The 288,358-nt window shown below is 41.8% G+C and overlaps 6 protein-coding genes and 1 long non-coding RNA gene across 9 annotated transcripts; 2 read left to right on the top strand and 5 right to left on the bottom strand.

The window, feature by feature from the left end:
- Window positions 1-13,708: 13,708 nt before the first annotated feature.
- Window positions 13,709-40,185, bottom strand: MYBL1 (MYB proto-oncogene like 1). 2 transcript variants are annotated; one of them, XM_075270485.1, is made up of 16 exons: window positions 39,908-40,185; window positions 34,078-34,183; window positions 33,786-33,857; window positions 31,490-31,582; window positions 28,979-29,199; window positions 27,513-27,690; window positions 25,701-25,775; window positions 24,898-25,005; window positions 22,633-22,863; window positions 20,441-20,785; window positions 19,162-19,307; window positions 18,294-18,405; window positions 17,432-17,548; window positions 17,241-17,342; window positions 16,399-16,575; window positions 13,709-14,033 (listed from the first exon to the last, which is right to left on the bottom strand). In XM_075270485.1, the coding sequence occupies exons 1-16, from the start codon at window positions 39,925-39,927 to the stop codon at window positions 13,902-13,904; spliced, it is 2,235 nt and encodes a 744-aa protein (XP_075126586.1). In that variant the 5' UTR covers window positions 39,928-40,185; the 3' UTR covers window positions 13,709-13,901. The 2 variants fall into 2 exon arrangements, with proteins under 2 accessions (XP_075126586.1, XP_075126585.1); XM_075270484.1 differs by having other exon boundaries at window positions 22,633-22,860.
- Window positions 40,186-58,816: 18,631 nt separating this feature from the next.
- On the bottom strand, window positions 58,817-60,946 carry LOC142201300 (uncharacterized). Its single transcript, XR_012715493.1, has 2 exons — window positions 60,413-60,946; window positions 58,817-60,090 (listed from the first exon to the last, which is right to left on the bottom strand). It is a non-coding gene; the product is annotated as an uncharacterized LOC142201300 (long non-coding RNA).
- Window positions 60,947-66,599: 5,653 nt separating this feature from the next.
- Window positions 66,600-80,108, bottom strand: VCPIP1 (valosin containing protein interacting protein 1). The gene is made up of 3 exons (XM_075270388.1): window positions 77,377-80,108; window positions 69,154-69,240; window positions 66,600-67,744 (listed from the first exon to the last, which is right to left on the bottom strand). The coding sequence occupies exons 1-3, from the start codon at window positions 80,018-80,020 to the stop codon at window positions 66,909-66,911; spliced, it is 3,567 nt and encodes a 1,188-aa protein (XP_075126489.1). The 5' UTR covers window positions 80,021-80,108; the 3' UTR covers window positions 66,600-66,908.
- A 7,153-nt stretch (window positions 80,109-87,261) lies between these two features.
- On the top strand, window positions 87,262-158,010 carry SGK3 (serum/glucocorticoid regulated kinase family member 3). 2 transcript variants are annotated; one of them, XM_075270386.1, is made up of 17 exons: window positions 87,262-87,387; window positions 123,975-124,155; window positions 125,051-125,134; window positions 127,008-127,080; window positions 128,859-128,934; window positions 135,371-135,458; window positions 136,395-136,444; window positions 140,308-140,365; window positions 140,551-140,634; window positions 141,854-141,985; window positions 145,342-145,454; window positions 145,539-145,575; window positions 146,075-146,161; window positions 147,673-147,768; window positions 152,227-152,382; window positions 153,533-153,622; window positions 153,726-158,010. In XM_075270386.1, exons 2-17 carry the CDS (start codon window positions 124,078-124,080, stop codon window positions 153,894-153,896), a joined length of 1,473 nt encoding a protein of 490 aa, XP_075126487.1. In that variant the 5' UTR covers window positions 87,262-87,387; window positions 123,975-124,077; the 3' UTR covers window positions 153,897-158,010. The 2 variants fall into 2 exon arrangements, with proteins under 2 accessions (XP_075126487.1, XP_075126486.1); XM_075270385.1 differs by having other exon boundaries at window positions 87,298-87,387; window positions 123,967-124,155.
- MCMDC2 (minichromosome maintenance domain containing 2) lies at window positions 154,719-194,263 on the top strand. Its single transcript, XM_075270384.1, has 13 exons — window positions 154,719-154,739; window positions 160,902-160,980; window positions 175,513-175,643; window positions 175,725-175,784; window positions 177,696-177,891; window positions 179,091-179,213; window positions 179,284-179,391; window positions 185,617-185,745; window positions 186,749-186,986; window positions 190,073-190,278; window positions 191,162-191,322; window positions 191,632-191,811; window positions 194,120-194,263. The coding sequence occupies exons 1-13, from the start codon at window positions 154,719-154,721 to the stop codon at window positions 194,261-194,263; spliced, it is 1,776 nt and encodes a 591-aa protein (XP_075126485.1).
- A 14,992-nt stretch (window positions 194,264-209,255) lies between these two features.
- Window positions 209,256-211,829, bottom strand: TCF24 (transcription factor 24). Its single transcript, XM_075270478.1, has 2 exons — window positions 211,392-211,829; window positions 209,256-209,369 (listed from the first exon to the last, which is right to left on the bottom strand). The coding sequence occupies exons 1-2, from the start codon at window positions 211,827-211,829 to the stop codon at window positions 209,256-209,258; spliced, it is 552 nt and encodes a 183-aa protein (XP_075126579.1).
- A 23,255-nt stretch (window positions 211,830-235,084) lies between these two features.
- Window positions 235,085-265,632, bottom strand: PPP1R42 (protein phosphatase 1 regulatory subunit 42). Its single transcript, XM_075270452.1, has 8 exons — window positions 265,445-265,632; window positions 261,143-261,309; window positions 260,438-260,576; window positions 259,815-259,931; window positions 250,989-251,106; window positions 250,140-250,268; window positions 249,665-249,836; window positions 235,085-235,366 (listed from the first exon to the last, which is right to left on the bottom strand). The coding sequence occupies exons 1-8, from the start codon at window positions 265,577-265,579 to the stop codon at window positions 235,282-235,284; spliced, it is 1,062 nt and encodes a 353-aa protein (XP_075126553.1). The 5' UTR covers window positions 265,580-265,632; the 3' UTR covers window positions 235,085-235,281.
- Between the last annotated feature and the right edge of the window lie 22,726 nt (window positions 265,633-288,358).

Raw genomic sequence — 288,358 nt, 5'->3', positions numbered from 1 at the left:
ACTCAGCTCTGCTGCATCAGAAATGTAGCAGGACTGAGTGTACACTGAACCCTGCTGCACACTCAGCTCTGCTGAGATGCAGCAGAGCTGAGTATGCAGCTGGGTTCAGCGCACACTCAGCTCTGCTACATCTCTGATGCAGCAGTGCTGAGTGTGCAGCAGGGTTCAGTGCACACTCAGCTCTGCTACATCTCTGATGCAGCAGTGCTGAGTGTGCAGCAGGGTTCAGCGCATCTCTGATGCAGCAGAGCTGAGTGTGCAGCAGGGTTCAGTGGTTCTCCGGTGTAGTAGTGCTGGCCGTGCGCTCAGCTTGGCTGTATCTCCAGAGTAGCTGAGCTGAGCACACGGCCATCTCTGCTTCATCTCCGGTGTAGCAGTGCTGGCCGTGTGCTCAGCTCGGCTGCATTTCCGGAGTAGATAAACTGAGCGCATGGCCAGCACTGCTACATCTCGGCATAGGAATGTATTGACCAGCATTGATTGGCCGAAGATCGGTCCACAGCAGTCTCCATTCTGGTCCAATCTTAGACTCCGCCTCCTCACAGACGGGCCTCCGGCAGAACCAGCGTTGATTGGCCAAATGCTGTACTCTGTATGGCATTCGGCCAATCAACGCTGGTCAATGCATTCCTATGGGAAAAAGTCTTCTCCCGCATATCGCAAGCTGACAGGGATCCCAACCAGATAGAGCCCCAAAGAGCTGGGTGAGTGACATTCCCACCTAAATAAAGGTAATCCCTAGCTATCCCTGCCTGTACATTTATCCCTGTCTCACAATCACATAGTTCACAGTCTCATATGAACTGGATATGAAATCCACTGTTCGTATAAAGTGGAGGTCATCTGATTTAGCCAGCCAATTACTTTTTCCGATTTTTTTCAATGCCTCCGTTGTCGTAGTTCCTGTCCCACCTCCCCTGCACAGTTATTGGTGCAAAAAAAGCGCCAGAGAAGGTGGGAGGGAAATCAAATTTTTAGTGAGTTTGCCACCTAGTGTTCGACTCGAATCGAACATCTCGAACAGCCTGATAGCCGATCGAACATGTACTCGCTTATCTCTAGTGACTACCTCTTGAAGCTCATCAAGAGAATGCCAAGAGTGTGCAAAGCAGTAATCTAAGCAAAAGGTGTCTACTTTGAAGAACCTAGAATATAAGACAGATTTTCAGTTGTTTCACACATTTTGTTCAGTATATAATTCCACATGTGATAATTCATAGTTTTGATGCCTTTAGTGTGAATCTACAATTTTCATAGTCATGAAAATACAGAAAACTCTTTGAATGAGAAGGTGTGTCCAAACTTTTGGTCTGTACTGTATTTAAATTTTTTTTATATCTGGGAAAATATAGACAAAATAGGTGGGAAACCGTGTCTGTTTTTCAATTTTCTGTTTTATTTTTTTTCATTTAATAACACAAAGTGCTACTAAAATAACCTTTTGTTTCCTCTGCGTTACGGTAATTTTTATTTCGTATGGTGTCATCAGGGGAGGGGCCTTTAATCATGGCATTTTATTGGTGTATTATTTTATTTACATTTTTTAAAAACTTTTCTATTATTTATTTTTTACATTGTGTCCCCATAAGGTTATAAGAGACATTTGGGGACATCTGATCACTTTTTTTTTGTTGTGTTGGAGGCTGATTTCCCCTGCAACTGGGACTGGTACGTTTAGCCCCAGTTGCAGGAGGAATACAGCCTCCTGAACGTTAGTATACACAGCTTACAGAGCTGATCTGGGTCCTGTAGGAGTCAGCAGCTCTTGCAAGAGGATGGCTGCATCATGGCTGCGCCCATAGCTGTGTATACAGTGCTCATTGCGTGCTGTATACACAGCGAACGAGAAGGCAGGGAAGGTAATAAACCTTCCCTGCCTTCTGTCTGGGAGCTCCAGCAGAAATTACAGCCGGCTCCCAGTTTCAGCAGTTGCATGATCTCGTACAGATGCTGAGTTCTGCTTGGGCGTACCAGTACATACTGTCAGAACAAGGCAGCCACCTTCCGGACACATATACTCAATGGGTGGCTGGGAAGTGGTTAAAGGGGTTGTCCTGTTTCAGACCAATATTAGGAGACAAATGCTATTATTTATATAATGAAATGTTCAACAATTTTCCAATATACTTTCTGCATCAATTCCTTATATATACTTGCAAATTATACTGGATTTATTTGATAAATTATCTTGTGCATTTAAACCATACCCTTCCAACTAAGCCACTCTCATTGCGGATTGAGTTTCGAAATTGCTTAAGGCATCTTTGGCCACAACAACCAAGGATTGCCGAGCCATCCTGTGACTCTTTCATTAATTTTAGCAAATGGAGTTGATTTGTGACCCACAGGGTGCCCTTACCATGATTTCTAGTCACAAAAAAAAAAAAAAAAATCACACACAGCTCGATCTTTTTTTGCAACCAGACATCACGGTACCTTAGGAGAGGCCAGTCACTAATATTAGCGAAGGAATTGAGGGGTTACCAAGCAATATGTGGGAGTCACAACAAAGTCACCATGTAGCCTTAGCCTAAAGCACGTAATAAACGTGACGCAAGATATTTATGTCGCTTTTTGGCTCAAATTAACCCACAATTCTGGAGCATGTAGCTTCGTAAATCTCTCGACTAATATAAAAACTGAAATATTTTCTCCTTGCAGAGGTGTTGTAAGGATTCTGTGAGATGTAGGTTATATTTCCTTTGTTCCATCCTAGACTTGCTGCTCCCCCATCTACCTTTAGACCGCAGTGACTTTCCACAGCTCCTATACATATTGCAAGTTTCATCTACATTGTATTACCCATTGACCTACCAGCAGACATGTCTTATAGTCAAACAGCATTTGTGCATGAACTGTACAATAAAACCCCATAAAATCAGACAATAGTCGCTCTTCATACCCCATGCATACAAACATCTCCAACATCTCATTAAGCATAATTGAGGCTCTTCATTTGCATATTTCGGACTGACAGCTTTTTCTTCCCTTGGTTGTGTAACGTCAATGAATTGTGGCAACACAGCCAGGCAGGCACCTGCATCCAACACATCATATCACTAAGGGGTGAGAGATTCGGTTATAAATCAACACATTTCGCTGAAATGATCCAGAGAAAGTCTGTGGTCCGGGAACAGACGGGCTATTGACTGCTCGGTGTGGCGCCCATGCTCGCAGCACAATCACGTGCATTTGCTCTCTAGTCTAGCAGGCTGCTAGGACAAAAGGTAGTCAATGGGATTACTTCATGCCACACTGACTCTTTAGGCTACGTACAGCTGACCTGTTCTGGCCATTCAGTTTATCATCAAATCTTACTGATTTGCATTTTGTTCCTATAGGTAAGACCAGCCCTAGGTACAGGCCTCAGGTCACACAGTTGAGGTGCGGATGTCAATATTGTGACAGAAATTATTCCGGTTGTGCAGGCAAGTACATTTTTATTGAAACCGCTTACAACGGCATAAAATAATAAAAGAAGCCATAAACGCCTTCTTAATCTCCCGCTGCTCCTGTTCTGACACTTGCCGGTTGAACCAGAAGTGCTATTACTATACTGTGGGGTCTCTTCCGTGCCCAGTAGAAGAAGTGGAGGCCCAGGGTTGGTGCAAAAATATAATAGACTTGGATATTCACCTTCTATCCTCCTTCTCCTGGTCATCTTCTGGCCTCCTGGTGATGTCATATAGGGAGAATTGACATCATAAATACTGATTTGTTGGTGGCGAACCCAGCTTGTTACAAACTAGTTCGCTTATCTCTAGTATCTATAATTCCAGCTCCAGCAATGACATCCATCATGGACATATCAGAAGTTTTGATGGAGAAGGTCCTGGTGCTAAGACCACCCACACCCATCTCAAAATGAAGGGGCAAAAGCACTCAGCTAAGTGTTACGCCTGTTATATCTGCTTGCAGAAAGTCCACTGTCTATATCAGGGGTCCTCAAACTGCGGCCCGAGGGCCACATGCGGCCCGCCAAGCACTTCTGTCTGGCCCCGCTGACAACGCCAGCAGGCGTGCATTTATAATGAAGCTCCTGGGGAGCGCGGGCCAGGCCATGGAGCGCACTTCACTTTACCTATTGGAGGGCACCGCTCCAGATGTCTGTGCGACCTGCTCTGCCTCCGGCCCACTGTTTAAAAAGTTTGAGGACCCCTGGTCTATATGGTAATCTGTCATCATTATTAGTTAGCCATTAAAAAAAGGTATCAACTACTGAAGACTATCAAGTTTTTTTGTTTTTTTTATACTTCCTACCCACTGGCTAACACGATACGAGAACAAACATTTTCCTTGTCTATACACTACTCAGGGAACATCACTCACCTTTTGTCAAGCAATTTTTTGGGGGGGGTCTCAGACCCAGGACAGTCACTGATCAAAACTTTTGGCAAGTCACTAGCATTGTAAAATCAAAATCCCACATTGACCAGAAATGTAAGAATATATTCAGAATTGACAGATTTATTGAAGACATTTCTGCAACTGTCCCATTCATCTGAATGATGGTGCATGTAAAAACAAGACGCGATATAGATTTATTCTTAAAAAATTCTACAAATCTGAGTGAACAGCCTTACAGAAGAAATGTAGACAAAGCTTCTTCTGTCCTCTGCAAATAGCAGTAAGACTTGTAATAGATAATGTTTAGAAAGTGAGGTCATTGGGATTTCAGAAAATGACTCAATCTGTAAAGTCCCTCCAAAAAGAGTCTGAAGAATAATCCATATAACCATATGAGCAGAATATCAAGCAGACGAGACAGAGACTTTGCTTTGCCAAGCAGAAAACATTTGAAAAATAGCACTAGGTTTAACCACCATGGATACATGAATGTAACTTACACTAAACCATTTTTGTGATGTTCTTTGGACCGTTGATTTTTATGTTTGTTTATAACTATGTATATATATATATATATATATATATATATATATATATATATATATGTATATATACACACACACACACACACACACACACACACAAAGCAGCATGCTCTAGTTGGGACATTATTTCACCACATACCATACTTTGAACAACAGCTACACCTGCTTGTGGTACCTGTACTGTAGATTTTCAGGTAATGTAAGTCCATATGCCCATACTGACCAGTCTTCTTGTCTCAGCACATCTATATTATTAAGAGACTTTTTTTTTTTTTTATTACAGTCTTTAACTAAACTAGACTGGGCAAACAGGTGATGTATCACAAAGGCTCTCACTGTAAGATAGAGCCCTGTTTATTGATGAAGCGGCTGTGCTTGGGGACTGAAGGCAACGCTCCGTGAGGCTGGGGTCCCACGTGGCGTTTTACAGTCACAACAAAGTGAATGGTATTCTAGTAAATCCCATCCTCCACTTTTGTGTTAAATATGTGCTGCGGACAGGCAGCGATTTCCAAAACTATCATGGTTTTGGAAATCGCAGCATGTCAATTATACCTACGAAAACGCCAGCGGTTTCCCAATAGGTATAATTGAAGCAGAAAGTCTGTAGAGGAAAACTCGGACAAATTCATGTCAATAGCGCTGTGGAAAGAACCACGATGCGTTGCTGCTGCAATTTTTTGCTTTTTTGCTGCAGGAGGTCACCTGGGGCCTTAGCCTTAAGCTAATGTGCATATCGGCTAAAACAAGTTTTTATAGGCATCCCGGGAGATCATCAGCATTTAAGATATATGGTTGAAAATGTATTCATATCATGTACATTACAATGCCTATGGTTTACGTTGGTTGGGGGAAGTGATGTCCTCTTTAAAGGGCAGTCTCACACCTCCACCAACTGATACAGTGCAGTTGGAATTATTTCTCTAGCCCCACCACTTCTGAGCAATCACAACAGTTGCCAGATATCAATGCCTAATATGATATCTAAATGTACAGGTGGCCCTCAAAGTCCAAGACCAATCGGGTAGCAGAGGAGTGGGGTAAGGCGCGCACAAACCAGCTGGACATAAATTCTTCCAGAATCTTTATTGACAAGGCACTACGGGTTTCGGGCACTAGCCTTTTCTCAAGTGCATATAGGTCTGTTTAAATCATCAGATGCTGCAGACGATTTAAACAGACCTACACTCACCGGCCACTTTATTAGGTACACCTGTCAAACTGCTCGTTAACACTTAATTTCTAATCAGCCAATCACATGGCGGCAACTCAGTGCATTTAGGCATGTAGACATGGTCAAGACAATCTCCTGCAGTTCAAACCAAGCATCAGTATGGGGAAGAAAGGTGAATTGAGTGCCTTTGAACGTGGCATGGTTGTTGGTGCCAGAAGGGCTGGTCTGAGTATTTCAGAAACTGCTGATCTACTGGGATTTTCACGCACAACCATCTCTAGGGTTTACAGAGAATGGTCCGAAAAAGAAAAAACATCCAGTGAGCGGAAGTTCTGTGGGCGGAAATGCGTTGTTGATGCCAGAGGAGAATGGCCAGACTGGTTCGAGCTGATAGAAAGGCAACAGTGACTCAAATAGCCACCCGTTGCAACCAAGGTAGCCAGAAGAGCATCTCTGAACGCACAGTACGTCAAACTTTGAGGCAGATGGGCTACAGCAGCAGAAGACCACACCGGGTGCCACTCCTTTCAGCTAAGAACAGGAAACTGAGGCTACAATTTGCACAAGCTCATCGAAATTGGACAATTGAAGATTGGAAAAACATTGCCTGGTCTGATGAGTCTCGATTTCTGCTGCGACATTCGGATGGTAGGGTCAGAATTTGGCATCAACAACATGAAAGCATGGATCCATCCTGCCTTGTATCAACGGTTCAGGCTGGTGGTGGTGGTGTCATGGTGTGGGGAATATTTTCTTGGCACTCTTTGGGCCCCTTAGTACCAATTGAGCATCGTTGCAACGCCAAAGCCTACCTGAGTATTGTTGCTGACCATGTCCATCCCTTTATGACCACAATGTACCCAACATCTGATGGCTACTTTCAGCAGAATAATGCGCCATGTCATAAAGCTGGAATCATCTCAGACTGGTTTCTTGAACATGACAATGAGTTCACTGTACTCCAATGGCCTCCACAGTCACCAGATCTCAATCCAATAGAGCAGGGGTAGGGAACCTTTGGCTCTCCAGCTGCTGTGAAACTACAACTCCCAACATGCTCCATTCACTTCCATGGGAGTTCCCAGAACAGCAGAGCCAGTATGCATGCTGGGAGTTGTAGTTTTGCAACAGCTGGAGAGCCGTACGTTCCCTACCCCTGCAATAGAGCATCTTTGGGATGTGGTGGAATGGGAGATTCGCATCATGGATGTGCAGCCGACAAATCTGCGGCAACTGTGTGATGCCATCATGTCAATATGGACCAAAATCTCTGAGGAATGCTTCCAGCACCTTGTTGAATCTATGCCACGAAGAATTGAGGCAGTTCTGAAGGCAAAAGGGGGTCCAACCCGTTACTAGCATGGTGTACCTAATAAAGTGGCCGGTGAGTGTATATGCACTTGAGAAAGGGCTAGTGCCCGAAACGCGTAGTGCCTTGTCAATAAAGGTTCTGGAAGAATTTATGTCCAGCTGGTTTGTGCGCGCCTTACCCCACTCCTCTGCTACCCGATTGGTCTTGGACTTTGAGGGCCACCTGTACATTTAACTTTTTGCGAGCCTTGGCTGTCGCAAGGGGACTAGCTGCTGCCACCACGCTTTAATTTTGTGTGCTAATAGTGTTGTGATTTGTCACATCACAACACAACACGGTAAGGGGCTTTAATTTATGCCTATTGCCTCATCTTATCGGGAATACTACACTATTGGCGCTCGGTGTCTCTCTCTTTTCTTTTTTAATATGATAACTAGACTCTCTAATGTCAGGAGGCAGGAGAAGGCAAGGGGTGCGATTCTGATCTGTCCTGCCCAACACCACCACTTGAATCAAGGCACCAAAACTAACAGCACTCATTGCTCAGGAATGCAGGGGGCTAGAGAGAAAAAAACAAACAAACCTCCAAATGGACCAATGGAGGGACAACCATTAAAAGAACTAGAGTGGTGAAAGGTCCCCTTTAAGCTTCATGTAGAAAAAACAGACAACCTCACCAATGTACAGTTCTGTGTATAAACAAACACTTCTTATACATACAAAAAAAGGACACAAAACAGATAGGGCTTTAAAAAAAGAATCACTTTATTTTTATTTATTTTATTACTGGCAAAAAAAAGTGTACTGCACATGAAAGAGTAATATAGTAAGGATCCTAGTGTTTTGGTCAGCCAGAAGAGTGACTGGTTTGAGCTCGACTAAGACTATCTGCTGCCCGGTGATAATACAGGCTATACAACGCTTAGTTCACAATTTGTTCATGCATGTTTGACAGTTATATATTATAAAGTTGGTAGTGTACAACATAAAGGCAACACATACAAAAACATATATAATGGCAATGAACAAGATACTACAGAAGGTTAATATGGAAGTGGATACACAAAAAGAAGGGGGAAGGGGCACTGTAAGTAAATAAGCAGCACTGAACCAGTACCAGTGAGGGTTAATATGGCGCCCCTATTTATAGGACTAGGATGAGGGTGCATGGTCTGCGACTCATCTATTACAGTATACACACATATTCCAAGTACTGACTAGCTCTGGAATCCCTTACTCTTCTATGCAATTTCCTAAATATGTAGTTGGCAATGATGAAGTGGCACAGATCACGTCTGTCATAGCAGCCAGAGGGAAATATGTGTCATGTCACTCCTGTATAGGAAAGCAGCCCTAGAGAAACTACTTGCATATACAGGTACCAACATTTTGGAACAGATCATAACACAAATTTTCTTAGCTATGATGAAAGCAGTACATCAGAACCACCCTTATATTTACAAGGGAGAGGCTCTAGAGTTAAAGGGGCTGTGCTATTATAGACACTTATCCCCTGTCCATAGTATAGGAGATAAGTGTCTAATCGCTGGGGTCGACAGGAGACCGAAAGCCCACCTAAAGCCTCCTTGAGAATGGAACACCAGTGTACCAATGTGACCTCCACTCCATTCACTTCTATGGGGAGGTGGGCTGTGCCAGAGATTACACTTCCATAGCAGTAAATGGAACTCTAGTCAAATTGGAGCTCGATTCCCAAAGAGGTTTTAGGGGGACTTTTGGTCCCCCCTTCATTCTGATTACCAGGGGACCTGGCAGTTGGGCCCCCCCAGTGATCCATATTGACCCAACCCCTTCAAGAATGAGTTGTGGTGGGGGAATGCAAAACAAAAAGACATATTGTCCAAGATTTTAAGAACTTTCCATAACGGCAGAAATTTTTATAAATCAAATATAAATATCCTACAGAAATTTTAAATAAAATATTCTATAGAAATTGAAAGAATTAGCTTATAATAATGGATTAATTCAACAACCAACCACTCTCGTGGTCCCGCTGGCCAGCAGCGATGATGACACGTGACCACTGCACCCGGTTTTTGGCCTTACACAAGAGATTTGCTGTATGGCATGTGACTGCCAAAGCAAATGTCTGGCTGCAGTGATCACATGAATGATGTAAGAGATGCCCTCACTGCAAGGCCAACAGTGTTAAAGGGTGAGTATTGGAGACTTCTTCATTTTATATCATTTCCTGCATTTAGGGACATTTCTTAAAATCTTGAGACCCTTTTAAGGAAGAAAAGTGAAGCTGTTGCCGTTTCATTCTCCAAATTACTTTTCAGATATAACAGCTGGTAATTCTTTCACGTTTCCTCTTAGCATTAGTAGGTATACTACCAACAACTCCATTTAAAATTTTTCTGTATCTAAAATGATTTTTACAATATTCCAAAAATTGTAATATCGACAACAAAACAAAACTAGTTCAATTTTTATTTTAAAATTAACCATTGCTATCCCCCATAAACCTTCTTCACACCCCCGTACTGCTGTATTTTATCTATGACGTGTTCCGACTGTAAAGTTACGGAAGTATGGTAATAGGTTACACTGGAATAGGACTACTTGCTGTATTGGGAAAGTGGACTATTGTTACAATCCTTATACAGTGCATATTATGCTCTTTTATTCCATCTCTCAGTAGCAGCAAGCCGATTCTGCTGTCAGGTATAGCAGCACATCTCAGAAATGGAGAGGAACTTAAGATCTATAAATAAAGACAAGAAAAAATCCCAAATACTACAGTACAGCACACTATTTACCAACCAGTAAATACGTTGCCAAGCGCACCGATATGCTACATACATTACATTCTCTACAGTACAAGCAAAACAATCCTTCAAAAAACAAAGAAATAAATAATAAGTGCAAATACCTAAAAATAGGCAAATGAAGCAACTGAAGTCGCCTGGTTTAGATGTGCAAAGCTTAGAAAGACCAAATGCATTAAACAACTCTATGGCCATAATGCTATCTAGAACTGACTGGAGTGCAATCTGGAACAACTGAGCAAGAACGTACGTATTGTGTCATATACGTTCTGATATATAGCGCCCTTGGCTACAGGTAGATTAGCGATGGTACTGCCGGCCTGCGTACATATACATGATTAATTGTATAGTGCAACATGTCATTGTTCAGAAGGATGCTCAGTCTATTGCAGGCCACACAGGTCTGATGTGGAAAACCCAGACAAAATGTCCAGCTGGTTTTCATATAGAATGGAAACAGATAAAAGGGAAACTGTCAGCAGTCTGTCTATGTAAAGACCATTTTAGTTTACTATGCGCATTTCATCAGGAGCAAGAAAACCTGTAATTCAAGAAGGCTTATAGGATAAAAGTTATAGACCACACTCATTTTTATGATGGCCTAAAGACGGTTAATGTGAAACTATCAGGCGATTTATATCATTTGGAATAAAAATCATAGCAAATTCCGACTGGACTCCTAGCAGAGATGGTGAGAGTCCTGATAATCCTGCCCATAAACAGTGATTGACAACCAGGAAAGCTGTCAATCAAAAGTGTGTGGGCGGAGTAATCAGGACTCTCCTAATACCCCAGGAGAAAATTTAAATGAAGTCTGTCACCAGAACCCAGCTCCATAGATAGATCGGTTTAGGACACTTGAATCAAACTGTTCTCGCTGTACAAATCGATATAGATTTTTATCTATATGCAAATGAGCCCTTTGGAGCAATGAGGGTGTTGCCACTTTTCTCTAATGAACAATGGTAACACCTTTGTTGCTCCAAAAAGCTCATTTACATATCAACCAAAATGGCGACCTCAGCATCAGAGGTATCCATGCACTAGGGGAAATTCAGGTGACCCCAAGTTATCCATCTGCAGGGCTGGGTTCTGGTAACAGTCTAGGGAAGGCTTTCTGTATGTGTTATAACCACATAAATCCCCTTACACGGAATATACAATTTTTAATTCTTTGAGAAAAAGATTAAAATGTGCTTAAAAATGTTCTAACAAAGTTGTATTTTTTTCTTGCATGCTGCGCGAATTGGTCTGAGAAAGGCTGAAAAACCTTTATTACAAGTGTAACGCTTGTGCCGTTTTGTTCCCAAAGATGGCAGCCACATGTCGGAGTTTGTGCATTAGCTATATATAATTTATATATATCTAGAGATCATACAAGCCAGCTTGAATTCCAGGTACAGCGGTCCTTTATAAATAAGTAAAAATCAATGTCGGAAAGGAAAGTCCCAGATGTTAAACCAAGAAAGCATTCAGGCTCCTATAAAACCACCTACACATTAATAATACAATTCTCTACTTGTAAGCATTAAATAAATTAAAAAGATCCCAGGAACAACATTTCCTCGTCCCCATGCCCTGTACATTACATTCAAACATAGTATTATCCTCACCATGAGAATAAAAATACTGATAAATTCTATTTAGGAAAAAACTTAGTTCTGCTTTTCAACCTAGATCTGCATGAAGTACCTTAGTATATAAAAATATAACACTGGAGCTCATTCATGTGTTACTACGCAGCATACCAAATCTTACTAGTGCAACTTCCTGTTCTCTCAAGCATCTACAGTATAAACAGACGCCTGCGAAGCCGTGAAATAGAAATGCAAACGCTCTCCGCACATGCCTATAGAAAAATAAAAATATATATAGAAAAAATACCAGAACTCAAAGCTCTTAAAACATAGAAAAACGACTACGAGAGGAGGTTACACAATTCAGAAACCACGAAGGAGCTGACATTAGTTCTCCCTTGCACTCCACATATAGCTTACAACATATCTTACATCTATACTATACAGTAAAGCTTACAAAGCATAAAATCGTTCACCTCTACATTGTACTACAGTCTATAGGCCGCAGAAAGGGAAGCTTTGCGCATAAGATTTAAAAAGTAAGAATTAGGTAAAATTAAAAGACAATTTAGCCACAATGTGAGGTAAATTCTTTGAGAGGTGCCCAACAATGTCTCAAATTGGTCTCGGACCTGGTCTTGGCTGAAGAAAGGTGCCCCAGATGCGCAGTCACTACTAGAGAAGAACGAGTACTATTCGAAACTCCAGTTTCGAATAGCACGCACCCATAGGAATGAATGGACGTAGCCGGCACACAGGACATTAAGAGTCTGCGTGCCGGCCGCTTCCATTCATTCCTATGGGTGCGTGCTATTCGAAACAGCCATGTCGAATAGTACTCGCTCATCTCTAGCAACTACGATTTCCCATCGAGGCAATGAAAGATTACATTCACAAAACCAATTGAGAAAAACCATCCATTTTCCATCTGTTTTGACAGATCCCTCATATGAGTGTCTGGAGGGATCCATGAAAATGGACAAAAATAGGCCAAGTCTCAATTTATAATATTGAAACAAGATTTTTTTTTTTTTTTAATCCTTTAAAACAACCAGTCATATGAATTATTCACGTGTTGAATTTAATATGGCCAACACACAACTGATATTAACAGTCATGTGAATATAGGGTCAGAACAGGTGCCACATCTTTTTACTGAAAAACGCAACAGGGCCTACTTGTTTAGGACATTGCTAGGTTCCTACTTGTAGACTTCAAATAATGTTTTCCAGTCAGTCAAAAGGGGTCAGAAGGGCTTAAAAAGATAAAGTGATACTGATCCCACCAATTACATACTGCGTCTGTTCTGACGCTTCCCCAGTCCCCTGCTGGTCTCCATGTTCTGGTCCCTCTTAACACAGAAATGTGGCCTTTCATGTGTTGAGAGGAACCAGGCAGTAGAGACCAGCTGGGAACCCAGGAAACACTGAAACAGGAGCACTGGGGGATGGGTGATATAAGAGTATGGCTTCCTCCATCCTTTAAGCCATTTTCACCTGCTTTTAAATATTTTACCATCTGACAACACCTTTAATACAATAATAACTAAAAACAGTCACCATTGTCATTTACCCAACAATAAAAGATCTATTAAAAATTCTAAGGATGTTGGTTTTTGTTTTCATGTCACTGTGGGTTATAGAGTGACTTATATTCACAAATATTTCAACTACCTCAAAAGAAGTGTGGGTCCCAAATATGTAAAGGTCTGGAAAGTGGATTTGTTTTAGGCTGTGGCCCCACATTGCGGAAATGCAGCTTTTTTGTTGCAGATTGTTGCAGTTTTTTGAGCCAAGGCCAGGAGCGGCTACAAAAGGAATGGCAAATCTATAAGAAGCCCTTAAACTTCTCCCTTCTTTCAATCCACTCCTGGATTTGGCTCAAAAGACCACAGCAAAATCTGCAACAAAAATACTGCGTTTTCACAATGTGGGGCCTCAGCTTTACTGTTTTTGTTCTCCTGCGTGAACTTCTTGACTGTATAGATACCTGGTAGGCTTAAATCTGACTTTTATATAAAATGCTGCTATACTGTAGCCTTCATGCATAATACAGGCCGGCAAAACAAAGCATTGTCTTATTAACAGTTTGGAAAAGTCCTATTTTAGTGCACTTTTAGAGGGAAACTGGATTCACCAGTTAAATATCCTACATTCATAGAACTAGAGGTCTGGATGTAGAACTGGTGGACGGCTTGTAGGCATCAAGGTAACGTCTTGCTTGTTCCGTCATGATCAACTGGTCTTCAGTCTTTCCAAACACAACTGCTTCCCATTCATAGAAGGACTGAAAACAAATACAATGGTTTTAGGCATTTTCTACAGTCATCGTACATTTGTATTATAGCACATGGACACATATAATTATATATATACACACACACATATATACACATACATATATATACACACACACACACACACAGTAGAAAAGAATCAAGGCATAGGCAATTCTTGGTCCTCTTGATCTCAGATAAGATACTGGAAGTTATCACATTAGGTACAAACTATAGTTGGGATAAGGGCTCTGGAATCGGAAGGCCAAATTACCGATTCCGACTCCTTCACAAAAGACTTAGAGCCATGGACTGTCAGAAACAGTAAAGACTCTATCATTTATTAAAAAGCCAGTGAATGGTTATTAAACTAAATATGTATCTAATTAATGATCTAATATTACTAATTGTATAATATAAATAAACATATTTATGATTTTATTTTGAAGCCAAAGTCTTACTCCACATTCCTGGTTGGTACATATGATCCATTGATAGGATTGAGGGACACAGCTATTATGGTCAAGAACTCCCCAACTGAAAGCAGTCGATTGTTAGAAATTATATCCATTTACATAGATCTGTTAATAATTAGTACTCTGAAGGTCCATGGGACAACAAAGATGGGAAGGACCAGAAGCCATCGTTCCTATGACGGGGTTGTAGCTATAGGGAGTGCAGAGGTTGCACTGTGCCCTTTTGCTTACGGGGCCTTAAGTCTTTAGGACAACAATATACTACTATTCTAAATGGCAGAAGGTAGGTAAGAGCTCTATTACAGATTTAGGGACCCAGGAGGTTCATATTATGGTTCTGCCTATGAACATCAGTTTCCGATCAGTCACCTTGTTGCCTGCGCTATATGATGATGAACATATTATTTGTCCTTATACAGTTTGCAATCGTCACTGTTTACACTGGACACAAACAATGATTTATGGCCCTGCATAAAAAAATGCAATCACCTGTTTGCTCATTTGTCACGTGATAGCAGGTTCCATTATATAGGTCAGTTATCAGGAACAACCGTTCCTAGGAATCTGAGAAAGGATATGGTGTGTGGTTCATACATGCCAACTTAGAGCACAGGGGAGCTAAGAAAGCACCTGGTATTTGCACTACGCAGTTATTGTGAACTGGAGGGTTGCAAGAAATCCATCCAAAAAGTGCCTTTAGCCGTTGGGTTCACTTTCAAGGTCAAAAGACAAGAGATCCCAGAGATTGGCGGGAGAAATGAAGTGATAAAAGGGGATTTCTCTTTACAGCTAGCTAAACTAATACAGCACATCTGCTTCCTAAAAGAAAAGGTAATCCCCAGTGGCTGCAGCTGAGGTTCAGGGGGAAAGTTGTTTCATTACATAATACTCATCTATAGAGCAGCCTGTATGGATAAGCCGTATGTAAATAATTGCTCAGGCCCAGAGATTAGCAATCTGCATAAGCAAGATTGTTAAATCAGGTTAAAGTAATTGCAGAAAATTGGTTGATTCTTCCCTCCAGAGGGATTGGCTTATTTTACTTGGGTGCATGAACAAAGATTCCTTATCAGTAATAATGAAAGCAGATACATGAATGCCTTGTAGATCGCACATCTTTATACCGCCATGATGTGGGAGCTGAGCTGCAGTATTGCACCATGGCTAGTACACAGTGTACAAAGAACTCCGCTACCAGCTCTGGACACAGTGTAGGTCAAGTGCCAGAGGCTAAAGAGAACAGTATATTGGCGAGAATGCTGCGTAACCAATCCACCTAAGGGTAGGTCATATATAAAAGCAAAGTTATACTAGATACTGAACTGATGGTAACTAAAACTGGTAACACCCAGCTGTCAATTTAGTCTTAAACTTTTACACGTATTAACAGCAATAGTATATGGCAAAGACACAACATGCTCCAAAAGTGTTATTTCATTGTTGAAACACATATTTATACAAATAGCCATGTCAGGAGTGATGACAGGTCCTCTTTAAAGAAAAACTGGTCATACACATTAGGTGTATTGGATAACCCTACCAAATTTGATGGGTTCAGCCAACCATCTAAAGTGTACTAGGACCTTCCAACATTACCCTGACAGCAGATATCAGGGGAGATAATTTTCGGGTAGTTAGAGGTCATCTGTCTAATCCTTTTGTCCTCAGAGAGATAGACAATCTGCTAGTGCATAAGACCGGCAGGGTCTCCCCATCCACCCCTTCAGCGCACACGCGTTGCACAGCCATGTCAAGCATAGATGTGTGGGAATATCAGGGAAGATAGCTGTCAGCAGGATGACCATTCATCGGATAGGCTGCTTATGTACTCGAAACATACAGGGTGAAAGGAGTTAGCTGATGTGTGCACCAGCCAGTATATGCCATTGAGGTAACTTACCTGGTCAAGTCTTTCCAATTTTACTTTTTTGAAGTCAGTGTTTGGCTTCTTCCTGGAAAGTACATTATGTCCATGTTTTTCAGGACTATATGAGCATCTCCAGTCGTCACTTCGTGCCATTGGTGGTGTTACAGAAGATGCAGAAAGACTATTCTCAGTTTTAATTTCATGTTCATTCTTTAAAGTTAAAAAGAAAATAAAAAGATTATTACATATATCCCCCTTAAGGATTTAGAAATGTAAACCGTAATAGAATTCCCAAACTCCTTTTCCCAATTTTTTTCCTGGACATTTCAGAAAAAAACAAAACAAAAAACACCAGCATGCATGAAAATAAATAAAAAAATAAATTGATGTAATAGTTGCCTACAACACATATAACTCATATGACCACATCAGTAGCATCTATTGTAAACCAATATTCACAATAATTTGCACAACCCCATGCCATTTTGTAACCCTTAAAGTGCTGTATATGTGATTTTGTAAAATTTTGTTTTGAGTTAAAGAAGCTCAACTCGCCTTAACAAATGCTTATTAACATTTTAGGATGTCACTGAGGCACAACAACTCAGGTTGTCCAACTATGAACCACAGCTGAGGGCTGCTATCAAGGGGCAGCTCTAACTATGGCAGTCCTATTCCACACATGTATCACAAGCCACTGATGGCAGACAAATGGGAACCCTAGCACTTACAATAACAGAGGCCCCCAAGTTCCTCATGTAAATAACCTATGGGACTTTCAGTAAAGCTCTCTCCAGCCGGCAGAAAAAGGAAAACTTTTGATAACCGGCTGTTTTTAAGTAAAGACATGAGACCCCAGACCCATTACTACATACCTGCAAGTTAGGAGTGTCTTCAGCTAAAAGCTGGGTACCCAAATCTTTGTCCCAAACATCAAGAATCAATGATTTTCGGACCTTTTTAACAGAAGAAACATGCTAGAAATAAAAAGATAGGATTAACATTTGGAAAAATGTTGCTAAAGCCTAAGTCATAAACAGAAAATCTATAAATGTGTGTATTGTACCTGTTTTTCTGCCTTATAAGCAGGTTCATCATCTTCCTCTTTAACAAAAATATCTTTACCGGTTTCTTGCTTTAGTACCTCACGGATATCTTCTTCAAGGTAAGCAAGAGGCTGTGACTGAAAATATACAAATTCCATCTCAGTTTACAAATACATGAAGTAAGCATCCCATGTTCTTACAAATGTTCCCGTCTATACAAGTGCAGCAAGCAGGAAAGCTACAAGTTTCTACGAGTCAATGGCAGGCAAACACGATGAAAGTCAATCCAACCCTCTCCGCATCTAATGTGCTCTTCATTTTTCCCTGACAGCAGATCAGGGAAAGCAGAGTCAGGCATCTTGGATTTTCTCTTCGGTAATACTTGATTTGTATGGGAAATAAACCACCACAAGAGATATCTAACAGCAGCTTATTCTACTGTATATACTCAAGTATAAGCCGACCTGAATATAAACCGAGGCCCCTAATTTCACCACATAAAAACTGGGAAAACTTATTGACTCGAGGAGAAGCCTGGAGGGGGGGGGGGGATGCAGTAGCTACTGGCTACTGCCGCATGCACAGTCAAGCTTAGAACACGTATATTGGGGAAAGTTGGGTGTGAATGAGGCACAATGAATATCTGAGGGTAAAGCCATAGCTAGATGTCTTATATACTTCATTCTATAGTTTAAAGGGGAGAAAACAAGAACATGAGACTGACTCCTTCTAACCAGTCTCTGCTCAGTCTAATTGACTGAGACCTCAACTAAGGTAATGGGCCTGGCAAAAAAACAAGCCAATATGTACAAACTGGGCAGCAAATAATGACCCCTGGGGGATTTAACTTCTGTAAATGTAATACATAATCTACATACATACCACTACTTTCAGTGGTCCATATTTTCTCTCCTGTGCGGCAAGAGCATTTTTAAAAGGGGTGGGTGTTCTGGGTGTTCCCAACAATGACCTCCTTATTGTAGGGGTACGAAATCTGTAAAATTTGAAGAAATATATAAATATACACATACAATGGAATGGACATAAGATTTTTTATAATTTAGAAATGAATTAAGACATGGCACTGGTAATAAGTAATTCATAATCGAAGCAAGTCACAAGAATGTAATGGCATCACACAATAGCCACTGACATTTAGAGCCGGCTTATCATTTTGACAGAAGGACAAAAGGTCTCGAATGACTGATGCAACTTTTGGCAATGGGTACGGTCGTGATCAGTAGCTACATGCCATGTATGGTACATCCCCCTTCATATGATAGCTTTGACTTGCCGTTTAGTATCAAACACACATGTTGGGGTAAATTAACTAATGGTCCAGAAATACAAGCTTTACATCAGATTTATTCCTGTTTTAGACCAAAAAAATGTAAAATTCCAGTTACATTGAGCGCTTCAGCTCCCAAATTGTGTTACCTACTTGAATGCCACCACTCTTGAGTTACATCACTGGCCTCTAGTCTAGTAGGCCGTGGCTAAAGCCTGGCTTGTCTTAACTACTGAGTAGTATTGGCATGAGCCACCTGGCATGCTGCATAGACATTTCTACAACTGCCAACCTCTCCAGTTGACAGTTGTCCTGCTGTTTGCCAAGGGTCTCATGCCAATGATGCTTGGTGGTCAAGTCAACTAAAGCAATTGCTTCACCTGAGGCCAGTACAGTACAGCAGGGTCTCTCTGGAATGACCACATTCAGGTAAATAACACAAAAAAACGCAGATCTACTTGCCCTATATTCTCCTTTTCCTTTTTAGGGGTTGTCTGTTTCCTCAGAGGAGTTGTAAGAATCTTCTGTCCACATATTGGAGTGGAGGTGTAGGGAGGATTTTCAATATTGAAATGTTCTTGAATATTCCCAGAGGAAATATTGAGAAACTAGAAGGGAAAAAAAAAAAAAGTTAATATTCAAATATATGTTGGAGATTAGAATTAGAGATCAGCGAGTACTAATCGAAACTCCCATTTCGTATAGCACGCACCCATAGGAATGAATAGATGCTGCTGGCACACAGGTGGTTAGGCCGCCGGCAAAGTCTGCGTGCCGGCCGCTTCTATTCATTCCTATGGGTGCGTGCTATTTGAAACGGCCGTTTCGAATAGTACTCGCTCATCTCTAATTGTAATGCTTTATCTGTCATTACCAAAATAGGTCTAGTCAATGGGAAGCACCCATCTTATTCTATGGTTAGAATAGCTTTCAGTTAAAAATTTCTGGATGCAAATAGCCAGTTTTACTGATGTAAAGATCTGATGTCATAAGTCCTATTAAATCCCACCTTGTCTTAGTTTACTTCCATTCAGTCAAAATGTGACCTCAGTAGTGGTGAATGAATGTATGGCAATGAAAACCCTATGACATATGTATGGACAAAATGGCAGATTCTGGCCATTTAGGCCACCAGTCATGTGAAAATTACAGCCAATAACTGCATAAAGATGGCCAAAGGCAGGAGTCTACCATAACTGGCAAAAAAACTGATTTGTCCTGTTGAAAATCTTGGCTGTGGTGTAAGTGGGTGATCGGCGGACTTTGGTTGATCATATGCCTTTGTACAAACTAGATGAATTTTTTTCCCTAAAATAGCCAGGTTAGCCAGATATGTTGATAGTGGAATTGTTCATACAATGGATCCCACCATCAATCAAAAGGCAGCATCATGGCAGACTTATGTGTATGACCAGCTTAAGAACCAACATAGGAGCACTAGAGTTTTTGGGGATTTACCACGTAGGTAAACGTTATGTTCATTTCACATTCTCAGCTTTTTAGTATATTTTTTCTTAATCCCAGACAACCCATTTAAATTTTTGGCTTCGATTTCTCCAGGCCAATGGTTTTGGAGTGCCAACATGCATGAAATTTCATGAACAAGTAGACCTCTCTACAGACCAAGGGACACATCTGCTTCATTACGCAATGAAAATTGCTGTGTTTAAGAAAGCATTTATTTACAAAGGAAGCAAAAAATAAGGAAATAAAGTAAAGTACAATCACTTGCTGTACCAACCTGTGATGGAGAGAAGGGAAGTGCTTTGACTGGAGTACTTTTAAGTACAGCATTGCTAGAATCAAACATTTCATGTCCTTTCATGCCAGGAGAAGGCCTGAATCGTAGTTTTTTCTTCCGCAGTATAGCTGGAGGCGTGCTGAACTTAGACATACTAGGTGAAGCAAATGCCACTTTATTTTCCACAGTTGCAGAATCCATATCCAGTAGCTCCAAAGTGCAGTTTAATGAATAATCCCGCGAACCTTCTTGCTGAACTGCAATGAGCTTTACTGGGTGAATTTTGGCAGGAGTGATCTCGATGGAAGCCTCAAAACTTGCAACATCGCTCCACGTGGGTTGGTCCTATTCAGATAATTATGGAATACATTTACGTACACATAAAATCTATGTAATAAACAAGATATACAATCAACAGATATCATGGTTACATACAGTACAGACCAAACATTTCTCATTCAAAGAGTTTTCTGTATTTTCATGACTATGACAATTGTAGATTCACACTGAAGGCATCAAAACTATGAATTAACACATGTGGAATTATATACTGAACAAAAAAGTGTGAAAAAAACCTGAAAATGTGTCTTATATGCTAGGTTCTTCAAAGTAGCCACCTTTTGCTTTGATTCCTGCTTTGCACACTCTTGGTATTCTCTTGATGAGCTTCAAGAGGTAGTCGCCGGAAATGGTTTTCACTTCACAGGTGTGCCCTGTCAGGTTTAATATGTGGGATTTCTTGCCTTATAAATGGGGTAGGGGCAATCAGTTGTGTTGTGCAGAAGTCAGGTGGATACACAGCTGATAGTCCTACTGAATAGACTGTTAGAATTTGTATTATGGCAAGAAAAAAGCAGCCAAGTGAAGAAAAACAAGTGGCCATCATTACTTTAAGAAATGAAGGTCAGTCAGTCCGAAAAAGTGGGAAAACTATGAAAGTGTCACCGACTGCAGTTGCAAAAACCATCAAGCGCTACCAAGAAACTGGCTCACATGAGGACCGCCCCAGGAAAGGAAGACCAAGAGTCACCTCTGCTGCGGAGGATAAGTTCATCCGAGTCACCAGCCTCAGAAATCGCAGGTTAACAGCAGCTCAGATTAGAGACCAGGTCAATGCCACACAGAGTTCTAGCAGCAGACACATCTCTACAACAACTGTTATAAGGAGACTTTGTGCAGCAGGCCTTCATGGTAAAATAGCTGCTAGAAAACCACTGCTAAGGACAGGCAACAAGCACAAGAGACCTGTTTGGGCTAAAGAACACAAGGAATGGACATTAGACTAGTGGAAATCTGTGCTTTGGTCTGATGAGTCCAAATTTGAGAACTTTGGTTCCAACCACCGTGTCTTTGTGCGACACAGAAAAGGTGAACAGATGGACTCTACATGCCTGGTTCCCACCATGAAGCATGGAGAAGGAGATGGTGTGATGGTGCTTTGCTGGTGACACTGTTGGGAATCTTGCAGTGGCATGCTATTCTATCTGGTTTGCGTTTATTTTTCAACAGGACAATGACCCCAAAACACACCTCCAGGCTGTGTAATGGCTATTTGACCAAGAAGGAGAGTGATGGGGTGCTACGCCAGATGGCCTGGCCTCCACAGTCACCAGACTTGAATCCAATCGAGATGGTTTGGGGTGAGCTACAGAGTGAAGGCAAAAGGGCCAACAAGTGCTAAGCATCTCTGGGAACTCCTTCAAGACTGTTGGAAGACCATTTCAGGTGACTACCTCTTGAAGCTCATCAAGAGAATGCAAAGCAGTAATCAAAGCAAAAGGTGGCTACTATGAAGAACCTAGAATATAAGACAGATTTTCAGTTTCTTCTTTTTTTTTTTTTTTTTTTTTTTTTTTTTTAAGTATACAATTCCACATGTTACTTCATAGTTTTGATGCCTTCAGTGTGAAGCTACAATTTTCATAGTCATGAAAATACAGAAAACTCTTTGAATGAGAAGGTGTGTCCAAACGTTTGGTCTGTACTGTAGCTAGATAGTACAAGCATGATGTTGATCCAGGAGAAGGCAACATTTCCAACTCGGAAAGGTAGCAATAGTAACTGGCAATTGTATCTGAGATCTGATAACCAACCAATGAACACTAAACACAAGCTCAGGACATAGCGTATCCATATCTCCTACCCTGCACATTGGCTATATAGAAAACAGAGTTTTATAAAATGCTACTCACAATTTCAATTTGATCAAATGGTTCACCGAATTCTGGAATGGCACCAAGTGCAGGTATTACAGCGTTGGATTCCACAGCCAATATATTCCTTGGAGAAGTCACTTGGCCTGTCACATTCTGTGTGTCGTCAATATTGTAGAACTCGCTGGTCTGTTCCTCTAGACTGTTTAGTGTATTGGACATGTCATCCACAACAATACTTTCAGACCAACTCGACAAGCTCTCAGTCTGCTGAAATAAATGTGTATATAGAAAAAGAAAAAACATAACTCAGCGATTACACATATTGTAGCTTTGGAAACATCCATTTTCCATATTTTTTTCTTCACCAGATTTTGTAATGTGTCTGCGCCTTATAAGTGGATATGGCACACTACTACTCTGATGCAAGTTACTCATGTTATAGCAGCCTTAAAGGGGTTGCCTAGGATTTGGACAAAGCACAAAGAAGGTAAAAACATAAAAATATCATACTCGTCTATACTCTGCACTCCAGTGTTTGCCATCAATGACCATTTGCTTACGTGCCATGCCTTCACTGCTGGAAATTCTGCCCGGCATGCCACCACTTAATCCAATAAGCAGTGGCTGGAAAGGACCTGCTGACATCACTGGATCCTTTCCTGCGGAACATGGTGCACAGGACCTTTGGTGGTGAAGGCACCCCAAACAGTCAGGTGAGTATTGCCTTTATGTTTCACCTTCCTAGGCCTCCTCCGATTTGTCCTCTTTAATAAGTAATACATTTTTCTGAACACAGTTTGCCATGTATCTGTGATAAATCTTCCGCAAAATCTACTTGTGCTACTTTAAGGCTAAGGCCAAATGTTACGGGAACGCAGCTTTTTTTTTTTTTGCAGATTGTGTTGCAGTTTTTTGAGCCAATGCCAGGAAAGGATTGAGCAGAAGGTAGAAGTAATAGAAGATTCCTTTATATTTCCTATTCCTTGTGAAACCATTCTTGGCTTTGGCTCAAAAAAAACCACAGCAAAATCTGCAAAAGAAAAAAAGCCGCGTTTCCACAACGTGGGGCCTTAGCTCAAAACTGGTCAAACATTTTGCCAGGCATTGCAAAGCGTAAAATCTGCAGGTCACTTTCCATTTAAACTTTTCTTCACACATTTTAGTTAACACTTGATAAAATCTCATCCACTTCACTGCTACCATACTAAGCTGTAAAATTTCGGCCCATAGCATATTTGCATTGGATACCGTAATCCTCCCCTCATAACAAACAAGTGAGAACTTTATACCCAAGAGCTTAGGCAGATATAATTTCATGTAAAACGTCTGACATGTTGACTGACCTCTCCCTGTCCTACGAGTAAAATCTAACCCGCACAATATATGCTGACTTTGATAAGCGCTTGCAGAACCTGAAGCAAAATTGTGCACCTGGAAAAACAGTTTTCCTAATAACACTTTACAACAAGTTGAAATATTTAATACTGCAGGGCTTCTACGAACAAGAAATCAAGCAAATAGGCGCCAAAACTTAGGAAGGGAATACAAATGGCCCAATACAGACAGAAGGCAACAAAGAGAAAGCGCAGGTTCTAAACACTAAGTTTAGATTTCTTTAATGAGCTCTAGAAATATAATACACAAGACTTAACCACATCAGTAGATGTGCTATAAACCAAGGGCGCATGGCTAGCTCGCAACTTAGGACTATCCTGTGCAGATTATAGTATGGGACAGTAGGTCGTTGGGAGGCAGGGACTCCTTGCAGCATAGACAACTGGCCAACACAAGGACTAAGGTGAAGCTGGCCAACACAAGGACTGAGTTTCATGGCCAAAACTCCTTCGTGTGAATACGCCCTAAAACAAGTGCTTTACAAAAACACAACGGTATACAACTGTTTCCGGAGAGCACAGCCCACCTTAAAATCAGGTAATATTAAGATAGTTACTCTGATCAAGAACATTTAGCACTTATTCACTGGACAGCCAGTGCTGCGCTATGGGGTAGGATTCCTTTATTAGTGGGGGCGTCTGGGTTAGGAAGTTCCCAATCTTTTAGACGATCAACTTTGCAGCCAGGACAACCTCTTCACATCACTTTGGGTATTTTTATTTTTGCCGTTTGATTAAAGCTGGACCTTAAATACTACAAACTGCACGGTCTGACAACTTCAACGTACATATATTATATCCCTACTGTACAATAACAATATATTACTCCTGTCGTCAATTGTAAGGAAAATAAAACAGCACGCAATAGAGAGAGGAGTATAGAAAAAGAGTCAAACGGCCTTCTTACAGATGGCACTCTTTTCCTTCCGACTTCATTCTCAGCTGACATAAGCAGCAGTTCAAGTTCCTTTATCCGTTTTTCCTTATCAGGGTCATCCACATCAACAAAGGGCTGCTGAGAGGCATGTAAAAGAACCAGAGAAGAAGGGAAACAATAGTCAAGGAGAGAGTAGAAAGAAGAAGATCCACAAGGTGGTAGTTTAGAAAAGTGCAGCATAATGGAGGTGATCAGTAGATAAAAGCCAGCCTATGCTGCTCTGCAATATACAGTATGATAACACATGAGTACATCTGTATATGAGCCAACACATGTACACATTTCGATTTTGAGTATTTCATGGGACAATATATTAAAAATGACCTAATATGTCATAAATACATACAAAATTACATTGATAAAGACCAAGATCTTGGACTATCAAAAAAAGGATTGATACAGGGCTTGGGCCCCTTTAGTACCACTCATAGCCTTCTTATCCGGAAAATCAGGCCTTTGTATGAATCTACTACATACTAGAAAATGACATTGGTTGAGTAATTAAGGTTCATTTAAGGCTTATCTCTAATAAACAATAATAAAGTTCTAATTTCCAAAAGGACAACCAATATGGCGACAAGCTCCTATACAGACTCATTGTATAGAAATTGAGGTCTATACGGTAATGAAGATGAAACTGAATAAAATGTATGGAAATCTACAATTCTATGGCTACTACATTAGAACCTGCTTTCTGCATACGGGTATATCATATTTCTGGTCTTGTCTAGTCTGGATACGTATATATAGGCTATTTGTACAGTAATCTTTACCTGAACGAAAGCATAAGAGTTCTGAGAAGTTTCGATGCGGCTGTCGTCAGAAGACATGTACTGGTAACCTGGAATCTGAGGACAGAGAACAAACAAGGCATTTATCGTCTGACACCGTACAATAAATCATTGAATAAACATGAGTTACACATCTCTCTGGCCTGGAAAATGGTTTGCCAGGAGTACTCGCTCTCTCTCAGAAATTCTGTAGTTCTAGTTCAGCCAGTGACTGAGAAAAGTAATTCATTGATATTCATGACACAAACCTGACCCAGAGACCTCAGAACAGGAAAACACAATAGGGCAGATTTATTATTACACTATACCAGATTTCTGGTGTAAAACAGTCATAGTCCGCAAGTTTGGGACTTTCTAAACGCCAGTTGTGACGTGAATTGTTGCAACGGGCATTATTGAGCCACTCACGCCATTAGACACCCCCCTCCCCCGACTGACATGTTAATCCTGCTCTCAGGGGTGCTGATAACCTATAGTAGGAAGCCCCCTCCATCCAAAATGCCTTAGATGCTGCAGTCACCATTTACTAAATTTACTACAGCAGCTAAAGGGTTAAACACCTTAAGAACTAGGGACAGTGCCAATTCCTGGTGCATAGAGTTCAGCTCCAAGTAGATACCTCCATAGTGTGGAAGTTAAAGGGGCATTCAGAGTAAGTAGCCAGCTGAGTGCACAACTGTGGCGGAATAAGGTCCACTAGCGACCCACATAAAGTCTATAAGTCTGTCAAAAAAAAATAAAATAAATATATATATAAATAAATATATATATATATATATATATATATATATATATATATATATATATATATATATATATTATATATTTCTCCATTATTTCCACTATATTAATGTACCCTTTATATAGCCAGACACCCTCTTTGTATTTTTGCAGTGTTCTCCTATGAAGACCATTCTCATGACGGACAGTTCACCATCTGGTTTTACTATAGAACATTTCTCAAGGACTTCAGCCAGTTTCTTGCAACTAACTGACCATTATACTTGGTGCTTGACAATAAGCTATAGTATGTTACAAACTAGGCCTCTGTTACATTACTCAAATGTCAGGTCATTATCCTGATTTTTTTTTTTAAACACATAAGGTTCTATGGATAAGAAGAGAAAAGATGAAGATCGAGTACTGAAATACTCTTAAAAACAAGTTAAAGAAAAGGAAACAATAAAGAACAGATGGAGTGTGAACAAGAACTGAGAAAGTCATGTCAAAGAGAACAAAAGAATTTTAAATGAGAAGTGGGTGGTCAACAAAGCAGTAGAGGCATGGAGGAGAATGATCATGAAATACACATATATTCATTTGAAGATCTTGTCAGGTTAGGACTAACTCAAACACAAGGAGTTTTAAGAGGATCGCTAAAAGAAGTATAGCTAAAAAGAGTATATTGGACTAAAGAGAACACAAATGGACCAGAGACATTGTCCCTAGAGACGGTAGCATAGAAAGGCAGAGCAGCTGAAGAAAATGGGTGATTCTTCCTGGGTGACAGTGATGGATGCCTGTATGAAGTAGTAGTGCAGAATGCCATATGGAGAGAGGAGCCTAGGGTGGAGGTCAACTACAAAGAGCATGCCGCAAGAAAGGAATGGAGTGGAGTGGACCGAGGAGACAAGTAATGAAGGCATCATCCATGATTCACTAAGAACTAGGGACATTGCCAATTCCTGGAGCATAGAGTTCAGCTCTAAGTAGATACCTCCATAGTGTGGAAGTTAAAGTGGCACTTTATACAGATGGAGAAAGTAAACATATGGAAACAGAAAGAACATTTACTTGAGACTGGACTGGCACATAGTACATGTTGTGTGCCTGCAGCTGAGCAAGTGCCGCGCACACTTTGTGATGGTGTTTTGAGGGGTGCTCCTTCTCAGTTAAATCCTGCAAATATCCCTCCTGTTCTACTTTGCGTTTCATAGTAGAATTCCAATGGTTTTTTATAGAATTATCAGTCCTAGACAAAAAAAAATAAAAAAAAATTATTGTATAAACAGTACATTCATAACATAAGCCAATACACACACATTATATAAAGTACAATGCATTCCTGAGCATGCCAACAACTACTGTGCAATCTGAATGCATGCAGGATTAAAATGCCGTCCGTCTTAAAGAGAAGCCAACTTGTCTTTTTTAATAAACAACTGTACTTCCTAATTCTAGAGCAGGTTTTCTTAGAACACTTTGCTATTCTGTTATTCTTCTTGTAAATGTATAAATAAATTGACTACTGAGTGTCAACCACTCCCCTTGTCAAAGGGGAGTGACCCTACAATATCTGGCTGTTGCCACCAGCTGGATGGTGTCAGACTCTGTAGAGACACAACTATTTTCACTACTGAGTGTCAACCACTCCCCTTGTCAATTTGGTTATACATTTAGAAGAGGGATAACAGAGTAATGGTACAATGCAGAGTCTAGGACAGGGGTCCTCAAACTTTTTCAACAGGGGGCCAGTTCACTGTCACTCAGACCATTGTAGGGCCAAAATATAGTTTAAAAAAAAATAATTAAGATTATACGCTCACCAGTAGCTTCCCTTCACAGTATTATACGCTCCACAGCAGCCCCCCCCCGCCACATAGTATTTTATGCTCCTCGGTACGCACCCCCACACAGTATTATATGTTCCTCAGTACACCCACCACACACACAGTATTATTTGTTCCTCAGTATGCCCCCCCACAGTATTATATATTCCTCAGTACACCCCCCCCACACACACAGTGCTATATGCTCTTCCTTATCCCCCCTTCCCTCCCCCCCACAATATTATATGCTCCACAGCAGCCCCCCCCACATAGTATTTTATGCTCCTCAGTACGCACCCCCCCCCCACAGTATTATATGTTCCTCAGTACACCACCCCACACACACAGTATTATTTGTACCTCAGTACGTCCCCCACACACACACAGTGCTATATGCTCCTCCGTACCCCCCCTTCCCTCCCCCCCCCCCACAATATTATATGCTCCCCAGCATTTGCACATACAACTGAAAGCAGCAATCATTCTCCAACGGGGAATCCTGTAACGAATTCTTCGTTAGGGAGCAATCTGGACGATGGCACGCAGGCCACATGCGGTGGACCGGAAAAATGTCCTCGACAGGGCACATGTTAAATTACAGGTCTAGTCTATGTGTAGTGAGACCAAGCAAAGTGAAGAACAACCTAAGAGATCTCCAGCTTGTTTTACTTAAAATAGTCAATACATCGTAGCTAAAAAACAGTTCTATACCTTCCTGGAAGTAATTTAGCAATTTCAGCCCATCGGTTTCCAAGTCTTTTATGAGCGTCATAGATTACACGGTCCTCTTCTAGTGTCCATGAAGACTTTTTCACCTCCGGGTTTAGGTGATTGTGCCATCGCTCTCTGCACTGTTTGCCAATTCTCCCTTTCAAATGCTTTGCAATAAGAGACCATCTTTTTGGGCCATATTTCTGAACCAATTCAATCACCTAACACACAGCAAGAGAAGACATGTCATTTACTCTAGCGGGCAGGTTTATCCTGGTGTGATGTCAGAGCTGCACTGCATGATTTGGACAATTTTTTTTTTTACCGTTGCTCCCTCCTCCCTCTCACAGCATACAGGCCCACACTGATTGAGAAATACTGCTGCAGTTTCTTTCCCTTCTACCCCTTGGATGTTAGATTTTTTATTTTTAGTGACCTAGGAGGGGGAGAGCATACACAGAGCAATGATGCTGGAAAGAAAGGAAAATGCCACTTTGCTCTAAAAAGATATTACATTATTTACAAGTATTCCTGTTTTGGGGGAAAACAAAGATAAATACACTAAGGGAGCGTTCACACTACCGTCGGTGTCCGACAGGTAGTGTCCGCTCCTAGTGTCCGCTCAAAATCTGGCACGCACATTAGGAGCGGACACTAGCTGTGTCCGTGACACCTGTCATTTATTTAAATGGGCATCGGGTGCGTTCTTTTTGCATGCAGGGTTTTTCTGTCAGCTTGAGAAGTCGGACATCTTCACTTGCGGACAGGGAAGGAAGGGCGCGGAGTGCAAAAGAACGAACCCGATGCCCATTTAAATAAATGACAGGTGTCACGGACACAGCTAGTGTCCGCTCCTAATGTCCGTGCCAGATTTTGAGCGGACACTAAGAGCGGACACGGACGGTAGTGTGAACGCCCCCTACGGTTTTCAGGAAGGTTAAGAGTCAATGTAAGATTTGTTTCAAGGAGCAGTTTTAAAGTCACTTTGGCTACAGTGTGTATTTGCATAACCCATGCTAAATTTATCAAATGTCGAATAAAGTTTAATGAATTTTGACACAGCTGTAAGTCTTCTACTTCGGCCCTAAGATGTTACTCTACTATCAACACTACCCCGTTAGTGAAATGAGATTTTAACAACTTTTGCATGATTTTAAAGTGTTGCAGTTGAGAATTATTAATTATTATTATTTATATAGCACCATTAATTCCATGGTGCTGTAAATTATTATATTAATTCCATGGTGCTGTACATTATTATATTAATTCCATGGTTATGTACATTATTATATTAATTCCATGGTTCTGTACATTATTATATTAATTCCATGGCGCTGTACATTTGAGGGTTTATATACAGTACATAAAATATACAAAGCAAATACAATACAAATAGTGACCAACTGGCACAGTGGGATACAGGGCCCTACCAGCAAAGGCTTACAATCTATGAGGGAAGAGGGATAGAGACCGAAGGTGAGGGTAGAGACTGTTCGGATGGTGGTGTGGAGACAGTAGTGTTATTGGAGGTTGTAGGCCTTCCTGAATAGGTGAGTCTTCAGGGCCTTCTTGAAGCCTGTGATTGTGGGGGTCAATCTTACATGTCTTGGTAAGAGTTCCATGTGGATGTATGGGGGATGCACAGGAGAAATCTTGGAGACTGTTGTGTGAGGAGCGGATGAGAGCAGAGCGGAGTAGGAGGTCATTGGAGGATCTGAGGTTACATGTGGGTAGCTGGAGATTAGATGAGAGACACAGTATATGGATGGGACTGGTCGTGGATGGTTTTGTATGTCAGCATTAGTATTTTGAACTCTATTCGCTGGACAACGGGTAGCCAGTGAAGGGGTTGGCAGAGGGGAGCACCTGATGAAGAAATGGGGGAGAGGTGTATTAAGTGAGCAGCATAGTTTAAGGCGGACTAAAGGGGGGGGGGGGGGTCGAGAGCATTTGCAGGGAGACCATGGAGAAGGGTGTTACAGTAATCTAAGCAGGAGATTATGAGAGCATGGACTAGCATCTTTGTAGTTTCTGGGCTGAGGAAGGAGCGAATTCGGTAGATGTTCTTGAGTTGGTGGCGGCAGGAGGTGTTGAGAGTTTGGATGTGTGACTTGAAGGATAGGTCGGAGTCCAGGGTTATCCCAAGGTAACGGACCCGTGGGACAGGGGTAAGTGTGGTTCCATTAACTTTGATAGATGGGTCAGGTACAAGGGCTATGCGAGGTGAGGTGAAAATGATGAACTCTGTTTTCGCCATGTTGATTGAGAAAGTGGGAGAAGAGAAAGTAGGCTACAGCCGCTAGACACTATGGCCAACAGAGAGGTAATGTCTGCTCCAATACATCATAGGTAAAGACAGCTAGACCAACAAGCCCACTTCCCCACCCTCAAATCTCTACTTTGCAACTTTTTTTTAACTCCAGAATTCTGGAGTACGGGGCTTGATAAAGCCCCCCCTTCCACAGAGATCCTAAATCAAGTCTAACAAGTCCTTATAGACATTTAAATTACCCTTTGATCCTCTTCTTTGGTCCAGGGTCCCTTCACAAGCTCAGGATTCAAAACCTTCTGCCATCGATGCTGACACTGAATATCTGACCGGTTCTAAAACAAGAAGAGTCTAATATATTAATGATACTGATGGCAATATAGCTACAGTAACACTGAGACAGGCCTATGTACTTAGAAGTGGAAATACCATTTGTATGAGAGTTTTATCTGGCATTACTTTCAAGTCGGATGATAAATATACCCGGTATATTACATCCTTCCCACAAACCTGTTTTACAAGTTCTAGCCTGCGGTGTGAGCTCATAGTCTGGGCACATGCCTGTCGGCACAGATCAATGAATGTTTGTCATTACATTATACAATGTGCCCTGCAGACGTATGACACAAGATAAGCCAACCACCCATGGCCTAGTTCCTCAGACAAACAGGACAGCCACCAAGCACAGATATTGCACAAGTGAATTTTCTTAAAAGGAAAGTAACGCCAGGAAGTGACCTATCGTTTAAATCACATTTTTATATTAAACATATTTTTAAAAATTTTTGGTGAGGCTTTTAAGTATCTGTGTAATTATTGTCATTATTATTATTATTATATTAAAACAGCCTAAAAAAATTAGCAATTCCAACATTTGCCACCAAGTCACTAAACCTGTCTCCCGGAGATGAACCATTGGCCATAGACACAATGATCTGGTACACACCCTGTTAACTTCTATGGGAGAGTTTTCTAGGCACGCTCTGTGACCTGGGCAAAGATCATTGTGCAGAGAGGGGAGCAGAAAAACTGTGAAATCACCCATAGTCACTGGTGGACTGCTGTACATAATAGCTAAATATACATGATAGCTGTGATCATTGGCATTCTGTTAGCATATTTAAGATAAGATAATCCTTTAATAGTCCCACAGTGGGGAAATTTCAGTATGTTACAGCAGCATAGTAATACAGATACAGGATAATACACAGTAATATATTACGGAAGTAGACACACATATGCTGAGAAGAGAAGATATACTAGGAGTCCATAGCAGCTAAGGAACAGACGAAGAAAGAAGGAAGACTTCATAGTCATAATCATTTAGTTCTCTGTGCGGAGTGATCTTCGCTTGGTCTGATGTAGATTTTAAAGCCTGGTCACAGTTGGAAGGAAGGACGTGCGATAGCGCTCCTTCTCACACTTGGGGTGAAGCAGACGGTCACTTACAGTGCTGCCAAGTCCCATCAAGGTCCCATACATGGGGTGGGATTTGTTCTCCCGCATGGTGCTCACCACAGACAGTATCCTTCTGTCACCCACCACCTGTACTGGGTCCAAGGGGCTCCCCAGGACAGAGCTGGCCCTTCTGTTCAGCCTGTCGAGTCTATTTCTGTCCCTGGTTGATATACTGCTCCCCCAGCAGGCCACACTGAAAAAGATGGCTGAAGCAACCACAGAGTAGAAGAAGGTCCTAAGAAGTCGCCCCTGGACTCCGAAGGCCCTCAGCCTCCTGAGCAGGTAGAGTCTGCTGTGGCCCTTTCTGTGCAGCGCCTCCAGGTGATCAGCCCAGTCTAGTTTATTATTGAGGAACACACCCAGGTACTTATAGGTCCTGACTATCTCAATACATGTTCCTTGGATCTCCACTGGGGTCGGAGCAATTCTCCGTTTACTAAAGTCCACCACCATCTCCTTGGTCTTCCCAGCATTAATCCTGAGGTGGTTCCGTTGACACCATTCAACAAAATCCCGGTTTAAGTCTCTGTATTCCCTATCGTCACGATCAGTGATAAGGCCTACTATAGAAGAGTCATCGGAGTACTTCTGTAAATAACAGCTGGATGAGTTGTGCCTAAAGTCAGCATTTATATGGCAATGATAGAAATTTAGCCTTAACCAGAACTGCAGGGCTTTTAGGATTTTTTTCAATTGATAACATTTTTCAATAAAATTTCTTTAATAAAAAAAATACTAAATGTAAAACTTGGCTTTAAAAAATAGGTCATTTTTTTTCGATGTATTCCCTCTAAGTATTGGAAGATATACGATCAATGACAGAAATTATATATATATATATATATATATATATATATATATATATATATATATATATATATACATACACACACACAGACTCTGGAGGAATCAGGTTTTGGCAGCCTTTGTAGAGCTTCCTTTAGATTGTCTGTAGGATAACCAGGAATTCAACACTGGTCAAGGTTTGCACAGCCAATGATACTGCATAATCCTATGGATACTCAGAATACTACCACCTGTACTGTGCCTGTTATTGCTGATGGTTTACAGAAAACGTACCATAAAATGACAAGCAACCAGAGCCCAGTCATCGGTCCCATGCTGTTCAACCAGTTTCTTCAATTTTTCATCCTGGGAAGAAAAGAAAAAAAAAAAAAAAATCTTCAATGAGAACGGACAATAAAAAGAAGAGATGCCACTGTATATACCTATAAGGCGGATTTATTGCAGAAATTGTTGCAAATATATTACTTATCCGAAGTCAGCTTGCAGAAATTATGTGCGTGGAGCAGAGAAAGGGCTCACCCCAGATGAATCTAACCCGAAGACATTAGGAAGATGTAAATAGTACCTCTTCTTTCGACCATTTCACTCTATTCCAGACTTTCTTTACAGTTTTCAGCACTGGGACCTCATAATCATGGTCTGCATAATGAAGATCATCCTCTTCGTCCTCACTGGAAACAGAGAAGAGAAAAATGTGAGTACAAATATATTTATGGAAGGGAATATCTGCCATAAGGAAGTCAAGGCACATGCTATGGGCCTAGCATAAGGTTGGGCTCAGCTCAGTTTAACCTCTTTAACATAGGACTCTCCGTCCTCCATTTGGAATGTCAAATTCATGAATCACATATAGCGCCACCTAATGGCTTCATTTCTTTTTGCCAACACTTGCGTTCACATATCATCATCATCGTGTTGACCTAGTTGTTTATGCCTGAGCCAGATACAATGACATTTACAAAACTCTGTCATCAGTTTCCTTCTGGTGTTTCTGTACCAGTCTGGATGATAAGTGCCAGACATGTGTGAACACAGCCCAAGTAGTTTAGAACAACTTTTTTCTTTACCCCAGTGTAACAGCATTAATTCTTCCCCACAGAGTGCTCATGTTAATAAACTTTACTTACAATACACAACTCAATTCCTTTACAATGTATCTCTAGTTTTATGACTCAAATTAAGAATTAGTGGTCAGCACACAGGGACCCTGCACACTGTATAATATAACACTGTTACAGTACACAGGTTGGGTAGAATAATAGGGAATACTCCATCACTAGCTTCCAGGTACGGCCCACATGTTTATAGATGATGCTTCCAAGTTGCTTGCAAGGCAACAGTTAATACTTTCACAATTATGCAACACAAGCTCCTCTGTCACTACAGGGCTTTATCCAATAAAGAGAGAGTCACATTTTCCAGAGTGCATTCCTTTGCTGTGAAGCCAAGGGTTTGGCCAGGGTTGTAGCGATGCCACGAGCAGGAAAGAAGCAGAAGATTCTCATTTTTATTTTCATTAAGAGTTAACATTCTATGCAGAGACTCACAAATTTATATTGTGGTATAGATATGCTATAAATATATATATATATATATATATATATATATATATATATATATATACACACACACACACATACACATATACACACTGTATATATTTATTTATTTTATATAAAATTTTTGTTAAGGCCTGAGTCTTGTTGATGATTCATGGCAGTGCATTCCCAGAAAAGGAGAGGCCATTGACCCCCCCCCCCCCCCATTCCTTAATTCCTGTAAAAGAAGGGCACTGCAGGTTGGTTCCCCTGCTCCTAGGTCACAATATTGTACTGCCTGTAAAGGGGAATCCCTGTGCTGCTTCATACTGCCTATGGAAACAAGAGGGAAGCCAACATGAGCTGTAGCCACATACAGATCTAAAAGCAATTGCAAAGGTTGCTACATGTTTAGCAACAAAAATATAATTGTGTGGATAATATAATATATACACAATCTAAATATTACATACACAATTGTAACTCATCTACACAGTGCACATCCTGACTGCGCCTCTTGGATGAGACTTGGCTGTATTTTGCCTGTACAAACATCCTAGGCACACACATGAATTATGCATAATAGCAGGGTTCCATTACACTGGGGTTTCTGCGGAATAGCTGCTAGTATGAAAGGATACGCTTTATGGTGGGTTATTGGAAGTGTGGAAACCAAGTCAAATAACTTTCCTACCACTGATAATCTGGATTAGAATGGGGAAACTAAATCCAATTACATGATGCGTCGCGACATAAGCTTTTCTGAAAGTGCTGTCAAGGAGAATATTGATATTTTTACTGGCTGAGGTCAAGGATGAGTTGGAGTCAGCTACACAATAGGTATGTATTAGGAGTCACTGCTACACATACAAGGTTCAAGATACCATATGTATGGATTTCTACGTATTGAACACAAAATATGTAAATAAGCTCAATAGGCCATAACGCAAAAACATTTTACCTGAAGGGTATGTGCATTTATTTGATATACCTCTTGGTTGGCATACACATATACACCAATAGATGTGGCCCATTTTACAACACTTATCTACCTTGTCGCCTTTTCAAGGTATATGCTAAAAGTGTACAAAAGATATAATAGATTTGGGTCACACCATAGTCACTTGCAGAAATTTGGATCATTTAACTGAGTTAATCTCTTTGCGGGTGATGTGACATTGAGTGACTATCATGTGGTAAGCGACTAAGGGCAAAAACCTTACAGAGGGCAATAGTAGCCAAATGTCACGCAAAAAACTGAGGTATTAACTGAGACATTGTGCAGCTGTTGGCAGTTGCAGGACGCTGGTTGGTAGTGGCAATGTGGGGTATGGCACCACCCTCATTATGTACATACACCAGCCAACCATAACATTAAGGCTACAGCCAACCTTAGCAAATCGCAGCTATAAAAGGCACCAAAAACACATTGCGCTTTTCTTCCTCTATTATGTCTATAGGGAAAACGCTTGCATTTCCACAAGTTAAATTGACATGCTGCGTTTTTTTTATTAAATGCATGTGGTTTTAACATTTCTGCTTTTTTTTTTCCTTATAGCAATATGTGGTTGGCAATAGACAGAATCTCAATTACTTTGCTGTTACTATAAAATGCATTGTTTTTTTCCTGCTGTGTTTGCACACTGTGGGGCCTTAGCCTAACACTACTGACAAGTGGAGTAAATAGCACTGTCTGTCTTTTGACAATGGCACCTGTCAAGGGTTAAGATATATTTGGAAAGCAAGTAAATACTCAGTTCTTGAAGTTCATGTGCTATAAGCAGGAAATATGGGCAAGCGTGAAGATCTAAGGAACTCTGTAATGGCTAAACTTATGGGTCAGAACATTGCCAAAAGGCAGACGCCAGTGTGCCCTGTTTAGAGTCATGGGCACCCAGGGCTCAATGATACACCAGGTAAATGACTGTTAGCCCATATGGCCTGATCTGAGCTACTGCAGCAAAAACCAAAGGAATAGTTGGATATTTCAACTTTAGTAGAGGTAAATGGAGAGTTGCAGACATCCTCAAATTACTTTCCACCTGGATGACAGCTTACTCACTTTTTAGGATTGGTTTTGAAAAGAAAAGTATAAGGCTAAAGTCCCATGGGACGATTCGAAGCGCTAAAGCGCAGTGTGTCCGTGCTACGGTTTTAAACGCAAAGTGGGCATGAAATTCGCATGAATCCCAGCCACTTCGCAGTTACCGTTTCCGACGCAGGCAAATCGCAGCTTTTCCGGCCCGTGGGGCCCCAGCTTAAGTCCCACAATTAGGACCTGCGAGAACATGGCATGGGCAAGGTGGACCAAGCATGTAGAGAGATGTGCACCTCAAGGATCTGTCTGTCTTATGAAATGCTCATTGCCATGACTTAGAGGCAGAAGTAGCATCTCTCAGACATTTATGGCATAACGACAGGATGCCATAGGTGGGAGTACACCATTAAGGATAAGGACACACTTAGAAAAGTGTACATAATACTGTACATAATACTAAGCCGGTGCTTTCAAAGTTATAACTGACCAGTGTATTATATCCTATAGTTTCTGCAATATCCCTCCGTAAAGGCAAGCATTGCCAAGAGTCAAATACAGACAACTTCTACGCAAGAATAAATAAAGTACACTTAAGTTATGCATATATTTAACATACAACTAAGGCCTATCAAAACTCCATTACAAGCTATTAGAAAAGGCCACTTGTATAGGGGCCACACGGTGGCTCAGTGGTTAGCACTGTAGCCTTGCAGCCCTGGTGTTCAAATGCTGCCAATAGCAAAAAAACATCTGCAAAGAGGTAGCATGTACTCCCCGTGTTTGCATGGATTTCCATCCCATATACCAAAAAAGTCAAACTGATAGGGAAATAAAAATGTAGATTGTGAGCCCTGTATGGGGCTCACAATCTACATTTATAAAAAAAAAAAAAAAAAAAAAAAAAGCCATTTGTATAGCAGATCCTATCATGCTGAAGATATTGGCCTGGATAATGGAAATGTAACTGTATGTAATCATACAAACTAGTTTCAGAAATAAAATATCTAAAATTCATTTTGTATCACCCTTGATCCATAGAAAACTGATGAGAATAATACTGAAAATTCTAAACTCAATATTATCAGATGTTTCAGCCACAATATTTATAATGTCATTGCCAACTCCTACACAAACTGTAACCCAAACACACAGTAAACTGGACAAACAATGATACATTTATTCTATGTGCCAAAACTCCAAAAAAAAAAAAAGAGAAACAAAAACTGTAAGATGTGCATTGCAACAAAGTATCAGGTAATGTGAATGGGCACAATAGGCACAATGCCCTCATTGTGCAGGGCACTGATGCCATATATCATGTTTATCCCATGTTTATAGCAGCATAGAATAATTTGCTTAACTAAAATATTTACGTACAGCTGTAGAAGGGAGCAGCAAAGCATCAAAATGAGGAACAATATTGAACTACAGCCACACAGTATGTAAATATGAGGTCCAGCAGATGGCAGAGACGGAGGACTTCACACAATGCACAGGGGGCACCTAAGCACACACCAATCCTGCACACATGTATCACACTCTATGCCGCTATCTCTGGTACATGGATGAGCCACATGACACCAGCATCACATACTGAAGCCAAAGACTTGGACTTCAGGCAGCAGGTGACTGACACCAAGATGTATATAGTGACTGCAAGGGTTAATGGGGGCTGTTAATGGGCAAATGTGGAAGGGTAAAGCAGACAGACAAGTAGATCTAGAGTATGATACAGATGTTATAAGAGTCATAGGTAGATCGATATATTATATATGATAGACAGATCACTATATACGGTATGAGAAATATTATAAAAGGCATCTGAGATATATGTATCTCCGATATAATATCTGACATACATAGATATAGAGTGCTATAGATATATGTGACATACATAGATATAGAGTGCTATAGATATATCTGACATAGATAGATAGATAGATAGATAGATAGATAGATAGATAGATAGATAGATAGATAGATAGTATATCTGAAATATATAGACAGAAGGATAGATATGAAATCTGACAGGCAAAGATAAATATATCTGAGATAATAGATGGATACATATTATATCATAATGGATAAATATTATATCTCAGATACATAGACTGTTAAACATAGATATAATTTCTGAGATAAATAAATAGATATTAAAACTGAAAGACAGATATATCGGAGATACATAGGGATTAGATAGGCGATATAAAGATATCTATATCTGATATATAGTCAGAACTATGAATACATGTGTCATTATCTATGAGAATGATAAGCAGGTGTATTAGATATAGTAGACATAGCTAGACTGATATATAGAATAGACAGACATTATAGAGGATATGTGCCATATAAATATTATTATATACATAGGAAATATATAAAATATGGATGACAGTAAAATATATATTATATATTATATACACACACACACATAAACATACACACACAGCTTTTATGGCATCTCCTATTGGCATGCACATGCCGGCCCTCTATACAGCGATGCCCACACTGGAGCGGGTACAGTTGGCACCAGCAGGAGACGCATTTCATTCACCATCTTCATTTGCACCACTGCCTAGAAACCCGCGGTTTTCCAGCTGCCGCAGATGAACTACTAATCCCAGCATGCTGTCAATCTGAGATTCGTGTACGTGTGGCTGTCACGGAGGAACAATAACTCCCATCATGTTGTGCCCGGCACTTTGCAGGCAGTAGGGGGCATCAGGCTGTATTTGCCATACACCCATGGGCAGCACAGTCACCGGCCAGACCTGTCAGCCTCGGCGCTGGCCGGATCCGGAGGATGCGGTTCTTACCTGCGGGATCGTCCAGCCATTCTGTATAGTGTGAACAGTACTACAGCAAGACTTTGCCAAAAAGTTTCGCGACAGGTGCCAGGCAGGGCACAGGCGTCATGTCAGGGGCTCCCGTCCCCCAATACTTGTCCCTTCACTTCTCCGTGCCCGAGCAATACCAAACTACGCACGTTAATAACGGCTATAATGTCTCGCTCTCCCCCTGCCCCGAGCCCTATGCTGGTCCCGGGCACACACTCTCACCAGCGCCGCTGACATGGGGGCGTGGCGTCCCAGGCAACCGAACACCATCGGCCAATAGAAAGTCATATAGAAAGGGGTGGTACCAAAAAACATACAGAGGGAGGGGAGAGATGGTATAAAAAGGGGCGGGGCTTGGTCACTTGAATCCAGGGCTTTTCCCGCGTTGCCTTTATCTGGGCTAGGTGGGCTGGACATGCGCGGTGCGGCCTCTAGGACTGCGCTGTATCATGTGTGCCTGCTGACAACACGGGGGCGCACTGCTCGTATGGGCTGTACAGAGGGGAGAGCGCGGGACTCTCATTCAATAATAGACTTGGCTGGATGCGGAACACGTGACAAGGGGGAGGTACTGGCTGTCAGATTGCGGGGCGGGGCTATGGTGGGAGGAGCCGGGGAACCACAGCTGTCACTCACTGATAGCTGGTTTTTCCCCTGGCTGGGTCTATAGGAGGTTCCACGTCTGCAAATGTCAGGGACTGGTCTGTAAACACGTTATGTAAAGCCTCAAGCCTCCGATCACTGCTCATACAGGTGCAACTAACAGCCCGACTGCTAGGGGGCGCAAGCTGCGTCTTACAACCGGCATGGGTCACGCGCAACGTTCTTTGGGAAATTGCAATGACAGTTTTTTTGAAACAAAGTCAAAAGTAATGTCACATATAAAGGGTTAACTCATACCTCTAGTGTATGCTGGAGCCACTGGATTACAATAAAAAATACATCATAAAATGCAGTGCGTGTGAATACACCCTTAGCCCAGGGCCATATGTGTACAAAGGTCATGGGTAAAAAAAATATGCATATCTATTCTCCAGGATGTAATTAGGAGAACAGTGCCTCTGTATGCCACCCACCAAGGTCATGTACATTGGTACCAACCCCCCCCCCCCTCAAATACCTGACCTGCACCCATTATAATACCCCCTCAGTAGCTCCCACATTGTATATTGCTCCATAGTGACAATAGAGCCCATCACACATTCGAGTATCATGTCCCATTTCCAGGTTAACCCCCCACCCCACAATCAAATGGATTTCAAACAGGTGACATCCAGGTGCTTTGTATCTCCCATTCCTTAATCCACTTCTGGCTTTGACATTAATATTTTTCCAAAAATTGCTGTGTGTGACCCTCCCCTTAGTTCACGCTTGCTAACTTTTCCAACCTTTTTTTTTTTTTTTTTTTTTTGGAAGAGCTGGTGTGAAAAGTGCACGCAAAATATTTTTTTGATGGCACGCAACAAAAATTTAGGCACAGATAATATATATATATTACCTATATATTACCTATATGTGCCTATGTATATATTACATACAGAAGAAAATTCACACTCCACATCCCAGTGTGAACAGGTGCCAGCTACTCTGGCAATATACAAATGCAGAAATTGCAACAGGCTTTGCACACAGTACTAGGCCATATAAGGCCAGGTTCACATCTGCGTTCAGTATTTCATTCAGGGAGTCCGCTTGAGGACTGTGAACGCATTATAAAGTGGTTAGCTAAGAAACCACATGGACCCTATAGACTATAATGGTGTCCGCATGAGTCATGCGGAGAGAAAAGTACTGATTGTAGGACTTTTCTCTCCGCATGATTCGTGCAAAAAACACACAAATCCCATTATAGTCTATGGGGTCTGTGTGGTTTCTTAGCTAACCGCTTTTTAATGCATTTGGTATTACGTTCGGGGGGGCGGGGTTGCCAAGAGAACTCCCCGATTGGAATACTGATCGCAGATGTGAACCAGGCCTAAAAATAATAGAGATCCAAACAGCATTACTGCTATTGCTAAAATCAACTAATATGATCTATAAACTACACATATAAATTAGAGATTCTTCGTTATACATAATTGATTAAACAGTAAGAAGATCTGTACCTGCCCCGACAAGGCGACCTCATTCAGATGGGCCCTACACTAAATAACATATCTTTCTTGGACCCTGTGTCTGTGTGTCTAGATAGATAGATAAATAGATAGATAGATAGATAGATAGATAGATAGATAGATAGATAGAGCGAGCCCAGGAGATTTGCCCACAGTTCTTGGGTGCCGAAGATCACCCCTTTTTCTGGGCACTTCCCAGACATTTTAACTATGTTTTTTAGACATTTTAACTATATTTCACCGCCCTCATCTCTTCTCTCTCCAGCAACCCTAAAAGGCTCTTTGAAACTTTTCACTCCTTACTCACACCCAAGGTACAGACGCCATTCACAGACCTTAGTGCTGATGACCTGGCCACTTATTTCCATGATAAAATTGATAAAATCTGTCAGGAAATAACTGCCCAATCCCCAGGTGGCATTGATTCTCACACCTACCATAGTACCAATCCCCTCACCAACCACACTTCAGACTGTCCATTCTCATCTATTGAACCTTACAGAAGAGGAAGTCTCCCAGCTACTTTCTTCATCTCGCCCTAAGACCTGCAGTAGTGACCCCTTCCCCTCACACCTTCTCCAATCTCTGTCGCCTGCTGTCACGACTTACCTTACTAATATATTTAACCTCTCTTTCTCTTCTGGAATCTTCCCATCCTCCTTCAAGCATGCTGTTATAACCCCGCTATTGAAAAAACCCTCCCTGGACCCGTCCTGTGCTTCTAACTATCGACCCGTCTCTAACCTCCCCTTCATCTCTAAAATCTTGGAATGACTGGTCTATTCTCGTTTAATCCGCTATCTCTTACAATCTGGCTTCCGCGCTCTGCACTCTGCTGAAACGGCTCTCACAAAAGTCTCCAATGATCTCGTAATGGCTAAATCTAATGGTGACTTCTCTCTTCTTCTGGACTTCTCTGCAGCTTTTGACACTGTTGACCATCAACTTCTCCTCACTATGCTCCGCTCAGTCGGCCTCAAGGACACTGCGCTCTCCTGGTTCTCCTCTTATTTCTCAGACCGCACTTTCAGTGTATCATTTGCAGGCTCTGTTTCTTCCCCTCTTTCCCTTGCTGTTGGGGTTCCTCAGGGCTCGGTCCTAGGCCCCCTGCTCTTTTCTCTCTACACAGCCCCCATTGGACAAACCATTGCCAGATTTGGCTTCAGGTACCATCTTTATGCTGATGACACCCAATTATACACATCTTCCCATGACATCACCCCTGCACTCATACAGAACACCAGTGACTGTCTTTCTGCTGTCTCAAATATCATGTCTTCTCTCTATCTGAAACTAAATCTCTGTGAAGTACTACTGTTTCCACCATCTAATAGATCTGTCCCTGATATATCCATTGCAGTCTCAGGCCTTACTATAACTCCTAAGCAGCATGTCCGCTGCCTCGGGGTCATGTTTGACGCAGACCTTTCCTTCACTCCCTATATTGAATCACTCGCACCCTCATGTCACCTCCACTTCAAAAACATCTCCAGAATACACCCTTTCCTTACCAGAGATACATTAAAGACACTTATTGTCTCTCTGATTCATTCTCGCCTTGACTACTGTAACTCCTTACTAATCGGTCTTCCCCTCACTAAACTCTCTCCTCTACAATCTATTCTGAATGCAGCGGCCAGGCTCATCTATCAGGCTAGACGCTACAGCGATGGCTCTGCTCTGTGCCAGTCGCTACACTGGCTGCCTATTCATTATAGAATACAATATAAAGTTATCACCTTCATCCACAATGCTCTCCATAATGCCGCACCTCCATACATTTCCTCCCTCATCTCTGTCTACCGCCCAACCCGTGTTCTCCGTTCACTCAATGACCTAACACTTACATCCTCTATTATCAGAACCTCCCACGCTCGTATACAAGACTTCTCCCGAGCTGCACCACTTCTCTGGAATGCTCTACCCCGGATAATCAGATTAACTCCCAAATTCTACAGCTTCAAGCGCAAACTAAAGACACATCTTTTCAGACAGGCCTATCACAATTCCTAATGTAAACCCTTCTGTACCGTCATTAGAATCCCGTAAATCTAACCCTTCTCTGTTCCAGCTCCCATATTTCCCCACATGATATGATGCTATTTCAGGCTAATTTTATAGGTCCAAGCTCCAGCCGCATGTTAAAGGAAACGACTGGTGACGGCTCATAAAGTTTTATGTTTGTGTAATGACAGTAACCTCTATTACAAAATTATATATATATATATATATATATATATATATATATATATATATATATTATTTTATTTTTATTTTTATTTATTTTTTTATGGAGACTGTGCATTTTTTTATGGAGACTTGTACTTGATATTTTGTAGTATAAGATGCAGATAGATATGGATTGTTTTACTGTACTTGTAGAAACTATTGCACCTGAGGAAGGGTGTAGTCTGACGCCCGAAACACGTTGTGTGAGTTTGTTACTAATAAAGCCGTATTCATCAACCAAACTAGGGGAGCACAGTTCTTTAGTACCAGATTTTTCACCGAATCCGAGGTACTGGTCCTTAAACTTCACTACAATACACACCTGAGAGGTGTTAGGAACGTTGCAGCTACACCCAAAAAGTAGGATTCCTCCAGACATTTATTCATTGTGACTATAGAGTTGTGACTTAGGTTCACAACTCCCCAAGGTGAGCGTTATTCCTATTTTTAAATCTATCTTCTCGAAACTACTATACTATGGTTTGCTCGGTGTCCCTGTCTTTTGTCTTTGCCATTGTGTGAAATGATTTTCTTTGTAATGTACCATATCTTTCTGTCTGTATTTGAACCCTACTAATTGTACAGTGCTGCGGAATACACTCACCGGCCACTTTATTAGGTACACCTGTCCAACTGCTCGTTAACACTTAATTTCTAATCAGCCAATCACATGGCGGCAACTCAGTGCATTTCGGCATGTAGACATGGTCAGGACAATCTCCTGCAGTTCAAACCGAGCATCAGTATGGGGAAGAAAGGTGATTTGAGTGCCTTTGAACGTGGCATGGTTGTTGGTGCCAGAAGGGCTGGTCTGAGTATTTCAGAAACTGCTGATCTACTGGGATTTTCACGCACAACCATCTCTAGGGTTTACAGAGAATGGTCCGAAAAAGAAAAAACATCCAGTGAGCATCAATTATGTGGGCGGAAATGCGTTGTTGATGCCAGAGGTCAGAGGAGAATGGCCAGACTGGTTCGAGCTGATAGAAAGGCAACAGTGACTCAAATAGCCACCCGTTACAACCAAGGTAGCCAGAAGAGCATCTCTGAACGCACAGTACGTCGAACTTTGAGGCAGATGGGCTACAGCAGCAGAAGACCACACCGGGTGCCACTCCTTTCAGCTAAGAACAGGAAACTGAGGCTACAATTTGCACAAGCTCATCGAAATTGGACAATTGAAGATTGGAAAAACGTTGCCTGGTCTGATGAGTCTCGATTTCTGCTGCGACATTCGGATGGTAGGGTCAGAATTTGGCATCAACAACATGAAAGCATGGATCCATCCTGCCTTGTATCAACGGTTCAGGCTGGTGGTGGTGATGTCATGGTGTGGGGAATATTTTCTTGGCACTCTTTGGGCCCCTTGGTACCAATTGAGCATCGTTGCAACGTCAAAGCCTACCTGAGTATTGTTTCTGACCATGTCCATCCCTTTATGACCACAATGTACCCAACATCTGATGGCTACTTTCAGCAGGATAATGCGCCATGTCATAAAGCTGGAATCATCTCAGACTGGTTTCTTGAACATGACAATGAGTTCACTGTACTCCAATGGCCTCCACAGTCACCAGATCTCAATCCAATAGAGCATCTTTGGGATGTGGTGGAACGGGAGATTTGCATCATGGATGTGCAGCCGACAAATCTGCGGCAACTGTGTGATGCCATCATGTCAATATGGACCAAAATCTCTGAGGAATGCTTCCAGCACCTTGTTGAATCTATGCCACGAAGAATTGAGGCAGTTCTGAAGGCAAAAGGGGGTCCAACCCGTTACTAGCATGGTGTACCTAATAAAGTGGCCGGTGAGTGTATGTTGGCGCTATATAGATAACTTATTATTATTATTATTATTATTATTATTATTATTATTATATAGTTTGGGTACAACAATAAAGATAGATAGTTACCCATGACAAACCATCAGGTCACAGCTTTCATTTTTCCAAAGGGATACTAAAAATAGGAGCTGCATCACATTGCTATAGGAAATTGCTGTCCTTATGGCTCACAGTCCGCTAGTATACTGGTGCAGAGCTTGTACAAAAGAGGACACTGTGGCTATATATGCAGGCCCAGCGTTGGGGGGGGGACTGAGCAAAATGCCCAGGGCCCCCGGTTCTCAAGGGGCCCCAGGATCCACAGCCCCAGACATTTGGTCTGGTGCTCCGGATCAGGGGAGTCCTAGTTACAATACTGTGGCAATTTACATCTATGATAGAACAGGGCGCTATAGTCCCCACTCTACATAGATGTCACTACATAGAAGACGAAGAAGGACCTGTGGTAACGCTATCACAGGTCCTTCTCCGAGTCCACAAGCAGGGAGAGGCTTTAGCATCAGGACACAGCAGGGAGCCTGGGAAGATGAGTAAAACTTTTATTATTTTTGTGAGAAATTAAATGACTTTACTTTATTACTGATAAGGGGGGCACATATTTACTAACAGGGTTTAGTTTTAAATATATATATATATATATATATATATATATATATATATATATATATATATATGTATAAATATTTTTGGGGGAGGAACTATTATTAATAAGGGAGTCTTATATTAGTAAGGTCAGTGGAACTATTATTTATTGAGGGGACTATTATTAATAAGGCCGGGTGGAGAAATATTAATAAGGGAGCTATATATAAAAGAAAGGACTATTATTAATAAGACTAGGGGAACTATTATATATAAGGGTCCATTTACAAGGAGTAACGTGCCACGTGATGTGGCACGTATACGGCGTGTGAGACTTTGTGAGCCCTAAAAGCTCCCATTGATTTCAATGGGAGCCTGGATCGTATTCGCGGCGTTATTTTGCGGCTGTGATTTTGCGGTCGCAAAATAACGCAACATATACGATCCAGGCTCCCATTGAAATCAATGGGAGCTTTTACGGCGCGCAAAGCCTCACACGCCGTATACGTGCCACATCACACGACACGTTACTCCGTGTGAATGGACCCAAAGGGGGGACTATTTATAAGGAGGAACTATTAATAATAAGCCCAGCTGGAGAATTATAGTTACTAAGGAGGGATTATTATTAATGAAGATGAGGAAATGAATATTTATAGGGGGGGCTATTTGTAAGAAGGATCTATTACTTATAACAGGAAACCATTCCTGATGGGGGTGAGTATTATTTGTAAGAACAAACTATTATTAGTAAGGTGGAACTATTATTCATAAGCAGGGACTATTATTTATTGGAGGGGCGCTATAATAACTCATGAGGTGATACAAAAGGTGGTGATTTCTATTGCATATGGGCAAAAAAGGGTTTTATTATTACTGGGGGCAGAATGAGTATTATTAATTCACTATTTTAAAAGGAGATTTCTAGCCACAAACTGATTTTTGATACTGAAGACTTGTCCACAGGATCGGACATCGGTATGTGATGTGTCAGAGTCTGTCTGTTCTGGCGGCCTCCATGTGCTGATAGCTTATAGTGGACAGTACCGCTACTATTCAAGTAATAGGACTGGCACAGCAGCGCCATCCCTTGTATAGTGGTGGTTCAGGGTAATTGCAGCACCGTTCCTATTACTTGAATAGTAACGGTGCGGCAACCTGCCCACCAGCAGTGTCTGGTACCCGGAAGCTGTTAGTACAGCTGATCTATGTGGGGTTCGGGTGTTGATCCCTGACAGATCACATACTGACATACCGATGAGCTGTCTTGTGGATAGGTTATTAGTACTAAAGAATCAATTTGGGTCCAGAAAACCCTTTAATTGATGTGATGTTTATTAGGTTAGAGGTCTGTGTAGTACTCGGCTATGGTCTTTGATTCACTATGTAATGTAATGGCGGTAGTCACACTATCTGGGTCTTGTATAGAGGTGTTGTTGGTCTATACATGATGTGTATTGTCTGGTCATTGTCTGTATAGTGGTAATAATTCTCCCCAGTATAGCAGTTTTACAACTATATATATCTTTACAATTTTTTTGGTATTCCTTATCTTTTGAGACTATATCAGTGCTGCTGGAAGTGCATCCCTGACTTCTGAAATGACTGAATATGAGCCTTGTCAAAAAAAATTGTATTGCACTGTTTAAAACTATATATATATATATATATATATATATATATATATATATATATCACAGTGATTTATTGTTTTTTTTATGTAGATTGTGAGGGATCACAATGTACATTTTTTTCCTATCAGTATGTCTTTGTAGAATGGGAGGAAATCCACACATACACAGGGAGAACGTACAAACTCCTTGCAGATGTTGTTCCTGGCAGGATTCAAACCCAGGACTCCAGCGCTGCAAGGCTGTAGTGCTAACCACTGAGCTACCATGTTGCCCCACACACAGTGAATTTTTGACCTTTGAGGGCCATACAATGTAACATAGAAGTAAAAAGGAATAATACGAAAATACACTTCCTTCCCTATACCAGTCATTATGATAACATTAACCCTGACCCAGTTACATTAAAAAAATGTCTCACAACAAATCCCTACAGATCAGTTGTTTGAAAAGACTTCACAGCTCAGCATAGTACTGCAGCCTCTTCACTCAAGACACAGCAAAAAAAAAAAAAAACCTGCAGAAAAATTGCAGCCAAAACGTATTGTGTTTATATTCCACAGCGTTTTTCGTTGAATTTTTGAAGAGTTTACCTCTGTGGACTTTCTACCTCTAATATACCTATACGGAAGAAGCTAGAAGATATTTTTTCTGCAATGTGTGGATGGCATTAGCCAGAATCCCATCCACTTTGCAGGTAATGTACAATGCAGCTTTTTTCGCCACGTCATTTCTGACATGGCCAAAGTGCTGCGTTTTTGCAATGTGGGGCTCCAGCCTTAGGCTTAGATCATATGCTGCAGAAAAACTGTGTCTTTGTTGAAGATTTAGCTGTTGTTTTCTGAGCCAAAAAACTAGATTCCTCTTCATTCTCCAGCCCCCTGGCTCCCAGTGGCAGAAAGTCTAAAAGCTTCAGCTTCCACTCGCTGATAGGCTCAGTGAATGAGCCTTAGGCCGATTGCAGACGACCGTGGCCAAGATCAGTGTGCTGTGTTTTACCCAGTAGCACACAGACTCATTCATTTCTATGGGCTTGTAAAACATGAATATAAATGACACGGTCACGTGTGCAGGCCATCAGTCCAGGCCACAAAATATAGAACAGGTTCTATTCTTGTCCTATTTTGCAGCCCATGCGTCCATGGTTCCTATTCATTTAATGAAAAGGTCCTTAGAAGCATGGCCAAGGCACAGGTAACATCTGCATGTCCCCTGTGCGCCGCCTATGCCTTTAATTCATGGCCAGCTATCCAGCTACAGTCGTTTGCAACCAGCCTTATCTTGCGACATCGACTTTGCGACAGAATCAACTGTAGAATCCACAGGAAGATCGGGCACCATCCTACTTTAGTCTCTGCTTCTCATTAAAAACAATGGAAGGCAGAATCTGGGGCTTATTTCTTTTGGCAAATTCCGCTCTAATTCATAACGTAAGTGCGTCCTTTATATTTTCCATTTCTTTGGAAGTCACTCTCGGCAATAATAAAAATAAGCATATTTTTTTTACAATTTTTTTTTCAAATCAGGAGCCAAAAATATCTGAAAAATGTGAAAACTGCACAAAGTGATTAGAGATGAGCGAACAGCACGCTCCCATAGAAATGGATGGAAGCACCTGTGACGCCGGCCGGCCGCCGGCAAAGTCAGCGTCATAGGTGCTTCCATTCATTTCTATGGGAGCGTGCTGTTCGGATCGGCTGATTCGAACAGTGTTCGCAAATCTCTAAAAGTGATACATAAACCCCACGAAAAACAAACAAACAAAAATAGACCTACCTAAGTGAAAAGAAAAAATTTCTCTTCCACTAAACTAAGGTGTTTAACAAGCTAAACTGGGCATTTCTGAAGTCCCCAAAATACATTGGCCCTAAATAGTTTGCAACACAGCACATTGTGACAATGCTTGCATTATGGCGCCACCTAGTGGTCATTAGAAGATAAAACAAAAGAGAACACAAAATGCATATACTGTAAAGGCACACAGTTACTGTAATATCATTGAGAAAAGAAATTGGCACGGTTTCCTTTGCTTCTCTTGTGGCAGCACCATGTTCTCTTTGTATGACATTGACTTTGACCCTCCTTGTGCATAGGTCGTAATAGAAATAAAAATAATAAAATGTAAAAATCGTAGGGAGAAATTATATTGGTGTAATAAAGGCTTTTCTGGGCTGGTTACGACCATTTCCCATGTCACACTGTCTCCTCTCTCCTCTCCCATGTTCACCGATGGTTATATTGAAGAGCAAAAGGGTAACAATGTTTTGTACTTGTGACTTTCAGGCTCCACATCTCACCATTCACTACATCTTCCAGCGTGAGACTACCATCATTTTATAGACAATCATCTTGGCTGTCTCATACAGAAATTTGACTTGCAACTATTTAGCATATGAACAGTTGCACAGATTTTTGTCATGTAACTACCGTGCCTTGCAAAAGTATTCGGCTCCCTTGAACTTTTCAACCTTTTGCCACATTTCAGGCTTCAAACGTAAAGATATCAAATTTTATTTTTTTTTATTTTATTTTTTTTTTTTGGGGGGGGAGACTCAACAACAAGTTGGTTACAATTGTGAAGTGGAACTAAATTTATTGGATATTTTAAACTTTTTTAACAAATAAAAAACTGAAAAGTGGGGCGTGCAATATTATTCGGCCCCCTTGCGTTAATACTTTGTAGAGCCACCTGTTGCTGCGATTACAACTACAAGTCGCTTGGGGTATGTCTATCAGTTTTGCACATTGAGAGACTGAACTTCTTGCCCATTTTTCCTTGCAAAACAGCTGGAGCTCAGTGAGGTTGGATGGAGAGTGTTTGTGAACAGCAGTTTTCAGCTCTTTCCACAGATTCTCGATTGGATTCAGGTCTGGACTGTGACTTGGCCATTCTAACACCTGGATACGTTTATTTGTGAACCATTCCATTGTAGATTTTGTTTTATGTTTTGGATCATTGTCTTGTTGGAAGATAAATCTGTGTCCCAGTCTCAGGTCTTTTGCAGACTCCAACAGGTTTTCTTCCAGAGTGGTCCTGTATTTGGCTCCATCCATCTTCCCATCAATTTTAACCATCTTCCCTTTCCCTGCTGAAGAAAAGCCAAACCATGATGCTGCCACCACCATGTTTGACAGTGGGGATGGTGTGTTCAGGGTGATGAGCTGTGTTGCTTTTACGCCAAACATATTGTTTTGCATTGTGGCCAAAAAGTTGGATTTTGGTTTCATCTGACCAGAGCACCTTCTTCCACATGTTTGGTGTCTCCCAGGTGGCTTGTGGCAAACTTTAAACAAGACCTTTTTATGGAAATCTTTGAGAAATGGTTTTCTTCTTGCCACTCTTCCATAAAGGCCAGATTTGTGCAGTGTATGACTGATTGTTGTCCTATGGACAGACTTTCCCACCTCAGCTGTAGATGTCTGCAGTTCATCCAGAGTGATCATGGGCCTCTTGGCTGCATCTCTGATCAGTCTTCTCCTTGTTTGAGTTGAAAGTTTAGAGCAGTCTTTCTCAAAGTGGGCGATAACGCCCCCTTGTGGGCGCTGGAGGCCTATAGGGGGGCAGTAAAGGGCACAGAGAAGATTGGGGGGCGTTGAAGCGGTTTAGGGGGGCGATGGCTAATTTAAAGGGGTGGTATCATAACAATGCTTCTATCTATACTGCTTGTTAATGTGGATTTAAGACTTTTCCTAAATACACTGCTTCAGCAAAACTGCTTTGTTTGTCCACTATCTTATTTTATTCACTTCATTATGGACACTAGCACCTGGCCCCCTGCTCATTGCTGAGGGAGCCACATGACGTAGCTCCCTGCTGTGTATGGGGAGAGAGGGGGGGGGGGGCTGAGTGTACTGAGCCAGCCTGTGTCTGCACCACACATACACTATAAAAAACAAAAAAAAACTTTGCAAGTCTTCAGTAGGTGATACCTTTTTTAATGGCTAACTCATAATGATGACAGAATATGACGTTTCGAAGCTTTCATCTGAGCTTCTTCTTCAGATATAACTAAAAGACACTTTCTAGAGGCTGCATATTTATGTACAACAGGACACAGGGCTAGAATTACAGGAGGGAGGGGGGAAGAGGCTTATTACTATATACTTATAACAACAAACAATCAATTGCCAGATCCCCCAGTTCTTATCTTAATGGCTGTCTTAATGATGTGTATAAAAAGACATAAACCCACGTGAGATGTTCATCCCATTGTCCAACGTCTGGAATAGGGTCATGGCCTTGTACTCATAAATCAGTCGCTGTTTCCTTGATTTAAAGTTCCCTTTTAAGATCAAGATTTTCATGTCATTGGTGATATTATGATCTTCCTGGCAAAAATGACTTGGCACGGGAAGATCAGTTCTCTGTTGTTTGATTGTATGGCGATGTGAATTAATTCTCATTCGGAGTTTCTGACCAGTCTCTCCAACATACAGATTTTCAGTGGAACATTTGGTGCAAATGATCAAATACACCACATTAGGTGTGTTACAGGTGAACGTACCTGGGATTTGATATTCCCTGTTAGAGTTTGGTATCTCTATCTTGTCAGTGGTCAGTATGTGCGGGCAGGTTTTGCACCTCTTCTGTCCACATGGAAATGTTCCTTTGTTAGTTGGAGGTGACAGTGAGCTGCTAATAATCATATTCCTGAGGTTTGGTGGCTGTCTGTAGCATAGGAGAGGGGGGTCAGAAAATATGGATTTTAGACGATTGTCTTTTTGCAGTAGTGGATGTAATTTGCGTGTGATTCCTCTCAGCGTCTCCAGGTGGGGGTTGTATGTGACAACCAGGGGTACCCGAGTGTTCTCCTGTTTGGTATTGTATTTTAATAACTCCGATCTTGGTATCCTGGTGGCTCTGGTGATTTGGTTATCAACTGTCCTTGGATGGTAACCCTGCTTCAAGAATGTGTTTTTGAGGCCCCCAAGGTGTTCGTCCCTATCTGCAGGGTTTGAACATATGCGATGGTATCTGATGGCCTGGCTGTATACAATGGAGTTCTTTATGTGTTTAGGATGAAAACTATCCCATCTTAGGTACGTAGGGCGGTCAATTGGTTTCCGATACAGTGATGTCTCAATTTTGTTGTGAACTGTTCATGGAAGGTTTTCAGCTGTTCCTCAGACCCGGTCCAAATGATTAGGATATCATCAATGAAGCGATAGTAGGCCCGAGGCCTAATGGTGCAGGTGGATAGGAAGTCACTCTCAAGCTTGGCCATGAAGAGATTAGCGTACTGTGGCGCCATTTTGCTCCCCATTGCGGTGCCGGTCCGTTGTAAATAGATGCAGTCACCAAAGGAGAAGTAATTGTGAGTGAGGATGAATTTTGTCAGTTTCACCACCGATTCAGCGTTCATACCTCGCTTTTCCATGAAAAACTGGCAGGCATTTATACCGTCCTGGTGTGGGATGTTGGAGTACAGGGATTCTACATCCATGGTGGCTAGGATGGTTATTAAAATACAATACCAAACAGGAGAACACTCGGGTACCCCTGGTTGTCACATACAACCCCCACCTGGAGACGCTGAGAGGAATCACACGCAAATTACATCCACTACTGCAAAAAGACAATCGTCTAAAATCCATATTTTCTGACCCCCCTCTCCTATGCTACAGACAGCCACCAAACCTCAGGAATATGATTATTAGCAGCTCACTGTCACCTCCAACTAACAAAGGAACATTTCCATGTGGACAGAAGAGGTGCAAGACCTGCCCGCACATACTGACCACTGACAAGATAGAGATACCAAACTCTAACAGGGAATATCAAATCCCAGGTACGTTCACCTGTAACACACCTAATGTGGTGTATTTGATCATTTGCACCAAATGTTCCACTGAAAATCTGTATGTTGGAGAGACTGGTCAGAAACTCCGAATGAGAATTAATTCACATCGCCATACAATCAAACAACAGAGAACTGATCTTCCCGTGCCAAGTCATTTTTGCCAGGAAGATCATAATATCACCAATGACATGAAAATCTTGATCTTAAAAGGGAACTTTAAATCAAGGAAACAGCGACTGATTTATGAGTACAAGGCCATGACCCTATTCCAGACGTTGGACAATGGAATGAACGTCTCACGTGGGTTTATGTCTTTTTATACACATCATTAAGACAGCCATTAAGATAAGAACTGAGGGATCTGGCAATTGATTGTTTGTTGTTATAAGTATATAGTAATAAGCCTCTTCCCCCCTCCCTCCTGTAATTCTAGCCCTGTGTCCTGTTGTACATAAATATGCAGCCTCTAGAAAGTGTCTTTTAGTTATATCTGAAGAAGAAGCTCAGAGGAAAGCTTCGAAACGTCATATTCTGTCATCATTATGAGTTAGCCATTAAAAAAGGTATCACCTACTGAAGACTTGCAAAGTTTTTTTTTGTTTTTTATATTTTATAACCACTGGCTAACACGGTACCAAAACAAACATTTTCCTTTTACCACACATACACATCACATACACATCACCTAGCTCCCTGCTGTGAGATAGGGGGGGGGGGGGGTGGAATAAGTGCTGCTTTCTTATATAAAGCAGTCTAAATCCTACTGGGCTAAAGGACCTGGTCTCTCTGTTCACTAGGATAAAGCTTTATTATATAGAGCAGGCTGCTAGTGGGCGGAGGAGCCAGGTCCTTTAGGAAACTCCGTACAAGGTAAATCCAAGTCTACAGGACCTTTTGATGACATCACAGGCCCTTCAGTCATCCCATAGGATCACGCTATGTGGTAGGCGGAGCTGCACACTAATTTGGGGGCGGGGCTAATTGACGCGAGCAAACAGGAAGAAAGAAGATTTTTAGGCAGCTTAGAAGGCAGATCAAGCTTCATGAGGCTACCCCTTTAAAATTGTTTTTTTACTTTTAACACAAACTTTGCAGATTTGCAAATCGGTTGCAGATTACCAAACGCGGTGACTTACGGCTGTTTTTGAGTAAATTCGAGCCTGATATTAACAAACTTGTTAAAAATCATCAAATTCATCCTTCATATTAGATGAGTTTTAAAATTAAAATTGAAATGTTTGTTTTAATAACATGAATAAAAGTTTTCCTAATATTACAAAATGGTGTTTTACATTACCCTCATCAGAAAGTCTTATTTTCACATGACACACATAATTTAATTTTTAACATAATGACTGCGATTGTGATTCTTAAGATGTAGTAAAGTAAAAAAATTTGGGGGGGGGGGGGGCGCTAGAAAATAATTAATTCTCGAAGTGGGCGGTAGACAAAATAAGTTTGAGAACCTCTGGTTTAGAGGGACGGCCGAGTCTTGGTAGATTTGCAGTGGTCTGATACTCCTTCCATTTCAATATGATTGCTTGCACAGTGCTCCTTGGGATGTTTAAAACTTGGGAAATCTTTTTATATCCAAATCCTGCTTTAAACTTCTCCACCACAGTACCTCAGACCTGGCTGGTGTGTTCCTTGGTCTTCATGATGCTCTCTACGCTTTAAACAGAACCCTGAGCCTATCACAGAGCAGGTGCATTTATACGGAGACTTGATTACACACAGGTGGATTCTATTTATCATCATCAGTCATTTAGGACAACATTGGATCATTCAGAGATCCTCATAAACTGAACGGAGTGAGTTTGCTGCACTGAAAGTAAAGGGGCCGAAAAACTTTGCATGCCCCATTTTTCAGGTTTTTATTTGTTAAAAAAAAGTTTCAAATATCCAATAAATTTCATTCCACTTCACAGTTGTGTTCCACTTGTTGTTGATTCTACCCCCCTAAATTAAATTTTGATATATTTATGTTTGAGCAATTAGGGAATGTAACAACAGGTTGTAATGTGTAATATACAAGGAGAAAAAGATTCCACCACCAGGAGCAAAACAGTAACAATGCAGTTACATAATCTTCACAACTAATATGCTAAATAGTTGCAAGTCAGATTTATGTATGGGATAGCCAAGAGGTTTGTCTATAAAAGGATGGTACTCATGTTCTAATCCAGGGGTGCTCACACTTTTTCAGCATGTGAGCTACTTTATAAACTGACCAAGGCAAAAGATCTACTACCGACTTCTTGTGGGCGGGGCGTGTCTGTGGGTAGGGCCGTGCATGTGGGCTGGGTCGGGTGGAATGTGAGATCAGGAGACAGCGGCATTCTGTGGCCACCCAGGGATCCCCGGTGTCTGCTTGTTCACAGCGCAGGCTGAGAGTTATCTCTGGACACTGGTAGGCTGGGGCTGCGGCAGCCCCACCTGCCAGTGTCCAGAGAGGACTCTCAGCCTGCGCTGTGAACAAGTAGCACCCCGGCTCCCTCCATCCCTATGGAGGGGGGAGCGCGTCATCCCCTGGAGCTGCTGCTGCCCGGCCGGCAAGTGTCCAGAGTCGACTCTCAGCCTGCACTGTGAACAAGCAGACACCGGGGATCCCTGGCTGCATCCCGTGATCGACCCATACGTCCTTTGCGATCGACCGGTAGATCGTGATCGACGTATTGGGCACCCCTGTTCTAAGCTATAGTGGATGGTGAGATATGGAGCCTGATAGTCTCAAGTTCTAAACATTGTTACCCTTGGTGGGGGGGTTTGAGTAATTATGAGAACCAGAATCCTGTTCCCACTGTTAGAATGGAGCATTGAGCTGAGCACGTGGGCAACCCACATCTCTAAGGGAACCCAAGGTAGGTGAAGGGCCTATTATAAAATTTACATAGGGGTCCAGGAACTGCAAGTTAGGTCTCTGCCTAGTAGCACCCCCTTTGGCAAGTCACAGCGTGTAAGGCTTATTGTAGCCAGTCAATAGTCTTTCAATTCTAGTTTGAGGGATTTCCCTCCATTCTTTTCAAAAGTCTGCCAGCTTTGTGAGATTCCTGGGCCATCTTACATACTCTGCTCTTTTGAGCTCTAGCCACAGATTTTCAATGATCAGGAGCCTGTGAGGACCATGATAAAACCTTCAGCTTGCACCATTTGAGATGGTCTATTGGTGGATTTGAGGTATGTTTAGGATCAGTCAGGTTGTAGAAGTCATAAATAAATAAATGATGGCATATGGTTTGCTTCCAGAATTTGCTGAAAATTCATTGCATCCATTCTTCTCTCAACTGCTCTACCCCCGAAATGTTCCGTGCCATTGGCTGAAACACAACTCTACAGCATGAATGATCCAACGCCATGTCTAATGATTGGAGAGTTGTCCTTTTCTCCAAACAAATCTTTGACCATTGTGGCCAAACAATTCTATTTTAACCTCATTGGTCCTTAGGACTCATTTCTGAAATACAGTAGACCTGTTTAGATGTTCTTTTGCAACTTCTAATGCTGAATTTTATGATAAAGGACACAGGAGAGTTTTTTTTTATGACTCTTCCACGTAAGCCATATTTGTGCAGATGCCTCTGAACAGTAGAACAATGTCCCACAACTTCAGAGTCTGCTAAATCTTCCTGAAGGTCTTTAGCAGCCAAGTAGGGGTTCTTTGCCTTCCACGCAATCCTACAAGCAGCTGTCTCTGACATTTTTCTTGGTCTCCCAGGTTTTATCTTACCTCCACTGTTCTGATTACTTGCCATTTATTAGTTATATCCTGAAAACACTTTGCCATCTTCTTATAGTCATCTTTGTGGGCCCCAACCCTTCTAATTTTCATAGGCAGCAACTTTGAAGAGCCACGGCTGCTCTTAGGCTTCCCATACTTTTGCAATGTACTTTAACAAAATAAATAAATCTAAAATTGTATGAAACAAATACATTGATATTGCTTAAAATGTTGAAAAGTGCGTTTCATCTTAAACCTTATGGCTTTTTGAGATCATTTGATCGTCAACTTGCTTAGGCCAAGATCACGTCTGCAGTGGAGTCTCTATTAGAGCCACCGTTGCAATGTCCTCCTGAAAATCAGTGGAGGAAAATGTCCTGCATTTTAAAACAGACACCCGAAGGACCCCATGATGATCAATGGAATCCATCGGACTTCCTGCATTACTGATATTTTAGTGGTCCAGCACTCCATTGCTCAGGATCACAAAGGTGATGCTAGGATGAACAAAGTCTCAACAGTAATTTTAACCAGGGGTGCCCAAATTTTTGCATACCCAGGAAAACACATGCATTCCATAGGCCTTACAAAATCAGTCCATGGTCAGGTGATGGACACAAAGGCGTATGATCCGTAACACAGCACCGTAGCCAAAGCTGCAATTAAAAAAAACAAAAACAAAACAAAACTGCACGTTAAGTGAGAACACCAGGGAAGAGAACATTAAGAACTTCCATAATACCTGATAGTGGGTCACAGTAGCGATACCAAGAATATTTTTTTTTTTTTTTTTTTTTTTTTTACCTTTTACAAGTCCCCTACTGCCGCTAATGGATAGATATGTTTAGTGGCATAACCCATTTAACAAGTACTCTGTTGTGGTGTTTCCCACTTGCAGGATGCAATTCCCCACACTATATGTATATGAATGGCATATACCATTATAAATAAAAGAGACAGACCGCGTAGACTTAACATTGTTTAATAGAGCAATCCAACTTCAAATACTGTACAGTCAAGTGTAATATAGTACACTATATACTATTATAATACACTATTCTTACATTACAAATAAAATAAAAAAACCTTAAAGCACGGCAATCACAAAACAAATCAATGGCTGAAGAAAAAGCCAGTGCAACAAAATGGTTAATATCCTATGCTGAGCAGTAACTCCTCTAAAAGGACTTTCTATATATTTACAAGACTTATCTACACATTTTCTTCTGCGTTTCCTTCTAAAGTGCTCCTTTAAGAAATTAATACAAAAAAATTGCCATACGACACTGTACAAACGTTCCAATCTTCTATAGCACACACTTTATGTACAGTTCTATACTAGTCTGCTAGCTCCGAGGCAATATAGGTCTGTATAATCTACTCACAGTATGAACCTCTCATCTGGATCCTATAAAGAGGTAGCGCAGAAACGCTGCCATGTCACCGCTCCATAGCAATGGCAATTCGCAACAGCAGTGGCGGAAATATCAGGCATTTCCCATCCAGTGTTTTCTGTACATTACGTGCTGATTTATTCTATGCTTTGTTTCAGTAGGAACGCTGCAGGAAAGAATGACCCCCAAATAATGGCCAGAAATGTAGCAGAGCTGTATTGGTCACGTGGCACCATTCTGATCATAATGTGGGATTTGTGGTTATGTCTGCTGCATTTTATTACAACAGAATGCATGGAGCCTCATGAAGGACATTGCACATACACTAGCATAAGTCTTCATGTACAATTGGACATTCAATGGAACATACTACAGCTTTACCACAATATTTCTGATAAAATTAGGGGTTGTAATGCATGAGCACCCTTACTACAATATAGAAAATGTGCATTTTCATGACAAATTCAGCTTTACTACACCTGGGTTCACATCTGCGGTAGAGTCGCCGAAATGACCATCAAAAATTGACAGATAAAAAAGTGCTGCAAATTTATGGCGGTTTTAGTTTTAAAGAACGGGGTCCATTGGGCACCAGAAGTGTCCGCTATTTTAGCAGTCGGTGTGTCTGTCCTGTTCTGTTGAGGGACCAGAACAACAGACGTACAGATAGGCCCAGATGTGAACATGGCATCAGTGGAGCAGTAGCTTGATCAACCAGGCTTTCCCAATAAATATTACAACATTATCTGTCGCTATGCTTAACCGCTCCACTTTTATGTAAGGGTTAAAATTTAAAGGGGCTAAATAAAGCTTAAAGGGGTGTTCTGGAATATTAATATTCATGGCCTATCCTTATGCCCAGTTCACACATGCTGATGTGTTCCGTCCGCAAGGGTCCGCATGAGGAACCCTACAGACAGAACACAAGCACAACTGCAAGTGCTATGCAGTTAAAGCGCACGGACCCCATAGACTATAACGGGGTCCGCGTGCTTGCCGTGCACGAATCATTAGTGCGGGCAGTGCGTGGCAAACACACGGACCCCATTATAGTCTATGGGGTCTGTGCACTATAACTGCATAGCGCTTGCAGTTGCTCTTGTATTCCTTCCAGGGGGAGGTCCTCATGCGGACTACTTCCGGACGGAACACATCAGCTAGTGTGAACCAACCCTTAGGCCATCAATATCAAATTGGTAAGGGTCCAACTCCTGGAACCCCCATGATCATCTGGTAGAAAGGGGAAGTAGGAACTGAATGAGGACTGCATTTTCAATACCAGGCACATCTCTGTGCATTTTATTACAGCTACTTCTGTCCCATTACAGCTCAGTTCCATTCGATAGAACGGGACTGAGCTGTAAGTACTAAGTACAGCCACTAGACAATGGACAGTGCTGGACCACCACAGATCTCATAATAAAGTAGGAGTGACTGCGTAAACAGGTTGTCGCTTTCTTTTTTTGTTGCGGGCTGTTGAATTATTTGACTGCACTAGTTATAGATGAAGTCCTCTGTCCTAGATTATAGCATTGGGAACAGGTAATCCAGTGTGGCTATAGTAATGCATCTTATGTAGTGTAGTTTCAGGGTAAAAAAAATACAACCCTTTTATTTAAGAAATTCATTTCCATGCCTTAAAGCATAAATGCAAATAACATTTTCCTAAAATATAAAATATCAAGAACACTGAAAGGGGCCCGCCAAAAAAAAGAAAAGAAAAAAAAAGCAAAAACAAAAAGGTGCAAAAGCAGGGCCCTGTCATCTACAATCCTGTAACTAGTCAAGCTTAAGAAGTCCCTGGTAGAGGGACTGGTAGATCAACCAGGATTTATTATAAGTGTTAGATGGGCCATTCCTATCTGCTGTCTGCATGCCTATTCTCAGATCTCCCATAGACATGAATGGAGAGACTCCCACAAACAAGAACTGCATATGTGGCTACTTCTCTATCCTCAGAACACCTGAGACAGGTGCGGGCACTGGAGGTGGCATCCATTGGACAATTATGGCATAAATGTCCAAGAACGATGTCCTGCCCTTCTTTACAGTACTTAACATGTTTTTTTTCCACAATAGCGCCATTGTTTTATTCTCAAGAATGAATCACTGCATTTCTGTCCATTAAAACTACAAGGTCCTCCAAACTACAATGTGAACGGGAGTTTATAAATTATCAGTTTTTTCACAGCTAACTTGGCCTTCAAAATTAGCACAAAAACAGAACATATTACATTAGTGCTTTGTTATAAAGAGTACATGGACAAGTCAACATATACAAAGTTATCAATATTTTATCAAATACATGAGGGGGAGTGAAAAGAAAGCAGTGAATGGAATACAAATCTGGTCTCAGAACAGTATTGGCTCTATGGTCCATAGTAACTAACCAGAAACCACCTTTCATTTTCAGTGCAGTTTAGAAAATGTAAGTTGTACAAAGATTAGTTGTTATGGGTATCAGCCATTTTTGTTCTGGACACTTTCATACAAGGCCTACTGCGTCACACAATGGCCCTCTAGCTGTTGTAACCTGACAGCGCCCAGTATGTTCTCTAAACAAGCCATGTCAATGTAAAGTAACATTTTTACTTTAGACAGTTTTCATAAATCTGTCCCAATGACTTAAAGGGAAGGTTGAAATTAATCTTCTGTCAGCTCTCCTTTAAGATATTTATATTAAAGGCAATATTCAGGCACCCTGCTATATTGTGTTAGGGCTAGTTCACTCGGGGCACAGTTAGGAGGCAGAAAGCCACGTCAGAATAGGGCCAAAATGCGCCTTCCTACTCCACAGTAGGCCCACGTGAATGGGCCTAGTCCAGAGGGTGCTGCTGCAAGGACGACGCCGGGGCTGAATCAGCCGAGGAATCCGCCTGAAGAAAGGGCAGTTCGCTTCTTTTTTCCATGAGCGGGAACATACCACTCACCGAAAAAAGTAAGCTAGCAGTCTGCATAGACCTCTATTGTGAGGGGGAGGATTCTGACATGGAGTCGGTGTAAAAATCCGTCCCCTCTTGCCCCATGTGAACGAACCCTTAGATTGAACACTGCAGTCGCAGCATCGCCCATAGGCCTTTATTAGAGTGTAGACTGAATAATGAATTCACTATATTTTGTACTGTGAAAATTAAGATGTATACTCACTAACTAGATTAACAAAGGAAAAAATAAAGCCCAAAACCTACACATATAGGGGAATCTGAAAACTACTTGTATATACACGCTCCTTACTTACTATATAGACTCGTAATAGAATCACCTATACAATACTTTCTTTTCATTACTTCCATATAAATGGAATGTGAAAGTTTTCAGAAACACATGTTATGATAATTATTAAATTAATATTATGGAATGAATTTTGGGCCCACGGATGAACCTTAAAATACCAAAAATTATCCTATTCCTTCATGAAAAAAAAAAGAAAAAGATTAAAAATGATATATATTATATGACATTGCACTTTAACCTCTATGTATACCATTAAAAAAAAAAAATAATCTACATTCCGAAGTAAATGACCGGATATATCTATAAAATCCAGCATAAAATTCTTAATCAATTGTGGTGTCAAAATGTGTAAACCTAAAAAGCTTTAAGAATGACTTATTGTTCAAACATTACCCTGTGATATCACCAATAAAAAAAAAAAAAACCTATAATAAAGAATCAATTCAGTAAATACATACAGTAGAAATGTAACGTATTCGTTTTATGCTTTAACAAGAGTATAAGTAATATTACACTATAGCAAAAGTAAAAGCCTAGTTGGGTCTAATGGTGGTAACTAGAGATGAGCGAACACTGTTTGGATCAGCCGATCCGAACAGCACGCACCCATAGAAATGAATGGAAGCACCTGTGACGCTGACTTTGCCGGCGTCCGGCGTCACAGGTGCTTCCATTCATTTCTATGGGTGCGTGCTGTTCGGCTGATCCGAACAGTGTTCGCTCATCTCTAGTGGTAACTAAAGGCTACCGGGTGATTGCCCAGCGCAGATCCGTCAGAAGTTGCTGGACAAGAAAGTCCTACAAGCCCGACTTCTTTTGTTGGCAATTTCAGTAAGAGGACACTCGACAAACCACATTGCAGCCAATGGGGTCCTTCAATGGGGGTCAATGTTAGATAGGTTAGGGGCACCTGAATCCAGTTTTCCCCTTGAGAATTGGTTTAAGGGGAAAATATGTTTTTGTCAAGATGCAAATAAGTCGTTTTGAGCATGAAGGGCATTGTTGTTGCTGCAAAGAGAAGCCAGCAGAATTGCCTTCACCCAGTTTGATTCAGGAGACTCTACCCTATCTGGTGGGCTGGGTCGATAATCTGGATTCTGGTAACCGAATCCTTTTAAAGGCTCCTATACACAGCAAAACTTACGAGACCATCTTATGTGTACGGGAGGGTATATATTGAAGGATTGGACATAATGAATTGCCCGTTTCTTTGTTCTCATAGGAGATACCCTGCCACCGGGGGAGTCTGTCAGCAGCTCATTCTCCTTATTAAAAACAACAGCTGTGTTCTCTTCAAACAGCAGATCTGCACGGGTCCTGGATGTTGAACCACCAATAGAAATTGATAATCTAGCCCAAGGATACAACATCAATATTAAACTATCGGAAAACCCCTTTAACTACAACTTCATAAGATTTACTCTAAAAAGTATAGAAACTGCCTTACATAAGAACAGAATGAAATTCCATCGCACTGTATATTTCAGTGTCAAATAATTTATTTAATGGGAAATAATTTAAATTGTAGGTTGGTAAGAAAATTACATCAAAACACGCAAATTCGTTTTTTCAATTAAATTCTTAAATCTTATTGGATTACAAGACTATAACTCAAATGCCTAACACACTAAAAGATCAGAAATCATTAAAATCCAACATGTATGTCATTTTTGGGGAAAAAAAAAAAAAAAAAAAAAAAGTTTGATTTAAAATGAATGTGAAATACAAAAGAGGGACTTTAATTCTCCTCCCTGATGGATCCACTTCTGGCTTTGGGTTTTAAAAATCAAAAAATTAATGGTGTTTGTGAAACTACCCTAAGGCCTTACTCACACAACAATGAAAAATGGCCATCCCATGGTGGTTTCAAAAGCAATGAGAGTGAATAAGTATTCATACAGGCCACTTACATTAAAAAATGGACATGGTCTATATTTTTTGACGGACACACAGTACCAGTAGAAATAAATGGATCAGTCCTTAACAAATGTGAAATGTATTGACATAAGAGTTACAGCCGTTACAAACAGATCAGTGAGCTGGGTCAAAAAATGAAGACCAATGACCAAAAACAAAGCAATGGATGGCACTCAACCACCAAACATGGATGAAAACTGACACACAGTGGCCGTCAATAACAGACATGTCCAATTTTCAGGTATGTTAGGCCATCAAAAACGGAATGGTCGTGTGAATAAGACCTAAGGCCCCTTGCTTAGAGAGCTGAAGTTCACCCTCGGTTTAGCATCAGTACTATAGGCAGCAAAACACAGACCTATCAAGGTTCACTAAACCAAATATCGATCACATGGTTCTGCGGTGACCTATGTTTAAGCCAATAAACACCAGAGGGTCCAAGTGTAGTGTGATTTGACTGCTAAAATGTATCCAATTTACAGATATCCAAAAGTGGACCAATTTCCATTTAAGGCTAGGTTCACATTGGCGTCAGCTGTCCGTTGTTCTGGTCTGCTGGAAGACCAGAACAATAGACAGGCAGACCGCTAAAATAGTGGTTAAATATGGAGCCTAACAGACCCAATTGATTATAATGGACTCCGTCTGGTTTTTAAACTGAAGGCAGTGTCCGATAAAGCATCTTACACATATCACTACTAGCCTAGAATAGGGAATAAACAACATAGAAGCTAAAGCATACACAGAACGACAAGTCAGGTTTTTACCTCTTGTTTTACAGTCAGTTTATAGAGACCAACCACCTAACCTCACCCAAAAACAAACAACCGCCATACAGTGAAATTAACTTGGGAAACCAAAAGTGAGAATTAAACAGGTGATACACGTATTACTTCTGTGATCATTTTGCACGGTGTCCACAATCCTTATTAGCTAGATTTGGTTGGATCTGATGTAGAATCGAGCTTAATGTCTAAGACATGTGCAACATTAGTGTTAAATATTAAGAAAGCTTACAAGAGTACTTTGAGACTTGTGCAAGCAGACAAGAACGCCTACAGAATCTGAGCTGTATTAAATCTCTGAATTTATGGCCATATCTAATCTTGCCATGCTGTTCCTATCCACAGCCACGGATCACAATTGGCAGCGTATTTTTGTGTTGACCCATCTGCTTCATAAATTATAATCCATACCGAGACTAAAGGAAATGTCCATCGAGGTCAAGTGCCACTCACTAACCAGGTGTCCTTATATGTACACGGCACTCCAATATCCAAAAAACACGCCAACAATTCATCTAAAGTAACCACCGATCATAAAGAAGAACCACAAACCTTTCCAATAGACAATCTGTACACAACACAAAAGTGCTTATCCCACATCGCTCTAGTTCGGTTCTGAGGACATCTCTAGACGCATTCACTTTGGTCAGCAGAAGCTTCTGGTTTTCTCTAAAGGTTCTCTGGAGCAAAATGAGGCACTCTGGATTATGATTCAAGCTTTCAAGGAGAAGGTGAGATTCATACGGTTTATTTTTATTTTTTACTATAATACATAAAACTCGAGTTACTCACGAAAAAGCCGTATTACTGCAAGTATCATAAAGCTCTAACTACTAAACACTGAAGACAGTGATGTTCTTGGTATCTGGTGTTACAAAGGCAATAAAGCACATACCTAGAAGCTCAGGGCTCTAAAATTCTTGACCTGCAATGGCTGTAGACTCTTAAGATATGGAGGCAACAATAGTTTTCAGTACAAACTAGAAGCATCACCAACAAGCATGGCAACTTCATTCCTCATACCTTAGGGATGCTCCTAGTGAAGTGATGGCAAGTAAGCAGTCTTGTCTTTCCTTAAAGGAGTTGTCCCGAGATTACAACTTATCACTTGCCCATTTAATAGGTGATGGGTGGGTGTCCAACCACTGGAACTCCACCAATCATAAAAACCAGGGATCTTATGCCCCATAGTTTATACCTACAGCAGTTGAGCACTCCATGTAACTCTATAGGACTGCCAGAGATAGACAAGCAATGTACTCGCCTTCTCTGACAATTCCATACAGTTAATGGTCGACTGTTACTTCATTAAAATGGGGGTCATGGGACTCGCCATTCTCACGATTGGTGGGAATCCCAGCAAACTGTTCACCTATCCTGTGTAAGGTTTTGGGACAACCCCTTTAAGACTCTCATGGTCTCTCGCCATCACATTCAGACTGTGCGTATCAGCAGTGGACATTCCCATCAGCATTAAAGGCAGCAATTTTGTGAAAAATGCACACACCATCAGTTACAGATTATTTCGATTATCTAAAAGCTAAAATAACCATGAAAAGCTTTTTATTCCCCCAAATTACACACATTTTCATGCAGCGAAAAGGAGTTTAATATACTTTTGAATGTACAAGAAATCTTTAAAGGACTATTTCAAACTGTGGCCCAGCCATCTTATTTATATATTTATATATATTTATGTATGTTCCTCAAGATTAAACCTTTGACTAATCATGAATGATCCATAGGCTCAGCTATGTTGGCTATATCTGTGTCCTGGCTGTCCATCTCTTCCGGATCATCCGTAGAACCTGCAGACTGAACTTTAGGTCTAACAGATAATGATGACGCTATAGAGCTCCCAACATTACCAGCAGGTGCTACAGGTCCCACAGTTGTGTCTACATTCACCCTTGAAGGGCTGGCCATCGGCTTTGAGGAAAGCCATTCTCCCTTCTTTGGCGAAGTATCAGATCCTGACAATGGCTCCGTGTTTTGATCCCGTAAGTGCTTATCCATAGAAGCCTGAATAGAAGAAACCATTTCTTGCAATTTTTTCCTCTGGGCCTCAATTAAACTGGGGTCAAGTTGGCGACCATCTCTCATAGTGACTACTCCAGGAGCTACTCTAATAAGCTCACCATCATTGGATGCAGACATGAATGAGGAATCAGAATATGGTGCAGTGCTATTGAGACTGGCGGTGGTGCTAGGCTTCGCTGTAGCTCGGGTTCTCTGGTTATGTTCTGGACTGGTGGAGGCCGTTCCTAGAGAGTGACCTTTGCCTTGAAAGACTGTCACGTTGTGATGCTGCTCAGACTTCTTCTTGACCACACCACCACTACCCAATTTCATCAGCCCGTGTGAAGGACTTGACTCTCTGCTTCTAGAAGATGCTTCAGAACGCACTTGAGTCATGGCCTCTTTCACCAAGTCTTCAACCTCGGGGCCGATAGGAAAATGGCCGGCAGTATCCGCACACAGCTCTAGCCGGTCTTCCGCCGCATTGTAAACAAATGTTTTGTTAGGTAGGTAAGGAAACGTGCAGTGTTTTCCATCAACCACTCCTAAAAACAGAAATAAAACATTGTAAAAAAAAATTAAAAAAATTCCATCTATACGTCATATCAAAAACAAAAAGTAAAAATTGGCAAACAAATCTAGTCTAAGAAATATCTAGAAAAATAAAATGCTTCCGCAGCTAACATGGCCTCTTCAGAATATCCAATAGGATCCAAGAGTCCACATTTACTAATAAACAGTCTGAAAATGTGTCAGGTTTATTAGAGTAGCTGATGCTAGATGACAGGTCTGGACTATCTTGCTAAGACTAGAACATCTTTAGGCAAAATATTACACAAGATTTGGTGCAACTAGGGCACACATTGTTGCATCCTAAAGGGGTGTCCAGGATTTTGTTCATATCCTATACTTAGGATAGGCAATAAATATTGATTGGCAGAGAACAGACAGGCAGCCCGTGGATGGGACAGATGTTCTGTGGTGCATATGATAGAGATAGCAGATGCTCCGTGTCCTATATAATGGCCAGGCCTACTAACATCAATGTGAGCCGAGCTGCAGTAACAGTGCCTGACCATTATGTAGTGCACAAAGCCATTTGTTTCCAGCTTTGTGCACTCTATAATAGGGAGACTGGATGAAACCATAAATAGCTGAAATGTGTGGCTGTTCGCCAATCATATTTAAGGCTTACTGTAAGAATTGGATACAAAAAAATAAATTGATCCTTACAACCACATTCACTAGAATGGGAGCTGCAATACAAGGCACAACCAGTACAAAATGTATGGAGCAGTTCCTTGAAAGCAATTAGTGAAAGGTGACGCTTTCTCAAGTGCTATAGCCCCTGTAAGAAGTTGGTCTGATATGGTCCCCAAAAATCCTTTTAACACCTAGTTGGAACACATGCACATTATAGGTTGTAAGGTACTCTGATAAAGACACCATTCACCTCAGTCCCTGTCGCCTTGTCTCAGATGCACACTAGGGCCAAATTAAATGGGTATTCCAGGATTATCTTTAGGAAAGGCAATCCATATCAGGGTGTGACGCCCTGCTCCGCCACCATGAAGTGAATGCTGCAGCTTCACTGTAAATTAGGCACCAGACCATACAATGTGCAGTGGCTGTACCTGGAATAGCAGCTCAGGCCTTTTCACTTGAATGGGACTGAACAGCAGAAGGATCACATGACTGTTGGAACAAGTCAGGGCCCTTTCAATCGAATACTGATCACCTATCCTAAATATAGGTCATCACTATAACAGAAATACCCCTATGTCTAGGGGCAGACCTGCACCAGCCTCCATGCAGATATTGTCCTGGTGCTTACCACTTGGCCACCATGATATCTGATTGAGGCAATGTCACTGCCCGCTCTGCAGATTTTATGTTTTATAACATTGTAAAGGTTAATAATAGGTAAATCCCTTTTTAGAAAATGTCCCTTTACCCGTGTTTTTCTTCATAATATTGTAAAAGACACCTCCCTGCTGGAACAGATGCGGCAGGCCTTTAGCATAGGACCAAACATCTTCTCCTATAAGACAAAAGCATAGAAATGCAGATCAGTGGCAGCATTCTGCAGAAAAACACTGAATGACAATGAAAAAACTCCCAATCTGCTTATCTCTAAGAAAAACATAAACCTGAATGATGAGCCTTGATGGTATACGAGCATGATGCATGACGACACCCCTCGATATACACAATTCTGCGATTCCTCATCCGATTATGTACAATTACCCTGAAGGATTGTGACGCTGGAAACTCCCCGTCCTTCCAGAAGCCCATAAAACGCTATAATTGGAGCCGTTCTACAGCTTCACCTCCATTAGAGTAATGTAAAAAGGGAATTACAGCGTGACAATGTAGACAGAGGAAAATAGAATCAGATTTGCCTTTGATATAGTATTTTATGTACTCTAATTTCCGGGAGAAGGTAAATGATTTACAGCTATAATATAGGAAGTAATGCATATCATGGTCAAAGATTAAAAGCCATAAACCTGCAAAGTCATCACAGGGACGCTTAATGGATAGGACTAACCTGCGGAGGTAAAGGGCTAGCAAGTTATTTAAGGGGTTGTGTCAGCAATGCAAATGGCAATAAAGTAAACTGAAGATACATTTTAAAGTAACAATATTAATGGTTTTTCACAGTAACATCTCTATTATCATATTGTGATGGCCTCCCCCAGTGTCATTTTAGTAAAGGTCTGGTGACAGTCATCCAGGTCTAGTAGAATACAGCACAGAGTCTCCTGTATCCTCTTAAGACTGCTATTGGTATTCTCAGAGATACAAATATACAATGCATGAACAACCCCCCCCCCCCCCCATATCGTAAGGCTAAAGAGGTATATAAAAGTCCTGAAATGTCCATCCTGTGGGTAGAAAGTATATACAGGCAACAGTATATACAAGTCATACAGCTATGGCAAGGGCATTCGAAGGACAACTAGAAAAATCATAGCAGAATATATACCATTAATACGTCAGCTGTATCCTCTGTGAAAGAAGTAGGGATATCATTTAGACTGGATATATATTATCCCTAGCTTACAGGTAGACTTCGTGGTGCAGAATCCAAGCAGTGAAGGGATAGCCATCAAATAAGGACCGCAACACTCGGGACCAGGGACGGAGAGAAGGCAGACGATGCACCATGGAGTGGTCAGGAGCTTATCCAGTTGCTCTATACCCTTGCTGTCTCAAGCCTGTATCAGAATATCCCCCTTTTGCTCTTATACATGCTGCAGATTTCTCTTGAAGAAGCAAGAGACAGTCTATGCCAAGTCTAAATTATATCCCTGCTTTTACTGAGGATACAGCAGAAGCTATACTGTATACTACAGGGCATGCATGGCCAAGAGGGTCTCACTAAAAGGACATGCACAGACTTACATGTTTTGAAGACCAGGGGGTGCTATTATAAGCAGATTGAAAAAAAAATTCTCAGTGAACTATCATAAATAGAGATGAGTGAGTACTATTCGAAATGGCCGTGTCGAATAGCACACACCCATAGGAATGAATGGAAGCGGTCGGCACGCAGACTTTGCCGGCAGCCGGCCGTTTAACCCCCTGCGTCCATTCTTTCCAATATGTGCGTGCTATTTGAAATGGGAGTTTCAAATAGTATTTGCTCATCTCTAATCATAAACAATAGAGAAATTTACAAAGTTACTCTAAGGCCTGGTTCATATCTGTGTTTGGTATTCCTTTTGGAGTCCACTTGGGGACTGAATCCCTGAACGGAATACCAAACGCATTGACAAGCGGTGAGCTTATGAAAGCACACGGACCCCATAGACTACAAAGGGGTCCACGTGTTTTCCATGCGGAACGTGGTGAAAGAAAAGTACTTCATGAACTACTTTCCTCTCTGCATGACTCGTGCGGATACTGCGCGGAAAACACATAGACCCCATAAGGCTCCGTTCACACGGGACCGTGTATTTTGGTCTTGATTTTGATGCGGGAAGCCGCGTCAGAATAGGACCAAAATGCGACTTGCCGTGACTTCCAGCTCCATGAACGGGCCTAGTACGGAGGTTGCTGCCGCGAGGTGGAATCACTTCTTTTTTCCGCTAGCAGGAACAAACAGCTAGTGGAAAAAAAGAACGCTAGCAGTCTACATAGACCACTATTGTGAGGGGGCGGATTTTGTGGAGGATTCAGCGCCAAAATCCGCCCCCTCTTGCCCCGTGTGAACGAGTCCTTATAGTCTATGGGGTCCATGTGCTTTCATAAGCTCACCACTTGTCAATGTGTTCTGTATTCTGTTTGGGGGATACCAAGTGGGCTACCCTAACGGAATACTGAACGCAGATGTGAACCAGGCCTACAATGCATTCAGTTTATTCATCGTCATTTGCATTGATGGCACACCCCTTTAAAGTTAACCTGTTGAAAAAAAAATGCAGCGCAATCTGTGTATCATGAGAGGCTGGTGCACAAAAAAAAAAAAAAAAAGGAAAAAAATCAAAAACCACAAGACAACTAAATACAGGTGTTTTCTGAGAATGCGATTTTTTTTGTTTGTTTTTAAGTAATCTCAAAGTTGGATTTACACTTGTGTTGGAGTCTCCATATGGGATTCTGCGGCAGAATCCGGCAGAGAGAAAAAAGTCCTACAGGGAGGATGTTTCGCTCCGTTGTTTTCAGTACAAAACAGTCGGAAAACCTGAAAGACCCCATTATTATCTATGGGGTCAGTGGGCTTCCACGTGTAACAGCTTTTCAAGCAGTCCCCATATGGACCTGAATGATGGAAAACCAAAAGCTAGTGTGAACCTAACATAAGGATGTGCCCCCTCTCTTATAGGATCTGCACCCCCATAGCTTTGTTCCATTTTCAGCCTACAAGGGTCATGGTCATAACACTTCCCTCTCTTCTAGATGAAAAATCAGCTACAAAAAAAAAACAAAACAAAAAAAAACCGTGCGAACCTGCCCTAATATTTCTAGAAGATGGACATGAATGAGGTCATGAAAGCTGCCAAAGTGAGTCAACAACTTCTAATCATAGCGTAACATCTGGTCTTATAGAAGACATCGGAGTAGATAAGCGACTGTATGTAGTATAAACCAACAAGCACCCGGGACAGCTACAGCAATGACCTTGCATCGGTGCTCGCCATCTTCTATACACCACATGTATTCTGTCCTATTTGTACTACTATATAGTAACACTGGGCCATTCATTGAAAATTAACCAAAACCAAACATCAACCAGGATAACCAAGGCGATTTTGTTCATGTTAACGATCCTGATTTTATAATCATAGTCTTGTCCTTTTTCTGAAATGGATTAACAAAAGCTGAGTTATTATCTGTTGCGAAGGGCAGCAAAGAGATAAATGTGACCCATAGAGCCTACTACAGAGGTGCTCCATGTTCCCCACACCAACGGGATTCTAGTTTTTTATTGTCTGGGCAATGGTGAAAAAGAAAAATGATCGACAGGTTGCTACAGGAAACACACACTTTACGTATGAAGGCTTTAGTCTCCAAAATGTTTCCATCAAGGCCTAATGGACCAGCTGCAACTGAGGGTCAGACGAAAGAGCAAAAGCTGATTTATATAGTCAGTAAGGACGCTTAGACTGTGGTCACATGACTGACCCAGCTCTACTCTACACACAAGCAGAAGTAGAGCTGGGTTGGTCATGTGACCTAGCATCAGACACTTAATACATATGATGTGGATGGGTGACAAATTGTAAGCTTGGCACAACTCCTTTAGCAGATTCTCTCAAGCTGAGTCAGTCGGCTCCCAAATCCTTACTAGGCAGTGCCACCATACCTTACATGCAATTTAATCCGTGCACTGCTGTGAATTTTAGCTTTTATTCATTATGCATATTAACAGTCTGGAGCACCAGGGGCTTGGATTCTCTGGCCCACAGCACCGACTATAAGTCCTTGGGCTTGAGCTGGGGAATCCACACCCTCGGTGCCCCCGACTGCTAATCTGCATGAATATAAGATAGGGGTCACAGCAATGTGGTTATAAGACCCCGGACAATAGCTATGATGGTACTGGTTTCATTGACCCATGTGGCCCTGTGCTCAGTCTAATAGTGATTTGGGACCCGACTGACTCCCTTTATATTGATGTATACATCATATCTATTATATGCGGATTGCTAGAATGAAGTAATAATGGACAGTCTCTGCTGAGCAATCTGTCTATGCTCGGTCTGCATCTCTCCTGGGTAAAGCCAAGAGTCAATGACACACTTGGCTGACCGACAAACACCTCTGTACCATCCGTACAGAACAGGCCTCATTTTCTACTTGAAAATACTGTAAGACAAGACTGGCCAGACCCAAGGTATGTGAAAGATTGCAAGTTGACATTTCAAGATATGACAACAGATATATGAAAAGGAAATGTCAACACAGACAAGTCCTACATAATGTATGACAGGTAAGTCAACTTTAGTGACTGCTGACATGTATTGCAGTCCTATAACTCAGTAACTGCTACATGACAGCTTAACCTTGGGGCGTAGTATTATTATTATTTTTGTTTTTTAACTGTACAAAAATTACTTTTCATAAATCTCTAGTTCTCTGCAATAGTCGGATTGTTTATCAAAGGGATAGCCAGTTTCTGGTATTGATGGCCTATCCTTAGACTTCAATGGGACAGTGCTGCAGTACCTACATTCGATGCTACAGTCTGTACACAGAGCGAGCAGAACAACTTGCATATGTAAACATTGCCAAGAGCTGTGTTGTCTTGGTACAGGTGATCTGCGGGCATCCAGGTATCTGGGACAGGCCATCAATATCAAAAACTCAATAACCCCCTTTAAGACTGGCATGCAATATCACAAGATCTCTGCTGGATTAAATAGGAACTGTCATTGCTCATGCAGGTCATGCAGGTTACAGTAAAGGGCATAGGGGCCATGGCAGACGTCAGGACAGAAGGATCAGGAAGTTATTGGATCTTTGCGTCCTGAGATCAGATGCATCTTGCAGCACCTTACAAGAAGTACACTTTCAAAAAGTAGTTCTCATTTTATCAAGAAAGCTACTTCAGACATGACTCCTCTGTTGCAGAATTTTCCACCCAAAAACCTACATTTTACAGTACTGAAACCGGAATAAAACGGCTTTCAATAACCCCCGTTACATGTAGCAGAAGCCAACAGTGCACCAAGTTGTTGTGTAAGATTGAATACAGCGTAAACTTTTCGGCTTCTGATTAAATATACAGAATATCTGAAAGCAACATTACGAGTGGCTGTCAGAGGCACCAACATTTGCCCTTGGTACTAAGTTTATACACGCCAGTGCCAGATGTGTATTACAGGTGATCAAGCACTGGGTGATGTAAGAGGTCCCAAGGCTACACTAAGTATATGTGTCACAGCACAAGTGATAACCAGAGCTCAAGCTTACCCAACAGCTCGCAGGTAACTTTCTCATGTGATCACAACTAGAAAAGACTTTTCATCCACTAGGTGCAGCGATTGCCAGCTACAGAATATTCAGACATGGCATATTTGGTCTAGTTTTGGGGCAGAACTTTGCACAAGCAAATAAAACTAAAAGTATCAAAATGTCCCTGATGAATTTTTTTTTAGCCTAGAATCCAGATACAGATTCAAGTGTAAGGGTTGGTTCACACTAGTGTTTGCGGACTCTGTCCCCCATTCTGCTTAAAACAGGCGGAGAGGAAAGCAAGCAGGACTTTTCTCTCTGCCAATTTAGACAGTAACCTGATGGACCCGTTATAGTCTATGGGGTACGCAGGTAACTGCTTTTTAAGCGGATAGGGTTTCCATTATTCGGGTCCCCTGAAGAACAGAAATCCGAATGCTAGTGTGAACCTGGCATAGCTAAGCTATCAAACTATTTAATTTCTTGCCAGTATTTATGCCATTAATATATTTTGTAATATACTTTATTAATTTCTAGCTCTGTGAAATCCTGAGCTACTTTATTCTTTCCCTTGTCTGTTGACAGCTGAAATGTTTGCACTGCTTTCACTAGGTGTACGCACTCTTGTGCAATGCAGGAAAGCTGAGGTTGGAAAGGGGGTCACCTCAAACATAAAACAGAACTGTGCTGGTGTCATATGAAAGATGGCACTTCTACCTATTTTTCCAGAGATATCATCCGCTGAAGTCATATGGGATTAGGAGCAGCTACGTATCAAATATGCCAAATCTGGCTGTGTTTTCAACTGGAGATTCCTCTGTAAATTTTTATGGGAAGTACTGCAGAACCTTATCCTCCATATGGCACCAGAAGCTTTGTTCTAGGTTTTATAACATCCAAGATATAACCGTTTGAAACTACCCCCCTTCAAGACGCTCTCAAGAGCCTGTACACCTAGTGAAAGCAGTGCAGATTTTAGCTCTGAAAGAAATAAGGGAGAAAATGAAAAGCAGAAAAAGCCAAAACCTAGTGGTAAATGGCCAAGACCACATTGCAGCGAAAATGCAGTTTGCCACTGCAGAATACCTGTCTCTATTATACCTATACGGAAAACCACAGCATTTCTGTACATATAATTCACACGCTGGGATTTACAAAAATGCAATGTTTTTTTTTAAATAACAGCATTTCCTCTGCAAATTATTTTTTTTGCAATGTGTGGAAGGGATTAGCCTGAATTTTTAGTAGCAGAGGTGGAAGAGTCTGCTGAATGACAGTGCAAGCGAAGTCCAGACACATGTAAACAATGAAGAGGATGCAGATCTCACCGAAGCACCGCACCACTTCACAGAGCTGACCACGGAGCTGCCAACAGTCAGATCTAATACTACTTATGCTAAGGATAGGCCTGTTTGGATAATCCTTTCAACAAAAATACAAAAAAATAAAAAAATAATTAAAATAAATAATTCTAATTTACTGTATCATTCCCTCACAGTCCTCAAGATCTCTGCTTGCTGCCATTCAATAGGAACGTTCATTGTTTATGCTGGTCTTACACATTAGGCTACACTGAAAAAGTAATAAAATGAAAGATACGGAAGGAGCACCCTCCATTTATCGTATGTACTCTGTTTGCATCCATCAGTTTTTTTTTATTTAAATGTAGATTGTGCTCCCCTATAGAGCTCACAATGTACATTTTTTTCCCTATCAGTATGTCTTTGAAGTATGGGAGGAAATGCATGCAAACACAGGGAGAACATACAAACTCCTTGCAGATGTTGCTCCTGGCAGGATTGGAACCTAGGGCTCCAGCGCTGCAAGGCTGCAGTGCTAACCACTGAGCCACCGTGTTGCCCATGTTTGCATCCATCATTCTATTACTTTTGCTGTCCATTGTCCTGACCCTATGATGAATCAGACCAATGGATAAAATAGCGATACTAGCCTTAGATTAAATGTGCCTAGGGGCCTACTGACTCGTCCCTAATGGCCGACACCAGTTTGATTTCAACACTCAGGAAGCTAAGCCACTATCACGTTATAGAATGGATGAGGAACTGTAAAAGTTTCCAAAAAAAAAAAATTGTTGCCACTAGAAAACACCTTTCACAGCACAGAATAGTGTTGAAGTGCTGGAGGCCCCAGCAATCATGAGACTGGAGGTCATGTGCCCTGTGAAAGGTATGCTAGTGATCCATTCAATCTCTATGGAACTCATGGAAACAGCGCTCAGTTACATAGACATTGAATAGTGTGGGTCTTACCACAGCTCCATTCAAAGGGAGAACATGGGTGCACCATGGCTGATCAGTGGGGGACACTAGTGAACAAATGTTGAACAGTTATCCACTAGGTTATGGGACAACCGGTTTACACAAGTCAGTCTGTCTCAAGTGTATCTAACCTACAGATACTTCTCTGCATTAGAATCAGTTACTGACAAACATCCAAAGGGCACAATATTCACTTCAGCAGAAAACACGGAAGCAGCTCCGCTATCTTATACCAATGTGATTAAGAGCAAATGCATTATCCACACACACACACACACACAACTGGAGCCAAGAAGCAAACTCATGCACTTATGCAGAAACCAATGATGTAACTGGCAGAGGACCTCTGATCTAAAGCCAGGGAACAGAAGGTGCAGTCGAAATGGTTCAGTGGTAGACATCTTATTCTACATCCTACGTATTCAAATACATACACCCAAGAAATAAAAACAGAAAAGTGTTAAGTCATGCAACAAGACCGTGTATTCCCTTACCCATAAGGGTTGCCAGCAAACACAAGGAGTACATCTCCTTATCAATCTGGTCTTGAAGCTCCTTAGAAACAGATTTCATAGACACAGCAGAATCCTCCTCTGTGACAGAGTGGGCCGAGTGGGCAGAAGAGTGCTGGACAGGTTTCTCTTTGGCCTTTAAAATCTCTACTGTCACTCGGTCACCGTGTTGTAAAGGTACAGGTTCATTCTCCATGCCATCCTTTGGTGGTAGAAGCTCCTTTGGAGGAAATCCATAGCGAATGCACTGTAAATACGGAGGAATATCCAACTCTTTTGCTATACCTTCCTGCAACTCAGAGAACGTTGTTGAGAACTTTAAGGTAAGCATCGCCTGGCGGCCATCATTGGTGGTAATGCGGATTTTCTTTTCTTTGGAGGATGTCGGGGAGTAAGGCGTTTTTGTGGGGGTTGAAGGCCCAGATGAAGGACCATCTCTGATTGTACCAGGAGAGGAAGATCTTATTTGTCCTTTCTGTTCCTGTTTAATCTTTTCAGATTTGCGTTTCTGCATTACAGACGCTTGCTCTGTAATGTTTTGTTGAAGCTTCCTTTCAGTTTTACTCATGTTTAACTCTTCTTTGTGCAAAGTTTTGGCCTTCTGGCCTGTAAGAATGATTTTTGTTGGTAAATGAGGGTCAGAGTCCTGTTCTGGTTTTATATCTTCCACCCGTTGGATGTGAGCACCGTCTATGGATACAGGGGTATAGTCACCAGGATTCTTTTTGGCTGTTTGATGTAATATTGTATTCACCACCTTCTGTACAAGAATTTCACTGCCAAACTCCCCTGGAAAGTGCTTCGTGACCAGTTTCATTGCAACATCATAGACATTACTATTCAGACTGGTGTCACTTTCATACTGGAACCAGTAGACGGTTTCCCTGACCACTCTTCCACCCCACTCTAAGGTTATAGGGAATGCTTCAGGTAAGTTGTCATATTCTTTACCATCCCAGTAATGTTTAAAGCCACAACCACATTTACCCCCATAAGATCTAGTGTTAGTTCTGTCTCCATCTAGATACACAATGGATGAATCATTTCTCACTCTGCGGACCGAGTTCCCACGACACCAATTGCAACTGGTTAAATTGCTCAATGTAAAGTCAGGTATTAAGATATCATTTACTGCATCATAAGAACAAACAATGTAATTGAGGGGAAAGCTGTAATTTTTATCTGGCTTCAACTGACCATGTGTTGATTTGGCCAAGTTATATAGTTTGCCGCCCGGGGCCAACCACTCTGGAGGAACCAGAAGCTCTGATAGTGCACCACATATGAGGCATTTGTAAAGGCGATTTTCCAACACTGCCTTCTTGGCAGCAGCTGTGACTTCTTCAGGCTGAATGCCGATGACTCCAGTTCGTCTGTAGAAATATTGGTGCACATCTGCTACCAAACTAGGGTGGATACCATGCTTGTCCATGAACACCTCCTCCATAGCAGCAACCAGTCGCAGCAAATATTTGTCTTGTAGACTTCGGTCTCCTCCAATAACACAACCACCATCCTCCTCCAACTTTACGTATTTTCGGATCAAATCTTGAGGAACCCCCCACGCTTTAGGAAGTAATTTCAAGGGTAATTTTGGCAAGGGACCACCTTTGATACCTACTAAAGGGATGTAATGATTACGTCCAGAACTGCTCCAGGCAATGCATATGGGTTTATTGAGCTGTCCATCTTTTCCTTTGCAATTTTCCACTGGTATCAATCCAGGAAGGAAAGTAGCCGAATAATCCCCAGAACTTCTCATGCCGCTCAAGGAATCAAGCAATATAATAGGACGATGAAGAACATTGGCAAGGCCGAATATGTGAATATTACGTAAACCTAGAGGGACGCCTTCTGGAGGTACAAACCAGGGATCACACTCATTAATAATGTCTTCCCATTCTGCCACATCTATGAAGTCATGGAAGAGGGCTTTGTATCTGTCCAGGTTTTCTTTCAGGTGTTTCTTAAGATTTTCCCGTAGAGCATGCCAAAATAGTTCCCTGCCCACCAGTGCCCGAGATACGGCATGCACCAAGCAGTGGCCATCCCCATCTACGTGCACGGGTATGAAACACTCCTGGTTGCTGTTGGCTTTCTTGATGTCCTCCAATGTGTCGTGCAGGTAGAGCAGGCTACCTGAGCGGTCCTTCCCGTAGCCCACGGTGTCAACATGCTCTGGCTCAATGAGAAAGGCCCTGTCCCCCAACAAAGAGCAGTCAAACACGTCCCCCTGGTTCATGTCCCGCAGCAGCTTGGCCTTGCCAGTCTGCTTGTCCATGCCATAGCGGGCCAGGATGGGGGACAGCAGTTTGCAGTGGTAGTTGGAGAGCCCCATGACTTTAACCATGTCTGTGTTCCTCCTAGGGGTCCCGGCCACCCCGAGCAGGGCGTTCCTCAGCAGGTTATGGAGCACCACGTCCGGCTCGGTGACTTCTTCCACCTCCAGCAGCTGTCTCTGTTCATGTCTCTGGCCGCAGTCCGTGCACTCGATACTTGCAGACCCCTGAGCCGGGAAGAAGAGCCGGGCCCTGCACTTGGGGTCCGGACAGGTCCCTGAAAAGATGCGGCGATCCCTCCTCCTCTGCTGCGCCTGTGCCGGGGACTGAGGAGGCTGCTGAGACATGGCTGCACACTGGCTCCGGTCACCGCTGGCTCATCCTCCGGCGGCCCTTCCACCAGCAACAGCAACGGTCTCCAATGCGGAAGCACAACCCCCGCTCGCCGCCAGCTGCTACTCCGCCCCTTCTGTTTCGGAGCCGTTGACAGACGTAACAGCCCCTTTCCTCAAACCACGTCCATTTTACGCCCTCAGACTCACGGTTCTTGTAGTTTTCACAACCGCTCAATGCTATATACTGCCCTGAACTGAAAACTACAACATCCAGGGTGCACTGCGCGGCACACCCGGAAGTGGCGATGAAGTCGCTGCCTGTAGCTGTGTGGGCAATGCGCGGCTTCTCATAGGCTGTGGAGGAGCAGGCTGACAGCAGGGGGAGGAGCCAGGACTTCCTGTTATTTTTTTTATTACCGGTGTTTTGCTTGGTTAGGCTGTGAATTGCACAGGCGCTGTCTGACCTGTGTGGCCCTCACACTGGATGAACCTTAGGCGTAACTTTATTACTAGCTGACAGCTGTCAGAGAACTACAGTTTCCAGCAGCGGACAGCTTTATTAAAATGGTCTAAAAGCAAAACTGCCTTAGTTGCCCATAGCAACCAATCAGACAACAGCTTTCATTTATTAGGAGCAGAATACGAAATGAAAGCTGCACTGTGATACGTTGCTATGGGAAACCTCGTTTTACTAATATGACATTGGTGAAGGTCCGTCATCTGGCACCACCATCGATCAGCAGTTCTCAGCCGCTGATGCATGCAAATTGGAGCAGGAAGCAGACAGCGCTGTTCTCTGTGGAGTGACCAGACCAGGTTACTGCACTTCCTATTCACTTCAATGGTATCTAAGCTGCAGTGACTTTGTTCTTCCTGCTCCATTCTCTGTGTGTACTGCTGAGAACTGCTGGTGGTTTCAGATGTCGAATCTGATACTTATGACCTATTCTTAGGATAGCTCATCAATATTTGTCCCAGACAACCCTTTTAATCATTATTATTATTATTATTGTTTATTTATATAGCGCCATTAATTCCATGGTGCTTTACATTTGGGGGTTACATACAATACACAAAATATACAGGTACATATCATACTAACAGTGATCGGCTGGCACAGTGGGGTAGAGGGCCCTGCCCGCGAGGGCTTACAATCTATGAAGGGCATTTTATATCCTAAACCTCATCTGTATAGCAATCTGTAGGTAGGTTAGGGTACAACAATCTTGTGATAGGTTCCTTTTAAAATAGATCTTCTCTCCTCTTGCCTTTTGGTTTTTATTGAGATGACTTCCGGTCTATTTATCACTTCTATGTGTATTTTCTTAATAGGATATGGTTGTATGGTGCACGAAAAGTTGTTATTGCATTTGCTGGACACATGAACTGTATAGAATCACACATCTGCTTGGGGACCCAAAAAATGGAAACCCAATCCGATTAAAAAGCGATTACCCACGGAAACTTGCGGACCCCATAGACTATAATGGGGTCCACTGGGTTTCCACCCGAAAAATGTGGTGAGTAAAGTACATTTTTCAAGCGGAGTGGGGGACAGAATCCCCAAACGGAATCCAGCACAGGTGTGAACCTCGCCTTAGCTAGTTAACTAGAGAAATCAGCCATCCATACTATTGTCATTCACCCAGTCACATAATGCATACAGTGTACACAGAGTATTGTCCTTTGACACATTCTGCTTTATTGTGAAATATTGGTATAGGCAACATATTAGCTTAATGTCATCTGACCTCCCGGAAGGTTGTTAGAAGAGGAAACTGATATTCTGGTTATGGGTTGCATCCATAGGATAACTTAGCGAGTAATATAAATTTTGACATCTCATAATCGGATTAGATCCCCATATACCTCCATTTGGTTGTTTCAAGCTAATGCTTGCAGTTTTACAAATTAAAACTTTTCATCGCCCATTAAAAATTCATCCTTGTGAACATAAGTGCTGAATTGTCTTGTAGATTTTCTTTCAGAAAATTCTTATTAAAAATTTAGGGGATGTAACCTGCCAAACTGCTAGACTAGGATCATAGTTTTGAGAGCAGTAAATGTATTTGCTTATCAGACAGTTATTACAATACAGTGTATCTTAAGGGGGTTATCTGGTTCCTAACATTGATGGCCTATCCTTACAAACCCTGCAGATCTCCTGTACAAGAAAGCGCGACTCTTCGTAAGGTTTACGTACTTCAAGCTGCACTGCTCACTCAATGTACAAACTATAGCTGTCATTTTAGATGCTGCAGTGCTGCCCCTAGACTTCACACAGGACCCCGACAGATCTAATATTGATGGCCGATCCTAAGGATAGACCCTCAATGGTAGAAACTGGATAACCCCTTTAAAGTGGATACATCAATATAAAATATTGCCCTATTAAAAGGAATTGTATTGTCAAATCTAGGTCAAAAATGGCAGGCACCATACACAAGGCAGAGTCATATGCACTGAGCCTGTACTTCATTAAAGAGGACCTTTCATCACTTCCACCAATTCAATTCCTTAATTGTCACTTTTCCACAGATTTTAGTCCAGTTGAAATTTTCACTTTAGTCCCCGCCATTCCTGAGCAACAAGTGCAGTTAATTTTGGTACCTGATGTACTATTTGGGTTATGTATTGTCAGAATAGGAGGGGGGGGATTCTGATCTCTAATCCCCTTGTGTCATACTGCCCTCCTGACAATACATAGCCTAATTAGCATATCTAGCACCAAAACTAACAGCACTGATTGCTCAGGAATGTTGCAACGGCACCAGAATCAGTGCATCACACCTACTAATTGATGAAAAGAGCTGGACATGTTGGAGGTGGTGAAAGGTCCTAAGTGGGGGCTGTATCTAGTAATGTATCTAGTAGAGAAAAGTTCTTATAATGGCATATTTTATTTCTATTGGATTTGTGTGCAAACAAACAGAAGAAAACTCTATATATGCGCTGTTCAAAAACAACCCCCACAAGTGGGCAACATGGTGGCTCAGTGGTTAGCACTGCAGCCTTGCAGCACTGAAGTCCTGGGTTCGAATCCCACCAGGAACAACATCTGCAAGGAGTTTGTATGTTCTCCCCATGTTTGCATGGATTTCCTCCCATTCTACAAAAAAGACATACGCATAGGAAAAAAAAAAAAATGTACATTGTGATCCCTATATGGGGCTCACAATCTACATTAAAAAAAAAAACAAAAAAACAACCCCCACAATACAGCTAAGGGACTGCAGAGCAGTGTTCTTAACCTTTTCAAGCGAAGTACCCCCTGGAGAAAAAATGTCCCAACTGAGAACCCCCAAAGTAGCGATCACCTATAAATGTTAATAAAATAAGGCCTTTTTTGGAACTGTCATTAACAATTCTGTCAAGGTCCCTCATTGCCCCCACACTCAGGATAATAGAACTACCAGTGTCTCCACATGAAGTATAATGGCCCTCACACTTCAGTGGGCAAATGTAATATGGTGCCCCCCACATGTAAAATAATGGCCTCCACATTTAAATTAAAGCCCCCACAGTGGCATAGCAGCCCCCATGTAGCATAATATCCCATAGTGGCCTTTCTATGTAGTATAATGTCCCATAGTGGCCCCTCCATACAATATAATGTCCCACAGTGGCCCCTCCATACAGTATAATGTCCCATAGTGGCCCCTCCATACAATATAATGTCCCATAGTGGCCCCTTTTTTTTTTTTTTTTTTTGGGGGGGGGGGGCAAAACCTATATTTTATTTTTTTTATTTTTTTTTTTGGGGGGGGGGGGTTGTCACACATGAACTACTGTACAATTATACCCTGAGGGTCTCTGAGGACTTTTCGTGAGAAGCACTCAGAAAAAAAATGCAACTTTGCAGTTGTCTTTTCCACAGCACGTGTTTTTGTTGAGTTTTTCGGTGCACTTTTTTGCTCCAGCACACTGTATAGACCTGAAAACTTCACATTAAAAAAAAACACTATACTTATTGAAAAAAATGCAAAAAAACCACATCTGAAAACTGCATTGATTTTTTTCCCATTAATTAATTAAACCCATTAATTTCAATAGGTTTTTCAAGATGGAATCCACCTGAAGATATATTATGTAGCTTTTTTTCCCCTCTAGCTGAAAGAATCAACTAAAGGAAAGAAACTGCTACTGACTCTCATTGAAATGAATGGAGGGCGTTTTTGAGCACGCTGTAATCTCCTGGCAATTCCATAATTTGTTAGATGAGCTCCTGAGTCCTGACAGTGATGTTGCTGCGTGAACAGAGGGGGGCGAACGATTTGTTCAAATCTTTCATGGTCATTAAAAAGTAAAAATGAAAGTAATCTAAGCTTTAATCCATCTGAAATAGCACTTCTATTAGATCTGTGATCATGTATCTTTAGATGTGATCAGCCATAGTCACTGTACACACACACACACCTTTGTAGTTCCTAATATACTACCCTGAATTGCTCAAAATCTAAAACGAAAAATATAAAACTAGATAAAACATTCAACAACCCTGGAAGTAATAAAACAAGGATACAGTTTTTAAGGAAGTGATAATATTGTATTTATTTCTACCACTTGGGGGCAATGTTGTAACATAAATGACTCAAATCAGAAAATCAGGAACTTGAGTATTTCCCTGACACACATGATTTTGTGCATGCAGCCCTAAACCTTCAACTTTTCTACCATGCTGCTAAATACTTTGCCACCTAGTACCCATGTTTAAAGTCTACCTGGTGGTATACTTTTTTTTTTTTTGCATGATGCCTCTGTATATAAAATTATTCAAGTACACTTTCTTTACAATTGAAAAAAAGGTAGAATGCCATAAGCCTGATGGATGCCTTTCTGCCTTTCATCGGTGAATGAACCTCTATGGATAGGATTGTAATACTTGTATTGTGCACTTCTTACAACTACAAACTCACAGTGAATTCCTTGAATACAGAGAAGTACACTAAGAACACTGAAAAAAAAAAAAAAAACATGTTGAAACCGGCTCTAAAGGAACCCATATAGTCATCTGCATTCTAGGAATTCCTCCTGCCAAGACTTACAAGAGAAAAGAAAGTTCTTTATTTGGAAACATTAAGGCTAAGGCCCCACGGGGCGTCCTACAGCAAAAAAAAGTGCTACAGGAGAAACTGCGTCAGCAACGCATCACAGTTCTTCCCACAGCGCTCTAGATAGTTTGCAGAGTTTTCCTCTGCGGACTTTCTGTTACAATTATACCTATGGGGAAGTCGCTAGCGGTTCTGAAGGTTTAATTGACATGCTGCGATTTCCAAAACCAGAACAGTTTTGGAAATTGCTGTGTACCTGCACCGCGTTTTTTACCGCAAAATTGGCATGGGATTCTAGCTAGTATCTAGAGATGAGCGAACACTATTCGAAGCAGCCATTTCGAATAGCACGCTCCCATAGAAATGAATGGGGGGTTAAGCGGCCGGCCGCCGGCAAAGTCAGCGTGCCAGCCGCTTCCATTCATTTCTAAGGGAGCGTGCTATTCGAAACGGCTGTTTCGAATAGTGTTCGCTCATCTCTACTAGTATCCCATCCACTTTGCCCTGACTGTAAAACGCTGTGATTTTTCCTGCTGCGTTTCAACCGGGGGCAAATTGTGGAGTTTACAACCCATGGGGCCCCAGCCTAAAGGAGTTTTCCCATCTCCCTGTCTTACCAGTTTGCTGCTTTACTTCTTACTTCCTGTATTCTTCACCAAGCTGGTGTTATGCAGTTTTGACAGTTTGATGGACAAGACACTATGAAGAACCTCACTAGATGTAGACATTGCCTTTAATCATGAAAGATGATATATTATGATTACTAGAAATCAATATTTTTTTTTGAAAGCCTGAGATTGTGCTGTCTTTCACCCATGTGCCAAAAAAGTGGGGATGATCCACACTAAAAGCATGCGATGTGCACAAGCCCTCTCTGAAAAGAAAGTTTTTGTCACCTTTGTCCCACTCCCATCTGCTTTTATGCCTACAATAAAAATTTCTGATCACAAGAACTTTACATCCATTTATTGTTTGGCATTATAGGAATACTGTAGGTGAGACAAGAGGGACATATTTTGTATTGATTTCCGAATGTATGAATGAGGTCTAAGGTCTCATTCACACATAGTTTTCATTTGTATCCCGTTCTAGTTCTTCATAGACAGAATGCAATGATCATCCATGCTACACACTTTAATCAGTAACTTCAGACACACAGAGCTCACATGCATGAGTTGGTAATGTTCCCAACCTCAGCTAAAGGTAGCTGCACAAGACTGAGTTTCAGCTGTGAGACTCCTAGAAAGGCCTCCCAGCAACATATTGTGAGAATGTCGATGGACTTACAGAGGTAGCCTCCCTCTAAGATGCCACAGTTACTATTCGCCACAGTGTTTAAGGGATTAAACAGCCTGGATACAGAAGATACATGAATAGAAATGTAGCCATTTTATGATTAAGGCTAAGGCCCCACGTAGCGAGCCACAGCCAAAAAACGTTGTAGAAAAGACTGCGGCTGAAATTGCATTTTTTCCTGCAGCATTTTTCATAGGGACTTTTTTGTCCCTATTATATCTATAGAGAAAACACCAGCATTTCCATTGGTATAAATGACACGCTGCGACTTACAAAAACGTAACATTTTTTGAAATCGCAACATGTCTACTGCAGATATTTTTTTGCAACATGTGGATGGGATTAGCCAATCCACTTTGCAGGTAATGTAAAACGCTGCATTTTTTTCCTGTCGATCAAAGTGTTTTCACGACGTGGGGCCACAGCCTGAAAATCCGTACCCTGCAGTTGAATGGTGCTGTTTCTGCAAAATAATACTTCATTCCCTGCTATGGCCACTTCCCTCTTCCTCTGCTATTAGATGTGTTGTAACCTTCCAGTCGTCGCTTCCTGTTTCCCAATGCAGCCTGTAATGCTGTGTCACTATATGTGCTTATGCTTAGATATAACCCACTGGTTTCTTATAACAAATTGTCCTATTTTGCTAGTTTAGTAACTTTTTTGCTCTTTTCACTTTGTTTGCTTTTTTATCCCAAGTGATATAAATCATTTTCCCGAAATATTTGCAAATGTATGCTTGGAATTTCAGAACAGGAAAGAGTTAACGTGAAATTCCTGACAGGTTTTATGTTCTCAGTTGAAACTTCCTGGACATGGAGTTGTCTAACAGGAAACATGAAATGGCTGAGTGAATTCAGCAGGGCTGCACTAGTAGTGTGAGCCTCTCATCTGATGGCTCAGCCTGCTCACAGGAGGAGCTCTGCTGACACGTCAGAAAAGACAGAGACACTTGTAAACACATAGCTTGTAGCAGGCAAACCCCAGCAAAAAAGGAAGACACGGTTCAGACCTCACACACAAGGCGCCTGCATGGTATGTAATGTTCCTATTCACTCTTTCAGCTCCATGAAAGTCAGGGCTGGGGAAAGCGTGTTACTTGGATTTGTATAACTTTGTTGCACTCAGAAACTTTGGAACAAGCAAGGAATCCGGGTCTAAGAAGAGCTGCTCACTATATTTTAGGGGTAGGGAGATTATTGCAATTTAAGAAAAGTTATAATGGGTGGGGAAGAAACTTGTAGCCCCTAAACTGTGTTTGGTGGGAAAACTCACCGTGCTGTATGAAGTGCCTGCTAACTGTAAGTTTAGTGGAAGAACTGCTAGTAAGCATAGATTGTAAATCTCACCCTCTTGTTACAATGTGTATGATGTCTATACAATGTACAAGATATCCTGGGGTATGTATCGGTACTGTCACTTGTAAAATGTTGCTTTCGTTGTATTTGGTGTACTGTATTCCTCAATGTCACAGAAGTTAGCAAATCCTATGTGCTCAGTGTCAGAGAATGTTTCTATGTAGTTGATACAATTTAACTACTACTCTTTATAGCAACAAGAATTTGGATAATTTGTTACATCGGATAAGTTTATTGACTATTATTTCAGTATAAAATTCAATATTGTGTTGCTTATACTGCACTTTTATGCCATCTGTGCCTATAAGTACTGGTGATCACAGAACTTTCTAGTTGGTTTCCACCAGAAATCTCTGCATACGGCTTATATAGTCTGAGTATATCCTATGGCAGGATGTAGTACTGTATTATAGGAGGGTATGGATTGTGGAAGCCGTATGCCAGTCATGGGCACCATGTAAATTTCTGATATGTCTTGCCTTTATATGTACTGAGCTGGGAATTCCAGCCGTGATGTCACTAGACTGTTTTCCTCATTAGCACAAGGACGCTGGATTACAGATAGCTCTTATGAATTTTCATTGCTGCAAGGAAGGGTGGGAATGGTTGCTATGAATGTATTATTCATACTCCTGGTGAATTGTTTCATAATAGGCCAGTGGTTTCTAAAATAGATTCCTATAGCTCTCGACTATACAGCACATGAGGATCAAGAACAATTGAGCTGGCTTGTGAAGGGTTTGTAAGCACATGTCTGCCTGCAAACATAATCGGCATGGTGCACATACTTCACATTCTTAAAGGGGTTTCCCAGGAGTAAAAGTTATAAAATATCCATAGTATATGCCACTCTTCCCCAAGAATAGGGATTTTCCATTGATCAATAGAACAAAGTGGCCCCAGTACTTGTAAATTGTAGTGGCAACTTTGGACTTTCATTAGAGATCAGCGAACAGTGAAATGTTTGATTCGAGTAGTCGCTCAATACTTGACAGTTCGATCAAACATCAAACCCCATTATATTCTATGGGGAATAAATACTCGTTTAGGGGGAAACCACTCTTCGACTCAGGGGGGTCACCAAGTCCACTATGACACCCCAGGAAATGATACCAACACCTCTGGAATACAATTGGGACAGCAGGGGAAGCATGTCTGGGGGCATCTAACATGCCTATGTCACTGTATTACGTCAGGATCCCTGTCAGCTTGCGATATGCGCGAGCTGATTTTTTCCCATAGGAATGCATTAATGGGCTGAATGCCATACAGAGTACAGCATTCGGCCAATCAATGCTGGTTCTGCCGGAGGCTCGTCTGTGAGGAGGCGGAGTCTAATATAGGACCAGGATGGAGACTGCTGTGGACCGATCTTAGACTCCGCCTCCTCCGGCAGAACCAGCGTTGATTGGCCGAATGCTGTACTCTGTATGACATTCGGCAAATCAATGCTGGTCAATGCATTCCTATGTCGAGATGTAGCAGTGCTGTCCGTGTGCTCAGCACTGCTACACCGGAGTTGAGGCAGAGCTGAGTGTGCGCTGAACCCTGCTCTTGGGCCAAAAATGTTGATTTCATATTAAAGGGGTTGTTCTGGATAAAAAAATTTAAAAAATCCCTACACTAATCAAAACACCCCCTGCCTACTTTCTAAATAACATAATTTATAAAAAAAAATGTATATTTATCCTTAGGGCAGTCATGTGACCGGCCCAGGGACATTTGCTGGTTATCCGGTAACGATCCATTTCCCTGTGTCCATTCACAGAAGGTCACTACTACTCCCCCCTCTATCCACTCCATCATTCTTACCTCTCCTCCTTCCAGGCTTCTTCCTGTAGGATGGCTCCTCCTTCATTTCTGACTGCCGGCGCACGCTATAGTCCCAGCGCTACTCTGTGTTCTGCAGCCGATAATCCACCTTTACTACGCAACTCCTATGCCTGCACAGTAGAGGTGGATCGTCTGCTGCAAAGCACAGAGCAGCGCTGGGACTATAGCACACACCGGCAGAATCAGAAAAGAAGAATGGGCCGTCCCACAGAAGGAAGACTGGAAGGAAGAGGAGCCAGTGCCGAGCACATAATGCAGTGTGGAGACCCCTGTGGAGAGGCACTATTAACAGGTAGGTACTGTTCACACGGTAGAATCTGGCACTGATTTTGCTGTGGATTTCACACCTAAATCAGCAGCAGATTCCTCCTTCATTCTGCGTCCTATGGAAACTAATTGGAGCAGGAAGCTGAAAAAAAAAAGCATGGGGCCACACGGTGGCTCAGTGGTTAGCACTGGAGTCCTGGTGTTCAAATCCCGCCAAGGGCATAAAACCATCTGCAAGGAGTTTGTATGTTCTCCCCGTGTTTGCATGGATTTCCATCCCATATTCCAAAGACATACTGATAGGGTAAAAAATGTGCATTGTGAGCTCTATGTGGGGCTCACAATCTACATTTAAAAAAAATAAAATAAAATAAAAATAAAAAAAAGCGTCCTCATGGATGTTGCTGCAGCTTAAGGGCTAGTTCACACGGGCACAGAGGGGAGTAATTATGGCGCGTAATCCGCCCCCTCAAAATGGTGGTTTATGGAGACCGCCAGGCTACTTTTTTCCGTGAGCGGCATGTTGCCGCTCACATTAAAAAGAAGCGAGCTACTCTTTCTTCAGACCGGTTCCATGGCTCATTAAGCCGTGGCGTCCGCCTCGCGGCAGCACCTTCTGGAGTCAGCCCATTCATTTGAGCCTGCTTCGGAAGGGGAAGCTGTGACTGTCGGAAGCCGCGACAGTCGTGGCAGGCGGGTTTTGACCTGAGAGTGATGGGGCTCCCCACGCCACTCTCGGTGCCAAAATCTGCCTATACGCTCCCCGTGTGAACTAACCCTAAGACTCTTCACTGGTTAGACTCATTAATTTGGGCCTAACAGTGGTGGAAAACTGCAATAGAATGCTGATGTTCTGTACTGTGAGGTGGGGGAAGAAAGTAAAGAATTATATAAGGCATATGTCCACCTCAAATTCCTCTATACTTTCCTATATCTGAAATTTCCCCACTGTGGGACTATTAAAGGATTATCTTATTTATATCAGAGCCAGTTGTATCAACTTGTATGGAATGGACTGCAATACACGCCACTCCAGTAGGTCTCCCTCAGCAAAAAAAAAAACAATTGTGATGTTTTTTTGGTTTTTTTTCCTGCAGTGTGTATTAGTTACTTCAAAAGGGGACCACTGGGGCTTTGTCGCCCAAGGACCCACACAAACCTGGAGCCAGCCCTGGCTTCCCTAAAGGCCTGCACGCCTCAGGGGATAAACACAGGTCTCCTGTTGCTTTCAGCCATTGTTTTGCAAAGTTTAAGAGCCACGTGGTAAATCTTCAGCATAATTGATCTAGGGGTTGAGAATTCACAGCACAAGTCACTTTGCATTGCAGGTTTATCGGCATGTGGATGAGATTGGATAAAATCTCATCCACTATGCAAAAATTCTACATAAGAGCAAGTTTACTGTAAATAGCCTACAGCTGGTAACATGCTGTGAGTACACACTGTGTGACCCTCAGCCTTACTGTCCACACAAATACCAGTATTTGCCATGATAATACACTAGGTTACAATTCTAACCAGGTCTGGCTCCACTAGAAACATAAAAGGACAGTATTCGTGAAATTAGGTAGCACTGAGGGGTGCTGCACACTCCATTACAGCATATTCACTCAGTTACTCCAAAATAGTGGAGAGGAATAGAACATATTCATAAGTAAGGATTTTGCACCAGGGTTCAAGATATTCAGACTACCCCCTTGCTTGTGGATTATGTGATCCAAACAAACTATTGACCCTTTATTGTTGGCAAGTAAAGACTGGCTTAGTGATTTGGCAAAGTTCAAAGTGTTAAGATAATTCCATTAGGATAAAGTACAGATAGTCATTCCTTGCTAATAGGAAGACAATGCTATCATAAAAATTCCTCAAAAGCTGTAAATCCTTTCTAATAAGTCTGTGTTATTAGAGTTCAAGTTCTCATAGATGTGCGGTATTATATACTGCTAAAAAGCCGGCAGTGTGCTGAATTCAGGCTGTAAATCCCACCCTTGTGACAGTGGAAAGATATCGGTGCCAAAATTAACTGCACCGATATCTCCAGCACAAGGGCGCATCCCAGGAAAGCCGACAGTGTGCTGAATTCAGTGCTCTGTTGGTTTTCTATATAATACCGCGCATCTATGAGGACTTGAAAGGTCCTCTTTAAAAGGATGACAATATGCCAAAACACTAGTATATTGTGACTAATCTAGCAGTAAGTAGAACTATCTATATCCGTGGTGGTGAATCTATGGCACATGTGAAACAGGTGGCACTCAGAGCTCTCTCTGTGGTCACTCATCTGTAGAATGGATTATACTGTGTGGGGGCCAGTGTGGAACAGATTGTACTGTTTGGGGCCAGCGTGCAGCAGATTGTACTGTGTGGAGCGGATTGTACTGTGTAGAGGTGAGTGAGGAGCAGATTGTACTGTGTGAGCATGTACAGCAGGTCATGATGGCCATCCATGTCTCTGGAAGTCATGCACTATACCATGTTTTGAATTATTATGCAAATTATATTTCTGTATAATTTACCTAAGTGATCGATGCAAATGACAGTCAGTATAATGTTCAAATCTTCAACTTTTAGAGTATATATCAAATTTTATTTGACAAAGTTCTCAATAATATATTTTTTTTCCACAAATTTAAAAAACAATCTAAATCTAATGTTCCAAATTATTCTGCACAATAGAGTTTCTAAACATTTTAATTGGCTATAAAAAAAAAACAAAAAACTGACTATGGTCATAAAATCAAGTTTGCAGCAATAAGAGATCACATTTACTGGACTCAAAAGCAATTTCAATCAAAAACATCTTAACAGGCCAAGTTACATGTTAACATAGGACCCTTTCTTTATTATTACCTTGATGCATCCATTGAACTTTGAAATTTCTTGGCAGGATGTCAGAATAGCCTGCAAGAGATCCTGTTTTGATGTGAACTGTCTCCCAAACACATAGATCTTGTGCTTGAGGATACTCCAAAGGGTCTCAATAGGGTTGAGGTCAGGGGAGGATGGTGGCCACACCATGAGTTTCTCTCTTTTTATGCCAATAGCAGCCAATGACTCTCTTTGTAGCATGAGTTTGTGCCTTGTTATACATGAAGATGATTTTGCTACAGTAGGTACGGTTCTGCTTTTTGTATTATGGAAGACAGTGGACAGAAACTCTATTTTGCAGAGGTTATTTTCACAACTTCAGGGACGCTAAAGGGAACTATCAGCTTTCTTCCATTTATTCCGGCCCAAAACATGACCCCCCCCCACCTCCTCGATGATGTTGCAGCCTTGTTGGCACAAGGTGGCCATCCACCAACCATCCACTACTCAACCATCGATCTAGATCATCCATGGGTGCATGAGAGACATCAGTTAACAAAAGAGTTTCAAAATTACTTGTGTATGTCTTTGTCCACTGCAACCATCTCTGCTTGTGAACACTGTTTGGGGGTGGCCAAATAGTAGATCATCGTGGGGTTGCAGTAAGGAAGCCACACACCCCCCCATCCATAGCCCTGTGCTGTCAGAGGGGGCATTCTTTACCGCCCAGCGATGACACTAAGTTGTGAGGAATGCCCCCTCCAGTACAAGTCTATAGACAAGTACTGTGGGGGAAGCCGATCCTCACAGCCCAGTGATGACGCTGCGATAACAGGAAAGACCTTCTGACCATGGGGAGATATTTCCAGCCCTGGAGCAGATACCGGGAAAGTCGACGGTGCGTTGTATTCAGTGAACTGTTGGCTTTTTCACGGATCCGTGAAAACTGATTATCATTGGATTTACACTCAACTGTGGAAAAAAGTACTCTTGTCATGACTTACTGTCATCTTTGACGGTATGCAGTAGGGTGCCGAAGATATTGTTAATAGTTTCGGCACCGATATCCCTTTACTGGTACAAGGGAGGGCCTTGCTGGCTGGTTAAGATTGTTCCCCCTATCTCATAGATTGTAAGCCCTTGCGGTCAGGGCCCTCTACCCCACTGTGCCAGTCGGTCATTGTTAGTATTATATTTGTATATTTTGTGTACTGTATGTAACCCCCAAATGTAAAGCACCATGGAATTAATGGTGTTATATAAACAATAATAATAATAGTAATGGTATACTATTGTCAGGGAGGGCGTTCCTCCTGAGCAGTAAGGCCCATTCTTCTAACAGTAAAGGGATACTAATGGCACCGAGAGCTCTGGCACCCACGTGCACACCAGCAAAGCTCGCATGAATTCAGTGCACTGTCAGCTTTCTAGCGGTATATAATACTAGCGGTGCCAGAGGACGTGAAAGGTCCTCTATGACCTGGGGATGTGTCCGCTGTGCTGCTCAGCAATGACTCAGCATGCAGAGGGCTTCATTCATGTGGCCTTTTGTACAGCTGGGTTTCAATATTTTGCTAGGTTACTGAGCAGTTGCTAAAACAAAACTTGTATGGGTTACATTAACTGTGTGCATACAGCTAGGATTGAAGAATAGCCATGTTGTGTGGAGTTATATGTTAGGATAATGATTTATCTTTGTGCATATTACTCTAGTAGATTTCTCATACTATATGGAAATATTTAGTAGTTTGCATATTGTAAGTGTATCTCCCCGTGTTCAGTTCACCCAGCCCCCACTCTCTACATTTCTAAGAACAATGCGGTGTCCAACTATCAGTGATATGCTGACTATGTAGATTTTACTGAGGGACATTGAACTACATTACATGCCATTATGTTATAGATTTTCTTCTGGTTATTGTGTTTTATTTCCCTGGAAAACCTACTTTGCTGCTTTACCCCACATAAGCATTTCAATTACATGTGCTGTATATGTCAGTAAAAAAGGGAGCGCTGTCACAAAACAGGGCACATATGAAAAAAACTAAGATGTGTTAGTTAAAGGGGTTGTCCTAGATACTTTTTTTTTTTTTTTTGTCAATGTTCCTGCTGCTCCAGTGTCTCCCAGCATGGTCCAGTCCTTCAGCTCAGTTGTTCTCTACTGGCAGAAGTCCCCATTGCACATGACCGCTGAGGCCAATTGGTGACCTCAAAGGAGGACATGGGACATAACTACCCGTGATATCCCCAGGCCCTTTCCTTAAGCTGCGAAGACCAATCAGCAGTCTAGGTGAAGGGACCAGGCAAAGACTTTCAGCAAAAGTAGACAGACGAGCTTCAGGTCTGGACTGTACTGGGAGGCACCGGAGCATCCGGAGACAGGTATGTTTATTTTGGAGTTTTTTTTACCTCCCCTGGCCTAATTTAAGTAAGTAAATAAATAAATAATGCTGGATAACCTGTTTAATTCACCAACCCAACTGTGTGTGAAACCAACCTAAGGTCAAATTCACACGTTCGCATCTCACGTAAATATGCCATCCGCATTTTTCACAGATGGCATACACATTCACTCATTTCATATCATTAGGGTGAGTTCACACTGAGTATATGCCAGCTTATTCTGAATGTAAAACACGTTCAGAATCAGCAGCGTATAAAGCAGTTCCCATTCATTTCTATGGAAGCCGGCATACGAGCGCCCCCCATTGAAATGAATGGACTGCTTTTTTCACTACGAGCGCTCCCATTGAAGTGAATGGGAAGTGCCCGCGTGTATGGCTAGCTCTGCTCAGTCCGAGCCATACACGTGAGCACTTCCCATTCACTTCAATGGGAGTGCTCGTAGTGAAAAAAGCAGCCCATTCATTTCTATGGGGAGCGCTCGTATGCCGGCTCCCATAGAAATGAATGGGAACTGCTTTATACGCCGCTGATTCTGAACGTGTTTTACGTTCAGAATAAGCTGGCGTATACTCAGTGTGAACTCACCCTAATTACTCAGGCATTCATATTTTTTTGTGTTTGGCTGTGGACCAATCACTTCAATGAAAGTCTATAGGTCAGGTCTAACTCTATGGGATACTCTAGGCAGTACTGGAAAAGTAGGGAGGCTCTCTGGTTCTAGAAAAGCAGACAAGTTGGGCTGGTCTTACACGACCGTATTTAATGTACGGTCCGCAAGTTGCTGATCAGCAACATAGGCTCCGCAGATGTCCGTGTCCTGCCGCACTCGCCTATAGAGTTCTATCGGCGAGTCCGTGCAGTGCCTCAATTTACGGCCATTACGGACATGTCCTATAAATTGCGGACCACGGTTGCGGCCCGACCACACCACAGATAAAATATCCGGTGGTGTAAGAGGCCACATTGAATATAATGTGTCCGCAATTGAAAACCCTCAATTGCGGACCATTTCTGGACTTGCATTACGGCTGTGTAAGACCAGCCTTAAAGGAAAGAAAAGTGTCCCATGTCGGATAAGGCTCCCTACACACGTCAGAGTGTGCCATCCAAAGGGTTGTCTAATGGTCCATTCCAATGTAAATAGAGCAGGTCCGTATACTGCTGTGTCATCAGAACAGAATGGTAGATTCATAACTGAATGCACACGGACGTCACTCCAATTGTCATCTGACTGCATTCCACTACAAACTCTGCCCCACCTCAAATGTACACTCGTGTGCATGGTGTTCACTGGAGACCACCCTTCCTTAATCTAGCCCGAGCACAACTTCCCTACATATGGGTGTATACATTTTCTACTGCCAAATACTGCTGATCAGCTAACCGCTTAAGTTAGATGTACACAGAAGACACTTTTGCTAAAGGATACAAACTGATGATAATAGAAAATGTGACTTGTCCTATTTACCGCGTAAGTACAGTAAGCGTGCACTACTTTTACATATGACTAAATGAAACCCTCTTCCCTGCTTGACTCTGGGTCACGGGTAGATCTTCCATATGCCCTAATCAGTTGTGTAATACATGGACATACTGGATACTACAGTGTGATGGCGGTTTCTTGCTCTGACTAATATATGGGCCAAGATCAGGGAACCCTCCTCCGTGAAAGGGTTATTCAAGGACAATGATATCGAGCTCCACTTCCTTTTCTCAGAATAGTGACATCATATCCATTGGTCACATGCCTATTCTGCTGCTGCAATATCAAGTGTGACCACTATACATGGCGCTGTGCTTGGTAAGGAGTGAAGAGACCATAACAATCAATATTCTAGTCCTGGAATACCCCTTTAACTCAGGGCTGTAAGTACTTGACACTTGAAAAGTGAATTTATTTAATCTTTTCTTTTATCCTTTACATATCTAAATTAGAAACTGAAACACATTCTTATTCACCTTTGTTCTGTCAAGGCTAAAGAATAACCAGCTTTATTCTATGCAGGGAAAGTTCAGCTTGTACTTTATCCCCAAAAAACAGAAAGCTGAAAAGAGACCGGAGTGAAAGTAAATATGTTAGATTTATTTCTACCCAAAGTTCATACTGCACAAAGGCAAAGTTTATACCATACGCCATGGTGTATGTGCCATAGAAGAAGAGCATACAACAGGTATAGGGCCACTGCAGAACTGGGAATCTGCTTTCCATAGGCCTTACAATAGTGGAAATCTTTGCTATAGGGTACTTTCCTCCTGTGTGTGCCCCTAATAACTTCCAACAATCCATTAACGTAACATTTAAAGACCAAGGTATTTGCAAAAAAATTACTATGGCTGCCTGTCCTTTGTAAGGCTACATTCACATCAGAGTCCATCTAGTGCAGAATCTGTCAGAAATAAGGGAAAAAATTAGGGATATTTAACAGACCTCACTGTAGTCAATGAAGCTCCCTGGAATCCATTGTTATCCGTCATTAAGGCTGGAGCTCCATGTTGCGAAAATGCTGCATTTTACACTACCTACTAAATGGATGGGATTCTGGCAAATCCCATCCACACATTGCAGGAAAAAAAAAATCTGCAGCGGAAAAGCTTTTAGTTTTTAAAAATAGCAGCATGTCAATTATACCTGTGGAAACGCTTCCGGTTAGGTATAATAAGGGTAGAAAGTCCACAGAGGAGAACTTTGCAAAATCTCCATGAAAAACATTGTGAAAAAAAAGATGCGTTTCCGCTGTGGTTTGTACTACAGCAGATTTTGCGGCGCTTTGCTACATGTTACCTTAGCCTAAATTTGTTTTATTGTTTAATGCTCCTATCAGGACCTCTGATGGAGCAGAATGCACCCTAGCTTATACCCTTCAGTGACCAAAATCTTTTTTTTTTTTTTTTTTTTGTTTTTGTTTTCACATTGTAATGTCAGATATTGTCTGTTCGTTTACCCTCTGATTTGTAAAATGCTGCACAGTATGTTGGTTATATATATATATATATATATATATATATATATATACTGCTAAAACCATAGCTGGCTCACAGTCCTTGAGGCCCCGTTCACAAGGGGAGCGGATTGTCAGATTTTGGTCCTTAGAGTGACATGGGAAGTTGTGTCACAATAGGGCCAAAATGCGCCTACCACGACAGTCGCAACTTCCGACAGTCATGGCTTGCCCCTCCGGAGTAGGCTCAAATGAATGGGCCTAGTCTGGAAGGTGCTGCCGCGAGGCACCATGCCGCTCATGGGAAAGAGTAAGCTAGCGGTCTACATAGACCTCTATTGTGAGGGGACGGATTATGACGTGGATTCAGCGCCAAAATCCGCTCTCTCTTGCCCCGTGTGAACGAGCCCTTACACGTACATTGTAAGAACATTACAATAATATTACATTACAGCACTAACATTACACACTCAGAAGAACATTACAATAACTGTTCCTGATATACTAGTAAAGTTCTTATGGTAATAAATAGATATATTTTAGTTATATATTTTATTTCCCTCTTCAGATTTTTTTTTTCTTAGATCTATGTCCGCTTTCAGGGAAATCCGTCCCTTCCCGAGCTTCCTACAATGTTTCCTGTAAAGTCGTCCATTGAGTTCAGTGGAATTTGACATCAGGTCAGAAACATGACTTTCATAGTGAGCTGAAAATGCAATGTACCATTTCTGGGGTCGGAACAACATGTAATCATGCCAAACATTTCTCTTGTGTAAGAGTTTGCCAGAAATACATTCCTCACTCATTCCATGCTGGGCAAACGTGAAGAACCCACGCTGTATTCCCAGATATAGTAATGGATTCCTTTGAGTGTTGTGTTTTGTACGATGACCTGATTGCACACAAGATGTTTTAGATTTCATCTTCTGAAATTATAGATCTTAAAAACATGTTGTTAGATGACTGAAATAAAGACCGCTCAACAGCCGTAGCATTCCCTTTTGCTACACTTGTACTAGCTTATTGATTAGCATAAATAGTCATTTCCTAAAATAATTTGTATCCCAATAGGTCCACCTAATGTTAGGCTGGGGCCCCACGGGCTGGAAACTCCCCAATGTGCGAAAATGGATGGGATTCTTGCAAATCCCATGCCCACTTTGCGGTAAAAACCACAGCATGGACACGTTGCAATTTCCAAAACGGAACTGTTTTGGAAATCGCAGCATATCGGTTATATCTACGGAAATGCCAGCGGCTTCCCTGTAGATACAACTGTAATAGAAAGTAATAATTCCGCAAACTTGTGTTTAAAGCGCTGCCGGCAGAATTTCGATGTGTTCCTGCTGCGGTTTTTCCTGCTAGCGCTTTATAGCTTCAGGTCGTCCCGTGGGGCCTTAGCCTTAAAAGGATTGTCCAAGATCCCATGTTTACTAGATATTAATGACCCATCCAGGGCCATTTCAATGTGCAAACTTTTTGAAAATGGGTGCTCCCCCTTTCATAAGTTAATTTCCTTTGCCCCCTCAACCACCAATGTTGCAAAACAAAAAAGAAAGCATACTCGCCAAACCTCATTCCAATGGACCTGCCTGGCTCTGGCTATAATGAAGCCTGGGGTTTAGCGCTCATTGCGCTTCCCTGCCGCAGACACCATCAGCCTAAGGCTGATAGCTCATGCTCCATTATTGGGTTCAACTCTATGTCCTAAGGACACAGAGTTTAAATCACTGACTACTGCCTGAAACAGTGGGACAGCTCCTTCAGTGTGGGACTGTCCCCTTCAATCTGGGTCAGCTGAGGGGGCCCCTGCAACCAAAGGGCCCTATGGTTAAAGTGACCCTGGACCTATCCATGAGACATGTTATCAGTATCTCATAGGTGGGGGACTGACGCATGGACCCAGCACCACTCAACTGATCTGACTGCCAGAAACTATATGCAGTGGACGCTACAGGAAGTAGCTCTGCTCCTAATCAAATGATAGGGGGGCAGTGGTGCAGTTCCCCTGCACCACTGTGTCTATGTCACTCTCAGTATATGCCACTCTCTGAGCACTCCATTTGAAAGAAGTGATGGTGTACATGCCCATAGAAATTGACTTTCCGGGGAAACAATCTGACTCCTGTTCTTATAATCACTTGGGAATAACTATTATTAATGGGAATCCCTTTTAGGCTGAGGCCCGATGCTGCAGAAATACTGCTTTTTTTTTTCTGCAGATTTTGCTGCAGTTTTTGTGAGCCAAAAAATGAATGGGGAATACAAAGAAAACATTTAATAATTCTCCTTTCTGCTTAATCCACACCTGGCTTTGGCACAAAAATCCGCAGCAAAATCTGCAACAAAAAAAAGCAGTTTGAGGCTAATTCCCACGCAGCAAAAAAATGCTGTGGGAAAAACCGTGACTGCAATGCATAGCGGTTCTACCTGCAGTACTTTAGACAGAAAGTTCGCAGAGGAAACCTAATTATACCTATGGGGAACCCACTGGTGTCTTCGTAGGTATAATTTACATGCTGCGATTTCCAAAACCGCGCCAGTTTTGGAAAATTGCTGCATGTCCATAGCACAGTTTTTACCACAAAGTGGGGATGGGATTCACTTTTCTTCTGTGGCGTTTCTGCTGCGGCAAATCATGGTGTTTGCACCACGTGGGACCTTGGCCTTAATGTAGGGCTTCAGCCTTAAGGTTCGTCAGTGCAGTCTCCTGCCGGTGTAGAGTTAACAGGCTCGCTGCTTTAAGGCATGAACCCTATTTTCTTTTCAATTCTGTCATCTGATAAACACGTTCAGAAAGTAAAATACTATATAATTATGGTCTACAAGAATAGTGACCGAAACCAAATGAACACTGTTCTTTTTGTATATTGTCAGAGTTTGCTTCTGTCAGGAGACTTCCTTAATCATGTCATTCACTTCTTTCCTAGTAAATGTGCGGCATGTGATCCCACTGTTCCAAATGTACACGAGGGAGGTCTTAATTTTCATAACCAGTTATGAGCTGATCTGTATGAGGCTGTGCTCAGAGCACAGAATGTATAATATTCCTTCATTTTTTGGGAAATTAGAATACCCTTTTGTTCTCAGTGTGACAGCTATGTTATGCTTTGTTGCCTAAATGGCATCGGACCTCATTCAAAGACAGGCATTAATTTATTGGAAGACAAAGACCCCCTTTAAAACAAATTGTGTTGTATCTTTGCCAAGAATCTGCAAATTATTCAACATTAATCTGAAAACAGAGACATGCTTGTGGGTATAGTAGAGTCAGCCAATGCCATTTACTTTGGGGAAAGGAAATTTATTTTATTTTAACATCTTGCTGCTTTTTTATCTCTAATATATTTTTTTGTAACCAATGGAAAATTAAGGAACTTTTTTTTTCCTGTAAACATTGTAGGAAATTGTTCCCAACTTTTTATAGGCTGCCATGTGGTTACAATGTAACTGGTTTGCTTGGAAACTTACCAATGGTGTAGAGAGCTGCCATATTGGCATATTGTTTGGCTCGCTGATATTTTATATTGCATTTCATATTGTGTGCAGCTGAAATGTATTTGATGATAAATAACATTTTACAGAGCTTTTGTGTGTACCAAGATTTGTAGCTTGCTGATTCGCTTTGCTTATCTTATCTTCTACTGGGTTTGTCCCGTGAGCAAAAAATTTGTACAAACACCACATAATTGTGTCAAAAAATATAAGTTGCAGCCTCCCTTACTGATCCTTGTTGTTCCCTTTTTGACACTGCATGGGTTCTCCAACAGATTCTGATTCCTTTTCCTTCTAGATACACAAGAAATATTGGTCAGCCTATCTCTAGACATGGTAGGTCACACCTACAGTCAGTGATTGGCTATGCGGTATTTGCATCGATCAGGAAGCAGAGACCAGAGAAGGCCCCGTGCAGTCCCAGAGAGGGAACGGCAAGGGATCAGTGAGGAGGGTTTAGCATCTCTTCTCTTTAGCCCATTATAAGTATTGGAACTTGTATAATGAAGGATTGGTGAAGCAAGTATCCCTTTTTTTTTTTTTTTGTAATCCATTTATCAAAATTGTTGCCCACTGAACAACCCCTTCTAATCTTATATTATATACCACTTTGAAACTGCCTAGAGATTTTATTTTTGTTGCCCTTTAGAGTGTAAGAAAAGTGGAACCCTGTTGAGGCCAAAGGTGAAATAGTGCACCCCCTTTGTGGAGTTGGAGATAGATCCATCACTATCAAAGTATCAAATGCCCCTTCCTGCAGCCATGGAATGGTAAAGTCCAGGACCGTGCAGGCCAGTGTACTCTATTGCAACCCTTGCTGCTTCAGTGTCTTTATAGCCTGTGATGCACTGGTGCAATTTCAATTATGTTACTATTTCACCAGGCAAAATGGGTATTCCACAATAGATTAGTCAGAAATACTGAATGTCAAATTATAAACCTCATTTTTCAATGTAACTCTGCTGTGTACATTGGTACTATACATCCAGTTCTGTACTAGACTGAAGTCCAACTATTGAAAACAAACTAAAAGTAAATGCTATAAAGCAACTATCCTGGTAGGTGACACAATGCTGACTTAGTTCTGCATGGGTAAATCCTGTTTTAGGCTTTGATTCCCTTTTCACTTTCACATCCACACAGCCTGTTTACCACTAATGGGAACAAACTAAAGAAGGGGCATTCTGTGTACCTTCCACTTGGATGGTCATTAATAGTTATTCACATCAGGCTGTGAGTATCTTGGTCTGCTACTTCAGATGAATATTGTGGACCAATGCTCGATTTTTCTTGCATTAAGCAAAAAAAACACAAAAAAACCCCACAAAAAATAAATAAATAAATAAATATGTATAGATAGATATAATCTGTATATGGATTAAGGAGGTTTATTGTGGATTAAATTCTTACATTAATATCATGACCTGTTGACTTCATCCTACTTGTAATAATATAACCATAATACCTAAGTTTCTGCAAGATGCGTTTTTTCTTCCTACACGTACATCTGATGCGGAGTGGGGAGCTTTATTAATTTTCAACTATGGCTACAGGAAAATATAATGGTTACTAACTAGTCTCCTAACTCTTTCCCATACACATTTGGTTAGGTTATGTTGATATCATTACGTTATAATTTACATGTGTTCTATATTATAGTATATTGGCACAATACCGGTATAATATAATATACTAGCTTCTGCCCACGACTTTGTCCGCTGTTTGTTGACGTCGATGATCCGCCTATATTCAGCAAATTGCTGCCATCGATGGCTTGCCTGCATTTCGGCAGCTCTCAAGCTGTCCTGCTGCTGACCTTGTTCCTCACATCTTCCGCACTTTGTTCCGGCATCTCAGCAGCTCGCTGGGAGGCCACATAATGAGCATGCTGTTGGTGTTGATGATCCGCCTGTTCCGGTGTTTCTACAGCTGTCAAGCTGGGCTGCTGTTGAACTCGTTCCTTGTGCTGTGCCCATGATTGTTGCGGTATCTCAGCAGCTCGCTGGAACGCCATATAATGAGCGTGTTGTTAGCGTTGATGATCCGCACGCTCCGGCATTTTGGCAGCTCTCAAGCTGGCCTGCCACTGAACTTGTTTCTTGCACTGTGCCTGTGATTGTTTTGGCATCTCAGCAGCTCGCTGGAACGTCACAAAATGAGCGTGTTGTTGTTGGTGTTCTGACATTGTTTGGAGTCCCTATTGATATACTCTCCATCAATATACTAACCATATGTGTAAACATATATATTTCACTACTTCTCCTCCATATATATCCTGTGTTTTTGTATGTCTGTATCTTTTTGTACCACTTGATTCGCTGTAATAACTTTTTCTTGAATAGATATGTATTCTTAGTAATTTGTCATATTTATATACATACTCCCATATATTTTCCATCCTTTTTTTTATCACCTAAGTTTTGTTGTTGGTTAAGTTTCTGCAAGGGCCATATGACTTTGGCACCAAACCTAGACTGATCAATGCCCTGCGTAAACATGTCCATGATCAGCCGACCGAAGAGCAAGTGCTTGCTGGTCACATGTTATTGAATCATTGGCTGTTGCAGCACATCACTAACAATAGTAACACCATGTGAGCCTGAAGAATGGTGGTCACATACAGTACCAATGATTAACACCCAAAAATTAAACCTAAACGAGAGCTTATTGACATGCTATATTATCTGCCTGTATAAAATCACTGTAAAATATGGGGATTACAAATGTGTGTAATATACATATGTGGCGCGGGACTTCCGTCGGCAACTTCACAGTGGGTGCCAGTGTTAGTAGACACTGGAGCGCAGGGGATATGACCTTATGATAAAATATCTATCTATCTATCTATCTATCTATCTATCTATCTATCTATCTATCTATCTGTCTTTCACCTTATTCAGCATCTTGTCAAATTCGCAATCCCTTTAAGCTGATTGGTCGTCCTACTATGGTTTTTTGCTGATCTCTCAATGTAACTGGTCTTTTGCAAGAAAAAAATTTGGGTTGTTATGACAGCTTTTAGAACATTCATCATGAATAGAGATGAGCGAACACTAAAATGTTCGAGGTTCGAAATTCGATTCGAACAGCCGCTCAATGTTCGTGTGTTCGAACGGGTTTCGAACCCCATTATAGTCTATGGGGAACAGATACTCGTTAAGGGGGAAACCCAAATCCGTGTCTGGAGGGTCACCAAGTCCACTATGACACCCCAGGAAATGATGCCAACACCTCTGGAATGACACTGGGACAGCAGGGGAAGCATGTCTGGGGGCATCTAACACACCAAAGACCCTCTATTACCCCAACATCACAGCCTAACAACTACACACTTTACACACTCAATACCACCTCTCTGACAGTAGGAAAACACCTTGAAACATGTGTATTTGGCACTTGCAGTGAGGAGAGCTTGTCACCAGCAGTGAATTTGGCCCTTGTAGTAAGTTGAGGTTGGCACCAACATTTGTTTTGAAAATCAGGGTGGATTGAGCCTCTAACCAGCAGAGTTTGGGCAAATTCATGGTGGAGGGAGCCTCTAACCAGCAGAGTTTGGGCAAATTCATGGTGGAGGGAGCCTCTAAAAACCCCAGTTTGGACCAATTCATGGTGGAGGGAGCCTCTAACCAGCCCAGTTTGGGCAAATTCATGGTGGAGGGAGCCTCTAAAAAACCCAGTTTGGACCAATTCATGGTGGAGGGAGCCTCTAACCAGCCCAGTTTGGGCAAATTCATGGTGGAGGGAGCCTCTAACCAGCCCAGTTTGGACCAATTAATGGTGGAGGGAGCCTCTAACCACCCCAGTTTGGACCAATTCATGGTGGAGGGAGCCTCTAAACAGCCCAGTTTGGGCAAATTCATGGTGGAGGGAGCCTCTAAAAAACCCAGTTTGGACCAATTCATGGTGGAGGGAGCCTCTAACCAGCCCAGTTTGGACCAATTAATGGTGGAGGGAGCCTCTAACCAGCCCAGTTTGGGCAAATTCATGGTGGAGGGAGCCTCTAACCAGCCCAGTTTGGACCAATTAATGGTGGAGGGAGCCTCTAACCAGCCCAGTTTGGACCAATTAATGGTGGAGGGAGCCTCTAACCAGCCCAGTTTGGACCAATTAATGGTGGAGGGAGCCTCTAACCACCCCAGTTTGGACCAATTCATGGTGGAGGGAGCCTCTAACCAGCCCAGTTTGGACCAATTCATGGAATTCATGGTGGAGGGAGCCTCTAAAAAACCCAGTTTGGACCAATTCATGGTGGAGGGAGCCTCTAAACAGCCCAGTTTGGGCAAATTCATGGTGGAGGGAGCCTCTAAAAAACCCAGTTTGGACCAATTCATGGTGGAGGGAGCCTCTAACCAGCCCAGTTTGGACCAATTAATGGTGGAGGGAGCCTCTAAACAGCCAAGTTTGGACCAATTCATGGTGGAGGGAGCCTCTAAAAACCCCAGTTTGGACCAATTCATGGTGGAGGGAGCCTCTAACCAGCCCAGTTTGGACCAATTAATGGTGGAGGGAGCCTCTAACCAGCCCAGTTTGGACCAATTAATGGTGGAGGGAGCCTCTAACCACCCCAGTTTGGACCAATTCATGGTGGAGGGAGCCTCTAAACAGCCAAGTTTGGACCAATTCATGGTGAAGGGAGCCTCTAAAAACCCGTTTGGACCAATTCATGGTGGAGGGAGCCTCTAACCAGCCCAGTTTGGGCAAATTCATGGTGGAGGGAGCCTCTAAACAGCCCAGTTTGGGCAAATTCATGGTGGAGGGAGCCTCTAACCAGCCCAGTTTGGACCAATTAATGGTGGAGGGAGCCTCTAACCAGCCCAGTTTGGACCAATTAATGGTGGAGGGAGCCTCTAACCACCCCAGTTTGGACCAATTCATGGTGGAGGGAGCCTCTAAACAGCCAAGTTTGGACCAATTCATGGTGGAGGGAGCCTCTAAAAACCCCAGTTTGGACCAATTCATGGTGGAGGGAGCCTCTAACCAGCCCAGTTTGGACCAATTAATGGTGGAGGGAGCCTCTAAACAGCCAAGTTTTGGGAAATTCATGGTGGAGGGAGCCTCTAACCAGCCCAGTTTGGACCAATTAATGGTGGAGGGAGCCTCTAAACAGCCAAGTTTGGACCAATTCATGGTGAAGGGAGCCTCTAAAAACCCGTTTGGACCAATTCATGGTGGAGGGAGCCTCTAACCAGCCCAGTTTGGGCAAATTCATGGTGGAGGGAGCCTCTAAACAGCCCAGTTTGGGCAAATTCATGGTGGAGGGAGCCTCTAAAAAACCCAGTTTGGACCAATTCATGGTGGAGGGAGCCTCTAACCAGCCCAGTTTGGGCAAATTCATGGTGGAGGGAGCCTCTAAAAAACCCAGTTTGGACCAATTCATGGTGGAGGGAGCCTCTAACCAGCCCAGTTTGGACCAATTAATGGTGGAGGGAGCCTCTAACCAGCCCAGTTTGGACCAATTAATGGTGGAGGGAGCCTCTAACCACCCCAGTTTGGACCAATTCATGGTGGAGGGAGCCTCTAAACAGCCAAGTTTGGACCAATTCATGGTGGAGGGAGCCTCTAAAAACCCCAGTTTGGACCAATTCATGGTGGAGGGAGCCTCTAACCAGCCCAGTTTGGGCAAATTCATGGTGGAGGGAGCCTCTAAACAGCCCAGTTTGGGCAAATTCATGGTGGAGGGAGCCTCTAAAAAACCCAGTTTGGACCAATTCATGGTGGAGGGAGCCTCTAAACAGCCAAGTTTGGACCAATTCATGGTGAAGGGAGCCTCTAAAAACCCGTTTGGACCAATTCATGGTGGAGGGAGCCTCTAACCAGCCCAGTTTGGGCAAATTCATGGTGGAGGGAGCCTCTAAACAGCCCAGTTTGGGCAAATTCATGGTGGAGGGAGCCTCTAACCAGCCCAGTTTGGACCAATTAATGGTGGAGGGAGCCTCTAACCAGCCCAGTTTGGACCAATTAATGGTGGAGGGAGCCTCTAACCAGCCCAGTTTGGACCAATTCATGGTGGAGGGAGCCTCTAACCAGCCCAGTTTGGACCAATTAATGGTGGAGGGAGCCTCTAACCAGCCCAGTTTGGACCAATTAATGGTGGAGGGAGCCTCTAACCACCCCAGTTTGGACCAATTCATGGTGGAGGGAGCCTCTAACCAGCCCAGTTTGGACCAATTCATGGTGGAGGGAGCCTCTAAAAAACCCAGTTTGGACCAATTCATGGTGGAGGGAGCCTCTAAACAGCCCAGTTTGGGCAAATTCATGGTGGAGGGAGCCTCTAAAAAACCCAGTTTGGACCAATTCATGGTGGAGGGAGCCTCTAACCAGCCCAGTTTGGACCAATTAATGGTGGAGGGAGCCTCTAAACAGCCAAGTTTGGACCAATTCATGGTGGAGGGAGCCTCTAAAAACCCCAGTTTGGACCAATTCATGGTGGAGGGAGCCTCTAACCAGCCCAGTTTGGACCAATTAATGGTGGAGGGAGCCTCTAACCAGCCCAGTTTGGACCAATTAATGGTGGAGGGAGCCTCTAACCACCCCAGTTTGGACCAATTCATGGTGGAGGGAGCCTCTAAACAGCCAAGTTTGGACCAATTCATGGTGAAGGGAGCCTCTAAAAACCCGTTTGGACCAATTCATGGTGGAGGGAGCCTCTAACCAGCCCAGTTTGGGCAAATTCATGGTGGAGGGAGCCTCTAAACAGCCAAGTTTGGACCAATTCATGGTGGAGGGAGCCTCTAAAAACCCCAGTTTGGACCAATTCATGGTGGAGGGAGCCTCTAACCAGCCCAGTTTGGACCAATTAATGGTGGAGGGAGCCTCTAAACAGCCAAGTTTGGACCAATTCATGGTGAAGGGAGCCTCTAAAAACCCGTTTGGACCAATTCATGGTGGAGGGAGCCTCTAACCAGCCCAGTTTGGGCAAATTCATGGTGGAGGGAGCCTCTAAACAGCCCAGTTTGGGCAAATTCATGGTGGAGGGAGCCTCTAAAAAACCCAGTTTGGACCAATTCATGGTGGAGGGAGCCTCTAACCAGCCCAGTTTGGGCAAATTCATGGTGGAGGGAGCCTCTAAAAAACCCAGTTTGGACCAATTCATGGTGGAGGGAGCCTCTAACCAGCCCAGTTTGGACCAATTAATGGTGGAGGGAGCCTCTAACCAGCCCAGTTTGGACCAATTAATGGTGGAGGGAGCCTCTAACCACCCCAGTTTGGACCAATTCATGGTGGAGGGAGCCTCTAAACAGCCCAGTTTGGGCAAATTCATGGTGGAGGGAGCCTCTAAAAAACCCAGTTTGGACCAATTCATGGTGGAGGGAGCCTCTAACCAGCCCAGTTTGGACCAATTAATGGTGGAGGGAGCCTCTAACCAGCCCAGTTTGGGCAAATTCATGGTGGAGGGAGCCTCTAACCAGCCCAGTTTGGACCAATTAATGGTGGAGGGAGCCTCTAACCAGCCCAGTTTGGACCAATTAATGGTGGAGGGAGCCTCTAACCAGCCCAGTTTGGACCAATTAATGGTGGAGGGAGCCTCTAACCACCCCAGTTTGGACCAATTCATGGTGGAGGGAGCCTCTAACCAGCCCAGTTTGGACCAATTCATGGTGGAGGGAGCCTCTAAAAAACCCAGTTTGGACCAATTCATGGTGGAGGGAGCCTCTAAACAGCCCAGTTTGGGCAAATTCATGGTGGAGGGAGCCTCTAAAAAACCCAGTTTGGACCAATTCATGGTGGAGGGAGCCTCTAACCAGCCCAGTTTGGACCAATTAATGGTGGAGGGAGCCTCTAAACAGCCAAGTTTGGACCAATTCATGGTGGAGGGAGCCTCTAAAAACCCCAGTTTGGACCAATTCATGGTGGAGGGAGCCTCTAACCAGCCCAGTTTGGACCAATTAATGGTGGAGGGAGCCTCTAACCAGCCCAGTTTGGACCAATTAATGGTGGAGGGAGCCTCTAACCACCCCAGTTTGGACCAATTCATGGTGGAGGGAGCCTCTAAACAGCCAAGTTTGGACCAATTCATGGTGAAGGGAGCCTCTAAAAACCCGTTTGGACCAATTCATGGTGGAGGGAGCCTCTAACCAGCCCAGTTTGGGCAAATTCATGGTGGAGGGAGCCTCTAAACAGCCCAGTTTGGGCAAATTCATGGTGGAGGGAGCCTCTAACCAGCCCAGTTTGGACCAATTAATGGTGGAGGGAGCCTCTAACCAGCCCAGTTTGGACCAATTAATGGTGGAGGGAGCCTCTAACCACCCCAGTTTGGACCAATTCATGGTGGAGGGAGCCTCTAAACAGCCAAGTTTGGACCAATTCATGGTGGAGGGAGCCTCTAAAAACCCCAGTTTGGACCAATTCATGGTGGAGGGAGCCTCTAACCAGCCCAGTTTGGACCAATTAATGGTGGAGGGAGCCTCTAAACAGCCAAGTTTTGGGAAATTCATGGTGGAGGGAGCCTCTAACCAGCCCAGTTTGGACCAATTAATGGTGGAGGGAGCCTCTAAACAGCCAAGTTTGGACCAATTCATGGTGAAGGGAGCCTCTAAAAACCCGTTTGGACCAATTCATGGTGGAGGGAGCCTCTAACCAGCCCAGTTTGGGCAAATTCATGGTGGAGGGAGCCTCTAAACAGCCCAGTTTGGGCAAATTCATGGTGGAGGGAGCCTCTAAAAAACCCAGTTTGGACCAATTCATGGTGGAGGGAGCCTCTAACCAGCCCAGTTTGGGCAAATTCATGGTGGAGGGAGCCTCTAAAAAACCCAGTTTGGACCAATTCATGGTGGAGGGAGCCTCTAACCAGCCCAGTTTGGACCAATTAATGGTGGAGGGAGCCTCTAACCAGCCCAGTTTGGACCAATTAATGGTGGAGGGAGCCTCTAACCACCCCAGTTTGGACCAATTCATGGTGGAGGGAGCCTCTAAACAGCCAAGTTTGGACCAATTCATGGTGGAGGGAGCCTCTAAAAACCCCAGTTTGGACCAATTCATGGTGGAGGGAGCCTCTAACCAGCCCAGTTTGGGCAAATTCATGGTGGAGGGAGCCTCTAAACAGCCCAGTTTGGGCAAATTCATGGTGGAGGGAGCCTCTAAAAAACCCAGTTTGGACCAATTCATGGTGGAGGGAGCCTCTAAACAGCCAAGTTTGGACCAATTCATGGTGAAGGGAGCCTCTAAAAACCCGTTTGGACCAATTCATGGTGGAGGGAGCCTCTAACCAGCCCAGTTTGGGCAAATTCATGGTGGAGGGAGCCTCTAAACAGCCCAGTTTGGGCAAATTCATGGTGGAGGGAGCCTCTAACCAGCCCAGTTTGGACCAATTAATGGTGGAGGGAGCCTCTAACCAGCCCAGTTTGGACCAATTAATGGTGGAGGGAGCCTCTAACCAGCCCAGTTTGGACCAATTCATGGTGGAGGGAGCCTCTAACCAGCCCAGTTTGGACCAATTAATGGTGGAGGGAGCCTCTAACCAGCCCAGTTTGGACCAATTAATGGTGGAGGGAGCCTCTAACCACCCCAGTTTGGACCAATTCATGGTGGAGGGAGCCTCTAACCAGCCCAGTTTGGACCAATTCATGGTGGAGGGAGCCTCTAAAAAACCCAGTTTGGACCAATTCATGGTGGAGGGAGCCTCTAAACAGCCCAGTTTGGGCAAATTCATGGTGGAGGGAGCCTCTAAAAAACCCAGTTTGGACCAATTCATGGTGGAGGGAGCCTCTAACCAGCCCAGTTTGGACCAATTAATGGTGGAGGGAGCCTCTAAACAGCCAAGTTTGGACCAATTCATGGTGGAGGGAGCCTCTAAAAACCCCAGTTTGGACCAATTCATGGTGGAGGGAGCCTCTAACCAGCCCAGTTTGGACCAATTAATGGTGGAGGGAGCCTCTAACCAGCCCAGTTTGGACCAATTAATGGTGGAGGGAGCCTCTAACCACCCCAGTTTGGACCAATTCATGGTGGAGGGAGCCTCTAAACAGCCAAGTTTGGACCAATTCATGGTGAAGGGAGCCTCTAAAAACCCGTTTGGACCAATTCATGGTGGAGGGAGCCTCTAACCAGCCCAGTTTGGGCAAATTCATGGTGGAGGGAGCCTCTAAACAGCCAAGTTTGGACCAATTCATGGTGGAGGGAGCCTCTAAAAACCCCAGTTTGGACCAATTCATGGTGGAGGGAGCCTCTAACCAGCCCAGTTTGGACCAATTAATGGTGGAGGGAGCCTCTAACCAGCCCAGTTTGGACCAATTAATGGTGGAGGGAGCCTCTAACCACCCCAGTTTGGACCAATTCATGGTGGAGGGAGCCTCTAAACAGCCAAGTTTGGACCAATTCATGGTGAAGGGAGCCTCTAAAAACCCGTTTGGACCAATTCATGGTGGAGGGAGCCTCTAACCAGCCCAGTTTGGGCAAATTCATGGTGGAGGGAGCCTCTAAACAGCCCAGTTTGGGCAAATTCATGGTGGAGGGAGCCTCTAACCAGCCCAGTTTGGACCAATTAATGGTGGAGGGAGCCTCTAACCAGCCCAGTTTGGACCAATTAATGGTGGAGGGAGCCTCTAACCACCCCAGTTTGGACCAATTCATGGTGGAGGGAGCCTCTAAACAGCCAAGTTTGGACCAATTCATGGTGGAGGGAGCCTCTAAAAACCCCAGTTTGGACCAATTCATGGTGGAGGGAGCCTCTAACCAGCCCAGTTTGGACCAATTAATGGTGGAGGGAGCCTCTAAACAGCCAAGTTTTGGGAAATTCATGGTGGAGGGAGCCTCTAACCAGCCCAGTTTGGACCAATTAATGGTGGAGGGAGCCTCTAAACAGCCAAGTTTGGACCAATTCATGGTGAAGGGAGCCTCTAAAAACCCGTTTGGACCAATTCATGGTGGAGGGAGCCTCTAACCAGCCCAGTTTGGGCAAATTCATGGTGGAGGGAGCCTCTAAACAGCCCAGTTTGGGCAAATTCATGGTGGAGGGAGCCTCTAAAAAACCCAGTTTGGACCAATTCATGGTGGAGGGAGCCTCTAACCAGCCCAGTTTGGGCAAATTCATGGTGGAGGGAGCCTCTAAAAAACCCAGTTTGGACCAATTCATGGTGGAGGGAGCCTCTAACCAGCCCAGTTTGGACCAATTAATGGTGGAGGGAGCCTCTAACCAGCCCAGTTTGGACCAATTAATGGTGGAGGGAGCCTCTAACCACCCCAGTTTGGACCAATTCATGGTGGAGGGAGCCTCTAACCAGCCCAGTTTGGACCAATTCATGGTGGAGGGAGCCTCTAACCAGCCCAGTTTGGGCAAATTCATGGTGGAGGGAGCCTCTAAACAGCCCAGTTTGGGCAAATTCATGGTGGAGGGAGCCTCTAAAAAACCCAGTTTGGACCAATTCATGGTGGAGGGAGCCTCTAAACAGCCAAGTTTGGACCAATTCATGGTGAAGGGAGCCTCTAAAAACCCGTTTGGACCAATTCATGGTGGAGGGAGCCTCTAACCAGCCCAGTTTGGGCAAATTCATGGTGGAGGGAGCCTCTAAACAGCCCAGTTTGGGCAAATTCATGGTGGAGGGAGCCTCTAACCAGCCCAGTTTGGACCAATTAATGGTGGAGGGAGCCTCTAACCAGCCCAGTTTGGACCAATTAATGGTGGAGGGAGCCTCTAACCAGCCCAGTTTGGACCAATTAATGGTGGAGGGAGCCTCTAACCAGCCCAGTTTGGGCAAATTCATGGTGGAGGGAGCCTCTAACCAGCCCAGTTTGGACCAATTCATGGTGGAGGGAGCCTCTAACCAGCCCAGTTTGGACCAATTCATGGTGGAGGGAGCCTCTAAACAGCCCAGTTTGGGCAAATTCATGGTGGAAGGAGCCTCTAACCAGCAGAGTTGTGGGAAAGCAGGGTGGAGGGAGCCTCTAACCAGCAGAGTTGGTGGAAATCAGGGTGGAGGGAGCCTCTAACCAGCAGAGTTGGGGGAAATCATGTTGGAGGGAGCCTAGTATTAGCAGAATTGTGCAACGCTTATGGTGGATGAGTATGAGGATGCGGAGGAATTGGAGAGGTTGAGTACAGACATGGAGTTTCATGTTGGGGTGCTTTACACAGGTGGGCACAAAAATGAAGGCTCTATCCAGTGGTGGTTCATTTTTATCAAAGTGAGCCGGTCGGCACTCTCAGCTGACAGACGGGTGCGCTTGTCAGTGATGATGCCACCGGCTGCACTGAACACCCTCTCAGATAGGACGCTGGCGGCAGGACAGGACAGCACCTCCAAGGCATATAGGGCAAGTTCAAGCCACAGGTCCAACTTCGACACCCAATACGTGTAGGGCGCAGAGGGGTCGGAGAGGACAGGGCTGTGGTCGGAAAGGTATTCCCGCAACATGCGCCTATACTTCTCACGCCTGGTGACACTAGGACCCTCCGTGGCGGCACTTTGGCGAGGGGGTGCCATCAAGGTGTCCCAGACCTTAGACAGTGTGCCCCTCGTTTGTGTGGACCGGTGAGAACTTGGTTGCCTACTGGAGGAACTGCCCTCCCTGCCGCCAACGTCACATGCTGGAAACATCTCCATCATATTCTGCACCAATTGCCTGTGGCAAGCATTGATGCGATTGGCCCTCCCCTCTACCGGAATAAAAGACGAGATGTTGTTTTTATACCGGGGGTCAAGGATAGCAAAGATCCAGTACTGGTTGTCCTCCATGATTTTGACAATACGCTTGTCGGTTGTAAAGCACCCCAACATGAACTCAGCCATGTCTGCCACAGTGTTAGTTGGCATGACTCCTCTGGCCCCACCGGAAAGTTCAATCTCCATTTCCTCCTCATCCTCCATGTCTACCCATCCGCGCTGCAACAATGGGACGATTCGAAGTTGCCCGGAAGCCTCCTGTATCACCATCACATCATCGGACAACTCTTCTTCCTCCTCCTCCTCCTCCTCCTCCTCCTCCATTAAACGCAGTGAAGCGGACAGATGTGTGGACCTACTCTCCAGCTGTGACGGATCGGATGCTATCCCTAACTCCTCTGTGTGATCTGAGTTATCCCTGATGTCAATCAGGGATTCTCTCAGAACACACAAGAGCGGGATTGTAAGGCTCACCATCGCATCCTCAGAGCTCACCCTCCTTGTGGACTCCTCAAAGACCCGTAGGATGTCACAAAGGTCTCTCATCCATGGCCACTCATGGATGTGAAACTGAGGCAGCTGACTTTGTGGCACCCTAGGGTTTTGTAGCTGGTATTCCATCAAAGGTCTCTGCTGCTCAACCACTCTATTCAACATCTGAAACGTTGAGTTCCAGCGTGTGGGGACGTCGCACAAAAGCCGGTGTTGTGGCACATGCAGGCGTTGCTGGAGAGATTTTAAGCTAGCAGCGGCTACTGTCGACTTGCGAAAGTGGGCGCACATGCGCCGCACTTTCACCAGTAGCTCTGGAACATTGGGGTAGCTCTTTAGGAAACGTTGCACCACTAGGTTGAAGACGTGGGCCAGGCATGGAACATGTTGGAGTCCGGCAAGCTCCAGAGCTGCTACCAGGTTCCGGCCGTTATCACAAACGACCATGCCTGGGCCCAGGTGCAGCGGCTCAAACCATATTGCCGTCTCATCGAGGAGGGCATCCCTCACCTCGGAGGCAGTGTGCTGTCTGTCCCCCAAGCTGATCAGCTTCAGCACAGCCTGCTGACGTCTACCAACGCCAGTGCTGCAACGTTTCCAACTCGTAGCTGGGGTCAATCTAACAGCGGAGGAGGAGGCGGTGGCGGAGGAGGAGGCGGTAGAGGAGGAGGAGGAGGGGGGTGTTCTTCTCGTGTCCCTGCCAGGAATGTTAGGCGGGGAGACGAGGTACACCGGGCCAGTTTGGGAAGCAGTCCCAGCCTCAACTACATTCACCCAGTGTGCCGTCAGTGAAATGTAGCGTCCCTGTCCGCATGCACTTGTCCACGCGTCGGTGGTCAAGTGGACCTTTGTGCAAAGCGCGGAACTAAGGGCCCGCCTGATGTTGAGTGACACGTGCTGGTGCAAGGCGGGGACGGCACACCGGGAGAAGTAGTGACGGCTAGGGACGGCATAGCGAGGTGCCGCAGTTGCCATCAGGTCCAGGAAGGCGGGAGTTTCAACAAGCCGGAACGCCAACATCTCCTGGGCCAGCAGTTTAGCGATGTTGGCGTTCAAGGCTTGCGCGTGTGGGTGGTTAGCAGTGTATTTCTGCCGCCGCTCCAATGTCTGAGAGATGGTGGGTTGTTGTAAAGAAACGCCTGATGGTGCCTTTGATGGTGCAGGAGAAGGAGATAAGACAGGACCAGGGGAGGATGAGGTAGAAGTCAACAAAGTGGCGGAGGCAGATGAAGTGGTGTCCTGGCTCGTCCTCTGGAGTGCATCGCCAGCACAGTCAGCAGTGGCAGTGGCAGAGGCAGAGGCAGTGGCAGAGGCAGTGGCAGTGGCGTGAACGGCAGGCGGCCTTTGTCCTGCCGTTGCTGCCTGCCACTGATTCCAGTGCTTGGATTCCAAATGACGGCGCATTGAAGTGGTGGACAGGTTGCTCTTCTCAGAGCCCCTAATCAATTTCGAGAGGCAAATTGTGCAGACAACACTATATCTGTCCTCGGCACATTCCTTGAAAAAACTCCACACCTTCGAGAAACGTGCCCTCGAGGTGGGAGTTTTTCGGGGCTGGGTACGAACTGGAACATCTTGGGAGATTCCGGGTGTGGCCTGGCTTCGCCTAAGCTGCTGACCTCTGCCTCTGCCTCTAGCTACCCTTTTTGGTGCTGCACCTGCCTCAACATCCACACTACTTTCCCCGCTTGACATCCCCCCTGTCCAGGTCGGGTCAGTGTCCTCATCATCCACCACTTCCTCTTCCAACTCCTGTCTCATCTCCTCCTCCCGCACAATGCGCCGGTCAACTGGATGCCCTGACGGCAACTGCGTCACATCATCGTCGATGAGGGTGGGTTGCTGGTCATCCACCACCAAATCGAACGGAGATGGAGGAGACTCTAGTGTTTGAGCATCTGGACACAGATGCTCCTCTGTTAGGTTCGTGGAATCGTGACGTGGAGAGGCAGGTTGAGGGACAATGAAAGGAGCGGAGAACAGCTCTGGGGAGCAGGGACAGTTTGGGTTATTGTTCTGTAAAGCTTCGGAATTTTGGGAGGAAGGAAGACAAGACTGTTGGGTAATAGGAGGAGAGGAGGCAGAGTCTGACTGGCTGCTGGACAATGTGCTGTAAGCGTTCTCTGACAGCCATTGCAAGACCTGTTCCTGGTTCTCGGGCCTACTAAGGTTTGTACCCTGCAGTTTAGTTAATGTGGCAAGCAACCCTGGCACTGTGGAGTGGCGCAATGCTTGCTGCCCCACAGGAGTAGGCACGGGACGCCCTGTGGCTTCACTGCTACCTTGCTCCCCAGAACCATTCCCCCGACCTCGCCCACGGCCTCGTCCACGTCCCTTTCCGGGAGCCTTGCGCATTTTGAATTCCTAGTTAGAAATTGGCACTGTATACCAGTAGTAAAAATTGTGGGTGCACGTAACCCCAATATATTCTTTGAATTCCCAGTCAGACACTGGCACTATATGGCAGTAGCAAGAAATGAGGGTATTTATAACCCCAATATATTCTTTGAATTCCCAGTCAGACAATGGCACTGTATACCAGTAGTAAAAATTGTGGGTGCACGTAACCCCAATATATTCTTTGAATTACCAGTCAGAAACTGGCACTATATGGCAGTAGCAAGAAATGAGGGTATTTGTATTCCCAATATACTCTTTGAATTCCCAGTCAGACAATGGCACTGTATACCAGTAGTAAAAATTGTGGGTGCACGTAACCCCAATATATTCTTTGAATTACCAGTCAGAAACTGGCACTATATGGCAGTAGCAAGAAATGAGGGTATTTATAACCCCAATATATTCTTTGAATTCCCAGTCAGACAATGGCACTGTATACCAGTAGTAAAAATTGTGGGTGCACGTAACCCCAATATATTCTTTGAATTCCCAGTCAGAAACTGGCACTATATGGCAGTAGCAAGAAATGAGGGTATTTGTATTCCCAATATACTCTTTGAATTCCCAGTCAGACAATGGCACTGTATACCAGTAGTAAAAATTGTGGGTGCACGTAACCCCAATATATTCTTTGAATTACCAGTCAGAAACTGGCACTATATGGCAGTAGCAAGAAATGAGGGTATTTATAACCCCAATATATTCTTTGAATTCCCAGTCAGACAATGGCACTGTATACCAGTAGTAAAAATTGTGGGTGCACGTAACCCCAATATATTCTTTGAATTACCAGTCAGAAACTGGCACTATATGGCAGTAGCAAGAAATGAGGGTATTTGTATTCCCAATATACTCTTTGAATTCCCAGTCAGACAATGGCACTGTATACCAGTAGTAAAAATTGTGGGTGCACGTAACCCCAATATATTCTTTGAATTACCAGTCAGAAACTGGCACTATATGGCAGTAGCAAGAAATGAGGGTATTTATAACCCCAATATATTCTTTGAATTCCCAGTCAGACAATGGCACTGTATACCAGTAGTAAAAATTGTGGGTGCACGTAACCCCAATATATTCTTTGAATTCCCAGTCAGACACTGGCACTATATGGCAGTAGCAAGAAATGAGGGTATTTGTATTCCCAATATATTCTTTGAATTCCCAGTCAGACAATGGCACTGTATACCAGTAGTAAAAATTGTGGGTGCACGTGACCCCAATATATTCTTTGAATTACCAGTCAGACACTGGCACTATATGGCAGTAGCAAGAAATGAGGGTATTTGTATTCCCAATATATTCTTTGAATTCCCAGTCAGACAATGGCACTGTATACCAGTAGTAAAAATTGTGGGTGTATATAGCCCCAATTCTATTGCTAGGGGACTTGCAGGGTATTTCTGGGGTGAAGGTGGGGGGGCACACCGTTGGAACGGGTATCGGGGTATATATCGGGTATACGGGAATACACTGACAGTGTATTCCATTCAGGATCCTGGGAAAGCTGGGTTGCGGCGATTGAGCCCGTCAGTGCCACGTTACACTGACAAGCTTCTCCCTGGAATTTAGCTCTTACAAGAGCTGTTGGTTGTCTTCTCCTTCCTATCCTAGCCTGTCCCTGCCTACCCAGAATCTAAGCCCTAGCTAGCTGGACGGAAACCTCCGTCCTCGGTGAATTGCAAGCTCAGAATGACGCGAACCTGGGCGGCGCTGTTCTTTTAAATTAGAGGTCACATGTTTTCGGCAGCCAATGGGTTTTGCCTACTTTTTTCAACGTCACCGGTGTCGTAGTTCCTGTCCCACCTACCCTGCGCTGTTATTGGAGCAAAAAAGGCGCCAGGGAAGGTGGGAGGGGAATCGAGTAATGGCGCACTTTACCACGCGGTGTTCGATTCGATTCGAACATGCCGAACAGCCTAATATCCGATCGAACATGAGTTCGATAGAACACTGTTCGCTCATCTCTAATCATGAAAGCAAAATCAAGAACCACAAGTTTGACCCCAGATTAGTTGGCCATAGTTTTGCTTACTTGTGGTAGCTTTGAAGAACAAGTTACCATTGAGTGCAATGTTGGTGGCTTACAATAAACAGAACCTGACACCAGGACAGCTCTTTTCAATAAAAGCTATTTTCCAACCTCATGATTCTGTATTGGTCAATTTTGCATCCAGAACCACTGGTGTATAGTATAGATATATATCTTTATACATCGAAAACAGATTGTTAAAATCTGCCTTTATTTTCAGATATTTTGTAATGGATGTGTGGTTATTCAGTTTTAGGTAAATAATAAGGGCAGCCATCTTGCCTGAACTGCTGCTTTGTTGTGTGTACTGTTTTTTTTTTGTTGTTTTGTTTTGGTTTTTCCTCATCAGTATGTCTTTGAAGTGTGGGAGGAAACCTATGCAAAGTAGGGAGAACACACAAACTGCTTTCAGATGTTGTCTTTGTTAGGATTTGAACCCAGAGCTCCTACATTGCAAGGCTTTAGTGTTAACCACTGAGCCACTGTGATGCCATGGAGCAAACCTCCATGGCATCATGTAATTGGTTGGTATGGGAAACAAAGGTTTTCTTTTGGACAGTCTCCTTCACAGTGTCCACCAAAAATCCTGGGCAAAAGTCCTGCAAGCCCAACTTCTTGATGGCAATGTCTGTTAATGGATCCTATTATAGTCAATGATGTGTCATTAGATAAACTTTTTTTTCTCTCCCTGGGATGGAATGGAAGAAAGGAAATTGATTCAACTGTGAACATAGTGTGATAAAGATGATACGTTTGATTGTAATCCTAATGTGATGCATCTAAGAGGTGACCATTGTACAACAGGAAGTGCCAGTCTATTGTAAACCTAGTGTTGCAAATACTGAAAGATTTCAGGATCTTGTTAAATTTGGAAAACAACATCAAAATGTAGAAAAAGCAACAGCAAAAAATGTACAAAAATCTGTTGATTTCCAAAAACTTGATTTTCTATTTCCACATTCCCATTAGCGTTATTGCCTACACTAGATTTTGTGAGTCTAAGCTATACTTATCATAGCAACATATGTGACACTAAGACTCAAATTGTCAGATATTTACTTTCGGGGCAGTTGGTTAGAGCAAAGGGCAGTGTTAATACATAAACCCTTATGTATACATTACTAATGAGTCCTGGTGAGCTGCACATTTGTTGACTCTTTGCAGGTAGACCATAGGTTTCTGAATGTGTTCCCTGCTGCTTACTTAAAAAAAAGGCTAAAGAGGCTAAAGATACTCTGCAGAGTTTGCTTGTAGCGTGTGAGTTGCGACACAAGTGTGTACCTGGAGAAGGTAAGTTAGTGTTTTTTGTTTTGGTTTTGTTGTTTTTTTGTTTGTTTTTTACTATATTTTGCTTTATACTCCACTACCCCCCACCTACTAAATGACCCCCCACTAGCCACTCCTACGAAATGACTTTAGGCTAGAGTTTAATTTGGTTTCCATTACTGCTAGGGGTTGGATTCTGATTGTTGGTATTTTCTGAATAGTTCCTGTACGGTGTAGGGTGTTAATTCCAGCCCTTGTATGGTTCATTAACATATGAATACACCTAGCACTAGTTCATTAACTTAACTAAGATATACCTGCACATAAAGGCAGGCAGGAGCGCTCTATACTGCACTGTGCTGACTTTGCTTCTGGTGAGAGCATTCCAACATAAAAACTGCAATGATTTCAAAACAGGATTTTTTTGTTTTTGGTGAGTACTACTTTTACTAAGGATGTCTTATTTAGTGCAAGGCAACAATTGTCTGTTGTTAATCATAGAATGCTTTGAAAATTAGCTGTAAAAATGGAGTCTGGACCAATTTTAGGTGGTCAGAAAAAAGTTACCAGCTTCAAAATGTTTTCTTATTTTGAATCTTATTATACAATTTATGATATAATCAATTCGATTTATACTTTGTATATTTACTTTAATTGGAATTATTAGCTTTTTAATTAATTTGAAGATTTTTACTTATGACTGACCATGACTGTCAGCCATGTATGGAGTCAGAGCAGAAGTCCGGCTGTGGAACAATAGGAAATGGAGTCTACGCCACACTGGAAACTGGAATGTTGTCTGATTTGTATGCAGTAGTCAGATTTATTTGTGACTTTTGTAGACTAAGGTATATATTTATACTCTTCAGTCTGAGGTTAAGAGGTTTTCTCAGGCTGTGAGTTATGTGAAGCAGCCCAGCAGATAACAATCTATACCTCAAAGACCTCAGAGGAAAAGGGCAGAGTTGGCAACTGTTGGTCATGGGAGATTGCAAATTTTTGGTCTACCCTTATAAAAAATTGAATGTTGTACTTCCTAATGTATAAAGGGATGCAGTCTCTGGTATAAAAACAAAAACATGGCTTGCCAGATGCAGGATGACTTTGAAGGGAAAAATTGTCTTGAGGTACAGAGTGGCCAAACCAATCAAAAGAAATGGTATCTTGTTGGGGACTCAACTATTAGAGGGGTTGAGTTAGGAGCCTGCAAGTTGTAAGAGCTAAGATGTCTCTCTATTGCCACAGTCAGTAGGACAAGATGCATTTTGGCACCAATGATTTGTCCTGTAATGAATTGCTTTTTATACAAAGGGAATTCCATAATTTGAGGCAGGAGCATGGTAAAATAACAGGTTCAGTGGCTTTTTTACAGGTTTGTAATCAGAAAGACAAGGCAGATGGTATCTCTGAGTCTAATATGTGGTTAAGGCAGTGGTGTAAATCTGAAGGTTAGGAAGAAACAGGTTGATGGAAATGTGGTTGGGACCTGGTTGTTATGAATAATAGAGGATGTAAGAGTAATGTTCATACAATGTGTACAAATGTTCATGTCGTTTTAAACAAAGTCTGAGCAAATGGTGATCGCATCTAGGTATAATTTGGATCTGGTTCCAATAATTCAGATGTGGTTGAAGGATTGTAATGATTGGGAGATAGCAATGCTTACTGTACCGGAAAGACAACCTAGGTAGAAGAATCTCTGGATTTGTTTGGAGACAAAGGAGGGAATGAAGGAGTTGTGGTATAAAGACCTCCAGGGCAAATTTAGCATTATAACAGACTGGTTGAGGAATGTGACAATGTCTCTCCTCCAGTTACATTTCTGTTGGAGTTAATGTTTTTTTGAGGTTTTTTATTTTTATTTTTTCCCTCCTTGAGTACTGTTATAAGCATTGCTTCTTTTCACCCTGGCTGAATGTCAGTCACTCTTAATGACCCCCTGTGGAGACTGGAGGATGCAAGCTTTTAACACTTCCAGTCTTCACATTTGTGCGGTGTCTGAATGTCCATATGCTGGATATGACCCCTGCGGTGCCTGCATCCTTCTCTTGAGGGGGATGGGGGACAAGAAACTGTCCAAATTATGCTCCCACTTAAGGATTTAAGGACTAGTGTTGTATAGGACAGTTATTGTGGTGGTAACACTGTTTACCAGAGAAGTAATAGGGTAAAATAAATTAAGGCTGCTTTTAAGAAGCATAAAGAAGCCAGACATGTGGCTGATAGAGAGCTGGGTATAGTTACGCTGAAGGGGAAAAACATATTATTAATGCTGCAAAAATATCAAAGGAAAAAAATGGCCTATTAAGAAGAATAATATTAATGACAGAAAGAAGGAAAGGTTTGGGTTACTAAGATTAGAAGTGGGGAAAATAACTATATTAATGGGGATAAGATATTCGCTGACCATTGAATAGTTACTTTTGTTTAGTATTTTCCGAAGACTCTTTCAGAATTGTAACATGTATGGGTATGGCATTTCCATTAGTTGTAAGGGCTCAGCCCCAGTATTTGTAATAGCGGATGTCATGGGTGAGTTGCCATGTTTCAAGTCAAACAACGTGATGGGTCCAGATGGTGAACACCCCATAGCCCTTAAAGAACTCTCTCCGGTCAGCAATTTCTGCTCCTGTAACAGATGTGTCTAATCCTCCTAACAAGTAATGTTCCTGGAGATTGAAGAATGACCAATGTTGTATCCATCCACATGAAGGGCAACAGAGCAGGAGCTGGAAACTAAAGACCAGTTAGTTTGATGTCAGTGGTAATAACAATAATGGAAACCCTCCTGAAAAAGATGATCACCTTAAAACAGCAACTTTTTGGATCCAAAACAGAATGACTCTAGCGAGGGAAGATCATGTCAAACTTATCTTTTTGACTATGTCACAAAGGTGGTGCTGTGGATGCAGCCTACTGGATTTCAGCAAGGCACATGACATAGAGCCACATAAACGGTTGATAAATTATTGGGGATTAGACTTAATCCCTGGATAGTTCAGTGGATTCACAGTTATCTGATGAATAGATACCAGTATGCTGCTGTTAAAGGGAGTCTCTCATAAGAATCCAGCATATCCATGCTTGCAGATAGGTTAGGGTCATCTGAAACAAACAGTGTTTTCCCCTTGAGAATTGATGCCTCCATTACCAAGATATCATTGTGTTTGTCAATATGTAAAGGGAGTCCACGCTTACCTCTTTGGCACAATAGCAAGAAGAAGAGTGTACAGTGAAAAAGTAATGCAAACATTTCAGTATTTAGAATTCCATTATTAGACATATTAGTCAAGTGATTCAAGCCCTTTGTAGAGCTCTTAGGTTGGTCTTACATGGCCGTAATGTAAGTTCTCAAATGGTCTGCAATTGAGGGTTTTCAATTGCGGACCATTTGCGAACATATTATATTCAGTGCGGCCTCTTACACCACCGGATAGTTTATCCGTGGTGTGCCGGGCCACAATCGAAGTCCGCAATTTATAGAGCAGGTCCGTAATGGCCATGAATTCACGGCACTGCACGGACTCGCCCATAGCACTCTATGGGCGAGTGTGGCAGTTCACGAGCGTCTGTGGAGTCTATGTTGCTGATCAGCAACTTGCGGACCGTAAAATCATTATGGCCGTGTAAGACCAGCCTTACAGGGCAAACAAGGGTTAAATGTTGTCCTTGAGCACTAGCAGATAAGTAACCACTGTTTATTTTTCTTTCTCCTACAGTTTTCAAGATGGACAGAATGGCACCTTAAATACCAACCCTTTTATTACTTCTAAAACATATATATTTAAGTAACCGACAAAGCGTAAAGGTTTGCTACAAGGCTGCAAACAATGGATCTGAAACTAAACTGTCCTAGTGTGCGCATTCCCAGCCATGATGAGCATCGAGAAAAGAAAAAAAGATTTACAGTGAGTAAAAGTCATCTATAATTTTCTTTTTTCTAATATTTTTATGTTTTTTGAAGCAAAAACATATTCTGGTAGAAATGTGACTCTTAGGCTAAGGCCCCATATAGCAGGCTACAGCGAAAAAGCACTGCAGGAGAAACCACGGTAGAAACACATTTTTCTGCAATGTGTGGATGGGATTAACTAAGATCTCATTCACTGGTACTGTAAAACATGTTTGTTTTTTGGTTGAGTTTTCACAGTTAAAAAAAAAAAATTGTGGTTTTTTTTTTTTTTTTTTTTTTTTGGGGGGGGGTCTTTCCTTACTCACAGATAAAGGTCTAATAAATTATTGAAGACGTTTTATGTATCCCAAAATAATGTGATTATAAAATATAGTTTATACTACATAAAGAAACCCTTATACATTCACACCACTAGAAAAATAGATACGTTTTTCAAGCCCCTTTAAGTGCCCTTTATCTACTGTAATACATTCTGGGAAGAAGTCAACATTCTTCCTTCCCCACTATAAAGATAAGCTAAAGTTGGTATTCCATGTGTGTAAGCAGTTTCTGTGCCTCTTGTTCCCTCACCCTCTCATGCTATGGTTTCGGAGTCATGTGATTTGGTGACACGATGACATTTCCATTATGTTAATGCTGCAAGGATCTGTGCTTAGTTCCTATTTGTATGCACAGAGGGTCATTGTCTTTGATATGTTAAATTTGTAATTGTAAAATGATCTAACCTGTTCTCCTTCTGTGTTCTCTGTAAGGAATGGTGAAGGGGAACAGGTTGGACAATTCCTTTATCTTGCATTTAAGAATTCCTTGGATCCTTATCACCACCTGTGCTTTCTTATTGTGTTACACTTCTTTTCCTTAGAGCTGAATGATTGTTTTCTTTTTAACAGGTTTATAAAGTTTTAGTTTCTGTTGGAAGAAATGAATGGTTCGTCTTTAGACGGTACGCAGAGTTCGATAAACTGTACAACACGGTAAGTGTGATATATTTAATGTCTGCTTTTTATAAGAATAACATTTAAAGGGATTCTCCAGCACTAAGATATTGGTGACCTGTCCAATAGCTTGGTTATGATGCCGGACTCTCCTACCTATAGGCTGAAGATACTATAGTGTTCAGAGGAGCACTGAGACGTCTTCCCAGTATACTAAGTACACTGTCTAGTGACTGCGTGTGATATTGCAGCTCAGTCCTATTCATTTGAATGGGGCTGAGCTGCAATCAAGCCATATGACTCATGAATGAGATGTCACAGGCCCAAGTGCCACTTCAAACAGTTGATCAACAGGGGGACACAAAACTAAACCAGCACTACTTTGCCCTCGTTCTCAGGCTCAATAAGTACCCCAGTGGTCAGACACCCTTTCCATAAAGTGAAGACATATATAGTCAAAAAATAAGAAGAGTGAACCTACTTAAATAGCATGTAACACAACCTATACCCTGTAATATCACCAAAGATGACAGCAGTGGCGTAACTACCGGGGTAGCAGGGATAGCGGCTGCCACAGGGCCCGGGACATTAGGGAACCCAGCGACAGCCATTACCGCTGCAGTTTTTTTCCCTTTACCGGCTGGAGTTACCCCACAGACATCATTATTATAATCAGGGTTTTTTTCAGACCCCTAAGTATAATGATCGGAGGTCCAGAGGAGGTAAGGTAACATAATAAACCATGTTACTTACGTTTCCACGCTCCGGGCAGGTTCGAGCCTACTTCTGGACGCTCCCTGACGTCACATGACCCGAAACGCAGGGCCCGGTCATGTGACGTCCCGGACGTCATTAAAGAAGGCCGACGCCACCAAACACTGCAGGGGAGCCGGAGATGGGTAAGTAACAGTGTTTTTTATGTTTTTATCCCCCCTGGGTCTCTGATTATTATACTCTGGGGTCTGTAAAGACCCCAGAGTATAATTATTGTTTATGTGTGTCCACAATGGAGCATAATACTGTGTGCAGGGGCCACTATGGGACATAATACTGTGTGCAGGGGCCACTATGGGACATAATACTGTTACAGGGGCCACTATGGGGCATAATAGTGTGTGCAGGGACCACTATGGGGCATAATAGTGCGTGCAGGGGCCACTATGGGGTAGAATACTGTGTGCAGGGGCCACTATGGGGCATAATACTGTTACAGGGGCCGCTATGGGGCATAATAGTGTGTGCAGGGACCACTATGGGGCATAATAGTGCGTGCAGGGGCCACTATGGGGTAGAATACTGTGTGCAGGGGCCACTATGGGGTATAATACTGTATGCAGGGGTCACTATGGGATATAACAGTGTGTGCAGGGGCCACTATGGGATATAATAGTGTGTGCAGGGGCCACTATGGGGCATAATAGAGTGCGCAGGAATGCAGGGGGGGAGTTAGGGGGTTGGTCAGGCGGGGAGCCCGTGTCAAAAGTTTGCCACGGGCCCCCGCTGGTCCTAGTTACGCCACTGGATGACAGGCTGGTTCACTGTAGTCATCTGGTAGCAGACCTGATCGCCCTTTAAGAAGGGTTGCCTTTATAAGACAGCCACTGTTATAGAAAAGTATCTTACTTAATAGGTATATATGGTATAACGGCACAACAGCACAAATACATGTGTACCTGTCCACCTATGAAAGTGGATTTCCTGAAGGCCAACGCTAATATTTATGGCAGGCTATTCAGTGTATTCCATGGTGTTTAGCACCTCTGTACTGTAGTGTTGTCCTATGATCTCATGTCATAGATTTGCAGAATAGTTTTGTGTACACAGATGATTGAATGTATTACCTTTAACAAGCACATAACCAGATATAGCTTGTTGCCAGAACTAGCCTGATATCTTTTTATTACTCTCTTAGCTTAGAAAACAGTTTCCAGCAATAACCCTAAAGATACCTGCCAAGAGGATCTTTGGAGATAATTTTGATCCAGGTAAGTGAAATGGTTTATGGGTTGTTTTTTTTATGAGCTTTGTATTCTATACAGTAAAACCTGGCACCTAAATAGTGTCTATGGCCTCTCGCACTGTATGCACAATTGCACATTCACAGTGCTGTCAGGTGTATGGGTCACACATAGAGACTTATGGACGATGTACTGTACATAGAGGAATAATGGCAGGCCAGAGGTTTTGCGCAGGGAAGAATGTAATGCTTTATATTACCTATGGTATTGCTTCAGAGAAATTTGTTGACTCAAAGAATACAGCAGCAGAGCACTGGTGCACTGGAGCAGGTCTTCAATTCCCTGGAGCACTGCTCCTGCCCCATGCAGTGGGAGACCACAGAAAGGCCAAAATAGCTCCCAACCACCCTTTCCCTCTTTTCCTAGCCAGTGACACACATTACTGTGATAGGTCGAGCTGGAATGGCAGATATATAGTTTGAGCAAGATTATATGCAAAAACAATTATTAATTGTTCCTGGCAGGATTTGAACCCAGGACTCCAGCACTGCAAAGCTGCAGTACTAACTGCTGATCCACCATGTTGCCCTAATTATTATATGTTTATGTGGAAAAAAAAAAGGAAAAATACGGCTCACCTTGAAAAATAAGTTAATAATTGACAGCAATGGCTTCATAATCCATGTCAACAGGGGTGACTGGAATGTCACTAGAAGTCAATGAATTTTAAGCACTGAAAAAATATTTTTTTCTTTCTTTATTCTTTCATATTAAATGAAATATTCATTTGTAGAGTAGAGAATATTAAATATTCATTTGTAGAGTGCTTGTGGTTATCTGCTTATGTGTTTTGAGGCATTCCTAGTCTCCGAGCTGGTGGAAGGTGTACCTCATATATGACAAGGCGCACAACTCCTCATAAATAAGGATGACACCAGGCCATGTGCCCCGAGGATAAGGTACACCAGCTCATAAATGTGGCAAGGATGGCACAGAAATGATTTTTTGAGCAAAAATCCTATGAAGCCATACTATAGAAAACTGGCATACAATGCATAATAAATGTGGGCCTTTGGGGGTTTTTTATGACATTTTTTATGGTGCTGGAAATCCAGAGATTACATAAGCAAGATTGAGGTTTATTTTATTTTGTTTACTTTTTTTATGTTCATCTAGTTGCTTATTGGATGAAATCTAAATTAAGATGTTGTTATTTCATGTATATCCCTTAATTTATGTCCATTTCTTAGGCCTCATTCACATCTGTGTTGGTATTCTGTCCGCATGAGGACCCTCCCAAACTGAATGCCGAACGCAACTGCAAGTAGTGTGCCAGTGAACGCACATGGACCCCAAAGACTATAATGGGGTCCATGTGCTTGCCACCAGATCTCCGCAGGGATCATGCGGACAGGAAAGTAGTTCACAATCTACTTTCCTGTCCGCATGATTCGTGCAGGCAGCACGCAGAAAGCACACGGACCCTATTATAGTGTATGGGTTCTGTGTGCTTTCACTACAAAGCGCTTGCAGTTGGGTTCGGTATTCCATTCTGGGGGTCCCCATGCGGACCTCCCCGGACGGAATACCAACGCAGATGTGAACCAAGCAGTTTGAGTCTTAGTCTTTATTTGTATGATTGTTTGGATGTGTTGCAGGCACAGCCTATGATCCCATGTGATCATTATACAAATATTCTGTACAAATATGTAAATGGAAAATTATAATGTATTATTAAATAGAATGAAATCCAGTACTACATATGTGCTACCAGTTATAGACTAATATCTATTTATTCATTTTAGAGTTTATTCAGCAGAGAAGGGCTGGCTTGAATGAATTTATACAGAATTTACTCCGACATCCAGAACTATGCAACCAGTAAGTACATGATGTTATAAGCACATGTTACTGTCTTCATGCAATGATATTGCAGGGATGTTGTATCCTTTCCCTTTTTATCAATGGTGTTTATCATATGTAGGTAGCATGATCTAAGCATGGTATTCTACATTCACATCTGCACTGGAAAAATGGATAATAATTGTACATAAGGATTCATTAAAACACATAGTAATTTCCCATTAAGTTTTGCAAAACTAACCCTATAGCCATTGCTTATTAACTGTAGCATATAAATGAAATCCTATTGTTCTCACTGGTGGTTTAGTTACTTGTAGAGATATCAGAGTTTGTGTAACGCTGGACAGTGACAGAACCATTAGCTTTATTTCTGACTATCTCTGACCCACATTACACAGCTGCTGTCCATAATGATGGCTAACACTGCATTCTATTATCACAATATTTGCTGGTGTAATTGCTGCTATGAATTGCTGTTTAATACCAGGACACGGGGAGTGAATACACTGCAGAATTTTTTTCTTCTGCATCTCCCCTGCCCGAATCACCACAGGTTTCCCACCACACGTGAACTTTTGCATTACTAAAGTTAAAGGCTCTGTGGTAAGTGACATGTGCAGGATTTAGTTGCAGCATATGGATGTGATATGTTTATATTCCATTCACTATGGTGCTCTGGTAGACCTCGGCAGCTTAGATGCTAGCAAGTTTGCAGCAGCCAACCTGATGAGACCTCCCTGTGAGTCCCCAGCCTAAATGGAAAAGTTACGTCACCTCACCTGCATTTCCTACATGGCAAACTCCAGGGAACAGTCCTATTAATATAATTGGAACAACTCCTATTGTAACTACATTGTTATTCCAACAGGGATTATGACTCTTTTACCCCATTCAGGAAATCCCACCCAGCGGGAGGGAGGATTATAGCAAAGCTCAAACTGCCCAACACTCCCTTTATAGTGCTAAGATTTTCTACCCTGGCCTAAAGGAGCCTGATGTCTGTATCCCTTCACCTCCTTTCCATGCATGGCTCTTGGGACAATCCCCTTATATGAGAAAAATCTAGTTCTAGTAGGAGAAGTTCTAATATAAAAAGGGAAAAGCTAACCAGCACTGGGTCTCCTATCTGCAAGGTCGCCATAATAGCAAAGGAGTGTCAGGCATATTTGGAAACTGTAGAATTGCTTCTACAAGATACTGTGATTAGAGGTATATAGAATTTAATGCTTATCGAATCTCCTATGTTTTTGTGCATCTATAATAATAGTCCGTGAAGATAAACTTTTCTGTCACCTTCACTAAAGTTCAAAACTGGAACAGAAATTTTTTCAGCTAGTAACAGCTGCACAAATATCAGTGAAGCACATACTATATGCACATATTCCCATTATTCATCATACCTGTACATACACCCTTAAGGCACATGGTGTGGCGTCTCGTAATATATAAGATACACCCTCTGCTTTCTCAGGGGCTATGATGACTGTGCTTTTACATATATCCGGTTCCAGCTTTGCCTGCTTTAGCCTTTTAGGCAATACACATTAAGTATATTATGCAATAGAATATAAAGTTTCATTATTAAATCAGCTAATACTGAATTTACAAATCATTGATACTTGTAGAGCAGATGTTGGAACCCATTCATACTGTACCTATGCCAGAGTTAGGCTAGGTTTGATAGATTTTGTTTGGGAAAAGGGTTAAGAGTCTGATATTTACTAAACTTTAGATAAAATGTTCACGCTTTTTTTTCTGATAAGAATTCTTTGAAATGTTTGGGTTGCTGGTCGATGTTATTGTGCAATTTCCAGTACTGGAGTCATCTGCTCAGAGAATAAACACCTCTAGCATGTCATCTGATGTATCCACTTTCCACACACTTGCAATAAGTGATTTCCTAAGTTCCCTTTTCCTGTACATAGCTGTAGGGGCTTCAGAAAATGTCTAGTTAAAGGTGTTTATCATGAACAGGTTCATGTGATCTGTACTTGGAGGAGAAAGTGGCAGTCATTTGGCGCTGTTTACAGGGTACATATAGTATGTCCTCCTGTCTGACTACTGCTGCCGTCTTGTGTAATGACATGGAAACACGGTTGTTAGTGAGAATCCAATTCACCAACTTATCACAATTAAAACAGAATTTACGGCATCATAACTATATATAGCAAAGCTCTGCTAGAAAATGATTCCCTAATCTAAAACATTGCTGCCTTTATATTCGGAGGCTTGGATTGTCAGAGAAACTTCTTGTTTGTTATGCAGGAGTAATGTTTATCTCTGTTGTTTAACCATTGGAAGGTGGGCAATAATGACATAAGACCTTTCCAGTGACATAGCTGTAGGTGGACCTGAGGGGCAACAAAAGACCACTCTGCCGTTTGTTCAGGGTATTTTGAGGACCTAAAGCTAAAACAGCAAAATGGATGTGTCTGTATGTTTCAGATGACAAGTAACTTCTGAATCCCAAAAGTGCATATTAATATTTGAAGTGTTTTTCCAGTGTAAATTGAATCCTAAACATAGGTCATCTATCAGATTGGTAAGGAACCAGTACCTGGCACCTCTACTGATCAGCTGATACAGAGAATGGAGCAGGAAGCAGACAGTGCTGTTCTTTGTGTAGTGGCTGAACTGAATCGCTATAGGTTGGCTCCCATTCAAGTGAATGGGAGCTGATCTGCAATATCCTACACGGAGAACAAAGTTACCTGATTCCTGCTCTATTCTTTGTGTATTGCCTGCTCAGAGGAGCAGTTATACCCCCACCAATCTGATATTTATGATCTTAATATTGTTCATCAGTAATTTTAGCCCAGAAAACCCATGTAAGGAGCTTGACAATTACTGTATATCATTATCTATAAGGAAAGAAATCAGAGCAGCCCAGGATTTCAGCATATAGTTGTGCTCACAATAGTTGCATCCATTATTGGTCTATTAGCAGGTCTGCTTCCTTTTGACCTTGCATTTTTCCCCTTTGTTATCAAGGCCATTCACAATTATGTGGCTCCAACTGTCAACAATACAGAGACAAAGAGGTTTCTATAGACTTGTCATAAAAGACTGAATAGTTGCGTTTGACTCAAACTGATACCTAGAATCCTTAGCAGTCAACTGATATCTAAACCATGTATGGAGCCCGAAACAGACCACTCAATACACTGTGTAGTGGCCAGATACAGGGCACTCCGGCTATGATTAAGGAGACTAGTTTCTCCGAAACGTGTCAGCCGGATGCCACATGAGGATCTCCCGTTTTTATTGACTTTTTGTAAAGATGTTTTTTTGATTAAAAGTTAAGTTTTATACGGAACATGATCTATTGCTGGAGATCATTCGTCCTGTTTGACTATTATGCCCCAAGCCTGTGGGGCTTTCAAGTCCGTGCATCCGAGTAATGGTGTGAAGTGGAATTACCCTCAACATTGATGAACTGTGAGTGGGTTGTGTTTTTTTGTTTTTTTCCTTTTCCTTCATTGAACATTGCACTCCCATTCAACTGAGTGAATCTGAGCTGCAATAGTTACACATTTCTTTTTGTCCATACACTGTGCAGGTATCAGCTTGTGGGTGCCCGGGACTGAACGCCTAACAGTTTCGCATTGATGACCTGTCTTAAGCAGATCTAAATGTATTTTAATACAGAGCTGAAAATTCATTTGCGTATGCAAAAGGGGATCTTTAAGGGGATCTATCAGCACCTCTCACTGTTTTCATACTTTGGTAGGTGGTGCTCCACTTCTACCGGCACAGTCGGAATTTCTTTTCCTCACCATTCCTGAGCAGTCGATGCTGTTTTAACGCCACATATGCTAATTAGACTCTACAGTCATATGGGCAGTCTGAGATTGGAGCAGATATCCCAGGACCGCCCACTTCACAGTTGAAAGTCCAATTAGTACAGTATATTGTGTGCTAAAATGAAGAGGACTAGTTTCTCAGGAGTGGTAGGGGCTAGAGAAAGATTTCTAACTGTGCTGGAATCAGTGAAGCAGCTATTGAGAAATGCTAAAGAGTTTGAGGAGGTGGTATTAGATCCTCTTTAAAGGACTCTCATTGCTTTTATATGTGATTCTCAAATAACTATATATAGAGTCACCAAATAAACATATACTTTAAGTGAGAATGTCCTTTCTGCATCAAAGTGAACTTAGTTTTCCTAGAAACCTGTTTAGGAAGTTATGCTGCTTGTCAAGTATGTAAACATGGATTGGTTTTTCTAGCCTTGCACCGTGCTTGAAGAATTGGGTATGTGAGATCACAAAACATAGGAAAGTAGAGGAGGCTATAATCATTCCAACTGTCCTGGTGAACTACTTCAGTTGCTGACATATGCACAGAACACTTCATAGTTCAGTGAGGGATCCTTTATATGCCCCTTCCTAAAATTAATAGTATGGATTGTGTGAATATATACTTTTTTTTTTTTTTGTATTTTTTTTCTGCATATTTCCCTCTGAAGTCTAAGCTGAATATTTAGTAGTGCAGCATTCTGGTACACAGACTTGATATTTGTGATAGAACCACAGCAGTGAATGGACTAGAATTGTGTCCATGCATTATTATATTTTGCAGTATATATTTACATGTATTTTTGAGACCATTACATTACCGATCAACGTGTCTATTACTTTAAGTGAAAATATTATGCTTATTTTCTATATGAGAGGACCTTGAAAAAAGTGCACACAAACAACAAGGAATCCAGCTCTAAATCCCTCTTACGCTTCCATTGTGACCATTGATGGTTATATATGCAGCAGTGCTAACATGAACACAAAGCAAAGGAGTCAGTTTGACTCCCCATTTGCATTCTGTGGGTAGACTTGTGAAACAGCCTATTTTTTGTTTTGTAACTTTCTGAGCATACAACATTGTACATACATGTTGCTAAGCATGCATAGAACTTGTATGTAAACTCTTTGCACATTTATCTTGATAGCACACAGTGTTTTCCAGGAGTAATCTCACATTGTACACAGGAAGATATACTACATGTAATGTGCATGGACTGATGGCTGATATAGCAAGTCGATAAGAAGTCGTTTCCTTCCATTTATATGTTGCAATTGATGTGAAGTTTTTGTATTGTTTGTTTTACTCCCCACCCCATACAGTTTCTATTACTGTCACCAGCATATCCTGTTTGCACAAGTGGATGTGCTGCCAACAGTTACTATTATGGCATCATAAAAGATGTAATGAATGACAAATGAACAAATTATTATTTGTTAATCAATCTCTGGACATGTTTACATAGGTCAGCGATTGGGAACGGTCAGTGTTGGACTGAGGTTCCTTGGGCCCACCAAATGAAATTATTCTGGGGGCCCATTCAATTGCGCATGTCTTCTGCTGGACCGTTATTGTGTTAGACCTCGGGCCCACTAGAGAATCGTCTGGTGGGCCCAGGGTCTAACACTGCAAATAGTGGTATGAACCATTCTCCAGGTGAATATTATGTATCAGACCCCAAACAAATTAACTTTTGCCATTAACTTCTTCTACAAAGTTGTTATATTCTATGAACTGCTGCAGGCATTTCTTTAGGTTGCCTTCAGAAAAGGAGTGTGCACATGAATTGTACGGTACATATGTCTTGTCTGTGGATATTATGGTAATAGAGTATAAAATCTGATAAGAAAATGTCTTGTGTACGCATGTCCACTTCTGTAAGGATTAGCAACTAGTACAACTGGTTAAGCAAATATTCCAGAATGAGTCACATTACCCGTATCTGATGCAGAGAGAGCCTTTGCAGCAGAACATTTATATAAGTGTGTATATTAGAGGACAAGAACAACCTCTTTAGGATGACCACCTTTTCATAAAAAAGTTTTTTTGGTCGTTCTAAGTGAGGCTTGCAAGATATTTGGAGCTTATCTGCAAACCTATGTATTAGCGAAAGTGCTGAGCACTGATGGTTGACACGAGGTCATTTCCTGGTTTTGTTTAAAACCATCTCTATGAATTCAATTCCAGATGTTTATTTCTACACTACTATACCTCCTAAGCTTTCCAGGTCCATGAAGTGACACAACAGGTTAATTATAGGAAACCTTTCTATGTGCCCTTCAGTCATAGTTCAGTTATATATAGTCCTAGGACCCACAATGAATGCAGGAAGAAATTGCGGATAGTAATAGAAATTTATGATTTCACATTGTATGGACCAGGTCTGCTGTAGTGTATCCTGACTGTGTATGTTCGCAGTACTGTCTGTACACAAAGGCAAACGATTTATACTGTACTATGCTCCTAACTATAGGTGCACAGGTTAAGTCACACCTTGGCTTTACCCCTCCTAATCCACAGCTGGTTAGGGTACCATATGAAATATTTAGCACTAGTGAAATTTGCTGCTCATATCTATAATCTAAATGTTTTTTTTGATGAAAAACGACACACTTCCCAAAACTTTGATTTATTTATTTATTTTTTTTTTTTATAGCCCTGATGTCCAAGCCTTCTTAAAACTGGAATGTGCCCGGAATCAGTCCGATGCATCAGAAGAGGATGATGAAAGGGCAGATCAGAAGGTAAAGTCAACAGTCTTGTTCCTGAGTTATTTCATGAACATTTTAAGTTTCAATAATAGAACTTCAAAAAAAATTCTATTATTATTTCAGGGAAACATATTAAACAGAAAATGTTTAAACAATACATGTTCTAGAATACCCAAAAATTAAATATATTAATATTCACGGTATCAACTCAATCATTGAAATGTATGTATGAGTTTGCAGAACGGAAATGTAGCCATGTAACATATGAATATTACGTGTGACAAAGAAAGAAAAGGGAAATACATAATTCTGATTATCAGGGAAAGTTGGTATATTCCGGATGAATACTAAACTGGAGATAGGATGAGAGTTGACAGGTCCTCTTTAACTATGGAAGGATAGAAAGGGAGTGGTGTTACTTAGTATTTTAGCCTTAGGGTGAACACACCTGTTTCTCCTCCAGTCTCAAACTCATTGTGAACATAGCAACAAAACATTGCTTATAGTAAAACGAATGCAAAAAAGATCGACTAGATACTAAGCGATAGAGAGTGTTTGGGCCTATGTGTGGGATAAGCCTCCCAAATTTGATAGGTGGAAGCCTGATGCCTAAGATCCCACTGTTCAGTAGAACGTGCCTCTGTAAATGATAGCGGGGCCAACAGATTGCTTTCTTTGTTACCATATGACACAATACCATTATATTTTTTTGATTGACCCCATTAGCCATTTGGACTAAGAGGAGAACATACCTGACCTTGTAATATGCTGTCCTTATACTGTAGCTCAGAATGAAGAGTTAGCTGATCAGCTTTAATGTTGTGAAATGTCATCCCATCCAGTTTTAAAGAATTCTGGAGATAAAAGAAGCATTTTTATTAATGATATTATAGTAGAAAAATGCAATTCCATGTGATATGCCTAAATGTTTTAAAACAGAATTTCTTTTCTTCCATCTTTTTCTTTTAGAATGGATCACCTGTGCAAAATGTTAACCTGGGACCATCTGTAAATCCTCAGTATGTACAATTCTATAAACGCAAGCAAAGATACCTGTGTTACCCTATTGACTTGTTTACACTAACAGTAAAATAGATGTACAGTACCAGGATGTTATAAAGCAAAAAGTAGTCTAGGAGTTATTAAGAACTAGAAACTTAAAGGGGTTGTCCAGTTTCAGAAAATTAAGTAAAGTAATTTCATTCCTTGCTTCCAGTGGTCCATAGACAAGACAGAGCTTTACTTACTGTGCTGTGACTGTAATAAGCCATGACGGCGGACTGTCCATCGCATGACGGCGGACTGTCCATCGCATGACGGCGGACTGTCCATCGCATGACGGCGGACTGTCCATCGCATGACGGCGGACTGTCCATCGCATGACCCGGACTGATTTTTATCCACTGGCAGTAAATTTTGAATCGCACCAAGCAGAGATCCAAAAAACCATGAGGAATTGGTTCAGAAGGTGTATAATGAAAAGTTATACAATCTTCTAATATAAACCATAACCTTTATTTGCTGAAACTGGACATCCCCTTTAATTCTAAAGCAGAGCTGTCTAGTAATCCAACATTTCCTAATGCCAGAAGAGAGAGAGACTGAGCAAAGCAAAAGCCTCACCTGTATCACACCACAGTTTATGCCTTAAATATCCTATATGTTTAATTTTTATAGCTTTTTCTGTATATAAAAAGCTTGAGATAAATTTGGGGAAAAATCCAATAAAATGCAAAATTCAGTTGCTGTCTCTGTGCCTACACATTTAAGCCAAGCTGTGGCTGGCAGGTAGGGCACATGGTTTACCAGTCCCTCCCTCCTTCATCCGTCTAGTCTTTGGTTACAAGTAGAAATCAGTTATTTTATAGTTTTGTTAAATATATACTAAATCCTCCTCCTTGATCTGTGGGTACATAACCGTGCAGAGATTTGCTGTGAAACCGCAGATATTCATCTGACATCACACATAAAAGTATACAACTCTGAGTACTCAGTGTATTCAAGGACAGTGAAGGAAGTGGTTTATTGCATGCCACATGCACAGCAGCACAAAGTTTCAAGCCTGACTTCCTTTAATCCATCATAATATTTCAATATTTTAACAAAATGTAGTATGTTAGGCTGTCATGTAAATGTTGTATTAAAGATTGCAAGGAAATGCGTAATAATAATCTGTACTGTATACAAATCATACAAAGAGACCTACATTTGCCCATACACCTTCAATAACTGCTCACACTAGCACCTGCTGTCCGCCCAGGGGTTTCCATCCTATTCCCCAGAGAACCTGGATAGGGGACGATTTGCCGGCAGTCAATATTAAAACCTAATAATGTGAATGGGTTTTTAAAGCAAACCACTGGTGTCCGTGTGCAGCCTCTCCGTGGTGAAACCTTTTTTTTTTTTTTTTTTTTTTTTTTTTTGGGGTTGCATGGACACAGTCGGACATGCTACTTATCATACTTGTATATCATTTTAGACAAAATTATTAATGTACTTACTTTGTTTTTTATTATATGATTTTGCTCATGCTGTTGTAATGTTCATTTAATGCAGTTGGTAAATATGAAGGAAGCAGCAGGGTATAAATGGTGCAGGGATGACATAGAATCAATGAAATAATTCTGCAGATTTTCCCAGATTATATGCATACTAAGCTGTATCTATAGATTCTGGGTAATACCCTTTCATTATCATTTTATTTTGGTACTTTCCAAGATACACAAAGTAGAGTTATGCCTGCCAACATAATAAAAAAAAAGTAAATATTTGCTTAGTCCTTAAAAAATGAGAACCTACTACAATGTGTAATATAGATGGGACATGGAGTTTAGCAACACTGTGGGATGAGAGGACACACACAAGTCCAATATAAACCTGACCTATCAATGATCTGAACATTTAGCTGATGGTTTGTGAATGTCTTGTACATCTGCATTTGTACACGGTGTGCCAGCATGACTCCATTGCATCACATACATCTGGACTGGGAGCATTTGGTAATATTTCAGCCTCTGTCACAAAGAGAATAAAGAACACACACTGTTGGATACAGCAGATAACGTCACCAAAAGCCAATAAATAGAATCCAAAAGGTGAGACAATTAAAAAATAATTTTTACTAAGGCATTAAGAGTCACCAATCCAGCAGTGACCTTAATGCAGCAACCAAATAAAAGCAAACAAAGTTCAATAATCAAAAACCTCTCATACCAAACTATAGAAAAATGCAGTAAAAAGATAGATCTTCCCATATGCTTGTTACACCCATTATTCTTTCTAGATGTTGGGCTGGTCCAGAAGTAATGGTGACACTGGAACAAGTCGTGGTACTGTAGTCGAAATGGGGGCTAGATGCTATATACTGTTAGGGAAAGACCAAGGGGACTGTTACTGACCCTATCAAGCTCTAACCAGAGAAGCCTAGTAGACCCAAAATTCTTTCAAGCTTTGAAGCCACAGCCCTAATCGACTACATCCCTAACCTGACACTAGGTACGGCTATGGCCCTACCAAAGTCATGGAAACTAGGCTACTTATAAACGACTGTTTATTAGGACATACAGGTTTCACCTGAGGACATGAGACTCCTCTAGGGATACAAAAAAATAAATCACAGAATAACTAATAACCTATATGCCCTATATAGCAACACTATCACAGTAAGGGGAAATGTTATCCATAAAACATAGCCTTTAATGATATGATATAAAATTACAGGTTGTGCCCCAATGTTAAAACAGTATGATCAAAACGTCATTTAGGGGGAGTGATAACCCTACAGACAGAATAATACCTATACTATCTATGGCCCCCAGAACATTAGTAGACACACTTCCTCAAAGTCAGACTGACAAAAACCAAATATGAAACAATAGCAAACATGGATCAATGGACGGTACCCAGATCTAGAACAAAACCCAACACATTTCTCCAAAATTATTGGTTCATCAGGGGATAGATGTGAAGGTGTATATATGAATAATATAGTAGTTCAGTTATATAATCAAGCAACTTGTGCCCTGTAACTCCTGATGGCATTCATGACCAAGATGGACAGATCCATATGTGAGCTAATAGACGTAAGCATTCTAATCCACATATGTAAGGGATGGCTTAGTGATGGAAAGCAACATCCTGGACAATAGTGAGGTGCGGTCTCCCCACGCCTCATATGGTGAGGAAGCTTGTACCACTCCCCACCATCATCCAGGATCTTGCTTTCCATGAATACTAATCCGGAGTTGTTAGTTATGGTACATGAGTTGCTGTTCTGTCATAGCAAATTCTTTATATAATTGAACTACTGTATTATTCAGCCATAACTTGACTTCTACCCCTTGATGGATCAGTAATTTTGTGGAAATGCGTCAATCACACTGGGGATGTCCTTGGGGCCATAATAGAGATACTGTTTTAATATTGGGATGCAATTTTTATGGAGGATTATTAAAGGTTATGTTTTATGGATGACAAGGGGATACAACCACAGGGAATATAACCCCAGCAAAAATTCACCTTGGACAGACACTGGGTCAAACCCCGCAACGCCTCTCTACATCAATAGTGACTATGGCCACCCCATCCAAGACAGCTGATGTCCCCAGTGAATGCCTAAGCTTTAGCTGGAAGCAGGAATCGCATTGTGTATTAGTGTTCAGAATGCAAGATGATTTCAGAAAATATTTTACTTAGAGTATTAGATGCTTGGAACAAACTTCTAGCAGATGTGTTTGGGAAAATTTGTTGTAAAGTTAAACTTGCCTGAAATAAACTTATGTGTATCCTAAGTTACAAAAAATCGAAATCCCGAATATATGTAACATACAGTAAAGCTGTAATTCTACTATAGAACTTACTAGAATGTTCTCTCTCACAACAGTGCCAAACCTACAGACTTTGAATACCTCAAACTGATCGGGAAAGGAAGCTTTGGCAAGGTAAAATGTGTTTTCCTAGAAAAGTACTTTTTACAGAGTGTTTCGGGCCTTATATGTTGTGTATTATAAGGAATAAAGTCGGACCATTTGGAGAGTAAAAATAAGATACCTGTAAAACTTCCCCAAATGTACTGACCACCAGGAACATTGGTTTTTTTCATGTTTTTTTTTTTTTTTTATTCTAGGTTGTTCTTTCAAGAGGGAACCGTGATGGGAAGTATTATGCAGTGAAGATTTTACAAAAGAAAGTTATTCTCAACAAGAAAGAGGTACTTATATTAACTGTGGAGCGGTGTGTCAGGTTTTCAACATTGGATACCACATAGTGTACTTAGGTTGTCACAAATGTACTACAATTTGCAAATCTATATGTTAGAAAATACAGCGGTGGCTGTTAGATGTGCACTCATTCTTTAGTGGCTATATACTAATGTTTGGAAAAATTCAGAATGAGACTGTACTTGTATGTAAGACAGGAGATATGCACCCACAAATCCTTAGTCTTCCCAGTTCATATATACATGTAGACCCAAAGCTATTGACTGCACCAAGTTAAAAACCACACAAGCCAAGCACAAGCTCATACTGGAAGGACTATATTAATACTGGTGCCACTCTTAGGCCCGTTTCACATCTGCATTCAGGTTTCCGCTTGGGGACCCCCGAATGGAAATCTATACACATTAAAAAGTGGTTACCTAAAGGAAACCTGTGGACCCCATAGACTGTAATGGGGTTCATGTGGTTTCTGCTCTGTTTCCGCACGGAAATCACTTGGACCCCATTATAGTATAGGGGGGTCCGCAGGTTTCCCAGGTAACCGGTTTTTAATGCGTATAGGTTTCACATCCGCGTTCGGCCTTAATCAGTTTCCCTTCTAGCATAAGATTTGCCTGAGTGAATTCCCCTGTTGGCGTGAGGTGTGTCTCTGAATAATTCAGACGTGGAAGATTCTATGCGCCAGAAATGAAATCCACGCCAGTCATGGACTAGCAAAGATTTCAGGTATAATTCCTGGCATGAGTTACGGTAAATTTGTTGGACCTAGGTGTCCCTGCCCACTTTCATAAAAAGTGCCAAGCAAGGCACAGAACCAACAGTGTGGTACATCTTTGGTGTAAAAAAAAAAGGGACTGTGCATCAAAGATGTGCCATCTATACCCATTTGCACCAGAAAATTGTCATTGATGGGTTAAATTCCCTCTCATTGTCGTAAATAAGTCAGTTATATACCATTAATGAACAGGATTTCATATTTTAAACAAATGCCTCGAAATCTCTCCAACAGACCGCCTCTTTGAAAAGCCCACCCTCTTATCTAGATCAAATTTCCTGTTCTACCTCATCTCACAACACTAGCCAAATTCTTTCCAAAAATACCCCCTAGAAGACATTTCAATTTCACTGTATTTAACCTCATTTTTTCAAAAGGCAAGAACATTTCTTTTTCACATTTTGATGTAATATATGTCTTGCATATTTTTGTAGCAAAAGCATATTATGGCTGAGCGAAACGTGCTGCTGAAAAATGTAGAGCATCCATTTTTAGTTCATCTCCATTACTCATTCCAAACTTCAGATAAACTCTTCTTTGTGTTGGACTTCATCAATGGTGGAGAGGTAAGATTGTGACGTTGTCTTTTTTAAAAATCCTTTCATGGATAGAGCCTACTTTATAAAGCATTGGTCCCTAAGTAATGGATTGCTCTGAATTATTCCCAATGGCTACAACATTGTCGGTACTGCACACCAATCCTAACCCCCAATACTACCAGGTTAACTGGTTTAATCCAACAGTATGAAATTTCACTTAAAGATTTATGTTCAAATACTGAAGATAGTTGTTTGGGATTTCTTCTTTCACTGCCTGTACTATGTGTATCTCAAACAAATTGACAGCTGATGTAACTTATATTATACCTGTCATATGGGTGTCTAGGCTAGATCTACACAGTGTAATTTGGAGAAGAATTTGTGGTAGCCTTCTGCCTCAGATTCCTCAACAAATTCTGATCCTGTAGAACCTGCAACTGACAGATTGTTGGCTATGGGATTTCTCATTGATTAGCCTCAGCCACAATAGAGCCGAGTGTCTGAAGTTCCTTGGGTGAACTAGATAAATTGATATTTGGGTTTTACCTTGCAACAACCCCTAGGGAAAAAAAACATATTCTGCTGGTCCATTATTGTTAGAGCCAGGGCCCAACAGAGGATCCTCTGGTACTTTACTTTGGTGGGTGAGTCTGGCACAGATAGAGCTGATCAGTCTGAGCCTTGAATTGTGAGTTCTGAATCCGCATGAAAACACCCCTTAGAAGTCCACCCAGAGATGTTGGGTTATTTCCCTTGACTCACTACATTGCATAATTAGATTATTTGGAATTCAGTAGCCTGTATAATAAGAGTGATATTCACTGTTGGAGCTTTAATATTGTTACCAAACTTTCCTAAACAAAAAAAAAAAAAAAAAAAAAAAAAGGAACTAAAAAGAATTTGTAGACCATTCATTGAATTACAGGTGGTGATTTACCGTAATTTATACAGCGTCCCATATTGTTTTGCTCTATATAGGTAGATATACAGTAGTTGTTCCAGTCTAATTATTTTCTCACATACTGCTGGCCATGTTTAGTTGGAAGAGAGGAAGGAACTGGATGTAAACTTTCACTTCCTCAGATGACTTCTGTGTTCAATACTGTGGTAACATCTTTCAGTTCTAGGAAGTCCTGTATTCAACGGGGTTGTGTAATATGTGTGTGTCTGTGTCTAACACATTATTACCCAGCTCTTTAATTATACCCCTGCTAAATCTCTAATGGCATAGGCACCTCAAGTTCTGTCAAGCTGCGGTTCGCAATAGTAAAAATATTCTAAAGTATATTCATTTAGCTCCACCAAACCATCTGACATGCCACATTGTATTATTATTTGTATATTATTATAGGAGTGACTTTTTTAAAAAAAAAAAAAAAAAAAAAAAAGCCCCTTGTGTAACCAGATAGGGATTTCCCCTGTTAGATTGCTATATCTATTTCTACAACTACATAGTGTGGAGAAGAGGATTGCACATGTTTAATATCCGTTCCTTGTATTCAGAGGTTTCTCCTACAAAAGGAACCAAACACAAGGAGGTCACATCAGCGAGATCTTCCATAATCATCCTGGATGTAGGATACATAACAGTAAAATGCCCTGTAGCTGTATTTGTAAAATGGCCTTATTAGGGGATATTTACTAATGGGTTCACGCCAGTTTTCTGGTCCAAAAGTGTCACATTTTTGGAACACAGCTATTTTCTGACTTGCCATCTGCTTTTGAATAAGGTGTGCAGAGAAAGGTAGGGGTCAAGGCAGAGTGGGGCAATGACCCTTTTTTACTGTCACATGTAGCGTTTTCAGTTCTGGGGACGCTACATGTGGTCAGCCAGAATTATAAAGAGGAAGGAGCCTATTAAAGGGGTTGTCCAGTTACAGCAAATAAATGTTATTGTTTCTATAATGAAAAAAGTTATCCAGTTTTCCAATCTACTTTCTGTAAGAATTCCTTGTAGTTTTCTAAATCTGATTGCTTGTTATTATTTGTTTATGTTCAGTGTATGCAAATCAGTCCATGGTCACAACTTGTTACAGTCACAGCACAGTATTCAGTGTTCTGTCTAGAAAAGCTGTGCCCCTGTGTGTCCATCACATGATCACCAGTACAGGTTCATTAAAGGGGGTTGTTCAGACCTTACATATTGATGATCTTATCCTTTATAATAGGCCAATAACAGATTATCGGGAGTTCGGCACCCATGTGCTTATGATTCCATCCACTGTGCAGTTCTGTAGCTAGCCGTTGCTGTACACAGTTGAATGTCATACCCCCAACTATCTGATAATGTTGACCTATTCTACAGATGGGTCTCCAATATCAAAAAGCTAGACAACAGCCTTAAAACTTTTAAGCGCAAGAAAAACCCACAATGTAACACATCTAAATATACTGTTTATGTTACTGTGGAGCTCGGAAAGCCGTATAGCTCAGCAGTGTTACAATGTTTCCTTGGCTTCTATTCTCCGCTATAGTGGAATCTACTTTACTTTATTGCAGGTACTGTGTTGCCTGTTGTCCTCTGTTCTGTCTACAGTCAGCTTAACTCCTAGGTGTTAATGAATTCTGCTTTGACACAAGAGAATCTGTCACCACAGCAGCTTGAAGTAGAGAAATAAAAACTATTTCAGAGATGCGTGGCTTATGCGTGACTGTAGTGTCGTTTTTCAGAAACTTCTGGTTTCTATGTTAGCGAGGAAGAGACCTGTCCATTAAGCAGAGTTGGATGGGGAAGAGCTAGCAGGGAGCAGTTCAGGTGACTATTCCCAGTGCTTTACAGTAAAACAGCTGTTTGTAACACAGGAGCAAAGCGCAGGGCAGTACGTGGTATAGCAGTTGTTCTTGGTAGTCTATTCACTTGAATGGGATTGAGCTGCAAACAAGTCATGTGACACTTGAACATAAGCTAAGTGGTGGGGGTGCTGGTTGTCGGACCCCCACCAATCTAGTATTGATTACATATTGTGAGGACAGGTGATTGACATTTTAGTCCTGGAAAACATTTTAAGCTTTGAGCCTAAGGCCTGGTTCACATCTGCGTTCGGTATTCCGTTCGGGGAGTCTGCTTGGGGACCCACCAAACGAGTCATGCGGAGAAGAAAGTAGTTAATGAAGTACTTTTCTCTCCAAATGACTTGTGCAGACACCACGTGGAAAACGCACGGACCCCTTTATAGTCTATGGGGTCCATGTGCTTTCATAAGCTCACCACTTGTCAGTGCATTCGGTATTCCGTTCCGGTGGTCACCAAGCGGACTCACCGAATGGAATATCGAACGCAGATGTGAACCAGGCCTCACATTGTATCCATATACATTTTACAAGTAAAAATATGTATCCTTATAATTATAAAATTATATTTTATGACATTTTATTTTTTTTAGCTTTTTTTCCATCTACAAAGAGAAAGATATTTTGCTGAGCCGAGGGCACTTTTTTATACTGCAGAAATTGGTAGCGCTTTAGGATACTTGCACTCACTTAAAATCATATATAGGTAAGTTATTTCATGTATTCCCCAGTAACTCATTATAGGATATATCCAAAATGGGCTCTAATAAAATATTTCTTTTATTGACAGAGACCTAAAGCCGGAAAATATTCTCTTGGACTCAGAGGTAATTTATTATTTCTAACATTTTATAAAATTCTCTAATTTACTGTTTCCATGTAACGAAGTAGTTTGCTTCAGCCTGAAATGACGTTCCAGTTTTAGTAAAAAGGTCTACAAGCCATGGAACTCCATTAGTAACCCAATGTGCAATTCTCCAGTGAAGCCAGCACAGTACACTTCAACTTCACGGGGCATGGACCCTACATCTAGTACATGAACAGTAAAAACGAGCTTCAGTGGAGAACTGCACATGGGATGGGAGCTGCAGAGATGAGTCCGAAGAGTATATTGGATAAGGATATTTGGAGTACCAAGCTTCTAGTTTACAAAGCTCTTCTGATATTGTCTAAAATTATTTTGACTGTTTCCCTTTTTTTGTGAGAATATTTTTATGCCCCCCCAAAAAAGGTTAAACAGTTGTGTTGGGGTTTATAATTCAAGTATATATGAGATTAAGTATTTGCCAGGAATAATATTTTAATACTCCATATCTTTTAATCTAGGGCCACATTGTGTTAACTGATTTTGGACTTTGCAAAGAAGGGATTTCAAATACAGACAAAACGTTGACCTTTTGTGGGACACCAGAGGTAAGATTATGACTCTGCATACCCTGATAGGGCATATACAGAGGGGTTGTTGTCTTCTAAAAACCTCATTACTTTAAATGTTACCAAATAGAACCCAGTAGAACTGGAATCCAGTCACTGCTCTTATTAGGCTGCATTATTAGAAGGCTGTTTTATACAAATGTGAAGTTTGTGAAGCTGCACAGTGTTAGCAGATAAAGTAATGTAATTTATGTTAGTATTTTACTATTGTGAGTATAGGGAGCACGCTTGACCTTGCAGCACTTGTGTGAATGAGCATAGACATTCTGTCAAGGCCTGCCTTATGTTGGACAGTGTCCTGTTCAGTACCTTCTATTTGGTAGACTGTCATACAGTTCACAAATAGCCATGTTTGAATGTAAGCACCCAGAACCCCTATTGATCAGCTGATACCGGGTGAACTTTACAGTGGATGGCGCAAGAAGCCCACAAGTTACACACCCAAAACTAGTCCGGCACTGCTGCTGCTCTATGCTGGTTGTGTGTAATACGCTCATCTTAGGGAGCGTTCACACAACCATTGGTGTCTGCTGCTAATGTCCGTTCAAAATCAGCGTCCGTGACATTGTGCATTGATTGATTTTCAAGTGGACAGTAAAACCCGACATGTAGGTTTTTTCTGTCTGCTTGAAAAGTCGGACATCTTTGGGAACGGACAGTTAAGGACAGACACGGACTGTAATAGAACGCACCTGATGTCCATTTAAATCAATGCAAAATGTCACAGACACAGCTAGTGTCCGCTGCTAATGTAAGCACAAGATTTTGAACGGACATTAGCAGCGGACACTAGCTGTCAGACACCGACGGTAGTGTGAACACTCCCTTAGATGTTGCTTTTACATTGTATATATGTAAACATTACATAAATGGTAGGAACATTATTGTGTGTGTTGGCTTGTAAAAATATACCTGCACCTGTAAATATAGACACTAATACTGCTCTTACATTAGAAGTAAAAATTCGGAATTTCCAGTAATTTGTATTGATCATGAAATACTTGTGGCTGGATTGGTTCATAGAGTTCTGCATAGTGCTTGTTTTCTAACTAGATTGTTAGCTGAAACCCATAAAATCTACAGATTGTGCTGAACTCCGTTAGAAATCTCCCACCCACAACATCAAGGGACTTCCCTGTGTTTCCTTGCCAGATTTAAAAAAAAAAAATAAATAATAATAATATTTTATCCAGAAACCTACTTCTAAATGGGTTTTCTGGGACTTTTGGACATAACATTAAATGAAAACACATGGACAACGCCACCGTCCGAACACCACTCCTTAAGTAAACAGAGTTGTGATATTGTTTTCCTAGCGCAACTATTTGGTCACATGACATAATTATGATTATCCAGTCAATGTTGCCTTGGTACATTACTTTTAGTCTGTGTGAGAAAAAATATGGAGCCCTGGAAAAACCCTTTAAGTTAAGCATAAAAACTTCCTTAGCTTGCTGTTAGATTGTGTTAAATGTACTTTTTTTTTTCAGTACCTAGCACCAGAAGTGATAAAGAAACATCCATATGACAACACAGTGGACTGGTGGTGTCTTGGATCTGTACTTTTTGAAATGCTGCATGGCCTGGTAAGTTTAATATCCTGTATTTATTGTCTTAATATGAAGAGTTAATGGTCAGCCACCTTCTTAAAGGGGTTGTTCGATTTCAGACCAATGTCAAAAGAGACATGATGTTTGTACAATAAAAAGTTATGTAATTTACCAATAAACTTCCTGTACCAATTCCTCAAGGTTTTCTAGATCTCTGCTTGTTGTTATTCATTCTGCTTACCTCCAGTGGATAAAAATTAGTCCATGGTCATGTGATCTACAGTCCATGGTCATGTGATGGACACACAGGTGCACAGCTCGTTATTCTCACAGCACAGTAATTAGACATCTTCCTGTGCAACTGAGCTGTGCACCTGTGCTAATCACATGACCATGGACTGTAGATCACATGGCCATGGACTGATTTTTATCCACTGGAGGTAAGCAGAACGAATGACAGCAAGCAAAGATCTAGAAAACCTTGAGGAATTGATACAGAAAGTATATTGGAAAATTAAAAAAATAATATCGGTCTTTCAATATTTATCTGAAAGTGGACAACCCTCTAACAATTAGATTTCACATAAGTTAAGAACATTTTCTTACATACAGTTGTTTCTCAATAGAAGACTGTTTCTATGATTGCAGACAAGGCCAGCTCATCATTGATGGTAAAAGATAACAGGACTCATTCATCTCTTTTCTATAAATAGAGCTTCAAGAGGATCTGTCACCAGATTTCTCAATACAAATGGAATCCTATTAATATTATAAATGTGAAAGTTTGTGAGTTTGTGGGTTTGTGTGTTTGGATGTTTGCATGTTCGGATGTTTGTTCCTCAATCACGGAAAAACCGCTCCACCGATTTGGCTGAAATTTTCCACAAACATAGTTCATACACCCGATTAAATAATAGGCTACTTTTTGTCACAATAGCGCACATACGTTTTTCCCAGGACCCCCACAAAACCCAAACTCACACCACTATCTCTGCAATCTCACACACTTTGGACCCCGATTTGGCTGAAATTTTCCACAAACATAGTCTCTACACTCGATTGCGCAATAGGCTACTTTTCGTCACAATAGCTCACATACGTTTTTCCCAGGACCCTTTGGATGTTCGGATGTTTGGCGGTCAATCACGCAAAAACCGCTCCACCGATTTGGCTGAAATTTTCCACAAACATAGTCCCTACACTCGATTGCGCAATAGGCTACTTTTCGTCACAATAGCGCACATACGTTTTTCCCAGGACCCTTTGGATGTTCGGATGTTTGGTGGTCAATCACGCAAAAACCGCTCCACCGATTTGGCTGAAATTTTCCACAAACATAGTCCCTACACTCGATTGCGCAATAGGCTACTTTTCGTCACAATAGCGCACATACTTTTTTCCCAGGACCCTTTGGATGTTCGGATGTTTGGCGGTCAATCACGCAAAAACCGCTCCACCAATTTGGCTGAAATTTTCCACAAACATAGTTAATACACTCGATTAAACAATAGGCTACTTTTCGTCACAATAGCGCACATATGTTTGTGCCAGGACCCCCACAAAACCCAAACTCACACCACCATCTCTGCAATCTCACACACTTTGGACCATAGCAAGCCACAAAATTCATATTGCCCTCTGCAGCCTCGCCCCTAACCCCACACACTCACATATACATAGACTTTACCACTTTGCCCCTCACCTTAACGATTCTCTACGAGGCGCTCTTTAACGCTCCGGAGCAGCCATGTTTGCCCCCACCACTCTGACAATCCGCGAAACCACCCACCCATGTCAATACCCCTAGGCGGTCTAATAAATGCAAAAAAAAAAGTTTTAAAAAAGTAAAAAAAAAAAAAATACAAAAAATAAATAAAAAGGATTCAAAATTCAAATCACCCCCCTTTCCCTAGAACACATAAAAGTAGTTAAAAACTGCGAAATACATACATGTTAGGTATCCGCGCGTCCTAAATCACCCGCTCTATAAAGCTATACAAATATTTTTCCTGTTCGGTAAACGCCGTAGCGAGAAAAATGGTCAAAAGTGCCAAACTGCCATTTTTTCACTGTTTTGATTCTGCTAAAAATTTGAATAAAAAGTGATCAAAGCAATAACATTTCCCAAAACTGGTAGAACTACAAAGTACACCCGTTCCCGCAAAAAAAGACGCCCTATACATCCCCGTACACGCAAGTATAAAAAAGTTACGGCTGTCGGAATATGGCGCGTTTTCAAAAAATAATTTTTTAACACAGTTTTGGATTTTTTTTAAGGGGTCAAAATGTAAATAAAACCATATAAATTTGGTATCCCCGGAATTGTAACGAAACACAGAATACAAGGGACATGTCATTTTGGTTGCACAGTGAACGCCGTAAAACCAAAGCCCATAAGAAAGTCGCAGAAATGCATTTTTTCTTCAAATCCACCCCATTCTGAATTTTTTCCCTGCTTCCCAGTACATTATATAGAATAAATAATGGTGGCATCAGGAAGAAAAATTTGTCCCAGGAAAAATTAAGACCTCATATAACTCTGGGAGCGGAGACATAAAAAAGTTATGGGGTTTAGAAGGAGGGGAGTCAAAAACGAAAATCAAAAAATGCCATCGGCGGGAAAGGGTTAACTTCAAATACTTCTGTCCCAAAGTCACTATGTAAAGTTTCTCACAACACCGTATATATAGCAGCTCAAATACAAAGTAACTTCAACACAAAAGTCTCACGTATTCTCTGAATTATAGCAAAAACAAGATACAAACTTACATTTCATATCCCATACCATATACACAGTACGAAAACCTTACCCCCGCCTGTATATACCCACTTCTACAATCACCGCAGACGAAGTCGCAGGTACCAGCTAGTTTATCTATAAAGCCTCTTGCACACGCCATGAATATTGTCAGTGTATAAGCTAAATTTAATGGAAGGTTCTGTTCCTGTCTGTTTTGCAACCTGTGCTCACTGACCGTGGTAAATTCGGCTGTGTGCATGTATCCTAAGAATTGAGGAGGCTGGAGTGCATACTTCATCCATGTCATAATGGCTGTATAATGCTTGTTTGCATATGTTCTCGTCTGTGAGTTCAGCTAGAGAATGAGAGAGCTCATGAGTCTGGGGGTATTCCTGAGCTAAACTGAATCTGTGCCCACCTATTCTGATTTCTAATCCAGTGTAGATTTTACCAAGTAGTGTGAAATTTCAGCAGCAACAGAGATGAATTTATTCTGAAAGGAGCTTGTGTATGAAGCCAGGTGGGTGGAGATTGAGTTTGGCTCCTGAATATACCAGATTCATGAGCTATTTATTTTACTTATAGAGCCATCATATTCTGCAGTGTTTTACAGATATTATCAACACTGTCCAAAGTAGGCTCACAATCTAAACTCATATGGATGTCTTTGGAGTGTGGGAGGAACCAGAGTACCGTTCCTGGAAAAAGCTCACACAAACAGACAACGTACAAACTCCTTGCAGATGTTGTCCGTGGCTGGATTCGAACCTCAAACTCTATGCCGTCAAGGCTACATTACTAACCATTGAACCACTTTAAATTCACTTTGTAGACAGTGATGTAACTAAATAGTGGGCCCAGTACAATCTTTTGTTCAGGGCCCCCTTACCTCATCTCTACAGTGAATTCTTTTTAGTGATGATTATGGGTACTAAGGCGTTTAATCACCCTTGGTATGGTTAGGGTAATCTGTGGCTCTCCTTGGCTTATAGGCTAGATGGAAGCTGCAATCTAAATACTAATGCCAGTGCTCATGGGCCCCGGTGCGACTGCACCCTCTGCACCCCCTCAAGTTACCCCCCTGTTTGTAGACAATTAAAAGTTAAGCATTGTTGCTAATATAAGCATTTCAGAGCTTTAAAGTATTTTAAATATTTTCCCTTATCATCATCGTAGTGACAGTTATCAGTTACCAGTGCCTGCAACCAAAAATGCAGGAACTTTCTATAGTCTGAGATTTCTATGAAACCTAGCTACGATTTCCTAATTGTGGACACCGCGTGTACAAGGAGATATCGCAACCCAGTTTCTATATTCCTGGTTATATCCATCCAACTAAGATGATTGCAGAAAAATCTTTAAAATCTTTTAAATCACTTCTTGAAATGATAAAATGATCATTTTAATATTAGATGGGCAAACTTTGAAAACTTCCAAATGACTGTTTAATCCAAGTAAGTTTACCAAGTTCATCAGTTCTGAGAGATCTCCTGTGTTTAGTAAGATATGCCATTAGTATTTTGTAACATTGTGGCATATCATCTGTAATGAGGCCCAATATTTCCTCATTGTTGTCCTTCTGTATGCAGTGTTAGAAAATATATAGATGCTTGTTGATCTAGGACCAGGGAGACTAAAATTTGTGTGTGAATCATATCAAAGTCAAATTCACTTATTGCATATATGTTATAACAAAGCATCTCTTCTACATGCACATCATTCTATACGCTTTGTATTTTTTTTTTCCTTTGCAGCCTCCATTTTACAGTCGTGATACTGCAACCATGTATGAAAACATTCTGCACGATCCCCTTCTTACACGGCCTGACATAAGTATAACTGCATCCTCAATCTTGGAAGAGCTACTTGAAAAGGATCCAAAGCAAAGACTTGGATCAAAGAATGATTTTGTAAGTGGTGCTTATACTTATTTACTTTATTTTAAAAAAAAAATATTTTATAAAATAAATAATAATTTCCTGTAAATTCTTGCAGTCCACAGCTATAATATTTCCAGATCTGGAAGGGATGGGCACTAATTTATTTATTATTTTTGCTTACTTATATAGCACCATGAAATTCCACAGTGCTTTACAGATATTGTCAACACTGTACCATATAGGGCTCAGAATCTAAATTCCCTAGTAGTATTTCTTTGGAGTGTGTGAGGTAACTGGAGTTACCAGAGGAAACCCACGCAAACAGAACATACAAACTCCTCGTAGATGTTGTCCTAGGCTGGATTCAAACCCAATGGCAAGGCATCAGTGCTAACCACAGAGCCACCATTGCTATGAGGTTCCCCTACTCTCAAGAGCGCTCCATCTGGTCCCTCAATCAGTTCTGTTTCTGCTTATAATGAACTGGTACAGGGTTTGTTTGTTTTTTGTTTGTGTCCTAAGTGAGCTCCTCATGTTTTCCCAGAACTATGATCAATTGTTTATTGCTATCTGAGCCGTGGCGTTCCTAAAGTCTTGCTGACCTTGGAGCAATCTTTTGTCTGGGGCCCCCTACCTCATCCTATCTCGGCCACAATAAGGACATCATGACTGATTTTCTGACCTTAGAAAGTTCCTGCATTCGTGGTTGTATCCACTGGCAACCGATCAAGACAACAGACTGTTAGCACAAGATATTTAGAGAAAATCTTTAAAACTCTGAAAAATGTTTAATTACTTATATTTGCAAAAATGTTTAACTTTTAATTATCTACAAATTTAAAAATAATTATGTAGATGAGAATACCCCTTTAGCGTTACCCTTAAAACGACATTGTATCTGGGTCTTAAATAACAAATAATTATGGCTATTACTACTGATAGCTGTATCTTTTTGTATAACAAAATGATTTTGCTTCTACATATTATCAGAAGCAGGGAACAATAACCCTTTTACAATAAATTAATCATTTTGAGAACTGTAATTATTTCCTGATATGACTTTGCGCCAGGCTGTCATTGTATCTTCCTTATGGTTTGTTCTGTATTTTAATCACCATCTAGAAAAACTATTTCCCCTTTTCTCTTTGGGGTAACCTTTTTAAATCACCTTATTTTATAGGAAGACATTAAGAAACATCCATTTTTCTCATCCATAAACTGGACGGATCTGGTTGAAAAGAAAATCCCTCCACCTTATGATCCTCGTGTGGTATGTACATAAGCTATACAATTAGTCATTTACTGTTTGTTATTAGGATTGAAGAATTTTTCTGATGGCGTTTTTTTTGTTTGTTTGTTTGTTTTTCTTCTAGGTTGGTCCAGATGATATTTCAAATTTTGACACAGAATTTACAGATTCCTCAGTTCCAGATTCTGTCTCTCTATCTTCAGACTATTCCATTGTTAATGCCAGTGTTGAAGAAGCAGATGATGCTTTTGTTGGATTTTCTTATGCGCCACCATCGGATGACTTTTCTTTTTAGGAAACAAACTTGAAATATATTTTTGTCTAGGCTTACATGAACTATATCCTTACAGGTTAAAGAGGTTATGCACCTTTATCTTATGAGGCATGTTAGATAGGATTGTTAAGAACCTATGAACGAAGACCCACCACGTTCACTTCAGTTAACGGACTATGACACTCTAACAAGTGCTGTGCCCCTTAAAGAGAATGTTCTTGAACATTTTTAGATTTTTGTATCTATTTGGTTCAAAATCCTGCATTTAGTAGTTTCTTAATATAAGTTTATAATGATTGGAGGTCTGATACAGTTCTCTAAATCACCTGTGTAGACATAGATATAAAGTAGATTTAAAGTCCAGGGAAAAAGAAAAGATGGCAAAGGAATCAGAATGGGTTAAAAAAAAAAAAAAAAAGAGTACTATTCCTTACAATCTCCTATGACTTCTGGTCTCTACTTTCTGGTCCTGCCTTCACAGCCATTCACTGAGACAGATCACCGCTGCATCCATTGATTTGGCTAAGTGGAGGTTTCTGTTGTGTTGAGTTAGGACTAGGAACTACAAAGCAGTGGAGATCTAGCAAGCGTTGGAACAAGAGTGGGGATTATGTTTACAACTCTGACCACTTGACCGACATCTTTTTTTGCTGGAAACCATTTTAAGAAAACAACATACTGACTGGATTCAGCCACCAGTAGATGGAGCTTACAAAATTACTACATATTGTTATACATGGATCCCAACAATAACCCAGTATGCAGTAAGTGTCTGAGCTCTCTCTATTGGTGACTGTAGGCAGCCAGTATGCTATCTTTAAAACCTGTGTCTAATATATATGTATGTATATGAATAATATAAAAATGATCTCCAACCACTACAAAGATATATTAAGACATTCATTAGCAGATTATATTGGACCAAAAATGACAGCTCTTAAAACTAATGATATCATTATGCCCCCGTTGATTTGATTGGGAATGTCAGCATATCAGGGGGATAGGAGAAATATCAAGTTAAGCAGAAACTACATGGCTCTCAGTAGAGTGTTGCCCCTCCAAGAATATTTACCCTCTGTTCATAGGACAGGGTATAAATAGCTGATCAGTGGGGGCGTTCCTGAGAATGGGGGTGTTTTATCTCCATTGTAAACTCTTTCTGGCTGCAGCTTGGCTAAATGTAGATGTGCCCCTGTTTAATATGGGATGCATCTGTGCCCCCGTACACTTCAATGGGAGTACCAGAGATAGCCAAGGGATGAACTTCAGCTATCTCTGGCATCCCCACTGAAGAGAATGGGAATATGAAAGCCTCCAGTCCAACATGTGACTCCAGCCAGGCTGACTGTAAACAACACCCACGTTCTCAGGATCTATGAGGGACTCAGTAGTTATACCCCACCCATTAGATATTTATTTACCCATAAAAATTCTGCATGGTGTAACCCCTTTAAGGATGCTGGCTGATAAAGCCCCACAAGTGCCATCTTCTGGAATATCTCACCGAAGTAAAGAAGAAAAAACTTGACCACAGTGTAAGAAAATGACAATGCCTGGATGGTTTCACTTGCTATAATGTAGGTGTTCCACCGTTGCTAACTCATTTCCAGTGTCAGTATATGTTGTCCTGCGGATGTTCTCAGTTATGCCTTTTACATATTACCAGGCAAAACATTGTAAAACTGAAACTGGACATTGCTCTACAGAGTGTTTTGCTGGCACTGGGCAGGACTATTGAGTGACTTTACACCAGTACATTCCATTTGTTTCTTGTTGTTCTTTAGATAGTATTATTATGGCTGCTGTGCTAGCCTCCTTTCCTCCTTTGTTAAAATATAGGTGAATGGCGGCATAAGGAAAGGTCCCTCAAAATATATGTGCGCTTTTCGTCTTTGTGCTTTTTTAAAAAAAATTCTAATGCCCTGGTATGTTTGTACTACGCTTTATGATACACTGTACACACTTGGTGTCTTATTTCACAGTTTGTCTTATTCCTTTCTTTAGACCTGACTTTACACAGGACATAGTTGTTAGTGGACCCTAAACAGAGGGAAAGCTTGTGTTAGGTTCACATTAGCGTTTGGGTTTCCATTCTTCAGGTCCGCATGGGGACCCAAAAGATGGAAACCCTGTCTGCTTAAGAAGCAATTACCTGCGGAAACCTGCAAACCCCATACACGGCAGGATTTCCACCAATTTTTTACTACAACCAGCAGAGAGAAAAGTCCTCCTTGTAGATCTTTTCTCTCTGCTGATTTTATGCAGAGTCTCGTACGGAGACTCGAACGCAGATATGAACCTAGCCTTAAAGTGTTATTTTTCCCTCTTTTACGGATCTACTTCCGGCTGAAAAAAACAGATAAAACTGCACGGTGTGAAGTTCTAAGTAAATTCTGATGTATATTCACATTGCATAATTCACATAGTAAGCACATTATGTAGCTCTTGCTATGAATTTTGTAAATCAAGGGGTTAATGTCCTTCACAGACCCTTGACACATGAATGCCTCCACTTCTCCTTTCTTGATCCTCAACAACAGTTTTAAAAAAAAAAAGAGCTAGAAGGCTCCATTTGCGTAATGGGTTTGTGTTTATAAGGACTTTAAGCGGGTTAAGCAGAATTAAAAGAACATGGCAGCTCTCTTCTGGAAATGACACCACACCTGTCCAAAGGCTGTGGATGGTATTGCGAATCAATTCAGTGGAGGGAGATACAGTATAAAACAACCCCACAGATGAATGTGCTGCTGTTTCTGGAAGAAAGCAACCATGTTTTTCAGATCTGGGACATCCACTTTAAGAAAATGTCTAAAAAGGGAATGAATATGTGACACACTTTGTTCATATAATGAATTTTGCTGTGAGAAGGCCAGGCACTGAAAAAATACACTGCAAAGGGATAACTTTTGTTTAGTATAGGTTATCAATATCAGATCAATGGGGGTATACCTGTTGACACCAGAGACGTACACCCCTGTCTGGCACCCTGGCCAATTAACTGATTAAAGATGCCATGCCATGTCATTCAGACTAGTGATGCGGGCTCTTCGTTGCATACCAGCATAGCGCTATGTTTTGTTTAGTGGTAGTTCTTGGTAATGCAGCTTAAACCCATTCCTTTGAATGGAACGGAGCAATATGACCACTGCACTTGATGTGACTAGCGTGAGAGGAGGAAGCAGCGACTTGACTTCTTTAAACAGCTAGTTGGCAGCGGTGCTTGGATCCCCCCAAAAATTTATATTTATGACCTATTTTAAGAAATTACCATCAATATCATTGTCCTGGGAAATCCCTTTAAGGTTTTATGACAGATGTTGATCTGTTTCAATTATTGTGCTTGAACCTGTCACGTCCCATTATACTAAATCAGTGTTGTCACTGTTCAGTAAGTAAGCTAAATAAATAGCTGACCATGCATCCAATTTATTCTTTCGTCTGCAACGAAACCAAGACTAAGACTTCATTTTGAGACTGTTGAGGGCCAGAACCCAAGCAGTTTGTCTTCAACTGATAAGTTACTTGTCAATATAAGTATGGACCAGCTCCTTAAAATACAGTATTTGGTCCAATACAAAAAAAGGAAACTGTGTTTTTTGGTGTTAAAATAACAATACAAACCCTAAGTCGTCATCTATGCAATGTAAAAGCTGCTCTGCATTGTCCATGTGTGTGTTTCATTAAACCAATGTATAAAAAATGCATCTAATTATGAGAGTCTCATCTTGCCTTGGTTTGGTAACATCATTCTGACAAGGTCTAATAATGAATCTGAATGTCGGGAGACTTTCATGACTACTCTATGCTTGAACAATTCAGTTGTGAGCCAATGTAATTGTATTTGGCAATGAACAATGGTTGGCATATATACTCCAAAATGTCATCTTTTCATGTTTGCAATAATGAGGAGTTCCTTTTTTGTTATGCCAGATATCTGAAATGTAGCTTTATCTTGTTATCTGTAAGGATATGCACTCTTTGTACTACCTAACTGTATGAAAAACTGGAAAGGAAGCTAAATTAGATAGCTAAATGTAAGATATTTTTGCCTTATTTTTACTATGCAAAATCTATTTTGTAACAGCTATGAATCACAATGCTCCTTTTGTTAAGTGTAATTTTTATAATGCGAGCAAGTCTAGTAAATAACAATGAAAAACTCTAAATGGCTCTGGGTATTTGTGCACCATGTAATAATTCTCCTTGTATGATGTAAATGTCATGTTTCGCACATTGAGTGGCTTGAATTTGATGAAAAGCTTCTGCAACAATTCTTATACTAAGCCCTGTGCACACACGACTGGGTGGCTTTTCCGAAAAGGGGTCTGATGATCTGTTCTATGGCGATAGTTACAGTGCAATTCCTATCCTGCTCTGTAAAAATGGTTCAAAACAGACCCTGCCAAATTGATATTAATGGAGCACAGAAGGCAATCTGATGTCATCCGAATGTTATCAGGGTGCCTTCCATTAAAAAAACAGCCAGTACACTCTGTTTCGTGTATTTTGGTTATGTCACTGTCTGTTCAGGTGCACACTGTCCCTTCGTCAGGAAAGGACCTGGTGATTATATGTGAGACTTCAGGAACTAATTGACAGCGTAATATCAGGGACAGGTGAATGTGATTTGATTTTTTTATTTATTTCTTTATCTACACATTCCCCGGCTGTTCCTGGACAACCCCTTTAAGGCTCTGACTTACAGGCTTTCCTGATCTCCCAGGATGAACATATTAAGGAAAAATTATGAACATGACCTGCCCACCAGCACTACTAACTGATCTTTTATATACGCAGACTTTACACCCATAACCAATCGACAATATTAGCAGCTAGTTAATTTCATTTACATGGACCAATGGTAGTGACCGAACTGTGTATACATTTTTCCTTACTTTATCTGCACATCCCACTTTTACATGGGGAAATGCTCTGCTGATAATGCCAGGGCAGCTTTGTGTGTGTGTGTGTGTGTGTGTGTGTGTTGGCAGTCATGTTTACATGTTGTATTTACCAGAGGACCATCGGCCCATGAAAGCAATGTTCTGCAATATGGTGAATCTTCTCTGTTGGTTACTCTCATGGAAAACAATAAAGGATTGTTCTGTGGCTTAAACATTTATATGGCCATTTTAGGAGAGAGACAGCTGTAGGGTCATCTGCACACAGGCCTGTTCCCTCTGGACAATACGATGATGCTGTGAGTTACTGCCTGGCTGCAGGACTACTGTTATGTACCAGAATCGTGCTTACAGTATGAAATAATAGTCCCGGGGTGAGTCACTGACTCACAGTATTATAGATGGCTTACATGCGGAGTCCAGGTCTGTAAATGTAAAACATCGTATTTTCCAAAATAAAAAGCCTACGGGTTGTTGGCCTTAGACTTGCAAGCCCTCCATGTCACATTGGATCAGGGATGCCATTTGTGAAGCTTACAAATATATTATTTTTTAGCCAGGGGCTTCCTGAATTTCTGAAGGCCTCTCCACTAGGATTGCGTGTACCTATAGAGCAGAATAGTTTTTGGAATTGATGATCCTTATTAGCTGCTCTCTGGAGGTCAGCCATATTTATTAGGTACTATAATAATAATAAATTTTATATAGCGCCAACATATTCCGCAGCGCTGTACAATTTGTAGGGTTCAAGTACAGACAGAAAGATACATTACAAAGAAAGTCATTTCACACAATGGGACTGAGGGCCTTACTCGCAAGAGCTTACAATCTACTATAGACAGGATTCATCTGGATCGTTCAGGTAGATAACTCAGTACTTATCCAATGTTATAGAGAAGAACATTCAGAGGTAACTCTATTTACATCAATCCTTTTATTCCTAGCTGAGGGTGACACATGGCATGTCTGTACTCATCAGCATTTTTGTGCATGACATATAACAACCGGTATGTACACAGTAATGGCTGCCACGTGACAGGATTACAGTGCTAAACAGTGGGGCCTATGTCAGTGTCACGGCTGGCTGACCCATTTTCAACCTCATGTGTTTGTGACAGGACCGGCTTCTGCAACTGAGCGTTGTGAGTGTGACAGGATTGTGTTTTGTGGAAGTGACAGGAATGACCTGTATGTGAGAGCTGCAATTGTGTATTAGTGACAGAGCTCGGCTTGTTGTGTGTGACAGGACTGGTTTGTACGTTTATTACAAGCCTCAGCTGTGTGAATGTGGGTGACAGAACTGGACACTCCGTGCGTCACAGGAACTTCATGGGCATTTGTGACAGGACTTGTGTATTCATTTTTTATTTCTATATCTGACAGGACTGAGGTGTGTGAGTGTGACAGGACTGAGGTGTATATGACTGACTAGATACTATATTTGTGACAGGACTGAGGTGTATATGACTGACAGGACTAGATATTTGTGACAGGACTGAGGTGTATATGACTGACAGGACTAGATATTTGTGACAGGACTGAGGTGTGTGAGTGTGACAGGACTGAGGTGTATATGACTGACTAGATACTGTATTTGTGACAGGACTGAGGTGTATATGACTGACTAGATAATGTATTTGTGACAGGACTGAGGTGTATATGACTGACAGGACTAGATATTTGTGACAGGACTGAGGTGTGTGAGTGTGACAGGACTGAGGTGTATATGACTGACTAGATAATGTATTTGTGACAGGACTGAGGTGTGTGAGTGTGACAGGACTGAGGTGTATATGACTGACTAAATACTGTATTTGTGACAGGACTGAGGTGTATATGACTGACAGGGCTAGATAACGTATTTGTGACAGGACTGAGGTGTGTATGACTGACAGGACTAGATAACATATTTGTGACAAGACTGAGTGCATGTGAGTGACAAGATTGGACAGTGAATGTCACAGGACTAGATGGTGTATTTCGGACAGGACTTGGATATATGTGACTGCCAGGACTGGGCTGTGTGAGTGTGTCTGTACTAGAGAATCCATTAGTGACAGGACTGGGCTGTGTGTGACAGCCATCACTGAGGACAGACATGAGCTGCGCTCCAGTCTTCTACCACATGAGGGAAGCCGCTCTCATATACATGGACAGGAGCCAAGGGCTAGAGAAGTTTATAGAGGACTGCAAGAAATATAATGGTAAATCAATGAGCGGTTCTCATGATATTTTGTCAGTCATCTAAAAATCTTCAGCTGTATTCATATATATATATATATATATATATATATATATATATAGTGGGGAGATTATATGAGCAAACTACAGAAAGAAAATCCTGGGACATGCGAAGATTCTTGCACCACATTTTCCAAGTATTTCTGCCATTTTAGGTACACAATACTGTTGTAAAGCACGCTAGTCATGAGCTGGTATAAATTAGGCAGAGAAAAACTGTGTTATGTCACTATCTAGTTGTGCTAAAGGTATCATGGCAATGTGAATGAATCCTAAGCCACACAAGACAACCGTCCCAATTTTGCCAGAACAATTTTGTGAATGACCATGTCTCTTCAATTCATTGTACACATGATAGTGGATTATTGGTTTTAAATACACTAGGCCATGTCTTCTGTTTATAGTACTACACAGGGACCAATGTCAGGAAAGTCCAAAACTTTCACTTATACCTTGTGCTGGATAGAAAATAATCTTTCAATGAAAAATTTGATCCTGTGACTTTCTTATTGCGCTCCATCTCAGGTGGCCATGTCCATTGTCCTCTTCACTGATTCTTAGTTTCTTTAAGGGTCGGTGCACCCTCTTGTCAGCCAACGTCACAGGGTTAATAAGAATCCTAACCACCATTGTTGTAACACTGCCAGCTGATCCCAGCCCGTCTATTCTTGTGCACAAACACTGTGTAATGCCTAACCTCTTCCCATCTGTGCTAACTAGATACAGCATGCTGGTGTCATCTGCTATGTCTAAATGTCAGCCATTAGTAAGGCCCGCTTCACACCTCCATTTGGGTTTACATTCAGGGAGTCCACTTGTGGACCCCCCGTACGGAAACCTATACGCACAGAAAAGCGGTTACCTGGGAAAACACACAAAACCCATAGACTATAATGGGATCCATATTGTTTCCGTTTGGTTTCCGCACAAAACATGTTTAGAGAAAAGTCCTGCAAGCAGCACATTTCTCACATTAGGCTAAGGCCCCACGGGATCGCATTGCGGTTCTTTCCGCAGCGCTTTCAACAGATAGTTCGCAGAGTTTTCCTCCGTGGACTTTCTGGTACAGTTATATCTATGGGAAAGCCACTGGCGTTTCCGTAGATATAATTGGCATGCTGCGATTTGCAAAGCAGCAACAGTCTGCGTGATTTTCCAGGTAAACACTTTCTATGCGTATAGGTTTCCATTGGGGGGGAAGGACCCTAAGTGGATTCCCCAAATGCAAACCCGATCCCTGTTCAGGGCTTAAATGGGTTTTGCCTTTACAGACACTTATCCCTTATCCACATTGATACGTCCGGAAGTGGTTGCCTTGTTCTGCAAGGACATACATTTGGACTATAAAACGCACTCCCATTTTCCTCCCAAATATGGGGGGGGGGGGGAAAGTGTGTCTTATAGTCCGAAAAATAGGTAAATAAAATAATTTATAAAATAATATGCCATTACAAAACCCTTAAGGTTCTAACCACACCTCTGATGACACCATAAAAAATAAATATGACCATATTGGAGAGTAAAAACTATTTTAAAAAGTTTTTTTAGTAGTACTTTGAGCTATTAACTACAATGAAAAGTGAAAAACAGACACATTTTCCCTCCTCTTTTATTTATATTTTCCTGGATATAACAAAAAAAAAAAAAAAAAAAAAAATGCAAAAATAAACAAGATAAAAATAAATCCCTGTGTGTCACTGAAAAAAAGATGCAGAAACTAGTTGAATAACAAAAATGCTAAAAATGTTAAACCTGAAAATGTTTCTGGTCCTGAACCACAAAATGGCCCGTAACTGAAGTGGTTAATGAGTCCTTTCAACACCTTCACCATATCCAACTCTTTGCATCCTTTAATAGGCACCACTTATCCCAGCACAGTAGGAATATTTTCTTTAGCCGCCTCTATTCTCTAACAATTTGTGCATTTACTTTCAGCATGTAATATGCTAATTAAGCTTTCTACAGTCAGATGGGCGGTGCTGAACAGGAGCAGACAGGCAGGGACTGCCCACCTGACAATTAAGAATATAATTAGCATATTGGGTGCTATGCTAGGAATGGAGGGGCTAGAGAAAAAAATTTAACTGTACTAATCAGTTACCACCCAGTGGGTTTGTAAGAATATGAAGGGGTAACTAGGTTTATAAACAACCCTAGGTGGGGATCTGTAAATGGCTATACATTCTTGCCTGAGATTCGTTGGTATCTATTTAGGAACTATTTTAGTTCCATGTTATATTCCTGATGTCCTGTATAACTGTTGGTAATGCAAAGTGTATATTACGCTAGGTTCACTCTAGCATCGCCTCTCCATTGTACTGGTTCTTCGGAGTACCAGAACAATGGAGAGAGAACACTAAAATAGCGGTAACACACACACAGCCTGATTGAATCCATTAACTATAAAGGGGTCCTTCAGGTGTCCAAGGTATTAAAACTGAGACTGGGAAAAAGTCCTCTGTGCAGGACTCTTTCCTTCGCCAATTTTTAGGTGGACATTGAGAACAAATGTGAACATAGGCTTTTTGTGTGCGGGTGCGACATGTGATGAAGAGTTGGTTGTACCATGAATTGAGTTTTTAAAAGATGTCCCGTGGTATGACCCCATGCTGAAGGAAGAGTGATGTTTGGCAAAGCTGCACCTTTACCGGGGAATTTGTATGTGACATCACAAAGAGTTGGAGGCCTGGTCCATAAGCAAATCCTGTATATTTGGGTTCTATCAATTCTCAAGAGAAGAAGGTGGTTAAAACCTTGTACTAGTGCCTCTCAATAAATTAGAATATCATCAAAAAGTTTTTTTTTTTAGTAATTCTGTTGAAAAAGTGAAAGATAACAAACGGAGGGAACTTTTTCAAGTGTTTCTTTCTGTTAATGTTGATGATTATGGCTTACAGTCAAGGAAAACTAAAAAGTAATTATCTATGAAAATTAGAATCCTATTAATATTATAAATGTGAAAGTTTGTGAGTTTGTGGGTTTGTGGGTTTGTGTGTTTGGATGTTTGCATGTTCGGATGTTTGTTCCTCAATCACGGAAAAACCGCTCTACCGATTTGGCTCAAATTTTCCACAAACATAGTTAATACACCCGATTAAATAATAGGCTACTTTTTGTCACAATAGCGCACATACGTTTTTCCCAGGACCCCCACAAACCCCAAACTCACATCACTATCTCTGCAATCTCACACACTTTGGACCATAGCAAGCCCCAAAATTAATATTGCCCTCTACAGCCTCACCCCTAACCCCACACAATCTCATATACATATACTTTACCACTTTGCCCCTCACCTTAACGATACTCCAGGAGGTTCTCTTTAACGCTCCGGAGCAGCCATGTTTGCCGACCCCCACCGCTGTGACAATCCGCGACACCGCCCACCCATGTCAATACCCCTAGGCGGTCTAATAAATGCAAAAAAAAGTTTAAAAAAAAGTAAAAAAAATATAAAAAAAAAAATAAAAAGGATTAAAAATTCAACTCTCCCCCCTTTCCCTAGAACACATATAAAAGTAGTTAAAAACTGTGAAACACATACATGTTAGGTATCCCCACGTCCGAAATCGCCCGCTCTACAAAGCTATACAAATATTTTTCCTGTTCGGTGAACACCGTAGCGGGAAAAATGGTCAAAAGTGCCAAACCGACATTTTTTCACTGTTTTGATTCTGATCAAAATTTGAATAAAAAGTGATCAAAGCAATAACATTTCCTGAAGATGGTAGAACTACAAAGTACACCCGGTCACGCAAAAAAAGACGCCCTATACATCCCCGTACACGAAGTATAAAAAAGTTACGACTGTCGGAATATGGCGACTTTTCAAAGCAAAAATTTTTAACAGTTTTGGATTTTTTTTTATGGGGTCAAAATGTAAATAAAACCATATAAATTTGGTATCCCTGGAACTCTACTGAAACACAGAATACAGGGAACATGTCATTGTGGCTGCACAGTGAACGCCGTAAAACCAAAGCCCGTAAGAAAGTCGCAGAAATGCATTTTTTCTTCAAATCCACCCCATTCTGAATTTTTTCCCTGCTTCCCAGTACATTATATAGAATAAATAATGGTGGCATCATGAAGAAAAATTTGTCCCGCAAAAATTAAGACCTCATATGGCTCTGGGAGCGGAGAAATAAAAAAGTTATGGGGTTTAGAAGGAGGGGAGTCAAAAACCAAAAACGCAAATCAAAAAATGCCATCGGCGGGAAGGGGTTAACTTCAAATCCCTCTGTCCCAAAGTCACTATGTAAAGTTTATACCAACACCGTATATATAGCAGCTCAAATACAAATTAACTTCAACACAAAAGTCTCACATATTCTCTGAATTACAACAACAAGATACAAAGTTACATTTCATATCCCATACCTTATACACAGTACGAAAACCTTACCCGCGCCTGTATATACCCACTGCTACAATCACCGCAGACGAAGTCGCGGGTACCAGCTAGTATTATATAAGACCAACTGTAAAAAAAAATATTTAACACAGAAATGTTGGCCAAGTGAAAAGTCTGTCCAGTAAATGCCCTCAGTACTTGGTGGGGGCTCCTTTTACATGAATGCAGCAATGTGGCATGGAGGGACCAGCCTATGACACTGCAGAGGGGTTATGGAAGCCCAGGTTGTATGATCACAGCCTTCAGCTCGTCTGCATTGTTGGGTCTGGGGTTTCTCATCTACCTCTTGACAATACCCCATAGATTTTCTAAGGGGTTAAGGTCAGGCGAGTTTGCTGGCCAGTCGAGCACAGTGATACTGTGGTTACTAAACCAGGTCTTGGTACTTTTGGTAGTGTGGACAGGTGCCCAGTCCTGTTGGAAAATGAAAATGCCATCTCCAAAAAGCTTGTGGGCAGAGAGAAGCATGAAGTGCTCTAGAATTTCCAGGTAGACGGCTTCACCGACTTTGGTCTTGATAAAACACAGTGGACCTACACCAGCAGATGACATGGCTCCCCAAACTATCAGTGATTGTGGAAACTTCACACCAGACCTCCAGCAGCTTGGATTGTGTACAGCGGCCTCTCCACTCCTTGTCCAGACTTGGGGATCTTGATTTCCTAATGAAAAGTAAAATTTAGTTTAATCTGTAAACACCTTTGACCACTGAGCAACAGTCCATAAGTTTTGATGACATTCTAATTTATTGAGATGCACTAGTATATGCCACAATAATGAATTGTATAACAGTTTTTTTTCGTTACGATCGTACCTTGCTATAAATGACAGTGCAGTTCTCAGTGTGTTGGTTTTATGAGAGACTATACTATATAATTGCATCTTGTCACTGTAAATAAATTATTGCTTACCCATAAATACATGTAATAACACAAAGTCATAATTATATATTTTATGGTGATCAAAACCAGGATCTCACCAAGTATAGCACTAACTAGTATACACTTGCAGGGCTGGATCAAGGTTGATAGAGGTGACTGGTAATACATTTGGTTGGTTCTAACAAGTATGTTGGAGAGACCGGACAGCAGCTTAGAATGCGTATGAATTCACATCGCCATACAATTAGAGAACGAAGAATGGACCTTCCCGTGTCAAAACATTTCTGCAATGAGGATCATAATATCACTGATCACATGAAAATTTTGGTTTTAAGAGGGAATTTTAAATCAAGGAAAGAGCGACAGATTTATGAGTATAAACTTATGACCCTGCTTCAAACACTGAAGAAGGGGTTAAATCTGTCACATGGGTTTATGACATCTTACAGAAATCACTGACCTGAGACCCTGAGAACTGTTAAGAATCTGGAATTGTTTACATTGTTTCTACCAATAACTAATAACCCTCTACCCCCCCTTCCTCCTAGAATTCTATCTCTATGTGTCCTTTTGTACATAAATATGCATCCTTCAGAAATGGTTTTTAAATTTACTTGAGAAAGGAGTCGAGAGTTCCGAAACGTTGTAATCTGTCATCATTATGAGTTAGCCATAAAAAGGTATCAGCTACTGAAGACTATCAAGTTTTTTGTTTTTTTTTTATATTTCATAAGGATAGCAACAAAACCAGCGTAGTCAGCCAGTGAAGTCTTCTGGTTGGAAGTACAGATAAATGGACATGCAGGACTTTTTGTCCGTGCAAAAACGAAAGATTATGAAGATAATCTGTTTTCCCTTAGCCCAAACAGCGGCACAACATGGGGTATTCCTGCCCCTGTGTACTGTTTAGGACAGGTGGAATAAGTTTAATCAACTAACAAGTCTGACCTCCCCCTCCCCTATATTAGGTCAGAGAGACCTCTCCCCCCCTGTGTTAGTCACAAGAATGATCCATCTACCTTACAGACAGTAAATCTGAAAATAAAGGGAGGGAGCCTTGTGCCGCTGTTTGGGCTAAGGGAAAACAGATTATCTTCATAATCTTTCGTTCCCCCTACGCCAAACAGCAGCACAACATGGGGATCTAGCAAGAAGGTACCCCACTAGGGAGGGAGACCCTGGCAGGCCGCAGCTAAGACGGACTGACCAAAGGCTACTGCATCGGAGGTGCGCCAGCCAAGTCTATAATGCTTAGCGAACGTGAGGTGAGAGCTCCAGGAAGCTGCACTACATATTTGGTCCACTGAGAGGGAATGCTTTTCTGCGCAGGAAGCAGATACGGCCCTGGTAGTATGGGCCCTTAGGCACTCAGGAACAGGCAGGTCCTGAGTTTGTAAGGAGCCAATGATGGCTTCCTTTATCCATCTGGACAGGGTAACTTTGGATGCCTTGTTACCTTTGTTGTGACCAAATATATTTATGAGTAAGTTCTCCGACTTCCGAAAGGGGCTTGTCCGCTCCAAATATATCCGCAAAGTCCTCACCAGGTCCAAGCTATGCAACTTCTCCTCCTGTTCTGAGGTAGGGGAAGGAAAAAAGGAGGGTAGGGACATTACCTGGTTAATGTTATCAGGGGTGGGAACCTTGGGTAGGAACTCGCGGACAAACCGCAATTGAACCCTGTCGGGAAAAAATTGAATATAAGGCTCTGAAGCTGATAGAGCCTGTAGTTCTCCAACCCTTTTGGCGGATGTTATAGCCAATAAAAATGTTACCTTAAGTGTGAGGTATCTTAGGTCCACCTCAGACAAGGGTTCAAAGGGTGGTTCACAGAGACCCTGAAGCACCGAGGCTAAGTCCCACTCTGGGACCGGCTGTTGCACAGGAGGGCGGAGCCTAGAGGCCCCTTTCAAAAATTGTTTAACCAGAGGATTCTGGGACAACCGCGTCCCTAGATGAGCAGACAGTGCCGACACATGTACCTTCAAAGTGGCCGGGGTTAAACCCTTGTCCAGGCCACCCTGCAGAAATTCCAGAACTGTTTCAATGGACGAATTGTCGGCCTGATTATCTATGCACCACTCTTGATAAATCCGAGCAATCCTTTGGTAACTGCGGTTGGTAGAGTCTGCTCTTGAGCTGGCCAATGTCCTCAGGACGGCCTGGGATAATCCTCTGTCTCCACATACGGTGCGGTTAACCTCCAGGCAGTGAGGTTGAACCTGTCCAGGTCCTGGCAGAGCTGACCGTTTAGAGTTACCAGGTTGTGGACTTGTGGAAGCCTCCAGTATGTCCCTCGACTCATTGACATGAGGTGGGTAAACCATGCCCTTTTTGGCCAGAATGGCATGATCACTATTGCCGATGTCTGGTCCTGCTTGAGCTTCGCCAATACCTTCGGAATCATTGAAATTGGAGGAAAAACGTAAGCTAGTTTGAACCTCCACGGTATTGACAGGGCATCTATTGCCAAGGGATTGTCCTCCCGGTAGAGGGAGCAAAATACCCCTACCTTGGCATTGTATTGTGTGGCCATCAGGTCCACCTCGGGGAGACCCCATCTCTCCGTAAGATGATGAAATATACCTGGATCCAGCGACCATTCGCCTCTCGTCGCTAGGCCTCTGCTTAATTGATCCGCTAGGATGTTGAGCTGTCCTCTGATGTGCACCGCTGACAATTGGGATAAGTTGTCTTCTGCCCAGGTGAAAATGCGGTCTGTCACTTCCATGAGTGAGGGGGACCTGGTTCCCCCCTGTTTGTTGACATAGTGAACCGCCGTCAGGTTGTCTGATCTTACTCTCACCGCCCTTCCTTCTAGGTAAGGGGCAAAGGCTAGGAGGGCGCGGTATATCGCCATCAGCTTGCGCCAGTTGGAGGAACGGGACTTCTCCAGTTGACTCCAGGTACCTTGGGCTAGGGTCTCCCCCAGATGCGCTCCCCAGCCCGAAAGGGAGGCATCCGTGGTCAACAGGGTCCAGGAAGTCTGGGCCGTGGACCTCCCGTCCTTGAGATGAGACCACCAACTCAGTGATCGACGGGCCCTGATGGTTAACTGGATTGGCTTCTGCAGTCCTCTGGGACCGTGGTTCCATTCTCTCAGGATCTCGGCTTGAAGAGGGCGCATGTGCCATAACGCCCAGGGAACTGCCTCGATGGTCGCGGACATTAGCCCTAGGACCTTCATTGCCGTCCTTATCGTAACCTTCCGGGTTCGGGAAAGGTGTCGTGCCACTTGACCAATCTTCTCCTTGCGTGGAGAGGGCAGGGAGATCATCATGCTGAGAGAATCTAGTTTGAATCCCAGGAATTGGATCCGGGTGGAAGGAACCAATACTGACTTCTGCCAGTTTACTAGCCAGCCCAGCTCGGTTAAGAAAGCCACGGTGATACTCAACTGTGTGGTGAGGGTCTCTCTTGACTGGGCTTTCAGGAGCCAGTCGTCCAGATAAGGGACAATAAATATCCCTTGGAGACGCAGGGCGACTACGACCGGGGCCACCACCTTGGTGAAGGTGTGGGGGGCCGATGCTATACCGAAAGGGAGAGCTCTGAACTGAAAATGGCAAAGTTTTCCGCCTAAGCGGACAGCAATCCTTAGGTACCTCCTGTGAAGGGCAAATATAGGTACATGGAGATAAGCGTCCCTTAGATCCAGGGTGACGAAAAAATCTCCTGGCTGCAGAAAGGGGAGGACCGACTTGATGGTCTCCATACGGAACCGTACTCTGCAGATATACTGATTGAGGTACCTGAGATCTATGATCATGCGCCAACCTCCGGACGCTTTTGGGACCAGGAACACGGGGGAGTAGACTCCTAGACCCTGTTCTTCTATAGGTACCGGTTCCAATGCAGCCTTGTCCACATACTCCTGTATGGACTCCTCCAAATGAAGTTGTTTGGTGCCCTGAAGAGGGCAGGTCCTGATGTATTTGTCTGGAGGTGGTGTAGCGAAGCTGATCTTGTAGCCGCTGTGAATGATGTTGAGGACCCATGGGTCTTTGATGTGTCGGGACCACTCTGAGGCGAAAGCGGAAAGGCGACCCCCTACAACCGCGGGAGCGCGGTGCCTGGAGGCGTGATAGTCATATGCCTCTCTTTGCCTCCTGGGAGGAGCCCCGGCCGCCGCCTCTGGATTGACCTCCCGAGCGCCTCTGGAAGCGACCTCTTGCTGTTCCTCTTGAAGGGCGGTAGGTCCGAAAGGAGCGCTGGCCTCTTCCAAATGACTGTGGAAGGCATTTGCCCTTAGAATCTGCCAGCCCTTCCATTATTTTATCCAGCTCCTTACCAAACAATCTTCCGGCCTCAAAGGGGAGACTGCACAAGGTAAACTTAGAGGCGTTGTCCGCTCGCCATGGTTTAAGCCATAGAGGCCGCCTTGCGGCCGTGGATAACGCCATGGCTCTAGAGGCCAATTTAGATTGGTAAAAAACGGCCTCGGCAAGGTAATCCACCATGAGACTAATGTCTGATATGGACTCCAGTAACTCGTCCCTATGGATTCCTGCATCTGTGTCCTTGTGCAGGGTGGCTAGGTCAGACCGAAGCTTGGACACCACCTCCCCTGCCACAATGCTTACGGAGGCCTGAGCTGAAGAGGCGGCATATATTCTCCTTAGGGATCCCTCCAACCTCCGGTCCATGGGGTCCTGGAGATTGGAACCGTCTTCTGCTGGAAGAACTGTGCGTCTAGACAGTTTAGTGACCGCCATGTCTACTTTCGGCGGTGGTCCCCAGGAGCTCAGCTGGCTTTCGGCAATGGGAAAGAGGGTCTTGAACCTCCTGGACGTATTAAACGCCCTCTCCGGCTTCTTCCACTCCGCCTCCATCCTCTTGATTACCTCAGGGCTTGCTCTGAAGGACCTGAGAGATCCAGAAGGGCCCTCACCGGACTCAGCCTCTGGTTCCCTGGCCCTGACAATCTTTAGCAGCCTAGGGACTTTCTCAAGCGGGAAGGAAGCCTTTACCGGTTCTTCCGGTTCCTCCTCAGAGGATACCTGATCAACGATCTGTAGGCCCTCCAAAGACGGGAGGGACAGCTGTGGAGACTCCAGTCGAGGTCTCTTGCCTAACTGGGCAATGGAGGTCTCCAGTTTCCTCATAGAGTCTCCCACGAACTCCTTCACCCATCCCACGACATCACGCAGAGAGGTTTCTTCTGAAGGCGAACCTCTGCACCCACGGCAGCACTGGTAGGCGTACCCATCAGGTAGCGGGATGTTGCACTTTACACATGCCAGGTGCCGGCGCTTAGCGGTGGACTTCCTTGGTGGGATGTCCCGTGTAGAGGAAGAAGATGACATCTGGAAGGCAAGAGACAAGGGTTAAACCCTGTATTGGGACCTCACTCCCCCTCCCCCTCCACCAAAGAACTCCTTAACTTTAAGCAAATAGGGAACAGAATCCTAATACCACAAGGATACCAGTGTTCCAGCTTGAGTGCATGCTGTCAAGCACTCAGTAGCAGGAGCAAGGGCCTTATAAAGGCCGGCGGAGGAAAGGAGGAGGAGAGGAGGACGGAGGGAGGAGGCAGGGCGGGACTCTACAAGTCCCACCCTTTCCCAAGGAAACCCCCCCCTAAAAGACCCCCCTCCTTCTCAAAAGGGGGGGCGGGGGGTAGCCTAAGGCAGGAGAGGGGACCCCCGAACGCCACAGCCAGATAGAGTCCCAATCCGAGCTCTATCGGCTCAAATAGACTGGGCCACGGCGCCAGGAGCCTCTGCGCATGCGCGGCGGCCCGGCCGAGTGCGCAGCTAATACCGGCCGCCGGGAACCAAATCCAGAAGGTAGGTTCCCCGGAAACAAGGATCCTATGCGGCTGAAAGCTGCCGTGCTGCTGCAGACACACAGCGGGACCCGCGGCCGCAGGCACAGGACGCTCCGAAGATCCCCCAAAGCTAAGTAACTCTAAGGGGAAGGAGAGAGATCTCCCCCCCCCCCCATCCACCTGTCTCTGTCCACAGGACAGAAAAAAACACAGGGGGGGAGAGGTCTCTCTGACCTAATATAGGGGAGGGGGAGGTCAGACTTGTTAGTTGATTAAACTTATTCCACCTGTCCTAAACAGTACACAGGGGCAGGAATACCCCATGTTGTGCCGCTGTTTGGCGTAGGGGGAAAAGCAGTTTCATAGTGGAGAGGCTGCATACGGACACCTGCAGTTTGCTTTAAAAACCCATTGAAATGAATGGGTTTTTAAACTGACCGTATGAAAGCCATCCCCAAGCTGTTTTTGTGCAATTTCATGGTGTGTGGACTGCTGGCGCAAGTGTGAACGCCTACTTAAATTGGTGAGGGTTCAACTCTCAGTACTGATCAAATGAATGAAGGCTATTGGCACTTTGCTGACAGCTTTGGTCTCTTTATTGTTTACATCTAGACACTGTTCACACTAAAGTTTTAGGGGGCATTCACACGGAGTAACGCGACACTGATTCTTGCACGATAACTCGTGTAAGAATCAGCGCTGCAAAACAGAATCCCATTGAGTTCAATGTGTTCCGTTTAACTCGCGTAACACATTGAAATCAATGGGAGGCTTTTTAACTCATTGCTTTCAATGTGCTACGCGCGTTAGATTCTTACGCGAGTTATCGTACAAAAATAATTGCCGCGTTACTCCATGTGAATGCCCCCTTAGTATTGACTGTTCTGGAAATTGCAGCATTGTCCCATTCAATCAGCTGATCCTCTAAGGGTCAGACACCTCCACAAGTCTAATATCGATTCCCTATTTTAAGGATACGCTAACAATTTCTAAAAGTTAGTACGGTAACCCCTTTTACTGACATCACTGTGTACCTTATTCTTTACATTATTTTTCTGCTTTCTATGATTATTTTATTGTACAGTGACGTGTCTGTGTATTATACCATTGTTGTGAGCATTTGTCCTGTACTGTGCCTTAGCAAAGATCTAGTGGCAATGACATGACATCTAGTGGTCAATGGGGAGATTGCAATTATAATAATGAATTTGCAATTGATTTAAATGGACTAATCATAACTCCCCATGATTTTCTGCAATAAATATGTGTACAAAATAATTTTCTTTGATTGCTTCACAATGATTTTGAAAATAGGATAGTTGAATGGTCAATGCCTGCTTTCTTGGTGGCCAAGATACTGAAATGATTAATATCAGCATCCTTCATTGTCTAGGAAAGAGAACGGGTAAAAGGGATTATATAGAATTCGAAAAACATGACCGACTTCTTTCAAAGACAGCACCACACTTGTCTGCAGGTTGTGTGTGGTATTGCAATTCATAGGAGCTGAGCTCAAAACCAGGCACAGCCCATGAACAGGAATGGCATTATTTTGATAATAAATTGGATGCGTTTTAGATTCTGTGTAACATCTCTGCCTGTTCAGGTCACTGCGCCACCCTCTGCTCGCATGCAGCGGTGCAGGAGGCGTGTGCAGTTTGATTCCTTGCTTAGAGTTTTTGGTTGCACTGTGTGAACACGGCTCTAGTTTGTTACTTGATTTTCCACCAGACCCGTCTGATTTCACCTTCATTTCCCTCTGCTCCTCTAATTGTTAAATTTGGTCTTGCCCTGTGATTGACAGCCTGCCTTCCTGTCAGGTCGTCCAGGGCGGGTTCATCTCCCCTATTTAGTCTTGGCTCACATTCACACTGGTGCCTGTTATTGCCTCATGCTTGCTGGCTTTCTCTTGCTGTTTTACTTGTATTCTTAATCCTGTACCTTGGCTTTTCCTATTGTCTATTCTTTTGGACTTCGATTTGGCACTGCATTGCTCGACTGTTACTGACCCCTGGCTAGCTGACCTCCCTTTGTTGTTGTTTGTCTTGTCTGCGTTTTGTGTGTCACATATATAGGAAGGGATTGTCTCCAAGTTGCCGCCTATTACATAGGATAGGACTAGGCAAGCAGGAAGGGACAGTGGGGGGTTTCAGCTTATGGTTCACTGTTTCTTGTGCTCCGTTCTAGAGTTTTCAGCAGCTACTGGGGAATTGCTGTCCTAGCAATTCCCTAACATTCTGTCTTGGTATCCCCAGATTACACCCTTTGGGTTCTTTGAAAATATGATATTAATCCATAGGAAACTACCTTCCAAAAAATGGTGCTAGGAGTAAATTCCTCTTTTTCACCAATGAGGTCTTATTTGCACATTCCATATCAAGTGTACTATAGGCAAGCCTTATGTACCAGTATTTGACTCTTTATTCTGTAAAATAGTCCACTGGAAGACAGAAACAAGGGTATGATTGGAAGAGTCTTTAATATTCTCCACCCTCATGGCCGCAATTACATGGTCCAAAATCTGATGCCAAGTCCCAGGCTCGGACTGGGCCGAAAGGGAAAAAGACGCATTGTCTTGTGGGCCCCTAACTAAGGGAAGCTATTGGGCTCCTAGCCCCTCAACTCCTGCAAGAGTGGTGCATGCCATAGTACACTCACTGCACTATATACAGACAGGCGGCATACTGCACCTCACACAGCCCTTGTGCCCATATAATAAACTGGGTAGAATATTTAACAAACTACCCAGTTTATTATATAAAACTACATTGGGTGCATCCTCCCTCCTGGGCCCAGCTCTTCACTGTCACAGTAGGGACCCCATCACCAAACGTCTTGCTCACAGAGCTAAGAGAGCCCTTGTCTAAGAGATGGAGTAGGTAGTAGGCTAATACTCGAAAAAATGTGAGGCAGGTACATTTGTATTTAGCAGTAGAGTGAGCCCTTAGAATGAATTCTACTGATGGCCTTTGCAACAAGTAAAAAATGTCTATTTGAAAGACAGGAAGGAGAAAGTAACAGGTATGGGGCACTTGGATATACCTGTATATACTATAGAAGCCTCCCATGCAACTGCTACAGTATGTGCCCAGCGGACAGATGGGGCCCATTACAGATTGGCCTTGTCCCAAAGTTATTGGAAGTTCAGAACATATACAGGGATATGGTATCCACAGACATGTGCAGAAATATGGTATCCATGGATGCCATATTAGAAAACAAGGTAAAATACCACTGTATTGTGTGGTTAGGAGGATGGAGGTCTCAAATAGATTCTGAAAAGGGCCTTTTTGATATCCACAATGTGACCCCATCTGTGTATGTCACTTCTGTGCTAATGCTGTTGTTCTTTCTTCTTCGAGCGACAATGTAAATGTTTTTCTCTCTTCCTTCCATTCTGAATGACTAACTGATATTTACTTCTCTGTAGACTCAGGTCAGAGTTATGCTATCTACCGATTTGTGATCTCTGTCAACCCCATGGATATCACTGAGCTGAATGCTACTCTTGGAAACTACATATTACATGAACCAGTGAAGGCTGCTAAGATCTTCCAGTCGGTAAGTCTGATAGTTCCGTAAATGCTTCAGATGCTTTACATTGTCTCTCCATACTTCACATTTACTTTATCTGCCATTTAGGTGTGTGATGCTGCAATAAGAACTCTTTCCTTGATAGAAGAATACCAGACTGAGGCTCAGGTATGGCCAATGATTCAGGGAATGATTTCATAATAATTCCCATTATTACAGGGATTATTTATCTCTATTGCAAATATATCCTACAATATGGGATCATTTTTTTAACCTAAGAAACCATCAATCTATTTGGAGAGAAGCATTTTCTATTTTTAATTCAGTTTCTGAGATTAAGGGCAGCCCTGCAGTATCGACACTCACCATTACAGTTTGTATGGCATTGCAGTTGTCCCACGCTGCCTTGGTCCCGGTGATGTGTCGGAGTCCTGGGTGTCAGACCCCTGCAGATCTAATATTGATGGCCTATCCTGAGGAACCCTTTAATAATACAAAGCTTCATTTCTTAAGAATCAATTAGATTTATTACAAGTAAAAGCCAAAAAATTTTTAACATTTTGTTGATTCAGCTCCTAATGTCTGTGCTAATGAATACTGTATATTAATATATCTTTTTGTTGCAGAATAATTGTTTTGTGACATAATTCTTCACCTCTTGCATAGATTTAGTTAACCTCCCACTAGTGGTGGCTCCAAGCAATTTACTATTTAAGAGCACACTAACTACTGGTCAGATATTGAACTTAAAGGGATCCTATAATTAAAACTCAATTTTTTTCTGCCTACCACATAGGAATAGCCTTAAGAAAGGCTATTCTTCTCCTACCTTTAGATGTCTTCTCCGCACTGCCGTTTGGTATATAATCTAGTTTTTGTCGGTATACAAATGAGTTCTGTTGCAGCACTGGGGACGGGCCCCGAAGCTCAAACAGCACTGGGGGCGTCTCCAATGCTGTGAGAGAACTCTCCAGTACCACCTCCATCTTCTTGAGGAACAGGTCTTCTTCACGTCTTCTTCCGGCAGTGGCTTCAAACTTCTAGGCCTCGGGCAGCTGACTGCGCTTGCCCACCAGCCACAAGAAAATGGCCACTTACAATACTGTGTAAGCGGCCATTTTCTTGTGGTTGGCGGGCATGGGCAGTCGACTTTGCCCTAGGCCCGAGGCCTAGAAGTTTGAAACCAACCCCCAGGAGAAGACACGTGATGACCCCGCTCCTGAAGAAGATGGAGGTGGCGCTGGAGAGCTCTCTCACAGCGTTGGGGACATAGTAGGATACTTCAATTGCAACTTCAATGCATGTAACTAGAGGATGGTCATTTAACTATTTGTCTATGAAGGGGACTTGAAATTCTGTATAAGAAAAACAAAGCTCCTTTCATTACAAAGACATATTAAGAAATAAATCAGCACATAAGTTTGTCAAAAAAATGTATACAATAGCATTGTCCAAAAGAAGCATATAGTTATCACCTATCGAATCGAGAAGGATCTGAGTGTTGCAGCCAGCACTTGTAACTAACTATTTCCTCCAGCCACAAGACCACAGTTAGGAGGAGTATGATACAGTGACAGCCGACCATCAGCACTGCTGCTCTATTCAACGTCTATGAAACTGATGAAAATATCCGAGAAAAGATATCTCCACTAGAGATGAGCGAACACTGTTCGGATCAGCCGATCCGAACAGCACGCTCCCATAGAAATGAATGGAAGCGCCTGTGACGCTTCATTTATTTGACCTATTCAGTCTTGAGCACTGAGGGCGGCTCTGATCCTCTATACTGCTGTGCCTCACACTTTTCTAATACGCCTGCCTTCCGCCCTTTTGTCTTTGAGTGACTTTGTCAGGGAGCCATACTGAAATCTTGCCAGCCCTGTGTTCATGCATTTGCACTAGTGTATTAGAGCAGTGTAGGGCATAGCAGGAGCATATCCCTTTAAGGCTAGGTAAACAGATAGGCATCAGCATGTACTGTATACAGTGGCTGCTACCAGTTATTTTAGGAGACAAGTGTGTTTTCTAAGCAATCATTTAAAATGCTATGAAATGATTTTTATGTACCTTATTCTTCAGATAAATGTGATTTTGAAAGTTACACATCTGCCTGACCTACCTGGTTATCACCTAAGCCTTACTGAGTTCCCAATGGATTATAAATCCCAGAGACTTTATATGATGGAGGGAACAGTCACGGCGATGTCTACAGTTACTAAATACACGCAAGGCGCTAAGTTTCTGTGCTCTGATACAAACTGTCCCTTGTCTAAAGGTAAAGGTCTTTTGGTTATCAAGCCGATCTTGTTCATGCTCCATATTCGTATTTTTCGGACTATAAGACGCACCGGACCATAAGACGCACTAAGGTTTTAGAGGAGGAAAATAGGGAAAAAAAAAATTTTAAGGAAAAAAAATTGGTGAAATATTTAATAACCTAATATAATATTTCACCAATGTAAATAGAACCGGGGGCTTTCGGACACAGGGATACCAAATGTGTATGTGTTTCACAGTAATGTTTTTGTTTTATATGTATTGTAGGGCTATGGGGGTGATTTGAACATATCTATCTATCTAATCTATCCTATCTATCTAATCTATCCTATCTATCTAATCTATCCTATCTATCTATCTATCTATCTATCTATCTATCTATCTGTCTGTCTGTCTGTCTGTCTATCTATCTATTCTATCTAATCTCATCCATGGATGGAAAGAGACACCCTGCAGTGAAGCTATGTAAGAAGAGAAAAAGGGGCGGGCCAGACGGGTGAAGGAGGTGTGGTTTTCTAAGCAAACTTGAAAACACACCTCTTTCACCTGTCTGGCTCGTCCCTCCTTCACTGCCTCTCAGATGTCGCTTCTGCAATGATGCCACACAGGCAGGGAAATAGGGGCGGGCCAGACGGGTGAAGGAGGCGTGGTTTCAAGCTTGGCGAGAAAACCACGCCTCCTCCTCCCGTTTGGCCCGCCCCTCCTTCCCGGTCTGTGTGGTTTCATTGCCAGAGCCAGATCTGAGAGGCAGTGAAGGAGGGACGAGCCAGACGGGTGAAAGAGGCGTGGTTTTCTCGGCAAGCTTGAAACCACGCTTCCTTCACCTGTCTGGCCCGCCCCTACTTCCCTGCCTCTCAGATCTCGCTCCTGCAAACACGCGACACAGACAGGGAAGGAGGGGCAGAGCAGGCAGGCACCGTGCTGCTCTTCTTTTCATTCGCACAGACGGGACACAGACGCTGCGCACGCTGCATTCGGACTATAAGACGCACACACATTTTCCTCCCATATTGGGAGGAAAAAAAGTGCGTCTTATAGTCCGAAAAATACGGTAATTTGAGTTTTGTTTTGTTTTAGAACAATTCCTTATATATTATATATCTACTGATTATATGTATTATTCTGGTTTACGTGCTTGTGTGTATTATGGGTAATAGACTAACTGTGTCATATTTAAGTGTGTTTTATATCTATCAGATTTCAGGTACATACGCATCCACATACCTGGGGCTACAGAGTCAGCAACAGTGAGACAAGACTTTTTTTGTGACTTATGTGCATCACCTTTAAAAGAAGATGTGAAATACAGAGTTCTGGGTGGTATGTGATACAAGTGCCTGATTTTAAGGTGACCACAATAAAAGTAAATGTTGTCTATCTGTCTTGTTAGATAAACAGGTGGTTGAATTTGTGGATTCAAAGGCATTACGTATTTTTCAAGGACAGTGTGCAACACATCAGAATTACCGATTCCAGTCATATGCAGTGTTTCTGAGAGGTAAGCTCACGTTCTGTATTGTATATATATATAAAAGAAGAAACCTCTGTTTCCATGAGAAGTGTATAGGAATACAGTGGTGCTGCTGGCTATGTTTTAAACAAATTTGAGGAGCAATTAGATTTTTATATCTCTCCATCAGTAGCCCAGCAAAGGGGATTTGGTTGGTGGAGCTTATAGGAGAGGATGGAATGGAAGAACCCCTGTAGTTACCCCCTTTCTGAATAACGTGTTGAGTTCGATCAGAAAGACATTACAAACGCCCTCATCCAATCCCACTTTTTTCACTGTCCTGGCCTATTCCTAGCTAGGTGACTTTTTTGTCCTGTGGGGAGTTATTTGGTGGAATAGGTTTAACTTTTGTATATTAATAAAGTTTTCAATTTTAATATAGCCTATTTTTGGATATACACCTATCCCTCTATTTGTTTTTCTGTTTTCAATCATTTATAGGGAAACCCTTATCTTTATTTTTTCTTTGGTATATATATATATATATATATATATATATATATATATATATATAGTGGTAAAGTGTACGGTAAGGTGGTGGACGGATTTTATATCTCTCCTGGTTTCCTCAGCCAGGCGAGATAAAGAAAAGCCAGGGTAATCATGTTCTAGCAGAGCATAATCTGCTGGAACTCTTGTTCCTTATTATGGGCTGGCTTTTCTGGACTGGAGGGCAGGTTGGTAGTGGGAGCCTTCCAGTCCACACCCTTACTCCACCACGGGTTTTGCCCTAAGTCCGGGGCATTCACAGGTGAGCTTCCTTAGGGCTATTTGACTGGGGAAGGAAGCTCAGTTAGTAGCCCTGATACACACATCAAGTGTGTGAGCAAAAACCCTCCTGAGACAAACACGTATTGTGTGGATTTGGACCTGCTTATATGGTGACTCAACCTGCTCTAGGTCAGAGAGGTAACCTGCTGTTTAGGTAGAGCCGGACAAGGCTTAGGTTTTCTTTGTTGTTTTGTTACTTTGCTGGCACAGTGTTTTATGCCGAAAACCCAAATAAAACACTGGACTTTTTTATTGTACTACCTGTCTGCATGGTGTCATTGCCGTTCCCAACCGGGTGAGCTGAACCCCTTACAAATGGTGGAGGATGCGGGCATAACAGAAGTCTGGACAGTTGTGTGTGGCAGACATTAAAGGAGCCAGAGGTATATGTCCTGGGTGAAAGCTGCTGCAACTTTGCAAGGACAGTCCAATACCATGGAAGAGGTATTAAAGCAGCTGGTACAAGTCCAGATGCAGCAACAACAGGTCCAGGCGCAACAACAACAGACCCAGGCGCAACAACAACAGGCCCTGGCGCAGCAACAACAGGCCCAGGCGCAACAACTACAGGCCCTGGCGCAGCAACAGGAAACGAACCGCCTGTTAATGGAGCAGTTGGCTGCGCTCCGAGAGTCTGGCACAACTCAAGCCCGACGAATGGAGGTAAGCCCGCCTGAGACTGCCAAGGTAAAGAGGGCTGTACAGCAGGTGTTGCAGAAAATGACATCTGATGATGACGCCGAGGCCTACCTCACGGTGTTTGAGAGAGTGGCAGAGAGAGAGGGTCTGCCGAGTGCAGAGTGGGCAGATGTGATTGCGCCCTTCCTCTCCGGTGAACCCCAAAAGGCCTACTATGACCTCAGGGAGCAGGATGTCCGGGACTATACCAAACTAAAGTTGGAGATCCTTGCTCGCCTGGGTGTCACACCAGCAGTTCGCGCTAGGAGAGTGCACAGTTGGACCTACACTGTTGACAAACCCACCAGGTCCCAGATGTACGACCTAATCCATCTGGTACGCAAATGGCTGGAACCAGAGACCTGCACACCCGCCCAAATCGTGGAAAAGGTGGTCGTAGATCGCTTCTTCAGCGCACTGCCAGCAGAGCTACAACGCTGGGTTGGACACGGGGACCCCAAGACTGCTGATCAACTGGTCAACCTGGTCGAAAGGTACATAGCGACTGAGGACTTCCTCCATGATGTTCCCACAGCACCAACTCCTCTCAGGACTGCCCGTCCCGTGACATCGGTGGGTAAGAGGGGTACAATGGGAGGAGTGTGGAAAACTGCGAGAGGGAATAGGGCTCTGGACCTCGGGCGAGGGCAAAAGACTGAACTTGAACCTAAGCGGCCCACAGGTCCTAGAAGGGACTCCCTGTTGAAAAGGTCTGGGTCCCTCCAGTGCTGGAGGTGTCATGAGTGGGGACATGTGGCCGCCCGTTGCCCTCTTACTTCAGAGCTCATGGAGTGTGACGCTAATAGGCGGCAGTCGCTATTTGCTGTACCGGTGTGTGCAGCCATGCCAGGGACTGAGCCACATGCATGCATGTTAAGGGTTAATGACCGCTCGGCAACAGCCCTGCTGGACTCTGGTAGCTCAGTGACTTTGGTTAAAGCCAGCCTTGTGACTGGGGACTATATACCAGGCAAACAGGTGAAAGTGTTATGCATCCATGGGGATATTATAGCTTACCCTGTGGCCTCAGTTACACTGGTAACTCCCTCTGGGACTGTGACCTATGAGGTCGGTGTGGTAAAACAGCTCATGTATGAGGTGATTTTGGGCCGTGATTTCCCATTGTTTTGGGAATTATGGAAGAAAGGTAACACTCCTGCTGCCAGTGAAGTAACTCCAGCAGAATCTGTTCCTTTCTCTGAAAATAATGGTTCATGTGCAGGGACCCCTGGAAATAGTAAAACTAATTTGGGAAAAAATGTGAATGAACCTGAGGTGTGCAGTGATGAATGGTTCCCCCTGCAAGTTCTAGCCGGGGAAGAAGAAGAAACTTCCCCACCAGGGCAGGAGGTGCTAGATTTAGAAGTGTCTCGGGGTAACTTTGGGACTGAGCAAGCGAGAGACCCCACTTTGAGTACGGCACGTGCCAATGTTACGGTAATAAATGGTTTACCACAGGGTCCCGAAGCTGACCACAAGTTTCCTCACTTTGCTATGAATAGGGATCTGGTGTATCGAGTCACCAAGTGTAACAATGAAATTGTGGAACAGCTTTTGGTGCCAAAACTGTACCGTCGCATGGTGCTAGATATGGCACATAATCATGTGTTGGGTGGTCATTTGGGGGCTAGTAAAACACAAGAGAGAGTCCTCCAACGTTTTTTTTTGGCCTGGGGTATATGAAGAAGTGAGGAGGTACTGTGAGTCTTGCCCCACGTGCCCCAACACTCCACTACCGTAGCCCTTTGGTGCCACTTCCCATCATTGAGTTACCATTTGAAAGAATTATAATAGAAGATCTTTTTGGAATTAATACCAAAAACAGTCGCTGATCGCGCTCACTCAGAAAGGACAAGTGACTTGATATAAGGTAAGTATTTATTCAGAAAATGACGCGTTTCGGGGTATCGGAACTATACAATTATTCCACCCCTTCTTCAGATCTATGGGTGGACCTTCATGTAGTGAACGCGCCCCGACGCGCGTTTCACCACTACCGTGGCTTCGTCAGGGGGGGAAAAAAAAAAGATGATGTCATCTTTTTTCCCCCCTGACGAAGCCACGGTAGTGGTGAAACGCGCGTCGGGGCGCGTTCACTACATGAAGGTCCACCCATAGATCTGAAGAAGGGGTGGAATAATTGTATAGTTCCGATACCCCGAAACGCGTCATTTTCTGAATAAATACCTTATATCAAGTCACTTGTCCTTTCTGAGTGAGCGCGATCAGCGACTGTTTTTGGTATTAATTCCAAAAAGATCTTCTATTATATCCCACCGACAGTGTGTCGGAACAGCTGATACGCTGCCAAGATACTCAGCATACAAATTGGAGTGCATATACTCTTATGACGAAAACATCACCGAATTCTCATAAAGATCTATAAGAAGCGCGGATCGTCTTGAATATTTTTTCAATTTAGCATTTGAAAGAATTGCAATGGACCTGGTGGGGCCTCTAGTCAAATCCGCTAGGGGACATCAATACATTCTGGTTGTGTTAGACTATGCCACCAGGTACCCGGAGGCAGTTTCCTTAAGAAACATGGCCTCCAAAAATATAGCTCGGGAGTTGTTTTACATGTTTTCTCGCACAGGTATTCCCAAAGAAATACTTACTGACCAGGGTACCCCCTTTATGTCAAAAGTTATGAAAGAACTATGCAAATTATTTAAAATCGCACATATCCGTACATCAGTGTACCACCCCCAAACTGATGGATTAGTGGAGAGGTTCAATAAAACCCTCAAACACATGTTGAAATAGGTAGTGGAAAGGGATGGCCGGGACTGGGACTGTCTGTTACCGTATCTTATGTTCTCCATCAGGGAGGTACCCCAAGCATCTACAGGGTTCTCCCCCTTTGAGTTAGTTTATGGCCGGCATCCAAGGGGTTTGCTAGATATTGCCAAAGAGACCTGGGAGACTGAGGCCACCCCATATAAAAGTATTGTTGAACATGTGGCCCAGATGCAGGACCGAATAGAGACGGTGATGCCCATTGTCAGAGAGCATATGCAAAAAGCTCAGGAGGCCCAGAGCAGAATTTACAACAGGTCTGCCCGGGTGAGGACCTTTAATCCAGGGGACCGGGTCCTAGTTCTAGTTCCCACCATTGAGTAAGTTTCTGGCAAAGTGGGCCCTGGAGTCCCTGAAATATTATCTGCTGGGTAGAAAGTTTGTGTTGGTGACGGATCACGCTCCACTGGCCTGGATGAAGCAAAATAAGGAGAGAAATACCAGGGTGACCAGATGGTTTCTCTCCTTACAAAACTTCTGTTTCAAACTGGAACATAGACCAGGGAAATTACAAGGAAATGCGGATGCATTGTCCAGGGTCTGCTGTCTGTTCAGTAGAAATGCCCAGACCTCTGGTCTGGAGAAGAGGGGGCGGATATGTGGTAAAGTGTACGGTAAGGTGGTGGACGGAGTGTATATCTCTCCTGGTTTCCTCAGCCAGGCGAGATAAAGGAAAGCCATGGTAATCATGTTCTAGCAAAGCATAGTCTGCTGGAACTCTTGTTCCTTATTATGGGCTGGCTTTTCTGGACTGGAGGGCAGGTTGGTAGTGGGAGCCTTCCAGTCCACACCCTTACTCCACCACGGGTTTTGCCCTGAGTCCGGGGCATTCACAGGTGAGCTTCCTTAGGGCTATTTGACTGGGGAAGGAAGCTCAGTTAGTAGCCCTGATACACACAAGGAGTGTGTGAGGAAAAACCCTCCTGAGACAAACAGGTATTGTGTGGATTTGGACCTGCTTATATGGTGACTCAACCTGCTCTAGGTCAGAGAGGTAACCTGCTGTTTAGGTAGAGCCGGACAAGGCTTAGGTTTTTTTTGTTGTTTTGTTACTTTGCTGGCACAGTGTTTTATGCCGAAAACCCAAATAAAACACTGGACTTGTTTATTGTACTACCTGTCTGCATGGTGTCATTGCCGTTCCCAACCGGGTGAGCTGAACCCCTTACTATATATATATATATATATATATATATATATATATATATATATATATATATATATATATATATATATATATATATATATATATAGGAATGAAATCCTAAATGACTTTGTTGCATTAAACAAACTTAAATATTTACATGTACATTACATTTTAGGAGTTTTCAGTACTCTCCAGAAAGACAGGTTGATATCTGTGACATTTCAAGTACATTCATTACCAACACGTCTTGCACATTCCAGACCTTCAGGATATATTTACACACAGCAGTCCAACTACACCACTATCGTATCAGAAAATATATTTGCTGACCTACAGAAGTCCTTGCAGGAAATACTCTTATACAAAATCACATAATAGCCTTTAACACAAAAGGCTTTGCAAAATAACAATACTGATGGGTGTCTCACTCTCGGCAACCCAACCAATCATCAGTTACTAAGCGTACTTATGATAGGCACATATGGCCTATCATATTTATTATTTTGCTTAATTGTATAGAGCCATAATATTCCACAGCGCTGTACAGACATTGTCAGTCACTGTCCCATATAGGGCTCACAATCTACATACCCTGTTTCATCCATTAAAAACGACATCACACCATACTGCACTGTGTGAACAGGATCATTTAAAATCCCATTATTACGGTGTGTAGATTATCTGACTGATGCGGCAAATTACCACAGCCAAACAAACATCAAAAACAATGCATATCCCTCAATATGTCCACACAGCTACATTTAGGAATATGTTATAACTTTATTTAATGAAATATTCCATTCTTTATTATTCCATAGATGAATTAATAGGCAGAATGACAATAGGCAGAAGATACAGAGTAATAGGTATACCAGTGTGTGGCCTTAATGGTTCTCAAGTAACTGTCTGTATAGAAGCCAATAATATTCATCAGTATATTGCACGTAGTAAGTATGCTTCATATATGTATCAGATAAACAGAGGGTTATCATCTAGGGCCACTACAGGAGAATTGTGTTATTCCACGGCGCTAATTCAAAGGAATTGGAAAGTATATAATCCAATGGTTGTTCAAGTCCTCCAGAGCATGAGCTGCTCTTTGTAGTGACTCTACACTAGCTTATAAAAGGGGACGCCAAACAACGAATCCTCTTTCTATGACAGCTCTAATAGGGCGTTTGGACAGTGGTTGTCCTAATGGGAAGTCAGTAGCAGTCAGACATATAGACATGCAGAGCATATCATAAAGTGTAGTGATTAGAGATGAGCGAGTACTGTTCGGATCAGCCAATCCGAACAGCACGCTCGCATAGAAATGAATGGACGTAGCCGGCATGCGGGGGGGTTAAGTGGCCGGCCGCCGTCAAAGCGGAAGTACCAGGTGCATCCATTCATTTCTATGGAGCGTGCTGTTCGGATCGGCTGATCTGAACAGTACTCGCTCATCTCTAGTAGTGATCTATACAATACAAACATACAATTTCTGTAAGGCTAGGTTCACATCTGCATTGGAGTTTCCATACAAGATCGCTGCAGGTTCCGTATTAAATTCTGCAGAAAGAAAAGTCTTTTCTCTCTGTCACTTTCAGTATAAAATCAGCAAAAACCTGGTGGACCCCATTATAGTCTATGGGGTCTTTGGCTTTCCTCGTATAGCTGCTTTTTAAGCGGACAAGGTTTCCCTCTTTCAGGTCCTCATGTGTAAGGCTCTCCGCACAATGTCATCTTGTTTATACAGTATACATATTACCAATGAGAAGCTAGCATGCCATCCTGTCAGATTAAACACCTTTCCAAAGCTTGCTGAAAATATAGATCTCATGACTAGAGCTATAATACAGTATTACCATGTGCATGAGTCCTAAGACAATGTGAGCAAGCAGAGCAATACAATTCATACACATTTCAGGCGTTTCTAATATTCTTCATGTATGTTCTCTACTTCCTCAGATCCCCATACTATATGCAAAGCATTTCAAAAACTTCACTCCAAGACTCAGAGTTCACCATGGATCTTCACCGGTATTCTTGCAAATGTATTTGCTGCCCAGGTTGTTCCGGTTGGCATGCACAATACTCTAAAACTTTGCATACTGCTCAGCCTTGTGCAGACATGTAATGAGGACAAAGACATTGGAAATCCCCTCGATCTAATGGTTGTGACAAATGACACACTGATTGTAGAGAGGTAAATGGAAATAAATGTAGAAGTTTATATTATTGTGTCTTTTCCTACTTTGATGTATTGTTTCAAGCTTAAAGGGCTAAAAATTGATGATCTACTCTGATAGGTCATCAATCTCAGATCAGTGAGTTTATGATACATGACACCCCATCGACCCGCTGTTCTCAGCAGAGAATGGAGCAGGATGCAAACGTCCCATTCACTGTGTAGTGTAATGTCCTTTGTGTAGTGTTATTTTAGTGAATACGTAGGAGCTGATCTGCAGTAACCAGGTGTGGCCACTTCACAGATAACGGAGTTGTCTATTTCCTTCTCCATTCTCTGTAAATGAGCTGCTGAGAATAGCTGATCAGTGGGGATGCTTGGCGTCCTAAACTATCATCAATACTTTAGCCCAGAGAACTCCTTTAAAGAAGCACTCCTAACAATTGGTAAAAAGCAGTCCAAGACATTTTCTTACCTGTTGTAATATCTGCTCTGCTTGAGTTCCCTGTTGTGTTTGTGATTTGCAGTCTGACCTTCTGAACATACCAGAAGTCAGTCTCTCTATGCAATCCTTTACTATTGTATGGTAACTAATATCTGGTCCACACAGTAGTTGTGATGTAACAGCAGATCCCAACAGAGGAGATATTCCTACAAGAAAGCGGTATGAAATAAAGGAAATTATTATGATCACAGTGCTTGCTTCATATCACTAGGATGAGTCATCACTTTCTGATTGGTGGGAGCCAAAGTGCTGGAATCTTCTTCATCTATTGCAGTGTATTACTGTTTTTACCTGCACAGTGATGGATTGTGGTCACCTGCTGAGCAGTAAACAACATTGAGGATCATTTATTGGGACATACTAAAAAGAATGAAGAAAAAGAATAAAGAAAAAGAATGAACATTATTACCAATGGGGAAAGATGTAAAATAAAGATTTAGTGAGCTTTCTAGTTTTAAAAGAACTGGAATGAACAGGATATATCTGTAGTGTATAGTGGAATGATCATATATTCCATAGAAACAGATGTATACCACTTTTCCTATGCTAGATACACCAGGAATGAACAGGATATATCTGTAGTCTCTAGTAGAATGAACATATATTCCATAGAAACAGATGTATACCACTTTTCCTATGCTAGATACACCAGGAATGAACAGATCATATCTGCAGTGTATAGTGGAATGAACATATATTCCATAGAAACAGATGTATAACACTTTTCCTGTGCTAGATACACCAGGAATGAACAGGATATCTGTAGTGTATAGTGGAATGAACATATATTCCATAGATACAGATGTATAACACTTTTCCTGTGCTAGATACACCAGGAATGAACAGGATATATCTGTAGTCTATAGTGGAATGAACATATATTCCATAGAAACAGATGAATAACACTTTTCCTGTGCTAGATACACCAGGAATGAACAGGATATATCTGTAGTGTATAGTGGAATGAACATATATTCCATAGAAACAAAATTTGTGTATCTACCACTGGAAAAGTGTTATACATCTGTTTCTATGGAATATATGTTCATTCCACTATAGACTACAGATATATCCTGTTCATTCCTGGTGTATCTAGCGCAGGAAAAGTATTATACATCTGTTTCTATGGAATATATGTTCATTCCACTATAGACTACAGATATATCCTGTTCATTCCTGGTGTATCTAGCACTGGAAAAGTATTATACATCTGTTTCTATGGAATATATGTTCATTCCACTATAGACTATAGATATATCCTGTTCATTCCTGGTGTATCTAGCACAGGAAAAGTGTTATACATCTGTATCTATGGAATATATGTTCATTCCACTATACACTACAGATATGTCCTGTTCATTTCTGGTGTATCTAGCACTGGAAAAGTGTTATACATCTGTTTCTATAGAATATATGTTCATTCCACTATAGACTACAGATATATCCTGTTCATTCCTGGTGTATCTAGCACAGGAAAAGTGTTATACATCTGTTTCTATGGAATATATGTTCATTCTACTATACACTACAGATATATTCTGTTCATTCCAGTTCTTTTAAACCTAGAAAGCTCAGAAAATCTTTTTTACATCTTTCCCCATTGGTAATAATGTTCATTCTTTTTCTTTATTCTTTTTCTTCATTCTTTTTAGTATGTCCCCCATTTATTCTCAGGAAAGTGAGTGTCCCTGCAGTCAGACCTCCACTGATCAAAACATGATGGCATATCAAAGCAATGAGATGGGAAAATCCATTTAAATAGTAAAAAGAGGTTTTTCCATCTAATGATTTCAGCTGACCTCCTGTCTCCCCTCCCCTCCACTTCCTGGTTTCTAGCAGCATGCTGATGCTTCTTTCTAAGGCCTCATTCACATCTGTGTTGGTATTCCATCCGGGGGAGTCCGCATGAGGACCCCCCCCCCCCAAACAGAAAACCAAATGCAACTGCAACTGCAAGTAGTGTGCCAGTGAAAGCACATGGCCCCATAGACTATAATGGGGTCTGTGTGCTTGCTGCCAGATCTCCGCAGGGATCATGTGGACAAGAAAGTAGTTCACAATCTACTTTCCTGTCCGCATGATTCGTGCAGGCAGTTCGCGGCAAGCACACAGACCCCATTATAGTCTATGGGGTCCGTGTGCTTTCACAGCACAACACTTGCAGTTGTGTTCAGTATTCCATTTGGGGGTCCCCATGCGGACTCCCCCCGGACAGAATAGCAACACAGATGTGAATGAGGGGTGAGTTGCAATTAGCTCTGGATTTATATCCAGAGATAACAGAGGCACTGCTCAAGAAACTTTGCTCTTCTTCTTTAGAGATGGTTTTGATCAGTGGCTTGTATATCACCTATGGGAGTCAGAAATTTGGCTCCTCTTTTATTTCTAATTTTTAGAAGCTAAAGCTGCCAATACTTTACACTGTATCTTTACTTGTACATGTTGGCCCTGTAAGTATGAAGTTTTAAAGTGTATATTTACATGCTAGTATTAATCTGATTTTTCATACTGTAGAAGACAGAAGGAGGACAGAAGTTTAGTTAGTTCACGACTACTTTAGATTTCATGTCTCAATGACTAGATCGCATTTGCTTTTCAGACTGATGAGATACAGTACTTGTCTTGTTCCACGTGGCGTCTGCCATACACATTTCAATGATATATTTGCTACAGTAACTAAAGATGAACTTGGAACAGGCACTGCCATTATCCATGCTGGGAGTGCTCTAATGGCCAAAGGTGGAGTGTGCTTTATCGGGGATATCAACATGTATAAAAAAGATAAACTAGATCTTTTACTTTCAGGTACTGTATTATATTGGTGGAGTAATAACATTAAAGTATTATTCTCCTAATTGTTATTACAGGAATAAATGCCCCTGTACTTGGATAAATATTATGCTGTATTGTAACTAGGTTCTTACTTTGATACATAAGTATAAAGCTGCCACTAGGGGGAGCAAACTGGACAGTGCTACTAAAGGGCAACTTTATGCCGCATTTTAAAGGGATCCTATCATTAATTTATTTATTTATTTCTGACTAACACATAGGAATAGCCTTAAGAAAGGCTATTCTTATCCTTCCTATAGATGTCTTCTCTGCACAGCCGTTCGGTAGAAATCCCGGTTTTCTTCGGTATGCAAATGAGTTCTCTTGTAACACTGGGGGGTCCCCAATGCTGTGAGAGAACTCTCCAGCAACGCCTCTATCTTGTTCTGGAACGACCTCTCCCTGCATCTTCTTCCAGAGCTGGTGGTCAAACTTCTACGCATGCACAGTCGGCTCTGCCATCGGGCCTTGGGCAGAGCCGACTGCACATGCCCGTAGCCATTTTTTTGTGGCCACTTACACAGTAAGCTGAGGTAAGTGGCCACAAGAAAATGGTCGCAGGCAAGCACAGAGCCGACTGCGCATGCCTAAAAGTTTGACCCCCTCGCTGGAAGAAGATACAGGGAGAAGGTGTTCCAGAACAAGATATAGATGTCGCTGGAGAAACATACCCTCAAGACATTGGGCATGTGACCACAGGCTAAATGGAGTTAATTTGAGTATCCATAGACAATGGGTTAATTTGTGATTGCTGCCTCTTACTCTTCTATCCATGTCTCTCTCTTTTTTTTGCTTGTTTCACTATTGGTTCTTTTCATTCCCATCTGATCATTCTGTACTATATGTTTCTCTAAAGTTTTAGATAGCAGGAACACCGCTGTCTTCATACCTGGAAAGAAATATGGTGAAGACATTGATCAGCAGATATTCATTTCTGTTCAATGCAATTTCTGGTCATATGCAGATTTATCTTCCAAGAAGTCTAATACCAGGGACCCCACCTTTATAGGTCAGATGGTGAGTGACTTACTGTTCTGTGCCTTAGGAGATGCTGATTTTCAGTGGCGTCCATCCTGTGACTTCCAGCTGCTACATGACTCCGGCACCATTCAACATCGATACGTGTAGTATAGTATTAGTGGGATGGCCACGGGTTAGGGTTCAGTGTTATATTCTCTTGACGTCTGCTGTATTGTAGTGTACAGTACTTCCTGGGTTAACACAATACTATGACATGTCATACAGGTTTTGCCTGAAATCTAAAAACATTTTTCACAGGTTTGTTTAATGCCCCTTTTTTTCCTAAGGTCTTTATATATTTAACAGGATCTAAGTGCTATACCATCACATCTCATTGATGCATTTGGAACATTAATATACTGCAGTCAGATGTCTCACACGTATCCAGATGCCTCGCTCATACAGCATAGTCTGAAAAGAGCCATATGCCCAGAAGCACCTCTCTGTCTAGCGGCCCAACATTTTACAACCCAAGACTTTGAAGAGGTTAGTATATAAAAGTTTATAATGATAGTAATAGTGGGTGTGATATATTGGTTCTTGAAATTACAATATAAAAGGATTATTCCAGCTAAAAACAATAATCACCAATCTACTAAATTGTGGGGGGTCTGACTATTGGGAAACCCACCAGTTGCTACAATGGGAGATCCTTTTTCCCACAGTTACATGAATGCAGCAAGGAGAGGTTTGAATAAATTGAAGTAAGGGGAGTCCCCAGCAACACAGTGGTTCAGTGGTTAGCCCTGCAGCCTTGCAGTGCTGGAGTCCTGAGTTCGAATCCCGCCAGGAACAACATCTGCAAGGAGTTTGTATGTTCTCTCCGTGTTTGTGTGGATTTCCTCCCAAAGACATACTGATAGGGGGGAAAAAAAATAATAATTGTGCATTGTGATCCCTACATGGGGCTCACAATCTACATTTAAGAAAAAAAGAAAGGGGCATCCCCTGTGAGCACCGAAGACTCACCAGCAACGCCTCTCTGCCGCATCAGCAGCTGTCCGTTCGGCCATATTCCTGTGGCCTCTTACACGAGCATCCGTTCAGCCACAGGAAAATGGCCAAACTGACATGCACAGTTGGCTCTGCCAGCTCATGACGTGTTGGTAGAAGAAGAGAGAGGCATTGCTGGAGAGTCTTCAGGGAGCACAGGGAATGAACAAGACTCATTTGCATAAGGAAGAAATAAGAAATATCTCAGGAACAGAATAACAAAGGTAGGAGAAGAATAGCTTTTCTAAAGGCTATTCCGATATGGCATTTGTAGAAAAAAAAAAAAATAGCACTTAGCTTTCCAGAATAGACACACACACATATCTGTTGTAAAACAGAGGTGTGAATAGTACCCAATGACTTAAAGGGGTTGTCCCATCACAAGGATCCTATCTATACTGCTTGTTAATGTGAATGTAAGACTTTTCCTAAATACATTGCTTCAGCAAAACTGCTTTGTTTGTCCACTATATTACTTTATTCATTTTTTTGTGGCCACAGCACTGACCTAGCTGCTCATGAGTCATGCTGGGGACAGTTAGACGCCGGCACAGGTGAAGCCAGCAACATCGCTATGCTTCTGCCCTGCATGAAGCCAGCAGCGGCAGAAGCGATGCTGTTATTCCGCTCTGCGGTCACATATGCACAGCCAAGCGGCGAGATGCCGCCGGCCCTGCGTGCACGCTCATAGACCAGTCTAGCCTTGTCGGGTCTGTATTCGCATTGTGAAGGCTAGACTGGTCTATGAGCGCGCACGCAGGGCCAGCGGCATCTCGCGGCTTGGCTTTGCATATGTGACCCCGCCCACCAATGACGCAATAAAGCCGGAAGACAGAAGAATTCACAGAAACGAAGACGGGTGAGTATGGGACGTGGGAATACCCCTTTAAATAGTTCATGGTGTTAGGGTAAGTTCACACGTAGTTTTTTTGAATCTGAGGCGGAGGCCCCCTCAGGTTCCAATTCAAAAGTGGGGTTGCCGCAACTGAAAGCCGGTGCACTGCCCCCGCATCCAGCCGCGCGCTCTGCTCCGGATTAGGCCCAATGAATGGGCCTAATCCAGAAGAGGGAGTTTCTTCAGGCTAAATCACGTGGGGACTCGGCCTGAAGAATGAACACCTCACTTTTTTCCGGGAACCGAAAGAAATGGCTCCCGGAAAAAGCACCTGAGCAGCTCCCATTGATTTCAATGGGAGCCATCTTTTTGGTCAGGGTTTTGAGGTGATTACAGCCTCAAAACCCTGACCAAAAAACTACGTGTGAACTTACCCTTATTTGTTAAAATAAATGGGCAGGACAACCAAGAAATAAATGGTCAAGTGCATGGGGTCTCAGACAGACCTGTTAGAAGAGCTGTTGAGCCCTCTGTAATGGAAACTGATACAGCTAAGTTTTTGTCTTATTTAGGCCCCACATTGTGGAAATGCAGCATTTATTGTTGCAGGTTTTTCTGTTTGTTTGTTTGTTTTTTTAAAGCAGCTAAAGTCAGGAGTGGGCTTAATAAAAGTGAAACATCTGAGAGCTTCCTATATATTTTACTTTCCTTTCCAAGCCATTCCTGACTTTGGCTCACAATATGCAAAAAAAATAAATAAAATAAAAAAAGTTTTTTGTTGCAGATTTTAAATTGTTTTGAGCCAAAGCCAGGAGTGGATTTATCAAAAGGGACAAGTATAAGCCTGTCATTTATATATCCCATTCCTTCTGAAGTCATTCTTGGCTAGGAGTTGAAAACCTGCAGCAAAACCTGCAATAAAAACCTTTTTCTTCAAATTGTAACACTTTTTTTCTACCTCTCCAGCTTATTGCATATGCAAAGAATATACAAGTAACATACAGCACCAAAGCAGAAACACTTCTGCATAGTTATTATTTGGCAAGTCGTAGAGTCAGAACGGATTCCTATGGATCGAAAATATCAACAACTGCACTGAGACATCTGTAAGACTTGATATACAGTTCATATACGAGTATTTCACAGCCAAATATATAAATTGCTGCAGCATGTGAACCCAGGCATAGGCCACTGTCATACTTTTGGTCAGTGTCCTGCATTAGTATTTGTAAATCAAAGCCTGGAATGGAACTTACTCAGAGATTAAGGACGATGGTGTGGGGATTCTGATACAGAGCCAATTAAAAAAATAAAAATACTAAAATAATAAATGTTTACGGCCCGATTCACATCTGCGTTCGGGCCATTCTGTTCCCATATCCGCCTGAATTCCCTCCAAATTTTTTGTACGGAAACCGAGCGGAAACCACATGGACCCCATTATAGTCTATTGTGTCAGAGGGTTTCCTTATGTAACCGCTTTCTTATGCAGATGTTTCCTTTCGGGGATTAGGGGGTCCCCAAGTGGACTCCCCAAATGGAAACACGAATGCAGATGTGAACCGGGCCTAAGATATACTAAACACTAATACTGCTGGGCACAGGGGGCAACACGGTGGCTCAGTGGTTAGCACTGCAGCCTTGCAGCGCTGGAGTCCTGGGTTGGAATCTTGCCAAGAATAACATCTGCAAGGAGTTTGTATGTTCTCCCCATGTTAGGGTGGAGTTCCTCCCATTCTACAAAGACATGATAGGGGGAGGGAAAAAAAATGTACATTGTGATCCCTAAATGGGACTCACAATCTACATTTAAAAAAAAAAAACCAAACACAACTAATACTGCTGGGCACAGACACTGTGGTAACTTATGAGTACAACTTTTTTCCCTCAGGCAAATAATATTAATAACCTATGTTTAGAATAGGTCATCAAAATCAGATTAGCATCTGACTGTAGAAAGCTTAATTAGCATATTACATGCTGAAACTAAATGCACAAATTGTTAAAGAATAGAGCGGGCTAAAGAAAATATTCCTACTGTGCTGGGATGAGTAGTGCCTATTAAAGGATGCAAAGAATTGGATATGGTGAAGGTGGATCATATGACTGCCAGGTCAGAGGGGAGCCGCTTCATGGCAGCACCCATAGCTGTGACTGGGAAGGCAGGGACAGTAATAAACCTTCCCTGCCTTGTCTATGGGAGCTCCTCATTTCAGCATTTTCACAGACATACCAGTACATCCTTGCAGAATTAGACAACCACTCTCTGGATATAAAAACCCAATGGGCAGTGGTCCAGAAGTGGTTAAAAAAAAAATTGAAAAAAAAAAAATTCTGAAGGCAGCTGTAAGGGAGCTTCCATTATTATTTTAACATTGCACTCAATAATGGATTAAAAAAACAAAACAAAAAAAAAGTATCCTACATATCAGTCATACTGGAAGTTTTTAATTTAATTTCCATTGTTCTGGTTCACACTAGCATTGTGGTCCCCAATGAGAGCCAGCCCACTAAAGAAGCAGTTACACACAGACACCAGTGGACTCCATTGAATATAATGGGTCTGCAGTGCCAGCCATTTTCAAATGGAAAGTAGTAGAGAAAACCACCGTCCATAACTTCTCTCTGACGAAGTTTGCCAGTTTCTGCAATGAAGATGTGAACTTAGCCTGACAGATCAGAACAAAGGACATTACAGCACTAGTGTGAAACCAGCCTAATGTAACTACTCATTGAGTTAAGTTTCTCATATACTCTTCTATTGAACTATATCCTAGGTCTGCAATGTCAGAAGCACATGCAAAGTTAAGTTTACGAACAGTGGTGGCAGAAGAAGATGCTGTGGTAGCCATTTTATTATTTGAAGCCTCACTTACATTGAAATATGGTAAAGTTACCTCTATCATACTGCTAGTCGATGTATTGTCAGCACTGTTAGTTTTTCATGTATTCATATGGCGCACTGTTGGAAATGCAGACAGTGTGTGTATATATATATATATATATATATATATATGAAATTGTGCACCTACATAGTAACAGCAAAGTCAATGAGTAAGAAAAAAAAAATGCTGTTTTTCTCCAGAGACTTACGGTATATGGGGTGAGAAAAATGAAGAAAAATGCCACTAAATAGTAATCAAACAAGTGTCTTTACCTGCATTTCCACAATGTATATCCTTAGCCTAAAACACAACTCTCATAAGGAAAAATATCATGTTCACTTAGTTGAAGACTTCAACCCCACGAACACGTGTACACCCAATGTGGGGCAGCGTTTGCAGGGGAATCTACTCGAGTGACATCCAAATACATTCCCCTCTATGGAGGTTTCAGATCCATTCCATTCTGATGACCTGGATGATTATAGAGCAGGTCCTATCCTGCTCTGTCTCAAGGAATAGGGAGAGAATCTGAAGCATCCATAGATCAATGCACTTGGATAACACTGCAAACTTGGCCCCACATCAGAAATACACTGTTGTGTGCATGGTGTCTTATGATCAATTACCATGGACTTTGGTGAAGGGGGTTTATGCACATTTTGAAAGACAGAAGGGTAGCAATGGAAGACATAGGAACAGTATAAATAGTACATAGGGCGCTGGTGTCCTGGGTTCAAATCCTGCCAGTAACATCATCTGCAAGGAGTTTGTATGTTCTCCCAATGTTTGCACGATTTCCTCCCATACTTCAAAGACACACTGATAGGAAAAAAAATGTAGATGGTGATCCCTATATGTGGATCACCACCTACATTTAAAAAATAGCACAGTGCAATTTTGCATGGAAGTAAAGAATTTGTTACATGTTTGACCACTGTAATTGTATTTTTTCCAGGAAGCTGTGTGCTTGGCATTCCTCAGAATCCGCTCTTTCCACTTGAGCTCACAGATGAGAACAGTTTACAGCAGAGAGATAAATACCTAAGAGAATACCAACAACAACTGAGGCAGTATGTATTCACCTATGGCCCTGCAACATCACTCCATCTTGCTGAATTCAATGGCAATGTAAACTTGTAATTTCTCAGACTATTTCTTGCTTTGGTTTTACTTTAGAACATGGTCTTCCCTTCTGTTCACTGTATTACTACAGTATATGAAATATGGTATGGTTTACTTAAATACCTGAATGCCAATGTATTCACTTGTGTTTAAGGAGAAATTTTTAATCTCTTTTGGTTGATCTCATAGTGAATTAAAGGTTATTGCCAAAAAAAAAAAAAAGTATAAAGTGTAGCTCTTCACATCAATTTTATTAATCATCCAATGAATAGAATATGCAAGAGACCAAATCGAGAAATAGGCAAGCCCAGCTGTATATTACCATAAACCAGGAGAAGTCTTGAACCTCTTTTGTGTCTCACATCCACTTCTGTTTTTGTCTTAACACTGAAGTTAAAAAATAAAAAAAATACTAAACCAAAATGTGCAGGTGTGAATGAGGTTATGGTCATTTTAAGACCAATCTGTTCAATTTTTAAAGGTTAACTCACTGCCTGTTTAGTATGCCAGTTGTGAAGTGTGTTTTTGTGTTGAACTGCTTATCATTTATAGGTTATGCTGTCTGAACCCTAGGCAGTACCCCTTCTCTACCCTACTACTCCAAATAGCAACAGGGAAGAGCAAGTTTCCCAACCTATACCTTGGCACCTCAAGTCTATACACAACAGCCAATAATAAAAAGGCAAACTGCTGCCAAGTTAAACCAGTGCAAGTGTAGCACAGAAGTGAATTCACGTGCAACTGTAACAGGTAGACTGTACAAGTCATCCTTAGGCCACCAGAGAATCCAGGAAACCTTTCATCACTAATCTATGATGATAGGCGTTCCTGTCTCCTCACAAGCCTACTACTGTCCCTTACCACGTACAGTACAAGACATTGAAGTCAGGAACTCCTGACTGGGTTTGGGCTTTGAAATCCAGTCAGTAAACAGGCTGGATTTTTGCATGTGCATGGGGCCTTAATGTCCACATATAGAAAACTTAAAGCAACTTTAAAGAGGACCTTTCATCAGATCGGGCACAGGCAGTTCTATATACTGCTGGAAAGCTGACAGTGCGCTGAATTCAGCGCACTATCGGCTTTCCCGATCTGTGCCCCGGGTAAAGCGCTATCAGTCCCGGTACTGTAGCGCTTTACAGTCAGAAGGGCGTTTCTCACACTTAGCCAAGGACACCCTTCTGCCCAGCAGCACCTATCGCGCTGTAGAGTGTGAGCGGGGAGCAACTCCCCCCTCCCTCTCCTGATAATACTCATCTATGGATGAGCTGTGTGAGCAGAGGGAGGGGGCGTTCCTCCCTGCTCCACAGTACAGCGCGATAGCCAGGGACGCCCTTCTGCCCAGCAGCGCCTAAGTGTCAGAAACGCCCTTCTGACTGTAAAGTGCTACAGTACCAATAACGATTTACCCGGGCCACAGATCGGGAAAACCGACAGTGCGCTGAATTCAGCGCACTGTCAACTTTCCAGCAGTATATAGAACTGCCTGTGCCCGATTTGATGAAAGGTCCTCTTTAATTGTTATGCCCCTATAAATTTATATTATGGAATCTGACTTTTATATCTTATGCAAATATAACATTTATGATTGTTAGAAAGTGGTATGTTTTGAAAAACATTGTCCAAGCTGTTCTAATATCTACAATAAAGTATTTACTTTACTTTTCTGCATGACTCAGTCAGTTACAGGCATTCAGCTTATAAGCAATACAGGAATCCAGAGGTTTTCATGAAGATCAGCTTTATTTTAAAGAAACACATACAATGAATACAAATTTTTACAAAATATTTCCTTCCTTGAAAGTTTCAGGCAATTAAGATAAAGCTATTCAAGCTATTTCGGATAGTCTCTCACTTAGAAACTGAGAATACTGATTATGTAGCCTGTAAATGTTACCAGGCCAAATGGAGGGGGGGAAAAAAAAATGCATTTTGCTGATTTTATTTTTGTACTCATGTCTGGTGCATCCCTCCTATTAGTGTCCAGCAATAGTCCACTAGCATTGATGGATCCCAGTAGCCTTGAGCACACTTTTCCAATCATGCTAGCCCTTCCCAACTAACTCAGCCTACCCCTCTACTCCATTATACTTACTTCTCCTCCTGTTCAGGCATCCTTCAGCTCCGTCTCCTTTGTGATTCTGCCCGCAGCACGCTGTAGTCCCAGCACTGTGCTGTAGCCTTCACTCCATCTCTACTGCACAGGCAGCTACTTCTGGCTCCCACTCTTGGGCAGTAGAGATGGAGTGTCAGCTTCAGCGCAAAGTCGAGACTCCGGCTCTTTTTCACACGTGTGGGCAGGGATATCAGCAAATATACATTTTCTGTTTAATTATTAAATTTAGAAAGTAGGTGGGGAGAGGGTGTATAGATTAGTGTAGGATTTTAAATTTTACCCCAGCCCTCCCCTTTAAGTCACCTTGGTGGCTTCAAAAGACAGACCTTTGTACAAAGAGATAGCAAATGCCATTCTTGAAGCCAGTAACTCTGCGTTTGCTTTTGACAAACACAAAACCTGGACCAAGTCATTCAGTTCTGGCTGTGTTATAAGAGGAGGCTCACCAGACATATATGGCTCTAAGTCTGAATCAGCATTGTTCCCCACCTCTACCAAATGGACTGCAACATCATCTGCAACTCTACCATGCAGCCCATTTTCTTCACGTGCCTGCTCATTGTGCATCTTGTGCTTCTGTAGGCATCACCCAAAGTCTTCATTTCTGCAACTTATTTTCCAGGCACTTACCTAAGAAGGGGGAGAAAAAAATAAAATATAATAAGTATCACAATAAGACAACAGGGCCATGTTTAATTCTAGCAATGCAAGTGCTCACTCCTCAGATATATAAAGTGTCAACATTTACCAGTCAGATGGGTAAACGGCATATATGAATCATCATTGAGTGAGAAGGCTGTAAACCAAATCAATGCTGCAAACATTAAAAGGGTATTCCAATCAGAGCAAGTTACCCTTATTGAGGCACAGGGCCCACCACAGCTGAAACCTACACCGAGCAAGAGTTTGGAATAGAGTGGGCAGACGGTATGTGCTCCATTAACTTCAAAGGAGCGCCTGAAAATACCCAAAACACTGCACATGCCCATTCAATAGAGCACCATGCATCGGCTATCCTGCCACTGCATTCAAAACTGGGGTGCAAAGCAGTCCAGTACTCAGTCAGTGACGGCCCCAGCAGTCATGTTCACATTTCTCTTAAACCATTGTATTATGGTCAGAGCTTCAGTATTGTACCTTTATAGGCAGGTTGTTTGGTGGATTAGGATATATTCTCCATAGAATTTCCCTACAAGGATTATTTCTATGATATAATCTCTCTGCATGCAGAGTACACAATGGACCCTGTTCAGTACTGCATAGAGTATGTGAGCCCTAATATATGGTAGAGGTACAGGAACCACCATTGGAAGACGACATTCTTTCAATTACACAACTTTACAAACATACTGAACCACTTCTGGTACCCATACTACACACAGGACCAGATGTAGTTTGCTCCATGCTCTGAGGCCTGGTTCACATCTGCGTTTGGGCCATTCCATTCCCCTATCCGCATTAAATATGTGGAGAGAAAAGTCCTGCAAGCAGCAATTCTCACTCAAATTTTTGTGTGTGTGGAAATCACATGGACCCTATTATAGTCTATGGTGTCTGTAGGTTTCCATAGGTAACCGCTTTTTTTTTTTTTTATGTGGAAAGGTTTTCCGTTCAGGGGTCCCCAAGCAGACTCCTCATATGGAAACCTGAACGCAGATGTGAACTGGGCCAAAGTGGCCTGACATCACTCCCATGGAGCTGCAGTACATAGGGCACACAGCAAATTGCTTGCAGTCCTGTGTTGTGCGTAGTACAAGTGCGGAGAAGCAGCTGCTGAGCCAATACCCAATAAAATCCATAATTCTAAACCATTCCCAACATCTTCTAGAAGTAAAAAGTATATTGACTTACGTGAATGCTGAAGTCTTCTGTCACCATGGAAGTCCACTGTAAAAAACATACAAAGTGAGAAGTTAATAAAACTGAGGGCTTTAAGAGTAAAGAATCTATCCCTCTCCAAAAATAATCCACATTCTTGTATAATAGACATTCCAAATGGATTCAATGCTTATTTGTGTAGTGGGATTTCTACCCAGGAGCATGCTGGCATCAGTTCTTATAAAGCATCACCACAGATTATATCTGATGGGTAAACGGCATATACAGAATCATCATTACCAGCAGTAAAATATACTAAACGAGTAGCCAAACACAATGTATAACCCAGGAAGTAGCGCCCAACCTGAGACAAGTGTAGTAACCATACCCCGACCAGGACTATGAGGAAGTGGAGGCAAACAATGTCATCAGGGAGAGTGCTAGAAAACCCAGGAGGAATGGATATAGAAATATATTGGAAAGTTGTATAACTTATGGACAATTCCTTTCACTTCAAAATCCTGGCGTGATGCTGCAGCTTTGCCCATGTTCTGTGCGTATTCTGGTGACTACACACTACTGTAGAATTTGTTACAGCATACACTATACAATATACCCTTAGCAGCCTATAGTGCCTTATATGTTCACAAATCAGGCACCTGTGTATATTTACTGACCAAGTGTCAACCATGATGAATGGCCTAAGGTTACAAAGTGACCCCTGCATGGTGTCCAGGCACAGCGACTCTACAGGGATATCGATTAAGCGTCATCATGCTCTAAAGTAACTATCCCTGGAGACATCTTAGCTCTATAAACACATCTACAGATTCACCAGTAAAGAAACATCAGGTCAGAGTCACCTACAGAATAAAGACCAAAGTCTGACCAAATGACCTTTAAGACGACCAATTTATTATCTAGAAGACTCCAAGTGTCAGACATGATTTATGAAGACATCAGGGAGAATGTGGTTTTCAAGCAGGAACTATTGATCAGAAAATCTTACATTTAGAAAACTAAGTGATGACTGGTCAAGTAAATGTCTATATCAGGGCCAAGACAGCAAGGTCACACCACTAGGGCCACGTGTATTGTGCCTCCCTGTGACAGAACCATGAACCCAACATTAGGCACATGGCCGGTAGAAGTTGCACTAAGGTCATAGATCAAGATATCTTTGATGCCAAGTATTGTTATAGTATAAAAGCTGCAACTTCTAACATTACAGGTCCCTTTATTTCTATAATTATTAGAGAGACTTCTGCCATATCCTCATAGGTTTCTGAGCAGTCGGCAGGCCTTAGAGGAGGAATTACATGCCTGGCCATAGATCTCGCTCTAGGTATTGCATTGTGAAGAATCCAAGGAATAAACCGTCTGCAGATGGAAAATCCTCACTGCTACTTGCCTTTGGCACAGATTTTGTATTGTGTAAATGTGAGGTTGTAAATCTCTTCCACTTTACTGCCGCCATAATATGGTTTTCTGTATAAAAATCCACAGCGGTATATATATATAAATATGTGTTATACACACACATCAGCTGTACAACCGTCATATACTGATTACTAACGCTGAAAACTAGCAGTGATTTAAAACAATACATTCTGTAATATAATATAAGATATTACACATACACCCTCCCTACAGTATACAGCTAGCTACACCCAGAAATCCCCCGGATCGCAGCCACCACGTGCACACAAGCCCCATAATGGTGACCGCAGCTCCAATCACGTCCTACCTGCTGCTCAGCTCAGCACGAAAGAGACCGGGCGAGGCCTCCCAGCTCCGCTTCTTATCACTACAACCATAGAGCTGCGTTCAGTCCAGAGCGACTATACTAATGCAACCATAGAGATGTTGGCGAACCAGAGCGTCTATTTCAGCGGCGGCCATCTTCGAAATGGGCAAAGCCGATACGGCGCTCTGCAGAGCATACACAAAATAATTCACTAATATTTAACATAAAGACATTTAAGCAACAGGTGTTCTTACTATACAGCGCCGCCCTACGTGCTTCAGTGGTTGAGTAACTCCAGCCGGTAATGGGGAAAAAAACGCAGCGGTAGCGGCTGTCGCCAGGCCCCTAAAGTCCCGAGCCCTGTGGCAGCCGCTACCCATGCTACCCTGGTAGTTACGACACTGGTATTATATACTCCACAGTAGGCTCCACAAAAAAGCGTCCTCCTTCTTCTTCTAACTGCAGGTGCTCATGACTTACGTCATTGTACCTGCATTGCTGCAGAGTGCACCGGCATCCATTTGCACACTCCGTTTCAGATTAGGCCCAAATGAATGGGCCTAGTCGGGAGGGAGTGTCTTCAGGCAGATGACGCGAGGCGAATCCGCCTGAAACGGCTCCCGGAAAAAAAGAACTGATTGGCTCCCATTAATCGCCTCAAAACCCTGACCACTCAGGAGCTTTTTCTGGGAGCTGTTTCTTCTGTCATCACATCACGCCTACACAGCCACTAGACGGAGTGCAGTGGCAAAGCAAGGAGCTGAGCTGTGACAGCTCCTTGCTTTAGCCGCGTATGTATTCAACTCAGATCTGCATCCTCCAGACGCAGATCTGAGTTGAAATAGGGATATACCTCCCTCCAACCGGGACCGCTGGACATGTCACCATGAATGTCCCACGGAAATCGGGACGTTTGGGAGGTATGAGAATCTCAGTTTCATGAAATGCCAAAACTAATTTTCTAGGTTGTACAAAACCAGAGATACAGCCATATGAAGGTGTATGGGACAGACATTACCTAGAAATACTTAGGGCATTGTTAGTGAGAACTTTACAGCCTGTATTCTAAAAGGAAGTTAGATATAGTAATAAAGTATACGGTGAAAATGTTCCCCAAACACCCCCTGATACAACAGCAAAAAAACAAACAAACAATGGGATCATGTGCGGTGGGCACTTCCGCTAGAAGGAAACACTGGAGCAGCAGGATTGCACCATGGTGGGAGACGCCAGAGCATCGGGGACAGGTGAGTATGGGGTTTTTTGAATTTTTTTTCAACCTTCTGTCACTGACAGATGAGTCCAGTATTAAGTAATGACCTTTCTATTGCTGCCCCTCGGTAATCTTTCTGTTGCAGTGAAGTTATATATTTTTGAAAGCATAAAAATGTCATATACAAAATATCCTAAGGGTCCATACACATGCTGGAAAATGGTGAGGAATTTGGTGTGGAATTTCTGCTAGCAGAAAAAGGAACCCATTGAAGAGAGGCGTTTTATTCAGCGCTGAAATTTCACACCAAATTTCTCACCATTTTCCTCCATGTGAATGGACCCTTAGCAAATTTGTCAATTCCACGTGGATTTTTGCCAATTCCATGTGGATTTTCCATCTCCCATTGACTGCGTTGGTTTTTTTCAGGCGGAATACGCCTGAAGGGCTAATTCACACAGGGACAAGGAAGTGGATTTTGACAGCAGATTTCACCTCATAATCCGCCTCCATAGGATGGTGGTCTATGTAGAGGGCTAGCTTTTTTTTTTCCGCTCGCGTTTTTTTCCGCTAGGGCAAAAAAGAAGCGACATGACCTTTCCTCAGGCATTTTCCACCTGAAAAAAGTAATAGAAGTCAATGGGAGGCAAAAAACACGCTTTTTTTTCCGCGCTTTTTTTTTTCAAAGAAACACGTCGCAGTTTTTTGCAACCCATTCACTTTACGGGTAGGGAAAACCGCCTGGCGTTTTACAAAAAAACGCTCCAAAAAAAAGCTCCAAAAAGCGCGGCAATTTGGAAGCGTTTTTTTTCAGGATCAAAATAAGCCACACGTAATTAATGTGTGAACTAGCCCGAATGAAGCTTTTTTTCTGTTAGCAGAAAAAATCCACTAACAGAAAAAAAAGCTAGAAAAACCCATGGAACTCTATGGGGAGCCGTTTTTTCCACATGGATTCTGACACGGATTCAGCGCCGAAATCCTCGCCAAAAAAAAATCTGTGTGAATGGACCCTATGTAGTCACAGTGCACAGCTTCAGTCTAGTCACTCTACCTGGGCATGACCGACATCTCTCATTTCTTCTTCCCACCCACATGGCTACTTTAGGTACATATGACTTTTTATGCTTTCAAATATTCATGACTTCGCTTTGGCGCAACAGAAATATTATAGTGGACACCAATGGAAAGGTAAGAACTTCATCCTGCATGTGATGGGGATAGTTTATGGTGGAAAAAACAGGTTTCCTTTAGTGATCCAACATCCTTTTAATTTTTGTTATTCTTGTATTCCTGGCGCTGTAACTTTATTATTTTCCTGTCTACATAGCTGATTGAAGGTTTACTTTGTTTGGAAAGTGATATATTTTTCTTTGGTACCATTGTGATACCCTTAGAATTTATTGATTAACTTTAATTCACTCGTTATGGGGACAAAAAACTGCTACCGGTATTACTGGATGATTGTTTGCACTATAAATTTTGCAATGCTGTTCGTGGAGCATATATAGTATGTTAGCCTGTTTTATCATTGTGGTAATATCCAATATTTGGAGGATTTTTATTGTATTATTAGTTTTTCTCCAAATACTTTTTTTGTTGTTGTTACAGAGCAATCTTCCAAGAACCATAACTTTTTATGTTTCCTATTTCCTTCTAGCCATGTGAGGACTTTATTTTTTTTGTAAAATAAGGGTAGCAGCACATGACCGTATTTCACCCGTGAAACTCTGTCTGTGTGTTAGCCAGATTTGAACTTTATGCTGGGAGTGGAACTCCTAGCAGTATTGTTATCTATGACTTTAGTAAACGGAGAAGTGCTCCGACCCCGGTGGAGATCCAAGGGACATGCGACATGAGATAGTCAGGACCTATAAGTATCTGGGTGTGCTCCTCAATAATAAACTAGACTGGGCTGATCACCTGGCGGTGCGGCACAGAAAGGGTCACAGCAGACTCTACCTGCTCAGGAGGCTGAGGGCCTTCAGAGTCCAGGGGACACTTCTTAAGGCCTTCTTCAACTCTGTGGTTGCTTCAGCCATCTTTTTCGGTGTGGCCTGCTGGGGGAGCAGTATATCAACCAGGGACAGAAATAGACTTGACAGGCTGATCAGGAGGGCCAGATCTGTCCTGGGGAGCCCCTTGGACCCAGTACAGGTGGTGGGTGACAGAAGGATACTGTCTGTGGTGACCTCCATGCGGGAGAACAAATCCCACCCCATGTATGGGACCTTGATGGGACTTGGCAGCACTGTAAGTGACCGTCTGCTTCACCCCAAGTGTGAGAAGGAGCTATCGCAGGTCCTTCCTTCCAACCGCGACCAGGCTGTATAATCTACATCAGTCCAAGCAAAGATCACTCCGCACAGAGAACTAATAACTAATAATGATTATGAAGTCTTCCTTCTTTCTTCTTCTGTTCCTTAGCTGCTATGGACTCCTAGTATATCTTCTCAGCATATGTGTGCCTACATCTGTAATATATTACTGTGTATTATCCTGTATCTGTATTACTATGCTGCTGTAACATGCTGAAATTTACAGACCCATAGTGTAATTGATACAAGACACTATGTCGCTGGTAATATATAGATGTCAGAGGAACCGCACACTAAATAACTATAAAGGATATGGGTGCTAGCAGTCAAGAGAGTCCTGCGACTCATGCACAATGTAAACAAATGCTGCTGCACACCGTAAATAGGTGAAAGGGTGAAACAAATTTTTATTTTTAGTACATTAATTTTTGGTACATTAGCGCCACGGATTGATTTGACAAGCATAAGGAGAGTACTAGATCAATAAATGAGCATAACGTTTCGGTCATTGTCGACCTTCATCAGATCAGATCTAGTATCCGTAAGGCAGAGTACGCAGCAGGGTCATGGCGTCATGACCCTGCTGTGAACTAGCCCTACGTGTGAACTAGCCCTAAGATCTCCCACTACACATGTAAGCAGACCTTATCAGTCATATCCATATTCTGAGCTATAGACATGTACCTCGTAGTAGAATCCATTCATGATACAACAACTTTCCAGCATAATCATTTATCATTTATTTATATTAAACCAATCGAAAACCCAGTCTGTTCTGGAAATGATAGAGTTAACTCAATTCACCTTTAGTAAATGTAGTTATACATAGTACCCTCTAAATCCACTTGTCAACAGCGTATACCTAGTGGGAAAATGTGTCCTGATACAGGATTTGTTTAACAACTTCAAAACAATAGAACATTTTTTTTCACATATTTCCTATAATGTTTGGCTCTAGCACAAATAAAAAAGAGAAACTCCCAGTGGCTGAGAATCACTTTCAATAAATGAGGACTATTGTCCGTGATCTGACAGCCCACTTAACATGACAAACTGTTTGCCCATTGTCACATGCATTTAGTGCAAATGTTTTCACTGAAAGAGCATAGCCTTCCAGCCAGGCATGACAACTCCATTCTCTTAAATAGACGAAATTCCTTAAAAGCATAATGTAAATAATGCCAAAAGCTTCTCAAGAAGATTTAACATAGCAGTAGAAGCCAAGGGAAGTGTGTCATGGACAAGCGGTATGGCACGTATAAACATGTGGACGCACACAATATTGAAATTTACACATAGATAGATTATTATTATATCACATCCTTTGCACAAGAAAAGCATACAGGTCACTATACAACACAATGAACATACTTTTTTTTTTTACAAGCAGAAATTTTTAAAAAATATTTTCTCTATGCACATAGCGTGTAGAGGCGAGATAGTTCACTAATCCGGAAATGTAATGAAAGATATACTGCAAGAATCGGTAAGACAGTGAAAGGTGCTCAATGTGTGCCCTGAGCATAAGGAAAATGGAGACTAAGACCTCCGGCACGTGGGCACATACAGTCCGGAGAACTGGGCTCAGAGGTGTAACTTGAGGGGGTGCAGTCGCACTGGGTCCAGGAGCCTTAGGGGGCCCATAAGTACTGGCATCAGTATTGAGATTGCAGCTTCCATCTGGCCCATAAACCAAGGAAATCCACATATTACCCTAACCACACTAAGGAGGATTCAACTCCTTATCATCCATAACCATCACTATTAAGAATTCACTGTAGGGAAGAGGTAGGGGGCCCCGGATAAAAGATTACACTGGGGCCCACAAGACTTTAGTTACACCACTGCCTGGACTCCTTGCATCATAGTGATCTATGATGTTAGGAGTCCCGGCCCCCCCATGTTTCTACTATCCTGTACTATATATAGTGTGGCCCATTAGACCCACATGGACTCAGGGATTCCTGGTATCTTAGATCATCAGCAAAATCTACACGCATTTCATGCAGATTTTGAATTCACCGCAGATTTCACCCTGGTGCGTTAATGGTATGTTCACAAAGTGGAAATTCATGTTGGAAAAATCTAAGCTAGAGTCTCAGTTTTTTGACCTGGTGTGGGTTACAGCACTGACATGTGTGTGTCTGCCTGCCACAGTTTCAGCACTGTTTTTAGTGCTGAAACTGCACCAAGATGGATCATACCATTTTATTCTTTCTGCAACGTGATTTACACAACAGTCTGGTCTCCCATAACAGAATGAGCATGCTTCGAAACTAGCATGTAAAGGTGTGGTGTAAAACCTACCTTTGTGAATGGTCACAAAGCTGTTTTAATAGCCTTTGCACCATGACCACAAGTGTCCTTTGGGCATTGCTTAGTTGTAATTTTTTTTATGTTTGCTGCACTGAACGCTCCACGACACTTCCCCTTTATTCTTGAGTAATGGCTGTAGCATCCATCCGCAACATCACTCAGGAGCAGAGGGAAGAATGGGGAGCATCAACTGTTGAGAATCCAGGAAACTTTACCCTTCTTGTGTAATAAAAACATGTGAATCTAACAGACAATCATTTTTAACACAAATATACAGAATTACTTTTATATTAGAAGTGCTCCATGTTAATGTTGCCTCTTTGATATATTTTCTAATCACATCTAGCTAGTATGAATAGATTAACCCTCCCATAGACGTATTTATGTGTCAGAAGATTTGTACTTTCATTCATTCATTCAGTTGCTGAATCTCTATAGTTCGGTAAGTTTTGTTCTTCACTTTGAGATGTCCTTTCAGGCAGAATGTGATTCATGCAGAAACTTCCAAATGCAGAAGATGAGAAGTGAATAAAAGCAAATTTTTCAGCACAGTGTAAAGTCCCAGCCTCAGCATGTTGGTCTTTGGATGTTCTCATCTTGGTCTAGGCCCTCTGATCCTGAAGCTTGATGGAGGAACTGCCCAGTGGCTCCGATATAAAGTCGAGATCTCATGGGCCATTTCTGGAAAAAAATACAAACTTTTAAAGCTTTTTGGTGTTTCTATTGATTTGGTGGTTACTCAGCAGCACTAGCAATGGAAAGAGCAACTTCCTATAATAAATCATCACTGCATATAAGTTCTTACATTGTCAGGTTGTTACATAGTCTAGTAAGTCAGTTATTAAAGAGGTTTTCAGGGTCCTTCCTTCTGTTCCCCACTGTCCGTCCCTTTGTGTCTTCCTGGTCTTGTGTGGGTGTGGAAGAACACTTGTTGCATTTTTTTTCCAGCTATGTTTTTCACTGAGTTTTTGCAGCATTTTCATCTAAATGTATCCCCCCCATATATACATAATTCTGCAAAAAAATAACAAGCTGAGATTTTACACAGCTTTTTTTCCACAGCAACATGTGGATGAGATGAAATGAAATCCCATTCACATTGTTGGAACTGTAAATGTGGGACCTTAGCCAATGGATGCATTCAGATGATCAGGTTGGGTGCAGTTAAAGCTATATAAAAACTGTATGTGCTTTTCGATGTGCTTGCATATTTTACAGGCAAAACACATTCATATCACGTGTTTAATCTGTAAAATAAAACATATCAAACTGCATTTTTTTCCAATGCTGTTTTCATGCACTTTTAACTACGCTCAGCCTGGCCATGCACTCTAAGGGAGGGTTCACACGGTGTAACGTGCTGCGTGATGTGGCACGTCTACGCCGCGGGAGCCTTTGCGGGCCGTACACGCTCCCATTGATTTAATCTGGAAACTAATTTTTCAATACCCTGTAAGGGTGGGTTCACATCTGCTCCCTGGTCTCCGCTTTCAGGTTTCCGTCTTCTCACGACAGCATACAGAAACCCGGCAGACAGTGTCCGCCCGTGAACGTTTTGTGGTCTCTGCGTTGAAACCATTTTTTTTTAACCGGACACAAAGTCCTGCATGTCTGACTTTGTGTTTGGTTAAAAAAAAAAAAAGGTTTTGCCACAGAGACCACAAAACGCTCACAGACGGACACTTTTGAAAAGTGACTGCCGGTTTCCGTCTCCTGTTCAGTTTCTTGGGCAGAAGACGGAAACCTGAAAGCGAAGACCGGGGCGCAGGTGTGAACCCGCCCTAAAAATTAATTTTCCTCTTTGTCCAAAAAATCATTATTAAATCGCACCAATACCGAGAATACAATGAACTCCCCTTGTATGACCTATCTTTAGGATAGGCCAGAAATATTTGATAGGTGGGGGTTATAGGATAGGATTAGCTGCTGTGTGTGTGTGTGTGTGTGTGTGTGTGTGTGTGTGTGTGTGTACGGAATAAAACTATCTCTAACTGTTATCTTACGATTTTATCACTTTTCCCCTCAGCAAGCCCCATCTCTGATTCTTAGCTTTCTACTAGCTGCTGTGTATCTCATAGACAACACATGGAGAAACAGGTTACTCTGCTCCCTAGTTTGTTTATACCTGCAGCAACACAAGGACATTCTGTACTGAACAGTATTGATGTAAACAAAGCACCTGGGCTAAGATAAAAAGCATATTAGTAGCTGCATCAACCTTTGTTTTTGCTTTTCTTCCAACCAGCAACTCCCCCATCCCTTATTCATATTCAAATGAGTTGACAGTCCATCTTGGGAGACTAAGATGGATTTAGCAGTGAATTCAGAATAAGTCAGTGAGTAATTTAGGAGAGAGAGGTTAAGGACGAATACGGCCAATAAGTAGAGTGGAGCATTTTCATATATTAACAAGTTTCTTATAATGTTGTTTTTGGATAATTCTACCATTTTATTAGTTTTTTTAAAAGAGAAAAAAATTGGTACAAAAGGCTGAAATGCTAAAAAAAACACCATGTTTTAACATACCCGATAGGTCGCTCATGGTTGAGGATTAGACGACTTGCAAATATTGACCTTCATGTCATAGATGCAAAATAATAAAACTTGAAACCTAATACTATTCCTTGTGGCATTGGATTTGAATAATCCAGAGTATAAAAGCTAATGGATTTCATATCTAGCATGTAAATATAATTGCTATACCTTGACAGGATGTAAGTATCCATCGCCACTGTGAAGAGTCCCTAGAAGGTCTGGACTGATATTGCCCGAGTTACTGGGAGTTGAAGACTGATGGCTGTGACTGTTCTCATCTTCTTCCTGAAGACTACGGGTAAGATGTGCAATGTAGGTGGTGGCAAGTATAAGAACATCCAATTTGGAGAGTTTTGTGTCTGGAGGCACAGACGGTAATGTCCTCTGTAGTTCTAGGAAAGCATGCCGCAGAGTTTGCACCCGGTTTCTCTCACGGGCAGCATTGGCAGCAGCTGGACGACCTCCCATGTTACTTCCTCCGGCCTTTGTTTCTTCTAATTTTCCTTTACCCAAAGAAAGTTGTGAACCTTTCTCAGAGCCCCCCGGAGATTCTTCTCTGCTGTGCACAAGGTTGGTCACCAGAGGGCGCTGGACTTTCTCCACCATAGCCACACTGAATACTGCAAGGATCAAGATATAGAAAAGTTATTAGTTGTTACTACATGAGGAATAGGATAGATAGATAGATAGATAGATAGATAGATAGATAGATAGATAGATAGATAGATAGATAGGTGATAGATAGATAGATAGATAGATAGATAGATAGATACAAGAAGATAGATAGATACATAGATAGATAGGTGATAGATAAATAAATAGATAGATAGATAGATAGATAGATACAAGAAGATAGATAGATAGATAGATAGATAGATAGATAGATAGATAGATAGATAGATAGATAGATAGGTGATAGATAGACAGAAGAAGATAGATAGATAGATAGATAGATAGATAGATAGATAGATACAAGAAGATTGATAGATAGATAGATAGATAGATAGATAGATAGATAGATAGATAGATAGATATGAGAGAGATAGATAGATAGATACAAGAAGATAGATAGATAGATAGATAATATAATCTGCAATTCCCAATAATACCTTTGCCTGTATACAATGATAGGTGTGAAGTTGTATAAACATTTTAATGTAATATATTCTTTTTTTTATTTCCTATTGTATATCTCACTACATCACTTTCTGCCTGGATGTTTTATGTGTAACATTACATGAATTAACCAGTGATCTGCTGATCTGTACCAATAATTATTATTGAGTGTTATTGGACTTTATAGTTGCAGACTTTTTTAGCCTATTTATGTGAGGACATCTACCAAAAAGCCACAATTCTACTAAAAGTCAGAAGTAACAAGAGCAGAATTCCAGTTTCGTGGATCTTTCACCGTCACATTTACACCAGATGTATCACTGGCAGATTAACTCTTATATCATTTTTTTCAGAACACAATTGAAGAAGAAAGATGTAACAAGACGCCAATGGGAAAGCTCAGAGACCTTCTGACAACCTGATGAAATGTGTATATACCTAGCAGAAACTGTTTATTCTAATCTGATATTATCATGGTCATAAACCTCAGGCATTTCTATGTAAAACACTGTCACGCGGACAATGATCAAATAGAGGGGGATAATAGAAATTAGAGATGTGTAAAAAAGACATTTTTATATAGCCCAGAACACCATATTTATGTTATGAATGATGGGGCCCAATAGCTACACCAGCAGCAGTGCTATAAGTGGTACAGGGTGGGCAGGAGCCCCTTATAAAAATTTTGAAATGCAGCCCAGGAACTGAAAGTTAGGCTGTATTCACACCAAGGTCAAAAATGGCAAAAAAAAAAAACCCGAACATGGCGCAGATTTTCTCATACAAAGCAGACCCAGTTTAAAATTGTGTAAACTTATTTAAAGATTAAGTCAGAATTTTGGGCCACAAGCAATGGAGACAAACTTTTAGTGAAATGAAGTTAGATTTTTTTTTTTGCCACAATGTAGACAGATTTTTAGACGCTTCGGAAAAATGAGCCAGAATTTTGATGCATGAGAAAGTGTGCCAGAATTTTGGCGTGTCGGACAGTGAGACAGATTTATGATGGTCAGGAAAACAGATTTATAAATATGTCTAAAAATACGAACAGGATTCATAGTTTTAGACAGTGCAAAGTTCGACAGTATTAATACACATGCCCCAATGTGTCCATTCACGTGTCTGGTTTTCTGACAGTCCGTTCTAACAGACCATCAGAAAACAGAACATGTCCTACATCTGTCCATTTTCAATAGACTCAGGCAGGGCTCACACTACTGTCGGATTCTGTTATGAAGGTGTCCGAAAATGCACCCCTATCGTAACTGACATTAATGGACACTGACTGATGTTAATATGTCCGTTTTCTAACTGATTCATTTAATGGACACATTAGCATCTGTTACCATCAGTGAGTGTCAGTTTTTCCTACTGTCTGTTTTTGAGGTTGTTTGTTTCTGCTTTCTGAGCATGTGCAGAAACAAAACAGGCACAAAATAATGGACAGTAACTGTTAGTTATCACTCACTGTCCGTTATAAGTCCATTACCCATAGACTTCAATGGGAAAAAATAACTGACACCTGACGTCTGTCATGAATCTGTTTTTTTAGTCCTGCATGTAGGATTTTTTTGTCCGCAAAAGATTGACAGATTGGGTGTATAACAGACACTAACGGAGACCAGATAAAAATCCCATTGAAATCAATGGAAATTGTAAAGGATTTGTGATGGTTCAGCTAGTGCCCAAATCTTGTAACAGACAATAGCAACAGACATTACTGACGGTCACCAACGGTAGTGTGAACCCCTCCTAAAGTTTATAAGGGATCCATGAAAAAGGGTCTTAAGTGGAGGCAAATCAGCAGTGAAAAAATTTATTCCATTTTTCCACATTCCATATTGGACTCATTATTTCACATTATATTGCGAAACCTGCAACAAACTGCCCCATGTGAAGCTTCTAAAACTCTATGGAGAAAACACAGTAAGGCTAAGGTCCCACGGGCCGTTTCTGCAGCACTAAAGCGCTGCGAGAAGAACTGCTGCGTGAACACATTGCGGTTCTTTCCGCAGCGCTTTTAAGAGAAAGTTCACAGAGTTTTCCTCTGCGGACTTTCTCTTAACATTATATCTAAGGGAAAGCCGGCGGCGTTTCCGTAGATATAATTGACATGCTGCGATTTGCAAAGCCGCAACGGCTTTGCAAATCACAGCATGTCCGTACTGCGTTTTTTTTTTCCACAAGTGGCCATGGGATTCGCATGAATCCCATCCCCTTTGCTTGCACTATACAACGCCGCAATTTTTCCAGCAGCGCAAATCGCGGCGTTTACGTCCCGTGGGACCCCGGCCTAACACATTTTTCACTGCTTCTTTGCTGCGTTTTGCATTCTTGCCTTCCCTTATAAACCTATGGAAAATATGTAGCATTAAAGTTAAGATGCTGCGGGGTTTTTTAAAACACACACATTTTTGAAAACCGTGTTTTCTGCAACATTTTTTTGTCCGCAATATACAGTTGAGATTAAATAAAATTGCATTCACTATGGTGGTACTGCAAAATACAGCATTTTATCCGCTGTGTTTCATTAAGGTGAATGTGATCTAATAGTAATAAGTAATATCTGTTAATAATGAACATATTACATACATGAACCATGTACAGAAGAAAACAGGAGTCCCCCAGGTGTGATCTATATGCACTCCGTGTGCTGACAGCTCCATAAGACATTATATTCTCCCTTGAATACCTCCATATTATTTCCTGAGCTTCTACAGTACGGTATAAGTTGCTTCTCTATACTTTGTGAGATTTTGGCCTTATAATTAATTATCAATAAACAATCAATCCAATCAGATGTTACTTTAAGGCTAAAGCCCCATGTGACGAAAAACAGCTAAAAAAACACTGCAGGGAAAAAAAACAAAAAAACATTGCATTTTTGCAGCATTTTTCTCTGAAGTTTTCCTTCCCTTATTAATTCTATAAGGACAACACTTTCCGCAGCTAAAATTGACAGCTTTTCCGTATCTCTTTTTTCCACCAAGTGTGGATGAGATTAAGCAGAATTTTATTCACTATATTCTGTAAAACACTGCATTTTTTTTCTACTGTGTTTCCACAGCAGGCCAAAACACTTTATTTCCACAACGTGGGGCGCTATTGTAAAGCATTTTGGGGGCCATGGCATTATTACACGGCAGATATGGTATTGTTTTATGTAATAATACGTATGCAGGTTTTCTGATGAAGTTTTGGTGGATCATAAACAGTGAGAACTTATAAATTGCTTCTTTTTTTTCAGTCTACTGGTTTTGATGTCAAAAACTTTTTTTTTTTTGTTTAAAACATTACCACCAGTTGCCTATGCAGTGAGCTCTCTGTATACTGCTTTCTAGCATTTTACCTATGTTTTAACAAAAAAAAATTCCACCAAAGGTGTGTATTAAAAAAAAACAAAAAACACACCACTAAACAACTGAAATTTGTGATATTTTGTTTTACAATCTCTACAAAAGAAGCGAGGGGAATTTATTATAATACCTACCTACCAGGAGACTGGCATAGAAGTGGCACGTTGGCTTATTATAACTCCTGTCAGCCAACTCTTGGTGGCACAAATTGTTATTCTGGAGCACTGCACGTCCCAAGATGCGCCACAATTACTAAGAAGCCGGAGTCTTGGAATAATTCTCGCACCAGCAGCGGAATTAAATCTGGTAGAGTAAAAAACTGTAAAGGTTGCAGTTCGACCTGACTGGTTTAACCCCTTAAAGACCCATAACAAAAATGCACGTCATGGATGGAAGCATGTTAATACTTCCTGATGAACATTTTTGCAATGGTGATCTTGCAGCGTATGCACCCTCAAGAAGAAGCCGAAGCAGTTGCCAGAATCAAACTCTAAAGTGTCCAAAGCAAGTGGTTAGACAGAGGTAGGGGGCTCCCCTCGCTATGTCATTGTTTCCCTCCCAGATACGATCATAAGTTGCTGATAGGTTGTCAAGGCAGCCAGGGGCATAACAATTGCCGCCAAATCTCCCATCTTACGCTGGGTTCACACCAGCGTTCGGCACTCCGCATTAGGTTTCTGTCTTCTGCCGGCAGAAGACAGAAACATGTCATGCTGAGTCCGGCCATGAGCGCTGGTGAGCGTTTTGAGCTCTCCGCGGTGAAACCGTTTTTTTTTAAACCAAACACAGAGTACTGCATGTCTGACTCTGTGTCCGGTAAAAAAAAAAAAAACGGTTTTGCCGCAGAGAGCATAAAACGCTCACCAGCGCTCACAGCCGGAGACTCTTCAAACCCATTCAAATGAATGGAATTGAAAAATGTCTGCAGGTTTCCGTCTCCTGTCCTGTTTTGTGCAGGAAACGGAAACCAGCAGAACGGAGACTGGGCGCAGATGTGAACGAGCCCTCAGCAGCAAAAGGAACCCATTGAAGTTAAGGGGAGGCTTTTTTCAGCGCTGAATCTGACACAGATTCCACACCAAATTCAGCGCCATTTTCCTCCATCTTAATGTACCTTAATGCACCTATGACCTAGGCAAATTTTTACACAGACAGGCACAATACAAATCCCCAAATGTGACTAAAATTAAATTCAAAAGTGATTTAAAAAAAAATTTAAAATATTTTTAAAATACCATTCTGAAATAAGAAGCAATTTAAAAATGTCTTATTATGTTTTTTACAAGTATATACAAATAGTATTGCCCAATCTGACCCAAACTATAACATTATTATGCTATTTAACCCACAACGTGAATATTGTTTAATAAAAAAAAAAAAAATTTTTGCTAGTTTTTGGAAAAACACAGTTACGACAATGTTAAATGTCGCATTACCGTACAATATTTAGAATATGAGGACACAAAAAAACGATTATTCAAAAAAAAAAAAAATTAATTTAATTTAGAAAATTGATATTTTATTGATTGTAAACTTGGCACATCCATATTTATACTGACTGAAAAAGTAATGTTATACTATATTTTAAGGCCAAAAAACCAAAAACCGTATAAAATTGTGTTCTCCTGCCTGAACAACTTGTTATGTGTCCTGGAATACAAGGATGAGAAAGTTTTTAAGGAAAAAAAATGACAAATACTTAAGACTGAAAATCGCTGGGTCGTTAAAGAGTTAAATAGAGATGATGTATTTCTCCTCAGGGTTGTGGAGTTCTCAGTGCTCGGCTCTTATACGTGGACTGGGATGTGGATGGAGACACAACTGCTCCATAATATAATAACAAAGACATATGTACAAGTATCTCCTACTACAGATATCCTTCATAGTCCTGTACAATACAGCACTGAGATTACCCCGCGCTCCGTCCTCTCAGCCTGAGCTAATATGGCGCACTAGTGTCACAGCCGCAGATTGGGAATCCGGAGTCTACGGAAATGGCGCAAGTTACTTCAAATGCGCCACCGGCGTAGTAAACTGGAGGGTCCGGTCCGGTGCTGTCAGCGGCTGTGGTCGGGGATCCGCCGATATCTCCCGGTATTGTTATACCCTACATAGGCATCAACACTGCCTACATGTATTACACAGCCCACATATAATACTCTATTATAACACGTGTAATACAAGAATGGATCAGATCTGTGGAGAATTCATATATATATATATATATATATATATATATATATATATATATATATATATATATATATATATATATATATTACTATACAGATAAGACAAGATTGTAAGTATAGTGAGATGTGAAAACATATTATGTAGTAGATCTGATGGATTTTACTTCCATATATACATCTATGTAGGTATGTCTCAATATATGTATATAAGGATAGCCTTCTAGAGAGATATATACACACACACACACACACACACACATTATGTGTGTGTATATATATATATATATATATATATATATACACACATGCACATATATATTATAATTTGTATTATATTTGTATATATTTACGAATTTTCCTCTAGCCTGACTGGACGATTTTAATACATTTTATATAAGTTTTTAACCCTTTTATTTTTTATGTGAACTGTAAAATGCAGCAGAATTTTATTGGGGGGGGGGGGGGGTGGATTCTAATAAAAGTAAAAAATACACATACATAAGTAAATAAATAACTAAACAAGTAGATCCTGACTGAAATTATACAAAGTGATGCAAACTTATATCAGTCTACATCGAATAAATCCACATGGGATACTTTACATTTACAGATGTCAAAAACAATAGAAGACAAATGCTAAACTGACCGTGTAGAGTATATAGGTCATTTCACGTGTATACACTAATGTTATTCCACTTACATTTTTCTCCTTTGAGTCGTATTAGATGGAAATTAAACTGTATATATAAAAAATGTCATGATGGTAACATTTGGTTATCTATCTATCTAACAATAGATATCTGTATGTACACACACACAGATATATATAGAGAGAGAGAGAGAGAGAAAGAGATAATATATATATATATATATATATATATATACATACACACACACAGATATATATATAGAGAGAGAGAAAGAGATCTCATACATATATATATATATATATATATATATATATATATATATATACACACACACACAGACACAGACAGACAGTGTAACATAAATACAAATTATAAATCATTATTTACATATGAAAAGATAAAGATCAAAACAAGGACAAACAAGTTATAAGAGAACTTCTAGTAATTCTCAGTGTGAGAAGGCTATACCTGGATCCAGGAGAGATCCTCCAGACAGGCAGTAAGTAGTGTTTGGAGAGCAGGGCTAGAGGTGATGATGAGTATGGGGATCTTCTTCTTGTGATGTCCTTCTGGTTATGATGACTATGAGATAGAGCAGGCCCTGGCTGTCCACAGCAGATCTGTCATCACTGAGCTCAGCAGCTGTCTGTGGGGCTGGTGTCTGCCACTTCCACTCTCATCTGCACCAAAACCCCAGTAGAAAGGGAGGTGGTCCTGCCTGAGCTCATGTGAAATGTTCAGATTGCTGCCTGCCCATTATTCACACCCCACCCACATATCAAATGACCTTAGCAAGTCATGTGCAAACCCAGCGTCCTACTTGGGTCACTGCAGAGCCCCTGAACTGTTATGTAGCCCTAGACACAAATATTTGTCACCCATCAGATATAAGAACGTTCATTTTTTTTCTATGATCAGAAATTGTATGTGTATATATCCAGTGCATTAGCTAATAGTACAAATGACTGAGAATGTGAAAAATATACAATCTAAGACTGGGGCCCCATGTGATGTAAAGGTGGTGGCTTGGCCGCAGTGGAAAAAACATGGGAAAAAAAACAGTATTTTACAGCGACTGGATGCCAGTACAGCGCACCAGCGTCCCGTCGCGCACTCCGCTCCAGATTAGGCCCAAATAAATGTCTTCAGGTGGATGTCGTGAGGCGAATCTGCCTGAAATAATGAGCATGTCGCTTCTTTTTCCGGGAGCCGCTTGTTCCAGCTCCCGGAAAAAAGAACTGACCGTCTCCCATTGATTTCAATGGGAGTCGTCTTTTTGGTCAGGATTTTGTGGTGGATACGGCCTCAAAATCCTGATAAAAAAAACCAGTGTGAACTTATCCTAACAAACCTGATCCACAAACTGCCAAAAATGCACACAGCAGAGATGCTGTGATTTCCAAAATCGTCACAGTTTTGGAAAATGCAGCATGTCATTTATATCTACAGAAACACTGGCAGTTTCCCTATAGGTATAATGGAAGCAGGAAACCTCTGCGGACTTTCAGTGAAAAGTGCTCCAGGACAAATATATGTAAATAATAGAATCTGAGATGGGCAGAATCATATCAGTTCTGCAATATTTTTAATGACATTTAATATATGGCAAAGAAACACTCTTTTGTCATAAGAAATTCTATAAACTTAGCAAATTTGTGCCTGACTGTTGTTCAGTCAGGGGTATAACTATACAGGATGCAAAGGTAGCAATCGCTGTAGGGCCCTGGAGCCTGAAGGGGCCCAAAGACCCCTATACAATATAAGAAGACACCAGAATTAAATACTAGCGCTTGTTAAGTGCGGACCCCAGTTACAAACTGTTCAGAAATGTATTACTCTGAGAGCTATGCTGGTACATGGGGCTGCTACAGTGCAAACTTAAAGGCACAAGTTTCCTACCTGTTTGAAAAATAATTGTGGACTACTACATCAGAAGTCATATAGCTATAGATATAGGCAGATAGTTTCCCCTAGAAGTACTGTAGGTAGACAAGAATATCTCTGTATACACAAGACCAGGTAGAGCCTGTATGGCAGCACACAGCGCTGCCTAGTCTACATACACAGGATTCTGCCATGTGCATAAACCCCCAGGATTATAAGCAATAGTGATGATTATTAACCATGTGGGTTTATGTTTTTATTTCTTCTATAGTCATTTGTATTACTTACTGGTATTTATACAGAAGTCATCAAAGATTTTCACCATAAGGTAACACCTTGTGAAAGCATGGGAACGATTTTCTGTGTAAAGGCCATGTTCACACAGCAGTATCTTACATCAGGATTTTTAAAGGGAACCTAACACCAGAAAATCAAGTGCAATCTGCAGGAGTAAGTGAGCATTCTGGCAAATCCCATCCACACATTGCTGAAAAATAACTGTAGCGGAAATGCTGAAATTTCCAAAACCATTGTATTTTTGGAAATCGCAGTATGTCCATTATACCTACAGAAATGCCAGCGGTTTCTTGCTGCAGGAAAAGCTGTAATACATTTCCACTTTTCTGCTGCAGCCCACTACGTGGGGCCTTAGGCTCCGTTCCCACGAAGTAACGCGCCGCTCATTTAAACACGTGTCAGAGCGAGGCGCTTCAAAACAGATCCCATTGATTTCAATGGGTGCCGGCTTACACGTACTACACATTGAAATCAATGGGAGGCTTTATAACCCATCAATTTCAATGTGTAGCTGGCGTAAGCCGGCACCCATTGAAGTCAATGGGATTTGTTTTGAAGCGCCTCGCTCTGACATGTGTTTATGTGTCTAAATGTGCGGCACGTTACTCCGTGGGAACGGAGCCTTAGCCTAAAATGGGCTTGTACATAGCCAATGATTGACAAGAACATCTCAAATTTGTATAAGACAAATGCGAATAAGCTCCGACATATTCATTGCGTTTGAAATGTTTTGTGTTTTATTTTCTTTGCACAATTTGCAATTTTTAGCAGAAATTAACAACAATGTAAAATGTATTGTGTCTGCCTAAAATCTATTCTTGGCTAGCAGATTTATTTTTCCGCAACAGTTAAACAATTTGTGAATTAATTAACACTTTAGAATTTATTGCACAAGTATATGATGTGTGTATGGCGTTACCATATGGATAACAATATTTGTTTTATTTAACCAGTTGCAGATCTTTGGAGCTCTTGGAGATCGCTGTACAGTGTCACATAGAGTATCTACAGGTCCGTCTAGCAGGTACGAAGTTTATGACATATTGATACGATGCAGATCATATACAGATACATTTGTAATGTAAAACACTCCGCATAGATTTCAGCAGACATTTTCCATCTGCAAAACAGATAAAAGCAGTCCATGCTTTGATATTCATATTCATATTTCAGATTTTATACACCCATGTGAATAGTCTCATAGGTTACCTATAGCTCCTTATCATGGATAGGAAATAAAAATGTAATACTGATTTTTAAAAAATGCATGTGTGAATGCGGGCAGACTTGCTATTTGAAGTATTGTTTGAATGTGAGTTTAAGCTGCAATACGAGAACGGGATTTATCATTGAAATGCTAAGTCTTTCCAATGAATGTTGTGCAAAGACAATAAAAACAAAAAGACAAACAAAAAAGCAGAAACTAAAATTATCCAAACATTCCTTCCTGCTCTGATGCCTGGAATAGAACAGAAAACATTCCACGTATAGTCTGGTCAGTGAGGTTAGTGAGTTTGTGAACTTTTGCATTCACCATTATGACTGCAGATTCTATCAGTGACACATATAATGCTAGAATACAATAGGTATATAATATGGTTATATTATACGAGTCAGTGTATATGCTATACTGATTCTACTCTGTGTACGTGTTGCAGTTTTCTAGTTTAGAAATGAGGATTGGATCTGACTGCTGACCCACCAGCTATTAAGTGAGGAAAAGTAAATATATTAGTTGACACAATGAATATTAGCCCATGGGCTGAGTGTATCGTGTTACCACTTCACGCTGCATTCAGGGCTTTCTATGGCATGTTCCAAGGGACAATTCCAAGCTTTCGCTTGGGGAGGACAACAAGGGCAGAGCCTTTGTCCACATTATCCCGGCCTCTTACAAGCTGTCACTCTCCCTGCTACTGACAGCTTCCCTATGTCAATATATATAGAGGCCAAGAAACATGCACTCACCTGGGACTATGAAACTCCAACCATTTATCAAGTGACAGAGCAAGGAGCGTGCACAATGAGAATCAGCGCTTTGTCTGCTTTATTAAGAATGTATGGAGGCTTCATTTAAGTATTTAAAGGCACTATTAGATTACATCGATAGAGGTCGGCCATAGCCACTTCATCTTTAAGTTACCATCAAAGTCTTATTTTTGTGATCGCCCCATGAGTACCACATGGCCTGTCTGCAGCTTTCTATCACCATCGATAGCAAGTTTCTGGGTCACATTTATTATGTCACTTAAATGTAGTAAATATCAGAGTTATATCACACAGTAGCTTATATGTCATGATATAGCGTATACACACACTGGAGTCCATTTATTATTCCCTTTAAATTACAGTGTGTTTTAGAAGTTTGTGACTTTTTTCTTTATTTTGCCAAATTTATTATGGCTGTGTGTAGAGGTGTAACACCACATTCAACTGTGAAGCTCAGTTCATGCGTTGGCTACATTTATTGACCTGAACAGTAGGCCGGGAGAGGGACTACTAGCAATTATCTAGCAGTTATCTATGATGTTAGGAGTCCCTGTAACCCAATGACATACTGTGTCGTACTGTAATTGGTATGGCACAATATGTCGCTCTGATCCAGGGACTCCTAACATCATAGATAACTATATTGCTAGGAGTCCCTCTCCCGGCCTACTGTTTAGGCTGGTAAATCTGGCCAACACACAGACCAAACGTTACAGCTGAATGCGGGAAAACTTGAAGTTCCTAATTTTGCAATTGGGCCTCCACGTACCATGTTCTTTGTATAATACTAGTGGTTTCTTATGTTTTAGTGAGGCATTTGGGCCCCATCATGCTCCAGGGCCCATAGTGATTGCTACCTCTGCACCCTCTATAGCTATGTACATCATTTTTATAGTACTCTAATGCATCTTCATGCAACACTGGACATGGTTTACCAGCCTAAATTATTATTTGCAACTCTTTTAAAAAGTCAGAAAATTTGTTTAAACTTGGCTTAAAACATATGCCAAAAATCTTTACTGAACTTTGGGTTCCTCCCCCTAGAGAAACAGAACAAACCTATGAACCAGCATGAGATGTTTGATAAATGTATTGCAAAACACACTAGTAAAAACTATGTCAAATTAGAAAAGTGTCATAAGAAATACCCTCATGATAAATGGGTCAAACACTATACAAACTGTAGTAGCATGAAATAGGACAGACACCATAAACCAGCACATGCCATTGTGTACAGGATAAAACCGCATATACCAGCATGTACAGGATAAAACCGCATATACCAGCACGTACAGGATAAAAAGTGTATACAGCATAAACCTGCATACAAAGTATGTGACCAGCATACAATTTTACGTCATCAGAAGTGCAATAATGAGTTTAGTACAAATTACATTTAATAGTTTGTCTATATTATGAATTTGCCAATGTTAAATATTGCTCTTCCCATAATTCCAAGGTGGAAATTTTATCCAACAGCATGAGAAGAACTGAATGAAGCAGCCATGTCACCTTGTCATACAATGTACATGGAGGGGGTGACCTATGTATGAGCTGAACCCCAAAGCAATACTTACATGGAGCATCGGTCAGTCGTCTATAATGAAGCGGGAATCATGTCGTAATAAAGATCAGATACTATGGCCAAGGTAACATGTTTAATCTGATCCACACATTGAGGGGGAAAATGCTGCAGAAAAGCTGCATTTTAAAAAATGTGTTTTTTTGGAAAATGGAGGAAGTTAATTTTACATACAGAAAATTTCCGTTTGACCTATAGTCTTATACGTGGAAGGGGAAAAAAATGAAAAATATAGCAGTCTTTCTAGCTGCTCTTTACTACACGTGGAGTTAACCTTGGGCTTAGGCTACAAGTTGCAGAAAAGTTGTTCTGTTAAATCCACTCCTGGTTTTGGCTCAAAAAATGCAGCAAAATCTACATAAACAATTTAAACCTAAAACAGAAAAGGTACTATAAGGGAAAAATCTAACTATAGATAGGATGATCTTTGTCAACAGGCCACCAATCCCCAGAAGTCCTCATTAACTGTAGGGCAAGGCATTCTGCTAGTTATCCTTGAGACATGTGATATCACAAGATATGATTAGATTTGTAGTTCGACGGAAGCTGATCAGTGGCCTCGTCCATTTACTAAGTTTTACAAATATATGGGAGAGATTACAAAAAATAATACCATTGACTTTTGCAGCTATGACAGCATTTAGGGTCTATATTTGACATCTTTGTTTTTATGTAACATCCGGGGGTCGCTGTATTTTGGTCCTAAACTAGTTAATAATATTTCTTCTTGGTTTGTAAATGGTAATCCCCTCATGAAAGGAGCGATTATGCTGCTTGAGTAATAGATTCTATTAGCCCCTGAAAAGCGCTGTTTTTATTGGAGTTGGGTGACCAAAGAGCTGCAGGCTAGTAACTGAGACCAGGCTCCAGGTTCAGCTCTTTCCTTAGTCTGAGTTTTCTTATGAGATATGAGAAAATATATCTATATATATCAAACCGAAGCAACAACAGAAAGTCCAACCATGCTAATATATAATATAATAGATATGAGTATATATTAGAAAATACGTTGCATGTTTTAGAGAAGATCTTTCATGTCTTATATGGCAGTTTTTTGGCATACAAGGCATGAGAAGTCACAATATTTTTTTTTTTTGAGTGTGTGTGTCACCCATTTTTCTGGAAAGGGGTATGTTAGATCTTAATACAGGTGTATGGCCTGGTGAGGGGATTCTTAAGGTATGAGAAGGCACGCACCTCCTCATAAATAAGACGCACCTTCCACTGGTACAGGAGATATGAAGATCAGCATTACAAATGCCAGTCTTCATAAATCTGGTCCAAAGAACCACAGTAGGTGGGTTTGAAGCTTTGGATCCTGGAGACTGCACCAAGTGTAGGCTGATCTTCCACTGTTATAATACAGGCCATGTTTGTGCTCATATTATGGCCACAAATCCTATGATCAGATCACCTGAAGTAACTCTCATAGGGCCCTCACTTACCATGTGCTGTCTATAATACTTGTATCGTCTTATGTTGTTGAGAGTCCTTTGGGCCCCTCAGGCTCCAGGAAACGGTAGCGATTGTTACCTCTGTGCCCCTATAGCTATGCCCCTATGTCATTATTCTTTTGCATTCACCAACTGGATTAAAAATGACCAGGAAACTTTGTCCATCGAGTCATTATGACTATGGCAATACCATATTTATATTGGTTTTATTATGTTTTACTGCTTTTCCAGAATAAAACACAATTTTTCAAAAAGGAACATTTTTCCTGGGGGTTCTGTATTCTTTCTGATGTATAGAACTGTTCTAGTTCTGGTCTCGTTGTCTTGTTTGTCATTTCTGTCCTTGTATGGTTGTTGTCAAACCCCCCCCCCCCTTCTTTTTCTTCCCCCCTTTTTTTTTCTCTATTGCCTCTCATATTGATGGCCTTGTTTCGGCCCGCTCCTACCCTCTCCTCTTATTTGCCTTGGCAATGTTCATGTTGTATTATACGATGTTGGGCGAGGGGATCCCCCTCGCCTATCCATGCCATTTGGGGCCTGCGTGCCCTTTTTGTCACCTTCGTTTTCTGTGTTTTGTCCTTATGTTATAAAAAGTTCAATAAAACCCGATTATACATAGAACTGTTCTACTATTTTGTTGATATTACTATTGAAAGGATTTTTTTATTTGGACCATTTTTTGGTATGTGCAGTTCTCTGATCACTTTTGTTTATTTTTTGGGACACGCGATGTCCACAGTACATAAATTTGTGCTTTGCAGTTTTCTTTTACAGTGCTCACTGTATGGGATAAATAACATTATGTTTGAATATCTAAGAATACCTAGTATTGAAACTGGGATCCCCTGTACAATGTACTACACTACTTCTGTAGTGTTGTACATTGCACATAGATTTCCTGTATATTATAGGGAAAGGCTGCCAGGAGGCCATTGACTGGGCAATCTCATCCCCTAATCACTCAGAGACTGTGATCACGGCATCTGAGGAGTTAAGTTACCGAATTATTTTTCGGCATGGCAACTTGCCCCTTATCACTGGAACCGAGATATGATGTAACAGGCACATCGCTTGTGCCGAACCATTATGTCCTACTGAGTAGGAAGTGGTTAATCTTTGTCACATCTGTATAGTAAGTCTAACAGGCATCATTATTATATAATTAAATGTACAATGTCAGAAAGGTTTCTTCAGCCCATGCAAACATCTATTTCTTAGTGTAGAATCCACCAACAGGAAAATTTAACATAGAACATAGAAAATTGTAAACCGTCAGGCAATGTTATATATGTATATACATTTATATAGGTCTACTATACCGTATAGCTCAAATATTAGAATGTGTTTTATTTTACTATATCAGTAAATTGTCTTGTTTATGTTCATATTCCAAATGGTAAATCCAGAAAGTTAGATGTTCAGTGGTTTCTTGCACAGCTTATGAAGTCTTGTGTATGGAAAGAATTCAAGCGTATCTGCAGACTGCCTGGTGTGAAAATGTAACAATATAGAAAGCAACATATAAAGGACAATCAATCACAGAAACTTGTATTTATTGTTCATTTTTCACACTTTCCAGATGATCTAAAGACTTTCCATACACATGTAAATGCGTATTTGGCTTCTCTGCTGAATGTGCAGTAATGTAGTTAATAGTATAGTCCCTATAGAACATTCACAGTTCGGATATTGATACCAAAATGTGTAGTATTTGAATATTTTACATTTGCAGTATAATGTGCATGTGTATATTTTCAGATTTCACCTTTTTACTGCCACAGAATTTGTATATTTTGCACCTCTGTTATCCGGGAGAATGTTCTTATTTTTTTGTCATGTAGAAATAAAACCTAAATCATAACATAAAAAAATGTGACTACTTTCTATACACCTGTATATTTTTTGAAAAGCAGATACCTGGTACATTATAGCACTTCATAGACACTGGCATCTTCAGGCAATTTTGGTTTATTTTTTTTCCATAAAAATGCATGTAAAATTGCATTAGCATCTAAGATTGTGATCCAAGCAGAATCTTACATACATTACATCTCATAAAAATACAAGGGCACTCATAAGCCCTATATAATCCTCGAGAGCAGACAATAGGTTTTTTTGGCAGGCAGTTCACAGCCATGTTCACACATTTCTAATTTTTATTTTAAAAAAACTGTAATAAAACTTACATTTGTACCTAAAACTCACATCTAATTTTCTGTGTATACATTTGTTGAGAGTACACACCACACTGTGTATACATACCTTAATAAGTAATACACACAAACACCGTCATGCAACTAAAATGTCTACTCAGCAGAGCTCTTATACAAAGAAAATATACAATATGAGGAGTCCCTATCACACCCATCTACATTTACAGGTGTGTGTTAAAAGAAACACCAAAACCACAGGAATGAATGTCATGAATGTGACATTTTTTCCTACAAATTAAATTGGGGATTACTAAGGTTTAGAATTTTTCATCCCAATGCTAATCAATAATTGTAAATCCCTAAACCTTATCTAAAGAGTTTACTAAGGCTGCTCTTGTATCATGGACGCAAAACCTGAACCTTGAGCACCAACATTACACCCCTTCTGATGTCACCATATACGTCGCTCCATTCACATTGATGGGGCTGCTGGAGAGTGTAGACTCGGCAGCCTTCACCTTCTGTCTCTATCCCTGTTCCCTCATAGATTGTAAGCCCTTGAGAGTAGGTCCCTCTATCCTACTATACCAGATGGTCCCTGTTAGTATTATATTTGTTTTGTAGATTTTGTGTACCGTATGCAAACCCTCAAATGTCAAGCACCATGGAAATAATGGAACTATATAAATAATAATAATAATAATAATAAATGTGACTGAAGCAATGGTCATGCAAGTGCACTGATGCTTCATTCAAAGGAAGACTATGAAGGGACTATTGGTCCCTCGTTCTCCTGATCTGACACCTATCTTTTAACCAGTGGGTAGGGTGTAAGTATCTTTAATGGTACTACACCTATAACACATTATGTAGAATAGGGAGGTGTTCCAAATTCTTATGGGTTATTTTTGAGTTCTATAATCTTAACAATTCGATCAACCATAGCAGAACCACTGATGGTATAATTATAAAAGTAAAACTTAGCAAACATAAAAATTTTACCAACTTTGACAAGAATCAAATTGAAATAGGTTGAAACAGCAGGTGTGGTGGATAATTTCTGGTATGTAGTAGCTAGTACTTAGTATCTATCAAAGTGGCTTAAGAAAGGACAACCAGTGATAGCAGGACAGGCCAGACATATTGAGCAAAACAGCCACATCCTGATACCTTTGTGTGCTTCTATTTTTTTCCCCTTACATATGTGTTTCTGACACTTTGGATTTCTAAATAAAGGATTAGACTTTGATGGTGAGTGCCAAACTATTCATTGCTCTTTAGGGATGAAAGTTTTTAAGAACATATCAAACAGTTCAAGTTATTGACTTGGCCTACAAATTCACCAGATCTGAGCATGATTGATCAAGTGTGGGATGTCTTGGGAAAATCAGTGAAATCCTTGGAGAACCCACCTCACAACATACAAGACTGAAAGGGTACTTCAGCTTTTTTTTTTTTTTTTTAATAAAAAGTTGAAATATGTGCAGAGTCTTGCTGAGCAGTCTGTTCTATGACTGTATAAACCTTCATACATGGATTCCTATCAGTTTTTCTGCTGCTAGTAATCACATTATGGCTGAAACACATTTTACATTTCTGTCTCAGGCTGTGGCCATGTACAATAAGGAGCAGTTTGCTCCCTCCCCTATCTATTAGTGATAATGTTCTGCCATGAATAACATAATATACAATTGCAAACAAATAGCTGGGAAAAGTCCAAGTGACCATAACACAGGAGATCCAGGAATACTGGACTGTAAATACAAAGCAAATACAAGCAGTCAAGCAGCTAAAACATACAGAAAAAAAAATCTCTGAGCACAGTCAATAAAGCTGCTTGTAGTCTGTGAATATTATCCCATCTGTAAACACAAAAACAACCAGAATTAGAAAAAAGTACATAGAAGACTTTTCAGAATCTTTAGTCCTTTGCACAGGGCAATAGTATGCAGTGGTGTGTGCCTGCTGCAAGGTGATTCAACCACTTCCCACTCCATTCACTGTGTGAAGTGAGAAAAGAAGCTCCCCTTCCACTCACTGTGATTCTGTCTTGCTTATCTAATGTATCTATGGTAATATTTCCCTGAAGCAAAGGAATGAATTGTAAATAAGTTAGAAGGGAGACACCTAGTGGCACGAACTTTAGATAATTTTTTTGGGTGGCAGAAAGCAGTCACATTCTTAATTAAGGTGTGATACATATTGGTCTATGAATTGGGACTAAATTCTCTGAAAAGTTCGTGACCATTTAAAGGATCTGCTGCTTATGCCTTTATCATAATTACAACATACCCTCAGATGTTTTGTTGTACTCCATGGACGGAGCTGTTTTGGTAGTACAAGGGTGACCTGCACAAGGCAGGAGTTTTTAATGCTATGGTTGATCGGTATTTAACCTTGTATCCAATGGACAATCATATCACTGGCTCTATTTAAGAAATATCCATCATTTGTGCATCAGAAATTGTTAGAGCTCCAAATTGGCTTGATAATATTTTTCTCATAGTAATAACATTAAAAGATATAGTGCTGATATGGTGAGCAATGGGGATTAGTGATTAAACAGCTTGCTGGATGGCGGCCTGTATCAATAATCTGGTGAGCTTCATCAACTCAATTGCTCAGTCTCTCCAAGTCATTTTCACACTAAGGATTGATAACTGCAGGATGGCTGCATTAAACAACTGGCTTCAAGGAACATTAGACCAGAATATAAGTGAATCATGCAAAGTTATGTCCTGCAACTTGTTTCAATTAAAATGGAAAAAATATTCTTGTTTAAAAGGGCAGCTCACCATAAGATATACACAGTGGAGAGAATAGCAGCAGGCTATAAGGACAAGCCGAGGAAGCACAGTCTTTGAATGAAATACTCATTGTCTGATACCTGAGCATGGAGTTATTCTCTCCCCTACACATGTGTTTGTGCCTTTTATGGAGTTCTAAATAAAGGACTGGATTTTAAAGGGAGTCTGTCACTGCACCCAGCTACTTTAAACTGCTCTCGTAGCAGTGTTCAGTAACAGAAGAAAATGCCCCGTGCTCTAAGATCTTTATATAAAGAATAAAAGCGGTTTTTCTACGGCTCTGAAACATAAGAAAGGTATCATTTGCATTTACAGCACTATGGGAGCTGTTTAAAGTAGCTGAGACAGGACCTTTTACCACTTCCAACAAATCCCACTCATGGCATCTTCAATACGCACCACTACACTGATTCTGATGGAGTTAGAATTTTTTTTTATCTCGCCCCAACTATTTACAAGCAGTAATTTTTGTTAGTTTCAACACGATCATGATCTATACTGTCAGGTGAGTGGTTCTTGAGCAGAAAGATAGGGACCACCCACGTGACAGTAGAGAGCATAATTGTGCTGAAACAAACAGCAATGATTGCTCACCAAATGTGATAGAATTACTGCAGAATTATTGAAAGCTTCAAAGAGTTCAAGGTAGAGGTGGTAAAAAGTGAATCAAATATATCTACCAAACCTGCACATCTAACCTCAACTTAGCTAACAATTATGTTTTCTATGGAAATCCTTTTTTTTTTTTTTAAGAGTTCTGTGTTTCTGTGTGCTGTTTATCTAATCCCCTGATGTGTGATAGGGTGTGCTTAGCTGTGTATCTCACCCTCTGATGTGTGATATTGTGTGCTGAGCTGTGTATCTAATCCTCTAATGTATGATACTGTGCTGAGCTGTGTATCTAATCCCCTGATGTGTCATAGTGTGTGCTGAGCTGTGTATCTAATCCTCTGATGTGTCATAGTGTGTGCTGAGCTGTGTATATAAGCCTCTGATGTGTGATACTGTGTGCTGAGCTGTGTATCTAATCCCCTGATGTGTGATGGTGTATGGTGAGTTGTGTATCTAATCCTCTGATGTGTGATAGTGTGTGCTGAGCTGTGTATCTATTCCTGATGTGTGATACTGTGTGCTGAGCTATGTATTTAATTCCCTGATGTGTGATGGTGTATGCTGAGCTGTGTATCTAATCCCTGATCTGTGATGGTGTGTGCTGAGCTGTGTATCTAATCCTCTGATGTGTGATGGTGTGTGCTGAGCTGTGTATCTAATCCTCTGATGCGTGTTGATGTGTTCTGATCTGTGTATCTAATCCTCTGATGTGTGTATCTCAGTTTGGATATCAGTTATGGAAACCTGGCAATGCTGTGTGCATATGGAGTGACCATGTGTATGGCAGTTGGAATATGAGTTAAAGGTTTGCAGGTTTGTACTGCAGGTCATTGATTTGGGAATACTGTATCTCAGGAACAGTATGTCCTAGAGAACTGAGACCCGGTCTAAAACCTTCCCGGGCATCTGATGTACCTGTGTGCCAAATTTGGTGAGGATAGGTCCAGTCATTTGATCGTGCATAAAGAACAGACAGACACAAACTCATTTATATATAGATATGATAGATATGAGATATATTTACACATATACACTCACCGGCCACTTTATTAGGTACACCTGTCCAACTGCTCGTTAACACTTAATTTCTAATCAGCCAATCACATGGCGGCAACTCAGTGCATTTAGGCATGTAGACATGGTCAAGACAATCTCCTGCAGTTCAAACCGAGCATCAGTATGGGGAAGAAAGGTGATTTGAGTGCCTTTGAACGTGGCATGGTTGTTGGTGCCAGAAGGGCTGGTCTGAGTATTTCAGAAACTGCTGATCTACTGGGATTTTCACGCACAACCATTTCTAGGGTTTACAGAGAATGGTCCGAAAAAGAAAAAACATCCAGTGAGCGGCAGTTCTGTGGGCGGAAATGCGTTGTTGATGCCAGAGGTCAGAGGAGAATGGCCAGACTGGTTCGAGCTGATAGAAAGGCAACAGTGACTCAAATAGCCACCCATTACAACCAAGGTAGCCAGAAGAGCATCTCTGAACGCACAGTACGTCGAACTTTGAGGCAGATGGGCTACAGCAGCAGAAGACCACACCGGGTGCCACTCCTTTCAGCTAAGAACAGGAAACTGAGGCTACAATTTGCACAAGCTCATCGAAATTGGACAATTGAAGATTGGAAAAACGTTGCCTGGTCTGATGAGTCTCGATTTCTGCTGCGACATTCGGATGGTAGGGTCAGAATTTGGCGTCAACAACATGAAAGCATGGATCCATCCTGCCTTGTTTCAACGGTTCAGGCTGGTGGTGGTGGTGTCATGGTGTGGGGAATATTTTCTTGGCACTCTTTGGGCCCCTTGGTACCAATTGAGCATCGTTGCAACGCCAAAGCCTACCTGAGTATTGTTGCTGACCATGTCCATCCCTTTATGACCACAATGTACCCAACATCTGATGGCTACTTTCAGCAGGATAATGCGCCATGTCATAAAGCTGGAATCATCTCAGACTGGTTTCTTGAACATGACAATGAGTTCACTGTACTCCAATGGCCTCCACAGTCACCAGATCTCAATCCAATAGAGCATCTTTGGGATGTGGTGGAACGGGAGATTCGCATCATGGATGTGCAGCCGACAAATCTGCGGCAACTGTGTGATGCCATCATGTCAATATGGACCAAAATCTCTGAGGAATGCTTCCAGCACCTTGTTGAATCTATGCCACGAAGAATTGAGGCAGTTCTGAAGGCAAAAGGGGGTCCAACCCGTTACTAGCATGGTGTACCTAATAAAGTGGCCGGTGAGTGTGTGTGTATATATATATATATATATATATATATATATATATATATGTGTGTGCTGAAGGAAACATATCTCCTTAATAAGATACATTACAAAATGTCTTATATTTTAATACAATAAAGTTGTTATTAACTGGAGGTACGCTTTAACTTTTAGGAAGTTTTGTACATCTAAGATTTTTACAAGGCCTTTTATCATTAGCATTAATCATGATCAGACTATTAAATACTTACGATCATTTCAGCAGAACTATAACTCATCCACAGATCTAGTAGTGATGTTATACAACAGGCTAGTTCTCGGCAGTAATCCATAGCCAGAGAAACAATGAACTAAGTTCATCTTTTGGGTGAACTAGACCATAAGGAGCTAATCTCCAAAATAAACTTTCCATCACTATACAAGAGTATGCAGAGAACTCTCAAGCTCTCTCTAGTGGAAGTGTGCAGTCAGAATTAAATGTATATCTAAGCAGGTTTTTGCCCAAGAGGTGATAGAAAATCTTAATAACAATATGTAGATACAAAAATAACAGAAGAGGAAAAGTATAATATATCTGAAACTGACAAAATGGAAAAACTACAAGTACACAGTAAATACCAATATTTCACATAATGTTTTTATTTTATAAACCAGGCAACCATTTGCTGAATGTCAGTACATAGTAGTTGTAACAACGTACTGCGGAATAATATTTTTTACCAGTTTTTAAAAACTTTATTAGAATGTTGCAACTGACAAGGAACAGAAAACATAAATCATTAAAATCTAATAACTCCAAAATGTGTGTTTAGAGCAAATGTTGTCAATTCCTAGTGGTCTAAATGCACCAATCTCCAAGTAGAAATTACTAATATGACCTATCATAGTTTTTATTCAACAAAACCTCTGGAAAAAAATGCTTCTTTGTTCACAATGTGCAGTTCTAGTGCAGTTTTTTTAATACATTGTTTTTCCCAAATTCCAGTACTAGATTCAAGAGACAAGCAGGTTGTTTTGTGTAAGACTATAGCTATAAGGTGGCTTGTGGTTGTGCGACTTAAAAGTTGCAAATGTTGTACTGCTAGTCGCATCTAATAATAGACAATGTGAATATTATCTGGTAGAGTAGGATTTTTGTGATATACAAGGTGTAATTTGGTGGCATGACTGTGTGACCTCACGTTACATAACAACATGTCATTGTGTAGTCCTAGCCCCTAGCCCTATTTTATTCACTCCTGGTTTTGGATGAAAAATTTCACCAAAGAACTAAACCTTGTACACGTAATAGTGGAAACCATAACCACTAGCTAAATCTATCGTAACAGTGGCATTTTAGAAAACTTAAATCACTGCAAAACAATAATAAAAACCACATTTATTCATTTGATGGGTTTTCTTAGAATATGATATAAAGTTCTTTTAGGTGAGGTCTATTTTTTTATAGAACAAAGATTGTTCTTTAGTCTTGGGGACACACAGAAGCGCTGAGCCATCTGTAAGTTTCTGTAAAACATCAATGTTTTTAATGGGAAAAATAAATTGACGATCCTTCTGCAAATCGCGGTGTCACTGTAAAGCTCCAACCTTAAAGGTTGATGCAGACTCTAGGCCTGCCTATTAGAGTGTGTTTGCAGAGATTTCAATGGGTAAGCTAGCTGGCTTTTTACTGAAGATCTGGGTAGAGATGATTAATGTAGCATTACATGGGAATGCACCGCGCTCCTCTTTATGTGCTTAGAGCACTACTTGGCTGCGGAGGTGTGGTTCAAGAACGTCTTGTCCAGGCAGTGAGCTTGTAGGATCCTTTACGGCTAATTGTCTACAATGACAAAACAAACCACAATATTACAAACACAATTACACCGGTCAGACTGAAACAATAAACAGACAAGCATCTGATGCTAATGACAAATTAGTATTACAGCCATAGTCACCAATTCATCTTTCTTACAATACATGTCAAGACTCTGGAGTCTGCGAGGCAGCTTTATTTATTGAATAGAAACCTGGAGACAGGTCTTAGCAAGCAGCGATTCATATTTCTTATCTGACACAAAAACTTCAATTTATATTTTTCCTGGAATAATCATGATCTTTTATTCTTTATTTCCTTTAAAGGGGTTTTCCAGGATGGGTCATCAATATCATATCAATAGGGGTTTGACACTCACACCACAAACAGGCCATGGGACTATTGATGACCTATCTTACTAGTACTTACAGCATGAAAAAAGTGCGATCATCTAAGGACTGTTTTCATGTCCTGGCTCACAGAGGTTATGGACAATAATTTGGATTTTCATTACAGGTTACACTAGGTTCACACCTGCGTTCAGCACTCCGTTCTGTGCTTTCCGTCTTCTACATGCAAGAAGACGGAAACCACAGACCGGGTCCGGCCGTGAGCGTTTTATGCTCTCCGCCGCGAAACCGTTTTTTTAAATACGGACACAGAGTACTGCATGTCCGACTCTGTGTCTGGATTAAAAAACCCGGTTTCGCGGCGGAGAGCGTAAAACGCTCACCGCCGCACATCTTTCTCATCCATTCAAATGAATGGGTGAGAGAGAGTCCTGCAGGTTTCCGTATCCTGCTCTGTTTTATGCAGGAAACGGAAACCTGCACAACAGAGACCGGGCGCAGATGTGAACGAGCCCTAAGACATAAGGGATACTGACAATACATTAGATGTAAGGAGAATTATTTTTCATCATATCCCACAGGACTTCAAGGACAAAGCCACTAGTTTAGTTGTGAATAATGGTATGGTTGTCCACATTATTCTATTGGTAGCAATGAATTGCTTTTGGCACCACTGTTTACAACCACAGGACCCTCAGGGTAAGTTCACACGGAGATTTTTGGTCAGGATTTTGAGGCCATATCCTGACCATAAAGACGGCTCCCATTGAAATCAATGAGAGCCGCTCAGGAGTTTTTTCCGGTAGCTGTTTCTTCCGGTTCCCGGAAAAAAGAAGCGAGGCGACTCGGCCTGAGGACACACCCTCCTCTGGACTAGGTCCATTCATTGCAGTGCACCGGCTTTCAGTCGCAGTTACCCGGCTTTTGGTCCAGAACCTGAGGCGGCCTCCATCTCAGGTTCCGGGCCAAAAAACTTTGTCTGAACTTACCCTTAACTTGAGGAAATCAAAAGCACCATAAAACACCTGATGCATATGGATGAAACAAAGAGACATAAATCCACTTAGTCCTTTTTTCATAGAAGTTGATTGGAGATATACTAGCTAGGAAGGACACTCAACTAATGAGATTTAATGGGGTTTTCCCATCTCACTGTTTCAGAAGTTTGCCTGTTGTCTCTTCTTCTCACTTCCTGTATTTCTCCCCCCCCCCCACTCTTGCTGAACGGGACACTATGAAGTATCACAATATTTATACAGATCAGATAATATGCACATGCTTGTAGAGAATAGACCCAGTGTTATCTGTGTGTTTACATAGATAGATAACAGACTCCGCTTTATCTGCAAACTACATTTAGCTGAACTGATTGTCCTGTAGGCAGAGCAGTGTCTGATGTCACTTGTCCTATCTCACAGGTCCATGGTTATGGTAACACTGAGTAAACGATGGGATGAATAAGTTCACATGGCAGGCAAACAAAGTAGTATTTATAAAGCAATATATTTAGGAAAAGTCTTCAATTTACATAAGCTACCAGTATAGATAGGATCCTTAAGATGGGAAAAGCACTTTAATGGGAGTTTGTCACCAGAACCCAGCATATCAAGCCAGCCCCACAGACAGATGTGGTATAGTGTGAACACATTGCCTCCATTGCCGTGATATTGCCTCCTTCGAGCAATGGGTTCAGTGTCTTTGCTCCAAAGACATAAGTGACAATGTACTCATTGCTTCAAAAAGTGCATTTGCATATTGACATTAACAGCAATATCTTGGTAATGGAGTCACCAGGGAAAAACACAGTTTTGATTCAAGTGATCCCAACCTACCTATCCGTGGGGCTAGGTTAATATGTTGGGTGCTGGTGACAGATCCCCTTTAAATACACCTCCTGGTACAATAAAGAGGTCCTCAGAGGGACATTGGGTAGGTTAGGAAACACAGGGGAAAACTTCTGTCTGAACAAAACTGCATTTGGATAGGAAAGTTAGGGCACTTTGTGTTTTAATTTGAAATAAACAATATGACACATCAGTATAAGTGATGTGTATCTTGTAGGTAAGATAATGTCATTTGTTACTCTGCAATCACCTTTAATTTTTTTATGTACAACTTCCATGCTTGATTTTGTAATGCAAATGTACTGTATATATTCTGATTGCCAAACCTTAATCAAAATTATGCTTAAAGCATCACTCCAGTCATAAACAACATTTCAGAAATGAACAGTACAGGTGAATATAAGAAACTTTGTAATATATCTTAGTAAAGAGATGTTTCCTTTTCCACTTGTTACAACGTAGAAAATGCTAAATGCCATACATCATACGTTTGATTCTTGCTGTTCCCCTGAACAATTTGGTGGGTTGTTTTTTTTAATAAAATCCATCCACCCATTCAAAAGTAAGATTATATGTAAACTAGCTCGGATTCTCCATGTGGGCAAGACCCTTAGGGTGCATTCACACAGAGGAAAATGGTGAGGAATTTGGAGCAGAATCCGCATCAGAATCAGTGCTGAAAAAAAAGCCTCCCATTGAAGTCAATGGGAGGCTTTTTTTTCCACATGGATTCTGAGGCGGATTCTGGTCCAAATTCAACACCATTTTCCTCTGTGTGAATGCACCCTTATGGTTTTTTTTTGTTTCATTCTGTGTATTATCGGCTTCTTACCTACAACTTATCAGTCTTAAAATAACAAGAAACGGCAGAGTGTAACATCAGCAATTATTTGAGTGTCTTTTCTAAGACTAAAAGAAAAAGTAACTGTCTGAAAAGAGGAGAAGAAAATAGATTTCTTCAATAAGACATACTACAAAGTCTCTTATATTCACCTTCATTATCCATTTATGAAAAGCTGTTTATAACCGGAGGTACTCTTTAACAAAACAAAGAACAATTATCAGTATACTCGCTTGGCTGTTTTCTGCAGGGTTATTTGTATTAAACAGGAAAGTAATGGGTTCCTGTCATCAAGTTTGGGGACACTAAACCAACAACATGTCCTTAGGCACCAGTAGGTTAGAGTTTAAAACCTGTCTGTAACATGTCTGACCATCCTGAGGTTATTTGGGTATTTAAATAAACACTTACTGAGATGGTGAAGTCGATTTGGTACACTTCTGTTTCACTGCGCATGTGCTCAATCTGCTGCGTGTACAATGTGAAACAAGGTGTACTGACCCAGGTCACAGAAATGAGAACCAGACAGGAGTCAGCCAGATGTTGTCATTTCTCAGTATGTATTAAAGTCCTTGTATGTCCTCATCAATGTGCAGTACTATATACCACTAGAAAGCTGACTGCACTGAATTCAGGTATGCCGCCTGATGCTTGGCTGTGAGGAATGCCTTCCTCTGACAGTACTCTAAGGGTTAGTTCACACGTGAATAGGGTGTGGCGGAATTTGGTCCGGAAAAAAAAAATAATCAGGAATTTGGCTCCGTTCCCATGGAGTAACGCGCCGCGCATTCTGACACGTAAACACGTGTCTGAGTGAGGCGCTTCAAAACAGATCCAATTGTCTTCAATGTGTGCCGGCTTACACACACTACACATTGAAATGAATGGGAGGCTTTGTAACCCATTGATTTCAATGTGTAGCGCACGTAAGTCGGCGCACATTGAAGTCAATGGGATCTGTTTTGAAGCGCCTCACTCAGACACGTGTCAGAATGCGCAGCGCGTTACTACGTGGGAACGGAGCCTTAGGAAGCGGTTTTTGACATTGAGCCGGTTTTTGGAGCGGCTTTGGGTAAAACTGCCAGACGGTTTTTTCCTCCAGCACAGCAAATGGACCTTTAAAAACCACTTGCCATTTTTTTTGTTGCGGTTTTTGCCAAAAACCGGGATGCGGTTTTCCACCTCCCATTCACTTGTATTGATTTCCTGAGGTAGAATCCGCCTCAAGAAAGGGCAGCTCGCTTCTTTTTTCCGCTAGCGGGAACAAATCGCTAGTGGAAAAAAGACCGCTAGCAGTCTACATAGACCTACTGTGAGGGGGCGGATTTTGAGGAGGATTCTGTGCCAAAATCCGCCCCCTCTTGCCCCGTGTGAACAAGGGCCTAACATAGCCTTGTACTGTCAGAGGGGTGTTCCTTACCGCCCAGCATTGACGCTAGGCTGTAAAGCCTGCCCTTCTGACAGTGGGGAGATATTGGTGCCGAAATTAACAGCACCAATATCTCCAGCACCGCAACACATACCGGGAAAGCCAACAGTGCGCTGAATTCAGCACACTTTCAGCTTTCTAGTGGGCTGTAATACCGCACATTGATAAGGATATGAAAGTTCCTCTTTAAGTCTTTAATTAAATAACCTCAGGGTGGCAGAAAGGGTTTTGTCAGGTTCCTTTTAATATATAAAAAGATTTTTACTATACTGCAGCACTTGCAGAAAACCACTTATAGAAAAGTAACTTTTTTAGGCTCTATTCAGATCACAATTTTTGCAGATCCCTTTAACAGATACAAAATACAGATGCAAAAAGATGGCCATCCATTTACATAGAGATCAACTCTAATAAAGAAAAAAAAAAGTGGTTCAGTTTCTGTCTGTTTTTTGAACGGGGACAAAAATGTAGTATCCTTTTTTTGTAAATGGATGGCCATTTTTAGCAGGGGTTAAACAGATCTGCTAAACGGATGTATAAAAGATGAGATCTTAATGGGGCCTTTTATTGAGAAAAGATAGAAGAACCGAATGTATCCTCAGTAAATGTGTCTTTTTATTTCTTTCAAACAACCTGAAATTAATCCATCTCCAAAGTAAGTCAATTGAAATTCTGCCTAGGATTCCTAGTGAATAAAGATAGTGTACCCAGAGGTTTAAGCCCTGTACTTGTAGCATAGTGATGCATAATTTTAGATTAATTTATGCCATTTTATTCTCCGCAATGATTACAGTAGTAAGATTCAGGAAACCCCGCCGGTCAGCTTTATTAAGCATATTTAATATGTAATGAGGCTAAGCTTAGTAAAACACTACATTATTGTTCCTCATGAATCTACTCTTTAGAAAGGAACATTTATGCCCAACTTTTTTGATTAATACCAAGAGACAAAGGTATCAAAAAGACGCATAGTGAATAATCCACATGCAGGTCATATTTATGCATGTGAATACGTTGTATGTGCTCTGCCATGTTGGGTCACAGCTACCTGTCACAATGACAAACTGTTACACAGGCTGAATTCTCATTCACCAGCCACAAAGTAAATGTCACTGTGTTACCCGACTACACTGACTATGTGTTGTATTAATTTATGGCCGAGCTCACCGAATGACACTACTGATTATATCATTGGCTTGAATGGCTTCCAAAATGAATATGCTCAATATAGGGTTAATAATGGCTTCTCAATACAGTCTGTGAGTAGCTCCCCAATATGGCATAGTTTTATGTCACTTTCTATATACCTCTATATGAAATTGGTAGTATTCAGGGGTACAGTATGGTACATGGACTTATATTATGTCTTCTTATTACTTGAAACTTGTACAGGGCCAATGGGAATGCTTACATAAAATGTCTGACTCTAAGGAAGTAGATAAGGAGGTGCCATTTTGCAAAAGTCTATAATTGGCATTTTACATCTTCAGGGCCCCTTCACACTACTGATACGCTGCCTGATTCTGAACGTTAAAACACGTTTAGAATCAGCGCGTATAAAGCAGATCCCATTCATTTCAATGGGGAGCCGGCATACGAGCGCTCCCCGTTGAAATGAATGGGCTGCTTTTTACTCTACAAGCACTCCCATTGGAGTGAATGGGAAGCGCTCACGTGTACGGCTCGGACTGAGCCGAGCACCGGGCCCCTTCACACGGCGAGCCGTACATGTGAGCGCTTCCCATTCACTTCAATGGGAGCGCTCGTAGAGTAAAAAGCAGCCCATTCATTTTAACGGGGAGCGCTCGTATGCCGGCTCCCCATTGAAATGAATGGGATCTGCTTTATACGCGCTGATTCTGACCATGTTTTAAGTTCAGAATCAGGCAGCGTATCAGTGGTGTGAAGGGGCCCTAAGGGTGCATTCACACGGAGTAAAGTGGCGCTGAGTCTGGTACAATAACTCACGGCAGAATTAGTGCTGATAAAAAGACTCCCATTGAGTTCAATGGGTTCCGTCTTCTGCGCACAACACATTGATTTCACTTTACTCCGTGTGAATGCACCCTTAGGCTGTGTTCACATCTCCACTGAAGTGTGTGCCAGTGTGTTCTGCACTATTTTGTATGATCAAATGACAAACACCATGATAGAAACCAAAGGGACCCAATCATAGTCAATGTGGTCTGTTAGGCACATTGGTATCTGTCACACAACACCTCTGGTACTGCAGTCATTTCTGTTGGTTTGTTCCTATAAGCAGAACAATAAAAATGGTTATTGTAAGGGTGCATTCACACTGAGTAAACGCTAGCTTATTTTGTAAAGTAAAATTACACTTGTAAATTTTGCTATCCCATTGACTTCAATGATATTTTTTTACAAGTGTAAAAATACGCCTGTAAAAAATACGCCTGTAAAAATACGCCTGTAAAAATACGCCTGTAAAATGTCATTGAAGTCAATGGGATAGCAAAATTTACAAGTGTAATTTTACTTTACAAAATAAGCTAGCGTTTACTCAGTGTGAATGCACCCTAAATGTGAACCAAACCCTTATACAAAGATCAAACATGTGAGGCATTGATCAGGAATGGACATTCCTAGGGAAGTTCATTCCTGATAACCTGCTGTTCGTTCATCCATCTTTGCTGCCATGCAGGGATAAACATATCTTTCATCCCCATACAGTTTGCACACAGCCCTGCTTACATGGGGCGATGTACTAACAAAAGCAAAACAACAAAAGCCGTGACTGTTTTCAAACCTGGCCCTCCAAAACTCTGCTGTATGAAAAAGTGCTAGGAGGTGCTGCAGGCTCTCCTGTACCAGATACATTATCATATATTTTACAGTACCTGTGCCTTACTAAGATATATATATATATATATATATATATATATATATATATATATATATATATATATGTCTGTCCTATTCAGTACCACATTCAGCAATTTACGTCACTGGACATGAAGAAGGTGCACAGCTGCACAAGCCCTTCAAACATTGGATCAGTGGGGGTGACACTGGTGGCATCTCATGGAGACATAGTGTGTAAAGCTGAAATAATATTTTGATCCAATTCAGCATTATCCTGAAATATATATCCAGAGGAAGGTAGAAGCCAATTTTTCTAATTTTAGTAGAAAAATTCCTCCCTAACTACAAATCTGGCAATCAGAAGAAATCCCTGGCTCAAGAACCCAACAACAAGAATTCCAATAACTACTAGTGTAAGTATTACTATATAAAATAGCAGAGGCATTGTTTTCCTAATTACATCCTGGAATAGAGATTTGCATATTTCTTATATAAAATATTGTTACACTCAAGTAAAGACATCCATGGCTGACTCGAACTTTTCTAGTGAACTCCCCATGACAGCAAAGAACCCCCTTCTATATTGGCGTAGAAACCTTCTTTCCTCTAAACATAGAAGATTCTTTCTTGTTAGGGTTAAATCATACCTCCAATTATGTAACAGCTTTTCATAAATTAATAGTACAGGTGAATATAAGAAACTTTGTAATATATATTATTAAAGAAATCTGTTTCCTTCTTCACTTATTAGACTGCTTTCATCCTCATTCCCTTTACTCAGACTGTTAAGTCTGAAAGCATCCAATCTGTCTTCAGCCTCACACACAGAAGTCTATGGAGAGGAGAAGAGCAGAAGGAGGTCGCTGCCAAGTTCTTAATTGATCAATTGCCACATTCTGTGTAGTGGTAGAATCTTTTCTTAAAAGATAAAGTAGTGTCAAAGGTGTTCTCTGACTGTGAGTGTAGCTTAGCACCTATGTGTGTGTCTTTTCCCAGCAGCCTGATCCTCCCCCTTCCCCTCTCCATAGAATTCAATGTAAAAAGTAGGTCAATCTGGTAAGTGAAGTGGGAAAATTATTTCTTTAACAAAATATATTACAAAGTTTCTTATAGTCACTGATATTATTCATTTATCAAACATTAGTTTATAATTAGAGACATGCTTTAAAGTCCTGGGTATGAAAGATCCTGGCAGCCATCTCTTTACTGAAATGTGATACATTTATACATGGGTATCCTAAGGACAGGCTATAAATATTAAATTCCCGTAAAAGATATAACAAATGCTGGTAATGTAATACAAAGCATGCATCAGTTATGCCATGACTTGCGTTTTATGTAAGAGGTGAGACCCACACACATATTCTGGTATTTTATCCATTATTTACAAAAAAAATATTTTAGAATAACCGCTATGTACCCCCATATGTAAACATGAACCATGTGACATCATCGTCACGCATCTCTTGTCAGAGAAATATACAATGTATATGGTTCATTAATTCCATCAGACTGGTCTATAGTGTAACGTGGGGGGGGAGGGATAACCTGCAGGTAGGTGCTTTCTGCTGCAGCGTACAACTTGTGGTTAGCCTGGTCTTTAGTGTTCCTTATCGTTTACAGAATATTGCTTTCATTTCTCATCACAGAGTAAATAAATATATTGTAGAGCTGTAAAGGGGTTGTACTGATGTCATCGCTGAGTAACCTTCAATAGGCAGCTTTAATAATGTGAAGAGGAAGGGGCTGAATATACACAGTATTGAGCCCTGTCATATACCAATAGGAGTAGCTCCAACTTCTTGTCATAGCTATATATATTCAATACAGCAAAAAGAAAACTAATTATGCTGAAATTCCCTTCCACCTATCACTCAAAGCCATAAAAAATAGAATATTTGCATATATTCTTCAAGATGAAAAACTTTTGGAAACAATCCCATGTAGGCATTGAGTTTAAGCACTGGAGCATGACATGGTAAGGGTCTACATTTTCAGACAAAGTAGAAAAAAATGCCTAGGAAAGTCTGGGTAAATAATGCTAGTCAGAAGACTGGTCTGGAAAGATACAGGGGCAGATTTACTAACAGATTTACTTTATTACAGTGTCTAATGCTGTTTGATTAATCTGTCACATTAGAGTGTCTAGTTTGTCACTACATCTCTTATTGGCTTAGTTTAGTCCTACCTCAAGGTCCCTAACGCCATCTTACAGCTACTGAGAATAGAAAGGTAGTTACCGTATTTTTCGGACTATAAGACGCACTGGACTATAAGACGCACCTAGGTTTTAGAGGAGGAAAATAGGGAAAAAAAATTTTGAAGCAAAAACTGGTAAAATATTTAATATATGGGAGTTGTAGTTTTGCAACAGCTGCAAGGCCACATTGACAGGTGACCCTGCAGCTGTACGGGGATGCATAGAGTGTTTTTTTTTGCGGGTCCAGAAGTACTTTTTAGTTATACTATTTTGGGGAACATCTATTGCTTAGATCACCTTTTATTGAAAAAAAAAACGGTGGTTTATGATATATGATTTTCTACTTTTATATATATATTCTAGGGACAGGAGGTGATTTAGAACTTTTATTTATTTCATATTTTTATTATATATTTTTAAAGCTTTTTTTTTTTTTTACTATTTTATTCCCCCCCCGGGGCTTGAACCTGCGGTCACTTGATCGCAAGTCCCATAGACAGAAATACAACTGTATTGCCGTCTATGGGACATTCTGTGTATTAGTATTACAGCTGGTCATAGACCCAGCCGCAATACTAATATAGCAGTGACAGGCCTGGGAGCCTCATTAGGCTCCCGGCTGTCACCCGAACAGGTCGGCTCCTGCGATATCGCCACGCAGGAGCTGGCCTGCAACTTTACAGGTACGGGGCCGGTGGGGACCGGCCCCGGGGGAGAAGGGGCCACCAATATAGACCCGGCATCCGCTGTACTAGAGAGGCGGATGCCGGGGAGGGATAGACGCCGGGGCCTGAGACATCGCTGCCCTGCCCTGCATGAAGCCAGCGGCGGGGGGACGGAGGAGCGGAATAGCATCACTCCTCCCGCTGCTGGCTTCATGCAGGGCAGGGCAGCGATGTCTCAGGCCCCGGCACCTGTAATGGCGTCTATCACTTGCCGGCTTCCGCCTCTCTATTAGAGCGGATGCCAGGCGCCACATTCGGCCTATAAGACGCACCCTTCTTTTCCCCCCAAATTTGGGGGAAAAAAAGTGCGTCTTATAGTCCGAAAAATACGGTATGTATGGATAGCTTTCACTATTTACTACTATGAAAGTGAATTAGGCTTAGTTCACACGTAAATTAGGAAGCTTTTTTTGGACCTTGCCGCGCTTTTTGTAGCTTTTTTTGGAGTGTTTTTTTGTAAAAACCGCTTCAAAAAACGCCAGGCTGTTTTCCCCTCCTGTAAAGTGAATGGGCCGAAAAAAAAACGCATCATGTTTTTTTCCGAGCGTTTTTTTTTTTGCAAAAAAATTCCACGTTTTTGCAAAAAAAAAAAACGCGCGTTTTTCACCTCCCATTCACTTCTATTGCTTTCTTCAGGTGGAAAACGCCTGAAGAAAGGTCATGTTGCTTCTTTTTTTCTGCTAGCAGAAAAAAAAGCTAGCAGTCTACATAGACCACTATTGTAAAGGGGCAGATTTTGAAGCAAAATCCGCTGTCAAAATCAGCCTCTTTGCCCCCATGTGAACTAGCCCTAAAGAGAACTGCGCATGCGCAGCTAGTTCTCTGTTCCAGGTAGCCATAAGACAAGTATTGGGTCCCAGAGGTGAGACCCATATCTGTAGGATATTTATTTATGGGAAATGTACAGCACATGCCATAAATATCTAAGATATGAATAACCCTTTAGGATCTTGATATTTAAATACTGTATATGTGTTAGGGAATAGCCAGATGATAATTCCCCAGAAGCTGCTGGTGAACCCTGGAGGGAGGGGCACAAGGGACAGTGAGCCCTAAACTGAAGCCCCCCGCTTGCCCTTCCTATTGCCAGACCCTATCCTAGGTAATAGGCGACAACCACGAAGACAATCCCTCCCTGAATACGTGAAACACAAAACGCAGACAAGACGTACAACAACAAAGGGAGGTCAGGTAGCCAGGATTCGGTAACAAGAGAGCGATGCAGTGCCAAATCGGAGTCAAGAGAATAGTCAGTAGGAAAGTCAGAGGTCAAAGATTAGCATACAAGTAAATAACAGCAAGAGATACCAGAAAGCTAGAGGCAATAACCGGCACCAGTGTGACTGTGAGCCAAGACTAAATAGGGGAGGAAGAACCCGCCCAGAACCTGACAGGAAGAAAAGCTGTCAATCACAGGCAAGACAGATTAACCACTTAATGAACAGAGGCAACCTTGGCAGAAGACGGGTGTGGTGCAAATCCAATTAAGGACTAGAGCCGTGTTCACACAGTGCAACTAAAAACCTTAAGCAAATTGTCAAACTGCACACGCCTCCGGCGCCGCAGCATGCGAGCAGAGGGTGGCGCAGAGGCCCGAACAGGCAGAGATGTTACAATATGTAATACTTCCACCTGTTTTGAAGACTTAGGACTCATGCATGGTGGAAAATACTTCTATAGTACAGAGTGCAAAGAAGAATCCCACAATGCTTTTTCCTCACACATTATATACATATGAACCTGTATCAGTATATTTTTATCACTTGGCAAACTTATCACTTGACACTTAGAGATACAGTCAGGGCACACGTGTGTATTATGCTACATTTTGTACATTTATCCTTCTGTTCACGATGAAGAGTGGATCTGAAGATCATTTTCCTCACCATTTGAAAATTCCTCCTATGGATTCACATCTGAATGTTTTGCTGCTTCCTTTCAGCCAGAGATGTGGATACAAAAGAAGTATAAGCCTGGTCCACACAGTGGAATACACTGAGCAGTGTGCCACCAGCTACAGTGACATGGCATTCATACTGAACACTGTACTGTATATTGAAGGGGTTGCACCAAGATTTAAAGAGGACCTTTCATGTCCTCATCGATGTGCTTTGAATTCAACACACAGTGTGGGCTTTCCCAGTATATACCCCGTTGCTAGAGATATCAGTGCAGTTACCGTATTTTTCGGACTATAAGATGCACTTTTTCCCCCCAAATTTTGGAGGTAAATGAGGGTGCGTCTTATAGTCTGAATGTAGGGGGAGGAGCGGATTTGCAGCATGGCCGCGCTACTGCCACCGCTGGTTTTCTTCAGCGGCAGGAGCGTGGCAATCTGCAGGCCCCGGCAGCTAAGACACTCCCCGGCATCCGCCGGTCTATTACAGCAGATGCCGGGGAGTGTCTTAGCTGCCGGGGCCTGCAGATTGCCACGCTCCTGCCGCTGAAGAAAACCAGCGGTGGCAGTAGCGCGGCCATGCTGCAAATCCGCTCCTCCTCCGCAGGTCCGGGCAGTTAGTTAGCCCCGGGGCCGGTCCCCACCGGCCCCATACCTTTAGTGATGCAGGCCGGCTCCTGCACGGCGAGGCCGCAGGAGCCAACCTGTTCCGATGACAGCCGGGAGCCTAATGAAGGCTCCCAGGCCTGTCATAGATATATATTACTATCGCGGCTGGTCTATGACACTCCGCGATAGTAATGTATAGAATCTCCCATAGACGGCAATACACTTGTATTGCCGTCTATGGGACTTGCAATCAAATGATTGCAGGTTCAAGCCCCCTAGGCGGGGGATAATAAAATAGTAAAAAAAAAAAAAAAAACACTTAAAAAAAATATAATAAAAAAATTAAATAAAAGTTCACCTCCTTTCTCTAGAATACATATAAAAGTATAACATTTCTGTGAAACATATACATTAGGTATCCCTGTGTCTGAAAATGCCCGGTCTACTAATAGTTTTATGTACAGTGAACGTCAAAATCAAAAGTGCTAAACCGCCGGGTTTTTCTCTCTGTTTTGCCTCTGAATTAAATAAAAGGTGATCTAAGCAATAAACATTTCCCAAAATGGTATATCTAAAAAGTACACCTGGCCCCACAAAAAAAATGCCCTATACATCCCCGTACAGCTGCAGGGTCACCTGTCAATGTGGCCTTGCAGCTGTTCCAAAACTACATCTCCCATACATTAAATATTTTACCATTTTTTGCCTGAAAATTTTTTTTTCCCTATTTTTCTCCTCTAAAACCTGGGTGCGTCTTATAGTCCGAAAAATACGGTAATTTGGGTTCTGTCCTGCAACCCTGAGTTTGGTGAGACAATATTGCGCCTGTTTTGTTCATATGGCTGGAAGTAAGCCACACATATAGTTAGGTTATCCGTTCTGTTTAGTTAGTTGCTCAGATAAGCAGGTTTTTATTTAATTTAAAATTTTATTATATTTTATTTTTATGCCTGAAGTTAAGGCTGTATTTTGTTTTGCTCATTTGTGCCTGAAGTCAAGGTTTATTTATTTTCCTGTTTTTGTTTTTTTTCCTAAATAAACCAGTTTGCTGCATAGTTTGTGTCCCTGTCTTGACTGTTTGGGTCTGCACCACTGTTTCTACCGAGCGAACTTCCCCACACACTGCATAGGAGAAACCAAGTACAATATTTGGCTATCTCTGGCAGTCCCACAGACTTGAACGAGGGAGCACCTAAAGTGTGCGATCACCTCTACATATAGACAAGGGTGCAAGAGTACAGAGGTACCATTACCACTGCTGGACCCCTCCAATTAGCCACTTATCCCGTAACCTGTGGATGAGTAACACATTGTAAATTTGGTACAACCCCTTTAAGCTACTGCACTTTTCTTTTTCCAAAACATGAATTAAGCTTCTAAGGCACTATGAGCAGGACTCCTTACCAGAGGATTTCAGAAAAGTATCTACAAGGAGCAGGTCTTCTGTATATATCTGGTGCACACACTTACCTAACAAAAAGTAGGTAATAATAAAACATTGCCCACATTTTTTTTTTTTTGCTTTTTAAACTGATTTTAATCACAGGGCAAGCAAAAATACAATATGACAAAAATATAAGGGCCTATAACATTAGCTGTTGGCTCACCGTATATCTTCACTAATATCAATGGTCTTCTTTGCCATTGGTTTTTGTAGGTGACTTGGTTTCTGTTCACTTTGCATCTGAGCCATAAAGAAGTATTTTGGTTTGTCGTTCGCTGTATATCTCTGGTTCTGATACTGGGCAGGCAGAATGGACTGAGGATGTTCAAAACCATCTATTAGAAATATAAAATAAAACTGTGGTTAAATGTATTATCCAGAACAGATTAAGGAACATTAACTTGAAATAAATTTACCAAATGTATTACAGTTTAGTTATTTCAAGTAGATACATAGGACGCCAGAACCATCCAAAGTTCACTATAGGCAGTGGACATTTCTTGTTTGTTTCATTTGCCACACTTTAGCACTTTGGATATGTAAACACATGAAATATAAGGTGTCGTAGAATGTGCCCTGCACCTCTCAGACACTTATGTCCTATCTCGTGAATCACTGATTACTATGACATGACTTACGTAACTGTTGAAATACTAATCGATCAGCCATGTTCTCTTCTCTGCTTTTCTTCCTGGCATCTTTTGAGGCTTTCCAGTTCAATAAGAACTTCCTGGCCATTTCCTTGATTTCTTTACCATCGAGGATTTCTGTTGTAAAGAGATACCATGTATCAAACCAATCTACACAAAGTATCACACATGAGATGAGAATCTCATCTTTAAAATTATACCAAGATCATCATGATAGCCCTTACAGATTCAGAGTGATTTGGTGTTAAAATCACTGTTGGGAATTGTGATCTGCATTGGGATCTGAATGCCGAACATCATTTTCACCAATAAATTGCTCTGCATCCGTAATGGTTATCATGATCATGAGATTCTCATCTTTAAAATGAATCCAAGATAATCTTCATAGTCCTAAGAGATCCTGAGAAATCGGCATTAGTAGCAAGGACGTACTTCATACCACCCTGGCCAGACGTATATATACGTGGGCAGCAGGGAAAGGGTTATAGCACCGACTCATCACCTCCACTAACTCTTGCATCTTTCAATAGGCACTGATCCTCTGATTTGGACACAGTTGGAATTTTTTGCCATTGTTCATTGCTCTTTGCTGTGAGCTCCAGAATTGTACCACCCCCTTGACAATACATAATTGGGCTGAAACTAACCGAAATGACTGCTAGGGAACAGTCGGGACTAGAGAAAATATTCCAACTGTGTTGGAATCAACGGAGTGCCATCTATTGAAGGATACAATAAATTGGATAAATTGGCCCAGATATCATTATATCATTGTCTACAATACCAATATGAATTTTTGCATAGATTTTTATGTATGTATATTATGTATACATTTACCCAGTGCCTTTGAGATAACTATAACTTTATCTCTATATTTTGGTTTCTGACAAACTTTGTTTCCAGTGAGATCCATCCTCCACAGCTGTGGCCATCTGCTCAGAACAAATTCCAGATCCTATAGAAAGAAGAATTCAGTGTAAGCCAACAGTCCTATCATGACAATGCTGAAATGGATGGTTTCTATAATAACACATAGTCATTGTAGCGGTAAGCATAGCTGAGCAAGACAATGCCCTTCATGTCACACTGTAACAATTTTACTTAAATTTTTATCAGGGCTTGTTCACATGTGCACCCCGATCTCTGTTTTGCAGGTTTCTGTTTCCTGCCCGAAACTGGACAGAAGACGGAAAAATGCAGGCATTTTTCAAACCCATTCAAATGAATTGGTTTGGAAAGTGTCCGGCCGTGAGCGGCGGTGAGCGTTTTGTGCTTTCCGTGGCAAAACCGTTTCTTTTTAACCGGACACAATGTCGGACATGCAGGACTTTGTGTCTGGTTAAAAAAAAATGGTTTCGCCACGCACAAAACGCTCACCGCCGCTCACGGCCGGACACGGTCTATCAGGTTTCCATCTTCTGTCGGCAGAAGAAGGAAACCTGAAAACAGAAATCGGGCGCTGGTGTAAACCCAGCGTCACTCACCTATCTCACTTCCCCTGTCAGTTCTGTCTTTCATTAAGCACACTCTATGTAACAACTGAAGTAACTTCGATACTTCATTGGATTTAATACACTGCAGAAAATCCTACTAAATATATTGATTTACATTAATGCCCCATGGCAAAAAAAATGGTGCGGGGAAAAATCGTGGCGGAAACTCATTGCAGTTCTTCCCATAGCACTTTGGACAAAAAGTTCACAAAGGTTTCCTCTGCAGACTTTCTGCTTCAATTATACCTATATACACCACAGGCAATCTGCAGCATTTGTGCCACGTGGGGCCCCGATCCTACTGTTATAAACTGGATAACTTAATTTCTCACCTGCATTTTCATGCTGCAAATCTCCTGTTTCAGTATCTCCCAAAGATGCTTTATTGGATTCAGACCTGTTTACAGGACATCTGGCTATAATTAATTCATTGTTGAGTTCGTGGAACTAGCTTTAAAGTGATCCTATCTTTCAAACATTTTTTTCTAACTAACACGTTGGAATAGCCTTAAGAAAGGCTATTCTTCTCTTACCTTTCATTGTCTTCTCTGTGCCGCCGTTCACTTGAAATTCCGGTTTTTGTTGGTATGTAAATGAGGAGTTCTTTCACAGCACTGGGGGCGGTCCCCAGTGCTCAAACAGCACTGGGGGCATCCCCAATGCTGCCAGAGAAATCTCCAGTGCCGCCTCTATCTTCTTCTGGAACAAGGTATTCATCGCGTCTTCTTTCGGCGGTGGCTTCTAACTTCTAGGCCTCGGGTAAAGCCGACTGCACATGCTCATGGCCACAAGAAAAATGGCCGCTTGCACAGTATTGTAAGTGGCCATTTTCTCGTGGCCGGGAAAGAGAAGCCACTGCCAGAAGAAGACCTTGTTCCAGAAGAAGATAGAGGCGACGCTGGAGACTTCTCTGGCAGCATTGGGGACGCCCCCAGTGCTGCGAAAGAACTCATTTACATACCAACTAAAACCAGAATTTCAAGGGAACGGCGGCGCAGAGAGGACAACAAAAGGTAGGAGAAGAATAGCCTTTCTTAAGGTTATTCCGACGTGTTAGTTAAACAAAAATGTGTTTGAAAGATAGGATCCCTTTAAGTGCGATTGAGAGTTTTCCTTCATGGATTTTCTGTCCCATTATACCTATATGGAAAACGACAGCGTTTCTGCAGGTATAATTGACATGCTGTGATTTTCAAAAATGCAGCTTTTCCACTGTGGATTTTTTTCTGCAATGTGTGGATGCGTTTTTCTTTTTAAACTCGTACAACCATGCAAATAAAGCATCTGCACTGTACTTGTGAGTCACCCACCTCCTATATGCCCTCTGTTTCAAGATATGTGCCCCAATAACACCATTATATTTTCTGCTTGCAATGGCTAAAGGGGGTGGTCCTTACTATAGAGCATGTGACTGTCTGCTCGCTAGTGAAAACTACATTTCCCAGATATACATTGCTCTGTGAACTTCCTAAGTGCAGCACTGGCCATTCCTTCTAGCAGAAATTATTCATGCATTTGTTAGGACAGGACATGCATACTTATATAGCCTTTACCCAATAAGCAGACATAGGGAAGTCAAAGACAAACTGAGAAAGAAATACTACAGATGACATATACACATTTGCTATTTACTTTTAATGGGCGACAATGATATTTTCCAAAATACTTTTATGTAAAATATGATTGTTGGGTTGTGAGAATACATCTTTAAGTCTGCCTAAGCTTTTCGCCTCTACATGAGGAGTAACAATATTTCTATGTATTATATGACTTGCATTCTGCATTTTCAGTAGTCTTCCCCTGCACTGGCTTTATCTGTAATTCTCAGTTCTCCCTGAGATGATGGGTGGAGACTAGCTGACATGATGTCTCCTGCCCCTCTGTAGCTCACCCTCATAAGGACACCACCAGCAGTACTGAACACTACTGATGTGAATAAAGCACTTGGGGTGAACTAGAAAACTTACTGATAGTCACTGTAGTAGGTGTCAAGCACCAGTAGCAGGTTTAAAGGGGTTTTTCATCTGAGCAACAAACTTGCAGATTGTTGAGGGTCTAACTGCTGAGACCCCTTCCTGATCAGGAGAACAGGGTTGTTCTCTAGTTTTAATGTGTACAGATACGTTTACGGGCACTCAGATCACATATTTTTCACCTTCTGATGTTTAGTCTGAACGATGCCATATCTTTATGTCTTTAGGTTGTTGCCAAATGAATGGCTGACATTGGCATTAACAAGTAATTGTATAGTGACTACTAGGCATAGACAGTGACACAGGTCTAACCTAACCCTGAAAGGGAATAATGTAACAAAAAATCAGTCATTTACCTGTGCTATAGGTGTAATTGACACAAGACTACCTTTCAGATCATAGGGATAGCATTAGGAAGATCCATTATCATATAGGACACCATGACATGATAATAAACTCTGGGTTTAATTATGAGCATTCAGTCATCCCTCTTTCTTTAGGAAAAAAAACTTTTTGGAACAGAATCCAAATGCACTATAGAGAAAAGTATGTCTTAAAGTCTATGTCACTGTTCTCTGACCTCGTTCTAATTTCCATAACATATACTGGAAAAAAAACTTAAGGCGTTAGTGTTTATTTTTGTGGTTTTTAGATTAATAATGTTCATCAGAGAAAGGAGAAAGTGATACATTACGAAGAAACGCCCAATTTGTAGCACCAGCCTTTGATAAATATATTGCATTTTTTTTGCTAACTGCGACTCACTTGATAAATGACCCAGAACATGCTGGTCCTAGTGTATGTTTATGTTAGAATAGTCTAATCCTGCGGTGAAATATGATGACTTCTTTGGATACGCTCGAGTTGTTTATTGCCTTCCTGTCTCTAATAAAGTGCTCTCACTTTCCAGCCTTTCAATAACTATTACTAGAGGGACCAGCTCCTTTTTATGCGGCTTCTACTTGATAAATGATCATGTCACAGCATCGCTTAGAAGTTACTGCAAAATCAGAATCATACACAAGGGATGTAACACTGGCCGTAGCCTTCTCATTGTTAACACTGCCCATTTATGAACTTGCATCTGAACAATGGGACATCATTTTTATTGGAAATGTTTAACTCAGATCCTTAACTAGGACTTCAGACAGCAATTTGTCACCCGTCTGACAGCTTGTCATAATCTCCCAGGAAAAAGAAAATCTATATTGTTCATCTTGTAATGACTCAGACATGGGATAAATGAATTCATCTATCTATTATGTTCTTCCAATAATCAATACTGGCCAGAGGCTGAATACATTAAGGTCATAATGATGATAAATCTACTTAAGAGGACGTTAAAATGACATAATCCTAAAGAAAATAGAGAGAAAATATGGCTATGCCTTAAATGACTAAGGTCAAAATACCTCTTTAAGCGGTGTACATAGGCCCTGTGCTAATGGTTGTATCTTTGCTGAGCACCTGTGTAAGTGTGGGTGCTTAGCCTGTGTGCTGTGCACCAGAGACTCAGGTTACGTTCACAACTGCGTCAGAGTCCATCCGGCACAGAGTACAGCTGAAATCACAGAGGAAAATTCCTAAAAGTCTGAATTTAGTGTCTGGCGACTATGATGGGTACTTGGTGAACCCTATTATAGTCAAAGGGGTTCCTCGGAATCCAGTGTAATCCATCATTAGATGAATCTGCTTCATTGTTTAATCCGTTCTTCTGATCCTACAACACGCCAGAAGATTAAACTATGCAGATGTGAATGCACTCTAAACTGCAAAGTTCTCTCTGGATTTACACATAGTAATAACAGAGGCCAGTGCACGCTCTGTTCTGCAGCAGTGACAGCAGGATTAGTTGTCAGTCCCAGTGAAAAGAAGAGAATAGTGGCTAGAAACAATGACTGACATCACAAACCCAGCCACTGCTGCTAGACAGCAGAGGTGGTCTGAAACCTAGGCCAGGAGCTGTAAACACTGAGGAGAAATATTTAGCTGTGTCTGTAGGTAAGTGTTGTTTTGCTATTCGGGCTCTCCGTCGTTCGAGTCCCGGGGTGGACATGAATGATGGAGAGCCCAGCGCAGATGGGAACCGAGCCTTAGCATTGATACTACAGTATATTTTCTGAACCAAAATGATAAACATTACATCAAAAACTATAACTCAGATCAAACTGTAAATAGGCCAATATTTACTATTAGAGATGAGCGAACACTAAAATGTTCGAGGTTCGAAATTCGATTCGAACAGCCGCTCACTGTTCGAGTGTTCGAATGGGTTTCGAACCCCATTATAGTCTATGGGGAACATAAACTCGTTAAGGGGGAAACCCAAATTCGTGTCTGGAGGGTCACCAAGTCCACTATGACACCCCAGGAAATGATACCAACACCCTGGAATGACACTGGGACAGCAGGGGAAGCATGTCTGGGGGCATAAAAGTCACTTTATTTCATGGAAATCCCTGTCAGTTTGCGATTTTCGCAAGCTAACTTTTCCCCATAGAAATGCATTGGCCAGTGCTGATTGGCCAGAGTACGGAACTCGACCAATCAGCGCTGGCTCTGCTGGAGGAGGCGGAGTCTAAGATAGCTCCACACCAGTCTCCATTCAGGTCCGACCTTAGACTCCGCCTCCTCCGGCAGAGCCAGCGCTGATTGGCCGAAGGCTGGCCAATGCATTCCTATGCGAATGCAGACTTAGCAGTGCTGAGTCAGTTTTGCTCAACTACACATCTGATGCACACTCGGCACTGCTACATCAGATGTAGCAATCTGATGTAGCAGAGCCGAGGGTGCACTAGAACCCCTGTGCAAACTCAGTTCACGCTAATAGAATGCATTGGCCAGCGCTGATTGGCAAATGCATTCTATTAGCCCGATGAAGTAGAGCTGAATGTGTGTGCTAAGCACACACATTCAGCACTGCTTCATCAAGCCAATACAATGCATTAGCCAGTGCTGATTGGCCAGAGTACGGAATTCGGCCAATCAGCGCTGGCTCTGCTGGAGGAGGCGGAGTCTAAGATCGCTCCACACCAGTCTCCATTCAGGTCCGACCTTAGACTCCGCCTCCTCCGGCAGAGCCAGCGCTGATTGGCCGAAGGCTGGCCAATGCATTCCTATGCGAATGCAGACTTAGCAGTGCTGAGTCAGTTTTGCTCAACTACACATCTGATGCACACTCGGCACTGCTACATCAGATGTAGCAATCTGATGTAGGAGAGCCGAGGGTGCACTAGAACCCCTGTGCAAACTCAGTTCACGCTAATAGAATGCATTGGCCAGCGCTGATTGGCCAATGCATTCTATTAGCCCGATGAAGTAGAGCTGAATGTGTGTGCTAAGCACACACATTCAGCACTGCTTCATCAAGCCAATACAATGCATTAGCCAGTGCTGATTGGCCAGAGTACGGAATTCGGCCAATCAGCGCTGGCCAATGCATTCTATTAGCCCGATGAAGTAGAGCTGAATGTGTGTGCTAAGCACACACATTCAGCACTGCTTCATCAAGCCAATACAATGCATTAGCCAGTGCTGATTGGCCAGAGTACGGAATTCGGCCAATCAGCGCTGGCTCTGCTGGAGGAGGCGGAGTCTAAGATCGCTCCACACCAGTCTCCATTCAGGTCCGACCTTAGACTCCGCCTCCTCCGGCAGAGCCAGCGCTGATTGGCCGAAGGCTGGCCAATGCATTCCTATGCGAATGCAGACTTAGCAGTGCTGAGTCAGTTTTGCTCAACTACACATCTGATGCACACTCGGCACTGCTACATCAGATGTAGCAATCTGATGTAGCAGAGCCGAGGGTGCACTAGAACCCCTGTGCAAACTCAGTTCACGCTAATAGAATGCATTGGCCAGCGCTGATTGGCCAATGCATTCTATTAGCCCGATGAAGTAGAGCTGAATGTGTGTGCTAAGCACACACATTCAGCACTGCTTCATCAAGCCAATACAATGCATTAGCCAGTGCTGATTGGCCAGAGTACGGAATTCGGCCAATCAGCGCTGGCCAATGCATTCTATTAGCCCGATGAAGTAGAGCTGAATGTGTGTGCTAAGCACACACATTCAGCACTGCTTCATCAAGCCAATACAATGCATTAGCCAGTGCTGATTGGCCAGAGTACGGAATTCGGCCAATCAGCGCTGGCCAATGCATTCTATTAGCCCGATGAAGTAGAGCTGAATGTGTGTGCTAAGCACACACATTCAGCACTGCTTCATCAAGCCAATACAATGCATTAGCCAGTGCTGATTGGCCAGAGTACGGAATTCGGCCAATCAGCGCTGGCTCTGCTGGAGGAGGCGGAGTCTAAGATCGCTCCACACCAGTCTCCATTCAGGTCCGACCTTAGACTCCGCCTCCTCCGGCAGAGCCAGCGCTGATTGGCCGAAGGCTGGCCAATGCATTCCTATGCGAATGCAGACTTAGCAGTGCTGAGTCAGTTTTGCTCAACTACACATCTGATGCACACTCGGCACTGCTACATCAGATGTAGCAATCTGATGTAGCAGAGCCGAGGGTGCACTAGAACCCCTGTGCAAACTCAGTTCACGCTAATAGAATGCATTGGCCAGCGCTGATTGGCCAATGCATTCTATTAGCCCGATGAAGTAGAGCTGAATGTGTGTGCTAAGCACACACATTCAGCACTGCTTCATCAAGCCAATACAATGCATTAGCCAGTGCTGATTGGCCAGAGTACGGAATTCGGCCAATCAGCGCTGGCTCTGCTGGAGGAGGCGGAGTCTAAGGTCGGACCTGAATGGAGACTGGTGTGGAGCGATCTTAGACTCCGCCTCCTCCAGCAGAGCCAGCGCTGATTGGCCGAATTCCGTACTCTGGCCAATCAGCACTGGCTAATGCATTGTATTGGCGTGATGAAGCAGTGCTGAATGTGTGTGCTTAGCACACACATTCAGCTCTACTTCATCGGGCTAATAGAATGCATTGGCCAATCAGCGCTGGCCAATGCATTCTATTAGCGTGAACTGAGTTTGCACAGGGGTTCTAGTGCACCCTCGGCTCTGCTACATCAGATTGCTACATCTGATGTAGCAGTGCCGAGTGTGCATCAGATGTGTAGTTGAGCAAAACTGACTCAGCACTGCTAAGTCTCTGCATTCGCATAGGAATGCATTGGCCAGCCTTCGGCCAATCAGCGCTGGCTCTGCCGGAGGAGGCGGAGTCTAAGGTCGGACCTGAATGGAGACTGGTGTGGAGCGATCTTAGACTCCGCCTCCTCCAGCAGAGCCAGCGCTGATTGGTCGAGTTCCGTACTCTGGCCAATCAGCGCTGGCCAATGCATTCTATTAGCCCGATGAAGTAGAGCTGAATGTGTGTGCTTAGCACACACATTCAGCTCTACTTCATCAGGCTAATAGAATACATTGGCCAATCAGCGCTGGCCAATGCATTCTATTAGCTTGATGAAGCAGAGTGTGCACAAGGGTTCAAGCGCACCCTCGGCTCTGATGTAGCAGAGCTGAGGGTGCACAAGGGTTCAAGTGCACCCTCGGCTCTCCTACATCAGAGCCGAGGGTGCGCTTGAACCCTTGTGCAGCCTCGGCTCTGCTACATCAGAGCCGAGGGTGCGCTTGAACCCTTGTGCACACTCTGCTTCATCAAGCTAATAGAATGCATTGGCCAGCACTGATTGGCCAGAGTACGGAATTCGGCCAATCAGCGCTGGCCAATGCATCCCTATGGGAAAAAGTTTATCTCACAAAAATCACAATTACACACCCGATAGAGCCCCAAAAAGTTATTTTTAATAACATTCCCCCCTAAATAAAGGTTATCCCTAGCTATCCCTGCCTGTACAGCTATCCCTGTCTCATAGTCACAAAGTTCACATTCTCATATGACCCGGATTTGAAATCCACTATTCGTCTAAAATGGAGGTCACCTGATTTCGGCAGCCAATGACTTTTTCCAATTTTTTTCAATGCCCCCAGTGTCGTAGTTCCTGTCCCACCTCCCCTGCGCTGTTATTGGTGCAAAAAAGGCGCCAGGGAAGGTGGGAGGGGAATCGAATTTTGGCGCACTTTACCACGTGGTGTTCGATTCGATTCGAACATGGCGAACACCCTGATATCCGATCGAACATGTGTTCGATAGAACACTGTTCGCTCATCTCTATTTACTATGAGTTCTAAACTAACTTCTTGAAACATATGTAATAAATAAATACCTTGATATCATGAAGATGGTTGTCTATAGCCACAAGCTGCGTTAGGTTTTCCAAAACGGCAAGTTCTTTCAGTTCATCAATATTATTATTGCTAATATTCAGTACAGATAGAGACTTCTGGGAAAGAAAAATATAAACAAAAAAAAAAGATTAAAACATAGTAAATGTTATTGTCAAATGCAAGTATATGGAAATTTAAAGAAGCTGGCTCACAAAGACAACATATGGACTACTAGGACATATGGACCTTCTGCACTTGGGACCACTTCCATTTACTAGAATGGAGGGCTGTTGTATACCAGCAGCTCTTGTTCTGGGGGACCATCTTAGTATTACTATACATGGCAGAGTATTGTGCCTGGACATAGAAAAAAGGCTTTTACAAGAGACAGCCCAGACAGTCACCTTATACGGCACATCTCATTAAAGGGTAACTGCCTGGATCAGAATCTTCTCCATTCCCAGCAGTTTAGGCAGGAGTACAACTGTGTATTCTACTATAAATGACATCTGCAAAGTGATGTCATGGGCAATCGTTTTGCTTTCATAAATGTCATACGTATACATACATAACCCTCTTTTGTTGCCAGAATATCTAGAAGTCAGAATATACTGATACTAACAGATAAGGAATGAAGTGTTCTAGGATCAAACAGTAACTTCTCTCCGGGGGGAATCTTCTGGCTCTCGATATGCAGTTCCCTCAATTCCTCCAGACCTTCCAGTCCCTCAATGACAGTGAGATAGTTCCCTCCTAAATACCTGGAGAGGAAAGAGCCCCATCTGAACAGGTGCAATAGTAACAGACAATGCAGCAGCTAATAATACTCTTGTTCCATTATTTAGGGTTAGTGAACTCCGGCAAGTACAAAAGGAAGAAGACAGACGGACGGGCGCTCTCTGTCACACCAACACTGTGAACCTACGCTACATAGAGAAATATGACATCTTTGGAAAATGATGTTAACAAAGTGAGTGTCATAAATATTTTAGTGATCTAGCACTATGGCAGGATCTTTAGTATCTCTTCATTTCAACTTTCAGAATATATATATATATTTTTTTTTTACTGTTTCCCGTATTGTAAAGGGGTTTTCCAGCGGAAAAAAATACTTTATAATAAAAAAGAGACAATTTTTTTTTTTACTGGAGCACTTCTTCGAGGTATAATGTGAGGTTTCTGATGCATTTCATCTTTTTTTATCGGAAAAATGACTTTGCCATATTTTTTTTGTCCAAAAAATTTACATGTAAACCGAGAATTAAACAATATGAAAACATAGAAAATAAATGTAAATATGTATCAACAAAAAGCATTTGACACTTACAGCTTCTCCAGTCGCTTCAGCCCACTCAGACTTTCTATGCAGGATATACAGTTATTCTGGAGGTATAGGTGAGTTAAAGTTGTTAGGAATCCAAGACTCCTTATTTCCCTAATGTTATTGTCGTAAAGGTATAAGACTGTGAGATTTCTGCATGCAGACAGGTCATCCTGATGATACAAAGAAAGTAAAAAAACGTTTAAAGAAACACTCCACATGTACCGCACATATAGGGCTAGCCTACCAAATTTGTTTCCTTGCCCAGTTTTTAAGTAGCTATACAGTAACTACACCTGCCTACTGCACATTAGTCTATAACCGTGTCCTGCCAGTCTATGACCCACTGAATGATTGTTTAACCCATCGCTCAGATTTTTGATGCATATTAATTATTAGTCCTTTTTTATTGGTTTAGTATTTAAGAAAATGTTTGGTTTTAAGAAGGGCCTGTCCAATCTCCTGACTGTACGCCCCATGGAATAACAATTCTGAAACATTTTTTTTTCTCAACTCGGCATTGTGCTGTTCCTTTGTTAGGGTAAGTTCACTCAGATTTTTTGGGTCAGGATTTTGAGGCCTTATTCGCCTCAAAATCCTGACCAAAAAGATGGCTCCCATTGAAATCAATGGGAGCCACTCAGGAGCTTTTTCCGGGAGCCGGCTTGTTCAGGCTCCCGCAAAAAAAGGCGAGATGCTCATTCTTCAGGCCATTACACCTCATGAATCGTCCTGAAGATACTCCCTCCATAGCCTAGGCCCATTCATTGGGCCTAATCTGGAGTGGAGTGCACGGCTGGATGCTGATGCACTGCACCCGGCTTTTGGATCAGAACCTGAGGCGGTGTCCTCAGGTTCCTATCCAAAAAACCCAGTGTGAACTTACCCTTAGGGTAAGTTCACACAGTTTTTTGGTCAGGATTTTGAGGCCGTATCCGCCTCAAAATCCTGACCAAAAAGACGGCTCCCATTGAAATAAATGGAAGCCGGTCTGGTTTGTTCCAACTCCCTAAAAAGAAGCGAGATGCTCATTCTTTCAGGCAGAGTCGCCTTGCAACATCCGCCTGAAGACACTCCCTCCTCCCGACTAGGCCCATTCATTTGGGCCTAATCCAGAGCGGAGTGCGCGACTGGATACCAGTGCACTGCATCGGCATCCAGTTGCAGCTACCATATTTTGGACCGGAACCTGAGGCCGCCTCCGCCTCAGATTTTGGTCCAAAAAACCCTGTGTGATCTTACCCTTACTCCTACTAGAAATTTTTGATGAAATTGTTGCTGGGTGTTACCATTTTCCTTATCAATGATGACTGGACAGCTCAGATAGTGTAAGGATACACACCCATCTGGAAACACCCAGTTGTCAATTTATTCATAAATTTTCTAGGAGGAATAACCACGGGATCAAACAACATACCGTAGTTATAAGAAAAGATAAGCCAGATTTTTTATAGGGAATACAAGTATTTACAGATATGGCAGGAGAGGTGCCAGGCCCTCTTTAATATGTTTACTCGGCTGTTCAGCCCCAATTATCTGAGCCTTCTCAGCAAATGAAAGCCGCAGTGGAAAGTTGAAGCCGTTGGGAGCCAGAGAGGCAGAACATGGAGAGCAATCTGAGCTGGAAGTCCGTCTCAATTCCGCTTTATTTTCCAAAGTGTGAATAGCTCCTTATAGACGGTGAGATCCTTTGGGATTGGTTTGTGTCCATCGTATGATGTATCTGTAGCCTTGTCAGGATTTCCATCTTTTTTCAATTTCTATATCAGATCAGAAAAATGGAAATCCCAAAGGAGATGTGAACATAGCCTTAATTTAATAAAGTGGATATATTTGGTGTAATATCCCTAAAGAACATGGAAGTGACAAGTTGCCATACAGACATTTATCAAAAAGTCATCCCAATGAGCTGCACTGGATATATGTAATACCGCAACTGCTTTACATTATATCTGACAAGTACATTATCCTCCCATTCTACACAGTACAACCTAGCCTATGTTTATAAGGCTTGTAGTGTCTCCATGAAAGTATTATATGTCACCTGACACAGAACGTGGACAGTCTCTTAAGACAATGTCTAAAATAGTTAACTTGTGTAAAATCACAGAGCGAGTAGGAAAACCTCTCCTGACAGAGGTGAATAAGCCAAGGTGAACACACCAATTACCGCCTAAACCGCGGCTCCGCTATGTGGGATAGCATGCAACGTTAGCACGTCAATGTAATGTACTTTGAAGGCAGAGTGAAAGTTGACGTGTCATGGGAACGCACGTCTGTAAGAGCTACACATGCGACACCGCCCTCACACATACACACCACACACATATACACTTTTACCGTGTTTCTTCTTATTGTACAATGGACACATTTATTTTATGACATTAGGAATCCGGTGGGATTACCGCAGCAGTGACTAGAGAGGCCTAGTAAGCTAAAGTTATTTTATAGCATTTCCTGATTTGTGGCAATTTATTAAAAACCTGAGACAATCCTTTTAAAGGGGTTAGACCAAATACACTGTCTACCAATAAGTATTTGGACACCCATGCAAATGAAGCTATCTGCGGTGTCACGCCTTCCGCCGTTAAATATTGTGTAGGAAACAGCATTGCCATTAGTCGCATGCAAGTTGCCACGAAGTGCAGAGTTGTCCGATTTCGAGAAAGGGGTAATTGTGGAGTATGACAGAAATGTCGATCCTTAAGGGACATAGCAAGCAAACTGAATTACGTAAAATTGACAGTGGCCTATGTGATTATGAAGTGGAAGGTGAACGGTGATTGTCAGGATGTGCCCCAAGTCGGCAGACCCCCAAAACTAGGAGATAGAATCCGACAAGTGCTGGCCAGAGAAATCACACCCAACCAATGGCTCACATACACCCGCTACCTGCCCACACGTAACCTCAGATCCTCCAAAGACCTCCTACTCTAGTCTGCTCTCATCCACTCCTCACACAAGCATCTCCAAGATTTCTCCCGTGCATCCTCCATACACTGGAACTCCTTACCAAGACACATAAGATTGACCCCCACAATCACAGGCTTCAAGAAGGCTATTCAGGAAGGCCTACAACCTCCATTAACACTATCACCACACCACCATCTGCGCTGTCTCCCCCTCTCCTTCTGTCTCTACCCCCTTCCCTCATAGATTGTAAGCCCTTGCGGGCAGGGCCCTCTACCCCACTGTGCTAGTCGGTCACTGTTAGTATTATATCTACCTGTATATTCTGTATACTGTATGTAACCCCCAAATGTAAAGCACTATGGCATTAATGGTGCTATATAAATAAACAATAATAATAATACACCAGGAGTTTCACCAGGCATCCGGGAGTATTGTGTCGATCAATACCACCTGTAAGGAAGCATCTGCTGGGTTCTACCAACTATTGAATAGGAATAAATGTTGTTTTTCTATTATACCACATGTGTCCAAATACTTATTGGTAGACTATCTATTATTATTATTTATTTATATAGCAGCATTAATTCCATGGTGCTTTACATTTGGGGGTTACATACAGTACACAGAATATACAGGTAGATATAATACTAACAGTGATCGTCTGGCACAGTGGGGTAGAGGGCCCTGCCCGCGAGGGCTTACAATCTATTCATATGAGAGGGAATAACATACTGATTGCTGGGAATAGGAGAATAAGGGTTGTGTTTTCTCGTTTAAATGGAGCATCAGGCCAAGAACACGTATTACCGCTTCATTCTATATGACAGCCGACAGTCTCCTAGGCAGACGAGCAATGGCAGTCTAAAATGTAATAAGAGTGGCCAGCTTTAAGGGGTTGTCCGGGCTTTTTTTTTTTATTTTTTTATAGCCTATCCTGAGAATAGGCCATAAATATCTCATCAACAGTGGAGCGACTTCTCTCCTCCCACTGACTTCAATGGGAGCTGTTTGCAGTGAAGGCGCGGGCCCCTATACAGCGGACAGAGCTTTCTGCTTATGGCCCCGTATTGTTTACAGGGCAGGCATCAGAAGCATCTCCGTACAGATGATTGGTCTGAGTGCCGGGTGTTGGCCCCTTATAGATCAAATATTTATGGTCCATCCTAAGCTTAGGCCATAAAAAAAAGTAAGACCGGACAACTCTTTTACAAAATTCTCCTTTGAAGGGAATGACCAGCCCACGACCAGTTCTTGGCAAAATCTTTAAGATCCTGGAATTTCACACTGTACTTCACATTAGATGCATCTTTTATAGCTACAATACATTTCATAGATATCATATAAGACAGATAACTAGACACAAATAGTGAGTTAAATGAAAACCTCAATACTTACAAGACAATCAATATGTTTATTAGAAAAATTCAGATGAGTCAGTCTTTTCAAGTACTGGGTGATGGACTCATCTCTCCTGTTGCGGAGGTGATTGTTGGTCCGTGCGATGAGATCCACTGTCAGGCGCACCATCATTACTTAGTAGAAACAAAGGACTTAGAAATTGTGTATGACACTAAGATATCGGGTTCATCATTGCTCTGTAGAGACAAGAATGTAAAGATATTCCATAGATCAGTGATATCCACGTCCCCACAAAACATGCCAATAACAAATCAAAAGTTACAGCAGCAATAATCCATAACATAAAATCAATCTAAAGTTCCTGTGACATTTAGTGGCATAAATCTCAATATCAGAGGACAAGAAATGACTAGACGGCTATGAAAGGGAAAGTTATTACAATGGATGTGATCACAAAAATTGCAATTCATTGGGAATTTTACCTCGATTATGATAAATGACAGATTATTTAGGTGGCACGACTCCAGAGACAGATTATAATAAGGGTGATACAGGTTGTAGCCCAGGGCCCAATGGCAAGTAAGTGCCCCCCCCCCCCTTATAATCTGATCTTGTAGTCAACTGTATCAGCAACAGTTACTACAGATGATCATTATTGTGGGCCTAGAGAGTCTACAGGAGGTGAGTATGTGTTAGGTGAACCTCACGAGATTAATCTTGCAAGTTTCCTCCAACTCCTTCATAAATGGCTGATAGTAATGGTCAGTCAGAGGCAGTAAAGATCCTCTAAGGTTAGGTTTACACCCATGACTGGATTTTGTTCAAGGATTCTGTTCCCGAATCCACTTGAAAAACGTGGAGAGAAAAATCCTGCAAGTGGGACTTTTCTCTCCACCATTTTTGGGCAGAAACCCAGTGAATCCGCAAACTAGTGAAACGCAAACTAAAGATACATCTTTTCAGACATGCCTATCACAATGTCTAACGTAAACCCTTAACCCTCCTCTGTCCCCACTCCCACATTTCCCCACATGATATGATGTAATCTTAGGATAACTTTATAGGTCCAAGCTCCATCCACATGTTACAGGACACGACTGGTCATAAAGTCTTATGTTTGTGTAATGACAGTCACCTCTATTACAAAAGTGTCTGACCTCTGTATAAGTAATACCGCCCCTGCTACCTCTTGTGTCACCCCCTCTACCTCATAGATTGTAAGCTCTTGCGAGCAGGGCCCTCAGTCCCATTGTGTGAAATGATTTTCTTTGTAATGTATCTTTCTGTCTGTATTTGAACCCTACTAATTGTACAGCGCTGCGGAATATGTTGGCGCTATAGAAATAAAATTTATTATTATTATTATTATTATTATAGTCTCTGCGTTCCGCAGGTTTCCTTGGGTAACTGCTTTTTAAGCGGGTTTGGTTTCCATTTTTCGGGTTCCCAAGAGGACCCAAAGAACGGAAACCTAAACGCAGATGTGAACAATACAATTTACAAGTTATCTATCAAGTTAATTATACAATATCAATAATTGTATGATATAATTAAAAAAATAATGAAGATAATATTATAATGGGACACCTGTGGCTTGTACAATAATAAGGATATGTGTAGCTAGTGCATTAAAAGAGGCAATTATGGCTGACAGGATACTCAAAGAGGCATCAGTGAAAGACATACTATTATAGGAGCTATATTTGATTGAAGCATTATTATAAATGGCATATATTTCTCAGTATTATAAGGGGCATCAGTGAGTGGCACACTATTATAATAGGCATACATCAGTGAGTGGCACACAATTATAATAGACATCAGTGAGTGGCACACTATTATAATTGGCATACATCAGTGAGTGGCACACTATTATAAATGACATCAGTGAGTGGCACACTATTATAACTGACATTATTGGCTAAAAGACTATTATACGAGGCTCCAATGGTTGGCACACTATTATACAAGGTATCAGTGATTAGCAAATTATTATACTAGACATCGGTGGTTGGCACACTATTATAATAGACAACAGTGGTTGGCACACTATTATACAAAACATCAGTGGTTGGCACACTATTGTAATAGATATCAGTGGTTAGCGCATTATTATACGAGGCATCAGTGGTTGGCACACTATAATACATATCAATGGTTATCCTGATAAATATCAATGGTTGACACAGTACTATGCAAGATATCAGTGGTTGGCATACTATTATACAAGATATCAGTGATTGGCATACTATTATACAAGATATCAGTGGTTGGCATACTATTATACAAGATATCAGTGGTTGGCATACTATTATACAAGATATCAGTGGTTGGCATACTATTATACGAGATATCAGTGGTTGGCATACTATTATACAAGATATCAGTGGTTGGCATACTATTATACGAGATATCAGTGATTGGCATACTATTATACAAGATATCAGTGGTTGGCATACTATTATACAAGATATCAGTGGTTGGCATACTATTATACAAGATATCAGTGGTTGGCATACTATTATACAAGATATCAGTGGTTGGCATACTATTATACAAGATATCAGTGGTTGGCATACTATTATACAAGATATCAGTGGTTGGCATACTATTATACGAGATATCAGTGGTTGGCATACTATTATACGAGATATCAGTGGTTGGCATACTATTATACAAGATATCAGTGGTTGGCATACTATTATACGAGATATCAGTGATTGGCATACTATTATACAAGATATCAGTGGTTGGCATACTATTATACAAGATATCAGTGGTTGGCATACTATTATACAAGATATCAGTGGTTGGCATACTATTATACAAGATATCAGTGGTTGGCATACTATTATACAAGATATCAGTGGTTGGCATACTATTATACAAGATATCAGTGGTTGGCATACTATTATACGAGATATCAGTGGTCGGCACACTATTATATAAGACATTGGTGTTTGACACATTATTATAACAAACATCAGTGGTTAGAGCACTATTAACAGTAAGTGGCATCTGTGAGATCCTGTTATACAAAGTATTCTGAGGCTGATATAAATAGAATTTTTGGACTATGTACAATTTAGGGGGGGGGGGGGAGGGGGGGCTGTACCTATTTCATGTATCACTTTGCATCCAGCCACTGCCAGAGCCTACAGGTGTGATAGAGCAGCTCCAGCCATGACTGCAGTTATAGCGGCTGTTGTATAACGTTCATGTATGTAGTAGATAATATCTACCTACATAACGTCACTTACCTCCCGCAGCACCGCCACCTCACGATGCTCGCACTGCTCCATGCACTCAGTGTACACAGCCGGGCCCGGCGTGGGTTACCATGGACACAAACATACTGCGCAGGCGCATAACCAAACATCTCCTGCAGAGTGGAGTCCTGACTCTCCTCACTGCTTCGTGTTACTGGTCTGTGTGCCTGAACAATTCACCACACAGGAGGGGGGAACAGCATGGCAGTCACTGAAACACATGCTGATCCTAAATACCTATATACATATTAGAGAGATAGATATAGGTACAGTAGTTTTTGAATATTGTGTGTGTGTGTGATATATATATATATATATATATATATATATATATATATATATATATATTTATTTTTTTTTTCTTTTGCAGAGATTAGATTTGAGACATAACTATCTATTACAAGAATAGGAACAACATCCCATTTCTTGGGTTTCTTGGGCATCCTCTATTCTGGCCAATCAGTACTTTATGGCCTGGTTATCTTGAGAAAAATGTGAGGAAATTGTTCTGTAATTTGGGGATTAAAAAAAATCAAAATCTGTCAAATTAAGAAGGGAAGGATTAGACCGCTTCCCTTCTTGAAATTCTTTAAAGGGATCCTATCATTTAAACTCAATTTTTTCTACCTATCACATAGAAATAGCCTTGAGAAAGGATATTCTTCTCCTACCTTTAGATGTCTTCTCTGGGCCACCGCCCTGTTAAAATCCCGTTTTTCACCGGTATGCAATATTGTAAGCGACCATTTTCTTTTGCCGGTAGGCATGCGCAGTTGGCTTTGCCCTAGGCCCGAGGCCTAGAAGTTTGAAGCCAACCCCCAGAAGAAGATGCGTGAAGAGCCTGCTCCAGAAGAAGATGGAGGCAGCACTGGAGAGCTCTCTCGCAGCATTGTGGATGCCCCAGTGCTGTTTGAGTGCTGGGGCCCGCCCCCAGTGCTGCAAGAGAACTCATTTTCATACCGGCAAAAAACGGGATTTTAACCGAATGGCAGCCCAGAGAAGACATCTAAAGGTAGGAGAAGAATAGCCTTTCTTAAGGCTATTCCTACGTGATACGCAGAAAAAAATTTAGTTTAAATGATAGGATCCCTTTAAGTTTTATAAGGTACTAGCCTCTGCCTGTGACTTTGTCTGCGGGTTGTTGGCGTGTATGATCCGCCTAAATATAGCAAATTGCTGCTGTCAATGGTTTTCCTGCTCCGGCGTTTTGGCAGCTCTCAAGCTGTCCTGCTGTTGAACTTGCTTCTTGCACTGTGCCTATGATTGTTTCGGGATCTCAGCAGCTCACTGGGACGCCATATAAAGAGTATGTTGTTGGTGTTGATGATCCACCTGCTCTGGCATTTCAGCAGCTCTCAAGTTGGCCTGGCACTGAAGTTGTTCCTCGCACCGTGCCTGTGATTGTTCCACCATCTCAGTAGCTCACTGGAACGCCATATAATGAGCGTATTCAGCAAATTGCTGCCGTTGATGGTTTGCCTGTTTTGGCGGCACTTAAGCTGTCCTGCTGCTGAACTTGGTCTTCACACCGTGCCTGTGATTGTTCCAGCATCTCAGCAGCTCGCTGGGACGCCATATAATGAGCGTGTTGTTCGTGTTGATGATCCACCAGCTTCGGCGTTTCTATAGCTGTGAAGCTAGCCTGCCGCTGAACCTGTTCTTTACGCCGTGCCTGTGATTGTTCCGGCATCTCAGGAACTAACTGGGACACCATATAATCAGCGTGTTGTGGGCTTTGATGATCCGCCTGCTCCGGCATTTTGGCAGCTCTCAAGTTGCTCTGGCACTGAAGTTGTTCTTCGCACTGTGCCTGTAATTGTTCCGGCATCTCAGCAGCTCGCCGCAATGCTATATGAGTGTGTTGTTGGCGTCGATTAACGCCCTCAGCTCCGCTTGAGAACTCTGTAACTTTTAGCTACCTTCATAGCTCTCGTTGTTTTCAACAAATTTGATTTTCTTTTTCCTGGCATGTTTAAAATTGAGAAACTGCCAATTTGGATTGAAGGTGTTTGCCCACGTCAGTTTGTCTGCAATGCCTGGACCAGATCAGATAATATGCTAATGAATGAACACTGAGGGTTAGTGTGTGTTTACACAGAAAGATAACAGCCTTGGCTTTCTCAGAAGGTGAGATAAGAGCAGTGTAATATAGTATATGAACATAAATTCATAACAGTTGTGAATCCATGTAATTTACCGGGATAAAAAGTAGCCTATGTGTTAATCGAGGTTACAATCTATCTATGTGCCAAATTTCATTCAAATCCGTTCAGCCATTTTTGCGTGATTGAGGAACAAACATACAAACTTTCACATTTTATAATATTAGTAGGATAACAGAAGGATGATAAGAATAACATATAGGGGGTGACACCAACGTAGGATGTGGCAAAAAAAGTACATACAGACATGTAGTTCCACACAAAACAGATGTAACAAGTATAAATTGTGTTAAACTGTCAGAATGCACAGATATATGAACAGTAAAGTGGTAAAAGAAAAAATATCCTTGTACCATGTTAGCCAGTGGATATGAAATGAAAGAAATTTTTTGAGAGAAGTCCTCAGTAGTTGATACCTTTTTTAATGGCTAACTTAAAAAGTTCTTTGATGACATATCGAGCTTTCGGGACTACTATAAAGGTCCCTTCATCAGGATGGTATAACACAATTTCTGAAGTTAGGCATATATATACACAGAGAAATGGAGTGTTAGATGCAAAATAGATGGAGAACAGAACATATAAATAAACAGTGGAGCAGTAGTAAAGTATGGGGTGGAGGATTAAGTATATGAAGGTAGAGAGAGAGAAGGAGATGGATTCCTTCATAGTTCATTGTGAAAATGATCAACCTCCTTCCTGATGTGTTAGGACTCTTGCATTCATTATACATAGGCCTTAACAAGCTACATGAAAGAACAATAAGCTTGGGTACCCTACAAGTGAGGAAGCATAGGTAGGGTATCCAGCTACAGGGCCGTAAGTGTCCCATGTGAGTGGCACGGCAGTGCGCATGCTTGACTACTGCCCTCTTAGTTCCTTTTGGATTTCCAAAGCAGCAAACTCCAGTGGTTCTACAAAAGTGAATGGAGACGTGCTCATACAGGCACACTACTGATCCATTCATGTGAAACATTGTAGACTCCAATTTCTGTGATCACTGAGGGTTCCAGTTCTGCGACCCCCAGCAATAATATGCTTTTTCCCTATCATGTGGATAGGAGATAAGTATTTGTGGTGAGTTAGTAATCCAGGAGTGTTGGGGAGGGGATTAATGGGGTAGAGTGTGGGAGAGTTTAGATAATAACTTTGAATAATATCCATTAAGATATAGTTATGACAATCCATAGTAATAAACAGCATGCTCAGACAATTATAAAGCATATCTGTTAAGTGTGACGGAATGGTGTTATTAACCACTCATGTCACCACTCCCCTACTAATCTCAGGTGGAGAGAAAAAATCAGATTGTACCTTTTGACGAACTTTTGACATGGGGCCCTCCCAGACCGACGGCAAAGTTCCCCAACCGACTGACATCCCCCTCACATGCGCTATTATGCCCCATAGTGGCCCCTGCACACAATATTATGCACTGTAATACATACGGTAATATTGTAATAAGTTTGCTGCCTGGGGAAGAAGGGATTACAATGCCACATTCAATGTCAGTGAAGAGTGTTCTCACTAAAAACACTCTTTGCAGACACTGAATGTGGCACTTGTAACCCCTTCTTCCCCAGGCACCAAACTTATTATAATTTGGAAAGGAGAAAGAGCGGCAGGCAGATGCTGGCATAGTACTGTGTGCTGTACAGTCTGCCCTGCACACATGGGTTAACCTCACAAGTCTCCACTCACTCTTCAGAAGTCCTCAGCGCTGCTCTGCTCACTCCATAAAATGAATCCCCTGTGGTCAACAGTCCTAATATAAAGGTATAACACTCCTGTTGCTGATATAAATGCAAAGGATATTAGTTATACAACAGTGGGGAAAGAGATACCTCAATCCACTGAATATTGATGGCCCAATACGCACTGCGATAGCCAAACAAAACGGGAGCTAATTTTTATAAGAGCTCACATATATATCGTCAGTGCAGGTGGAGACTAAGATCCTACCGTGATACAAAAATGAATAATCTGGTGAACATAGACCCTGCCAGCAAAAGGGCAAATGCCACCAGGTGAGAGTCAGGCTACATAATGCCTGTTAGTATAAATTGATCTGAGCCATAGACAGGTTCCAAGTTAAAGGGGTTGTCCCATCACAAGGATCCTATCTATACTGCTTGTTAATGTGGATGTAAGACTTTTCCTAAATACACTGCTTCAGCAAAACTGCTTTGTTTGTCCACTATCTTACTTTATTCAATTCATTGTTGACACAGCCCTTGACTTATCTGCTCAAAATTCAAGTATGTATCTGTATTCAGATGTATCTGCCTGCTCTGAGGGGGGAGGGAGGAGGGGCTAAGTGCACGGGAGTGAGCCTGTGTATCTAGCTATTCCTGTGTCTGCACCATGTGACCTAGCTTCCTGCTATCAGATAGGGGAGAGGAGCTGCTTTCATTTCTGAACTCGTCTTCTGTTCTCCCAGTTATCAGGCTAGCTAATTCAATTGTGTTCATTATGGCAGAGACAGGCAGTCTCTGTATGTAACACAGAATGGAGTTGCTCCTGCCTGTACTTCATAGTCCAATATTGTGCATATAGTGTTGTTTAAGGACCTGTGATGACATCACAGGCCCTTCAGCCGCCCCATAGGATCACGCTATGCGGTGGGAGGAGCTATATGCTAATGTGGGGGTGGAGCTAAACGGCAGGTTGCATGTGAAACCCCGCCCACCAAATGATGCAAGAAACCAGGAAGAAAGAAGATTTTACAGCAGTGAAGACTGGTGAGTATGCGACATGGGAATACCCCTTTAAGGAAACCCATCCAGCGCTCCACACAGAGACCTCTCAACACCTTTTCCCCATAGGTTAATCAGGAGGGTGATAGCTTCAAATGATAGACCGATATTTGCAGTACTGCAGTTATCTGTGCCCTGAGGACACCAGTGTGTGATAGTCGCTGACAATGAACAAAACAAACAAATACAACATGTGAATACAGCCGTAGTCATAGACTTTGAATAAGTACTGTCATAGGCAATGCTGGTCATGTGATCACATAGAAGATGTTCCCCAGCGGAGAGCAGAACACAACAATGGTGGTTTATTTTACTTGTTGATCACGTGAGGGCACGCACACATTGTTCTTACTTCATTTATTACATAATATATTCTTAGCTACTATTACTCATTGTTATGGTCACATTTTGTATTGATTTAATATACTGCTTCAGTGTGTTTTGCTGCTTTTCCCTATGGTCACTGGTATAAATGAAATATATGCGTTTTGCCTAACTGGTGTAAATGGATACAATGGTTCAGATGGATGTAATTATTAGTAAGTGTGTGTCCTTTGGTTAATGCACATAGCACCATTTCCTACTTAATACATTAATGCCTGTGTAGTGATATATAAGCCCTAAGGTGAAGTGATCTAAGGTAAACAGCACATTTCTCGGAGGACATAATAGATGGGTTGTGTAAGAAGCTAAAACATGTTTACATACATGAGGAATTGTTCTTAACATAAGGGACAATGTCATCTTCTTGCATGGCTTCATATGCTTAATTATACATAATAATACGGAATGTTAATGAGATCTCATGTCGTGTAAGAAGCAATATATATATATATATATATATATATATATATATATTCTACAATGTCAGATCTGTTATATATAAAAGGTAGATATATTGTAGAAAATGCAATGTTAGATATATAGATAATGCCTAAACAGGGGAACACAAGTCCTATTGTTTGTTGCTCTGGTAAGTTATTGTTCATTGTGGGGTGTACAGGAGAGGGGTTCATAGTTAAAACCACCCCCTTGCTGACCTTGGACATCCCCTTAGTGTGTGTTCCCCTTAGTGTCTCATTCTATTGAATGGTGATGATGATGATTATCATAATCATCATCATGATCATCAAGAGATTGGCAGCTCATTGGTTGGGGTGATCCACTGCCCTACCCTCGCCTCCCAAACCCACCCCCACCCCACATATAAAAGTAGCAGCCTTGGAGAGCATTATATAGTGTAGGGACACTGAAGTTCCATCTGTGTCTGTTATTCTACTACCTTAATGTCCGTTGCTGTCATTCTATAATGAATGACTGCAACAGACATTAATAACAGTAATGAACATAGTTTTTGAGATATCCATTGTTACAAGTATAGGTGAATAAACTACCACGCTTTTTTTAAGCACTGTGCTGTCACTGAGAATGAACTGCTGCACTGCTGTCACACTCAGGCTAAGACTGGCCTACTGGTGAACAGGTAAATCCTCCAGGGGGCCCCTGAGCCTGGTGGGCCCCCAACTCGTGTTGCATGAAACAGTACATTTAGTGGCACAGTAACAGATGCAGAAATCAGGCCAGCCAGTATCATTCCACTATGGGCCCCATCTTCTCAATAATACTATAGGGGCCCCAATCACCTTGCAACGTCTTGCTGCTGCTGTGTTGTCATATATCCCTCGCTCACAGAGCTAAAAGGTTTAAACAGGAGCAAGAACCAGGTAAAATTTTAGGAATTTGTGAATGTCAAGTAATATTTACATGTAGCTGTATAGTGGGCCCTAGACACCCCAGTCCAGGACTGGGCACACCGCTTTATTTTTGCCTTATACACAGTCCAGTCTATTTTCGTTTGTATATACAGTCCTATGAAAAAGTTTGGGCACCCCTATTAATCTTAATCATTTTTAGTTCTAAATATTTTGGTATTTGCAACAGCCATTTCAGTTTGATATATCTAATAACTGATGGACACAGTAATATTTCAGGATTGAAATGAGGTTTATTGTACTAACAGAAAATGTGCAATATGCATTAAACCAAAATTTGGCCGGTGCAAAAGTATGGGCACCTCAACAGAAAAGTGACATTAATATTTAGTAGATCCTCCTTTTGCAAAGATAACAGCCTCTAGTCGCTTCCTGTAGCTTTTAATCAGTTCCTGGATCCTGGATGAAGGGATTTTGGACAAACAATTCAAGTTCAGTTAAGTTAGATGGTCGCCGAGCATGGACAGCCCGCTTCAAATCATCCCACAGATGTTCAATGATATTCAGGTCTGGGGACTGGGATGGCCATTCCAGAACATTGTAATTGTTCCTCTGCATGAATGCCTGAGGATTTGGAGCAGTGTTTTGGATCATTGTCTTGCTGAAATATCCATCCCCGGCGTAACTTCAACTTCGTCACTGATTCTTGAACATTATTCTCAAGAATCTGCTGATACTGAGTGGAATCCATGCGACTCTCAACTTTAACAAGATTCCCAGTGCCGGCATTGGCCACACAGCCCCGAAGCATGATGGAACCTCCACCAAATTTTACAGTGGGTAGCAAGTGTTTTTCTTGGAATGCTGTTTCTTTTTGGACGCCATACATAACGCCTTTTTTTTATAACCAAACAACTCAATCTTTGTTTCCAAAATGAAGTTGGCTTCTCCAAATGTGCTTTTGCATACCTCAGGCAACTCTATTTGTGGCGTACGTGCAGAAACGGCTTCTTTCTCATCACTCTCCCATACAGCTTCTATTTGTGCAAAGTGCGCTGTATTGTTACCGATGCACAGTGACACCATCTGCAGAAAGATGATGCTGCAGCTCTTTGGAGATGGTCTGTGGATTGTCCTTGACTCTTCTCACCATTCTTCTTCTCTGCCTTTCTGATATTTTTCTTGGCCTGCCACTTCTGGGCTTAACAAGAACTGTCCCTGTGGTCTTCCATTTCCTTACTATGTTCCTCACAGTGGAAACTGACAGGTTAAATCTCTGAGACAACGTTTTGTATGCTTCCCCTGAACAACTATGTTGAACAATCTTTGTTTTCAGATCATTTGAGAGTGGGCTGTCCATGTTCGGCGACCATCAAACTTAACTGAACTTGAATTGTTTTGTAGAAAGAAATGGTCCAAAATACCTTTATCCAGGATCCAGGAACTGATTAAAAGCTACAGGAAGCGACTAGAGGCTGTTATCTTTGCAAAAGGAGGATCTACTAAATATTAATGTCACTTTTCTGTTGAGGTGCCCATATTTTTGCACCGGTCAAATTTTGGTTTAATGCATATTGCGCATTTTCTGTTAGTACAATAAACCTCATTTCAATCCTGAAATATTACTGTGTCCATCAGTTATTAGATATATCAAACTGAAATGGCTGTTGCAAACACCAAAATATTTAGAACTAAAAATGATTAAGATTAATAGGGGTGCCCAAACTTTTTCATAGGACTGTATACTATCTGGTTTTTGCACTCTGAAAGCTTACATTGAAATACATACAACATTCTACTCTTAGATAAAATTGGATTTTGTAAACGTAATGAATATTTGTCCTGGCAGAGCAGGGGTTAAATTCTGACACTAACCATAACCTTTCTCAGCCTTCAACTTGTCCTTCCTTTGGCAGTGGTGCCTCATTGGAGTAACCAGTTGCTGGCTCTATCGCTTTGTGCTTACATCACCGTGTACGGATACAAAACAGAGCAGAGTCCTATCAATGGATTCCTGCACATATACATAATTCCCACTTCTGTAATGTATCACTCATGTGACAATCTGCCAATAAAGAAAAGTTTACAGGTTAAAGTCTTGCTGGGGTTTTGTTATGCTGTGTTTATTTGCACTCTATGGACCATACAGTAGGAGAATGTATCGTGCGGTTACATTGTAAAGTACGGGCTACTTTCTCAAAACAACAATACCCCGGACTGAGATTTTAGGAGAATGTTTCTATATAAGCACATTCTTCTGGGACTGCAAATCTCTTGGCATGTTATAAATCATATATTGTAATGACTTCAACATTTTTTAGATTATGCGTGTGGTTACCATTGTTTCATTCATTATGCAGTGTAAGTGTACTGCGGATGTGCTGGGAGTATATTTCATAGGAACACTAAACCGCACTTCTGTCTCATCTACAGTTCAATGCAAGCTATTGTTTTCTGTTAGCAGCCACAGCGGGCAGAGGCAGAATGACTGGAGATCTTCCATAGGATAACTGAACGGAAATGCCCAAAAAGTTATCCCCCATGAATGTTAATTTGTCGGATGTTGAGAGATCTGAGAAAAAAAACTAGAAAACTATTTCTCCAAATTTTTTGCTAGTGTGTGTGTGTGAGGGTGAGAGTGGGCTTTTGGTGAACATGAGTTCATGCTGTAAGTAAAAATCACTTTCCCAACTGTGTTTTTAAAGAGGACCTTTCACCTCCTGGGGCACATGTGGTGTTATATACCGCTAGAAAGACAACAGTGCACTGAATTCAGCATACTATCGGCTTTCTCGTTCTGTGCCCCGGGGAAGAGCTATCAGTGCCGGTACTGTAGCTCTTCACTGTCAGAAGGGCAATCCTGACAGTCAGTCAGGAACGGCCTTCCTCACAGCAGCATCTATAACGTTATACTGTGAGAGCGGGGAGGAACTGCTACATCGCTGGGCGGTAAGCAGCGCCCCCTCTCACAGTGCAGCACAATAGGCACATTGTTTCACCACATAGTACAATGGTATCAAAGACTTGTTTCAATAAACCCTAAAAAGCATCAATGCAACATCACTATGAAGCAGTGTGACATCACAATACGGTTCTGTGACATCACAAAAAGTCATTGTGACATTACAGTGAGGCAATGGGATGCCAGGTAGGGACAAATCATGTGCCCTTTTTGTACCCCCTGATGAAGCCGAAATGGCGAAACACGTGTCGGGGCGAGTTTGTTCATGGTACGGAGATGTCTTTGATTCTCTTCGGCTTGTCTTGTGCACCTCTCTTTTTTTTATGTCTTTTAGTATAGTGATGCAGTTTTTCACTTTAACCCTTTACTATCATATGACTGTTAATACAACTACTCTGTGTTTATATTGCATCTTCTCATACTGACACATTACCTTATGTGATGCACATTGTTTATGGCCCCTTTTATACATTATATTCCTTCCCTGTATCCTGCAATTTGGCAGCATCGGCTTCCTTCTTTGGGCTAGTTCACACGTGAACAAAGGGGCGGATTTTGACAGCGGATTTCACTTCAAAATCCACCCCTTTACAATGGTGGTCTATGTAGACCACCGGGCTTTTTTTTTCCGCTAGCGGAGGGCTGCCGCTAGCGGAGAAAAGAAAGGACATGCCCTTTCTTCAGGCGGAAGCCACGCGGGCTCAGCCGCGTGGCTTCCGCCCCCGGCAGCTCCCTCCTATGTCGGCTCATTCATTTGAGCCAACAGCGGAGGGGAAAGCCGCGACCGCGATGGTCGCGGCAGGCGGGTTTTGACAAGAGAGAGACGCGGCTCACCGCGTCTCTCTCCGTGTCAAAACCCGCGCGGGCAGTTCACGTGTGAACTGACCCTTAGTCTTTTACTTTCTAGATTATGTGTTTACATGTGATTATTAGAGATGAGTGAACACTATTCGAAACAGCTGCCTCGAATAGCACTCCCCCATAGAAATGAATGCCCCCCGCGTGCCGGCTACGTCCATTCATTTCTATGGCGCTGTTTCGAATAGTGTTCGCTCATCTCTACTGACTATATGTTTTTTTATGTATTTTCAACATAAAACTTTTTGTTATTTTGAATACATCTGGTGTTTCTGCTTTGGCAACGTTTATCTTCTAAACAAGACTTGCAGACACTTTTGAAGGAACTCAACGGAGATTGTTCCATACATCTTGGAGAACTAAGCACAGATCTTTTGTGGATGTAGGTTTGTTCAGATTCTTCTGTCTCGTCCTGCAATCCCAGACAGAGTCAATGATGTTGAGGATTCTGGGGGGCCATATCATCCATTCCAAGACTCAGGTTCTTAATGACATTACTTGTATGTTTGAGGTCGTTGTCAATATTAGGAAGAATTCTATCAGGCAAATACAGTATTTCAGAGATGCACCGATGTTGGAACTTTAAGGACAGAACGTGCAGCGATTGGCCAAGGAAATGTACTGCAGCAGATGAAAGAGAAGATGTACTGTATTTAGCCCAAGGCCCGAAGATGCAAGGAGGCCCAACTGTAAGTAACTGCCTATTTGCCCCTATGATTTCATAATCAACTGTATTGACATCCACCAACACAGTATTTTACTCTGGCGGGGCAAAGGAGTCTACTGGAGGTGAGGAACAAACGTGAGGTGATATTTGTTATGTTTTCTCATCTCTTCAGGGCCTCCATTTAGTATATACCCTGGCGTCTTAAAGGGGTATTCCCATCTCAAAGATCCTAACTATACTGGTAGCTTATGTAAATTAAAGAGTCTTCTTAAATACATTGTTTTAGCAATGTTGCTTTGTATGTCTGATATGTGAGTATTCCTACCTTGTTTACACATTTTTGTCAAGGAACCTGGCCTGTTTACTCCATTTATCTAGGCCTATAGTATGGATGATGTTACTCATTGCTCCGTGGAGGGGTTGGGGGGTGAGTTCTCTGTATTACTTTCAGAGCTGTTATTTACTTCCCTTCCTTACAGGCAATCAGGTCATGTAATTGCAGTTTGCTGATAAAGGCTTGGACATTATGTTGCTTGGAGTTGTAGTTTGAGAACTACTTTAGTGCCGAAGGTTGCCTACCCCAGTGGTAGGATATATGTGTTCTCCAAACCTGTGTAATGTAATATACATTTACTGTGCATATTATTTGATCTGCATTATTATAGATTTCAAGTAATTATAATAAATAATTTCTCATAGTAAGGACAATGTCTATATCCAAACAGTCAAAGCCCGCCCACTAGCTTGATGAAGAATACACGAAGTGAGAACAAGAGGCAAACTGGCAAGAGAGAGGGAGATGGGAAAACCCCTTTAAAAGACTCCAGAGTATAACAGAGTGAAGACGACTTTACTCGGATTAGAGTGAAATGTGGATACCAGTTCTGCTATAGAGAGTCTTCCCCCAGCTGGAGTGTTGCTGCAGCCCTAAGGCAAGGACAAAGTGTATGTTGTCACCCTTGAGAGGAGTGGAGAACTACAAGTGCCATTGTAGAGGAGGCACGGAAAGTACACTGAGGAACTACCAACACCATCAGGTGATTTGAGCACTTGAGAAAGAGCTTAAGTAGCCCGAAACGTGTCGTGCTTAATAAAATTTTTATAACTTATCCATTGGGGCGAGAGCCTTTTTTGCCTGTGCTTCTGAGGAGGCTGGTCCATGTTCGTTGCTGCAAAGAAACGATTAACACTTCTATTTCTAAACACATTCTTACTTTGTATCATTTCTTCATAACATTATAAAACTTCTACCCAGTACTGTATAATCTCCTCAGGGATCTGGGCAAAATACTTCCAACTGAAGAGATACTTGCATATGTCTGAGGCTAAATATTTTTAGATTTAATCTATATTACCAGCCCATTGACAGTAGGTTACAGTTATAATAAATCCACCTGCCAATGTTGCTATAACCACCACCTGTACTTATTATATGTGTAATATTCAGGCAGGTACATTTGCAGCACTTTCATCAAATCACGGGTAACAAATGAAATGACGGAACTGTCAATCAGTTTTCTGCAGATGGAGGAGAATCTATTGAAATTCTATGGAGCGTCACTGATGAAAGCTGCACCTTTCTGTATTCTTCTATGTTGTTCCAGTGCAGATTGACAACTTACACAGGCAACAATGTTTTTTCTACACATCCAGGGCACAATTCTGAGTTTCCTTCTCTTAACAATTCAGGAAATAAAGGTTTATTTAGTTGATACAGAGGATGTAACAAGTAGAGAAGGAATGTGAAACAAATCTTAAAAGTGTTCTTCCATCTACAAATATCATAAAAAGGTCCAAAATGTGGCAAATCAGTTCACCATACATTTTACACAGGGTTTTTCGCACCCAGATCCTCTACAGGCAGTTTTTTTTTACTGCATTCATTAAACTCAATAATAACTCTGCATGTAGTGGGCGCCCCCTACTGACAACTGCAGGCTGCAATATCTCAGGGTGGAGCTGAGCAAATCAGATGTGCCAAGAAAGGGTTAAGTAGTAGTAAATTCCACCTGCTAATGCAGAAAAGAGTACTGTGTGTAAAGGCTTGTTCACATCTGCGCCCGGGGTCTCCGTTCTGCAGGTTTCCGTTTCCTGCACAAAACAGAGGCAGGAGACGGAAACCTGCAGGACTCTTTCAAACCCATTCATTTGAATAGGTTTGAAAAGTGTCTGGCTGTGAGCGCGGTGAGCGTTTTATGCTCTCCGCGGCGAAACCGTTTTTTTTTTAAACCGGACACAGAGTCGGACATGCAGTACTCTGTGTCTGGTTTAACCGGTTAAAGGGGCTCTATCAGCAAAATCCTGCTGATAGAGCCCCACATATGCGTGCATAGCCTTTAAAAAGGCTATTCAGGCACTGTAAAAGTTAAATTAAACTACCCCCCCCCCCGTTTTAAAATAATAACTTAAAAAAGAATGTTCTCTACTTACGGAACGTGCACCCTGGGCGGGCATTCAGGGTGTGTCTTCATCTTCTTCCACGCCTCTTCTTCCTCTGACGTCTTCGGGTCCCGTCCTCCTCCGGCGCTTGCTCGCGGACACTGATAAAAAATATTAGCCCGGGCGCATGCGCAGTAGCACGCGGCTTCTACTACGGCTACTGCGCATGCGCCCGGGCTATTTTTTTTTTATCAGTGTCCGCGGGCAAGCGCCGGAGGAGGACGGGACCCGAAGACGTCAGATGAAGAAGAGGCGTGGAAGAAGATGAAGACACACCCTGAATGCCCGCCCAGGGTGCACGTTCCGTAAGTAGAGAACATTCTTTTTTAAGTTATTATTTTAAAACGGGGGGGTAGTTTAATTTAACTTTTTACAGTGCCTGAATAGCCTTTTTAAAGGCTATGCACGCATATGTGGGGCTCGATCAGCATGATTTTGCTGATAGAGCCCCTTTAAGGACTAGGCCCAAAAGTATGTTAAAGACCAGGCCTCTTTTTTCAAAACTGACATGTGTCACTTTAAATGGCAATAACTTTGAGACGCTTTAACTTACACAAATGATTTTGAAGTTGTTTTTTTCGTAACACATTATACTTCATGTTAGTGGAAAACACTAATCAGTATTTTTGCATTTATTTATAAAAAAAAACTAGGGAAATTTGATGGAAATTTGAAAAAAATTGCAATTTTCAAAATGTGAAATTCTCTGCTTTTCAGGCAGATAGTCATACCATCCAAATACATGAATAAATATTATCTCCCATATCTCTGCTTTATATTGGCATCATCTTTTGATTGTCTTTTAATTTATTTTGGACGTCACAAGGCTTACAAGTGTAACAGCGATTTTCCAGATTTAGGGTGCATTCACACTGAGTAAACGCTAGCTTATTTTGTAGAGTAAAATTACACTTGTAAATTTTGCTATCCCATTGACTTCAATGACATTTTACAGGCGTATTTTTACAGGCGTATTTTTACAGGCGTATTTTTTACAGGCGTATTTTTACACTTGTAAAAAAATATCATTGAAGTCAATGGGATAGCAAAATTTACAAGTGTAATTTTACTCTACAAAATAAGCTAGCGTTTACTCAGTGTGAATGCACCCTTACAAGAAAATTCTCCAAACCAATTTTTTAGGGACCACTTCAGTTCTGAAAGGAATTATAAAGGCCTCTATAATAGAAACCCCCATAAATCACCCCATTTTCAAAACTGCACCCCTCAAATTATTCTAAACAGCATTTGGGATGTTTGTTAACCCTTTAAGCATTTCATAAGAATAACAATAATATGGCAGTGAAATTTAGACATTTCATTTTTTTTTCACTAATACATTCATTTAGACCTAAAATTAACACATTCACAAAGGGTTAAAGGAGAAAATGCATTTGACAGTTTATTGTGCAATTTCTCCCGTGCACAGAAATACCCCACATGTGGGTATAAACTGATTTTTGGGCACACGACAGTGCATGGAAGGGAAGGAGCGACACTGGGTGTTTGTACAGCAGATTTTGCTGGAATAATTTTCAGGCGCCATGCCTTATTTGCAGAGACCCTAGAGTACCAAAACAATGGAAACCCCCCAAAAGTGACCCCATTTTAGAATCCACACCCCTCACAGAATTCATCAAGGGGTATAGTCAGCATTTAGACCCTACAGTTGTTTCACAGATTTTACTAACATTGGGATGTGTAAATGAAAAATTACTAAAATGTCACTTTATCTCCAAAGTTTTCATTTTCACAAGGGGTTAAAGGAGTAAAAGCCCCCCACAGTTTGTTAAACAATTTCTCCTGAACACGGCAATACCCCATATGTGGCCATAGTATGCTGTATGGGAACATGGCGGGGCTCAGAATGGAAGGAGCGCTATTTGGCTTTCGGATGGCAGATTTTGCTGGAATTATTTTTAGGTGCCATGTCGCATTAGCAGAGCCCCTAGAGTACCAATACAGTGGAAACCCCCTAAAAGTGACCCCATTTGGGAAACTACACCCCCCACAGAACATATCAAAGGGTGGAGTGAGCATTTTGACCCTACAGCTGTTTCACAGATTTTATTAACATTGGGCCATGAAAATGAAAAATTACTTTTTTTTTCCAACAAACTGTCAATTTAGCCCCAAATTTTTAATTTTCACAAGAGGATAAAGGAGAAAAGCTCCCTAAAGTTCGTTACACAATTTCTCCTGAACACAGAAATGCCCCATATGTGGTCATAATCTGCTGTATGGGAACATGGCGGGGCTCAGGGCTTGTTCACATCTGCGGCCCGGCACTCCGTACTTAGGTTTCCGTTTCCTGCCTAAAACACAGGCAGGATACGGAAACCTGCAGGAGTCTCTCTCACCCATTCAATTGAATGGGTGAGAGAGATGTCCGGCCATGCGCGGCGGTGAGCGTTTTAGGCTCTCCGCCGCGAAACCGGGTTTTATAATCCGGACACAGAGTCGGACATGCAGTACTCTGTGTCCGGATAAAAAAATCCGGTTTCGCGGTGGAGAGCCTAAAACGCTCACCGCCGCGCACGGCCGGACCCGGTCTATGGTTTCCGTCTTCTGGCATGCAGAAGACGGAAACCATAGGACGGAGACCCCAAACGCAGGTGTGAACCCAGCGTCAGAATGGAAAGAGGGCTATTTGGCTTTTGAAGGGCAGATTTTGCTGGAATATTTTTCAGGTCCCATGTCGCATTTGCAGAGCCCCTAAAGTATCAATACAGTGGAAACCCCCTAAAAGTGACCCCATTTTGGAAACTACACCCCTCATAGAATTTATCTAGGGGTAGTGTGAGTATTTTGGCCTCACAGGTGTTTCACAGATTTTATTAACATTGGGACGTGAAAATTAAATATTACTTTTTTTTCCCAATGAATCGTCCATTTAGCGCCATATTTTTAATTTTGCAAATAGTTTAAGAATTAAAAGCCCCCCACAGTTTGTTACACAATTTCTTCTGAACACGGCAATACCCCATATGTGGCCATAATCTGCTGTATGGGTACATGTTGGGGCTCAGAATGGAAAGAGCGCTATTTGGATTTTGGAGGGCAGATGTTGCTGGAATAGTTTTCAGGTGCCATGTCGCATTTGCAGAGCCCCTAAAGTACCAATACAATGGAAACCCCTCAAAAGTGACCCCATTTTAGAAACTACACCTGTCAAGGAATGTATCAAGGGGTATTATAATTTTGAGCCTAAAATACTTCCCAAAAATTAATGTACAAAATTAAAATTGAAATTTTTTTAAAATATGCCATTTCGGTGCCCAATACGTCGCACCCACTTTGTGTTGTCAGAGACCTGCACTCCTAAAACTATTAAGTGGGTCATCCCGAGGGACAAAAAAAATTATATATGTGGGTGTAAACTGCTGCTTGGGCACACAGCAGGGCTCAGAAGGGAAGGACCACTGTGCGTTTTAGCTTTTGGGGTACAGATTTAGAGGGACCCTCTGGGCACCATGTTGTTTTTGCAGAGCCCTGGAGGTGCCAGTAAACTGGAATTCACCAAGAAGTGACCCCATTTTGTAGGGGCAATTTTAGGGTCTCTGCAAATGTGACATGGTGTCCAAAAACGAAGAATCTAAATCTGCACTCCAAAAGCACATACAGTCCTATGAAAAAGTTTGGGCACCCCTATTAATCTTAATCATTTTTTGTTCTAAATATTTTGGTGTTTGCAACAGCCATTTCCGTTTGATATATCTAATAACTGATGGACACAGTAATATTTCAGGATTGAAATGAGGTTTATTGTACTAACAGAAAATGTGCAATATGCATTAAACCAAAATTTGACCGGTGCAAAAGTATGGGCACCCTTATCATTTTATTGATTTGAATTCCCCTAACTACTTTTTACTGACTTACTGAAGCACAAAATTGGTTTTGTAACCTCAGTGAGCTTTGAACTTCATAGCCAGATGTATCCAATCATAAGAAAAGGTATTTAAGGTGGCCAATTGCAAGTTGATCTCCTATTTGAATCTCCTCTGAAGAGTGGCATCATGGGCTACTCAAAACAACTCTCAAACGATCTGAAAACAAAGATTGTTCAACATAGTTGTTCAGGGGAAGGATACAAAAAGTTGTCTCAGAGATTTAACCTGTCAGTTTCCACTGTGAGGAACATAGTAAGGAAATGGAAGACCACAGGGACAGTTCTTGTTAAGCCCAGAAGTGGCAGGCCAAGAAAAATATCAGAAAGGCAGAGAAGAAGAATGGTGAGAACAGTCAAGGACAATCCACAGACCACCTCCAAAGAGCTGCAGCATCATCTTGCTGCAGATGGTGTCACTGTGCATCGGTCAACTATACAGCGCACTTTGCACAAATAGAAGCTGTATGGGAGAGTGATGAGAAAGAAGCCGTTTCTGCACGTACGCCACAAATAGAGTTGCCTGAGGTATGAAAAAGCACATTTGGACAAGGCAGCTTCATTTTGGAAACAAAAATTGAGTTGTCTGGTTATAAAAAAAGGCGTTATGCATGGCGTCCAAAAAGAAACAGCATTCCAAGAAAAACACATGCTACCCACTGTAAAATTTGGTGGAGGTTCCATCATGCTTTGGGGCTGTGTGGCCAATGCCGGCATCGGGAATCTTGTTAAAGTTGAGAGTCGCATGGATTCCACTCAGTATCAGCAGATTCTTGAGAATAATGTTCAAGAATCAGTGACGAAGTTGAAGTTACGCCGGGAATGGATATTTCAGCAAGACAATGATCCAAAACACTGCTCCAAATCCTCAGGCATTCATGCAGAGGAACAATTACAATGTTGTGGAATGGCCATCCCAGTCCCCAGACCTGAATATCATTGAACATCTGTGGGATGATTTGAAGCGGGCTGTCCATGCTCGGCGACCATCTAACTTAACTGAACTTGAATTGTTTGTCCAAAATACCTTTATCCAGGATCCAGGAACTGATTAAAAGCTATAGGAAGCGACTAGAGGCTGTTATCTTTGCAAAAGGAGGATCTACTAAATATTAATGTCACTTTTCTGTTGAGGTGCCCATACTTTTGCACCGGTCAAATTTTGGTTTAATGCATATTGCACATTTTCTGTTAGTACAATAAACCTCATTTCAATCCTGAAATATTACTGTGTCCATCAGTTATTAGATATATCAAACTGAAATGGCTGCTGCAAACACCAAAATATTTAGAACTAAAAATGATTAAGATTAATAGGGGTGCCCAAACTTTTTCATAGGATTGTATTGCTCCTTCACATCTGCGCCCTGCTGTGTACCCAAATAGTAGTGTATGCCCACATGTATGACACTGGTGTACCCCGGATAACGGACTTAATGCCATATGTGGGTATAAATGGCTGTTTGGGCACAGCCGGACACAGAAGGGAAGGTGCGCTATTTTGGTTTTTGGAGCACAGTTTGGTTTTTGGACATCACTTTTGCAAAGTCCCTGAATTGGCAATAAAGTGGAATCTGCAGACATGTCACCCCATTTTGGACACTAGCCCACTGATGGGATTTATCAAGTGGTGTAGCGAGAATTTTTAACCCTTGAGTGTTGCATTTATTTAGTTTCCAGAAATGAAATCGCAACTGATAGAGAAGTTAAAAATGAAAATTTTACTGATTTGCCATTTCAGTGTGCAACATGTTGTGCCCGACTTATGTCAGCAGAGACACTCCAAAAACTGTTAAGCGGGTATCCCGGGCACAACAGCTTTTAGAGCGTTCATCTCTGATACAAGTTGGGTACAACATATTAGGCACTGAAATGACGTATTCCTGGAAAAATGGTCATTTTTACCTCTCACAATCAGCTTCATATTCATTTATGGATAATAAGTTATAGCAACACTTGGGGGTTAAAAATGCTCTTTGTACCCCTGGATAAATCCTTCAGGAGTGTAGTTTCCAAAATAAGGTCACATATCAGGGGATTCCACTTTACTGGCGTTTCAGCTCTGCAAAAGTGTCATGGCATCCAAAAACCAAACCTTCTGTGCTCCAAAAACCCAATAACCCTTCTTCCCTTCTGTATCCGGCTGTGCCCTAATATCAGTTTATACCCACATATGACATTACGTACGTTATCCCGGGTACACCAGTGTCATACATGTGTCATAAACTGCAGTTTG

This window comes from Leptodactylus fuscus, chromosome 4, assembly GCF_031893055.1.
Source record: "Leptodactylus fuscus isolate aLepFus1 chromosome 4, aLepFus1.hap2, whole genome shotgun sequence".
Taxonomy (NCBI): domain Eukaryota; kingdom Metazoa; phylum Chordata; class Amphibia; order Anura; family Leptodactylidae; genus Leptodactylus; species Leptodactylus fuscus.
The sequence above is the reverse complement of the archived record's forward strand: the minus strand, read 5'-3'. Positions and strand labels throughout refer to the sequence as shown.

Coding starts and splice junctions, on each gene's coding strand:
- MYBL1 (XM_075270485.1), bottom strand. CDS start 39,927: ATGGCTGGACGATCCCGCAG. Junction 31,583..33,785: donor TGGTTGCTTGTCATTTTATG/GTACGTTTTCTG, acceptor TTCTTGTTTTAG/AACCGGTCAGATATTCAGTG. Junction 19,308..20,440: donor TTCCCTTCTCTCCATCACAG/GTTGGTACAGCA, acceptor TTTCCCTTCTAG/TTTCTCAATATTTCCTCTGG.
- TCF24 (XM_075270478.1), bottom strand. CDS start 211,829: ATGGTGGAGAAAGTCCAGCGCCCTCTGGTGACCAACCTTGTGCACAGC. Junction 209,370..211,391: donor GATACTTACATCCTGTCAAG/GTATAGCAATTA, acceptor ATTTTTTTCCAG/AAATGGCCCATGAGATCTCG.
- VCPIP1 (XM_075270388.1), bottom strand. CDS start 80,020: ATGTCTCAGCAGCCTCCTCAGTCCCCGGCACAGGCGCAGCAGAGGAGG. Junction 69,241..77,376: donor TTTGCTGGCAACCCTTATGG/GTAAGGGAATAC, acceptor TTTGTCTTATAG/GAGAAGATGTTTGGTCCTAT. Junction 67,745..69,153: donor TATTATGAAGAAAAACACGG/GTAAAGGGACAT, acceptor TTCTGTTTTTAG/GAGTGGTTGATGGAAAACAC.
- SGK3 (XM_075270386.1), top strand. CDS start 124,078: ATGGATCTGAAACTAAACTGTCCTAGTGTGCGCATTCCCAGCCATGAT. Junction 125,135..127,007: donor TCGATAAACTGTACAACACG/GTAAGTGTGATA, acceptor TTACTCTCTTAG/CTTAGAAAACAGTTTCCAGC. Junction 136,445..140,307: donor GGACCATCTGTAAATCCTCA/GTATGTACAATT, acceptor CTCTCACAACAG/TGCCAAACCTACAGACTTTG.
- PPP1R42 (XM_075270452.1), bottom strand. CDS start 265,579: ATGATGGTGCGCCTGACAGTGGATCTCATCGCACGGACCAACAATCAC. Junction 250,269..250,988: donor AGTTATCTCAAAGGCACTGG/GTAAATGTATAC, acceptor TCTTTACAACAG/AAATCCTCGATGGTAAAGAA. Junction 235,367..249,664: donor GATATTAGTGAAGATATACG/GTGAGCCAACAG, acceptor TTGTCATTGTAG/ACAATTAGCCGTAAAGGATC.
- MCMDC2 (XM_075270384.1), top strand. CDS start 154,719: ATGTATATGAATAATATAAAA. Junction 177,892..179,090: donor AAACTGTCCCTTGTCTAAAG/GTAAAGGTCTTT, acceptor TATATCTATCAG/ATTTCAGGTACATACGCATC. Junction 179,392..185,616: donor ATATGCAGTGTTTCTGAGAG/GTAAGCTCACGT, acceptor ATTATTCCATAG/ATGAATTAATAGGCAGAATG.